This window comes from Pyrus communis, chromosome 16, assembly GCF_041283825.1.
Source record: "Pyrus communis isolate YQ-2024b chromosome 16, ASM4128382v1, whole genome shotgun sequence".
Classification (NCBI taxonomy): domain Eukaryota; kingdom Viridiplantae; phylum Streptophyta; class Magnoliopsida; order Rosales; family Rosaceae; genus Pyrus; species Pyrus communis.
This window is the reverse complement of record NC_142580.1, coordinates 9,298,327-9,572,209: the sequence shown is the minus strand read 5'-3', so window position 1 is coordinate 9,572,209 and position 273,883 is coordinate 9,298,327. Positions and strand designations below refer to the sequence as shown.

The following is a 273,883-nucleotide window of genomic DNA, read 5'->3' as shown; positions in this document are numbered from 1 at the left end:
GAGCAGCCAAATGGGGAATATTTCATTTGCAGCATTGTGATTTACGTGATTGATATAGTGTCTGTTTGGTTACAAAGGCTCAATATTTTTGCTTTTTTTTTTTTTTTTTCCTTTCAACTGTTACTATGTTGGTCCAGTTCCGAACCGTGAAATGCTCTACATGTAGGAAGTTCTTGTTCTCTCTCTAGTTTTGTTATCTGCTAGACAGGTTGACCTCAATTGTTTGGAGGGTTTGCGTTGCTGATGTATTGAAAAGGAAATAATCTAGTAGAAGAGGTTTTCTTATTTTGTTAAATTAAAGTCAGTTAATCCTTCAATCACTCAACTAATTTTGTCTAATCAACGAGGACTGTAAATAGAATTTCAAGTCCTGCTCTTGCAAATGACAACTTTAATACTTTAATACGGTTATCTATCATGAGACTAAGCTCAAATGCTCTTTCAAAATATTATTGTATAAAAAAACCGAGGAGGTGCGATTTGTGTAACGATGTCTTTTAGCACTTGAAAGAAAAATGCTACTTGTGTTTTTAAAATCAATAAGAATAGGATAAGGTAGGGTAAGATTTGTAAAGAACTTGTTGCTAAAGTGCTTTAGAGCGTCCATTTTTACACCCACGTACGTCTACGCTCAAATCACCTCTCTCCCCAATTTCACTTCTAGATGAGATTTGAGTTGCAAGATAAACACTGAGAATATTTTGGTGATCACTCTTAATATTAATTAATAGGATTTTTGCACGTGATTTGATAGGTCCGTTGTATGGAATCGAAAGTCTTAAAATATGTTTTATGATGCTATTGGTTAGTATTTGTCCATATATGTCAAATGATTCCATCTTTTTTTGGGTGTTTTTGAAAATACACAAATAAAACGACAGCCACTAACTACATCTAATCACTATAAGAGTTGTTGATTATTTTTTTAATGATTTTGTTTTAACGACCAGGAAAAACGATCCTACTGGTTGGAATTTGGATTCTCTTTGAATCCTCTTTGTGAAGATTCTGAAGATCTGTGAATCGTGTCTGTTCATCGTATATTGTGCGGTCAAAAATTATTTTAAATTGAACACAAATAGTACCTGACAAAAACTCACCTCACGATATACTATAAGCGGATACAATTTACGAATTATCGGGATCATCACAAAGAGAATCCGAATAAAATCATGGTGGTCCAATAAGCTTTCTTCATTTGCAGCCATTATTCTCAAAGTAGAATGCATGTTTCTCACCACCTTTATTAGATTAATTTAAAATTTAAAATTTGAATAATTAATAGATAAAATCAAAAACTTGTTTTACGACAAAAGGGTGGTGAGTAAAATATTTTTAAGATTGTGAAAGTTCTAGCACTAACAAAAATTTAATGAGTTTAGTACGCGTGTCAACCATAAATAGAATGAAAATAACTAGCTTACAATGTGTGCTACTTGAGATATTTTGATCTGTTTGGTAAGGTACCGTTTGGTACGTGGGACGGGACGGAACAGAGTGGGACAAGGCGTTCCGTCTCACGTTTGGTGCGCCTAAAACGGGTGGAACGAGTTGTTCCACGGGACGAGTTTTGGGTGAATTTTCGTTCCACCTCACCCCCCTGGAACGACTCGTTCCACATCAGTAGAACACAAAACTATAACCTTTCCGTCTCCTTCTTCTTCCTCCTTGTTCCCATCCGAGGGCATCTTTGCTCCCGCTCCGTTCCGTTCCGTCCTGTCCCGTCCCGTTCCGTTCCGTTCCGTCTCGTCTGCATACCAAACGATACCTTAAGAGTCTTGTAAAATTCCACGAAACTTGCAAAACACGGTGTATCATAAGGATTGTGGATTTTCATCCAGTCTCCCACGTTATGATGCCCCTTTTTTTTTTTTTTACTTGTAATAAAAAAAGTAGAATATTGATTAATGCATATGTATTTGAGCCATTTGAATTGTGGCACACATTTGACCACGACTGCACGAGGGCTTAAGCTGCCTGGTACGAACCATGCAGATACTGAAACGTCGATAGGAGAGTGGGGACTATGAAAATTACATCACTCGAATTTCTAATGTGGGAGTCGGGATTCAGTCAAAAGTACTGCACAGCGGCACTATTTGAAATTTAGCATAACTTCCTGGACGGTGCAATCCGGCAGCAAAATCGCCAAATTAGATTGCATCTATATAAAGAAAAAAGTTCAGCGTTGATCCCGCGCATGATGTTTTTTGAGCCGTTGATATGCAAAACTCAACATGCAAAGAGATTCTCTTGTGTCGTCGTTTCATTAAAAGTTCGTCGTTCATAAGACGGTTAATGCATTCTTTTAACAAGTGGTAAATGCTCATTGGACAGAAATACTATTGAAACCAAATATCAAGTGTTAATATGTAAACTTTACATGATAGTTAGTACTACGGTCTAGTTGTATTCTTTTTCACTTTTAAGTGAAATGTCTTAAGTTTAATTATCGCTAAAGAAGAATTTTAATCACTTTATTACTAGCTTATTGTATTACTAAACCCACCGATTCTCGTTAAATTATTACATCGAGGGTCAGAAACTTACGCATGAGCGACTTAACTCATGAGTTATGACATTGTTCAAACGCGTATAACTAACAATAGAAAGAAGTGCAAAAAAAGAGGAAAAGAAAAAGGAAAAGGAAAAGGTCTTCACCAACCAGCAGCCCACGCGTGGAAATAACAAGTGTCTTTTAACACTGACGCAACAATATCGAACGGCCAATGTCCGTCTCCGCAGAATCGTTATCCGGCATTGAATTGAACAGCAGCTCACTTGACCTGTCTTGTACAATTATGTATGCATTATTTACCACTTTTAATTTTTATTTATTTATTTTTAGCCCAAAAAGTTCTCTTTTTTTTGTTTTGTCACGTTAGTCCAAAAGTCTTTAAGTCCCTACTTTTTAGAAATTGTTTATTAGTCAGCCCCTTTCATTTGCTGCCTTTTCATTTCTTACGGAAAAACTGACAATCATAGAGAGAGAGGCTCAGTGCTGGAAGCTCTCTGAATTTTCCTTTCGCTTGGATTTTAATTGGGTAATTTTGGGTTGATTTTGTTTTGCTTTTGATCGTTTTCTGTTAATTTTGTGAAATTATTGATTAATTTTTTGTATTGGGTTTTAGGTTTTGATGGGTTTAAGGTTTTGAGTGAGGGAAATTTTGGGATTACTTGGAGGGTTTATTGATGATGGAGAATCAGCTCGTGGGCTCAGAGATACATGGATTCCATACAATGCAAGGTACGGACTGTGCTGTTTTTTATTTATGATCTAAGTCAAAAACTTGTAATTTTGCTCTGTTTGTATGTGTGTGTGTGTGTAATTTGGTGTATAATGGAAAGTGATTGGTTTTGATTATTGATGAAAGTGAAATTGTCATTGGATTATCGCTTTTCCAAAGTAATTTACATGTTCTGCGAAAGCAAGAGCTTGGAGCTTGGAATTCCACACAGAAAGTGTTATCTAGTGAATCCAGAAGCGAATTTTGCACGAATAAAAGCTATAAAGATAGTATTTTTATGTGCTAATTGGGAGAGAGAGAGAGAGAGAGAGAGAGAGAGAGAGAGAGAGAAATGCATAGGAAGTGTTGGAAAAAAAAAGGCCTTCTTTCTCGTTTTTATTGTGGGGGATCAATGAAACAAAAGCTATAGAAAGGCTTCACCTTTATGGTTTGTACTTTGTAAATCATGTTTGGGAGCAATCAAGTTGCTGGATGAGCTTTTACAATGAAAGCTCAGGATGATTAGTGCCGAAGTCGCCAGCGTAGAAATGCCCAAGAACCATGTCAAACTAGATTTTACATTTGCAATTTGCAAAGTTGCGATAGTTTTATATACGCAAGATTTATGGTTCATTGGGAACTAGGAAAAGACAAGAATAGATAAAATGACATAGAGTAGATATCCGGTTGATACTGTTCAGATGGTTGGATCAGACTTTGTTTCCCTATGTTGAATTCTTTTTGTAACTACGTGCGTCTGTTGGTTCATAAGGCAGTTCTGATTATGACCGTGAACTCTTGATCAGATTCCTTAATTTCACATGTTACTACCAGGATGTAAGTTCCCTTGCTTATTTTTCTTGTTGTGGGTTCTTGTTTCATGCACAGATTTGGATGTTCCGACTATTATGGAAGAAGCCAAATCAAGATGGCTCCGCCCAAATGAAATTCATGCAATACTTTACAATTACAAGTATTTCACCATCCACGTGAAGCCAGTGAACTTGCCCAAAAGTAAGCATCTTTTACAGTTTATAGTGAGGTGATTATGTTGTGTTGTATAACTATTGTCCCTCCCCATTCTTAATTCATCCTCTTCTGATTTCAGCAAACTTTTCCTTATATTGTTTACTCATGATGAAAATGCAACTTTGGTAGCAGTAACTTTTCCATATTCTCTTGAAAAGTACGTCTACAGAATATTTATGTTTTAGTTTCCTTACAAGAGTAATGCTCTCCTCGTGAGTTTTGATGAATTAATACACCATTTAAGTATATATGATGAGATGAAATACATTTGCAAGTGCAAGGGATTTGCATATGAGGTTATGCATAGGTAATACTGTACGCAATCAGTATCATAAATTAATAACTCCTATAGTTGCAGTTCTATCAATGATAACAGAGAAGCATGTTTCCCTTCTAGTTTTGATAAATTTTGCGCACACAAAATGACTTTGACATGAGGTATCTAGATACTGAAATTGCTATGTTCCCTATCTTGGTAATTTTTGTAAATGTTACAGGTGGCACCATTGTACTGTTTGATCGGAAGATGCTTAGAAACTTCAGGAAAGATGGCCATAACTGGAAGAAGAAAAAGGATGGGAAGACAGTTAAAGAAGCTCATGAACATTTGAAAGTGAGTGTTGTATTTGCCTTTTTCAACTGCACACAATCTCATTAATCAAATTTCCAAAATTTTCATTTGTTTTATTGGTTCAGGTTGGCAATGAAGAAAGAGTTCATGTATACTATGCACACGGTGAAGATAGCCCAACCTTTGTCCGGAGGTGTTATTGGCTACTTGATAAGTACGTAATTATTACAGTTTACATGGATCCATTAGTGAATTCTATTCTTAGTACCAGTATCTCATATAGAGTAGTCTTACCAATGGTACTGTTTTTTTTCTTGTTGCAGGAGTCTAGAACATATAGTACTTGTTCATTACCGTGAAACACAAGAGGTGGTTTTTTTGTGCCTTTTTTTTTTCAAGTTGAATATGAAGCGCCTTCAAAATTTATGTTCATTTTCAAGGCATGAATAGTCTGTTATTGCAGTATTAGAATATCTAAGTGCACACTATTTTCTTAGTTTTCAACAATTTTCCGTTTAGGGGTTTACGGTTAAGCATAGTGAGAACTTGGTAATAGCTTCGTGAATAAGAGGGAGAACTTGCCCGTCTTTGGAACCAATTCTTTTTAGAAACCAACTAGAGCTTCTGACCTTATATGGGCTTGCTGTTTCTTACCATACAGGTTCAGGGTTCTCCAGTCACACCTGTGAATTCAAACTCTAGTTCTGTCTCTGACCCATCTGCTCCATGGTTTTTATCAGAAGAACTTGATTCTGGGGCTAACAATGCATATTGTGCTGGTGAAAATGAGCTTCCAGGTGATGATGACTTATGTCATTCATTTTTTGTTTTGGAATAGGCTTCCATTTCGGGAAACCATAACAGAATTTGGAGTGTGATGTTAGAAGAAATAAATTACTTTCACGATCACATTCGTTTTTCCATTATTACTTGATATTTTAATGATTCTTTTCTTTATTTAGTGAAGGTTTGCTACTTTATTTCTATTTTTCTTGAAAACGGATATACAATGTGCTTACTCTTGGGTTTTGATGATCTACAGAGCTTGGTGACAGGTTCACTGTTAATAATCATGAACAGAGGCTCCATGATATTAATACACTTGAATGGGAGGAACTTCTGGTTACAAATGATTCTAAAGAAAGTAAGTGATCAGATAACAGTTATTGCAATAGCGGAATTCAGAATGATGAAAATACTAACCATTATTCTCTCTCTCTGTCAATTGTTTGTGGTGGGGGATTTTGTGGTGCCAGAGCCAGACAACGTTTCAGGCTATGACCAGCAGAATCAAGTCGTGGGAAATGGCTCCAATAGTGGCGTAAGTAGATTTACTCATTATTCTTACTTTTTTACAGACCACTTAGTCTAGTTCTTCCATATTGACAATTTATTGTTTCGTACACATTGGCATTTTATTATTCTTTATATCCTTGATCTGTAGTATGTGGTCGCATATTGTTTTGTTCCAGCTCATTTGGATAAATGGTTCGTCTTTGCAGGAAGCCAGCAGTTTATCAGCTGAAATTTCGTCTATTGGTAATTTAACAAATCCAACCGCAGGGAGTGAAAACATTCAGTTCAATCTTCCAGGCAGTCATGTTGAGACTGTGGGGGGTGAAGTGAAATCAAATGCCCAGAGAAGGGATTCTATTGCCAAGGAAGACAAGACAGTTTTGGATACTAATGGATTATATAGTCAAGACAGTTTTGGAAGGTGGATAAATGAGATCATGACAGACTCTCAACCTTCAGTGGAAGACCCAGTACTTGATTCCTCACTTTCAGCTGCGCAAAATTCATTTGCTTCTCCCACTATGGATCATCTTCAATCTTCTGTTCCTCAGCAAATATTTAACATAACTGATATTTCACCAACGTGGGCTTTTTCAAATGAAAAAACAAAGGTATCCTCTTTGCTTGAAACCCCATACTGTACTGCTTAGCATAAATTTCAGCCTCTAATTAAGTCCTTTTGCAGATTCTAATCACTGGCTTCTTACATAAAGAGTTTTTTCATCTTGCAAAGTCAGATCTACTTTGTGTTTGTGGTGATGTATGTCTTCGTGCGGAAATTATTCAGACTGGGGTGTATCGCTGTTTTGTACCTCCACATTTGCCCAGAGTCGTAAACCTTTTTATGAGTATTGATGGCCATAAACCCATCAGCCAAGTACTAAACTTCGAATATCGTGCTCCTGTTTTGAGTGATACAGTAGTTTCTTCAGAAGATAACAAATGGGAAGAATTCCAAGTACAGATGCGGCTTGCTTATTTGCTTTTCTCCTCATCTAAGAGCCTTAACATTATATCTAGTAAAGTGCCCCCGAATGCCCTGCAAGAAGCCAAGAAGTTTTCCCACAGAACCTCTCACATATCTAATAGCTGGCCATATTTGATGAAGGCATTTGAAGAGAACAAAACTCCCTTACCGCTGGCAAAGGATAGTCTGTTTGAACTAATTTTGAGGAACAGGCTAAAGGATTGGCTGTTGGAGAAAGTTGTTGAGGTCTCTAAAACCAAAGAATATGATGCTCATGGTCAAGGAGTAATCCATTTATGTGCTATTCTAGAATATACATGGGCTGTTCGCTTGTTTTCATGGTCTGGCTTGTCATTAGACTTTCGTGATAGACGTGGATGGACGGCCCTTCATTGGGCGGCATATTGTGGAAGGTATGCCATTGTTCTTTTCAATATATATATATATATATATATATATATATATTTTTTTTTTTTTTTTTTTTTTTTTTTTAATTTATAACCATTTGATAAATTATTGTGGAAGGGGTATGGTTTTATAAATTCAGTTATTTGTTTTAAATTGTATTAGTCTGAAACATATCTTGTACATCATTCACTGGTTAGATTTCTGTGTCCCTTTGGTACTTGTATAGTAGAACTTTTCCAACTCTATCCTCTGCTCACGATAGCTTGAGCTTTATGTAGTAATTTTTATCTTCTTGATTTTGGGCGTATTTGTTTTACTTGCATCTGAAATTGTTACATGCATTCTGTGATAAGATTGGAAGCATATCTTCTGAGAGATTTTCTTAATGCTAAAACACTCGATGTGTAGGGAGAAAATGGTTGCAGTACTTTTATCTGCCGGGGCAAAGCCAAACTTGGTCACAGACCCCACGAAAGATAACCCTGGCGGATCCACTGCTGCTGATCTTGCATTCATGAAGGGCCATGATGGCTTAGCAGCTTATCTTTCAGAGAAGGCTTTGGTAGAACAATTCAAGGATATGCGCATGGCTGGAAATGCTAGTGGCTCTATTGACATTCGCTCAAACTATGCAGCAAACTCTGAGAACCTCAGTGAGGAAGAGCTATATCTGAAGGATACTTTGGCAGCTTATCGGACAGCTGCTGATGCAGCAGCACGAATACAGGCTGCCTTCAGGGAGAACTCACTTAAACAAAAGACTAAAGCGATTCAGTATTCCATTCCAGAGGCTGAAGCACATGGTATTATTGCAGCACTGAAAATTCAACATGCCTTTAGAAACTATGAGGCAAAAAAGAAGATCAAAGCTGCTGCTCACATTCAATATAGGTTTCGTACTTGGAAGATGCGTCAAGAATTTCTTAGTTTGCGTCGTCAAGCTATCAAAATTCAAGTAAATCCTCTTCCCTTCTCTTCTTTCTGGTATGTTTGAAAAGTCAATATAGCTGGTATGAACCACACAGGGACATAGACCAAATCCTTTTGGAAGATCAAATTTAAATAGGAAAGATTTAGTCAATCTACTGTCAGTCAGTCACTACTAAAACATCTATGATTGGTCAAACTGCAACCTTGTTAGGTTTTTGGTAACTTTAACTTGGGTTGTTAGACATGACTAGGGCATGGAAATTGCAACTGGATTTTCGTAACCATTGTATTATTAACTCTTAAGAGTACCGGAAAAACCGGTTAATTGAACTGGCATTGTATGCAGGCTGCTTTTCGGGGCTTCCAAGTGCGGAGGCAGTACCGTAAAGTTCTCTGGTCAGTTGGAGTGCTTGAGAAAGCTGTTTTGAGATGGCGCTTCAAAAGAAGAGGGCTTCGTGGGCTTAAGGTGGCCCCAGCTGAAGTCAGTGCAGATCAGAATCAGGAAAGTGATACAGAAGAAGACTTCTACAGGGCCAGCCGGAAACAAGCTGAAGAGCGTATTGAAAGATCTGTTGTACGTGTTCAGGCCATGTTCCGCTCAAAGAAAGCACAACAAGAATATAGTAGGATGAAGATGGCCCACGATGAAGCAACGGTGAGTGATCTGGTTTGGACTTTCTTTCAGTGTTACATTACAATTCTGCAGATACATAAACCAATCAATTCTTTTTATCGTCCGCAGCTGGAATTTGATGATTTTCTTGATCCTGATGCAATCATGGATAATTGAAGAAACTTAGGAGGTCCGGACGGGCAATTGATAACATTTGAGGGGTTGTGCTCTCTGCTTGTGTAGCCTGTACATATTGTAAATGCCTAGAACAATTAGTTCTGTGCTTTAGACCCTTTCAGACCGTTTTTAGGATTGTTGGGAAGGTCTTTCAGTGTTGTATGATCAGGAGCCGGTCCTAATACGTTGCTGCTCAGGTTTTAACGTCATTGTGAACGTTATGAGCACCGGATCTTCCTTATAAATTCAGTGTTTTTAATCTTCTTCCGGGCACAACATTTTGACATGGTTCCCGATGTCCTAGTATCCGAAAGATAGTTTTCTTCGTTTGCTTGTTTAGTTCTTTTTATATAAGTGATACTAGTTCTTTAAGATCTCGGTTGATAGGAATAAATGCACTTAACCACTTTAGCTATAAGCCGCAAACCATATGCATCCGTTATAACCCGTCAACGACCATGAGGCAGAGTAGACAATTAATCTAGCTAGTGGTTTGATGCACAATTGACCTTCGCAGGTACGGGCCCGGTGCAACTTGGGGAGACAATACTTACTGAATGGTTGGTTGTGAGACGTGGTCACAATTACTAGGAGTTGCCTAACTAAATGGCAGTACCAGCAAGATTCAATTGCAGTCGAAAAAGGAAAGCATAGAGGCAGAGTAGACAATCTGTAAATATTTATTACTTCTGCAATCTAGTTACCAATACAGAGTAAGGAAACTAACACATCTATCCAGAACACAAAATAGTAATTGAAACGAGGGCACGCTGGGTTCCGAAGCAAAAACTTGCTATCTAAGATAACATATCCACTTTACACGAGCACCGATGCATAAATAGCCAACGTCAATTCAACCGGAGAGCATCAGTGGCAGGGAAGCCACTGTGTCGATCACTTGTGGCATAGTTGCTTGCCCATTCATCCCTATTTTATGTATTGAGAAAGCCACTTGAAGCCTTCACCGTACCCCATCTTGCGGACAATGCTGCACATGAACACCTCGAGCGGGCGGACATTGGAATCGGTCAGATTGACCTTCCCCTTGCCTGTGGTGAAGTTAGTCAGGCCCAAATGGTAACGTAGCTCATCCTCTGATGCAGCATATGGTATGTCGATCTTGTTTCCCAAAATAAGAAACGGGACAGTTGCCAGTGACTCGTCAGAGAGTAGAGCATCAAGCTCCTTCTTTGACTCTGCAAATCTCTCCTTGTCGTAAGCATCAACCAGGTAGACCACAGCATCCACCTAAACAATCAAACGATCGTAAAACATCTATGAATATATGCCCATCACATAAAGCAAAATCTTGATCTAATCCCCGATGTGAAATTATTGTCCTAGGTTCGACACTCACAAGTCACCCTTTACACCGAAAATCAATCGTATAATAAATAAACAATCAATTGGCATTATATTAAGCAGAAGAACCAAACTCTTGACTGCAACCCTGCACCTACAACTACAATTTCAAGCGACTAGGAATAAAATCACACGGAATCCACTGAATTTCACACCCATGGATGCGACAACAAAACCGCGGCGTTGCTTAAATATTCATACAGTCACTAGCAAGGTTAAAAACCATCATTCAAAACTCCAATGGGGCTTCAACCCATTGCATATAAGCACACACAAATACCATAACACCCGCACGTATATGCATTTTTCATATTTTTTTTGGGTTTAGGATCGAACATCTACAACATGCAACCACGATTTCGAAAAATAAATCAGATCAGACACTAAATTAGCATACCAAAAGTGAAGGAAGTGAAATTTGAACAAATAATTGAAGTAAAATTTCAACCTTGGCGTAATAGTCCTTCCAAACTCTGCGAGCGACCTGATGCCCTCCCAAATCAAAGGCCTTGAACTTAATCTTCCCAATACTCAGCTCCTCCGACGTCGGATGCTGCGTCGGTTGGTGCTGAACTAATCTCTGCAACCACCAAATCAAAAACCCTAATTTCTTCAATCCAAAATTCAACAACAATAATTTGAAATTAGCAATAAAAGAATTCAAATAAATCAAAACCTCGTCTTTGAGCATGTGAAGCAAGGTGGTCTTTCCGGCATTATCGAGCCCTAAGAACAAGATCTTGGCCTCCTTCTGCCATAGCCCAAGCGACGCAAGAACTCCATAGAACCAATCCACCAGAAACATAATTTCTTCTCTCCTCTTTTAATCGGAGCAGAAATTCAAATCACCGAGATTTTCAATTTACGAGTGATACAAAAATTTAATCGAGATTTTCCCAAAAAAAAGTGACGGAAAATCCTAATTTTCTGTTTTGGTTGGCATTTTCAAAGACTTTCCGGGAAAAATATGTATTTATGTGGGACTGTCAGGGTGCGTAAGCTGTACTGGGGTGTGACTGCTTTGGTAGGTAAGCGGAAGGGGTTTGGTGACGGACGGTGGTGACGTGGAGCCGGTGGATAGGAAGGGTGACTGAGAAATGCCGGTATAGGGAGTGCGGATCCTACGTGGAAAGTTGTTATTGGATGGTGCGCGTCATTAGGTTGTGTCCTCGTGTGCCACCATCGATTTGGAAATTGGTGGACAGGTAGAGCGGTAAAGTAATTATCCACTATAACGGAAATCACCAAATCATCACTTTTTATGTCTTTATTCAAATTTTTCAAAGGAACCTATCTTTTCCAAGGGATTTCGGAAATTCCATGATCGTGATCGTTCATCGTATATCGTACGATGAGTTTTCGTTAATTATTATTTATATTTAATTTAAATTTTAAAATTTAAAATGATTTCTGACTACACGATATACGATGAACGGTTACGATCACGGAATACCTAGAATTCCCAAAAAAGAATCTGACGACGATCATTTTCCATTTTTAAATAACGAGTTTCACATCAATTTATTTATTCACCAATAGTTTAATATAACATATAACCTACTAGATATATTTGGTTGATAACAATGGCACTTGGAAGTGAACTCGAACTCGAATGTTCTCAATTGAGATACAAAGCCCGTTGAATGGTTTTGTAAGATACAATTTCAAATTTCACGTCAAACGGTAAATAGAGTGATTTTGGTTATCCGAAACCGCTCTTAGCCATTCCAAAAGCAAATCTCCAACAAGAAGAATCCATGCTCATGGAAATGACAATTGAATCAATCACCAGATGGGAAATGTGGATTAAAAAACAAAGAATTCCAAAAGTAAATGAATATGAAACTGCTGAGAACCAAAAACATTGTGTAATAGTTCATCAGAAAAAAATCACAATCTTGTTCAGGAAGCACAGATTTAAATCGAACGTTGCGACAAATGATATACTGAGCTGTTAATCCTTCAATCTGATCAAACTCAGATAAGAAATTCCTCTTCGAATATAATTGTGGTCAGAAACTACAAATTTGCAGGAAAAATTACCACACGAATATTGAGCCGAAATGTTCCTCCTACACACTACTCTCTATTTGATATATTGGGAGACCCACTTGAAGCCATCCCCGTACCCCATCTTGCGCACAATACTGCACATGAAAACCTCGAGAGGGCGAACAGTGGAGTCTGTAACATTCAACTTCCCCTTGCCAGTTGTGAAATTGGTCAGTCCTAGATGATATCGCAGTTCATCTTCTGAAGCAGCATAAGGGATGTCGATCTTGTTGCCCAACACAAGAAATGGAACAGTTGCGAGGCTCTCATCTGAAAGGAGAGCATCCAGCTCCTTCTTTGATTCTGCAAAACGATCCTTGTCGTATGCATCAACCAGGTACACAACTGCATCCACCTGTTCACAGCACAGAAAAATAAGAAGTTGAATTGGAAAGCTCGCAGCATTTAGAATGCAAATCAGCAATCCGAACGAAATTACAATATAACTTAAATCCATTAACAAGAATCAAGGCCAAGAGTATGGACCATAGACGCCATAGGACAAAATAGAAACTGGAGCAAATGAGCAGGAACTCAGAATTTTATATGAAATCATGAAAACGGCGAGACATGGTGTATCAGAGGGAATCAAAATGAATGCAAGAAGGCAGCTACTACGCTTTTACTTTGATAAACAAGTCTCAAGTCTGAACCAAAATAAAATCACAACAGATTTGTTCACTTGCAAAGAGAAGCAACCACGCCTAAATCTTTTCTGGAATACCAATGACTTCTCCATTAGGAAGCATGGAGATCTCATAAACAACCTGTCCCAAGTTGAAATTGATCGAAATCTCATAAACAACAGCATTGTATGACATTTTCGTATTGAAAAACATAACCTCCACTCATCAGAACAAAACAAGAGATCGCGATTCGGATATAAGTAGTGGCCGGAGTTAAAGTGAAAGCATGAAGTTCATACACCAAAGCAATTGGCAGATCAAAATTTCAGCTGAAAATTACTATCCAATAAAATTCCAACAGTACCAATTCAACAAATCTAATACCTTAGCATAGTAATCTTTCCAGACTCTGCGAGCGATCTGGTGTCCGCCCAAATCGAAGGCCTTGAACTTAATCTTCCCAATGCTGAGCTCCTCGGACGTGGGATGCTGGGTCGGCTGGTGCTGCACCAATCTCTGCAACAAACCCACCACCGCATTCACACACATTATTCAAACACAACAAAAAGCCCCACCCAAAATCAAACCTCGAAAACCCGAAAACGAGGAGGGAGAGAAAGAGAGTCAAACCTCGTCCTTCAGCATGTGGAGGAGGGTCGTCTTGCCGGCATTGTCGAGGCCCAGAAACAGAATCTTGGCCTCCTTCTGCCACAACCCGAGGGAGGCGAGGACGCCGTAGAACCAGTCGAACAGAAACATGGCGGCGGCGGCTGATGCTTCTCCGGGAGCAGATCGTTCGGCGGTGTTGCAAGGGAAGTAGGAAAAACCCCACAAGGAATCGGAGGATGAGGGATCGAATCGGAGCGGGGTTTAATAAATGGGTTTGTGGTGGTTTGTCGTTTCGGTGGAGACAAGCGAATCCAGTTGGGCGGTACAACTGGAGGAGCCTGGACTCCTACAATATATACTATGTAATTTTGGTTGGCTTTTGATTTGTTGTCTTCCTCTTCCTCTTCCTCTTCCTCTTCCTATCTGTCGTTTTGACTTTTGACCATCAACAGCAATCATGTATGGGAAAGATTAAATAAGATGAAATGCACCCAATGGGATCCTCTCCCGATTCGTTGGTGAGGATACCAAAATCTATAAATCGTGTTCGTTCATCGTATATTAATTTTTGTTAGGTATATTTTGTATTTAATTTTAAATAAATATACTCAAAATAATTTTTAACCATACGATATACGATGAATAGATATTATTAACAGATTATCGAGATCCTAAGAGGATCCGGTTTGTGACACCTCCCCTTTTCACAATGTAATTGGACCTCCGCCTTCCAAAATTGACTCAAATTCGAATATGTTCGATGATTTGACTAATAATATGATTATCTAAAATTTTAAAATAAAAAAAAAAAGTTCAACCACGAATTACTAGAATGTATGAAAAACTTGTATTGAATCACGTCATTATTTGACAATCCAAATTTTATCAAATTTGTTTTTTAACAATTCTCCCATTCTTTCACTTTTATTCATAAATTTCCTATTTTTCATTTTAATATGTTGTTGTTTCTCGCTAACTTTGTGGGAGGTGTATTCAATTGGGAATTTGAGAGATTTTAATGGATTTATAAATTTATGGATTTTTACGGAGTTTAACTGATTTGTAGAGATTCTATGTAAAATTTTGATTCAATTCCCTTGAAATCTCATGGGAAGATGTGAGATTTGTGGATGCTTAAAATACATTACAAAATCTCTCCAATTCCCTCTAATTCCTCAACTTTTGCAAATTCTCTAAATTCTAATTCTAATTGAATACACCTAGAATATTATAAACTTCTTTAAAATTCTAATTGAATATACCTGGATTTTTAAGGATTTTAATAAACTATCTTAAAATCTTAATTGAATACACATTGAATTTCAGATAATCACTTAAAATCCTGATTGAATACCCCAAATTCATTAAAAGAATTAAAATCCCTCAAAATCTCAATTGAATGCACCTGTATTTTTAAAGATTTTAATAAACTATCTTAAAATCTTAATTGAATACACATTGAATTTCAGAGAATCACTTAAAATCCTAATTGAATACCCCAAATTCATTAAAAGAATTAAAATCCCTCAAAATCTCAATTGAATACACTCCCTAAATGTATTGTCCACGTTGCTTTTTTCACAAAATACTATTGTAATATCATAAATTTTATATTTATTATATTTTCATATCACATTTCATCTTATTTATAATATAGACGAAACTCATATGTGTAATGAGTCATATTTCTATTAGAGAGATATACAAATACAACATGAAAATTGTGGAAGTGTATGAAGACGAATCCTGGCCAGCATGAAAATTGTAGAGATATACAAATACAACATGAGTCCTATTTCTATTAGAGAGATATACAAATACACCCAACAGTATCATCTCCCGATTCATTGGTGAGGATATGAGAATTTATAAATCATGTTCGTTCATCGTACATTAATTTTTGTTAGGTACTTTTTGTATTTAATTTTAAATAAAATATTTAAAATAATTTCTAACCGCACGATATACAATAAACGGATATAATTCACAGATTCTCAAAATCATCACAGATAGGACCCGGTTTGCGATACCTCCCCTTTTCACAATGTAATTGGACCTCCGCCTTCCAAATTTGACTCAAATTCGAATATCTTCGATGATTTGACTAATAATATGATTATCCAAATTTGAAAAAAAAAGAAAAGAAAAGGTCCAACCACGAATTACTAGAATGTATGAAAAACTTGTATTGAATGACGTCATTATTTGACAATCCAAATTTTATCAATTTTTTTTTTTAATAATTCTCTCACTCTTTCATTTTTATTCATAAATTATACTATTTTTCATTTTAATATGTTGTTTCTCGCTAACTTTAAATGTATTGTCCGTGTTGTTTTTTTGACAAAATAGTATTGTTATATCATAAATTTTATATTTATTATATTTTTCATACCACATTTGCATCTTATTGATAATATAGACGAAACTCATATGTGCGGTAAGTCCTACTTCTATCAGAGAGCTATACAAATACAGCATGAAAATTGTGGAAGTGTATGAAGACGAATCCTGGCCAACATTTGTTTATCAAGTGTGTTCTTTTTATATTTTTCCAAATGTTGTAATCTTATTCCAACAACAAAACAAAAAAAGTGTTGTAGTTTCAAAAAAGGAAACTAAGCCCAAATTATGTGACAAGATAACAATAAAGCCCAATAGTTCTAAGACCGGGCCCTGAATCTCCAGCCCAACCGAAGCCCAAGCTTTGAATTTGGTACTGAAAGAGTACTTTCGTCATGGCGAAACACAATACCCGGCAGCTAGGGTTTTGGAAGTGCTCACATATAAATCCTTACTTGTCACTTTACAGCGGCTAAGAGAACCCTAAACCACCCAAGCGTCGACGCGCTAGATCCATCGTTCTCTTTCCGGTTCGTCTCTTTCTCTCTCTAACTCGATCGTCGTCTCCATTTTTGCTTCTAATCACTTATTTTGAATTGGGGTTTTTGGATTTGCAGAGATGGCCAAGTCGAAGAATCACACCGCCCACAACCAGTCCCGAAAGGCCCACAGGAACGGCATCAAGAAGCCTAAGAGGCACCGCCACACTTCCACCAAAGGGGTAACCATTTTACCTCTCTCTCTCTCTCATCAATTTTTGCATTATTTAAGCTTTTTAGTTAAGTACTTGTTTGTGGGTTTTGTCATTTTGGATTCTGGGTTAAATTCTTGGGGTTTTTGGGTTTCAGATGGACCCCAAGTTTCTGAGGAACCAGAGGTACGCCAGGAAGCACAACAACACCAAGAACGAATCCGCCTCTGATGAAGAGTAGAGTGAGGCCTTCCAATCATGGCTCTGATTGGGTTTTTCTCGATTAGGGTATTTTGATTTCGATGCCGTTTTATGCTTACTTTGTCGTTAGTAACATAGTAGTTTGATGTTACTCAAGTGGGATTTATTTCAATTTCATGTACGAGCAGTACTCCTAATTTATTACTTCTGTTAAAGAGATTACGAGGTTTTGAGATACTTTCTGTGGTTCTTCATTCATTTTATCGATTGAAATCGACGAATGCTTAATCTTAATCTTATCACAGTGGTATGGAATTTCAATTTCTTTAGTTTAGATTACTTGTATGGATTGTGGTTGATAATGGTATTTGGGTTCTGCATTCATAGGAGCTAGTTTCTGAAGGATTTTAGGCTTTTAGCATCGCATCTCTGTATTTGTTAAGATTTTTGTTTTTTGGGTTTAATGGTTTAATTCATTTCCTGGGATACTCAAGTATTGCCAGAATCGACGCCCTTGCCGCCGGGCTTTCTGCAGATTAAAATTTGGGTTCACAACTGTAGTTAGTATTTGAGTACATCTAGGGTTTTGTTGACATTTTTCCGATTAGGGTTTTTGGATTTCGATTGGGTGAGAAGAGCAGAGTGAGACCTTCAATTCATGGTTTTTCCGGGTAGGGTGTTTTGATTTTGATGTCGTTTTATGCTTCACTGTGTTGTTGGTTGAGTTCTTATCAATGGATTGATATTATGATTTTGGGGTCACCTTTTAACTATGAGATTGTAAAGTTAAAACCTAATTAAATCTGAACTCTCCGAATCTGGGGCAATTATTGAGTTTCTTCAAGAAGGGAGTTGATGTTCATATTTTTTTAGCCTTTCACCCTCTTTGCTTTTTATCATGGAATTGAATAAATAAAATTAAAATATTTAACCTAATTAAATATTTATTTGTAAGAGGAGAAAAAAAGGGTCATTTTCTATATTCGGCAACCTACTTAGTACTATGGTTTAGTAGTATTTCTTCACTTATAAGTGAGAGGTCTTAAGTTCGGTTCTAGCAATCACATTTTTATGGCTGGTCTATTGTGAGGTTTAGTTCACTTGACACTTTCTTAGGCTTAGTGAAGATAACATTGTTTTTTCTAAAAAAAAAATTTGGATATACCGTATTTTTGCCATTTTAATTTTAATTTTTTTTAGTATTTTTCATATTTTATACTTATTTATATAATTTTAACTATATTTTTGCTGTTGTATGCAGTGTTTAAATACTCACAAATTTGTTGATATTTATGTTGAAATTTCCGATAAAACAATGGTTGACATGGAGAGGGGTGAAATGGAAACTTCATCTCATATCAACGAGATAAAGAAAATCAATGAAAATTGATGATATTTATCAATTTACTACAAGAAGTTTGATGGAACTCATTGCTTTCAAACCCCTCAATGTTTTACATAAATTTTTCTTTAATTTTGAGTAAATCTGAATGAGTTGATATATCAACTCTATTACAAATTCATGTTACTCAATACTTCCCTACATTTACATACTGTTATTTTCATATAGATTGATATTGTAAACACTTGTTGTAGAGGATGTCGTTGTTCACAAATAAAATGGACCAATGTTTTGCTGCTGCTGAAAGGTAGAGTTGTGCATCATCCGAAGAAGGGGAGTATGATTCTTTCCCCTCCTAATTGTTCTCTTCCTTCTTCTCTTATTTCAATGGTTACAATTAACATACGTCAACATCTTGTTATGAATTTTTATATAGAGAAAAAGACAAAGGAGAGTGTGAGAGGACGGGAGAAAATGAAATGGTAATAGGAAGGAAGAGAATCCTAAGAAGAAGGGCTGACATTTTATGTTTTTCGGTTAGTGTCTTGTGTGTCTGGTTTTCTTCGTGAAGGTTTTTTTTTTGGTAGATTACACAGAACTACCTCAACTATTGGGTCATTAACAGTTTCATACATTGTCTTTAAAAAGTTTAAATGTCATACCTTATGTACGAATTTGTTGCAATGTTCTACCTTCGTTACGTTATCTGTCAATTCCTCCGTTTTATGCTAATGTGGCTTATGCTGGGTCCCATCCTCTCCACATATGAACTTCCACGTGGTATGACACGTAGATTTCCCCCCAAAATTAATTTCCACGTCATTTTTTTCAACATAATTTTTTCCAACCAAAAGTAGTCAACGTCAACAAAAAAAAAAAAAAAAATCAATGTATTTTTTTTTAAAGGGTCCATTGTCACATCCCGGCTCGGGCCCCCACCACATCCCAGGCTCGACTCTACCGTAGCACGATATTGTCCACTTTGGACCCCTACCACACCGTCACGGTTTTTGTTTCTGGGAACTCACATGAGAACTTCCCAGTGGGTCACTCATCATGGAATTACTCTCGCGCGTTACTTAGGGCTGGCCTTGAGATTTCAGGGCCCTGTGCAAAAGTGAATTGGAGGTCCTAAAAAGCACTAAGATTTTTATTTTTTATTTTTTTTTGTTCAAGAAAATAATTTTAGTTTTCAATTGAACTTCTATAAATTCTAATAGCACAAACAAATTTAACAAATCAACATGGGAAAATGTGGCGTATTGTTTTTTCTTAACTATTTAGAGGGTCAGGATTTGAATTTTCATGTTATTGTGTGGAATTTTTATATTATTTTGTGGAAGCTTATGCATTTAATAAAAATAAACTGAAAAGATGATGGAGACGAGTTTCAAACCCATTTCCTAGGCTGTTGTAAAGAAGCAATAATACCACTTGCGCTAAGATTCAAGTTTGTAATATTCTATACATACTACCATATATACGTAAATGCATGCAAATTTGAAAAATCGGGGGCCCTGTGCGGTGGCACCTATTGCACCCCATCAGGGCCGGCACTGGCGCTACTTGCTTAACTTTGGAGTTCCTACAGAACCCGAAGCCAGTGAGCTCCCAAAAATCCTCGTGCTAAGTAAAGATGAGAATATATATATATATATATATATAAAGCTTACACGATCCACTCCCCTAGACGATGTGGGATGTTACAATCCACCCCCCTTAGGGGCCCGACGTCATCGTCGGCACATCACGGCTAGGGTTAGGCTCTGATACCAAATTGTCACATCCCAGCCTGGGTCCCCACCACATCCCGGGTTCGACTCTACTGTAGCACGATATTGTCCGCTTTAGGCCCCTACCACACTCTTACGATTTTTGTTTCTGGGAACTCACACGAGAGCTTCCCAGTGGGTCACCCATCATAGGATTGCTCTCGCGCGCTACTCGCTTAACTTTGGAGTTCCTACGGAACCCGAAGCCAGTGAGCTCCCAAAAGGCCTCGTGCTAGGTAGAAATGAGAATATACATATAAAGCTTACATGATCCACTCCCCTGGATGATGTGGGATGTTACAATCCACCCCTCTTAGGGGCCTGACGTCCTCATCGGCACATCACGGCCAAGGTTAGGCTCTGATACCAAATTGTCACATCCCAGCCCAGACCCCCACCACATCCCGGGCTCGACTCCACCGTAGCACGATATTGTCCTTTTTGGGCCCCTACCACACCCTCACAGTTTTTGTTTTTGGGAATTCACACGATAACTTCCCAGAGAGTCACCCATCAGGGGATTGCTCTCGCGCGCTACTACTTTAACTTTGGAGTTCCTATGGAATTCAAAGCCAGTGAGCTCTCAAAAGGCCTCGTGCTAGGTAGAGATGAAAATATACATATAAGGCTTATAGGATCCACTCCCCTGGACGATGTGAGATGTTACATCCATTTTGGAAGATAATACAACCTAAAAAACCAAATGGAAATTCTACATAAACACATGATCCCACATCAACACATGATGTAAGCTAGAGATAAACACAAATCTTACATAAACACATGATATAACCAAAATATGAACACAAAGTCCACTTGAAACAAAACATTTGCAAAGACCAAAAGATGAACTGTAATTCATATGACATCGTTAATCCATCCAACATTTACAAAGATATCCATTAGATATCTTTAAATATCCCAACATGCACAATGCACTAATTCAAAAAACCTACTGAAATTCATCTAGCAAAACAGTGCATTTTCAGGGTTCTAAATCAGTTCAAAAAACCAAAAGAAATTCAATGTTTGTGATGTCTAATTCCATAACCCATGTACCATAATTTCGGTTCCTATTGCACATAAAACATGAACTAAAAAACAGTAATTTGTTACAATTTCTGGCATCTTTATGTGTTGGTTTGCCTTGTCTTTCTCTGCATGGTGGGTCTCGGTGAATGAGCTTTAGGATTTGCAAATGAACCATCCCCTGTTTGTGATGCCTAATTTTAATGCTCATTACAAAATGTCAAATGCGAAGTAAGGTTCTAAACTAAACTTGTTGTTGTAAACTATAAAGGAGAGGATTGGGTTTTTACCTTAGATTTCCTTGTCCTCTTTCTAGGTGCAGCTTTGGCTGATGATGATGCTCTCCCTTATGTTGATGTGGATGCCTATAACAACGTATCAACTTATTCGAGCACATGGATTAAAGGATTAAAGGATTAAGGATTAAAGGATTAAATGATGAAAGGATTAAAGAAAGTACAAAATGTTACATGTTTGTCCCTTGGAGGAAGATGTCGATGATGGGTCCTTAAATTATGTCCTTCTTGCTTGCATATAGTACACTTCAAAGCACCTTGCCTTTTCCTTCCTAGCTTAAGTGGCTAAGGAGGACCTTCAAGATTATTAGGTGGGTTGGTGGGAGTTTATTCAACATCTTTCTCCAATTCAGCAACTTTTTTGTTTCTTTTCTTCCTTGGTTTTCTAAGATGCCTTGTATATAATGGAGGCAAGATTGGTGGGTTTTCAGTATCCTCCCACAATGATATATCATTCATTGGCATTATTAAGTGAGAATAAACTTCCAAATACCGTGCCTTTGAATAGTAAGCATTCACATAATCCTCAGGTTTTTTTCTCTTGAAATGGATGGCAGATATTGCATGGTTGCAAGGTATTCCTATCAAGTCATACTTCTTACAAAAGCATGTTTTGTCAACCAAGTCCACCACATATTGTTCCCCATCTCTAGCATCCACTTGAAATTTAGTCATTACTGACCATTGTGCAATGCACCTACCACTTAAGAATTTAACTTCCTCCAACTTCTTCTTAATCTTAAGGCATAGATCTCCTACTTGCTTCATCATTATACCTCGCCTCATTTGAATTATCTTCATCAACATAGTGTGAATCATTTGCAACATGGTTATAATAGACTTTTGCCTTGGCACTAGTATGACTGCATTGAATGATTCACACAAATTATTCAGTAACATGTCACACTTTGGGTAGGTATCAAAGTGGGACTTGCTCCATTGAGCTACGGGCTTCTTCACTAGCCATTTGTAGGTCTTCTCATCTAGCTTTTAAACCTCATCCATTGCCTTTTTGAAATGTGGAACCGTTGTTCTTTTGGTAATTTCCCCATAAAGCATCCTTCAAAGTCTTCCCCTTGAACAAATTCATATACTTTGTGTACAAATGCCTCACACAGAATCTATGGTGGCATCTGGGGAGAACCTTTTGAAATGCTAGAATTAGCCCATTTTGTTTGTCACTAATAAATGTCCACCCATTTTGGTTTTCTATACCCACATCATCAGCTAACAGCTGTAAAAACCAAATCCAAGTTGCCTTATTTTCCATTTCCACCACTGCATAAGCAATAACCCATGTCTCATCTTTTGGATCAATGCCAACAACACATAACAACTGCCCTCCATGTAAAACCTTTAAGTGGCACCTATCTAAACCTATCAAAGATCTACATCTTGCCTTAAAGTCTTCTTTGCATGCCCCCAAGCAAACATATATCATGTGAAACCTTCCCTCATCCAACTTCAACTTCACAGTGCTTCCAAGGTTAGTTCTTCTTACTTCCTCAACAAAATCCCATAGTTTTGTATATTGCTCTGCATGTTTCCCTTCAATAATCTTGAAATCTTTATTCAATGCCCTATAAGCATTCATCTTTGTACATCCATGATTGCACTCGGATTCCACAGTGGATAAAAAGGATTCGACAGGCCACGTGGGATTAAGCTTTATCTGATTCAAATACAAATCTGTGAGTAAAGAAGCAATCATGTTCTTATTTGCCCAAGTTCTCCCACATGTGTGGTCATCAATGACTATCTTGATTTGGATGTTGTTTGATCCATACATCTTGCCAGCAACACACATCCAAAGGCAGTCTTTTGCACACTTAACAGTAATCTTCAACTTCTCATTCCTATGAAAATGAATTTCCCCATATCCATTCACTAAGGAATACATCATGATGACTCTCTTGAATTGCACATTGTCTCTAAAAATAATCCCCAGAGTAAATTTTAGATTCTTCATGTCCGTTTTCTCATTAAACTCTGGATAATGCTATTTTTTTTGCCTTTTTCCTCATCTTCAGAATGTACACTTTCCAGATCATCAGAATTATAATATGGATCATGAACCAGATTCACCTCCCTATCTCCAGCTTCTTCAACCTCTTGTTGTCCTTCCTCTTTTTGTCTCTCGCATTCTCCTTCATTGACTTGCTTTTATTCTCCTTCATTACTCCTCAGTTTGCCTTTTTTTTTTCCTTTTCTGAGATTGCCTTTGTGTTCTTTGCTCATATTGCACCTCATGTGCTTCCTAAATCACATCATACTTAGCAAAATTTAGGTTATCTTCATCACTCCCTACAAAGTTGTTGTCTTCTTCAGGATCTTCTTCATTACTTCCTTTTTGGTCTCCTTCAAAATTGACAGGTACATCAAAAAAGGTATCACTGTGTTCCCTTTCACCTTGTTCATCAACTTGTACATCTTTAACCTCAACTTGTTCAGCAACTTGTACATCTTCAACCTCGCCATACTTGTACCAGCCACCTCTTCTTGGTGCAAACCATCATCCAAGCACATAACCATCACCTATTCTTCAACAGACATCCCCTTATTATCTGAATGTCCTTCAATAGCTAGCAACCTTTTTTTTTTTCTTCTTGGTTTACAAGTTATTGTCATAACATCCCTTTCCTCATCACTTAATTCCTCAATAACCACTATGCTTGGACCTCCATAGACTCTATAAAATGTTGTTCCTTGGTAAGGGTTTCTTTTGCAGACAATTCTTCAATGTACATGTCTAATAGTCGAGCCCTTGGAACAAAGTTGCACATCTTCTGTACATCAGCATCACTCTAATGGGCTTCAAACCATTACTAATGTCCATGTTGGGAATCTTGTAATAGTAGTTCATGAACATCTCACTATATCCTAGAGCTTCCACCATATCATCTATCACAGGAAGAGACATTAAGTCTTTGTCGCAATAATCTATATAATCAACTCCCCCCCTCCCCAATAGTAGTATTCATGATTGAGCTCCCCACCATAATGCAAATGAATTGAAAATAATTCTGAATAACCTAAAATTCACCAAAAAAAAAAAAAGTTAAAACCCTAGGACCACAGCCCACCCCAAATGTAAACAAAACAAAGCCCAAAGCAGAGAAAAGCCCTAAGCCCTAAACCCTAAAAGCCCTAAGCCCTAAACCCCAAACCCCTAAGCCCAAAGCCCTAAGCCCAAAGCTCTAAGCCCTCCTAAGCCTTAAGCCCTAACCCCTAACCCCTAAGCCCAAAGCCCTAAGCCTTCCTAAACCCTAAGACCTAAGCCCTAAGCCCTAAATAAAGAAAACAGTACATCTTCTTCACCAACAAAAAAAAGCACCAAAAATACCCTAGTTAATGCAGCCAACAAACCTTAGGACCACACCCCAAATGCAAACAATTGCAATTCAACATATTCAACAAACCTTAGGACCACACCCACCCTAAACCACAAGAGGACCCAAAAGGAACCCATTATCCAACAAATCAGTAAGCATTTTGAATAAATTTGAATTTGAAAACAACCCACCCATCTCCAACAAACAAAACACCAAAAAGACCCTTCATTATTCCACTTGGCAGAATAAACAAAACAAAACAAAACAAAAGCACCCAAATTTGAACTTTTGTTTGTTAAACAATTATCCAAAGGACCCTCAAGACCACCATCACCCAAAATACATTTTCCTCGACAACAAAATACCAAGCACCCACCGGACCCCTGGACCACCAACACCCAAACAACCTTTTTCTTGACAAGAATAAACAAAGCACTCATATGACCACCATTCTACAACATATCAGTAAGCATTTCGAATAAACGATCAATGAAACCCACAGATCGCCAACAAAGATTTTGGAATCAACAAACCCAGAATAACGAGAATAAAAAAGGGAACCAATGAAGCACAAAACGAATTGAAATTTGTACTTACAGTAGGTAGGCGTCGTTTGCTCGGGATCCTCGCGCACATTCCACCCCATTTCAATTCCTTCAAAATACTGTCAAATCCTTCGAAAACCTAGCAAAACACACAACTAAAAAACCTAGCAGACACCGACATCCTATTCCGCCGTGCAGAGCACCAGCCATCTAGCATGAACCCGCACCTCATGAATTCGTCAGAGATCAAGACACACAAAGCCCCCAAAGTGAAGATGAAGAAAGCTCCCTCATCCTCCAACACCCACAAAAAATCTAACAGTTTTTCATCACTATTCAGGTTTGAAATTTCATGATTGCTATGTTGCCGTTCAATATGTTTATTAATGAAATAACACTTGATATCCTATTCTTTCATTAAATATTTTTAGTTCACTCTATTATCTTACCTGAATCAATTAAATTATTCTTCTGGAGGGAGAAGAACATTTTACAAGCACTAAAACTCCCTGTTGTACTCAAACTTACCGACTCCAATCAGAAAATGCTTTATTTATTAGTGAAAACTCATTCAGACTGTTCATCATCATTACATGCTACAAAAGCGTGGCTGGTTTAACTTTTTTTTTGTTTATTTGATTTTAAAATTAAAAATAATTAAAAAAAATTAATAACCATTTCATTTTCAAAATTTTAAAATCTAAAGTGTGTTTGGTAACTACTTTTAACTATTTTAGTTTTCAATTTAAAAAATAAAATTAAAATATTGGAAACCAAAACCATTTCAGTTTTCGATTTTCGAAAAACTGAAAACGAAATGTTTATTAAACTGTGCTTGCAATTTTGAAAGTTATGAGTCTAATTGCTAGTCAAATAATGTCGCATAATTTGTTGGTTCATGTAATTCTTTGTGTGTTTGTTTGTTCGCTACCCCACTCGTAAGGGCGGGGCGCCCCCGAAGAGCTTAGGGCGTGCTTAAAGTGAGGCGAACAAACTTCAACAAACTATACCTCACTTGACCAAGGCTCCAGCACCCATCAATCGCTTTAATGCCCTGCTTAGTTACAAGTTTGCGCTACCAGGCTCGGCTTAGTTCATGTAATTCTCATTCCAATGCTAATGAGATGACTTTTTGACTGACGAAAAAGAATTATAAATGGCACCTTATTTTCCATCCCTGAACTATACAGAACTGAACAATTTAAATTTTAAGAACGAAAACCGGTCGGAACCAACCTAACGGAAAATAACTGATCCACCTTACATTCTCCGGTTATTGTTAATCACTGCTATTATGCTAAAGCAACAGTAGAGTTTAGTAGTAAACCCGCCTCTTATGAGAAAAATATTGTCTACAACTACGAAAAAAACAATGCTTCCATATGACAACAATTATGAATACAAGTGTTTCTTCAAGCCATGAACAGAACTAAGAATCCAAGCTACAAAGGCGAAAAATATTTCGGGCCAAGTCGTCCTTGATTCCCTCAAGTTCCTTCTTTTCTCTGGGTGTTGATCTCTTCTTTCTTGTGATATAAAACTTGCTGACGCTCCCTATTACAAGCAAATATCTTCAAAATTTATACTCGAGCATTGAGGAAGATTAGACTGCAACTGGTTCACTTACTGGGCTAGAAACGTGAGCTACCTGCCCCACAATAGTTTAAAAAGATAACTAGGTAAAAACACATCAGGAAAAAGAACTGGCATAGTCGTGAAGCGTGGTTTAAGACGTTGTCAGCAGCTCACCTTTGCTGACTTGAAAAGTTCGTCTAGGACTTCGGACAAAGTAGGGTGTGCATGGACTGCAAATTTGATATCCTGCAAGATCAAATGGAAGTTAAATACAACTGAAAATTAGGAGTGCAGCGGTACGCAAACACATTAGCTTTGAATGGGAAATTACTTGAATACGTGTCCCCAGTGCTATCGCATTTGATGCCTCATGAATAAGGTCTGCGGCATGTAGCCCAAATATATGAACTCCAAGAATCTCTCCATTATCTGGTCTGTATATCAACTGCATGAAAACAAAGCAGAAAGAGGATCGTCAATATCCACAGTACATAACAGCGATAAAGAACAATTCATTGACAACACCAGTACTCAGTACTTATTTCTGCATGGTCAAAAGATAGATTTGGAAAAAAGGGAGAGAAAAGCACCTTAGCGAGTCCCTCTCCTTCATTTTCTGCTAAGGCCTTTGTGTTGGCCTTGAAACTGGTCTTGGCGATACTTACTTCAAATCCCTCCTTTTCAGCTTTCTCCCTTGCTTGAGGCTGAAAATTGTAATTGTTTAGTTAAACTTCCAATATTTATGAAAGCTACAAGATCTCTAATTAAAAGCGTAACCTCATAAAAACAAAAATCTGGCAAATTACTCACCTCGGTCAATCCAACCATACTGATTTCTGGATGAGTGAAACATGCTGCAGGAATGCTCAAATGATTGAGCACGTGGTCTCTTCCTGTGACTTGTTCAACCACTAAAAAAAAGGTATTGAAGATTGTTAAGTTTTTGTGTGTGAGAGAGAGAGAAAGCGAGAGGGAGATTCAAATGAAATTAGTTAGGTGCAGTAACCTGAAATTCCTTGTGCACTGGCTGCATGAGCAAGCATCATCTTGCCATTAGCATCACCAATGCAAAATAGGTGAGGAACCTGATATTCGAAATTCAGGTCAGAAACATTCAATAAGTTGATGCGAGGGTTCATGATCACAAGAAAATTTGCAACATACCAATTTTCCATTTGCATCTATTACTCGCATGCGCTCATCAACAGGAATAAAGCCACGTTGTGTTGCTACATCGACCTGCACAAAAATAATGTCAGAAACTATTGCTGCTGATTTGCTGAATAACTTTGTATATACTCCAAAATTAAATAAATGTTAATCGAGATGTCATACATTCTCCAATCCAAGACCTTGTGTGAATGGCGCTCTTCCTGTTGCAATTAGTGCTGCATCTACCTGGGAGAAGATAAAGAGTACAATGGTCTATCACAAATCCCTTGAAAAACCTTTCATACTTATGAACTGTAACAGTTATGCCTATAGTAATTTTAAGGCAAGCACTCTAGCTACTAAGTCATCAATTTGGAAGTCTAAACATATGCCAGACTTCAAGAACAGAACCACAGCAGGTTAATCTAAAAATTAACAACAGATCCAATTATTTACCTCAAGGGTTTCTTTTGGTTCCTTGGTCCTTGCATCAATTAGTTCAATGGTGACTGGTTTCCCATCCTTGGCTGGTGTGATCTATAAGGGACCAAAGAAGGTGAAAAACTGAAACAGAAATCCTGGAAACACTTGATAGAAACGTCAATCATCAGCTTACCTTGGATGCGAATACCCCAGTTTGATAATCAATCTTCCGTGGATTAATTAGAACCCTTTGGGCTAACTTTCCAATCTCAGGATCAAAACCAGGCATAAGCTGATCTAAAGCTTCAATGAAAGTAACCTACAAAATACTTAGGATTAATCTAGGATGCCTTGTGAGATAAGAACTCCTAGATTGTAAAGAAAGTCTTGAAAAATTAAAATAAATAAAACGTGAGAGAAGTTACTGATTGACCAATAAAATTAGCGAATTTCACATAGAATTATTGTAAAAACTCAGAAGATAAATGAAAACCTCACTCCCAAGTGCTGTATACACGTCACTGAACTCAAGACCTATGTAACCGCTTCCAACAATCGCAATCCACTCTGGAACAAACTCCAATTTGAGTGCATGGTCACTTGTAATTACAGTCTTTCCTGGAGGTCCATTATATAGTCAGTCACAAAGATCCCTTAAGCCAGTAAGTAATGTTCTCAAATCAATTAACTTTTACATGTCTTCCAAAACCAAAAAACTTATTTAATCAAACCATTAGATAATAAGAAAGAGAAGAACATATAATTTTTACCATCAACTTCAACGCCCTTAGGAACAAAAGGAACAGAACCGGTGGCAATGATTATATCTTTTGCAGTTACAACTTTGTCAGATGATCCAATTTGCACCTTTTGAGGGCCCTGGATTTTCCATAAACAAGAGAACCAATGTTAGGATAACTATCAGGATGCCAGCACTTATGTTGTCTGAGAGTGTTGAGAATATCGTGTTTAAGAATGGGAAAAATAGAACAAACTCCGGAAATCGAAAACAAATAACCAAGATAAATAACACCAAGAATTCACGTGGTTCGGCAATATGTGCCTACGTCCACAGGACAACAACAACAATCTTTCACTATATCAATAATGAGTACAACCAATAATCTTGCCAATCTGTAGAACTAGGACTTGACGAAAAACCTGAAAGAACAAGAACAAGAAATGCACTATCTCTTTTCTTTTCTCTCGCACACACTTTACAATATTCTCTCACTCTAATCCCTTGAGTGGTATACAATTTATTGTTTTGCTCCCTTCTCAATGCTAGTACAATAGCCCCTTTATATAGACATAATGAGTACAACCAACAATCTTTCACTATATCAATAATGAGTACAACCAATAATCTTGCCAATCTGTAGAACTAGGACTTGACGAAAAACCTGAAAGAACAAGAACAAGAAATGCACTATCTCTTCTCTTTTCTCTCGCACACACTTTACAATATTCTCTCACTCTAATCCCTTGAGTGGTATACAATTGTTTTGCTCCCCTCTCAAAACTAGTACAATAGCCCCTTTATATAGACATAATAAAGGTCTTCTTCAATAAGGATTACTAATCCTAATTGGAATCTAGTTATGAATCATTCTCCAATTGAGAAACTAACTCCAATTGGGAAAACAATTTAATCCTCTAAGACTATTAATTCCCAATAGACTTAGGACAACTTATCATGGGCTGGGAAAAACCCAACAATCTCCCCTTCCAGACCATGAGGAAGGTATACCATAATAGGATTGCTCCTCTTGACCAGACTCCCATTGATCAAACTTTTCATGACCAGACTCCCCCTGATCGAACTACCCATAACCAAGCTAAATAACACCAAGAATTTGTGTGGTTCGACAATATGTGCCTACGTCCACGGACAGCAACAACAATCTTTCACTATATCAATAATGAGTACAACCAATAATCTTGCCAAATTTGTAGAACTGGGACTTGACGAAAAACCTGAAAGAACAAGAACAAGAAATACACTATCTCTTTTCTTTTCTCTCGCACACACTTTACAATGTTCTCTCACTCTAATCCCTTGAGTGGTATACAATTTATTGTTTTGTTCCCCTCTCAAAACTAGTACAATAGCCCCTTTATATAGACATAATAAAGGTCTTCTTCAATAAGGATTACTAATCCTAATTGGAATCTAGTTATGAATCATTCTCCAATTGAGAAACTAACTCCAATTGGGAAAACAATTTAATCCTCTAAGACTATTAATTCCCAATAGACTTAGGACAACTTATCATGGGCTGGAAAAAACCCAACAGAGAGATCTCAAACTTAATTATAGCCATGCCCTAATGAGCTCAACAATGTACCAAAACAAGCTTCATTTTTTTTTAACTGGACACAAGAACATTTTTTTTGTGTCAGTCACCAAATATACTTGAAAGAGCGTACGACTTACCAGAATTGTACCAACACCTGTCAGAATGTCCACTCCAAGAGAATTCATAGAATTGGTCAAACTATTACGAATTTTTGTTGCAAGATTATTCGCATGATCAGCTACTCCCTGTCTGTCATATCCAGCTGCTGAAACCTAACGTAAGTCACAAGAAAGCAGCACTATAAGATACAAAAAATTTCACAATTTCTTGCATTTACACGTGAAAATACATGTACATGCAATTGAATTGATATTACAGAACTATGATTTACCTGCAAACCTAAAGCCTTAAGGTGATGTTCATTCTGAAGCTCACGCATCCGACCACTAACTGCCAGAAGAGCTTTAGATGGAACACATCCCCTGTTAACACATGTTCCACCCACCACATCTCCCTCCACGATGGCAGTTTTTAAACCCTGCATTTTATGGTTGAGGAAAGAAAATAATTAATTCAACTTAAAGGATCATTCGTTAGCACACGAAAAAATTCGATATACGCATACACACACACACACACTTACAAAATATACATTCACATGAATAATATAAGTCCAAGAATTAATTTTTCAAGCAAAAACTAAAATTTTGTAGGCTTGTAGCTAATGTATTTCTTGCCATAACATAAAATATACGCAGATACACTTACGGCATGTACATTTTCGGTACCTTGACCGAATAATTCGATTTAATGTAGAATAAGCCAGGAAAATAAAAATCAAAGCTTTGTAGCCAGTATACTCTATTAAGCAAAAAGCATAGACGATCGAAGCTTCTAGAGTCAAATTTAAGTTAAAACAGCACCCAATCACTGATAATTGAGCTGAATCCAAAGCTCAGGGCTGCAAATTCTCAGCAAAATTTAAAAGGAGTATGTGGAGAGTGTGGGAGTAAGCGTACCTTCTCAACGGCGTGGAGAGCAGCGCCGTGGCCACCGACGCCGGCGCCGATGATGAGCAAGTCGTAGTCGAACGACTTGGGAGGGCTGCCATTGCCGGAGGAGGACGAAGCCGAGATTGTTGCAGAGCGGGAAGGAGCTGAGAGACGGACGCGGTGCGAGTCGGAGTGGGCGAGAGGCGAGAATCCCAAGGCCTCGCGGCGGAGGCCGCAGAATCGGAGATTGATAGGCTTGGACGGCGGGAGAGGGAGGGCGGATTGAACGACGTAGTTTGATCTGGGGACGGCGTGGGAGAGGGAGGGCAGAGAGAGGGAGGCCTGCATTTTGGGAATGTGAGGAGAGAGAGGATCTAGAGAGAGAAAATGAAGGAAATGAGAGAGGGAGTGTGTTATTAAGGAAAGGGAGGAGGCCTCGAATGGTCCGTTGAGTAGTAAAGAGGTAGAAGGAATGACGGAGATATCAAAGTGCGGCGGATGAACTACCTCTTTCTGGTTAGTTGGCATGTTTGCTAAAATGCGCACGGAGCCGACTGGGTGTAAACTAGTGTGACGACCGCAGGTGAAAATCTATATTACCTTGGCAAAATTCTCACTCTCAATCAAAAGACGATTTTGTCATTTAATTGTAATTCAATAAAGTATTTTAAAATTTATGAACAGTAATGTCATTTTGCGTATACAATAATTTATTTTATTTCTCTTTCCTCATTTCTATGTTATCAAAGCATCTTGCCGCATTCTATACTGCAAAAACCCCTATCTTTTACTGCACAAGCCCATGTGCAGAAAACTGCTATCACACACAAAGTGTAGGCTAGTATGAAATTACGATGATTGATGAGTTACGCATGCAAAGACACTATTTACCGTAATCGTCAATTTATTTGGTACATATAAATAGCTAAAATCAATCCTAGCCAAACCATATATTTAAAGCCAAAATATGACCGTGTTGAACTTTGAAGTTTTACTTGGGTTATGTAGTTTCAATTTTCACAATATACTTATGTAGTTGCAAATTGTTTGCAAAAGGATGATCACTTAAGAAAAAAAAAAAAAAAAAAAAAACATACCCTATTCATTTTCAAAAGAAACCCTAGATCCGAGTTGTCGACCTCTTAAGCTTGGGGTGGGCAGCAACCCTTTTCCAAGCTTCTCCTATCCCTCGTTCCTTCCCCACCATTCTCTTACCATTTTCCACTGGTCTCCAGTGATGCCTAGCGTTCTCCCTCTCTTACCCACCGTTTTGCAATAAACTTCTTAGACTTTGTTGGAGCATTCTTCCTCAATCCAGGCTATGTCCTATGAGTTTGGAATTGACTTGTGATTTTGGATATGATTTATAGTTGTGGTGGTTTCATATTTACTTTTAATGGCTTGTTTTTTATGGTGATTGTGTGCAGCCGATAGTGACTAAGTTGCCTTACCTGGCCAAATTTATTGCAGCTCCTCCTAACGTGGCTATATCTTACTAAAAAACGTGTTGTGGTAGTCATTCCTTATTTACGAATTTGTGCGAATTTTTTCTGATGAAAAGATTAAACACTGAGGAAGAATATACGCACCTGACACATTCTTGTATATATTCATTATGATCAATGAAGTTTTCTTTATGTCAAAGAAAAAATGAATAATCATTTATTTTTTTGTCAAAATTTTCACGAAATTAACATATGAATGATCCATGTGATGATAAATTTAACTTTTTGAAGGTGTAAAACTATCATGTGTGCCTCTCACATGTTGAATTCATTGATAAAGTGGCATACTTACTGTATGTCATTTAATTACAAAGTTGAATTGCGAACTACAAGGACAAAACTAGGACTTTTCCCAAACTATAGAGCATTTCCACTAGTTGGTGAAGGTAAGGACAAAAATAACAAGTTGCCCTTCAACTCAAAAACCCCTCTCTAGCAGTCCAATAAACTAAAGGCAAGTGATGGGCCCACCACTGCCAACCCAAATGCCTAGTCTTCTCAAGCTTGGTCTATTGCCTTCGGGTAAGCTGACGTAAGTGCACATTTCAAATCAATTTGAAAATCAATGGCCAACAATTAATTCAACATTCAAATATTTTTAAAAATTAGAAAAAAAAAAAATCAAGAAAATGAAAAAAAAAAAAAAAAAAGAATAAGAATACATTTTTTTTATATTGTTGTTATGTAAATACCCAACCATCTTCTTCATTTCTCCATCACAAACTCAATATTCATTTTTACTACAATCTTCTAGCTTGAATGCCATTAAGAATACGATTGTTTCAATCTCTTAGCTGGTTATATTATTAAGGGAGTTTTTTGTTTTATTTTTAAAGTTAATTATTGTTGTAATGCTATGCTTTTGTCATGTTTTTGAAATAATTTATTAGAATTAAACAACCATTTTATTTTCAAAGCATAAAAAAATAAAAACATTTGTGAATAGTGTTACCCTTGCTCTTGCCCTTTTCAACTATGCACAAAGGAAAGTATTAATCAAAGTGAATAGCAAACAACTTAGATGCTCTTACCCTTGTCTTTCATCAATTGGTGGAGATGTTGTAAGGATAAAAAGAACATAGTTGACCTTGAAACTATGTACCAAGAGAGCCTTGCCCATTGATAAATGTTTCCATTGACACACCCCGATCCAAAAATTATGGTGTGCTGGGCGTCATGTGAGGTGACGTAGCCAAGTGTGAAATGCGGAAGTAATAGAGAGAAAATACGAGAAAAATAAAGTCGACAAGATAATTTACAATAAAAAGATCAGTGAGTGACAAACATAGAAGGAAAAAGGCAAAGTAAAAGTTCAAGTATCCTAGGTGTAGTCCAGAATAGACAAACACTACACAAGTGAACTAGAAAATCCTACATGGAGGGTGCTCTGTCAGAAATGCCTCGATGCCTCTTTCATCAACCACGTCCTCGCTACCTAAAACCTGGAGGCGTGCAAAACAGAAAACGTGAGTGGGCAAAAACAAAGCTTTGTTTTTCAAACCATTTCAATATCAAGTAATAACCCCTCTCTATAAAACCCGTATACTTTCCAGAAAATATTATACGTACTCGTATATCAAATCATACTAAAAATGATAAAGCTAAAATATGCCATGCCAAAATATGTCGCGTCAGAATATCCAAACAAATAGTATAAACATCAAGCAGGTGAGATAAAACATATCATAATATGCCAGTAATATCAGTACGTCAGCAGGAGTCACCTAAAGTGACCTGTACAACTGAACTATAGCTCCTCAACCACTATCCTGCACACGAGTCGAAACCACCTATAGTGGTCTGTACGACAGGCTGGTGTATATAAATACGCTCAGTGCTACGATCATGTGAAGGTTGTGCGATGTATCGCGGGTCACCTACGAGTTGAAACCACATATAGAGGTCTGTATGACAAGCTGACACCTGCCTTGGATCCAAGGTGAGCATACGATGTGGGAGGTGAAAGATCACGTGAAGGCTAGGCCCTACTCTGGCAGAGCACAATCACTGAGGTGCAGAAATATAACTATAACTCAATCTCATCAACACCACATCTATCACTAACAACATACTCACCTGACTTACCTGAGCATCCGTGACACCAAAGCATAACCAACACAATCAAAATAATAATAACAACGATATTCGACATGGCATTTCAATTATAAAACCATTAAAACGTAGTTTCTGGAAAGATACCAATCAATATATATATATATATATACTGAAAACAAAAGCCTACTCACTGATACGTAGAAGGATCGTAAGCCCCGAGCCTCGCGTGGCTGTGCCCGTCCTCTGGATAGTCCTCACCTATATGCGAAACAACTATAAAAATGTCAAATTAACGCACATAACCAACCTTAGGTAATAACTTCTTATACATTGCTCAAATGGGGTGTTTGAATATATCAACAGGCTCTACTTAACCTCACAAACATCCCCATATTTTTAAAATAATTTTCCGACCTCCCATGCGTTGCCACGCGCCGGCCACGCGCTGGCACGTGCCTGACACGCATGCAAAATCCTTACGGCGTTAGGGAATATTCCGTTAAAACCCTAACAGACGTTAACGGTCGTTACCTGACGCCGTTAGAATATTCCGTTAACTCTGATGAAATATTCTCCTCCTTCTCCGGTGAGCCTCACTAGTCGCCGCCGTCCGCCGCCGTCAGCGCCACCGTCTGCAACTCGAATTTTGCTGGAAATTGGGAAAAACTTCAAACCTTAATATCTTCTTCATTTCTCAACCAAGTTCCATGAAATTTGTACCAAAATGAAGCTTACAACAAGTAGAACAAAACCTTACCACTTTGGGGACCTAAAACCAACGGAATCTCACCGGAGAAACCTCGATAATCCAACCAAACCTGCAACTTGACGAACTCGAGCTTCCCGACGTCCAAAACACTTCAAAATTACTCCCCAAGCTTCGTGAAGACGTCCTAAAGCTTCCTAGAACCTTAAAAACTTCTAAAAACCTCACGATCACGTGTGCTTGAACAGTGCACCAAAAATGGGTTTTCGGGTTCTCGAATGTCTCATGTCCTAAAAATGGTATGGATGAGTTCCTGGGCTTGCAAGGAGTCCAAAACTAACCTTCAAACCTTCGATCCATGCGTGGAAAGTTAGTTTGAAGTTCGTCAGTACGGTGAGGAAGAAAAATGGAAGAAAGTTCGAGAGAAAAGGGAGAGAAGGAAGTCACGGGTGTGTGTGTGGGGTCCAGTTAATAGCCCACCAACCAAAAACAAAACAAACCAAACATCCTACAACGCAAATTAACGTCCAGGGGTAAAATCGTTATTTCACACCTATGGTACAAATGATTCGGGACGGATTGTCACATCCATAATATGTGGTGATATTAAATTAAATGGGTCTTAATCAGTACAACATAAATAACTCACCGAGTTAATTTGCCACATTTAATTACACTCCAAAAAATAAAATAACAACTAAAAATCTATTTAAATACATTATAGAATTCTAATAGAATTTATACAATCACACTCCGAAAAAAAAAAAAAAAAAATCTTTTTTAGTTCATTTGTTGTAAAAATTGTAAAGAAATATTTCTGAATATTGCAAACTCTAGGTTCACTCATTTTCCCAACCCAACCGTTCAATCATTGCTTCAATTAACAAAGCCACGTCAAATGTCAACTAGATTTTAGATTTCCGAAGCATAGTAGACGAATCCTTCATCATTGGTTGCACAGAGTTTGCTGCATCCTGCACGGCTGTCCTTCGGCGACCGGATGGAGTTACCGCGTCCCGTCACAGCTACTTTCCCAGAAATCCACGTGTCGCATAAATCATCAACCAATCACAAGCGAACGCTTGCATGCTTCGGCAACAGGCAGGTAAGGGACCCGCATTTGAGGACAGAGCAACACGTGTACCAAGTACCAACTCCCTCGTGATACCATCGCGAAAAGAAAGCGCGTGGAAAATATAGGACTCTGTGGTCAATGTCTCCCCCGTAATTTCACTCGGAATCCAGGGGCATAACGGGGAGACCACAAACAACATGCGTAATTGTATTTCCACTTTTCTTCTCTTATCGAAGGGGAAGCTCGGGGCTCTCAGACACTTGCGCAGAAAAGAATAAAAAGCGGGGAGAGAGAGAGAGAGAGAGAGAGAGAGAGGGAGTGAGAGAGAGAGTGCGAGAAAATTTGGAGGTTCACACTGCTGCGTTAATGGCGGTTAGGGTTTTCTACTGATCACCGGGAACCTAATCACCTCCTTCTATCCCCCAATCTTTTTTCCCCGCCCTCAAAACCCTAATTTAACATTTTTTTATCCAGTCATCCTGTTCTATACGGTCTCCAATCCAAATACTCAATTTTAGCTCCGAATTCGAATCGCAGACTGAGGAGCTACGATGGGCGCGCCAGATAAAGCGCCGGTCAATTCCAATTCGATGCAGGTGAGTTCGCTTTTTCTGTAATATTAGGAAGCTCGATACTTTGACCTAGAATCGCAGTGAGTAGTGGTTTCTTTGTTATTTGCGAGTTTTGAAGTTTGAGCTTGATTTTATTCACTCCCAATTGTATATTTTGGGTTGCTTTCTTCGTAATTTTGTTGGCTTCAATTTCATTTGGGGCGGACTGGCTATATTCATTTGGGAATGTTAGCATCTCGATTTCTATTCTGTTAGGGTTTCGGTGTAAAATTAAATATTGCTTATGTTCTTTGAGGTTTTTAAAGTGTCGTGCCTATCGAATTAGCTGGTTGGAGCTCTAAGAGCTGTTGCACTGTGTGTGACACCTTTTAACAAGAGAGTAAACAGGCTTACTTTCTTAGCATAATTTGTTTCAATTCTATTAATACTAAGGACACTGTTCTTCACTGCAAAGGCGAATAACTACTGTTTGGGCGGTGCGGGGTAAATTAGCATAAATATCTTTTGATCATTTGAGGAAAGCTATGTTGTTAGTGTGCAACAAGGTACTGCTTTGGGTTGAAGGATGTGGTAGAATTTATCTTTTTAGTCGGGAGTTGTTAAAGCTAGGAGTCTCCATGTTGATACTACTTTTTTATAAGTTGGAGGAGGATGAGTTAATTTATTTGTCACTGGAAGCAGTTTAATTGTTTAAGCTTGGAGTCTCCATGGTCTGAGCGTTGTATTTGAAATCTTCTGTTGTACACAGTTTGTTTGAGCTCCATGCAGAAGTTTATATTCCTAAGCTAGTTATGTTCCGGACCTTGAAAGGTGTGCACCGAGTTTAATTTGGTGGTGGTGTTTTGAATTTTGCTGTTGTCTCCATGTTGACAACAGCAGATTTTGGAGGATTGTTGTCCTTTTGTTTTCGCTGAAGTATTGTTCTTCCTTAGAAAATTTCCTCATACGGCGACAGGTTGCTGACGAGTGATTTTACAACCTTTCTATGACGTTTGTTATTTTCTTTTTATTTGGTGACCACGACATTATCTATTTCATTGTGCTAGATTAGTTTCTTTTGGACCATTATAATTCCCGTAATTAAGTCTTTTTTTTTAGTTGAATGATGTAAAATGACGTAATTAAATGTGCTCTCCCTAGCATTTTCCTAATCTTAGACAATTGCATTGAATGTGACACTATTGCGATGCTGTTGAAATTTAATGCCTTAACCTAACCCTATTTATCATGTTAAGAAAAATGGAAAGTTGGATCTTCGATTTGAAGTTTATGGTAACTTTTCTACCTTATACTCTAACTTTATTTTTTTCTGCTTTACCCTCAATTTTTATTTTTTATTTTTTTTATTTTGATGTGTTCACAAGCTTTAGAATTTCGCACATGCATACAAACTCTTGACTTTGGTAATTATCTCTTTATGGTATTGCATTTAGACTTTTGCTTATGTATGTGCCAAGAACCAACACAATATGGGCATGTTTTCTTGGAAAATCTTTAAAAAATTTATGACAGGACATAGCATGATGCAAATAAATCTAAACTTAGATGGCAACCAATTTCATTAAAGTATGCAAATAACTTCGTGAAAAACTACATCTTATAAAATTCAAATCTAACAATCAAAATATAGAAAATGATCCTCCTAAGACAGTAAATACCTTTACTGTGCTAAGTGCTGCTATATGCTCATTGTCTTCATTTTCATTGTGGTCATTCTGGAAAATCATCACAGTGTAAAATTCTTGTACAGCCTTTCTGGTGAAGTTGTGGGTGGAGAGAAAATGTTGACACGCCACATGATGTATTTATGGAATGCTAGTGTCATGTAGGTGTGTCTGACATGTAGTTTATTCTACCAATCATATAGCTCCTGTGTTATACTGTTTCTGTCAGTGTTAATCTGATCATAAGACCATCTTTATAATTGATTTGGTGTTAGGAGAGTTTTTCTTTACCTATCAATTTCAGAGATAGTCCATAATGCTTGCACTATATAAACACGATATTTCCATTAGAGAACTAGTATGTGCTGGTTTAATATCGACACAAAGCTATTATTTTTAGTGTTGGTTTTTTTTTTTTTTTTTTTTTCTTAATGAAGAATATCAAATGTGAGCAGAGAGATTTTGTGTTCAATGCAGTATCATAGAGCCTTATGGTATATTACATTGCTTGTGTAGCTTATTTGCACGATTTGCTATGTTAATGTCTGTGATAATTTATTATGTCTTGATCAATATGTTCACTTGTTACGAGGATCTCTGATGTTTAATGTGAACATGTTACTTTACTCACATCTTTGCTTGCCATAATAGTCTACTACCTGTTTTTGCCTTTTCTTTTCCTATTAAATTGCGTTTACAATTATGAAACCATGCCTTTTCGCTTCTAATATTGGTATCGAAGAAAGTTAACGTCCATAACTTTTAAGATTTAAAAAATATCTATCTGCTTCATGGCCATCTTGTAGTTTAAAATTTAATTAATGATGTTGGTATATATCATGTAGTTGAAGTTGTTGGTCTAATTTTTCTTTTATCTCAGCGTGTAAAGGTTTACCGTCTGAGTGAGGATGGAAAATGGGATGATCAGGGAACTGGTCATGTCACAGTTGACTACATGGAGGTTTGTTAATCTCATTGATTTGTTAATGTGATAGAGAGTAAATTTTTGAGAAATTAGTTGTTTGGAGTCAAATTTTCTTAGAAATGATTTCTAAAATTGCCCTGCACTTTGATTGAATGCAACTGTGGTAAAACAGCGTTCAGAAGAGCTGGGTTTGTTTGTTTTTGATGAAGAAGACAATGAGACATTACTTCTGCATCGAATCAGCTCGGATGACATTTACAGAAAGCAAGAAGGTATTTTAAGTTTAAGTGACATAGGATTGCTTTGCTATTATATGTATTCTCGTGTGGCTAGGATTGAGACTAAATTGTGGTGTTTGGGTCATTTCTTGTCAAGATACAATTATCTCATGGAGGGATCCAGAATATTCTACTGAATTAGCTCTCAGCTTTCAGGAGCCTACAGGCTGCTCTTACATATGGTAACTACCTAATTTTTGTCCTTTGTTGTTCCTGATAACATGGTTGTTACTAATTATTGTGTTTGATCTATTCAGGGACCACATATGCAGCGTGCAAAGGAATATACATTTTAATTCTCTTAACAGTAAGTGTGCAATATGATTCAAAATGTACTCCCTCTCTGTTCTTTGCATTTTAGATATCCGACTGCTGTAACCCTCTTCTTAGTGAACCCTTATTGTGTTTTCTCTCTATTTTTCAATTAAAAGTGCATGCAAATATATTCCTTGATGAAAGATTTATCTGCCATGAAGCATTAATTTCAGAAAATTTACTAGTGTAATAAGAATTGCTTATTTTTGGAAGTGGAACTCCACAAAGTTTCAGGCAATCTCTACATTATAAGACTACAAATCTGCTTGTGAAAACAAGATATTTAACACAGGAATTCACGATAAAGCTGTTAAAGGTACCTAAATGCCTGAAGAAAGAATTTGTCCATCAATTTCTGGCCATTCTGGGTTAAGTCAAAAGAGCATTTGTTCAATGAAGATTTCCACTTTTCTGTGTGAAGAGTGTTTTGATAACAATATGGCTTTTCTTATCTATGATTACAGTGTTTATATCTGTTGTATGAGAAAGAGTGAAATTGTTTCAAGTAATACGAATAAAAATGAAATTTGGGTAATTTAAATAATGTCCATGTATACACGGAAAGCTTGAAGCATCTTGAAGAAAATGAGGAAAATATATGTAGGGACCCACCCTCATGGTTTCTATATTCAAATTTTTGTCATTTATTATTGGTTACATTTTGCTTGTAGTTTCTTAATTTTTTTTTCTATTTGAAAGTCAGTGACATGAATTGTTGACCTTTTTCGATATATGTAGATGAGACATTTCACAATGCGAACAGTGAGTTGAGGGAGCTCCCTACGGTTGAGCTATCCACGCTTCCTTTAATCCTTAAGGTGGTTTAGTTCTTTTGCATCTCATATGTTAATTTTATCTTTCTTGCATTTCACATTTTTCATTTAATTTTCGAGATATTTTTTTTATCAAACTTGCAAAGTGATGGCAATCGTGTGGATTTTGTCTTGCAGACTGTTGCTGACAGTGGCATTGCTGACCAGATGCGATTGACAGAATTAATATTGACTGATGTAAGCTATGTATAACCTTGTGAATCTCTGAAGAAATGTGCAGTGGATTATTTGGATTGTTCTCTCATTTTTATAAAAAAAATCCAATTGCTGAAGTAGGTCGAAACATGTTATCTTAATCATAAAAGTTGTTATTACTTTAACCTTCAACACCATTTTGGTTCATATATATACTATATTGCTTTTTCCTAACGAGTCTTTTAATCTTAACGCAGCAAGAGTTTTTTCGGAAGCTTATGGGCCTATTTAGAATCTGTGAAGACTTGAAAAATGTTGACGGTCTTCACATGATATACAAAATAGTAAGGGGGATCAGTAAGTATTCCTTTTTGGTATTTCACCCTCAGAATCTGCCAAATAAATGCATGTCTATCTTCTTTATTTTGTGGTCAAAGCATGTCTATCTTTTTAATATTGAGTGATATGTTGTTTAATACCTGCAGTTCTCCTGAATAGTCCTCAGATCTTTGAGAAAATATTCGGTGATGATTTAATCATGGATATCATCGGTTCCCTTGAGTGTGAGTTCTGTAATTGGTTTGTGTTCTTTCATATAACCTTCTGTTCTCAGAATTTGATTTAGTTGTAGCCTGGTAATTTGATTCTTAATTCATTGATTCAGTACTATGTTGATACTGATGTTGAATTTTGGTTTGCAGATGACCCTGAAGTACCTAATGTCCAACACCATCGTAACTTTTTGAAAGAACATGTTGTTTTTAAGGAGGTAATAATTTTAATTCTATTGGGATTTGGGGCTAAGGACTAGGGATGTTGGATAGCATCTTAATTTATATTGGAGTTCGTTTTTTTCTTCTCTGTGAATCTGGATTGATAATTTCATTTTGCACAGGCCATACCGATTAAAGATGCTATGGTGTTGTCAAAAATACACCAGACGTATAAAGTTGGATATATAAAGGTTTGCCTGTTTTCTGTTTAACCTTTTTGTTTTTCCTACTTCTTTAGTTGCAATTCTTACTTTCTACTACTTTCAGGATGTTGTTTTGGCTAGAGTATTGGATGAGGCCACAGTTGCAAATCTCAATTCCATTATTCATGCAAACAACGCTATCGTAAGATTTTATAAGTCATTCTTTAAAACATGTCGGCTTTATGTTATATTAATTCTAATTTTTATTTGTTGTAGGTTGTTTCTTTGCTAAAGGATGACAGTACCTTTATTCAAGAATTGTTTGCTAGGCTACGGTCACCATCCACCTCCGCAGAATCTAAAAAGAACTTGGTAATTTGATTTCCTTAAGCGCTCTTTCATTGTATTTCTGACTTCTGAGGCATGATATTGGTGCACTGCAGTCCCCAAAGGGAGATTTCTTGAATATGTAATTAGATTTTTAGATCGTGTAATTTCTCTCTTTTGATTTTCTTTTCCCTCCAATTTATTTAGAAATACTTATTAATGTCTCTAACATTGGTAAAAAGTCTTATGTGGTTATTTTCTTAATGTTGGCACCTGTAACTTGACCGCATTTTAGTATGACCATGGTAATAATAGTGACCTTAGAATGTGTGGCTGCATTTCTCTGGTTAGTTTTTAAGGACGTCACTCAGATTGTGCTTATCATTCCCTTTGCATTGTAGGTATATTTCTTGCACGAGTTTTGTAGTTTAAGCAAAAGCCTGCAGATGGTCCAGCAGCTTCGGCTATTTAGGTAAAAAAATCCTGAAGTTACATTTCTTTACCCACTATTATGTTTTGTAACTTTCTGTTGCCTTTTTAAATTTTGGTTGCTTACATTGTGGTGGTTAGCCAAAAATATTTTCTTTTAAGATGTCTTTGTTTTAAAGTGTGAAATGCTGAATGTCTGTAGGGATCTCATGAATGAAGGAATCTTTGACATTGTAACTGATGCGTTGCAGAGTCAAGACAAAAAGTTTGTATTAACCGGGTAATCAGACGTTTATGAATCTGTCTTCTGTATTTAGTTTGCTGCTTCTCACTCAGTTTTTTCCCTTGTGTCATAATCCTAACAATTGGTGATTATAATGGATGCAGGACAGATATCCTCAATCTTTTCATGAATCAGGATCCAAACCTTCTGCGTTCATATGTTGTTCGTCAGGAAGGAACTCCACTTTTAGGACTCTTGGTATGCACTTTTCCAAATTAGCGTTTGTACTTGAATGGACATGTGCACCTGGAAATCACCTTCACCTGTGTTAGTTGAGCTTCAAAGAAATCTTATAGCGAATTATTCAATTTCAATGTCGTATGGATGACCGGATTATGGCCTGTGAGGCGAAAATTATAATCAACTACAATATGTGTGTTTATGCTTAATAACAGAAGGAGAAAACCACCTAATTAGGCAAGCAACAGGTTATACTTGTGATTGCTTTGGGGATTGCCTATATTTGTATTAAAAATTTAGAACTGATGTCAGGTGAAACAGACATAGCAAGTGTATCTAAAAGGAGTCTAGTTGTCTTCCCACACTCATAATATGTACAATCTGATGTCTGCATTTAAGCATCTGGTGTTGAAAAGACATTGACGCTCTTTGGCTGCTTCCTGTTTAGTTGACAACACTGGTCCCAGTTACTTGAAAATTTTAAATTCTGATGCAAGCGTTTAGATTCTCTCTGTCAATTTTAATATTTAATTGTCTCCTTACAGGTTAAAGGAATGATTACAGATTTCGGAGAGGACATGCATTGCCAGTTTCTTGAAATTCTTCGTAGTCTACTAGATTCTTACACTTTGTCAGGAGCTCAGGTATCTACTATAGATATTTGTTCGCTAAATGAATTATTACTGTCAATCTTCGTGTAACTCAGCTATAGTTTCCCTTACATTTAAAATATTTTTGTGGATATCATCTTTCTTCTCCTCTCTTGTCCAATAGTAATAGTATATATACCATTTTTCATTCTTGAACTGCAACTGCTCTCACAGTTATGTACCACTGGCACTACACCAGTAACTTCACCAGTAGGTCCACTTAGGTTAGAGGGGCATAACATATATGTACTTATGTATGTAAATTTTTACGCATCTCTCTTTGTACTTGTGTTCAAATACGTACATGTAATATTTACTTCAGAAGTTGTTAGTGCTCATGTGGACACCATTTCTAGGATATTAATTGCCTTATTTTCTCTTTTAGGAGCTTTCATTATGAGCTTTTTTTTATATTCATTAGCTCTTAAATAATAATCTTCCTTGCATATTATGCACATAATTTTAATACTTATGGATGATATCAGAAGAATAACGAGGGGCTTTATGCCTTAGGCTATTGAGCCATCATATTGGAGATTACCTTTACTAGGATCTTCATTAAGAACAACAAAGCCTTAGCCCCCTAAGTGGGTTCGGCTGTATGAATTCCAGAAGTTAGAACGCCACTGCGCTTGGTTTTGCGCCATGTTTTCTGTTAGCTGCAAGTATTCCATGTCTTTTCTTAAAGCCTCTTTCAAAGTCTTCCTAGGTCTTGCTTTACTCCGTTTGCCTTGAGCCTCTTTCTAGTATCATCATAAGTGGAGTAATTCATTCGATGCTTCTAGGGTTATGGTTAATTGTAGATTTCATTTGTTTGATTGCTTTTTTATCATCAACTTGGGCCAGGTCATTGCTTTTTCCTTTTCATTTTAATGATTTTTCACCCTTTTTTATTCAAGTTACTTTTCATGACCAGTTTTGTTCTAGTCCATCTCATAATTCTTTGGATTGTTCTTTCATGTAGAATATGATGAATTTTTTGGATTATCACAAATTCAGAAGTTTCATACATAAAGCTTTGCATGGAGTTTGCAATACGGTTTATTTCTGCGGGTGTAACAATTTGAATGTTGGTTTGTAGTTTATTATGTTTCTGCTGAATTGTTGGAAAATCATGTCGGTAAAACTTGCATGTAAGGAAAAAAAAAAATTTCAAATGCCTCATTTTCATACTGGTACTACACAACTTGGTTATTGAGTCTTTTATCTCGTTTGATTTGCTACAGAGAGATGCAATTATCGAGATATTCTATGAGAAGCATCTGGGGCAGTTGATTGATGTTATAACAGCGTCATGTCCTTTGGAAGATAATGGTCAATCAACCGATAGATCTTCCATCTCTGGTGGAAGAGTTGAAAGTCAGAGTGTTGCGAAGCCTGAAATAATATCAAATATATGCGAATTGCTTTGCTTTTGTGTACTTCACCATCCATTCAGAATAAAGTAATATTTTGGATCCTTTGTACAATTTTTATAAATGGATTTTGCTGCTGCTGACCTTTGACATAGGAATGTTTGGCTTTTTTTTTTTTATTTGTAGGTGCAACTTTCTGCTTAATAATGTGATGGATAAAGTTTTGTTGGTTACAAAAAGAAGGGAAAAGTATCTAGTTGTTGCTGCAGTTCGATTTGTTCGCACTATTCTTTCCCGTCATGTGAGTTTATGTTGATTGCTAAAAAAGTTCTGCAAAAAGTTGTTTAAAAGGTTCTATTTGTCCTTCAGCTCAGCTAAAATTTCAAATAGACTGAAATGATCTGGAGGGTGATCATTATTGTTGTCTTGGACCCATTATCTATAGCTGAAACTTTGAAAAAAATTCGCATGTAAATGTAAATTACATTTATGTCTTGTGCTTCAACACTAGTGAAGCTAAGATGTGCGAATTGCCATGCAAGACTAGAAGTCAATGCATTGTAATGATATATATTGTTCTGATTTGAGCATAGTGGACTCATATGAGAATTTCTTATCAGTATGATGGTTGTGGGGATTCTGGATAAAAAGAATGTTACATTTCAAAAAGGTTCTTGGTTCTGCACAATTTTTTCAGCTTCCACAGTACATATAAGAGTGTTTATTATTATCTTTGTGCCCTGTTGTACATATACTCTCTCTCTATCTCTCTTTATGTCTCTCTACCTGCTCTGATATGTTAAGTATGCTTTTTTTTCTTTTCTTTTTGGGCTAAGTTGTTCATGTAACAATTGGGTAATGCATGATTCTGCAGGATGAGCATCTGGTAAATCATATTGTTAAGAACAACCTTCTCAAGTCAATTGTCGATGCATTTGTTTGTAATGGAAGTCGATATAACCTGCTGAACTCAGCTGTTTTAGAACTTTTTGAGTTCATCTGCAAGGTGCCACTCTCTTTTAGACTTAGAATCTGGAGCTAATGTACATCTTGAAGTTATCATCTTATCTGTTTATTTTCTTTTTCCAGGAAAACTTGAAGTCTTTGGTTAAATACTTGGTTGATTCCTTCTGGGATCAGTTGGTCAGATTTGAGAATTTTGCATCTGTTCTCTCCCTCAAAGTAAAATATGAGCAGGTACTATGCTCCTTCTATACTTTCTCCACTCCTAAATTTAGAGCTTTTGTATTTGACAAGTGCTTTTGCAGTGCCTAGAACATTTTGGAGCCAAAGGCACTGCTAATGTGTCAGACCCTAGAAAACGAAATGATGAGCGAGCTTTGGAGAAAGAAGAAGAAGAATATTTCAATGAGGACAGGTATGTTTTTAGTGTTGGACGTTTATTGTGTATTGACATTGCTTTTTCCCACTATCTTGTTACCCATAGCCACTGAACATGGAACTTGGTAATCAGTGATGAAGAAGATACAGCATCTGCATCAATGCCAAATACCCAAAAAGTACAGGCTCAACCTCAACCTGTTTTATCCAATGGAGTTGCTGCAAGTTATCCACCATCCAGGTATTACACTGTTCTAGTGTAGATTTATCAGAGTGCATTTTCAGAATTTGGCTATATGGCCCATATGTTCATCTTGATTATTGTAGTCCAAGGTCTGTCGGGCTGGTAGATTATGATGATGATGAGGATGACGAAGACTACAAGCCACCACTCAGGAAACATCCTGAACCTTCTGATGAAGATGAAGGAACAATGGGGTCCCTTAGGTTGAAGCGGAAATTGGCTTCTAAGGATATCGAGCTAGCAAAGAGGCAACGGTTGGGTAAAAATTCCAAGCCAAAAGAAAGTGTGTTTGCTGCTTTGTGTACAACTCTAAGCCAGGCAGTGCTACCTAATAAGAAAATTGCAAGCAGCATCAATACAACCCGCACAGCTGACGGAGTCAACAACTCACGTGAAGGGAAAAATCAAGAGAATGATGAGCATGCTGTTTCTAAAAGCTGTTCTGATAACAGCAATTCAGATGATGCGGATAATAGGGAAAATGAGCCTACTAGTTCTAGGGGCTGCTCGGATCACTTGCATGGCACTTCGGAGAATAGACAATTGGGTGGAGAGGACTGCCCGTTGATACCACCGAAATCTTCACCGGAAATGGCTGTAAATGGGTCGTAAGTTATATTTAGCCAATGGGGTTACTACTACGTGTTCTTTATGAAGACTGTGAATGCGTGCTTGGTGCCAGAAAGCGGTGCCAGCCCGCAGATGAACATACTTTGGAAGAGAGCAAGCGAACCGACATTGAAGAAAGAGAGGATGAATTTGGTCTATGGCCTCCATCGACAATGGTAGGAGCGAATACTGTATAGTGCCATTGCGACGCGGAAGAAAAAAAGGCAACAAAAGAAGTCATCCAGTGTGGGGGTACTATCATCAACTCTTCACTTGGCCTTATTGGGGCTTTGAAGTACTTTGGTTTTTTTGTAAAACATTCATCAGCATTGATTCTCTATATCCAAGTTTTGTGCTTTCTTTAATTTGTTCCTCTTTTTTTTAAATGCTAAAAGTACTTTTGTGGTGGGGGTGTGGTGTGGGTTGGTCGTAATCGAGAGAGGGAGTGAGTTTGAGATTTTTAGAGGCCATTTTTTCCCTTTAAATGTAGTAGGGTTTTGGGTGAGGGAGCGAAATTTTCGTTTTGTAGCTCTGTAAATTAGTTTCGAGTTTAATTATCCAAGGCAACTTTTGGAAGGATTTCCGCCTTGATAACATGCAAGCCCAAAGAAAGTGTTGTATGTTATGGTTTGTTGGTAGCTTTATCCCGCAAGAAAAAAGTTTTCGAATTCAAAAATGTCATTTTTATCATCTATTTGGACTCTTTCTAATAAAGATGAGATCTACATACGTTGGTGGATCCTACCTCTATTAGAGAGATGATACAAATGATGCTATTAGAGAGATGATACAAATGATGGTATAAATAGATGATGAGTGTAGAATCGTAAGAATTTGGTTATTTGAATGAATATTTGCTTGGAATGGATGTTTTTGACGGGACGATAATCTGTATAACTCTACTTTAGAGGAGCAGATTAGAACTTGGATGTATAGTCAAAGTACATTGCGTAATTAATTGACCTAATCCGCATTTGCACAATTGAGTGAAATTTAAGACAAGAACTGAAGATTGTTATCATTCACGATTTTCATCCGTGATCGAAAGAATGAGACTGGTAAATAAATCTTGTTCAGAAATGGAATCAATAATTTTATTCTAAATTTCACCAAAGAATAACAGAATGGGTCTGAAGTTAAGGATGTTGTGGTTTCATGATGTTCGGAAGTGAAAGGTAGAGTATAAGGTAGTGATGAAAATGTGAGATGTACGGTCGTCCTGGGTGCACGGATGTTTCATGTTTGTTTATGAAACAGGTCAACAGGGGACAGGTGGCAAACAGTTGGAAGAAGTCGCTGGCCACCGAGTTCGCAGTGTGATTACGCAGAAGAAAGACACGTACGTAGGGTTGCATGAGTACGTGTCTACCTCACTTGCTCATTTTCTCCTTCTTCTTCTTTTTCACCGGTGCAATCTCATCGAATAACCTCAAATTTCACTTTGTGTTGAATCTCTTGGTGGAAGAGCAATCAAACAGATAATAGTGTGAAGATGTTGAACACGAGCAGCGGCAGTAGTAGTTTGGAAGCAAAGCCGTCGTTGATGCAGGAGCTGCGTAGCTTCGACAATGGTGGCTTCTCCGACCTCGGCCACCCTCTCCTCAACCGCATCGCCGAGAGCTTCGTCAAAGCTGCTGGGGTTTCCTTTCTCTCTCTCTCTCTCTGTGCATATATATGCGTGTGTGTTTGTGATATATAACAGAAGTACGTGCAAAATATCTAAGCGTTTTGTTAATAAGGTTGTGTTGCTGCAATGCACAGATCGGAGCACTTCAGGCCGTGTCACGTGAGGCTTATTTCACAGCCACTGAAGGTTACCATTATCTGTTTCCTTCTACTTTCGAATTTCTTGGTGTTTGTATATGTGTGTGAATTATGGATGTATAATAATTACTATTCCTTTAAATTTTGAGTAATTATCAGAATGACTTGATGGGACAAATAATATTTGGAATTTGAACTATCCGCATGTAATTAATGTTGTCTATCGGTTTGTGGTTTTATTTGATTTAGTCGTTTAACTGGTGAAGCATGCGTGCATGTGTTCATTGTAAAAATGTGCAGGATTTGATTATACTTCATATTGTCATTTTAATTCCTCCTAGATAGACAGATAAACGTTGATGCGTTTGTATGCATTCATGTTCATCGTTATGTGCAGGATTCGATTCAAGTACCAATGGTATTCCACCCGAAATCTCAGTCTTAGGCAACAAAAAAAAACGATTCCCTGATCTCAGAGGTATGCAGCTAACCACTCCATGGTTAATTTTACAACTTTTATTGATGTAGAATGCCCGTCGGAGACTATAAATTACGAATGTGGAATATGAGAACCCTTTGTAATATTATGTCTGTGTTTGTCCATCAGTTGTTGGTATGTTGAACAATTGTGTCTCAAGCGGTTGTTTATGTGCTTTGCAGGTGAAAACAACAGAAAATCTCTTGAAGCTATGGTGAGTTGAAAATTACCATTTAAGTACATAATTCCAATTATTACTAAGATTTGGTTATATAGAGAAGCCGTCTGGTTCTGTATTTCGTAGTTACACTCAAATTACCAATCGATTATATGATAGAGGTGCCCTAATGTTGCCACCACACATTATTCATAAATAATTGAATGCTCTGGTGGTCTGGCCTTATCTACATTGGAGCTTTTTGGTTTGTCCGCCATTGGTGAATTTTGTACTTCTTTGAATTCTAGCTAGTCTAACGAAGTCGTGATGCTTTTAGTAGTCACTGATTCATTGTCACAATGTTTTCTAGGTGAAGAATACAGGAAAGGAATCCTTACAATGGGGTAAGTACATTTTCTAATCAAATTGCAAGCATGAAATATATGCATCAGTTTTACATAGTACCTTAGCTAATGTTAACGCTAACTATGTTGTAATTCGTTTTCTACTGAAGTAACCTTTTTTTAGTATGGACATTAGACAAGCTAGAGATTTCAGTTTTTCCTGCTTACAATTACGTGTGCGCAGTTTGGAGAGACAGTGTCATGTACCACTGCGATTGGAAGGAAGTTGACATATTTTAATTTGCAGGACTGGCTGCGGGGGTCTATTCAGGTCTCACATATGGCCTGGCAGAGGCTCGTGGAGCTCACGATTGGGTAATGCTTAACTATCTTCTTTCATGGATCCAACGCTGCAAGCATTACTAAGATCTTGCTACTTGTATTTTGCTTATAGCCATTGTCTGTTCTTCGGTGCAGAAAAACAGTGCAGTTGCGGGAGCAATTACAGGAGTGGCCCTGGCCCTCACATCGGAGGGTAATTCCCATGAGCAGATTGTGCATGGCGCTATCACCGGAGCTGCCATATCAACCGCTGCAAATCTTCTTTCTGGGATATTTTAGGCTGCTGATTGGGGTCATATGTAGTCCCGCCTTTTTTTTTTTGGATAATGTAGAGATGCGACTTTGCTGCCATCCATCTCTTGTTTAAGGAACTTCTGGTTAGGATTTTGCTTTCTGGATGCTTAAACTTACTGGTTTAGTATCGAGGACTTCGGATGATGGTTATCGAAGGTTCATTTTTCGTAGTCGGGCAACCTTTTTGGCCTAATTAAGCAGTGTTTTTGATATATTAAGATCATTCATGAAAGTAGCTCATCAGTTTGTTATGAGCATCCTCATCCAGCTCGACAGAGGACCCTTTTTCAGGTGTCAGCGGAGCCGCAGTCCTACCCTCGTCCCAGTTTTAGGGTTTCATGCACGAGCCCTTAAAAACAGTACATACTTCAGAAAATTAAAGGAAAAAAAACATGGAATATTTATGAATATTACAACGTATTTTCATCGGAATGAATCTGCAACGAAGGCCAAAATATTTTGAAAAAAAATATTGTGGGATTAAGGATAAATAATTGGTGTTATCAGTGCAAAAGTTTTAGTTAGAAATGTATGAAGAGCACATTCCTTCAAAGAACAGTTCTTTTTCTGCATTCATTTGATTTTGTAGTTTTGTGCCATTCTCTTATCTATTTTCTAAAAACTAAAACTAAGAGAATAAGCGTGTTGAAAATAAAATATAAAAAAAAAAAAGAGAACAATTTAAAATTAAAAAAAGAGAGTAGAGAATTAAGAAACATTTAGAAATAAAATATAAAAAAGAGTATAAAGAAATGTAAGGATACAAGAGATTAGGAGGAGAACTCAAAGTGTCTTTTTTATTTTTATTTTATTATTATTATTGTTTTTATCATTGGAAGCCTACAAAGTTTAGAAGGAGAAATCAAAGGGGCTATTTTTTTTATCTCATTTGTATGACTTACTGTAGAAAAAATTCTAACTACTTACATATTGACCCCAAATGGACAGCTATGATGAATAATATTTACAGCAATATCATCTATTTGATTGTCCACGTTCCATGTAAACAAAATCAGTTGCAGGTACTGCAAAATACAAGTTACATGATCCGAATGTGCAAACTGTCTTGGGTCCAAGACTGAGAGCAACTAACATGACAATGGCGTCTTGTGCACATCATGTAGCGCTATGTTATGCATCATTGTCATAGGAAGCTACTATGGTAGTAAAAATCTGTCGTCTTCAGTTTTGACGAATTTGTACTTACAAAATAATAAACACTTTTGATCAAGGTCAAAGCCTCATGCGCCCATGACGTGGGGGGTTGGCCAATGAATCTCCGATGCCTAATTCAGTAACTCTGAAAAGAGTGAGTGTTTAGAGCTTTAGTGTGTAGCCAATGTTTACCAGTAAATGGTGTAGATGGAGTATTTATAAGGAGGTGGCGGGCCTAGGTGTAAGGTTTTGCTTACACGGGCAGCTTTCTATTGGCCAGGTTGTGTTATCCGTAGTAGGAATATGATGAATAAGGAAAAAATTTCTCCAAAATATTTAATTAGGATATAATATCTTGGAATGATGATGGAAGCATTTTTAATTGATTGTGACAAAAATTCTTTATGTGTTTGAGTTTATCTTCAATTTAGTTGATCCCAACACCAAATAACAGTTTTGGGTCTTAGGTACTTAGATCAAACGGTTGATGACCAATTGTAGACCGTGCAGTCCAATACAGTAGATAAACTAATCAATATCTCGTTGTGATTATAATAATAGAGTTTAGTGTTAACAATCCACTCGTAACATGTACGTAATTTTAATACTAGTACACTCCTAAGTATAATTCGTTTATTCATGTTATAACATCTCAATTAGTAACAAGGTAACTTTGTGATAAGATTACCGTCATAAACAAACATTTTTTTTTACTGAAAAACAATAATTTGTCTACTCTTAAAGGAATATGAGAACTTATATTACTGCTCATATTGTTAGATCATCTTCAACCGAATGAGCTAAACATAGTTTTGTTCAGAATTATAGCTTATAAGAAAATTTTTACCAAATTAAAATTTTGAACAAGACTATATTTAGTCTCTTTGATTAGAAACGGTAATACTAGGCTACCCAATCAAATGTCTAATTAAGCCGTGTCAAAATCAATTTTTGCGTGTTGATATAAAAAAAATGCGTATTTGTCGATTAATCCCCCGAACTTGTATAGTGCTACCAATTTCACCCCTGAACTTTAATTTTAACCGATTACCCCCTCGAATTTTATAATTAGCCAATTTTCCTCATTGAATTTTAATTTTAGCCGATTACCCCATTGAACTTTAATAAATAGCCAATTCCCCCTAGCCTTAGATTTTAAAAACTTTCATCTAATTTTTTATTCATCTTGATTATAAGAATAACATATGACAACTGTATGAGGGCAAAAATGACGGAAAAATGAATGAATGAAAAGTTGAATGAAAGTTTTTAAAATCTAACTCCAAGGGGGAAATTGGCTATTTATAAAAGTTCAAGGAGGTAATCGGCTAAAAGTTAAGTTCAGGGGGAAATTAGCTAATTATACAAGTTCAGGGGGAAATTTGGTAGTTGGGTAAATCAACAAATATGCCTATAAAAAAAAAGTGGGTTTTAACAAAAAGCCCGCGATACTGTTCATTTTAACGAAAAACCACATTTTTACGCTAAAAAATCAAATCTGGTACTATTCATTTTACCCTTTATTTTGTTTTTATTGTTAAAACTCAAAGTTTTTTAAACCGTTTTCATTAGTATTTCTTAAAAAAAAAAAAGGACTCATTTTCTCTATTGAGCCACCTAATAGTAAATCTTAACTAAAAGGGTAAATTACACTTTATAACCTCATGTTTGAGGTCTATTACAACCTCATACAACATCTTCAAAACATTTCATTTTCATACCTCAAGTACCATATGCCTGCCAAATTTGTGTTTCGTGACAAAAAAAATAATTTTGTTTACATTAAAAATATTATAATAATTTACTCTATTAAAAATAAAAATAAAAATAAAAAAACTGAAAACCCAGGACCCATCTTCCCCCCACCCACCACCCTCTCTCCCGTTTCTTCCTCCGCCATCACACCATCGCCACCTTCAGCCCTTTCCTCGGTGTTTCCTCCACACTCTTTCTCCGTTCCCAGAGCCTCACCGCCGCGCCTAGGCTTCACTCTCTGTGGCATCCCTCCACCTCACTCAGGACCTCACCGTCCCCGAGAGCACCGTCGATCACCAAATCCGGCAGGCCGCTTGCATCAACTTCAAAAACCACCACAAGCCGCGCTGGACCCCCATCCCTGATGCCGAGAAGGACCAGATCAAGGGCTTCATCGTCTCCCTCATGCTTTCCTCAACCCAGGACCCAACCTAGATGGCTAAACCCCCGATCGTTGAACCTCAAACCTTCTCTCCCTTCATCCCTTCTCCTTTCTCTCTCCCTCTCTCACTGCAATTTTGGGTCGGGGATGACATCCTCACCGACTTGTGGTGGTCCGAAACAGCGCACACCCCTCAGCACAAATGGTGGGAGGGAGAGAGAGCTTTGCAGCGAGGGATTTGGAGTTGCTGGGTTTTGATTCAAGGTGTGTGGGAATTTGCAAGGATTTGCAGTGTGTTGGTGGGAGGGAGGGAGGAAAGAAGAGGTTGAAAATGAGGGGGTAGGTGAAAGAGAGTGGAGGAGAGGGAGGTGGTCGGGGGAATGGGTTTCTGGGTTTTCAGTTTTATTTTATATATTTTTTTTTTAATAGAGTAAATCATTATAATATTTTTAATGTATAAAAATTTATTATTTTTATCGTATGGCATAAATATGACGGCCGCGACATAAATATGATGTCAGTTGTTAACGGATCAATAGATGTAAAATATAACGGATATATTATATTGAAATAAAATAGTACTTGAGTTATGAAAATGAAATGTTTTGAAGATGTTGTACGAGGTTGTAACTCAAATCTGAGATCGTAAAGTGTGATTTACCCTAATTAAACGGTCAAAGCACCACCCTTATCCCTCAAAACCAAATCGACAGCGTTGCGTTTCTTGCCCTAATTCAAGTTCACTCGCCGATACCCGAACAGAAGAAGGTAACCTTTCTCTCTAATTTCTTGGTTTTTTTCGTTATTTTATTGTTTTAATAGTGATTAGGGTTCTGGTGCAAATTTATTGCTGTAAATGTCCTTCCTTGAATTGCCCCAATCTCCGGCTCTGCAACATTTTGTGAGCAGATCGGTATGGAAAGAATGCTCTTTTTAATTGTTTTGGGTTCTCAATTGTGGGATTTGGGGGAAAGTTCGGGTCTTTTCGTTAAGTGTTGCTGTAATTTCGATGTTGTTTGAACTTATCGACCTTAATAGTTTGAGGGGGCAAAGTGTATAAATTGCAGTTACCTCGACTCAGAATAAGGTTAAATTGATAGTCTTGTTGAAGAAAATGCTTATTTGTAGGTTACATTGTGAATTAAAACTGATGATGCCGATTGAATGAATTATTAAGATGAGAAATCGACCGAATGAAAGTTTTTGATGTACTAGCCTTTGCTTATACTAAGGTATATCAAAGCTTAAGTATTTAATGTTCGAATATGGATTTGTTTCCGTTACATATGTAGTCCGAGGATTCTTGTAGATTTATCAGCCCTACTTTTGACAGGGAGATTTTGTGTAACTCTTGTCGCTTTTATCGTGGACAAGTTACCATCCGATAAGCTTAGTTCTATTTTGGAGTAGATTTTGTGTGTGAATGAAGTCTTTATTATGATTTGTGTTGATTGATTTTGGCAGTTTGAAAGTTCTACCAGCCATACAAAGTTGGTTAGTTTTGTCGGTTTTAATGCTGCATTCTGTGTATACCATGTGTTTTAAAACTAGTTGATTTAAATGTTTTTTTTTTCTGGCCTTTTATCCTTGAAGTTCTTGATATTTACTGAAAAGCAAAATACTTGTTTTTATTTTGGGATTTCTTACTTTATTGACCAGGGCATGGCAATATTCAATGAATGTGAATGACCTAATTATCATTTAAATGCAGAGTGAGTGCTTTGGAGATTGTGGTGTTGATACTTTTTTTGGAACTTCAGGCAGTTGGCATTTGTGGAGTAGGCAGTTGCTTGTATTCGGATTTGAACATTGTGAATTAGAACATGTCGAGTAAGAAAGAAGAGAAAGCTCAAGCTGCAGCGGAGAGGATCAAGGCTGCAGCCTTGAGTGCTGCAAAAGGTCTTAGTCGAGCTCAGGCTGAAAGGGCGGCTGCTGCAGCTGCTCGGAATGTTAATGCTTATGGGCAGAAGGAAGAAGGACCCAGCAGATGGCAGGAGAAAAGGGAAGCCAAGAGACAGATGTATTTGATGAGTACTGAAAAGGCTGTGAGATTGGGTGAACGGAAAGACCTCAAGTCAAATGTATCTACTGTTGGTGGTGCAGCTTCACAATGCCAGAAGTGTTACCAACCCGGGCATTGGACATATGAATGCAAGAATGAACGTGTTTACATCTCACGACCGTCTAGGACCCAGCAACTCAAAAATCCTAAACTGAATATGAAGGTTGAAATATTGAATGATTTGGACGGTCCAGAAATCAAGGAAGAGAAGAGTGAAAAGCAGTCAAAGATAAGCAAGAGGAAGCATCGGTCAGCTTCTGATTCTGGCAGCGATAGCGAGGCTTCAGTTTTCGAGACTGATAGTGGGGCATCATCAGTTACTGGATCTGACTCTTCTTCAGAGGAGAGTAGTTCAGATTACAGTTCATCTTCTGACTCAGAGGAGGACAGGAGGCGCCAAAGGAAGAAAAAGAAGCAAAAGATGGCAAGGCGTAGAAGAAGGTACAGCTCATCATCTGAATCTTCTGATTCTGAGTCAGTTTCCGAATCTGATTCTGATGATAGGAGGAGCCGGAAGAAGAGCAAGAGGCACAGCAGAAAGCACTAAATGAGGTGATCGAGCAGCATAGTGAAGAGCAGTTGTGTATTTGGTTCAACATGTGTCGTGTTTCGATTTAGTTCAGTTGTGATTTTGAGGCGTCCTAGACAAAGGATTTTCCGTGTGGCGAATTTAGACCAAAATAATCTTTGTAGATGTTTCCTTGCGATTTCTTTCTTTTCGCTCCTGCAGTATTTGAACTTGTACCGTACTTGCCGTGGCTGTTTTTATAGATCAAGATTTTCTTTGGTATCCATTATTGTTCTTCAAAAACTAAGTTAGTTGGACAATGGAAGCCTGCGTTTTTGTATGAAAAATGATGTTTCTTTGTGAGAGCGAGTTGATTGTACCACTGGCTATTGGCATATGCCCAAATGAGTTTGTTTCGTAACAGTCGATAATTCTTTCTGAAATCGTGATGGCTTTTCATCGAGCGAATTCTTAGCTGTTCGCGATTATATAGCTGCTTGTGTTTATTTCTCTCATCACGTGATGAGACACAAAATTACTGATAGATTGGATTAACAATTCTTACAATACTTAATCGATAATTCGGAGTGATAAAACAACTACTAACGTGATATTTTAGGGGAGAACGATAATTTGGCAAATCAAATTAGTCAAAATAATTTGACAAATCAAATTACTCTGATATTATATTGGAGGATTGAAACCTGAACTCCAATGTTTTGGTTAATTGCCCTATATGAGATTTTAAGTTCAAATATCATAGATAGCAAATTTGAAACGAATTTAATCCTCCACGTCTGTAGTTTACCAAAAATACCCTTAAATAGAATTCCGCTTAAGACTGAAGCAGATTATTTATAATTTTATTGTGCCGCCAGAAACATCTAAACTTCTAAAGAAAGAAACCACCAGAAGAAGAGCAGAAAACCCGCCATTCGCCAAAAGAAAACAATCAGAACACTCACAGAGAGAGAAAGAGAGAGGGAGAGCTCCCAAGCCCTAAAACTCAGAGCTTGTCCACGATGAGTACCATGAAATTTTGCCGCGAATGGTCAGTAAATCCCACCACACTGTATTTAATTTTTAATTTCAGTTTATCATTTTTTTTTTTTTTTTTTTTTTTTTTTTGTGAATTTTCCTTTTAAACTTTGTTAGTTTTCAGTAACAACATTCTGTACCCGAAGGAGGACAAGGAACATAAGATTCTCCTCTACGCCTGCCGCAACTGCGATCACAAGGTCAGCTCTTTCTCTCTCTCATTTTCCTTTCGCATGATTTGTTTAGTTTTAGTGCTGTTTTATGAATTTATTAGATTTTATATATTTTCTTTGTTTGCAGGAGGTTGCTGAGAACAACTGCGTCTACAGAAATGAGATACACCACCCCGTTGGCGAGCGCACTCAGATATTGCAGGATGTAGCTGCAGATCCTACTCTTCCTCGAACTAAAGCCGTGCGTTGTGCTAAGTGCAAGCATGGAGAAGCTGTATTCTTTCAGGTTATATGTCCTATCCTCTCTCTGTTGTGGTGAATTTTATCCTTGATGAAGTTCCAACTCACCTTGCACCGCGTAGCTGTTTGTTCACTGTATGTAAGGGAGATTCACAACTGCTTCTAATTCTATGAGTTTACTGTATATGTGCAGGCAACTGCTAGAGGAGAGGAGGGTATGACATTGTTCTTTGTTTGCTGCAACCCCAGCTGCGGCCACAGGTGGCGAGACTAAGATTCAAGGCCACCACTTAATGTTCTCAGTTCTCCTTCTGTCGGAAACACATGTTGCTCAAAACAGATGTATCGTTTTCCAAAAATGTAACTAGGATGGAGATTACTTCTAAAGAACTGTGTTGAAAGCACTTCTGCATTTGTTCAGACTATCTTTTGACATCCAATTTGTGTGCACTCAAATATTACTTTTTGTTTTTGCCACAACACCTTGCTTCGTTGCAATTTCGAATCACAAAGAGCAACAGGCAGGGCCTCTTTTTTTTTTTTTTTTTTTTTTGGTTGTGAAACCCTGGGGCGGGGAAGGTGAAATCCACCCTAGATACAAGTATTGAATCGGAAGTGATTTTCGCACTTGTATTTTAAATAAATCGGAGTATCAGGAGGCAAAAACAAGAGGGCAGAAAAAAATGGAGAGAGAAAATCACGAGAAAAAACGAGACTTAAAGGCTGATTCTTTTTTTTCCATTGCAAAAATAAACCGAATGTCTGTACAAGAATGAATTCCCTGGTAAAAAAATTTACACTACCATTTTTCTAATTCCCTTGTGAACAGAACACCCGAAATTGAGAAAGAATAGAAGGGGGTAAAAAGTAAAATCGAGATTAATGACTCAAATTCTTTACAAAACCATGGGAGCTACAACCTACAAGGATGAGATTGTCTCTGTGAACCAGTCTGATAGGCATTTCAATTTCCCTAAAAGCTCTTTATCTGATGCGCGTTTGACCGCATTGCTCTCGAGATAGGTTTCAGCATTTAACAGCAAAACCTGAAAGTCATGCTTCAGCGCTTCCAGGCTTCGATAGTAGTCGTTCTCTAACCTAGACTGGATCACATCAAGAGATATCGGAACCACGCACCTGAGAGAATTCCATAAAACAAGATTACAAGTCATCAATACCCAGATAGCATTTGAGAAAAAGTTCCATCACCATCAGTTTGACGGACAGAGCATGCACGGCATGGAAATCCAACGATACATACAAGGAACGCTATAAGAATAACAAAGACATACCAGTTTGTAAACTTTGGCTTCTGTTGAAGTTGCATCAGTTTGTCAACCCCAAAGGGATCCTGAATTGTACACAACAATATTGAGAAAAATCCTTGTAAATCTTCAGAGTTTACTAAATGAGGCCATTGGCCAAATTCTTTTTTCGAGTTATTAAAATTTAAAAGTAAAAGAATTTTTCTGCTTAATACCTGGCGACTTCCGGCTGATCGATCTAGTTTGGAAAAGGCCGCATGCAGCTTCTTTTTGCTTTTATCATCAATGCGAGGCGGCTCCCATGGAGTATTTTCGTCAAAAAGCTCCCAAGGACTATGCAGCTGTGTATCACTAGGATCACTCTTATACTGAACAGTGTACATCTCCCAAGGACTGTCTGGGAACTCGGGCGATTTAGACCGTTTAGATGTAACCCTGCCATGCCACCACTTACCGTCATCCTCACCCTCATTTTTCCACCAGACTTTGCAATGATCCCTACATGACCAATTTCTCTCTATGGAAGAGTCATAGCGTGTTCTTTCAACAATGAAGTCTGGGAAACCAGTAACTTCCGGCAGGGTCACTTTAAAAGATTTACCATACACATCAGAAGAAGGATCTACAAATTGAAGCGTCAATTTACAGCAGCTATCCCCAGACCCTGCAAGTGAAGAATACTCTAGGTCTTGAACATTGCAAAATTCTACAGCTCTTATTCTCCCCTTTATAAACCTCCATGGTGGGTTTTCTCTCAATCCACCAAGATCGAAATACTCTTGATGCCCCTGGTAAGAAAGGAAAAAGAAAAGGAGGTTACCAAAGTAAGCGATATTATCGACATTCATACGACAAAACCAAAACAAGAAAGGGGTGCCCAGTGCACAAGCTTGGGACAGTGCAGGGCGGGGGGGGAGGGGGGGGGGGGGAGGGCAAACAGATGCAGCTCTATCCCTATTCAAGAAAAGCTGTTTAAGCAACTTGTGCGACCAATGGGTCGCTCAAGGATGCCATATTGTGGCACCAAGGTACAAGCTCCACCCTCCTCCATGCAAAGGAAGAAATAAAAGGAAAAAAAAAAACAGCAGAAAGATATAGAGAAACCTGTCTCAGATAAACAACTTCGTCCCCTATCTGGGGAATATATCTAGAGCTCTCCTCGTGTGTTGACAACATTAACCATGATACTTTCTTTGCTGACTGATGCGGCTTCCTTTTATCCATTGGGCTCATGTCAAGATAACTGCTTCTTCTGTTTCTACTAGACCTCAACCCAACTGTTGTCCTTGAACTTGATCCCCATTCTTCATTCCCAAGTTGAAACTTGTCCATGGAACTTTTCCGGTTAATTCTAAATGTATAACCTGGCTCATGTCCTTCCGCCAACTTAGGATCATGATCTGGACTACTTGGATCACATGCAGACGCCTTCAACCCCATGGACCGTGTCCTGCGGCCTCCATCATTTGTGTCATCCTGAATGTCTCCAGCAATGATATTGTGGTTGCTTGTATTTGAAGTATACGAACAGCCTTCTCCCTTAACACCACTATCACCTTCTGAATTACTTCTACCCCTATGTGGTTTCACCCTTCTATAAACAGCACTGAACATTTTGTTTTTTTGTAAACTGGATTCGGCAGATTCATGTGTGCCAGCAATAACATTCTTGTCAGATTCATTTTCATTGTCTGATTCTCGTGAACCATCATATCTATGATCTGGAATAAATTTATGGGTTCCATAATCCTCTGGCACAACTGGACCCTGTTCCATCGTCCAACCATTTTCCATCTCTACCACAGAGTTAATTTCCTCTTTGCAAGGACTAGGATCCCTTGAAATCCTCCTCAACCTTAATTTCGTTGAGACAGGTACTAGCTTCTCATTTTGTTCGAAAGAGAAACCAGTCCCATCCTTATCAAGGCAAGAGGAAGTGCTTGCATCCCAAGGGGCCATGTGAACAGATTTAGGCGATTGATCATGATCCTTGCATTCACTAAAATCTGAATGCTCTTTAACATTGGTTTCACCAATAAAGCCTTCAGAGATACTAGCCCCAGTGGTTTCCTCATTCACTACAGCCACTGTGTCCATCTTATCCCTGTACCTTTGGCTTTCTGAACGAGGAGAATTGTTTTCAGGTTTTGTGTAGTCTTTTTCATTGTGACCAACAACTGCACTGGCTCTGGCAAGTGCATCCAATGACATGAATTCTCCTGACCTCTGGCGCTTCGCTGTTCGTGCTCTGGACCCTCCCCAACTAATTCTCCCTTTGAAGTCTAAATGATTTTCTACTTTGTGTGATTGCCCACTCACTACTGTTTCAAATGTGCTGCATTTTTTATCCCCCGGAACGGAAGTTGGATCCTGAGGACTTATATCATTTTCATTTGCTTCTTGAGGCACTCTATATGATTGATCAACCAAATCCTCATTACAACAAATATGTACTGTGCTTTCTCTAGACACGAGCTTATTTGACTCCCGTCTTGGCAATTTAAGCACCAACCTCCTACTGCTCCCAGCATTTACTAGAAACTCAGGGCGTTCAAAAGGTTTAGCCATGTCCTCAGACTCATCGAGAAAAACCTCTTTTCCTTTCAAATGCTTGCCTTGCTGATTTTGTTTATCAGATTCATCACTCTCAATGTTTGAATCCTGAAGTGGGGATTCACTTCCTGACATATCATCTTCCAATCCATCTTCATCTTCTCCATCTGCAGATCTTCCAGTAATCTTAGAAAATAGATTAAGAGCATTGCGTGCAGCAGCTCTTTGAGGTCTCAATGACGAGGAACATTTCTTTTTTGAAGCTTTTCGTCCATGTCTTGATTTCCTTGTTCTGTTACTTCTGAATGAATTGCCAGCACACTCATCCAAATTCCTTCTTTTGACACACCTCCCAGAAGAAGTCATGACTTCAATCTGAGGAAAGAGATAACAGAAAGGAGAGACATTCAGCAAGGTCCTAACCAAATTCTGAAATATAAATTGTTATTGAAAGAGAACTTACGTCAGCCTTTTGTTTTTTCCTTTTTGATCTTCGAAGTCCATCCATTTCAGCATCCTCATCCCCACTTTCTTCACTGCACTCTGGATCAATAGAGGGATTTGAACTTAAACTTCCTTGCTCCCCTCCAGTAGAATAATCTTCAGCAATATGGTACTCTGAATCCGTATCATCACTACGTAATTCAGTTTCTGGTTCCCAATCCATGGCATCTAAAAACTCTGGCAGAGGTTCAGCCAACATATCCAAGTCTGCCAAAGGCAAAATTTGGTAATCTGGATCTAGACTGAAGTCAGGCCCAACAGCAAGTTTTAAAGAGGAAGGACGCCACTCAGCACCCAGAGCTCCTAACCGCCTCTTCTGGTATGCACTCTGGTAGGGTTCTTCATACGGTATCATGCCTAGTGTTGCCACCATAAAACAGTGCTTGAGAAAATAAACTTCCAGAAGAGAATAATTCCTACAAAACAAGGAGTAGAGACAAACCTGAATCACAAAGTAGATCTTGCATATTCCGCCGGTATGCTGGAAGCTGAGTTTCCTGAATCAAACGTTGTGGATATTTCAAACTAAGAAGTGGCCACATCATGTAATATAAATAAAACTACTAAACATCTAATGTAGGAGCATTGCAAATATACTTAGAATTAAATTATGTTAGGTCAATCATGTATACATCTATACTATAATTTTAAGGTGGCACTGAGTTTTGGCGCACACCAAAAACTTTCACTCTCTAAAAGGAATATTGAAACTGGTCCCACTATCCCAAACTGCTAAATTAACCTCACTTAGCCAGTCCCCTGCATACAGTTACCCATCCATCATAACCACCACTGAGACCACACACAGTGAACTTTGTCATGCACGGGAATTGCATGGCCAAAATGAGGGGTCTTTGTTTGTACATCAACCACACATCAAAAGAACAAACATGGCAGATCACCTTGGTTTATTTATTTTCTATTTACTGGTTATGTATATTTTATTCAATAGTCCCTACCATTTAATTATCACTTCCGTAATTTACTCAATAGTTGAGCTAACCAGAAAATGAAGACCAATTACAAACAATAGTGCAAATGGCCAACTAACCTGGTCAAGAACATTTCCAAAGCTATCATGAACGAGTGGGCGATAATCACCAAGAAAAAACTGTCAAAGTGCATGCACAATTAAGTAAACTTGAAAAACAAAGCATGAAAACAAAATCCAACCGAACTAAAGGCATACATTCGTATTTTGCTAGAAAATTTGAAGGGAAAAAGCACACCTGATCATATTTTGCATCATTTTGGGACTCCCCTTGGCCACTGTCCAATATGTACAATTGGCCAACATCATCAGAGAGGACAATTGATGTTCCATCCCTATATTACAAAGAAAGAATCCTTTGTAAGTACAGGAAACCAGTTAGGAAAGCAAAGTATATTTCACGAAATAGTAGCCAGAAAGAAAAGAGAAAAATGGGGTGCGGGGATACCAACTGACACATCTTCCATGCAAAAAGAGAAGCAAAAAACAACTAGTCATGGAAAGTTATGGTTAAAGCTACATAGAATCATCGAAAATGAGGGCAAAAAGTGCCATATAAACCTAGAAAACGATATCATATAGCCAATTTGAATACCAATGATTCAGGATTTCATAGAGTTATAAATCTATAGAGAATAAAGAACATTTAGTGACAATATGACAGGTTCAGCTAAAAAGCTTCCAAAACAGAGAATTCTTATTAGTCACTTACGGCGAGAACTTTCCATCTACCAATTTGTAGTGGGAAGTTTCAAATATCCGAATAGGTATGCCTTCCCATATCTGAAATCACAAGTCAACAAAGCATTCAGAAACCATATAACATAACTTGAAATTGCAAGAAGAATAATTACACCGGAAACTCACATCCCAGACAATTGTTTTTCCGTCATAGCCAGCACTCATTGCTATCCTGGGGTTGAAAGGATGAACATCCAGCACATATGTCTATCAATAACAGAATTAAATATTGTAAGTGATTTAAGTTTACTTGTTCGTGAAAGGTTGTCAGACCTAGACTTTTAACACAATATGACAGACAATAAATCAACAAAAGGAAATGGAAATAGCTAGAAGACTAGAATACTACATCCAGATGTTGGGAAAAAATAAACAGCAGAAGCAATACGTAAGTATACTAGCACATGAGATACGTATGATCAAAACGGCCCAAGTTTCTGTACAGAACTTACACATTGTAGACAAGGCAGCAATAGATAAAGAAGGACGACTATGGCAAGCAATTGAAAAGATAAGCTACCAGAAAAGTGTTCAGAAAGATATATATTTTTTACACTTCTGGAGGCACACACTACTTGACTCAGTCTCTTCACCATACTTATCTTTGCAAGATCAAATAACAAAATTCTTGAACAGAGAATTAAGGGAAGAAAAAAAGGATAATCAATAACGAAGAGATTGAGCCACATACAGATTCAGTATGACCTGTCAGTGAATGCACCAAGCTACCATCAGAAGCATTCCACACACATATTCTGCAATCTGCATTACAACAAGAATTTTGATATAATTACAGAATTTAAGGCCTTCAACTTAATCCTAGTCCATGAAAGGTTGCGAGGCCTAGGTTTCTTCACTCTATGCAAAGGCATTATAAAATTACTACGGTGCATAGAAATAATATTCTAATACATAAACTATACATGAGAAACAACAAACAAATTACCCATGATAGCAGCAAGGACAAAGCGATTGTCAAGACTCCAGGTAATCATATTAACACCACGAGGAGTTGGAAGAATCCTCTGGCGAGGGCCTCCTCGTGGAGGCTGAGGGGGCATTGGTGGAGGTGGAACTTTCAAATGATATGCCCGCGTCCAACGACCAGCTTTTCCCTGGAATGTGAAATTAGCTATACAGTTTTTTCTATACAAAGCAAAAAATTCAAAAGTTGGTGGATACAACTGTTTCATTAGAAAAGCTTGTTGAGAAAATGGGCGGGCTAGAAAGGAAGTTATAAGTTATCTTTGCTAAAACTTACATGTGATCTTCGTGATCTGGGAATCCAGATAATTGCACTCCCATCGCGAGAACAAGTGACTATATTGTCATGATTGAACCTGGAAAATAAAGTGGATTATATACTACTGGTAGTGAATCTAAACCCAAAAGGAAAAGTGTAGAATAGACAGATATAAGGGCACAGAGAGAGGAGAGAAATTTTAACATATCAGAGAAAAAGTTAACATCACAATCACAAGGAAGAGGAGAAACAAACCACGAATTTTTAAATTTGGGAGCGTTCTCTTCCTTTGAGGTGTCAGCTGCCAAAAATCTAGATACTACAGCACAACCACTGCAGTGTATGAAGCAACATAATTAGCATACAAAGATTGATATATATGTTGTTAGCAAAATTTCAGCACAAACTAACCTAAATTGTACGTAATTGACATCATTCTCATGGCCAGATAACACATCAATCTCATGATTTGGTTGGTCTGACTCATCTGAGCCTGGCTTAGAAGCAGTCCACACCTACAACCAGCAAGCTCTTAGTAGAAATATATAAATGGTTTTATTTTCCTGATTTATATTACAACTGAAAACTATTTAAGATACAATTCATGAGTTTATTCAGTACTAATTAGAGGCACAAAACTTGCATTATACTGAAGCAAAAGTAAGCGAAGATAGTGACTAAACTGAAGGCTGCAGAAATAATAACAGGGAACATGCAGGTTTTATATACCCTTGCAAGAGTGTCCGAGCTACCGGTGACAAAGACTGTTCCATTAGCATTGAATGCACAACAGAAGATATGATGGTCCTGTGTAACAGTGCTTGAAGATGGACCACTGTTTCTCCCTGCAGTAAAGCAATTGTATGACCGAACTGAGTACTCTTTCACCACTTAATAAGTTTATTGAACTTAGCTGCTGCAGTAGAGAAACAACTGACCAACTAAAGCATCTGAAGGTCTTGGAATGTACATCTTTGGACTCACTTGAGAACTCCTGGCATCCCATATCCTACAAGTTCCATCATCAGATGAACTGCAAATGACAAAAAAACAGCACAAGGTTAATTACAAGGAGACAATTCCAATCATAATGGTTTCCACCAAAAACACGTTGCAAGCTAACAAAATACAAGATTAACATTATTTAACAGCATCAGTAAAATAAAGAATCGAAAGAGTTTAGAAACATATAAATAAATATACAAATATATAGAAAGCAAGAAAGAGAGAAAACAGAATTCTTTAACTAGAAACTACAATGATATTGAACAAGCAGTCCAGCTAAATATAAAAAATAAAAAAAATATTACACAGCTAACGGAAAAGAATCTCTTTAGTCTCGAAGCCATCCAATCCATAAACAAAAGAAAATGGTCTTTGGGAATATACAGTAAAAACTGCAGCTCACAAAGAATCCTTCTTGTGATGTGACCCCTCAAAACATCCACCTCTACACTACATTTATTCCAAGAATTTCTTCAAGTCCTCACCATCCAAACCACCCATATAAATTGCCTATTACAATCCAACTTACAAAACCATTACCTTTTTTCCATCAACCAAAAGCATAATAATTCTCAAAGAACAAAGAAACCCATGAAATCCATCTTAAAATCCCTCGTATCTCAAAAGCCTTCCTATCCTCAGCAATGCTACGACCTCTGGTGTCTAGTTTACTGTTCACATTCAGCTTATGCTGATACTTCACCACCCTGTCTACCAGTCTAGAATTCCATTTCCTTCCTTAGCCCATGGCTTTCCGTCTCCAAATAGGTTTTCTTCTACAAACCATTAGCTCAATCTTGGATATTTCCCCTCCCAAAATCATCCTCTAACTTATCGAATTCAGATATCCTCCATTTCCATTTCCATTTTCTACTTTCACATCCCTAAAGATCTCTCACATTCAAAAAATGGTTCTAGTAGCACAAAATTTCAATAACAAATTGTTTGCACACACAGAAGTCACTGAAATCAGCATCACAAAAAGATAATCAGTGAAAAACAAAAGAATAACAGCGTCACATTGCAATTGCATAATGATCAGCAAGGTCGAACAGAAGAGTAAATTACCTGCAGCTAATTAGGAACTCCACATGGAAATTTATTTAAATAGAGTGAGAGAATAGGCCTTACGATAGAAGGTGGTACATAGAGCCTGGCCTGGGATTAAATGTAATGGCAGTAACAGCTGCAGTATGTCCTCGCAATACTGAAATTGGCAGCCCGTCTGGCAAGCGCCACTAGTAAACATGAAAAATTAAAGCAAGTCAACATTGAGTTTCCAGCAAAGGTCAAAACTAAAAAGTAAAAAAGCAAAAATAGACAAAGAATCCTTATATATTGGCAAAAGATGAATCTTACTACTCGAATCATACAGTCATTTGAGGAGGATGCCACCAAAGCATTGTTGGAACTCACAGCCAGATCCGTGATGTCTCCCTTCAACCATAAAATGAGTATAAATAAAGCGCGACAAGGGAAAACTATATCTTTGAGGGGCCAATAACGACTTACTTCATGTCCACGGCAGCTGGCCAAGCAAAATGCAGTTTCCATTAACCAGATCTTCACTAGGCGATCATCTGAACCAGTGATCACATACCTCCCTGAGCAATCAAATGTTGCTGCATCATTCATGTCCAGATAAAACCACCATGAGATATATACAACATTTTAAAGGTGTGAACTACAAACTTGATCAAATGAAACAGCAGGCAAAAGCTTACAATAATTCTCTCCTTTAAAAACCCCTACAATTCATTACAAACTGAAGTAACTCAATTCTTTGCTAATAGTAGTAAGATATGTAAAATGAACTTTCACATCCACCTAACAACAGTGAACTCTGACAAATGAGAAAACATACCACAGTAGACAGAGTTTCGATGGCCCCTTAGCCTCTTGGTAAATTGCATCTTCTCAAACATGGTCGAGGGCTTTGCAATGGCATAGGATGCAGCACGAATAGACGGAGCACGATGATGTCGGGTGAAACCTCCCCCAATTTCTCTCAACCGTAGCCCTTGAACCTGATGAGATTTCATGTGAGGCCAACGCATGTGAGGAGGAGGGGTCTTCATTTCATTGTGCACTTGATCCCTTTCATCTGGAAAAGCAGAAGGTGTTCCTTTTTAGATATAATGAAGAATTGCACCTTTTTCGACCAGTGAATGAAAATCAGAATGATAACCAGTAAAACAAATGTATATGTTGCAGAAATAACTTCCAAAAAGAGAGGGAAACACTTTCAAACCCGCAACGGATGATTGAAGATAATAACAGTATGAAAACTTGAAATGAATGTAAGATATGTAACACACACACACACACACACACACACACACACACACACACAAACACACAAGCACACACACGCATACACACTCATATAACAAACAAATTTGCAAATAAGGAAAACATTGGTCAATTACTTGAAAATCGTAAGTTCAACAATTAAAGGTAGTGATATGAATTAAAAAATTCAAAGCTTAAATAAATGCCACCTACAGGTCAGAAGTGAAAATGAACCAAGTCCCAAGAGAGTAGGCACATCAGCTGCATTTGGAGCATTTCCACCACTCATACCCCTCGATGGTGGGGCTGCACTTGAAATCAATTGCTTCAAAAGCTTTACCAAATGATCATTTTCAATGTGAGGATACCTAAACGACGAGGAAAGGGAATCAATAGGATATTATAGGGAAAAAACGAATATAATACAATCATACTTTTTTTTTCAATGACTACACCTACTGGCATGAAAATTTTTGGAATAGAACTACCAGACCAATAAGCAGCCAAGGAAAAGTGTGCTCTGTACATGGGTTTTAGAAAGAGGATCACCAGAAAAACTAAGATCTACAAAACATCCATTTGAATTGAAACGAAATGAAACAAAGACTACAGCTGCTGGATAATTTCTCATGATCCCAAAAAGTCATGAGCAGAGCTATAAGTAGACTAACCAAAGCAATCGCACACACTCCAACAACCCAAAGAAAAAAGAATTAATCAAGTTTCAAGAATTTATAAATTATATAAGAGTCACCCAGATTGGCATTTAGAAAACAGCATACATACTTGAACACTGGCACCCAGAACACCCACTATTTATTTTCAGAAAAAGAAAAAAAGAAAACAAACAAAAAAGGATATATAATTCTATGTAATTAACTAAAAACCATAAAGGAAACAACTCATGTTTTACATTGTTAAGGAAAACAAAATTCTTTTATGACTTATATCTGTCCAATTATCATTTTATGATAAAAATCCGTCTTCAGTAATTAACTAATGCCACACAATATTTAGTATCACAAGTCGCAGTGAAATCCAAAAAGGATTACCTAAGAACTGCCGATTCTAAGTCGACTTATAAAAAATAAAAAATAAAAAGCACATTACATACCTGTGCACCAGCATGTTGTAATTTAATGGAAATGATTTCCCATCTTCATTTTCATCCCCACTGTGGATGCCCTTTCTTGAATACCAAGCATGATATCTTCTAGGTAAAAGTTGATGTTCAAGAAGTTCGTTCCACAACTGTCCACAAGTTCTGTGGCATGGTCCAGCAGACAGAAAATGCATAATAAGAAAATACACTTCTCCCAGGTCAATATCCGCATCAGGCTCCTTAGCATGACTTATATGCATTGTCTCTAGGTCCTCAGATTGATTCTTGTCTTGAACCTTACTGAGAAAGCTCAAAGGTTTCATACTAAACCTAACAGAAGGTGCATCACGAGACGGAAATTTTTGAAGAGCCATAGCTCCTGTTAAACCTACAAGCAAAATTCCATGAAGGTAAGTGAAGATTAAGGAACAGAGCGGTAACTTGACATAGGAAAATAGAAAAACATGCTCTTGACATAAACAGTGCTGACACCACAAACATGGACTCTATGCATCCCTACACTGAAAACCCGATTGGAGGGTGGGAGTCCATAATATACTTAAGTTTAGCTCATCAACAAACAACATCTAGCTAAGAAAACACTTGTTGAGTCACAAACACCAAAACCTTAAACTAAACCATAGGGTAAAATGCAAAGTGAGTCCCGTGCATCAAACCATTTTAACATTCACACCAACACCATATAAGCAGCATTAAAAATCAGATAGCATTCAACATAATTGGAATACCTATTCGAAACTCCTAAATTGAACCTAATTGAAACAATCAACTCAAATACCTCATCAGGAAAACAAAACCACCTGCTGAATGAGTAGTGCAATTGATTTAACCAAATGAGCAATCCTAGAAAACCCAAAACACCATTACTACACTCATGAAAACCATTTACATTCCACAAACCACAATGCACTCCTCTGTGCCAACCAATAAAACCCTAAAAATTCAATTCCTTTGCACTGCAATACAATTCAATACAAACACACATACAAACAAAGAAAAACACAATTTGCACAAAACCCAAAAACACAAAGCCCTTATCTAAATTCCCAGAGCAAAGAAAAAAAAAAAAAAAAACCAAATTGCAGAAAATAATTAAATTCCAACAAGAAAACATCTTTCCGTGAGTACCTTCAAGACGGCATCTTTCAGGATACTAGTGTGGGTCTGCTTCCAGGATTCAGGATCCAGAGGTGGAAAAACCAGAAATTTAAATCTGGAAAAAATAAAAAATCAATTCAATTTTTTTCTTTGGATTAAAAAGGAAAAAGGGGAAGATTGGGAATGCCAGAGAGTGTTTCACGCGCCAAAAGAGGGGTTCTTTTAGATTCTTGGAGGGAGCTCTGTGGTTTTGGCGTTTGGCCTTTACTGCTTGGATTTTCAAGTCTCTCTGAGAGAGACGAACGGAAGCCGAAAGAAAGGAGGAAGGTGCGAGGGGCTCGAAACGCAACGTTTTGGACCTCTATGCGCCCCACTCGACTGTAGAGATGCTTTGTCAAGCGAAACCAAATTATTAAACATTTTGCATGCGAACTGTAACGGCGTCGTATGGCCACTCCCTCCCTACATTTCAATTTTGTCACGTTATGTGTACTTTTTTATTTTTTTTTCTATTTTTTTTTTCTCGTTAGTCCTATGATATGATCGTTTATCGTCATTTGTTACTTTATGACACAGCTCAAATCTAATTCAAAAGTTTGGGTTAGGGCATCATCTGCGCTACAACGCCTAGTTTTTTAAGAAATGGACAATGGTTTTTTTTTTTTTTAGTGGAATAACAAATCTATAAGAAAATCGAATGAATTTAGACGTTTTTCTCAATCAATAATACTATTTGGAATATACAAATTTGGCATGGTATCGATTAAAAGTGGACCGTTCCACGACTCATTTGTACTAGTGGGTATGTATACAATTTGTGTCAGTTTTCTTTTCATAACAAATGTATTAATTTTTGTGTCTAAATAAAATTATTATTTTGCAATATACATTACAAATTTACAATACTTGAGCGGTTTATTGCAAATATAAAAATTTTTGGAGGAAATTTTGTTCGAATTAAATTCTAGAAGTGGAGAGTAAGTTCAAGAAATTTATATAGCATGGATGGCCTCAGAAGTTTTGAAAATTCTCTTATGCACATCAAATTTGCACATATAACTAGCATGCTGAAACAACAACTATTAGATTATCGTCAGATCAATTTTCGTTTTTAAAAAATGGAACCAGTTAGAGGATTTGTCACGACGGTCCACTCTTTCAGGGGCCAAAAAGACTCACAGAGACATTTCAACATCTTGCTGGACTGTCACATCCCGGCCCGGGCCCCCATCACATCCCGGGTCCAACTCCACCGTAGCACGATATTGTCCGCTTTGGACCCTGACCACACCCTCACAGTTTTGTTTCTGAGAACTCACACGAGAACTTCCCAGTGGGTCACCCATCATGGGATTGCTCTCGCGCGCTACTCGCTTAACTTTGGAGTTCCTACGGAACTCGAAGCTAGTGAGCTTCCAAAAAGCCTTGTGCTAGGTAGAGATGAGAATATACATGTAAGGCTTACATGATCCACTCCCCTGGGCGATGTGAGATGTTACATGGACACCATCATATGATTAACTAGTGTCAACCTCCCTCTAGCCATATTGTCAGATCAATTGATCTAATGATTTTTTGTTCAATTGAGTAATTTAAATATGCAAATTTGATATACACTGAAGTATAAAAAGCCCATAAGAAGTTGAGCTCAAAAGACCTAGAATGGTCCAGAAGAGCCCAAGAGAGGAATTATTTGGTTTGGGCAAAAAGTGGAAGTGAACCCGAGCCCATCTTAAGCCCAAAGCACCAAACTTTGCTTATGGGAATATAGTCGCCCAAGACCAATAGCGTAGCCAGGATTTTCAAATAATGGGGTCATAATATCAACCAAAAAAGCTTTATTGGGCCATTTCGTTGAACACCTAATAGGCATCTTCCAATTCTTATCAGCATATGTTGAAAGTTTATGCCAACATATGTTAACATTTGTAGAGATTTATTGAGGGTAGATGCAAGATACTGTGGCGTAATGTTGATGACTATCAAAGCTTTTCAACTAAAGTATTTCATATAAGAGACAAAATGAAGACAAATATGATAGAAGAAAATATAAAAAGTAGGAGGAGGAGATTGTAATTTAGTTTGTCTTAGTTGTTTATAGGGGTCAAATGCCATATACAAACAAATATCAAGGACAACCAATGATCCCATGCTGGCTCCGCTCCTACCCAAGACAAATAAATAACTAAGCCCACTATTGAAAGACCAATCCCAATACCAAGTAGACAATCTACGTAGACAAGTTGCCATGGATTTTTTAGGCTAACTTGCTAAGAATACATCACAAAAATTAGATTGAAGTACTTGAAAATGATTAAATGCAATATATTTGAGATATTTTCGAACTGTTTGAGAGTTCTTTATTTAGTAGTTTTTTTTAGTGCAGTTGTAATGAATTTTTAATGTAATTTAATTAATTGAGTGAGGATTTACATGTAAAGAAGGGGTTAATTACACAAACACCCCTTGAGGTTTTTTGAGTTTTCATAAAACCCCCTCATGTTTGGAACATTACATAAACACCCATTGATATTTTAATTCACTTTCACGAATACCCCTTTGGTAAAAAATCTAACTATAAAAAGACAAATTTACCCTATAATTAATTACTTAACAAAATAAAAAAAAATTATAAATAAATAAAAAATCAAATCAAATTAAAAGATACACAAACGTTAAAAAAAAAAAATTTAATTGGAAAACCTTCCTCGCTAAGAGGGAGTGGGGAGGACTAGGAACCTACCTCTGTAGGAAAACCAAGAGGTCGTTCGCTTTTCTCAAATACCAACATATGCGATGCACACAGAGAGATTGGAGAGGGCAAAAGTTTGATCACTTCCCTCTCCGTCTCCGATCAAGCACCCCTTCATTTTTTTTTTAATACTTTCACATTTGAATTTAATTATTCATTACGTTTCAATTTGAGGCCCTTACTCCGACATCATTGTTTTTGTCAAATTGCCTACGAAATTTCCTATGGTTCTTTGTCCCCTTTCAAGTGATGATTGAATACCCGTAAAGGGGTCAACTCGAGGCCTGCCAACAACAACAAAAATGTTCACCCGATTAAGCTCCATCTCTAACCCATCACCCAATCCAATCTCTTCTCCTGGAACCCCAAGCACAACCCTAGATCGAGCATCTTAATCTTCGCCTCAGTCGCCATTGCACTTAGGGCTGGAAAAAATTCCCAAAAATCCCAAACCAAACCAAAAAAATCCCAAACCCAAACTGCAAAATCCCAAACCGAAATTATCCTGAACTTTGGTAATCCCATATTGAAATATTCAGTATGGGATTGGTTTTCAGATTTCATTTTTCGGTAATCTTGAAATCCCGAAATCTTCTTTTCCTTTTGCTTTTGGTTCGTACTTCCCACACTACCAAAGAACAAAGTGTGCAGAAAAAGCAAACTGTAACATCAATTTTATATTATTAAAATAATCAAAGTGTGCAGAAAAGCACATGAATGTTGTGTGCTGTCTAAATTACTATCAAGTAAACTGCAAATATAGCCTATTGTATAATATTAAAATAAGGAAAGTTTGCAGAAAGATGTCTAAAGACTCAGACTCTTTAGACAAAGTGTCTTTCCTATCTCTGCCTTCGCCAGAATCTCAGACTCTTTCTATCTCTCTTCTCAAATTCGAAGACCCACACATCCGCTCACAATCAGACTCCGACCAACTCTCTCCACTTCAGCCACCATCACGCCTCACTACTTCATCCCTACCTCTGATTCTCTATATGTGTGGGGTTTCAAATCAAGGTTAGGGTTTCAAATCGGGGCTTAGGGTTTCAAATTGGGGGCTCGGGTCAGGAAAAAGACGAAGGTTTGACTATCTTTGCACTCTATCTCTCTCTCAACCTTCAATTTTCATCGGTTCACCACTGTTTCTGATTTTAAAATTTAAAATTTTAATGCAGGTTTGGATGATTTCAGGTTAGGTTTCGGGAAATCCTGAAATACCGAAAATATTTCGGGAATACCGAAATTTTGGTTTGGGATCAATCCTCAGATTTCCATCTCGAAAATAGTTGGTTTGGGACTTGATATGTCGTTTTCGGTTCAGTATCCCATACCAAACCAGCCCTAATCGCACTAGCTTTCACAATATGCTACTTTCTTGTTTTCGCATGAAATTTGAGAAATTTTGGTTCGAAACGGTGCTGAATTGTCATCGACGGCTGGAGTATGGGCAGCTGGATCCTCTTATTCGAGTATAGAGTTGACGATTGGAAGGGCATCGTGTTCGGTTTTGGAAAAGACGGGTTTGGCGTCGATGTGGGTCAATGTCACGTTTAATATATAATTTGATATTCTTTTTTATTTATTTATAAAAGTTATTATTTTTTAAGTAATTAAGTATAAGGGTATATTTGTTTTTTTATTGTCATATTATTGGTTGTAAGGGTAATTGTGAAAGTGAATTAAAACCTCAAGAGGTGTTTGTGTAATGTTTCAAAAGTGAGGGGGGTTTTGTGAAAACTCAAAAAATCTTAAGGAGTGTTAGTGTAATTGGAATAGGCATTTAAACGAGCAAGATATTGGACACTAGGGCTCAATTGTTGGTGTTATTCTTTCAAGCTACCTACTTTTTATCCATCATACCCAATGTTCTAAAAGACGCTAGGTGCTAGTCGGAAGACGGGTTGGGGCCTAGCGCCTAGGCGAATTAAGCGGATTTAAGAAAATTTATTATATATTGTATAAATAAGTGTTTATTTATACTTTAAAAAAAAACACACAGAATTATATTAGAGCACAAAAATTGCAAAATAAAATGACATATAAATTATAAAGTACTAGAACATTGAAAACATGAGGAATAAGCATATAATGAGTGTTCATCCAAGTATTCAACATATCTCGTACATTTTGTTGAAAAATTAAAAAAAAAAAAAGTTATTGATTTTTTGTCTAAGTCAAAGTCGTGACCTAGGTAGGTTGGGCAGGCTACGAGCATCTAGGTCATGATTCTGACTTAGACAAAAAATCAATAACTTTTTTTAATTTTTCAACAAAATGTACGAGACATGTTGATGGACTACCCAACCAGATGATGCCCAACCAACAACGAATTGAACCTTGAGCTTGCGATTTCGACTCCCAGTCGAAAAATCTCTGCGACGGCGCGATTGCGGCGGAGCAGTGTAATTCTATGTTGTTGACTTACGACGAGCTAGATGCTCCGTTTGTGGAAGAAAAAGGTAATATGATGCTTTGGATTTTTTCTGTCCAATTTCAGTTTTGAGAGTTTCAAGTATTGTATTGGAAAGAATGAATTTTGTATGATGTTCTCTACGTACATGAATGCAAAGTGTTCTTCACGTAATTAAATATCCCGCTCAATTGTAACCAGAGAAAATCCATATCAACATAACATATATATTAACAACGATATCGCCAACAAATCTACGGGGATATATAATGCACAGTGTTCATCATGTATAGGTGTTTCCAAAGTCGAAAATTCCAACCGGTAATGGTATTCCCACGAAGCTCGAAGACATTTCCGGCTGATTTCTTTTTCCCCTCACCCTTTTCATTAGTTTTCTTGGGCATAAAGGGAGGAGGTGTGGCTGGTTGATCATGAAGTCCAGCACTTGAGGAGCTACAACGACGAGTATCTTGACCTGGCGGTTTCAAGCACTCGCAATCAACGCCATCGTCATAAGGAACAAGCGAGGGCACATCAGTACATGGGGCTGCTTGTGTCGGGCAGTGGTAGTCTGGAGCCGTCGGAGCCACTGGAGCAGCATCATTACATGGATATCCGGTAATGATAGGAGGAGAGTTGGGTGCAGGAGTTGTACTAATTTCATGGTTGGGATTATAATTGCAAGATAGCGAGTCTGGAGTAGTATTGTTGTTGCCCAAGCACAACGCCTTCAACAGATGGCTAAATGTCATTGATATTTTTGTTGGTAGCTGTAAGCCTGAAGGACCATATTAAAAAGATGATGACAAAAGTCAAAAGGTGCTAAAGTAGGACTATGATTAGAGTGGAGGATATATTACGTACGTTCTTAGCTTGATTGCCAGGCTACCATATATTCCAAATCCGAGGATGAACAATGACTTCTATTTGTCAACTTATATATCAGAAACTTTCCTCCTTGGTGGAGGCGGTTTCGATATGTGTGGTGCTTGGTGGAGGATGATGGAGCCTTCTTCTTTGGGGCTGTGTTTGATGAGATCTCTGGCTTGGGATGCTGATTTGTGGTCCGCGGTGGGTTCTTCGCAGGCAGCGGCGGAAGCTAGTCTTTTAGGGTTTGTGTTTTTCTATTTGTGGGCTCTTCTCTTGGGTTGAGCTTATGTTTAGTGTTTGGGGTTCTTTGTGCTCTCTTGGTACTGGAAATTACCTATGTCCAAATATATATATCAGAAACTTTCAAACTAATAATAATAATTATTATTATTATTATTATTAAAAAGAGAAGAAAGAGTTTGAAACTATTACAATAACTTATTATACTATTTAAAAACATATTCTTTTGATCTCACCCCATAATGTAGCTTTATAATCTTCCATTTTTATACTCTCCCCTGTCAAAGATCATGCATAGCCAAAACACATCAAGCTCAACTCAATGTTAATTAAAATGACGAGAAAAGAAGAAAAATTGATTGCAAACTCTAATATTCTTATTTCATTCACATAAGTAAAAATAAATAAATAAATAAAACTGCAAATTACCAAGATAACCACATAAAGAAAGCACTACATCTTGTCACAACGACGTTCTATTAAGTTACAAGGTGTATTTATAAAGCATTCATAAACCCTAGTAAATGATAGAAAAACAATCTCTTTATCTTATTTTACTATAGAACCCTAATACGTAAAATACCAAAAATACTCTAAACTTTAACACCAAATTGCTAACTTTTCTAACATTCAAGTCATTTGGTAAAATCTTAGTCATTGAAATATTTCGGCTAGAAATCAAGTTGCTAAACTTGTTCAACTGATGTGAGAGGACGTGGTGGTTTCCAATGTGTTACAAATATATGAACATGCAACATAATTTATTACCAACTTTAGGAATTATACTTAATGGAACAAAATTGGGTGAAACATTCGTCTTGTTCTTAAAACCGTCTTGAGTGAGGAATTAAGAGCATGCACGAGTTGGGGCTTTCATGCACAAGTTTGGGACGTAGGGCGGTGACTTGGCTACTTAGAATTACTTTTAAGAGTTTCTCCTTAAGTCTCCGCCTCCACCTTGATGAACTGAGTGTCAGTGTTTGGGAAATTGGGGGAGATTTGAGAGCGAGGTTGGATGGAAAACTTAACGGAGTTAGGATGAGATGACAAATTAATGATTTTTGAAATTTGATGTGACAAATCACTTAAAATTTTAATTTATATGACAAATTAAGAGAGAGAGAGAGAGAGAGAGAGAGAGAGAATAAGTTCATCTAACAATTCAAAATTTTCTTTTCTTTTTAGTTAGGGTTATCACCAATGGTCTTTGAGATTGATCAAACTCATCATTTTGGTTCCTTACTTTCAAAATCAATCAATGTCATCCTTGACATTCACCACCGCACATCAATTTAGTCCTTCTGTTTAGATTCCGTCAACTGTTTCTGTGTGACAACCCGTCCCTAATTTGACAATTTTATTAATTTTAAATGAGAGAATTGACAAAAATGCCCCTAGAGGCAAGGACATTGACTTTCATTGACCAGCGTATTGTGAGGCGTATGAATTATTCTTTTAGCGTATCCTTGTAGTACTCGTCATTATAAACACATAGGTGCAAGCGAAACGAAATTTGCGGTTACGACGAAAATTTTACGAACTACGAAGCGTGTTGGGCGTTTTAGTAATTTTGCGTTTACATGAGATAATTTGATTTGTTTTCTGCCTTGGGCTGTGTACCATGTGGGGCCCACGCCCATTCCTTCATCTTTCCCCCGTGTTTCCCTCTCATCTCTCTGTAAAAACAATGGAACCGAGCTCCCTCACCTCACACTCTCCCGTCCTTTTCCTTCCCATCACAAGTCCTAGAGATCTTAAACCCTGCTCACTGCACAACAGCAACTTGGACGATGACACCACCATCTGCAGGTCTTCTTCTTCTTCCTCACTTCCCTTGTTCTTCTCCAAGCCCAGGAACCACCACTTTGCCGTACTTTGACGAACCTTTCGACCAAACACCATTATACCATCACCATCAACCTCGCGGAAGACCACCACCCTTGTACCTAGTTACTCAGGACACCCAAATGAAAAAATGGAACTACACAGTGACTTTTATCACTGTTCACTCATCTCTTCGACCATGGTGATCTTCAAGACCCTCAAATCTTCCTTATTCCGAAGCTCTTATGTTGTTCTAACCTTAAAAATAGTGATTGGGTGACGATTTAGTGTAGGAAGTAACCTGTGAAAAATTAACATTTTAGGTATGACTCTGGATGAAAAAAACTTGATGTACTAAATGTTGAAAACCACGAAACATGAAAATAATAAACAGATTTTAACCCCTTTATTTTATAAATTGTATTTTTACTAACAATGTATTCAACATATAAGCTAATTAACCTACAAACTGCCACATGATACTTGATGCCAAACTAGCATCAGAACAATCATAAAACCAATTTTGAAAATCTAAGCTCTAATACCAAACTGCCATAAAGCAATCATGAAATCAAATCCGAAAACCTTGCTCCATTACTAAACTGAGATGCAACCCGGCTCGAATATCCACACAGATACCAAAATCAAAACACGTTGGCCGACACTCAAAAAGTAATGAAGTCATAAGATGAAGGTGATATGTAAAAAGTACTAATAAATTAAAACAAGAGTGCAGAGTGTACGAAATGAACCTTTTTTTAACAGAGTATGTAGTGTCAGAACACAAATAAGAATGCAGCAGAATTAAATAATGTGTGCATAGTAGTCATGGGAGCAAAACTTGGCCCGGGGCAATATTTTAGCCCCCTACAAATAATATTTTAAAATATAACACGAGGTTAAATTTTTTCATCTCCAATCATGCAGAGGTATAGTTTAATCCCTTTTTAATTTTATTACTCTTTGTTATATTAAGAGAAACTATGATACAACTCATACATTTACTACTATGTTGTACTGTTCAAGGTATATTTAATAAGTAAAATCTATCAAGTTTTGAAGACGTGATAGCAGACTCATTGAACAAAGCTATCCCTCCCTGACACAAGCTTTCTAAAACGCGACATATGATCAAGCTTTCAGTCAAAGCCCTAAACATTTCTACCTTCAAATCACATTCAATTTGCATACTGTACTGTGGCGATCCTAGAAGATAGAGATATGTCGCGTCTGTAAATTTTGTGTGCGACTTTTCTTCCAATTTTACATATCATCTTGAACATCAATCATAGGTAGCTAGAGTGGCATCGGGTGTTACGGGGCCACGGAGCTTGCCAAATTAGGGTGGTGCTAATGCTAAGTCACGTATGTTCACCGCGGTGGGGTAAAGAGGAAGCCCTCTATATATACTAAACATTGTTAGTCTGTTTTCGCAATGTTATTTTTGTCCTCCTCTACTCCAAGGTCTTATACAGTGCTTACCAAAGCTTAGTTTTACTTACACAGCACAGGGCAACAGCTGTTTGCTTGTCCAACTTCAGCCTCATTTCCTGCTGTGAAGGCCATAATTTATCGCTTCCACATAGGTTCATGGAGCAGAGCGTCCAGGACTCCCATGGCTCATGTTCCAAAACTGAACCTCATACTCGAGTACATGCAGGAACGCTACTTCAGCCTTGGTGACCACATCTTCTGAAACCTTCACCAAAGGCCCGCCGTCTGAGGCGGCCTTCTCCAACTCTCGGTCAGCAATGTTTCGGAGAGAAGAGCAGTACTGGCCGAAGCCATCATTGCCCCACCTTTGGCAAGCCTCTTGCAGTTCTGGTGGGGTTTTGGACCCTTCTTCCAGGCAATGGGCAAAGCTCTCTTGGTATACAGCTTCGATGGCCCAAAAGGCTGTCATGGCCACAGCGTAATCAACATCCGGGCTCATTAGATCCTCCAGAAATCTGCAACCAACACCAGTCCAATTACTACATTGGCACAACAGTAATGCCCGATTTACTGGAAGTGAAAGGACTCCCAAATTCTTAACCTAAACAATTTTTATTTGCTTACACATCTGGGCCACTTGAATAGCGGAAATCTACTGTCCCACTAGTAGTATGCTACAACGTGACTAGGTGTCGGTCGCAGTAGGTCACTAGCACTATCGATGATGAGAAAGATAGGCATGTAACTGTACAGAACCAGTGACACCATTCTAAACTTCATCACACTATACCAAACCAAATTTTCTACAATCTATACTAAAGTTCAATAAGAACCCTTGTATGAAATGTGAATATCCTTCAATGACCATTTACAGTGAAAATTACTTGCATGAAATTGGTGAGGGACCACCACAGTGTCCCAAACAATCAACCGACGCCATGTAAAGTAAAAATACATGGCGCCATTGGTAGGTTTGAGACACTGTCGTCGTCATCCTCTTTCATGTAAGTCTCTCTTACTTACGACACTTACTAACATCAGCCTAAATGTTAAAACATAAAAAAGAATTGAGTGATTGCTAACTGCTAAGCAAGAAACTTTGGAGTTAAACTGAAGATGGAACCTGCAGTAATCCTGGGTTGTTTTTTCAGGAACAACACCGGATAGCTCAACGCCCCACTTGGAAGCCTCTTGCTTGAACCATTCAATCTCATCATTCAGAGCAGCCACCCCACTCAGTACCAATTCGATATCGCCGCTTTCGTGATCGGAATTCTTCCAAGCTTTTATCAGCACACTCGCCACAAATGGAACAAATGCTCTCACAAATATGTAGTCCTGGCCCTGCACCAACCTTTTCAAAATTAGACTACCAAAGCAAAAATCCGTTAATTATAAGTGCCGCCCAAATTGACTAGACCACGGAATTTGGACTTCCGCACACAACGGGATGAAACTCGTGAATAAATCAGTATAAAACTCGTCATTCACAAAAGTAAAATCTCCCGCAAGAACGTAAAAAGTAACACTAAACCGTAATAATCATTGCTGCCCGGAGAATTGGAGAATGAAACGGCGCCGTAGCGAACCAAATTAACCAACTTTTAATTGCGGCTTACTTACCAGCCAGCGTTTGAAGGCGGAAAGATCGACGGTGCCGTCGCGAATGCTGATGATGAAGGGGTGTCGGGTGGCTCCAATGTAGATCAGACGGTGCTTCCTCAGCCACGTGTTGGTCATCGATACTCCAGCTTTCGGCTTCCCATCCATTTTCTGCGGCGTCGATCTCTTCCTTTCCTTGTGGTTTCTCTGTTTCGCATTTGACCGCCCGAATGACTGATAGAGAGATAGAGATGGAGGGAGGGGCTTTTGTGTAATTAGAGGGGGCAGTCCCAATGTTCAATCTTTATGTGCCGAACACGTGGGAGCCATGCTGCAAAACAGCCGCTACGCGTGTAGAAGCAGTCGGCAGTAGCCACCGCTTGTGATCGTTGGGCCAGCTACTGTTTCAGATATTAATGGGCCGGTCCAAGCAGGCACCATTTTGTGTGTTTCGTTTTAGTCCCACCTTTATGTAGACTGGTGATGTTACTTCCTTTTTTGGTAAATTTGTACATTGGTGGTGTTACATTGTTGACTTTTCAGTTAAAATAGCATTTGAGATTTGTATAACATCTTACTTTGTTCTTTGATATTGAAAATCAATAGAAATGGTTCATGAGATTATCTACCATTCATTATTACCAAGTTCCCCTTGAATTCTAGAATGCCCCCTTTCCTCTTTGTTTTCTCTTTCAATATTTTAATTTTTTTTAATATATTAAGTTAACATGAATGAATATTAGAAAACCCATACAAGTAAAAAATAAAATAAATAGATATAAAGTAAATAGGGGTATCTTAACCATTAGCTTGATTAGTAACAAAAGAAAGAGCTTGAACTCTTTAGGTGTCGCTCTTACTTCAATTAATGGTTTTTCCACTGCAAGTTTATTAAAATTAACACCTATTCATCCAATGAGAGGTTTAGTATCGATTTTAACTAGCCTTTTACCCCTCCAAATTATGTGTCACGAGAGCTTAACAATTTATTTATTTATTATTCCATAATTAACGAACCAAAGACCTACCTAATTTAGGCAACTACGGGTATGACGAATGGACATATGTGAGAGTAAATTAGTTCTTTTAGAGGTGCACGCCATGCACAAAGCCTTTCGATTACTTTATTGTTGAAGTTAGTAAAGTAATATGATTTAAATTGCGACCACTGAAACTATATGAACCAAAATAAAACTTGACAAGCCCATCTTCCTTCCTACATTGTCCTGTAAGGTAAGAAACTTCAGTTAAGGCCCAGTTTGGTTAGATTTACAGTGTGACATAAATTTACTAATTAACCCGCCGCATTCACCTAACAGTAAATCAGTAACACTACCGAGTCCAAATCTTCATCAGAATCTGTTTGTGAGGATCTTATGAATTTATAAATTGTGTACGTTCATCATATATAATGCGGTCAGAAATTATTTTAAATATTTTTATTTAAAAATAAACATAAACAATACATAATAATGTAAAATGAACAGACACGATTTATGAATTTTCAGGATCCTTATCAAAAAGGATCCGGAGAGAATCATGTTGGAACACTACCGACCTTGAACAACAGAATATTGACAGCAAAACAAAGTTATCTCCACGACACCCAATCCTAGTCTGACACCTCAGCAAACGCACATCAGACGACGTGGCGAATACCCAATGAATGCTCTCCCCCTCTCTCTCTCTCGTATAAACACCGACTGGTTCTCTCTTTCCTCTCCCCGCTTCGTATTCGTATTCCGTATATAAAATTGTTCATTGAATTTAGCCTGGAGAGGAGGTGGTGGTGGTGGATCGGATCGGAGCAGATCGAATCGGATCGATTCGGATCGGACTGTGATGGCGGAGGACAAGTACAACCTGAAGAACCCGGCGGTGAAGCGGATACTGCAGGAGGTTAAGGAGATGCAATCCAAACCCTCCGACGATTTCATGAGCCTCCCCCTCGAGGTTTCTCACTTTTCCCAATAATTTTACAAATTTAGATTATTGATCTTGTATATTTTATTTTGTTTAATTCCGCTTTGATGGTGAGATTTGAGTTTGATACCAGAATTTTGATTTGAATTGAATTTTAAATATTGGGGGTTCGAGCTGAATTTTGCTTTTTAGTTCTTTTTTCTAAATTTCGCATTTGTTTTAAATTTTGTGGCTATTTTGAAATTAGGGATATTGTTTGGACTAAATGCTATTATCAATGTATCAATATTGTTAGCTGATTAGTGTTTGTTTTCAGGAGAACATATTTGACTGGCAATTTGCAATCAGAGGCCCTAGTGATACCGAATTCGAAGGTGGGATTTACCACGGGCGTATCCAGTTGCCGGCGGAGTACCCGTTCAAACCCCCTTCATTCATGTTGCTGACGGTAATATGGTGTGCATTTTTGAGGTTAATGCGCTAGTTTGCTGGTTGGGATAGTTTTTCAGTCATGATGTGTTGACTTGTTTACTTCACTTGCAGCCAAATGGTCGCTTCGAAACCCAAACCAAGATTTGCTTGAGCATATCGAATCATCATCCCGAGCATTGGCAGCCATCATGGAGCGGTAAATTCCACTCTTTCTTAGACATTGTGTATGCTAGTGCGTGGTTATGCTGACAAAATGTCTCAAGAGCTATCCTTTTGGAAGCTTATTATTACGTAGATAGGCCTGGCAGTGTTCCAATGTGCATTTTGTAAGTGGCATCCCTATTGCTTAGCCCAATCCCACATCCGAATCGTAACAGATACCCATTAAATCATGGTTGACTTGAAATGGAGTGGGAACTGGACTTTCTTAGTCCAATGATCATATCACTATGATGTTCCTTGTTTCGGACTTTTCTCTTTATTCTTAATGAGTATCTATTCAATTTGTTGACATTTTAAGCGGTATTTGAGAACATGGTCTGTATGCCGATGTGAAACACAGCTGGAATTTGAGTTGATTCCTCGATGATTGACATTGTATTCTCATCTTGCTAATGTACTGTGTCTGTTGGCAGTGCGGACTGCTTTAGTTGCAATTATTGCATTCATGCCTACCAACCCAAATGGTGCATTAGGTTCACTGGAATACAAGAAGGAAGAAAGGCGTTCTCTGGCCATCAAATCTCGTGCAGCAGCCCCTAGATATGGCACTGCAGAACGCCAAAAGTTAATGGATGAGGTAAAATAACCAATGAAATTTCCACTGCAAATTAACACAGATGAAGTTTTTGTGTTGGGAACTTGCTAACGGATAATAGTAATCTCACAGATTCATGAATGTATGCTGAGCAAGGCACCCCCTGTCCCTCAACTGAGCCCCTCACAGGCTTCGGAAGAGCATCCTTCAAACAAGGAAGGCGATGTTCAGGAGAGTTCCGAAAGCGCTGGAGCCACACCCCCTGAGGAAACTTCTGGGGAAGGGCCTGCAAACCCAACAGCGGGAGACAGGATTGTTGAAGAAGTACAGGAAGCCCCTCTGAATGCTAACCCTGCCCCTGAAGTAGCAAGGGCGTTGAATGGAGCTCCTTCCGCCGGATCAAGTCAGCTGCTACAGAGGCCAGAAGTTAAAGTACAAAAAGCAGCTGACGATCGCTTGTTCACATGGGCTGCTGTTGGACTTACCTTTGCAATCATGGTTCTGCTTTTTAAGAAGTTTATGAAATCCAGCGGACACGGTGCTGTTTTCATGGATGAATCTTAGATTCAGTGACGATTCGAGCTGCCTTTGTAAACAGAATATGCCCACGTCTTATATGGTAGTTAAAGAGACATCTGTTTTAAAGTTTTAACATCTATTTGAAGCATCTGAGATCTCTTATGAATCTAAGATCATCAAAAATGTCCACAGTTGTAAGTAAACTTAAAATGTTTTGTCATCCCAGAAACATTTTCCTTCTCACACGGATAGACAAATCAGTGGCATACTGTCACCTTTTATTTATTATTTATTTATTTTGTCAGATTGAAATCGAAGTGGTAACACGTTATGTTTTTCTCTTTCTTATGTACTTTTGTTTAATCATGTACGTTATTCATTTATTTTTATTTTTTATGGTTATGGCCATAAATCATGCATGTTGTTTTCATCTTATTTTTAATCAGACGGCCATAAATAAAAAATGGTGAAGGTCTTGAAAATGAAATGCGCAAGTAGAAATGAGAAGAGGTGAAGGAAGAGAAAATCTCGAATTTTAATTAATTAATTATACATGCTAGAATGATCTAATTCAAACATGTTCCCGTGGCGCCAAAATTAGCATAAGCCTTGGGTTTTTCTGCAGTGAAATATTCCATCCCAAGTCGACAACCTCTCCATAAACAGAAACTTTTCGATCGCTACGAGAAAACACGGGATCAAACGAGTTTGTGATCTCTCATCGTAGCACCGAATCGCATCTGTTCTTTCATATATCTAACTATTCTACTTAGTTGTACTTGCAGTGTAATCTCCTATTCTAACAACATTAGTGGTCGGCAAATAATTTAGGAAGAGATTATGCTACGCTATTCCATGACCGGTATCACGGCGCATGACTCAAAATTTGATGAGTTTTCCGTTATCCTGCTTCCAGCGGCCTATATCGAACATATTAGCTGCATTCTCTAACTTCGCTTTTCGCCTCCGTGCAGCCTCAGCTTTCTTTAATTGTCGTTCCACTTCCAGCGGCCTATATCGAACACATTAGCTGCATTCTCTCAGCTTCCCTTTTCGTCTCTGTGCAGCTTCAGCTTTCTTTAATTGTCGTTCCACTTCAGACATTGCCTCCTTCTTGCCTGTGGTCAACCAGCCAACAGAAAAACTGAAAACAAGTTCAGTACGCATATGCATATATATGGATATATTCAATATAGTCAGAATCATGCAACAAACACGGAGATAAGATGCGCACTTTTAGATGGGACAGGAAGCAAAACACTTGTAATGTCAAGAAAACCTGAACCAGGAGAAATATGTTTTCCAGGCTGCAGGGTCCGGTTACGTGTAGTGAGGGTCGATTCTTTCCTCCCTTCTAGAAGTAGACTAAGAGATCCTGTTTTCAGCTTCTTCCCGTTTGGTTCAGGTTCATCATCAGATGTCAATTCTTCTTCATCTTCTTCTCCCAATCTTTATCCTCGTGCATTTTTTCCGAGCTTGACCTTTTTTTACTAGCTTTTCCCAGCCTTGAGGGTTTATACTCTCCACTATCATCTCCATGAAAGCGAATGTCCATTTGAATTCTCTCTGAACGAGCAACCTTAGATGCGCTTAATCTTTCAAGGAATTGGATTTCTTCATCTTCATCATCTTCTTCATTAAATGCAGCACCCAAGGTGCTTCTCTTAGGAGCCCGCTTGTTCTTACGAACTGGCTCATTGACCCCATCTCCACCTGCATCATCCTGCATCAATAATGTTATGATACACAGCATCGTGTAACTTTTGAAACCAAAATAGCAACCGTTGAACTACAAATTTTCAAAGAGGTCCTTGTCATTACAGTTGTGATTATACAGAATTAAAAGAAAAATCATTGGAAAAATCAGACAGGATGACAAATAAATTCCACCGTACAGGTCGTACAAAATGAGACCTACTAACAATTGCAATAGTAACAAGAATCAGGGTGAGGTACATGAGCGAGGGGATTCATTTGGGGTGTGAAGGCATCTAAGGAGCTTGAAGATTTAGCAGTGGACGAGCCACCACCATTGCCAACATGTGCTATATTACTTGGTGTTGATTGTACCAGTAACACCTCCAAACTTAAGCTTTAACTTTTCAGGTTGCTCTTACTTCCCAGTCCATCAGAATGCACTATTTTCTTCTTATTATTCTGATCCTCATCAGTGGTTCCTTTGCCAATAGGGATACTGGAGCTGAGTGAAAATGTCGGTGGATTTAAGTGAGGTTTATGTGACACGATACTCCTCTTCTTCCTGACAAGGCAACCTCCAGGCGAAAACCCAGCGCCACCCAAGCTTTCCATTTATACTAAAATCGTTGCAGTGTTCTTTATGTTTACTCAAATCTCAGAAGACAAGGGGTGGAAGATCAACACAATTCCATTAATTTAAGAATCTGCAGTGAGCCTGAAGATTATAATAACAAGTACCTCGGTAAGAAGTAAATATAATCCTATTCCTATAAATCTAATGGTGCCAACAAGTTAACATATTTTAATGACATCAGTTCGAGCAAACGTGCTTACGAGCCCTACAGAAGCAGTCCCAAAAGGACGTTTGAGCCCTACAGAAGAAGTGAAGGAGCAGCCGGAAGCACAGCGGTGGAACTGGAAGAGCGATGAGAAACACCAGCCCTAATGTGGGGGGAAAAGGAAGAGAAGATTGTACTAGTAAATGCTGAGAAAGTGAGAGTGAAAGAGAGGAATGGTTTTGGTTCTGGTTTGGTAATGCATGAAAGTTGATTAACATAAGTAATGTTATCCATACCATGTTTTTATACTACATTTCTATACATTTTTAGGTGACATTTGATGTGAATAACCCCATCATTTGAATTAATCAGATTTTAAAATTTATTTCATTATTTAATAAACTAATAATTAAGAAAAACTAGTTAATTAAATGATGATTGTGGTATACGAGGAGTCTTTCTTCTTCATTTCCTTGGGTTTTGCAAATTTTTCAAATAATGTGGTTATTCACATCAGATGCCACCTAAGATGATATGAAAGTATGGTACAAAAATACGGTATGAATATCATTATTTGATTAATATTATCTCCTTCATTTTCTTCCATTTTTGTTTTCCCTTCCATATACTTGGCACAGCTTTTTATTGCTCAAGCGGTCAAGCCTAAGACTTGAGGCTAGACGCGCCAACGCCAAGCCCAAACACATCATAACTCTCTCTTATTTGCTTCTCTTTTATCTCGATCTAGTAGTACTCATCAAACATAGTGGAATAAATAATGTAGTCTCGAAATACAACTTCTCCCCTATTTTTCTTGTTCTGCAAATATTTCTTCCTGATTTCCTAATAAGAAAGGATTGCAAAACATTTTTAGAGTGCTAATAATAATTCACTTCAAAGTTTATATACCGAAATAGTCAAATATTGTCCAAATCTTATGAAATATAATATAAAATAAAATTCAAATACTCCAAACCCTATTCAAATTCTTTCAAATCCTATAGAGATTTAACCTTTTTCTGGCGTGAATTCCTGCTGGTTCGAGATTTGCACTGATTTTCTTGCTTTATGTAGCTAGGGAGGGCTTTTTTCGCTGCATGGACAGGAACCATGAAAAGGAATGAAGCAACCGGATTAAACCTGAGGGCACGAAATCCTGCAAGAACAGATTCAAGTAAGGGTTTGCAAATGGAAAAGGAACACCGAGTTAAAGTCTCACTAAAAAAAAAAAAAAATTATGAGCCCAAAAGGAAAGTGATACAAATTTATGTGAATTTGCGTAATAGCATATATGCAAGTAATCCTATAGGCTATGTACAATGCTTCTCAAGGAATAAAGACAAAAGATATACAAGCTATAGTACAAAAATGTAAACTTTCTTTAATTTATATATTCCTAAATCTCTACTCTTCTCAATTTGCTAGCTATGTGATGTTTTTCTTGGACAACAAGAAACATCACAAAACAAAATGGAAGGAACTGAAGATATATATAGATCATGATCATCCCTTGATCAAAGAAGCAATGGCAAGGCCATTGCTGGCCATTTTATGAAGCTTGTCATCGTAATCACCAAGCGGAGATTGCTGTCCTTCAAACCCATCCCCACACGTCACAGCATCGGTCACCACCCCGCTAAGCATGCTATTAATCGTGCCCATGTCGCGGCTCTGGATTGCATCAATGGCGCTCTGAAGGCCGTCCAAGGCATCAGAGTACATTTCCTTGCAATCACTGAGTGCAGCGACCGTGCCATGTGCAGTGTTAGGCATCGTCACAAGTTTTGAGGCTGCGGCTAGAGACATCTGGGCGTGTGCGGTGCAAGCCTTGATTGCCATCTCAAGCGCGGATATGGGGTCAACCTTGGGTGGTTGGAAAGGGGTCAGGGATGAGATGCAAAGATCAGGGTAGTCTGTGTTTTTGCATATTTCTTGGATTGCCGGGTTAGGTGGGGTTGATGATGAGGCTGTGTTGGGAACAAAAGGCTGCAGAAAGAGGTTTCCACGCGATCTGTCAAAAGGACGGCGAAAAAAGGATGAGGAGGAAGATGGAGAAATAGAATTGCCAGCAGGAGGTGATGCTTGTGGAGGCTGTGAAGGAGGGTTTGGGGCCGGAGTTGGGGCCGAAGTAGGGCTACGGGTTGGTGGAGGGCCTGCTGGCCGCGATGAAGGGAAGACTTTACCCGCAGGTGGCTTACTAGGAGGCACAGACGCCTGCGAGTTAGGAGAACTAGGTGCTGGAGAGAGAACGGTTAGGTACCTCAGTTTCAAGTCCCGGGGCTTGCATACGGCTTGCACGGAGTTGAAGCCGAAAAGGAAGAAGAATACGATGACGAGAGGCGTTTGAGTATAGCACTTTGGATCCATTGTTGTTCTTGAATTTGCTTGCAGGGTGGAAGGAAGTAAAAGAGGAGAAAATGAAAGAATGGGAGGCTTTTGAAAGATAATTTTAAGCATGCAATAATAGCCACCGTGTGTGTTTTGGTGAATTAACGGCTTTGTTTACGGATTGTTTGACTATCAATGGAATTTAACCTTAATTAACACATTCTTTTGTATTCACAATTGGCTTTAAAATTAGAGGGCTAGAATTCAATCTCCTATAAGAGGTGATGGTCTCTCACCCTAATCCGTTGCCCCAAACCCTGACGGATCTTAATCCTAACCCATTATCTGCTCGTCCTTCACCACTTGGGCTAACCGCAAGGTCGCCTAGCTTAAGCTCTTCAGCTAAAATAAAGAGCATTCGGTTTGGACCGCATAGATATTAAAAAATTTAAAAAAAAAATGTGTGAAAATCGCTATCCTGTTAATTTGGAAGCAGCTGCAGGCAACCGACCATAACAAAGCAGCTGCACAAGTCGTAAAGTTGAACCTTCTTCAAGATAGTAAAATAGCTGAAATTAATTTTACTGAATGTAGATTGCTGAACCTGAGGAACTTTAATTAATCAAGCCTTGAATTCTGGTAAGCGAATCACCATCTCGGACTACAAGTTGAGTTCACATTATAGACGGTAGCAAACGCATATAATGTAGCGATATATGCACATCAAATTTGTCCAACTTCAACGTACCGCAACAAACAGTTGAAACCTTAATTTAACTAGATCTTATTAAGATAAAAACTAGATCTTGTGCAAACTAAAAGGCTCAGTTGCAGGTAAGGAAGCAATTGATGCATCGCACTTATTTACCCAGCATGCATTGAGGACAAAGGATTTAGCTGGCATGGGACTCGGAACTAGTCTTGACGACAGTAACTGGGCACGAAGCATTATTTACGATATGGTTGCTGACACTGCCCATTATAACCCTGCAAAAACAACAAACATGTCGAAATTCAATTAAAATCTAAACATTAATCAAAGAAACATAAGTCAACACAAGGGGGCATCCTTAGTTAGCAGTTACTACAAAAATAATTTCCAATGTGAAGGTTGAGAAACTAAGATGCATCATTATCTTCAACTTAAACCACTTTGCAAGGTTTAGATGTCGAGTTTAATCTTAAAAAAGTCGGAGTATTAACGTTGTACAACTAATTATCGGAAGTGGGATTATTATGTGATTCACAATCACAAACGCACGAGTTGTAACAGAACAAACAGTGTAAGTGTCAAGGAAAGTCTTATGTTGGGCATTAGTCTAGTGTTGCCATCATGGAACCCAAGAAGTCGAGAAGAACTTGATTGCCAAAGAGCCAACCACAAAACAACATGGACAACAATGACATCCCCTCAACCAACTCTACCACATGTACACAAAAATGCCAAAATATAGACAAACACAAATTCAAAGTTTGTGAATAGAAGTTTACTTGTTAATTTAGGACACATGACAATTTCGTCGATACAAAGGGCCAACATACCTAAGACCTCCCATATACAAATGAAGAGGAATACCATGAGTGAAGAGGAACAACACTAGACCGTAGTACTAATGACACAATTTCTCTGTCCGTTAAACTACCAAGTTAACTGATATTTTTTGACGGTGCAATTCATTCCACAATTAAATCCGAAAATGCTGATGGACTATATGAATTTGTACCTCTTAAGCTTGCCAAGGCCTCTGTTTCCAATAACAAGGAAGCTCAAGGGGGTCTTGTCAATTGCCTCGAGAATCTTCTCACGGGCATCGCCCCAGTAGATCTTCATCACCACCGTAACCTGTACCCATCCAACTAAATAGTTATCATTTTTCTAATAATCCCATTGCAACAAAGTTTAATTAGCATGATCCTTCAAGATTAATAATTTCACTAATTGAAACAAAAATCGATTTATAAAAATGAAAACTAACGAAAAATTCAAAAAATAGTGAATAGTGAATAGTACAGCGAAAGGTATAAATGTGGTTTTTTTTTTTTTTAAATGTAAACAGTATTGAAGGTGTTTTGTTAAACCTCCTTTTATAAAAATCTAACCTCTTTCTGCGTCGCAGTGTTGGCGATGTCGATGGTTTCAGCGTCAGGCGTCACTCCATACTTCTTCATGATGGTGGGATCAGAAAACTCCTTCACAGGAATCAAAGCTGCAAACAAGTTATTTAATTTATCAATTAATCACCATGCATGGACGTGTAATTACAAACAAAACCCACAAATCAACACTAAAAACCAAACACCAATTAACAAAAACACACAGAAATTTTCCAAACTTGAACCAGAAAATCTTGATCAGAGACCACCGTATTTTTATGTATTTTTCAATTTTTTTATCAGAGCTGAAAATTCAGTCAATTTAGCAAGCAAACACTCATCACAACCAAAACCCAAAAATTAAAATTAAAAATAAAAAACAAATGAAAACAAGAGATAGAGAAAGTTTCAATCTTGATCTATAAATTTTGCGTGAGAGAGAGAGAAAGGGAATACGTGAACCGGTGACGCCCCAGAGCTGCATCTCTCCCTGCTCGTAGTTCTCTTCAGGCCGGACGACAACCAAGATAAGGTGATCGCCTTTCCGGGCAACGTTCTCGACTGCCCATTTCAGGGCCGCCCTGCTGCCCGGCGAGAAATCCACCGCCACTCCCACTCTCCTGTCTTCCATCTCTCTCTCGATCTGGAAAAGCTGGTCAGAAACAACACCGAAAGTTCGGAATCTGAGAAAGAAGAGCTCCTTATGCAAAGAGCACAGTGAAGGAAAGTCGGTTAGGTGGACAAAAATGATGTGATGGCTCCACTTGTTGGTAGTTTATGTGAGCCGTTGGATGGTTATCTGTGTGGGGCCCTGAGTATTGTGATGGGTGGCATCGGACGGTGGATGTTGTGGGGGGAGTGATGTTGCTTTGTCTTTGCTTTTATTATGGGAATAAGACACGAACGAGTAATGACAATTGAATAGGTTAAAAGTACAATGCATTTTTTTGTTCACCATCATTTAGTGTGGTATATCTTTATTATTTTATTTATCATTATTAAGATGGTGAGTATAAACCACACTAAATGATGATGAGTAAAAATATTCCCTTAAAACTATGGTCTCTGTGTCATTGTGTCGGGATCGAGAGTGTTTCGCCCCCAAAACACGCGTAATTGAAACGACATGTCGTTTGCTTTTTTGAGCTTCAAATGGAGGGCTTTGACTCCTTTTACAAGGTTGAGAATGAAAGCAAATATTGCAACTTGGGGATTCTCTTAGTGTTCCACGGTACTTAATATTCTAGATTTTTTGAACCGTTAGATCCTCTGTTAATGATTTTTGTATTTGAAACTTGATCAGATTACATTTTTTATTATTAAAAATTGTTCTTTTCAGTAGGTCAAAATTTAGATCTGATTTTTGTTCTCGATAATCTTTATTGGTCGGTGATTTGTAAAAACTAAAAAGAGAGTTGGATCCACTTGTTGAAATTTTTTATGTTTGGGGCATTGATTTTATGGGTCATTTTCCTTCCTCACATGATTTCCTTTATATCTTAGTTGTTGTGGATTATGTGTATAAGTGCCATAGAAGGCTTATATTATGTCTTTACTCTGAGATGGAGTAGCCTCTCTGCTCCTCCTAAACTTTTTTTCTCAGCCAAAAATACCATAAAATGAATGAATAAAGTTTTAAATGTTTAATCATTGGGAAATTATTTTTTACATGTTTTTTTTATTTTTTTACACACAGCTGTTTAGATCTGTTATTTTTTTTTTTGTTTTAATTCTTCAATTTAATGGATGAAGTTATACGTGTTTGTATAAAGTGAGAAAATGGTTGGTGAAAATCACTTCTTAAATCATAATGTGTCAACCGTTTACATCTAGTTCATTTATTTCATGTTAGAAATGTAGTTGATCTGTATTGTAGTCAATAAATAATATCCAACTATTTGCATCTCGTTCATTTATTTCATGTGGAAGATATAGTCAGCAAATTCAATACGTGTACCGTTATCCATTATTTATCATGTACATTAAAAATAGATGCATTCAAGTAAAAAACAAACAATTTCACATCAAGTGTGAAAAAAGATGCATGATATCAGCAAATTCAATACGTGTGCATCATCCATTATTTATCATATACGTTAAAAATAGACACATCCAAGTAAAAAAACAATCAATTTCACATCCAAGTGTGAAAAGAGATGAATGATTATTTGTTCTAAATATCCAAGTGTGTGAAGAGATGAACGATTATTTGTTCTAAACATGGTGGAGAGCAAAGGTAAGAATGGAAAAGCAAGCTCCAACAAAGGTGAGAAGAAGAAGCAAAATTGCAACAACAAACACAACAACTGAGGTAGAAGTTTTGAGATGCTTGTGCTTCAACTTCTGCCGCTTTTCATGCCAACTCTTTCTCTTGTACTCACCTACCTCTTCAAAAATCCTCACGTAGTAAAAATCCTTCAAGCTGATCTCCTTGCATAGATTCTTAAACACTTCGAAAACCTCATTATCCTTCTTCTGGTCGTGCGTGAGAATCTCCCTTCGCCGGAGGAACTTCACATCTTTCTCAGAGCTGATGAGGCATCCCATGAGGAAGGCGTAGGATGTGACGTGCTGTACTGTATCGTCAATCTGACGCTGCTCCAGTGCAACGAGGTTCCGGAGAAGTGTTTCTGTGTATCCGTGGACTTCAAGGGAGGGGATTTTGAAAACTCCGCGAGAAAACTTGATGTCCAAGAAACTTGGGCTTCTAGCGCTCTTGAACTTAATGCCTGCCCTTTTGAGAATTTTTGCACAATCCATATTTTTGGGAGGTGTATCTTCTTTCGGTGGCAGTTTTGGATATGTTGGGAGGATGGAATGTCGAATCAGATCGAGCAAATGATACCCTTCTCGGTTGAACTTGTCTTGGATAACATGCTCATCATCTCCCGGGATTATTCTATTGCAGAAGCGTGCAGCGAGCTCACTGAGTGACTCATTACATTTTTTAGGAAGCGGTACTACTTGAAACAACCTTTGAACAACAAAGAAAGGAATTTGGTTTTCTAGTAACAATGCCAAGTCATTCCTCATGCCGAAAAGCATCCCTACCGTGCTGAATATAGGATCTCGTCGCGATCTGAGGCTCTTGTAAGCGTACTTAAGAAACAGCTCAATGATGAAGCAGCCATCAACTAGCAACAACTGCACAAATTCATCACTAGAGAGGCCAATCTCTCCCTCGTAGCATCTTCTCGCTTTGTGCTCTAACTCTCTAAGAGCTTTCACACAGATGCTCAAGCTTGCTTCTAAATTTGGTTTTCGATTGAGGAGTGCATAAGAATACCGCCACTTATCATCTTCCCCGACTTTAGTAGGTTCTCTGCGGTGCAAAGGACCGATGGAAACATTCTCTGGAGTATACTTCTTTTTGTTGCCATCGAGAAGTTTGTCGGGGACTTGGAAAATGCAGACTGATACAGCAACGTTTTCCATCTTTTCTTTGATGGAAGATACAAGGACATCATGCTCAGGAATGATTTCGAGGGCGACATGGTCTCTTGTTTGTGGCTCAGGAATAATTTCGGGGGCGACATGGTCACTTGCTTGTTCCTGTTTCTCTGATCTGTAACTATTTTCCATCTTTCAAAGGGGAGTATTGGAAATGATCAAAAGAACCTGCAATGACTGAGAATCTTTTAAATTTGACTCTAAATGAAGCTTTAGTAATGTGGTAAAATCCTGCATTTGGTTTTCGGGAAGTAACTTCCGCACTTCATTTTTCTCCCTTTGTACTCCTCCCCTTTTTTCACCATTCTGATTGAATAAATCAAACAAAAATCAATAGACAAGAACAAGGATAGCAGTCCAGAAGGAGAAAACGAGAATGCGGGAATCATTTCCCTGATCTTCCCCAGCTTTCTCAGCTCACAAGATATGAGTATAGTTGAAAAAGATTTGGAAATGATTTACAAAACACAAGCATGGTTAATCATAATCTTAATAAAAGAAAAGCATGGTTAATCACAATCTTAATACAAGAAATTGAGTGAAAATAATTTAAAAGCTAAAGCCAGGGAACATATAAATTTTCTTTACATATCAAAGTGAGCTTTAAAACACCACAACAAAAACAAGTTCTCATCATCAGTTGGATAGAACATTTCCACTATGATGTACATTAATCTTAGGGGTGTGCTATCCACACTCCCCTTTTTACTTCTCACACACCCTTTGTTAATTTATATCCGTTGATCTTCTTTAATTCATCCGATCCGACGGCCGAAAATTAGAAGAGTGTGTGAGAAGGTAAAAAGAGGTGTGTGGATGTCACACCCCCTAATCTTATAGATATATGCATCACCGGTCAACCAGCTGTACCTTATCCCACAAAATGGGATCCCGCTCCTGAAACTTTTTCAACATTGAACATTTCCAAGACAAAAAAAATACAGGAAAAAAAAAAAAAAAAAAAAAAAAAACACACACACACACACATGGTGGTTTAGGGGTCAGTGTACCTTGCTAATTTTGGAGCTTTGAATAACCCAAGCAGTGAGCAAGATCAGTTTCCATTGTTCTAGTTAATGATGAAAGAAGACTTGTGGAGGACCAAAATATAGGTGCATTTTGGTGTGAAAGAGCTGATTGGAATCAATGTTAACTTGTGGGGTTTGGCAAACATGCCCAAAACAGTACAAAATAAATTAAAGGAACCACAGCAGAGAGGGCAGAGGCAGATTCTCTCTGAAAAAGGTATTTGGAAACCATAAGAAAGCATAGCCTTGTGCAAAGTAAGAGTTAAATGTTAATTGCTTGAAAGCAAATTTAAGTATTAGTTGCAGCAGTGTGAACTCACTCTAACAGTTGTGAGGATGCGAAGAAATGTCCAATGTCGGAAAAGTATGAAATATTGCAAGGACTTAGAAGGAGTTGGGGAACTCTCCCTATTGCAAATCAAAGCAAGTCACGTGAGGGGCGCGAGGTGAGGATGTGAAGAAATGTCTCACCTCAAAAAGTTACGACTTTTAGCAAGAGCTTATAAAACGTCAAGTCATTTTCAATAGTTTTAATTAAGATTCTAAATTTGTTCTGAGTTACAATATTATAAATGACTTTCGCGTGAAAGACCCTTAAGTATGAAAGCATCAACATGGCTTCTTGCTAGTTGTTAATTTGTTTTTTTTTCCTTCAAGATAGTTACCTTAAGAATATGGTAAAGCCAGTGGAGTACGGAACCTTATGGCCATGTGTTTCATGTGTTTAAGCTTAAACTGTTAATTATTAACTAATTAACATAGTTATTTCTAACTTGCTACCACAATACCTGCCTGCAGACTTAACCAAATTCATTTTCATTTGGGACTTTACACATCTTAATTAGGCCTTAATAGGAGTTTTTTTTTCTTTAACCTGAAAATTTTCACTTCAACTCACTTTTGATCATATTTTTCAAATCATGACTGTTATTCATTATTATGTGCAGTTAGATCGCTAGAGACTAAATCTTCTTCATATTCGTTACTTATTTTACATGTTTTTCTTGGTTAGACGCAGAGTGTGCTATGAGGACGAGACTTTGATTTGTGGTTGTAGTCATAATTATGATCTATGAACATTTATAATGCTAGATTTTGATGACGTGAGGTTCTTAGTTATTTTTGCGACCTTGTCCGTTTAAGTTTTGACATTTTGAAAATGTTCTGATTTGATAATTTGGTTGATGAATTTTCTAATATACTTTGTAGTATTCTATAGTGTACACTAGAAATTTGTACCTTTAAATTCTAAATCAATGATTCAATAACCAAGCTCTAACCGCAAAAAAAAAAATCTTGTTTGGTTGGTATTTAATAAGAGTCTGTTTTTGCCCACCCCTTCTAATTCAAAGTAACCGTTACCTCCCTCTAGAGTCGTGTCACGTGTCTAAAACACCGACCATGATTACTCTACACTCTTTAATTATTTCATATGATTAATTGGATAGAAAACTTACCATAATACTTTGTATATATCTTCTTATTAAATATTTGGTTGGAATCTTTAATATATCATTTCTCTTCCTCCTCCATCGGCCACATCATCCACATCTCGAACCATAGAAGAAACAAAACAAAAGATTCGCAAATTCAAAGAAGCAACAACACACTGGAAAAAGATCACATATTATATGGATATACACTTGAATAGATTATATGGTAAACAATTAACAAAAACGTAAGTAGGTTTATCCTTCGATTCCTTGCCCCTGTATGGTGGGCTAGTTGCAATCGATTGTAACCAATTAAAATAGACTTGAGTTTAGCCTACTGTTTTGTTGTGTCAAAATATGAGCCGGACAATATGAGTTATGAATTCACAATAGAATGAGTTATATAACTTACTATTATACTTGAGTTACAAGTCATGTCTTACAAAGTCTAACCAATCTATGCTAATTCAATCTTATCTTTAAGGCCTAATCCCTTCAACCCACTAAATGAGTCCGACCTGTTTGGTGGGTTAGAAGAAATTAGACCTTAGAGATCATATTGAGTTGACATGAACATGTAAGGCATGACTTGTAACTCTAGTATAAAAATATGTTAGGTAGCCCACTCTATTGTGGTCTCATAACCAATCATGTCTGGTACTGTCAACAAACAACAAATCTATTTTGCTTGATCACAACTTATCTTATCTAGCCACCAAACGATGTATAATCTTTGGTAGCCGAAGAAAATTATATGAAGTCTCGTATAATATCACACTTTTTATTGGAGTTGTTGATGATGTAGCCGATATGAGGAGGAAGAAGATGAATGATAAGATTCCAATCAAATATTTAATATGAAGATATTATAGAAAGTATAAATGGTAAGTTTAACTAATAACATTATTTTTTTCTTTTTTCATAAGAAACAAATTTTTTTTTAAAGAGTTCTATAAGAAATAATTAAAGGGTATAAACTAATTATAATTGGTGTTTTACACGTCACACGATTATGGAAGGGATTACGATGACTTTGAGTTAGAGGGTGAGCAAAAATGAACGAAAATTTTTATTCAGATCTATTTATCCTTATTGTACACTTTTTTTTTTTTTTTAACAAACAATATTATCTACACTAAGGGGAGGGGTGGGCTTAGCCTCACAATGGGCTAGCAATAATATGGTTCAAATTTTTCTTTAGTGTAACAACCCATCCACAAAAATTATAATTTTTATAATTTTAACATGTGAATTGATGAAAATGCCTTTTAAGGTAAATACGTTGACTTATGTTGAACGCCTTGTCGTGTCATATAAGGTTCATTTTCTAAGCGTAATCTTGTAGTACTCGTCGCTACGAATGCGTGGGCGTAAACGGAACATGATTTAGAGTTATAACAAAGGAGATATTAACGTTTAAAGTCGGGGGCATTTTAGTAAATTGAATATTTTCTAAAGGCTCTAGATTTTTGGAGCAAAATCTGGAAAGCCACGTGTGTGGCCCAAATTAAAGGAAAGAAAAGATGGGCGGTGGAGATGGAAGATAAAGGAGAGAAAAGAGAGAATCAACCAATATGAGAGGGGAGAAATGAAAGAAAATGAGAAAGAGCTTGACCCGTACCAGACCCAGCGGCACCAAGGGTGGATGCACATAGGGACCTGGGAGGTCCTAGGACCTGTCGGCCATCCTAAATTGCTGCTATAAATTTTTCGGGGACCCCTCGTACTCGAGCATGAGGTATGTGCAGGTTGTAGGTTACAGGTTGCAATGACTGTTTTTTTCTCGAAGAAGATAACCGCGAATGGAGAAGAAAGAAAATAGGGACCCTTCCTGCCTCTTTCCTCCTTGCTTCTGCCACGGTCCCATCCGTCGGTGCCACCCACTTCTCCTCCAACCTTTCTCTGTCGTCTTCCCGGAGGGGGGTAGTACATAAGCCCAAATTTCCCTAAATTATTTCAACCATCTTAGTAATTTTTCTGATGGGTGAAATTTCCTTCATAAGGTTAGTAAGATGGATATGATCTGTCATGGGTTGGTAAAATTTGGGGGTGGAGTTGCCATAGCTTCGGGAGAATGGGGAGGGAGGCGGTTGGTGGAGGTATGGCAGCTTTGTTCTTAGTGAGATAAAAGGTGGATGTTTGAAAACTAGTAAAAGAGCAAAATGGTGTGTTTGGTTAGAAAGATAGTGGGAGTTTGCGGAGAGTTTTATTTGACCGGTGTTTTAAATTTAGTAGTTCGATAATCAATAACTTAGGTACTCCCTAGTAACTTATGAAACCTCGTAATGGATGCTTGAATTATGATTTTATAATTTGTAATATTGTTTTGCATATGATTTTTGAATGAAATGTATTATATTTAAATTTTCGATGTTATTTTTGTCTATAAATTTTTTGACCTTTATAATTAGGACCCCCCGAGTTTAAAATCTTGAATTCGCCACTAAGCGGCACCCATGTTTTCCGACGTCATTCAGGCGATTTTTCCGGCGAATCATGCTGCACCACCACCTAGAATCAACTCCACAACCCTTCTTCTTCAAGTTCCACCCCAAAAACCAACGATTTTTGGTCTAGGTTTTATAGGAATGGCACTGACGTCACCATGGTGTTCTTGGTGGCAATCCGCCAATTTTTGAAGTAAATTCCTTCAATCTCTACCACCATTAAACTCTCCTTGAACCCAGGAGCAAACCCCAACCAATCATAGAGGCGGTGGAGCACCAAAGGAGTCGAATTAAAGCACACATAAATCTAAGGTTCCAACGCATTTGAGTGAAATTAAGGCATTTTCGGGCCAAATTGGCCTTAGACACAGGTATGAAAGTTGTTCCTCTCATTGAGATCTTTCTTCCTGTAAAATTTGAGAATTTTTGGAATAGTTGGATTTTCTGGCAAGTCGGGGAGGCCAATCGCCACACGCGGTGGCGCGTGGAGGAAAAACCTGAGGTTCCTCAACGTGCGAAATCCGAATCCGCCATCTGTTTCCCCAAATTCTAATATTTTAGTAGAGTTTTACTAAAAGGTACTTAATTGTGTTTAGGTGCGTTGGCAGGAAGCGACCTCATCATCAGTAGTTCGGACGGTTCTCAGGCAATAAAATCAGTGAGTGGACCCCTTCTTATCCTATATATATTTTTATAAATATTACCTAGCATGCATGGCATACTTCATGATTTGAATATGATTTATATTTTATGGATTCTATATTATGATTTATTTAATTGACATTTTATGAAACGTTATAAACTATTGGTTTTACACTTAGAAAAGGTTTACGACTATTGTTTTTATGCCCTATGAAATATTACGGATTTATGAAATATTATTGAATGTGATTTATGAGAATGATTTGAGTTGGATAGCTTTCACGGTTTTATATGATTTATGAAACGAGGGTTGAGCTTTTGAGCTTCGATATTTTGAGATATGTTTATGTTACCTAGTGGGTTATAATATGGCACTAGGGGTGGGCACGGGCCGGGCCCAAATTTAGAGGGACCGGACTTGACCCGCTTGAATAGGACACGGGACGGACTAAGCCGGGTATTGTAAATCTGATCAATGGAATCGGACCTAACCATGCCCATTTCAAATGGGCTGGTTCGGGACGGGTCCACAGGTCCTTTTACTTTTTTGTTTTTTTTGTTTCTTTTTTTTTTTTTTCCGGTCTTGATCGCCTCCCGGACTCGCGAATCCTCCCGGTCTTCCTCTCTGGAACCGAACCTAACCATGCTCATTTCAAACGGGTTGGTTCGGGACGAGTCCACAGGTCCTCTTACTTCTTTTTTTTCCCGGTTTTGATCGCCTCCCAGACTCGCGAATCCTCCTGATCTTCCTCTTGATGTTTAACTCGGTCTCCGATAGCAAGACCCTCATCTGCTACCGTGCCGTTTTCAAGCGATTCAACTCGTTCGTCCCCCACATAAACTCAAATTGCTCCAGGACCTCATCGTCTTCCTCAACATCCTTAAATCGCTCCAGGAAAAAAATCACACACACAAATGCACATATCTGGGTGCATATCCACAAAGAACAAATCTCTACAAAAATAATATCATAAACTTTAGAAAAAATACCAACACCACGAAGCAAAATATTCAAATTATATAAATTTACAATAAAATCAAAAAAAAAAAAGAATTAAAATGGAGGGGAAAGAAACACCACCAACCCCTTTTTGGAGGACCGAACCTTGAAGAAGCAGCGCAGCTACGCCCAACAAAAATCATCACAAACAATTTCGAAAGTAAAAAACTTTAAAAGAAAAATAGTGGTCCGAAGCAAAAGGAACACCTTCTGTGAAATTAATAGCGACATGGCCTTCTGCTTCAGTGGGTATTTCACTGGAGCAAATAATCAAGTTCCTAATTGGATTATAGGTCTCTGCTTGCACTTTATGAAATCCGCCTCCACCACCACCGCTATGGGAGGAGATTGAGAGGGAGGAGATCGAGAGAGAGGCGATCAAAAAAGATCGAGAGGGAGGAGAGATCGAGGGAGAAGAGTGGAGACGGGATAAAGAGAGGGTGAAGGGAGAGTTACGATAAATGGGTAATAATATAGGGTAAATCATAGATGCAATGAACGGTCTAGGCCGGGGACCCTTTTTCCAATTTTTAGAACCGACCCATTTTTGGACCCACCCCAAACCGCAAGGAATCGGCCCGCCCCCTAGATCCAGGAACCGTTTGCCCACCCCTATACGACACATCTGCACACCACGAGTATTATATCTATGGCCATAGGACACAGATGATGGATGAGTGAGTTATGATATATATTATACCCCTAGCTTCATTGCTGAAAGCGGTGTCGGACAACTTTACTAGCCACAGCTAGTGTTGGTGTAGATGTTATGCTATTTGATTCAGCTTCACTTATGGGTGATGGACATATTATTCAGCTTCACCTTCAGGTGATGAACAGGTTATACAGCTTCACCTTCGGGTGATGGATAGGTACTGCCTTCACTATGATACCCCTAGTTGAGAACTTGACTAATGAGATTTACCGATTTGCCTTTGAGCTATGTTTCCGACATTTTTGAGCATGGTTTTGCGCATACTATTTTTATAAACGTTTTCATGGCATTCTAGGTTTTTTAGAAAATCTATTATCTAGTATTATATATGTTTTCGAAACAGGGGGTTATTATGTTCATAAAGAAAATGGTTTTCCTATTATTAGTATTATTATAAACTTTGGTTCACTCACCTTTTTTGGTTTTGCACCCCTTCAAGAGTTAGGATCGAGGCACATGATCCCGGCTTCAGGACACTTCTGCATATTCTCAAGTCTTCTCAATATAGTATCATTCCTTTGTTCATATATTTTTCTAGTAATTCTTCTATATTATTCTTAGTAGTTGTATACTCTAAACACGTTCTTGCTATGGTATTTTACATTTTAATTGCATATCTTTTACTTATATGCATGTTTAAAATGGCTTCGTCACTCTTGGGTGTCGGCCAGCACGTGCCTACCCTAATATTTGGGGTTATCGGGGTTGGGGCGTGTCATTTAGCAAGAATTGAACTAAGACCTTTTAGGTACAAGTGAAGAGAAATACAACTAGACCGTAGTACTAAGTGGTCCTTCTACACCAAACTTATTATTTTTTATGTTGAAATTTTGAATGTGCCCAACAATGTCTTTCTTCCCAAAATGAAAAAAAAAACAAAAATTAAAAATAGATTTTTGTACTCGGAAACTCCAGCCGCCCCATCTCTCCAAACCCCAACCAGCCCAATCTTTACCCCTCCCCAACCCCCTACCACCAAGTCCCCTATAACACCCACACTGAAAACCCCAAAAGATCTCAGCCATTACTACCCTTCTCTCGATCTTTCTTTAGCCACACAACATCTCCTTCTTCTATGCAGTCCTTCTAATATGTTTGAATTTCGCTGAAACTATCGACTAATGAATCTAACTGTGTTGCACTGTTAAGTGCAGGATATATGTTAGAATCACAACTTTAATATTATCATAAAAAATTTCAGAAAAATATTATGATAAATTTCTTTCGGGTCTTTTTAATGGTAGATTGTTGGGAAATAATATTCTCTTAATTTCCAAATCGTGGGTGGTAGAGGAAGTACGAGGGGGGGGGGGGGGGGTGTGGGGTGGGTCAGGGTGGGTTGTGGGGTGGGTTAATAAGAGTAAAATCCAGTACCTCGGCTCACATGGCATACCGGGTTAACACGTGATTTACCGGATACACAGTAACATTCCTCCCTCGCTCCTTTCTCTCGGTCCTCACTCTCTACCTCACAGAGGTTACCTGACCAGATCAAAGATGCCATCGTAGCCGTCCATCTCAAATTTCCCGGCGAAGAAAGTGGAAGAGGAGCCCCAGTGAACAAGTAAGCTCGATCCAATTCTAAAGCCGACTCCTCCGTCGCTTTTTTGGTTTTTTGGTTTTTTTTTTTTTTTTTTTTCTTTCTGTTTTCGTTTTGTTTTCTTCGTAACCGAAAAACGCAACTGCAACTTTTTGTTCCAGTCTTCTTCTCTCTCTGCAGCGGAAGGGCGTTTGATTTGTATTCTGCTTCGAAACGATGGCGTTTTGGTGGGCTCTCTTCGTCCTCGGATTCGCTTACGCCGTTTGTAGGTTCCTCTTGATGCTCATTCCCCCCAATGTGCCTTCTATCGAAGTCGATGCTTCTGATGGTATGCTGCTACCCCTCTCTCTCCTCTCTCTTTCTCTCTCTCTCTCTCTCTCTCGATTTTATTGATTGATTGATTGGGCGTGGTTTGATCAATGGCAGTGTTGGATGATGGGAATCAGACGCAGGAGAACAGTTTCATATACGTGAGTTTCTCTAAGCTTTTTGGCTCCCTTGATTGTAATTGTTACTACAATTTGTAATCTTTGTAAGCATTTCTCTCCAGTTCATTATTGTAGTTAGTTTCTTCGCATTTATCACTTATTCTTATCTAATTATAGTTTTGGAAGTAATTAAATGGATTATAATTGCATTCAAATCTGTTTCACTTTGCACTTGTTCTTGTCGTCTGAGTTGTAGTCAATGTGATTGTGTCAAGCACTCAATTGGGTACCTCTTATTGGGGTTTTACGGTGCAGGTACCTCCGAGGGGAAGGACACCACAAGCAGAGACCAAGGTTCAGTGCTATGAGCCTGCAACCATGAAATACTTGGGATATTTCCCTGCACTGACACCCGTTGAGGTGAGACATGTTATGCATGCTTGGATTTGGGGATTGGTGAATTGAATGCGTAGGGAGTTCCAATATTGTACTCCTCTTTCCTGAATTCTAAACGGGTAGATTATTGTTCTGTTCGGTATTAAGTGATGAGCTTGAGTCTGTGCCTGCATACATAGTGCCTGATTTTGGATTCACAAACTAAGTTCAAGTGAGAAAATTGTTGGAGATAAGAATATTACAACTGTTGGGATTCTGCTTTGTAAATGTCAGGTCAAGGAGCGTGTAGCTCAAGCAAGAAAGGCACAAAAAGTATGGGCAAAGAGTAGCTTCAAGCAAAGACGCCAGTTTCTCCGGATTCTTCTCAAGTATATTATTGAACACCAAGAGCTTATATGTGAGTACGTACTCTATTCAAACCTCTCTCTCATCTGAAGTATTATGTAGACAAGTTTATGAAATAATGAGAACATAAAATTACAAATAGGTGATACTCTATTTACATGGGTTTCTCATTTAGTGTCTTTTTATTGTGGTAGACTATTAATCGAGATTAGTTTGTGTACTTACATATATAAAATTTGATTAGAATATCTTCACGTGATACGGGAAAGACAATGGTGGATGCCTCTCTAGGGGAGATAATGACAACATGTGAGAAGATCACTTGGCTCCTTTCAGAGGGTGAACGTTGGCTAAAGCCTGAATACCGGTATTTTTCTTGTGCTTTGTTTACATTTTCTATATCTTATCTGATCTCTGTTAATTTGAGTAGCATAACTGTCTGCTGTGGTAAATACCTTGTTGGCCATCTTCATCATGGTTTGTTCAATTGCAGTATCACTGATATATGTTTTGTGATGTCTGCGGACTTGAATGATACCTGTACCACTACCTTCCAGATTTTTATATTTATGTTTAGTTTTTATACTGTACTCTTTTTCGGACATGCACCTTCTTCGTATCAATTTTACCATTTCTATCCAATTTTTTTTTCTTCTTTTTAACCCATATAAGGAGTTTTTTTAACGGTTTTTAGGCAACGGAGATTCACTTCCACCAATGGACATATAAATGCACTGTATTGTGATTATTGTTCGTGACAAAATTTTCAGATGTTGCGGAAGGTCAATGCTTCACAAGAGATCCAAAGTGGAATTCCATCCCCTTGGAGTCGTTGGTGCTATTGTGTCATGGAATTATCCTTTTCATAATATTTTTAATCCAATGTTGGCGGCTGTGTTTTCTGGAAACAGCATTGTGATTAAGGTAGTTATTGTTAGAATGTCCACTGTTATTTTAATTAATCACTATCTGCACTTGTCTCTATATCCGTAATACCTTATTCCATTTGACTTGGTGGCTGTCTAAACATCGCATATCTGTGTTAGCTATTATTAGTTGCTGGGGATTTAGGCTATATATCCTTAGAAAGTGGCTCGCGAGAAAAGTAGATAGACATAGTTTATCTTCTAATGATTTGCACTGAAGATTATTTGTTAATTTGACAGAGAACCATATGCTTGTAATTGCAGGTTTCAGAACATGCAAGCTGGTCTGGTTGTTTCTACCTCCGAATAATCCAGTCAGCCCTTGCTGCTGTAGGAGCACCTGAAAATTTAGTTGACATTGTAACAGGGTATTGATTTTCCATTTTTGGTTGGGGCGGCGGTTGTTTCTTTCTCTCGTCTTGTTTAACTGTCTCCTTATGATTTAACCTTTTCTTCCTTTTCTTCCTCACTAGGTTTGCTGAAACTGGAGAAGCACTGGTGTCTTCTGTTGACAAGATAATATTTGTTGGATCGCCTGGTGTGGGTAAGATGGTATGATCTTCTTTTGCCTGATTGGATGGATTTCTTGTTCTTGTTTAATTCCTCGAGCGGGCTTCTCACTTCCAACTTTCACTTCTGCTACTTCTGCAGATAATGAAAAGTGCTGCTGAGAATCTTACACCGGTTACACTTGAACTTGGTGGGAAAGATGCATTCATTGTTTGTGAAGACGTAGATGTGGAACATGTATGATTTTTTTCCTACCCTCATGATGTTTATCAGACATGGAAATTTAATATGAAGGATATTTTGGATTATAATTTTTTATATTCCTGAACACCATATTTACCTAACTACTCAATTTAGGTTTCCCAAATTGCCGTGAGAGCTGTTCTTCAGTCAAGTGGACAGAACTGTGCTGGGGCTGAGAGATTTTATGTTCATGAGAAGATTTATTCTTCATTTGTCAGTCAAGTTTCCAAGATTGTAAAATCTGTTTCTGCTGTAAGTATGTCCCTATCAACATGTTTTGACCCAAAGCTGAATCTTTAGGTTGTCTTACAACTTTATTTCTTTGTCGTGATTTCAGTGAAGTTTGATTTTACAGTGAGCATTTATATGCACTGCATATTCTTTTAGTTACAATGTCAGCCAGATGCAGACTTGCCTTCCCAGGTTCATAATCACATTGGCTGAAATGGTCGGGAAAAATTAATGAAAAATTATCCAGCTAGTTCTGTGGAGATAGTTATACAACGTATACTTAAACATGGGTTCAATAAGAGTTGTGCATTTATAAGAACTTAATATTCAAACTCCTCATTCTGTCAGTTTATCTTCTTTTGTAGGGTCCACCACTTACTGGAAGATATGATATGGGAGCTATATGTTTGCAAGAGCACTCTGAAAGGCTTCAATACCTTGTAAATGATGCCTTAGACAAAGGAGCAAAGTTTGTTGTTCGGGGAAGTGTTGGCCATATAGGTGAAGGCGCAGTTGATCAGTTTTTCCCACCTACTGTGATTGAAAATGTAAATCACACGATGAAGCTGATGCAAGAGGAGGTATCCAATTTCATGTGTTTTCTAGCATTTTCATTTACACCTTTAATATCCAATTAGTTACATGGAGAAATGCCTTCTACAATTTTGCAGGCATTTGGACCAATCATGCCATTAATGAAATTTAGCACTGATGAAGAGGCTGTCAAGCTTGCTAATGATTCAAAATATGGTCTTGGCTGTGCTGTTTTTTCTGGCAGCCAGCGTCGTGCAAAAGAGATAGCTTCCCAAATACACTGTGGAGTTGCTGCAATCAATGATTTTGCATCAACGTACATGTGTCAGGTAAATATGTTATCAGCTGGTAGTTGTTATTGTTTCAGTTTTCTTCCTTATTCTTTCGTTTTTTACTGAAGATGGATTTTTTTGTTGTCATTTATCAGAGATCCCTTTAGTTGAAGCATAACAAGTATCCTTGTTGCAGCACAGCTCGTTATTATTTTGTTTGACATGATGACATTGTTAATCCAATGAACTAAAGATGTCTCTTACTTTCGTGAATTTGCAGTCCCTGCCATTTGGTGGTGTGAAAGACAGTGGATTTGGAAGGTTTGCTGGTGTAGAAGGATTGCGAGCATGTTGTCTTGTAAAATCAGTTGTCGAGGATAGATGGTGGCCATACATTAAGACCAAGATACCAAAGCCTATTCAGGTCAGATAACAAAACCGAACTGTATTGTGATCTCATTGGCCCTCTGCTCTCCCCCTCCCTCTCTCTCTCACACACACACATTGAAACCCCAAATCTGACTGATTTTCCTACTTGGCCAACCACAGTATCCCGTTGCAGAGAATGGCTTTGATTTCCAGGAATCACTTGTTGAAGCACTCTATGGCGTGAACATTTGGGACCGCTTGCGAGCATTGGTTAATGTGCTAAAGATCCTTAGGGAGCAAAACTCTCCTGGCAACAATAAGAGAAGAGATGACTGAGCTTGGCACATTAGTGTTGGAACATTTTCATGGGGTAACTGAATTACGAGATATTTTGGGTTTTGACTTCCCGTTGGAATCTCTCTTAATCACAGAGCATCAACCTAGTTGCTTCCTCTTTTGTTTTGTTGGGTTCTAATTTGGTAGCAGGACAAATACAGAAAAAGAACAATGAGTTTTGATTGTAATGCAGACTTAAAGGGTGTACTCTTGACAAATGCGTGTTTTATAGGGACCTCGTACTATTTTTTTTCTCCTTCCGCATTCTCCCCTTGTTTTCGGCCCTAAGAATGAATAAATTAAATCATCGTCCAAGTCCAAGAACAAGACCGGAGAGTAAACTGAGAGTGCGTAAATCATTACCCTTTTTCCAAACAATGATCCGTCTTGGGCTCGGGCACCTGATTTTGTATGTTGTGGTTTGGGATTTGAGGTTCAGTTTGGGGTTTGGGTCTTGTACTTAGAGTTTTGGGGTTTGGGTCGTGTATCTTGCCCGGAGCCAGTCTCTACATGCTCTGTGCATCCTCGAACCACGCCAACAAGCTCCTCAGTTTTCCAGCAACTCTGCTATCTGCTGGCAATTTTCTTACATGTTAACGGTATAGGCTGCACAGCAATGCAATGACCACTTGCATTAACCAGCCCTTGGAGGGGGACAAGGGACTATTGTATAAAAAAGTAGCTCAAAGAAGTATAGAGATCATGCAAATGCTTATTGGAAGAGAGATAAAAAAGGATTAATTATTGTGATATATGAAAAGGTTTCCATATTGTTTGGTTTTGGCAAAATAGAAGAGGTTCCCACGGGGCAAGATTTGGCATAACGGAAATATCACGGGTTTGAGTCCTGGAAATAACATCTTTGCAAAGCAAGGACAATGTTGTTTATGATAACGTTCCTCCCGACCCTCGTAAAGTAGGGAGCCTTATTGGCTTGGGGTTACCCTTTATCAGAGATTTCCATCTATGTCTTCACTGAATTCCCTTATTATTAGAACCTTTTTTTTATCTGCATTTTCAACCATGTTTTCTTGCTTTGAAAGAAGAAAGTCTGTTATCAGATGAAGTGGAAAACAATCTTCAGTGAATGAATCTTTCTTGAATATATAGGGCTTGTTGCCACAAGTGCCTCTTCCTGCATTCTTATATGCTATTCCAGCTACCTATTTTATAATTTGTTTTCTCTTTTGTTGTTTTCCTCCCTTTTTTTTCATGTGGTTTGTGTGATGATGTAGCGATTATCAACTTCTTTTTATGATATTAGAACAAATTTTCTTACGTGTGAACCTTAGTGATCACACATGCTAAGATAAATATGGCTTAACTCATATGTTATTTTGAATGTATTTTATATATCATATACACATTAGTGCACATTACAATATTTGAGTTTCTTTTTGAGATCATAACTATAAATTAGGTGGAAATTTTTTACTTAATTCGATCTTATCTCTAGACCTGTCATAATTCTAACTCACCGCTCACCCTCCCTCGCTGCTTAAGTCAACTCCAAGAGTGAACTAACCTCCCAACTACAAACTCCCACTTGCAAATGTCTAATCCATGCAACCAAATCTTGGAACACACAATCCACATAAAGATGACATTCACCAACTCACAAACCTTGCCTCCCCATCACAAAACAACTCATTACTGAGTATCACCTAAATAAGAAAACAAACCCACAACAACCATGCCAAGTGCCAACCTAAGAAACTATATTTAGCTACCAACAACAATGTCTTCTGTCCCAACCATCCCAATACCTTCTTCCCCAACCATCCCAATATTCCCACTTTTCTAGATTTAGGTGGGCCGAACGCGGCCCAAACACAGATATCGCAAAAATAGCAATTTGCTTACTACTCCTACGGTAATGCTAATTCACATTTCTCCCCATATTTTTCAATTTCGTTTATAAATAAGCCTCCTTTTTTCCACTCCCATCGCCCAAATTCCAGCCCCATCAATCATATCACAAATCCAGAAGGCTGTCCCTTTTCCTTCACAAACTCCCCAAAGTCTCTGCCTTTCTCTCTCTCTCCGTCTCTCCCGTCGTAATCCACCGCTCCGGTCGGCTGGCTTTCAGATGACGATCCTTCGCAAAATAGCATCTGGGTAAGATTCTGAAACGCCAATATCCCACAGGTTTGTGAAAAATCCAAGAGAGAGAACCGAGGAGAGAGAGAGTGAGTTTATGATAGAGAAGACGACAATGGAGGTTGAGAGGATGAGGCAGCTGTTACTTCTATGGTGTAAAAACTCCTTCGTGGCCCTCGTGGGTGCTAATCACACCGCCGCCAGGTTCTGCGCCCGCTAAATCCCATCATGTTCTTCGCTGTTGTTTTTTTACCTTCGATTCCTTTGTGACAAACGTTGCAAATTCGCAATCTGTCAAACATTTTCGCGCCTGGGTACTCCCCAAATCGGCTTTTGGAGCTGTTCTTCGATCCGATCGCTTTCGCTGAGCTTTTCGAGGATTTTCGGTGCCAAAAGTGTTGAAAATTAACCGAGTAAATGGAATTGGCTGGCGGGTTTGCAGCCAAGGATCATAACAAGGTGAAGCACCTTCATGGTGGACGGATGGAATTGGAATCCGAGACTTACTATGTTATCAATCTTCCAGATTCCAAGGTATTGCGGATTATTTCGCGCTCCGTTTTTCTGGGTTTGGTTATTCTCACACTGCCCTGCATTGGGACAATTCTGAGGGGATTAAATGTTTCCCATTTGGATTCGAATATCGAACCCAAAAATTTCAATTTCGAGCAGTTGGGTCTGCTTTTTCGTGATTTGGCCGGCGAAGGCCTCCGCAGAAAGGGTGATGCATCTCTCATTGTGACTCCTGGCAATGCCGGTGCGATTCAAAAGCTTCACCCTTTTGATTTCAATGGATTTGATTTCGTTGTAGGTTCAGATTTGGTGCGAAAGAGCTCGTTCTTGGACGAGTCTATGGATTTCATTTTCGCATTCAACTTGGCCGATGCTAAATTTGCGGATCGCATTCTGAAGATTGGCGGCATAGTTGCCGTTCCAATAAGCAACGATCCTTCAAATGCTTTTAGGCCAAAACCAAATTACAAGATCGTGTATCTTCGCCGATACGCTTCCACTTTCGTGGCAATGAGGAAGATCAGTCCGGCTTATGACTTGCCCGTGACGTCCCGGAAGCTTTTCCAATTAGAAACTGAGGAAAAGAAGACGGTGTTAGAGGGTCTAGAAGACGTGCTGCTGGAACCGCCGAGGCACATTTTGGCCAAGTCAAATGAGCACTTAAACAAGATCAAGTTCCTCCCCGACTTGTTGGGTGATTCCCTCGACATTTACAACCGCCGAGTGTTTGTCAATGTAGACCTAAACGAGGAAAACCACGGCATGGTAGAATGGTTCGATCAAAACTATCCCAAAAAGAACCAAGGATTCGAGGTCTACAACCTCGAAGTAGAGCCTGAAGAGGGTACAACTGCCCCTAAAAACGATGTTTCAGATTGGTTGAAAGACAATGTGAGGGAAGAGGACTATGTCGTGATGAAAGCGGACGCGGAAGTGGTGGTGGAGATGATGAGGAAGAGGACAATCCGTCTGGTGGATGAGTTGTTCTTGGAGTGCAACAATGGATGGTGGGAGAGTGGGAGGAGTGGTGGGAGCAAGAGATCTTATTGGGAATGCATTGCTTTGTATGGGAGGCTGAGGGATCAGGGAGTTGCTGTGCACCAGTGGTTCTTGTGATAAACTTGAAGAAAATTGGATGGTTTTTGTGTCAAGAATTTTGCTGCATCAAAGTTCAAAGACTTTTGAATTGTTTAAGAGAGATTGTGAGATTTTGGGGTTTGGTTATTTGAGTTATTGTTTAGCTTAAATGGTTTGTTTTATGAAGCCTATGAAATTGGCTTTTGCACTCTGTTTAAAGTGTTTGGTGGAATGGTGTCATATCTATCAATTTACAAAATAATAATACTAAGAGAAATACTAAGAAAACTTTCTCAAAATAGGACTGTCTACGTATTCTTTGTAACTGCGTATTTTTATCATAATATTTTATAATATTGACACGAAAATTGACGTTAAACTGTAATGTGGTAGAAAGTCTGCTAATATTAATAGTCCACTAATATCGAGGTATAAAGATGACATATAGTCGATGCATGAAGAAATTGTTCCCTATTTCTTTGTTTGTATCTATTTGACTTTATGAATTGGACCATTTCTAGGTGTTGATGGAACAGATGGAACTGCAAAATTACATCTTGAAATGAATGATTGAATGAATTTGGTATTCAGAAATATGGACCAGTTTGCAGTTTTTACAAAATAACATGTTATTTGGCACCTCTTGCTTTCTTCTTGAAATAGCTCTCTCCAATTCTTGAACAAATGGAAGATCGATAAATGGAAACTTATATGTGTTCAGAACACAACTCGATACACCAAATGTCATAATACAAATGAATGGACACTTACTGAAAAAAAAACTTATCACCTGTATTATAACACTTAGTATTCCAAGTATTTTGAAAATCTCTCTAATAAATGGAAAGAAATTGTGATGTGAGCCCTTGATTGATGGGGAAACTTCCATAGGATCCTCTCTCAATCAAGCAGGACACGGCCGGCGGTGACTTTTTTTCTTGGGTGAACGGTGGTGACTTTTTGGAAGAGGAAATGGAGTAATGGACCTCTCTATATTTGTAGCCTCTGCCTTCCTCTAAGTAAAAAAAATTGATATTGATATTATTAGTGCAAAGCACATGGCAACGTCTTCAGTAGGGTGATTAGGTGCAACGGTTCACATTAGGGCTGATTTTGGGTTGCTTAAATTTTTCTGAAATCAGTTTTTCAAAAAAGTTGAAGTTAAAATTGTGTACGGTAAATGAAAAAAGTTTTATTTATTTATTTATTTAAATTATGGTTATAAAACAGCAGAAAGTAAAAGTATTTATATCTATGCTTCTAAAAAAAACATATATTTTTTTTCATAAGAGGTGGGTGAATAGCAATTAATAAAACTTTCATATTAACAATCTTACCCCGTTTATGTTTTTCTAAACCTAATGTGCCGTTTTTCCTAAAAACACTTTGCACTACAATTTACCCGACGCTTATTTATTTTTTTCACACCTATTATTCTTACATCACAACAATAACAGTTTTGAATAAAAACACAATAATTCCAAACTAGTCTGAAGAGAGATTGTCATACCAACGCCAAACCTCCAAAATCAACAAGCTGTTTCAATCACGGACGTCCATTCCTTCATCACGGAAGATTTAAGTTCTCATTTCTCCGGCGAATAATCTCAAATGGGCTCCACCTCCTTCCACCAATTTAAAACATTTGAAATCACAAAACTTAAAAAAAAAAAAAAACAAAAAAAATACGAACAGACTGGTTAAAACTGAACCGCCAACCAAAGTCTACTCTCTCTCTCTCACTCTCCGATTCAAACATTTCAACCTCACTGCAACTCAATCCACGCCGTCAATCTTCAATCACAGATTCACACCCCAAATCCCGAAGGTACCTTCTCAAATTCCACTTCATTTTCTAGGATTTCGATTCCCATCGAATTGGGGATCAAGATTCACCATCCAATTTTTAATTTTTTTTCCTGCAGATTTCGTGATTAGAGTTAAAATTCGAAGCTCATGGCGCGGATAAAGCCCCAGGCGCTGTTAATTCAGAGCAAGAAGAAGAAGGGGCCGACTCGGATCAGTACCACTACCATAGTTATGTGCAATTTAATCATCGCTCTGGTCGCCCTGTCGTTGATCGCTACTTATCGCTATTGGTCCAGAAGGTAAACAATTCAACTGGTATTTAAAAAAAATATATATATTTTATTTGTTTGGAAAGTAATTATAGTGTTAATTATGGATAATTTCAGCTACTTATTTGTTTTGCGCGCTAATTTGCTCTCATAGGTCGCTGGACCAATCTGGGTCGGAGTTATCTAATCAAGAGGTATTAATTTCAATTGGGTATTTTCCATTTGTGTAATTAATTATTAATTAATCTTCTTGTTCGGAAAATAATTATGAGTAAATGCGTAGTTGACTAAATTTGGTGATTTTTTGTTTGTTTGTTTAGAAATTTGATGGGATTGGAAAGAAGGACGATCTTCCGGGTTATGCTGTAAGTCTCTTAAGTTCTTAACACATTTGATGTACTGCCAATTTGCTCTTTGGTGTCACATTGCATGAACCTGCAATTTTTTATTTCTAGAATTAATGAAGCGGGGTGGTTGTGGTGTCGGTGCGGAGGTTAAATTTGTTATGGCCGCAAAATTTATCAACAAATTTCTGTTCTCAGACGGTATCTGGGTTGTGGACATTGCATGCCGTCATGCATTTGCTTGATATAACCTGATGGCTTTCAGTTTTGGGAAACTTTAATACATTAGAATTGCTGTGTTGGTTTAAGTTGCTGGCGTTTCATTCCTATACTTTCTGTTGGTGTTTTCGTTATTCTTTCCATCTGGCGAGTTATTCACTCTCTTTCTTCTCCCTCTCCCTTGTGTATTGTTTAGATTCTAAATACATCAAAGGGTCCTATCACTGTGGAACTTTTCAAGGATGCTTCTCCAGAGGTTGTGGATAGATTTATTGACTTATGGTGAGTATAAATGTTTAGTAGTCGAAGATCATCTCCCGGTTTGAAGTTCTTTCTCTACAGTGTAAGAGAATAAAGTTAAAATTATGGGACAGGGGGTGACTTAGCACATAGCTGTTACTAAATTACCAATACACGAAACTTCCTATTAATAAAAATGTTCGCATTTTAGGGATTTATCATCTAGATATTCTTATCAGCCATTTCATATATTTTGTTGTAGCTCGTTTTTGGATTATTAAATACACCCCAAGTTAAAGGTTATGTGTTATTTCTATAGCCTTGGTGATGCAGATACGTGGTTGACTTATATCTGGGCTACATTTAGGTCCTAAGTATAGGTCTTATTGGTACACTAAATATAAATAAAATCAGAACTTCGACGATTACATATCATTTCAATATTCTGATTAGCAGTAGCATCCAGAAATAGACTTGCTTGGTTCTTGTGGTTGTAAGGGCAATATTGTGTTACGCTATCAAGGCACTTCTAAGGCATTAGTTTTGCAGTCAAAAGGGACGCTTCAAGGGGATGCCCTTCAGTCATGTGATCAAGCACTATATAATCAAAGGGGGTGGTTCCCAAGAACTTGGAGCAGCTGAAGATTGGATATCAAAAGGGAAACTTCGTAGTCAACTTGTTACGAGGTTTGTTTCATAGATAAATCTTTTATATTGGTTGTGTGCCCTGTTGGCCCTGTGTTGCAAAACTGATAGCTTCCTGTGTGAGCCTGTAGTCCAAAGCACGAAGCTTTTATGCTTGGAACTACGAAGGCTAGACCAGACAACAAAGGATTTGAGCTTGTTATCACAACTGCACCAATACCAGATTTAAATGATAAGCTAATTGTCTTCGGACGGGTCATCAAAGGAGAGGAAGTGGTACAGGTATAAAATTCTGTGCATCTTGGGCAACTTATTATCATGCCTAGACTTGGATAATATCTAATGTACAGTGCTTTGCGTACGGTCTTCCATTCAGGAAATTGAGGAGGTCGATACAGATGAACATTATCGGCCTAAATCATCTGTAGGGATCACTGGCGTGATTCTGAAACAGGAGATCTAAGGGCGACCCAATCTAATGTGAAGTATTCCTGCATAGCATGGTCGCTGGTTTGAGCATCTTCTTACTGGACTGCTCTAGCAATGTATGTGACAGTACATCATTTAGGCTTCTGATGACCCCCATGCAATTTTCCCGCCTTCGCCTCTCCCGATTTGGTTTGTAATTTGCAGTGGGGGATGGGGGAGTTTTGATAAATTTTTCTAGGTATAGGTTCCATATGCGTGGTGGACAAAATACGACTGTGCAGCTAATCTGATATGCAAGTTTGTTGTGGTAATCATTGTGCTATCATTATTTGATATGATTCATTTCGTTCTTATCATGGTCTTTCGACACTTGAAATTGTTTGACATAACGGAGGTTAGGGTTTCGATTTGCGAAGTTTTGTAATGGAGATGTTGCACCTTGTTTCTATATATATATATATATATATATATATTTTTTTTTTTTTGTAGGTTTAATTTTTGTTAATTTGTTATGCCCTTTGAATTGTGAGTCGAATATCACTTTGGGTCACAATTTTGAGGGCATAACGATAATTTTGAGTCACAATTCTGCAGCTTAAGAATAATAAAAAGAAATTAGTTGATAATACAATTTTTGGTGCAAATGAGGTGTTAAGATTCAGAAAACAGACCAGCAATTCGCGGCTAATTATCTTTGATACTGTGACTTGTTGAAAGTTTTTAGGTTTGAAATTTGTAGATGACGAGTTTTATACAACATGATTATGACGGCTTTAGTGTAACATATTGTTGTATTAAAAAAAAAAAAAACCAAAAGTGAACTTTAACTCAAATTCCGAGCTCACACCAGTTCTTGGTTTCTTCAGAGCACTGCCAGTGTGGAATATAATTTATTAATATCTATTCTATTGTACTTTATTTTGCTAATTTTTGGACCTCGACTTTTACATAATTCAACACTATTATTTATAAAAAGATTATCGAAAATCACAAATTAGATTTTGTCTAAGGCTATCTCCAATGCACATGAAATTTTAGAGACAACGTTATGTATGACCAAATCCCTTTCCAATAAATCGGAAGAGTTGGGTGAGGTGAACTATCATGAACAAACCAACCCCGAGCAAATGGAAATTATAATTTAAATTTGGTAAGTTGGTATCAAATTCACCGTAAAATTCTGGATTTAAGATATAGTTAATGGTGTATTTGACCACGTTATAATGAAAACATAAGGTGTCACAATTACTTTTAATATTGGTACATGATTGACTGTGTTATAATGAAAACCGAATGCGTGACGATTAACTTTTATAATTTCTGAAAAAATCGTACACGACATGTTGCAACACAAAAATGGCATGTTCAAATTAAAGCTTATCCGTTCATATTAAAAACTAATAGATCAGTTAAGTTCACGGGTTGTGCCGTGTTGCATTAGTGTTAATTATCATCTTGATTGTGAGCAGTGTTGTTGGTTTGAGGCTTGGCCCTAATATAAATATATCAGCAGTTTTGCTTAAACCAACTCCAATGGTGGGCTAAAAGCCAAATTACCCCCAAACTCACTCCAACCCAAGGGGAAATTTTGGGTTAAATGCTAAATGTTGAACCAATGCCAAATTCCCCCCAAAATTTAGCCCAGAAATCAGAGTGGACTCCACCCAATATTTATCAGAATTTAAATTTTTTTAGATTAAAATGTTCATAAAATTAATTTACGATAGTCTACGTTCTTTTTTTTAAAATTTAATTTAACAAAAAAAAAAAAGCTTAAGTTCATTCTTTAATAATTCCGGGCTAAAATTTTAGGCTAGAACGGTTGAAGCAAAAAAACTGTTTTTGTACTAAAAACTAAATTTTCCAAGCTAAAAAATTTAATTTCTAACCCAACTATTGAATATGGTCTCAGTGGCAGATTCTTTGTTATTTTAGACGGGCCATAATTTGTAAGAGTCCATCAAAGAAAATAAATAATAATTAAATAAATAAGAAGTGGCAGTACTAGGGTTTTAGGGGTTCAGGGTTTAAGGTGGGGAGGGGTTTTGTCACAGAAAACATTTCAAGCTCCAGTCTTTTCTTCATCAAAGCATCCAAAGCTTATCATTTCGTCCCCAATGGCGCTTCTCCATCACCGTTAGGCAAAATCCTAGGAAAATTTCCCCTCTTCAGTTCCACGTTTCCAAATTTATGGAGGATTTTGATGATGATTTCGGGGATTTATATGCCGGCGTCGAAGCGCAGGCCAATTCGGCCATCAATGGCGCACCGGACTTCGCTCACTTTTACACAGAACCAGAAGAAGATGTCATTGAGGATAATGGAAAGGTCAAAACCGCTAGTCCTGGAACCGATTCGAAGAAATCCGATTCTGACTGCGAGGAGTTGGGCGAGAAAGTTTCTGCTTTGGAGGAGAATGAGGATTACAGTGGAAGTGATAGCGAGGATGACCTGAAAATAGTGCTGAATGATGAGGACTGCGAGGGCAAAGTGTTTCCAAATGGCGGCCGAGGGCGCGTGAAGAATGATGAGCATGAGGATGAGGATGGTGATGGGTTTCCGGCTACGAAAGAGTATAAGGTATTATCTTTTTTGTCTAAATCATTTTGAAACTAGTGATTTTCAATCGTTGGTCACAGAAACTTTTTAGTATTCAGAATCTTTCTGTGTAAACGGAATCTCTCTGCTTTCAATAATGAATACTATTTGTTCATGTTCATAGATGCTTGGTGCTTTGTGCAGTACATAAGGACTCAAGGACTAACTTCTCTAAGCAATGGAAAAGGCAGTGAGGCTGTGGGTTCAGCGTCTTCCATGTCGGTTAGAGGAGACCATGAAAATAGTTTGTGCTATCAACGCAAGGGTTTGAGCTCTCAGATTAGTTGTATTGGTGATACACCTAATCAAATGGTGCCTCAAAATAGATATGGTTTCAGACTTCCTTGGTACCGGTTAGTAGATTACAAACAAAATATTAACCATGCAGAATGACGATTTTTGTGTAATGTTGAACTGAAATATAGCCTATGACACATTGTTGTCCTTGTTTTCTGTATTCCAGGACCATACTTGACGTCAACGTTGAATCGTTTGAGGAGAAGCCATGGAGGTATCCTGAGGTTGATGTAACAGACTATTTCAATTTCGGTTTGAAAGAGGACAGTTGGAAACAGTACTGTATCTCCCTGGTAAGTGAAATAGCTTATCTTTGCAAACAAATTTATGGTGTAAAAATAGTGTCTCAGTCTAGTCTTCTAGTTCCCATTTGGATGTTCTGGCAGGTTGAAATAGATTTTTCCCGAAGCTTTCTATGCAATGTAACTTGTGGTTGTGCCGTTAATGGTCTTGCCATATGGCCAACCGGTTCTCATTTGTTTTCTTAGACACAGTTCTTAGTAAATACAATCCTAATACTTAAAATTCATTGCAGGAACAACTACGGCTAACATCTATGCAGTTTAGGATCCCTGTCTCAAGAGCTTCAAAACTTTATCAGGTTATTAGTTTGAATCGTGTGGGAGTCTTGTTATATCATCATAACAGTATTTCAAATTTTATGTGTTGACATGTCCACTAATATCCTCCTTCCATAAAATAGGCTAAAGAAGCTGGATCTGAGTATGATAAATTCGCCCAGGAAACTATTTATAAAGAAACGAACAATGCTGGACCAAGAAAGTTTGCTCCTCCATCTAGAGATTCTGATTCCAGTTTCAGAGAGTTGGAACTAGTATGTCGCAGTTTATTACTATTCTCTGATTCTTGTATTCAGAAACTTGGTTTGAGATGTTATGACTTGGCTTTTGATTTCTTCAGCCAAAGGGAAGAGCAATTCAGATTGAAGATAGTATGGTTGAACGCCAACCATCTTTTGATGGTAGGCATCCACGTAGTTTGGATGCTGATGTTGTGATACAGGTTGGCTGTCACTTTGAATTGTCAGATGGATTTGTTGCATCTACCTTGTATTCATTTATCACTAATTGCATGATTGGGCAGATTGCGGTGCAGGACGGCACTGAGGAAACCACGAACTATGGTGAGGAACAGGGCCATACAAATTGTACGGCACGTGAGGCATCTGAAAATGGGGAATGTAATGCTAATGGTAACCGAACTATTCCTGCCAAAGAAGATGATTTATTGGTTGGAACTCCAGAAGGAAACACAAGGATAGCAGACAGGTTTGTATTCTGTTATATGTGGGGCCCCAAATATTTCGATTATTAGGTTCCATATATAAAGTTAATTACAATTTCTGAAGGCACATTTAATTCATATAGTTTTCTTTGATATCATCAGTTGTTCCCGGAGGATCAGTGCCACTCATCCAATGACAATAGATTCTGATCAAAGAAATGACCAGTTTGTTGATCTGGATGGGTATGACTATAAGCAGGGGAATGCTGTCTCATTGGAGACTACAGAAATTACAAATAAAACAAATGACAGTGTTGGTGGGGATACTTTATATGTTGATCAATGCATGATGGAAGCACAATTATCACTTGGTGATGACAATCAACTTAGCCCCACTTCCTTTGCAAGTGATTCTGAGGCATCCAAGAATAGTGTTCATTTTGATCCAGAAGATATTAATACTCCTGCCACATCATCTTTTAAGAACCCAAAAGGCAATGGCATCAAGAGAAAAATAGTTGATATCAAAGATTACTCCATGCATAAAAGTCCTGCTCGAAAGGAGCATAAACATCAGCAAAGGAGGCTTGACAGTGTTGTTGAACCAAAGATTCACATTAAAGATGATGATGCGTCCCCTACCTCGGAAATGGACGACCTTTATGACAGGAATAACTTATTGGATTCTAGCAGACGGAAGAAAATTCTGCCAGATTTTGGCTGTAGTGATGGAGAAGATATTTCATATTATAAGGAATCAAGGCATTATGGTAGGAGACATGCTGACAACCATGTTCATACCGCTAAAACAAACTATTTGGACAGAAAAGGTAGTCACAATATCCAGGACAAGGTAAGTCCATATTTCAGAAAAAACTGGAATGAAAGGGAGTATTTTTGTGAAGATAGGGATACAGATTGGCATCGTTTTGGAAGAACACAATTCACTAACGAGAGGAGTCTTCTCCAGAACAGGGAGTCCAGGGGCTGGCACTCCAAGTATTCCCCACCCACTGTTAAAGAAAGGGATGCACAATTTAAAAGGAATGCCAACAAACTGCAGTTTAAGAAAATACCCAACCATGGTGGTGGCTGTTTCGGTTATAAACGTGAAGATGATGACTTTGTGGGAGAAAAATTTGGGAGATGTGCTTCATTTACTGGCCGAAAGAGGAATACTTTGGATGAATTTGATGAAAGGCAGTTTCCTCGGCTCAGGAGAGATTTAGGGGGAAGGGATGGATATGTTGACAAACCCGTTTTTGATTGGGATGATTCATGGTCTGGGAAAATTGAAGATGAATATTGCAGAAATGGAGAAAATCAATACTTGTCCAATCAGTTGTACAGAGATTTACACGCAGGTGAAGGAAGATGGAATGACTCTCCATCACCAAGAAATGATGTTTCTTACTCAATAACTGATGAAAGATATGGGAGACGTGAACGAGAAATATACTCTGCTGAATCCAAAGAGAGTAACTGGTTTGATCATCGTTATGATGCTGATGAAATTGATGATATCATTTATCCAAGTGATCAGTTTAAGTGGAGAAGATCTAACTGGCGATCCTCAGTCCTACACTGGACTGAGGATCAGTTAACTGTCAGGCACCATGATGACAAATTGTATTCTGAGAGGTCACCCCGTTCATATCAGAAATATGTAAGACATGAAAAATTTCATGCTAAATATGGTTCCTACAATGATGCAATGCATGTTGATATGCTATCAGAGCACGATAGATTAGAATTGAAGAGAAAAGGAAGTAGTACTCTCTGTATTAATAGTAGTTCTAAGATGTATATTGGTAAGCATGAGCGGACAGCACTGAGGTGCAGAGGTTCGATTGACTTGGTTGTTGGAGAAGGAAAGGTACAGTTGGGGGAACCCAAGGTGAAACCTTGTATCATTGTACTTGTATATATGAGTGCTCAACAAGAGTTGAGGAAGCCTTTCTTATTCTTTTTAATGCTATCTCAATGCATTTTTTTGCTCCTTTTCTCTATTTTTTTTTCCTTTTCTCTTGTATCGTATTTTCACTTTCCTCTCTCTCAAGTAATGTGTTGCCTGTATGTTCTTGAGTGTTGGTTCCCGTTCAGGTAGGCCTTGTAGTCCAGTGTGTCAAGCATGTAATGTGGGGGAATAAGGTTTCCCGTCAATCATCAAGGCATTATTGTATAATCTTCTTTATGTTTCCTATTCCTCGTTATCTGTCAGGAATTCAGGGTAAAGTTGTCTTGTCATGCTTGTTGATTTCATGGAGGTTGACAAGTGAGACTGCTTTACACCTTACAAATCAAAAGATAATGCTAAATATTTGAGTAAAATAGTGTTTTAAATTGGATGGTGGACAATAACAATACTTTCAAGTTAGCAGAATCTATAGTATATAAGGTTGCAAACTTGCATGAATCCAACATACATTTTTATTTAATTCTCTTGTTTGTTTTCAAATTTGCTCTGTTTGTTTATACTTCAAACTGTGGCCATCTTCCAAGGACATGCCAGTCAGCCATGTACAATGTCCTGCTGGCAGTCTGCTCTTTCTTTTCTATTGTTTGAGTATCCCCACAATGTACAGACAATTTAGAACTCTTAAGCTTTGTTAGGCAGTTTAACAACTGAATATTCAACGTGAAAATCAAATATTCGTGTTTCTTAGATCAAATCTCAGTATCAAAGGGAAAAAAGAAAGTTCCCGTCTCCTGGATTTGATAGATTAGATATCCTTTGAACACAAGTGATACTTATTGAATGGTCACTTTAATTACCTTAGTTTGAAGTCTTTTACATCTGTCACCTATTTGAAGACACTTTAACGGATGTTGCAAGGTCTGTTTTATATGCAGACGATGTACTCTATTTTAATTACTGTAATAATATACATGTCCTAGTTTTGTGATTTTGCAGTCTAGACATAAGGGCAATTTGATATGGATGTCCTCTGGATTATTATGGCCCTATTCATCTTGAAATTACTACGACCGTTACATTTTGGACAGCTTTTGTGGTCTTCGGGCTTAGGGTGGTTTTACTTCCATCAATGCAATAGGTGGGAGATGTTACTTGCTTATTGTTGATGAAGCTGTTGGTATGCGGTAATATATGGCATTCATAAGGAAGGCTAGAATTGAAGGTTCATTTGTTACCTTGAATCCCCTTTTTTGTATCTTAATAGGATCTGTGGCCAGAAAACACAACTTCTGTAGAATACAAGCTAGACGTTCGAGTTTAGAAGTTTGTCTTTAGTTCATCTGTAGTTGCATTATACATGGACTTACAACTCCAATGTTTGATATACTGAACTTTTCGTAGTGCCATGCCTTTCTCTTTTACAGCTGTACATGTTCTTTTATTTATTTTGGATTCTATTTGTAAGAATGTTTCCAAAGATCATATTTGGAACTTGCCGAAATTTTGTTGATGGTCCATTCTGCTGCATGTTTCCAATCGGCTGTTTTACTGTTTAGTTGACTAATATTTTACAGATGTGTGACATTTCCTTGCTTTACGCTGCAGTCCTCTGTAAGAAGCTACAAACGTGGAACTTTGGTTCACAATGGTAGGCTGGAAAATATGGATCCAGATATTGGTGGCGAGAAGACAACTTTAGCGGATTCTAGTGAATCAAGGACAGTCCAATTTAACACCCGAAAAGTTGGACACAACCAAAACAATGCGAAAGGGCTTGATAAGTTTCCAGTTACAGCTCAAAATGGTGCTATGGATGTTGAAGAGGGCCAGATTGTAACAGAAGGCCTCAATACAGCACACCTACAGAGAAGTCATGCTTCTGAGTATTCAGCAGCAGCTTCCAAAGTGAAAAAGCGAACGTTTGCCGGAGAAAGCGGTTCCAGTGGGAACAAGGTTGCAGAAGGATATGACAACCAAAGGATTCTCGAGACAAAGGCAAAAATGGAGAAACGCGGGGAACGGTTTAAGGAGCCAATCACCCTGAAAAAAGAGCCAGACAAGTTGTCCAAGCCTGAGATTGATCTTGTAGTTGAAACAGCTGAAGCACAGCTACATAGGCCATCCCGAAAGAGGCGATGGGGCGGCATAGAGGTTGTTTAGGAAGACTTGTGGCTTGAAGTCCTGGACAGGATGACTTATGCTATTTGAAGCAGGTCAATAAAAGTTTAAAAACACAACTCAGAAATGGAGGGCTGATTTGGTATTGTTGTGCTTTGAAAAAAAACGTTGTTTCTGCTGTGCTGTGAGAATAAGCTCATTTTTGGTGCTTTACGTTTTCATTTTTTTTCATCCAAAATTGTGAAAATAAGCTGTTTTAAGTGTTTGCCGAACACCTTTTTGAGCTCATCTTTTTTTTATACCCACTTTTTATAAAAGCACCTCAGTACCAAACCAGTACGAAGAAACAGGTTAGAAATTTGTTCTATTTTCCTCTTTTAGTGAAATTGGAGGGAAGATTTGATATTTAAATTTAGTGACTTTTTCCCTACCTTTAAAAATCCTCTTTGGTGTAGTAACAATTTCCAATGGTGATTCAACTTTGAGGATTTGTACAATTTTTCTGAAGGGTTGCAAACCAATTTTCTGATTTCATAGGGAGTCGCTGCTTCCGGTTACTTAGTAATTTCTTTCTTCTCATGCAATCTTTGAAGAAGTGATGGGGCTGGTGAATTGCAGATGGCCAAAAATCATGTCATTCAGTTTAATATCATTCTTCCCCGTCTGCAGATTTATTCTGGTTCTTTATTTTGTTTTGGCATATGTATGAGCTCGGTTGATTTTGCTCACATATTTGATATTTCCTTGTGAATATATTGTAAATCGTTGTGAGCTACTGTCCTACTATGCAAGTTACTCCTTAAACCTAGGGCTGAGCTGAGGATTGAGACTAAAGTTTGTCTTAGTATCTTTCTCGTAACATCATGCGTGTCATGTTACACGTAACGAGTAAGATACTAATGTGTCATATATATTTAGTGTATTTGACATTTTTGGATGGAAATAACATAAACAAGGCAATGTAGAACGAATTTTGAGTTTCAAGAAGCACAATGATGACTTGTAATGTAAGAGCAAGCCCACACTGCTAAGGCAATAATTACTCTGTCAATTGGGCAAATCCAATCATTGCCCTATTGGGGGGCATGGCTGAAATTTTAAATTTTGGTTTGCTTGTTTTTGGGCTAGATTTGTTGGGGTTTGGACTTCTATCTCTCGTTAAAATAGTTCAACACTAGTTGAGTTTTATCAAATGTAATTTTATTGAAATTAATTCCAGACGAAAAAGTAAAACACGGAACTAAGGAACAATAAACAATATTTGTGAGGCCATTTTTTTATCCTAAAAAAGAACACAATTGGAGATAGGGTTTGAAATACTAGCTAGGGTTTGAACATAACGGAAACGAAATACTAGCTTGTAGGCTTGTAGATAGGGTTTTAAAACTAAAAGCTGAGACAACAATTGCAACTCTTTATCTATACCATCACTTGAAAGTGTTTGACTGTTTGGGGCTCAGCAATACTTGGCAGACTTAAAAGAAATGGGGAACATGAAGGTGTTGAAGTAAGTGAAGCTGATGACATCGTTCGACTTCAACGGCTCTCCTCCATTCACCAAGCATTCATCATCCGCGATCCTTGTGAAGACGGATTTGGGTATAACTTCTGCAGAAGCAAACTGACCACAGTGGACATGGATTTGTGAAGGAGCACAATCAGAAGTGCAGGTGTTCACAATCTGTACTGCGTACTTTGGGATCCCAGTTCCTGGAATTTGGGTCTGTGAGATGCTTATCTCTTCGGCTCTGCAGCTGGCTACAAAATCAAGACTAATTAATTACGTAGCAAGTTACAATTAAACAAGAGAAGTTGAAAATCTGATTTATTTTGTGAAGACAACATACTATGTTGTCATGGACTATCGAAGATGAGAAATTTATAACATAATGCAAGATCACATTTTTGAAGTGCCGGTAACAATACCAAATATTGTTACCAAATTATTATTTGATATTTACCTTGTTGCAAAAGCTTTCTGTGGGTTGAGTTTGCATGTTGGGATTGCAAAGTTGTTGCTGCAGAAAAGGAAAAACGTCATGGAATGACTCTCTTATACAAATATAACTTGATATGAAGATATATACATATAGGAAGCCTTTAAGGGAAGAGATCCCCATCACACACACATATATGTATGTACGTATAATTAAACAAAGATGAGAGTTGCAGTACCAGAATGCAATCCTTGTGCATTGCAGAATGTAACCATGAGCGTCATGAACGCGAAGCACAAATGGGAAGAGGCCATGATGTTTTCTTTAGTCAAACAAGGGAGAACCTGCAAGCAAAGTTGATTTCTCAAGATTCGTGGAAGTAGCTTTTTTCAAAAGTGCTTGATACAATCCAATCAACAATAAAAATATAGATGCAGAACATAACTGAACAAAGTAATAGCTAATAAGGCTGAAGCCTAAGGAGAGTGAGGCCAAAAAAGACATATACGAATTAGATTTGGTCTATATTCTTGGAGAAGGTTTTATTTATGCATTCATCATCAAAAATTTCAACCTCAAATTCTTTTTTTCTTCTTCTTATGGATTTAGAATTAATAGGATATCGGCTATTTTAATTTAAACTAAACAAATACAAGGTGCACGCATGAGAAGCCACTAATAGTGCAAGAAAGAATTAAACCGCATGCAAACTAAGTGCAGGAATCAAACGGATCAAGACTTCGAGAGTAAACATAAAGGAGATTGCAAAAAAAAAAATAGTGTCTAAGAGACATTAAAACTTGTAAACTTAACTTGAATTCTACAAGTGCTTGAATGAAAAATAGCTAGAAATCGAGGACGAAAGCGTTGTCGAGGATAGCCAAAGAGTTTAGGGTCTTACTGTTGATCCTTGGTTTATATAAGGTTTTTTTCCCTCAACAATTAGGGAAATTAATTACTTAGCACTCCACTGCTTTCAAAACTTTTCTGATTTGGTCTTCTGCTAATGAGATTGAATCTTGATTTTCGCTCCAAATCAATTTAGAATGATTGTGTTCAAATCCGGAGATTTGCTTCCTTACTTGGACTCCAAGACACACGGACACTTTTATTCGGAATTTTTGGGCGTTTTGATTACTTTTTTAGGCAGTTCCCTTCAACTAGTGGTTTTTTTATTTCCATTAATTCACATGCTATGCATCTTTACTGGTTAATTGCTTACCACCGAAAAAAGGAAAACAATTATTAAGATATCGATTATTTTAGTTTAAGAGGAATGTTAGGGGACTCTCTCAAAGCGATACTCTTCATGTGAAATATTCTACCAAAAACATGAGGTGGCAGAGAATTTATGGAAAATCTCACTTTTAGCATTTCTCTTACACTCTATTTGGATGAAGAAATTTAAGATAACTAAAGAATTTTAAAATGGTGAAAATTAAAATGACGGGATTTTATTTTCTAGAATTTGTGAATTTTCTTATATGGTTAACCTAAAAGAACAATAGAATTGAATACGTAATTTGTTATTTTTAAACTCTCAATCATAAAAATTGAGAAATAACACCTATTTATTTAAACTTGAGAATTGGAGGTCCCAAATTTCAGGTTTTTTTTTTTTGTCACGTTGAAAATCTAAATTTCTATGTTTATGAATCCAAACAAAGGAATTGATGCATATCAATTTATAAATTTTGACTTTTATCTAAATTCCAAGTTTATTTTTCTCATGTCAATTTATAAATTCTAACCTTTATCTAAATTCTAAATTTATTTTCCTCATCCAAACATTGTGTTAGTTTAAACTATAGCAAAACAAAGTGCATTAATGCTTATGGCCGAAAATAAAGATTCAAGCGCATTAATTCCTTGTTTGCTAATTGAAAAGGGCGTTAAATGCTTATAGCCCATAAAAGGGCATTAATAATATAATTCATATATTTTTCGGTCTGAAATAACAGTTTAGGTCAAGAATAGGCTGACTTGAGTTGAAAAGACTAAGAATTCTAGTAAATATCCCTCAAACCAGTGGGCTTATAGCCCAAGAGAGGATTCGACTAAGTCATCATGGGAGTAGGACTGTGAAAGGATTAAGTGCATTTGTGGCTCGGTCGAGTCCTATGCAAACTAAAATTGCCAAACATCAGAATAAGCCCTGAATAAATATGAATCATTCCAAAGCTAATAATTCATTCTTCATTAGATAAAGATGAATTAATCGCATAATGGGATCAAGTTCAGAATCTAATAAGTAAAAGTAGAAAAAGAAGGAAATTGAGAGAATCATAGTTGTGGAAGAATTGAATTGGGGAGTGAGATAATGAAAAAATAATAATGGAGAAAATGCTATTATCTCATTCATCTGTTGCTCCCTTGTTTCTCTCTCTTAAAAAAATTGACCCGATTTCCCTTCATCGCCATCTCAACCTCAATTCTTCCATCCTCACCATCTCCTCTCCAAATTAACTCAAGTCCATGTCCAAATCGGTTTTAGGAACTCCAAATACCTTCTTCTAGTCTTCACGTCCTCCCAATTTGATCGCTACGGTAAACTTTGCAATTTTGAAGCTCATTACAGATTTTGATATGAAATTTTTAAGTTTTTGGTTGATTTTCTCTGAATCATGAAGTCTTTTGTAGACTTATTTGTTTGATTACAAAGAGAAAGTTGAACGAATAAGCTTGGGTAAAAACTGATCTGGAAATTACTATCACCCTCAAGCTTGAGCGTGAGATTAACATTTGCATGGTAATATACGAAATTACCATTAGATTCCAATTTTCATAGCAATATAGGATTCCAATTTGCATGAGCGCAAGGTTACCATTGTCTCCAAGGTCACTGGCCTTGTATTCAAGTGTAATCCTATATTGCTATGCCAATTAGAATATGAAATATTAAAAAAACTGAAATGTTTTTGTCCCTTAATGGATACAAAGTATCTATGTTTATGAATAATGCAAACTCATTTAAGTACATTTCTTTGTCACCTGCTCTGATCCGGTAAAACAAACCAAACAATATTATTTTTTTTTTACAACTTAATGGAAAAATGACTGAATTTTGTATATTCCTCTTGTTCATTTTTATTGTTCATAGTACTAGAAAAATTAAGACAGCATGTATTAATTGTTCTTTTTGTAAGGTTTTTATGATGGAACGAGACTTCTACTTTGGATTTAAGGATCTCTCTTTGTTCACTATTTACCTAGATTAGAACAATTGTGTTATTGAGTTAACTTTTACTAGGGTCAAATTATTTGAAACTGATTTTGCAAAAATGGTCGATGACGGGTTGAACCAATCTTGCAAAAAAAAAGTCAAAGACAGGTTGAACTAATTCTGCAAAAATGGTCGAAGATGGGTTTAATGAGTTGAATTGATTCTGCAAAAATAGTCGATGACGTTGAACTGATTATGCATAAATGATAGAGGACGGGTTGAATTGATTCTGCATAAATGGTCGAGGATGGCGAACTAATCTGGAAAAATGGTCGAAGACAAGTTGAACTAATTCTGCAAAAATGGTCGAGGACGAGTTGAACTGATTCTGCATAAGGATCGAGGACGGGTTGAACTGATTCTGCAAAAATAGTCGATGACGGGTTGAACTGATTCTGCATAATTAATTGACAATGGGTTGAACTGATTTTGCAAAAATTATTAAGGACGATTTGAACAGATTCAGCATAAATGGTTGAGGACCAGTTGAATTGGTTCTGCAAAAATGGTCGAAGACGAGTTGAACTGATTCTGAAAAAATGGTTGAATACGGGTTGAACTGATTCTGCATAATGGTCGAGGATGGGTTTAGCTTATGGCACATATTAATTTTGTTGGAGTTGTGGAGGAATAAGTTTATTAATAACTCTAAAACCTTAGGGGTATGACGAGTATTTTAAAACATTGTTTCCATGTTTTTGAGTTGGGCTTTAATTGTTTTTATGTTTTTGGCTCTCATTGACATGTTTAAAAACTAGTGGAGTTCCTTGAAATATAGTGAAATTTTTTGTCTTTATATATAAAGCTCCCTAAATTTTAAGGTGCATTCATACAATATATTAAAAAAAAAATCCTTATGACCCTAAATAGTTATTTTATATTTTATTTTACGTGGTGTAATCAAGTGTCAATAAAAACCCAAAATAATTACAGACACTCAAATTTTGTGATTGTCTCAGATTACTTTTCAAATGCGACAAAAGAATATTTACGTAAATTCGCTATAATTGTTAGCTTATATTTAGGGTGAAACCCTCATTCAAAATTTACTCAGACAATTATCGACCATCTCAAATTAAAGTTACAAATAGGAATATAAATTGTCGAAATTTAGAATTAAAACCAGTGAATCAAAGAATTGGAGTCCATTCCAGAAAATCACCCAACATTTCAAAACCCTAGGCAGCGTCTGCCAATAAAATCTTGGCTGCAGCGTCTGCCTTAAGAAGCATTTTTGAAGGCACAGGATTTGGACCCCCCAAGTTCCCGCCCGTGTCATTAACCTTAAAAATCTCCAGTCCATTAAGTATGGCATCATAGTACTGCGGATGCGTTGCCCGACTCGGATGCAAACCCACCCACAGAAGATCACCACCGTCTTTATCGTTCATATGAGTGGCATAATCCTTGTAAACCGGGATTCCGATTCCCCCGGTCCACAGGACCACATCTGCCATCTCCTGAGCCGTTCGATTGTTGAGATATATATCGAACGTTCTCTGGTTCCCCAGTGTGTTTTGAAAGTCGCAGAAATGTAACCGAACGACGTAGGTGAAATTTGCGTCCACCTGAAAAACCCAAGTGAGATTGGATTTAACGTTGACTTGAGGGTTCGGTCCCATCGATCTCGCAGTTTTGTACACGTTTAGAGGAGCAATATATTCGGGGACATCCTTCGTGTGTTTGATGGTGACATTGGCAGGAGCCTCGATTGACACCCCGAGAAAAGTCTTATTGAGATACGAGGCCCCGTAAGCTGCATTTAGTAGGTACGGTGAGTCGTCCCACCATGTTCGTGCGAGTCCGGAGTCCTTGATTGCAGGAATGTAATCCCCTCCGACGCTTAGCCTGTACATTGTCTGGAGGGAGGCGTTTTGGACGTCAACCGTTTGGCCGCGGAATCCGATCAAGTCGGTCGGCTTGAAGATTTCTTCCATTGGGATAACCTCCAGTGAGTTCACGAAGGCGAATGTTTTTTCGCGCTTTGTGGAGGGCGTGAACGTGATGTTGAGAGTGCCGGACTGGACAGGAACGATTGAGTACTCTCTTATGATGTAAGCCTGCGTGAGGGCCAAGGCTGTGACGAAAGGGCTGAAATTTTTAAGCAGGGTGAGCCCGTTGGCGGAGACGTCGAAAACGCCGTTTAAGGAATCTACGGAGTTGTAGGTGGTCGGGTAGAATTGGAACCTGACCAACAGGCGTTTGCTTGATGGGACAGAGAACTTGTACGATGTTGCAGAGCTCATGATTCTGACTGTCATGAATGGAACTTTGGATGGCAGAGCAGGGTCATAGTAGCCCGCTTCTGCAGTCTTCGTGTTGTCAGAGGAGGCGAGGTACGTAGAATCCGTTGTCCATTTCCGGCCATCCGAATCAGTTTCCCCTTCGGCAGATGAGCCGCAGGAAATTATATGGGACTTTGAGTCGGAGCCTTGGCTTCGAACACGAATGGTGTTTGATGAGAACAAGGATAACAAAACCAGAGGAAGCAAAATGTGGGATTTGTGGATCATTGCTGGAAAGAGAAACTCTTTTGAGGTGGGGTTTGAGCGGTTAGTGGTCAGGGAAGAAGAAGGTCTGTTGTGTTAGAGTACAGGAAAACTTGGAAATATGGAAAAAAATTAGGTGAAAATTAATCTAATGTTCGTCTTCCTGCACAAGAAATTTGATTTTTTATAATGTTTCTTCTTCCATCAAATTCGAATGCGGTGTTCTAGCTAAAATTGGAAGAAATGTTAAAATTATACCCCGGAAATTCTAAGAAGTGATGCAAGAATTACAAATCCAGCTTTGTTTGGCTTTCATTTTTGCTGTATCTTTGTTTGTTCTTTCTTTCTTTGTAAATTGATTGTGTGTTGTTTGTCACAGCGGTGTAGGGGACGTTGAGATAGGAGGTCGTTATCGGTTGGAGAACAACGGTAAGACGCAGAAATCGCTAAATTATCATTGGCATTGACCGAATCCCAGATGTTATTTTGGGTTTGTAGATGCTTTTGCATATATAGGTTTTGTATACTTTCAAAGACCTCATATTTGAAAGATTTTTTTCTTTATCACTTGGAATCACGTAATATGTGCTATAGAAATATATAAAGGATTGTATCATCATGACACCTAAACTTTTCCACACATATTATTGATATATTCATTTATTTATTTATTAAGAGAATGTAGGATTCGAGTTAGAAATCTCTTCAACAACGGAAAGAAAATGCTTACTAATTAAATTAAGTGTTAGGCTGTAACAATGTACGTATACAAGATTATATGTTATGGATAGGGTAAGGTTAGGGAAACCATCTATTTAAACAATATTTTCTAATCCTTATGACGTGATTGTTGATGGTTGAAGTGTTGATTAATGTGCTTCTATTGAGGACACATCACATGATTTGCAAATATGGTCTAAAATGTTGGTCTACCTAGCGTTGCTCTTATGAATATGATATAGATTTTGAATTGTACAAGATTATATTCAAAACCCACCAACTGAGTATATGATGGTCAACATTAATATTATTTGCCTCAATATCTAAAATTCAAACATATATCATATAATATGGAACCCAATGATCTAAAATTATACTAGGAGGACAATCTCCTAACAAAGAATAGGGCTAAAAATTCAAAAAGGGTTTCAAGGAGCTTGTTTATGCTCATGTCATTTTCTCATTCACCAATTCTCGACTCATAACGCTTCCAGTTCTTCTTTGTGCATAGTGAAGATAGTGGTGGATGCTGTAAGATTGTGAGTATCAATGAATATGATTTGCTAATTTCTTGGCAATCAATTAACTTGGTCAACGAGTTAATTGGTGTTGAGGAACTTATGCAATCTCATTTAATTAAGATTTGGATTCCTTATTATGTGCAACTAATCAAGAAGCCTTATTGGTTAGACAAGAAATCAATATCAATTAGGACTCTAATGTTATCCTTATTCAGTTGGTCAATAAATACGAGCCCGACATTTTGCATATGCTTGTCTTTGGTTGTGTGGTCTATGTGCCAATTGTGCCTCCCTTATGTACCAAAATTCATCCTCAAAGAAGGATGAGAATCTATGTCGTTTTCTATTCTCCTTCCATTATTTGCTACTTAGAACATTTAACAGGCGATCTCTTTACCGCTTGTTTCGTGAATTGTCACTTCTATGAAATTTAGCAAACAAATTAATGTAAACATTTTCATTTCGTTGTGCAGAGAATGTGTATTGAAATTTAGCAAACAAATTAAGTTAGTAGCTAGTTAGGTTGGTCATATCAACCTGAAAACCTAACTTTGACCCTCAACAATTTTCTATTTTGTTTCTCGATGATCAAAGCTTCCTCTTTTTTCAATTTTGCTTTGAGAACTTGTTTCTTTTTTTCTTTTTCTTTTTTTATCATGGACAAAGAAGGATAACGGGCTTTAAGTAACTTAGGTTGAAAGTAGGCAAAAACTGAGCAATAAATCGAACAAATATGCGGGGAAATATTAGAACGTTGATTTGGTGTGGTGCGCCGGGCCCGAGCAGCAGTGCAACGCCTGGAAGATGTGAAAAAGCTCCAATAGCAAGCCATTGTGATGAGCTCTCTCCCTAAAGAATCAAACAATGGGATGTTAAACTTTTACAAACTGCAAAAGCGTGCAAAAGGGTGAGTGTAGATGGCTGAACCTCTGAATCTACAAAAATGGGCATGTGATTTTGATGAAAGGATTGTGGCAGCCTGAGATTTGGCGAAAAGGGTTTTATCCATGGCGCGCTATCTGTGTCCCTCAGTACTGGTTTCTGTTGACAATGACACAAAGTACCATGGAAATTTTAACTACCCTACCGAATATTTTCCTGCTAAAGTCGCAAGGCAATATGGGGACTTGAACTTTATCTCTCCATCTGGAAGAAGAACTGGAAAGATTTGTGATATACCAAGCTGATGTTTGAGAATGTTATAGCGTCAATCTTGCTCTGGGGGAGTCAAGGCCCCTTGTCGTTTTATTAAGTATAATATGCTAGTACTGCATGTGCATTTGGCAATAGCATCTCACAATCAAGTGGAGGTATAATTCGTAAGGATATATAAGTTGTTGTATGACAAATAGCCAATGGATGTTAGAGGGGTAGGAAGTACAGTGGTTATGGTGGCGGCTTAACTTCAGTTGGGAATCTGATGGGTTTAGTGATCATCCCCCTAGGACATTCCTTGAAAATAGTATATCGCACCTCTGAGTTTAATTCTCTCAATGACTCTTTAGATGGTCCCCCATCAGTCCCTCCGGCTCATCATCGAGTCAAAATTTTGCTCATGGACGTCCTCAAAGTATGGTTGCAAGTCAGCCGCATTGAATATTGTTGACACCACCATATCCGCGGGAAGTTCATCCGGTATCACAACAGAAAACTCTTGCGGCAAGGATTCGTTCGCGTACGGAAGAGAGACCCCAACATTCTCCTCTTTGATCCCCAAAGCACATACAGATGCGCCTTCTTCAATTTCTTCCATGAATTCTGCCATGGCAAGGCAGATTGTCCCCATCTTCTTTTCAGACTTTACTATATGTTGTTCTTTTGAAGGGCCCAAAATTACCTTCACTCTGTCTTTCACAAAGGTGTGTGTGTTTTTGAACCCATCGTGAAGAACTTTTCGGTCATATTACCAAGGTCTTCCTAATAAAAGATGGCAAGCATCCATCGGTACGACATTGCACCATACTTCATCTTGATATGCCTTCCTAAGAGAAAAAGCACAAGTCACGCATTGAATGTCATTAACTTGTTAGGCTGTAAAAACTTACACTTGAATTTGAATTTGGTGGGGTGCGCCAGCCCGAGCAATACTACAACGCTTGGATCCCAGTAGCTTCCCCTAAAAAAATTAATTTAATATCGTATAAACCATTGGTTCACGTATCAGATATTAAACTGATAAGACCAGATAATACACTTGATCTTAACCAAAGGGCCAAGAAAAGTATGCTGAACTCGGGAATTCGATTTTATAGCAGCTTCGTTCTACTACCATCCTATGCTGGTCGATGTGGATTCGAATACACTATCTCGAAATACTCATGTTCTGTCCTTGTACTTGAACGCAAGTACACTTAAAGCCTCTCCTCAGCCAATTGACTAAGCTTACAAGATCAAAGAATAAACAGAACAGCAAATGGATTAAGCTTACAAGATCAAACAATCCTTTTGGTCTACAAATTTAACAACAGCTCTAAGATTATCCCAGGGAAATAAAAAAAAAATTAGTGAAAATATATGGCTCAACTTCCTGTCCTTGAGAAATATGGTGAAAACCCAAATTGCCCCCAACAGCCTTAACTTCTTGGGATTTTCCAAACCGCCAAAATTCTGCTACAATTATCCGTTAATGCATATCCGAGATGATGGCTTTGAGCTTCTTTTGCAGTGCTTCATTTTCTCCTCACCACCAACACCAAGGTCTCTTCGCTCCTCTCTCTCTCTCTCTCTCTCTCTCTCTCTAACAGTTAATTTTTGTGCTAAAAGTTTCAGCCAAAGTGAAGGTTACAAGCAGCAAGGGCATTGAAGAAGTGAAGAATCTCATAAAAACTGTTGGGATTCCATCAAAAACCTCCTCTCCAGCAAAATCTCTTGAAAATGGCAACTGGGTCAAGCTCATCTGCGGCGCAAGCTTCGAGGATGTGGTTGATATCAGGAATCTTTCTCTGGTTTACACTCTTGCAGGAGGTAATCAATTAAAACTTTTAACTGATTTTTTGCTGACTAAGTGAGATTAGAGATTGGATTAATTGAGGTTAATTTGTTGATGAACTGTTGTAGTTGATTGCATAGACTGTGCGGCGGATGTGTCAGTGGTGAGTGCAGTGAACGAGGGGATTGATGCTGCAATTGGGATTTGTCCCCTTCCGAGGCCTTGGGTGATGATCAGCGTTAATGATGACAAAGATCTTCACTTTCGCAAGGCCGGTATGTAAGCGTTATCTTCGTTACTTTATTTAGCATGATAGGCATTGCTATGAGATTTTGAGGATGTGAAGGTAAAGTTCTGCGTCCCGGGACTTAAGGAGACCTTGCAAGGAGTGAAATTTGCACACACAATTTTATGTGGTTTGGTAGAACTCGTAGATCATAACTTGTGATTGTAAAATCTTACCGCAGCTGTCACAAACACGATGCTTTCTTGGTTTGATTTCCTTTACCTGCAACTTTTTATGTCTAACCGAACTAACTACCATCATATAAGCAGAGTTTGATCCAGAGGATTGTCCACTTGACTGTTCACGGCCTTGTGAGAGAGTTTGTCCTGCTGATGCAATATCATTGGGGGCTCAAAAATCAACAGGACAGTTCTTTTATGGAACCAATATACCTGATACATTTAAGGTTTGTATTTTCTTTATTTTCTTACCATATTAATGTTATGAATCTTCTCGTACATTGCTGTACAGGTTCATCAAGGATCACCTTCTAAAACTTTTAATTGAATTGCAGGGTGGAGTTCTAACTGAACGCTGCTATGGCTGTGGCCGCTGCATTCCAGTATGCCCCTACGATAAAATAAGTATGTACCACACTGACAAAACAGTATGCAAAACTTTATACATATTCAATGTAAGTTTTAATCGTCTATGTGAGTAGAATACATGAAGTTCAATATTGTAAATCTAAATATAAGCTTGACATATAAAATAAGTATTAACAAATGACAGTTTTCAGGGAGCCATGTCAAAATTTTGGAAGGAAACATTATATGACAATGTGTATATTTTATGCTGCCTTTCTTCCTTCTAGATTGATCCTTTTTAACAAAACCATGCAAATTGATATCTAGGAGTGTCCTCGTACATAAGAGATGCTTATGCGACCTCCGAACTTCTCAAAAGAAATGATGTTGATGCCTTAGAGATTCATACAACTGGAAGGTACAGTTTCTTAATAATTTAAAAGTAAGCATACATGTTAACTACTATTAAGCTGATTGAGGGAAAAACTTTTACTACTTCTATGGATGTTCTAAGCACTTTAATCTAATTGAGTTCAAAACTCCAACATTAATTCAAGCGTAGGTAGTCACACTTTGCTAAGCCTTAATTTCTGCAGGCAGATTGCTCCATTTAAAGAACTTTGGGATGGCTTGGGTGATTCAGTTAAGCATCTGCGACTAGCAGCAGTAAGTGTGTCACGTACTCCTGCTGTTTTAATTTCACAGGGACTATTTAGTCGTAAAACTAGTCGAGTGTCTTTTAAAAGATTTCTTTGGGGTTCTGCAATAATTTTCATCGTGTCCAGGTTAGCTTGCCTGATAATGGGGAATCAACTGTATCGTCAATGAATGCTATGTACTCAGTTATGGAACCAGATCTGTGTTGCTTCAATCTATGGCAGGTGTGGCTCCTGTTATTTTTAAGAGATGTCATCACAACCTAAATCAGTTCTTTTGGCATTCTACCTATATGAATAACCACCTGTGAACTGCAGTTGGATGGCCGCCCCATGAGTGGAGATATTGGTCGAGGTGCCACAAGAGAATCGATTGCTTTTGCTCTTCGTTTGGCTGCTATAAAAGAAAGGCCTCGTGGTTTGTACTTAATCTGCTATGCTGCTCGAGAATATCATTTTTGTGCTTCAGCTATGGTTTTGTTTAATCCCTTGACATGGCAGGATTTCTTCAATTAGCTGGTGGCACCAATGCTCACACCGTTGATGGGTTGAGGAAAGTCGGACTTTTCCAAACGGCATCCTTCCCAAATACAACTGGATCACCTAATTCACTGCATCCTATGATTAGTGGTGTTGCATATGGTGGCTATGCACGAAAGGTCGGTCTTATTTTATCCAGATCCAACCATCTACCTTCGGAACAGATCAAATCCATTTTTCATGATTTGCTTAAAAGCATTGCAACATAATCTGTTTCGCCTGCGAGACACATTGCACTTATGGCTATGTTTTATACACATTTAATGATAGGGTTATTTTTTCTTTCAGATTGTTGGAAGAATCCTGAGCTATATGCAATCACAGCACGGCGTCACCAGTATTGAGGATTATCCAGAGCATCTCCTTCAGGCAATCAGAGAGGCACTTTCTTTGGTAGGAACTGTCAAATGTTACAATCCGTTTCCAGTAAATACCTGAGCAATTAAGTTAGCATTTGGCTTCTGCATTCTAAATTTTGTATAAGGTGATCCGCAGATCGTATCACCCATTTACTTCACAAAGTACGTGTTGAATTTTCTGCATTAAGTCTTTCCTACTTGTAAATAACACCTTAAACCTTCCCTACTTGAATTAAGCCTTTCCGGTAAACACACAAAATGAAATCACGAAACCGACTATTCTTCGCTTAATATTCGTACGAACATTAAATTAGCGGATATGGGCTTTAATTTGGACTTGGTTTGATGGGGTGCGCCAGCCCGAGCAGTAGTGCAACGCTTGGGCGACCCGCGAGGATTCCAGTAGCAAGCTACTGTAGTGAACCCTCCCCATAAAAAAAAATTAATTTAATATCGTGTGGGCCATTGGCCCACGTATCAGATATTAAACTGATAAGAACAGATACTACACTTGATCTTAGCCAAAAGGCCGAGAAAGGTATGCTTATTCCAGGGTTGGGCTTTCTTTTTTATTCACGTCTTAACTCTCCTACATTCTTCAGCTGGCCGATGTGGGACTAGAACCGTGCTTTCTTGCAGAGTTGCAGTGCTGTTTCTGACTTCGTACTTTAAGGTAACAACATCTTATAGCTTTCAGACCACAAAACTACATCTTATCACCAACAACCAGGAATTTAACATGACATGGGATTGATCCATGAGATCAACCAGTCTTCTTTTCTCGTCCTCTTTCTGGCTGCATCATCTTTGAGTTTCCTCCCTGGCTCGATTTGAAGGATAGAGGTCGAAACAAGAAATTGAATGGGGAAGTGGGATCTGCAAAAGCTTTCTGTTCCTTGACAAGTTTATGCTTCTAAATCGTTGAAGAGATTGCTGAATGCCAATCATAGCCATGGTTGAAATATGCCGGAACCATTTCAATCTGCTGCAGTTTGATATCTTTCAGAAAGTTGGTGTTTTGCTCTGGCTAGAAAATGCGAAGGCACAATACAGGTTGGGCTTTTGCGATATGGTGGATTCGTTAATCTCTGCCTCAAGTGCTGGTATATTGATTTACGACTCTAAATGTGAATGATTTTTCCGTTTTTATTTGTTCAGATGTTTTTTGGTGTACTCAGAATATGAGCACATACGTCATATGTCGTTATACAAGTGCAATGAAACTTGAAAAAAAAAAAAAAAAAACATATGACGTACTGCCATTTGTTATAAGCACATTGAAAAATCTCTCTATTGTACGAACCCACAACTTGTAATTTTTTTCTTCTCACGCTCACTACAAAGTTTAGATCTAATTTCAAACCAATTGAAATCTTTGGGTTCACTTTTGTCTATGGGTTTCCCTTTTCATCTACCAGTTGGATTATTACTAAGTGTTGGTCCCTTAACTAAAAATTAATGAGTCTTGCTTCCTGACATGTCACAATGGGGAGCAATAATCCTTATGAGTAACACCATTAGAAACTCCACCAAAAAATAAAGAGTTTAAATGGGCAAAAAATGGATTGGGAATTTAATGGAGTTAGTCAAAATGAGCGTTGCTCCATATTATAACAAGTTCGGGACTATTGTTCATAAATTTTTAATTTGAGAAACCAAAATTTCAATTGAGCTAAAGTTCAAAGACTATTACTTTAATTATTTCTAACGATTATGAATTTTATGCTTTTCAATTATTTTCGTACCCCATAGTCAAAGCCTATGAGTCACGGATTTAGCTTAGCGGCGGATGTGGGACGCAATAGCTTCAACAATCGAGTGCGACAAATACTTTTCATCCTCTATGATTGGTCCAATGAGCGTTTGAAACCTTTAAAAAGGTGTCTAAGTGGAAATGGGCACACATAGAAACAGTGTGGGATGGCAAGATTTCTACTAGTGTCAAATATAAAAGCCTCTAATCCAACCTTGTCCAAGTTGGTCAAAACCCAAAGCAGGGAAAGCAAAGGGAGTGATAGTGTGAATCCACACATGGGGAGAACTACGGCCATTGACATAAGTTTGTAAGAGCGCGGTAACAAAATTCTCGTTTTTAGAAAAGCCTCTAAGAATCGATGGCGCAATTTTTAAATATCTCGAATAACTATGTAAATACGCTAGAAAATAGAGCATATCATTAATAGAATCAATAACGATTTTGGAATCATTTTTTACCGTTATGTGCAAACAAAAGAGAAAATCTACAAGACCAAGGGGAGTGGAGACAGCAAAAAGAGGAATTTCATAAACATGTTTCTTAGCAAACACGTGAAGTTAAAATAAAAATAGCAAAAACAAACAAAAAATAGTGATCAACCACTAAAAATAGCCCACATGTTCTTGTGCTAACTTTGAGGATTGATATAAACTATTCACATGTCTTCCTTGCTATGGTCAAATAGATTACGCTTATTTCACACGCCAAAAACGACCATGTTGTTTAGGATATTAAGAATTGGTTAATCAGACTTCAAAACTTGACTTGTGAGGTTTGTCTTGGACTAAAATTTGCATGACCGAGCAGATTTTGGACTGGATCAATTTCTAGTCACCTATTATGCTCCAAAATTTAGTACTTTGGGGGTTGTTGTGCTCAACCAATTTCTTCTGTGAAAAATTATAATTATTATGTGACACATCTCGAGTAAATGGGTTTCGAAAGACCAAATGACGGATTCATAAATTTTTCTTTGGCTATGCAAACAATAACAACTTTTTAAGTTATTCTTTCATGTATATGATTAGATAGGAAGTTGGGATGAAGAAATTTGTGGGAATTGGGTGATTTTTTATTTTTTTTTGTCAGACAGGGTGAATTTAGGTGAACTGGAGAGGAAATGTCAAAACTGGATGATGATTTTAGGCAAAAAAAGAAAACTGTTTTTTATTCATCGCGCTTGTGCAGCAGCTATTGCAATAGATAGCCCACAAACCACGAGACTGTAATCGTCACACGAGATAGTACATCACATGTCGTTATATAAATTGTGAGATATATGTGTTAAAAAGTTAATAACATAAAAAGTAAAATTTCCCACCACTTACATAAAAACACATAGTTTATTTTCAGATTCCCGTCACAAATAAAAATTTCTCCCAAACCACCATGCCTTGTCATGTTATGAAAAAAAAAATTTAGTTTGTCGAAAATATAACTCGATACATCAAATATTATAACATAAGTGGTTGAATACGGCAAAATCTCTTAATATTATGAATCTGACCCTATGGTGGACCATGTTTGTATTAGAATGGTGGCATAAAGTGATGCAATATTTAATGTAAAAAACTATTGTATTGTACGATAATATCATACGCCACACAATCACAAGTTATGGTATAGTTGGACTGACTAATTTATAACACATAATATAATTATAGCACTTGAGGATATTTCTTTCTACACGGGAAGCTAAGTGGATGAAAATAAATTTCAGACCCATATTCCACACAATATGTTTTAGGTTTAATTTTTGACGTTGGTGAATTTTAAAAGGTGGCCAAAGAATGCTAATATGCATCTGTGAGTCTTCTCGGCCTCAAAGAAAAAAAGACTACCGTGACGAAGTCATCAACTGGTCTCTTTTTTAAAACTGAAAATGAGGGTTTCCCCTTAAAACTTATTTTCTCTCACTTAAAAACCATCCTCTTTATTGTTTTAGATTTAAAAAACTCATCCTCTTTATTGTTTTAGATTTAAACCCCATTCACTAGAGTCCAACTAAGCAAATTTCCTTAACAAGATTGGTATGTCAGTTTTTATAATTCTCGTGTTCCTAAAATACCCTTATAGATTGTAACGTGGGTTAGGTTTGACTTATGATTAATAATAAATTTTGCTTATTGTTGTCAATGCAATTAAATGTCAATTAACCTATTATTTTAAGGAAAATTAATGAAAATGACTTCAAATCTTTACATTTTAATAAAAAAATCATCCACTAACTTTATTTAATGATAAGGGACAAAATAATAATAAAACATAAAAAACACCACATGTGCTGGTGGGCATGCACCCAACCCCACCCCCCATTTCCACTTTGTTTTCTCGGCTATCATTAAGACATTTTTTTTTTTTTTTTGCTTAGAATAAGAGAAAAACTTCAAATTGAATTACATTTTTCTAGTTTTATTTTTGTGGTGTTGTTTCCTAATAGTAGTCAAGATGACGAGAGATTTTTTAATATGTCTGGAATACGGAGTGATACACCATGTTTCTATACAAATGGTGAGACTCTTGTGTTAAAAAATAAAATTTCTCATCACTTACATAATAACACATGGTGTAGAAAGTTAAGATTGTAGGTGGAGAAGAAGAGGAAGCCGCATATGGGCGGACAATAAAAGAAAATTAAGTAATTGGTGTAGAAAGTTAAGAATTTGAAGAGATACATGCAAATTTTGATGAGTATCGAAGAAAATTAGAAGTAGAAAATGTGTTTGGAATGTGAGAATGTGCCAAGAAAATTCAAGAAGAGGAGAGAGAAGAATGCAATACCGTTAAGTTTCATAAATAGTGTAGCACCGTTAAATTTCATAAACAGTGTAGTACCGTTAAGTTTCATAAACAGTGTATTATGTTTCATAAACAGTGTCGTCAGTTTTCATAAACAGTGTAGTAAGTTTCATAAACAGTGTAGTATCGTTGAGTTTCATAAATAGTTTGTGTGATGATGCGTGGGTTCGCGTGTCAGATTTGTTTTTTTAATTTTTTAATATTAAAATTATGTATTTTTCATTAAAATTTAAGTTCTTTTGTCATTTTTATTAAAATTTAAGGGTTTTTCATTAAAATTTAAATTTTGTTAATTAAATAAATTTAAATTTAAATTTAAGTTCTTCATGAAAGTTTCCATTATTTTATTAGGCTTTCCATTCTCAAAAATTTTACCAACAATTGTTTTATCATGAAATTAACTTACCTTATTAGCATGCAATATATAATATAAATAAAAATATTATGGTGTTTTACGTTGAAACATGGACAAAAAATTTGTGTCAAAAAATTTATACAAACTAATGGTTGTATTTTTTCCTTTTCCTATAAAATATGTTAGTACCCACTTTGTTAGATCCCACATCGCTCAGGGGTGAGGATCCTGTAAGCCTTATATGTACATTCACACCTCCAATTAGCACAAGGTCTTTTGGGAGCTCACTGGCTTTGAATTCCATCGGAACTCTGAAGTTAAGCGAGTTCGGGCGAGAGCAATCCCAGGATGGGTGACCCACTGGGAAGTTCTCGTGTGAGTTCCCATATACAAAACCGTGAGGAGGTGGTTGGGGTCCAAAACGGATAATATCGTGCTACGGTGGAGTCGAACCCGGGATGTAGTGGGGGTCGGGGCGGGGATGTGACACACTTAGAATAGAAATACTGTAAAAATAATTTACCTACCCCATAGCCGTGATATTGTAAAGAAAAAAAAAATGTGTATGATTACTTTGGATATTATAAGTAATTATATGACACTATTATTTGTATAGGTAAATTAATAAGTAGATTGGTGAATTAGTATGTACTACAAAAATGCAGATAAATTGGCTTGTAACAAAAGAATATAGGTAAATTAGTGAATTTTTAAAATATAGGTAAATAGTTTGTATCAAAGAATGCAGGTCAATTAGTTTGTATCAAAAGAATGTAGGTAAATTAGTGGATTTTTAAAATATAGGTAAATAGTTTGTAATACGTTGTTTTAAAACAGGAGCACATTGCTCATTGAACATAATTGAAGGTGAGTAATAATAATATTTATTGACTTATTTAGGGTATTACGGCATAAGTTGTAAATATTTTATAAGGTTAGGTTATCTATTTGCCATGGCAAACTATTAAAATTTTGGATTTTATTTGGATGTTTAATATGAGGTGGGTGTTTGTCTAGACAATAACAGTTACAAGGGTCTATTTATAAACAATTATTTTTAAAAAAGAGAAAACGATATTCCTTTCTACAAATACTGTACCCATGACTTTCTGTTTGTTCTATGCATTGGCATCCCAAGGCTGCACGGATGCAGATTATGAATTGTGTTGTTGAGAAGAAAAAAATGTCGAACCCAACTATGCTGCAAAAAGCAACTTATATCATTGATTGGCTTGGCTTGGCTTATAGTGCAATATTCGGAAATTAAATAAATAGCACACCATGGTTGTCAATTTTGTAGGTCGTACCTTGTATGGATTTTAAGGGCGTATTTTTTTTCTCCACTGATCTATTATTGAAATGCCTTACAAGATAGGTAGCATCAGTCCAAAACTTTACAGAAATGCACTGGTCAACGATGAGGGGCTGCAATATCATATACTCTGCTTTGTGTATAAAAACTAGGGGAATAGTGAAAAAATGACTTACATGGAACAATTTTACCGCTTGACGTTCTGTTTTAATAAAATAAGAGCATGTGTAAATTTTTTTAACACGTGTCGTTTTATTATTGAATCGTAATATCACGTGACGATAAATTTGTTCAGTGTAAATTGTTCTTGCAAATAGTAGTGGGTGTGAACTATTTGATTTATAAATTCATGCTTAGCATAGAGGAATGGATATAATGATCATTTGACTTGACAACTAAGGGAACGCCAATTGGGAATTCAACTCATGAGTTGATGAACAAGTACGTATATATCAACCGCACACTTGGGTTGGGTCGAGTCAAAACTCAAATTTGTGTTTCATATTTGCGTGGCTCAACAAAACAATCATTGGGAAACGTAGTAAGGCATGGTTTAATGGAGGCAGATTGTCTGCCCTCCTGTTTAGGTGTTCTTCTCATTCCTTCTTATTTGTGCGGTCACGGTTAAATCACGTCAACATTTTCATAGTTTAATTGGTAATGACGTCAATTTCTAAGGCAAATAGTAAAGGTATAGATAATGTCACATTCTTTTCCTCATAGCCATTTTAGAGATTAAAACTTTCTTGCTACGATAGTATACCACTTCATATGATAAAAGAGCTAGACAATGATAAAACAGCTACGACGGTTACTAATTATCATTGTAGCGTGTGCTCACAAATTTCAGTTATTAGTCTCATGAAGATTTAGAATTATAAAACAAAGGACGTTACTTGTAAATAAAAATTAAGAATAATTAGGATAAACAATGTTTTGTTCATTAGACATAGAGTGATAAAAAGTCGGGTGGAATGCTTCTCTGGACGTTGGTACAGATTCTGTAGGTTCATTTTAAAGAAAATTAATCAACCATGTTGGTTGTTTTCTTGTCGATTTTATAATTGAGTGATATGAAGTTTGCGAAAACTAAAAATCTTGATTGTTAAAAGTTGGTAGAGTCTAATCTAATCAAAATATCAGATGCTTAAAAGTCAAAGTATGGACATGGACGTAGTCAAGCGTCCACTAAGGGTTAAAAACTTATTTTTGTCACTGTGTTTATGATCTAAATTTGTTTTCATCGCTGTATTTTCAATTTAGCCAATTTGATTACTGTAATTGAAATAAATTTTGATCATAAACATAGTGACCAAAAAGGTTTTTCAATTTATCCAATTCTTACGTACAATCGTAGATAATTTCAGAATGTCAAACAACCAAGTTTCTCTGTAAAAGGCCCGTGTTCTTCAAACAAAAATGAAGTTACGAATTCATATAATATATAAAATTGAAAATGAAGAAGTTATTAGTGAGGACTTACCTCATATAAAAGAAAACATGATATGAAAGTTCACGCTCAGGCAAAACCATGGCAGCCCCAACCTAAAAATACATACATAAGTTCGGCTTTTGACTAGAGCAACGTGTTACATCCTCTGCGTTTAAGTTTTCATTTTTTTTGTCAATTAAGTTAGTATGATGTAATATTTTATCGCTCGTTAAACAATAAAAAAACAGAAGAAGAGGGGAAAAAAAGGCAGTTGACTAGTGTTGGCACTCGAGTCTGAAGTTACAGTATATTTTGACCAATCTGGAACTGGCCACATTCTTTCAACATGAGCAAACCTACCAAAAGAAGTTCATAAACCCTTTAAGGGGTAGACTTTTTGAGTATCTAAATATTGCAAAACAAAGATTTGTTCAAACATGACACAATGCTTTTTTCTTTCTTTCTATTAGACGCTAGATTTGTTATTATATTAAGAAGCCAACGGAGTTCGAACCCACATCGTGGTGTAAGGACAACACTTCTCTTCATCATTGCGGTAGAGGGTCGCTTGCAAACATGATACAATGCTTGCTTCACTTGAATTTGAAGCTAACAATTAAAAATGAAATTACTTGAGCATTATCCTTATTTTCAAAGTGTTTTTTACAATATGTGAAATTTAACTCAAATGATTAAAAATATTTAGAAATATATTAAGTGTCACGATGAAGATATATAATTTAGGTGAAAAAATGCACTTTTGACCCTAAACAAAAAAATATGATTATAAAACTAATTAGATTATCTAATTAGTCATCTAGTATTGTAATTTAGTGATATTTAATAAGTAAGAGGTTTTAAGTTCAAATTTCTTTGGCAACGAGTTTAATGCAATTTATTTTTCATCCTTTAATTTAAATATATCGTTGTATTAAAAGTAACTATCTAATTAGTAATTATATGAAATAAAAAAGTTGATTAATTTGCCTAAGTCAAATTGCACTGACCTTTTTTATTTTATTAAAAATAAAAATGTATTCCTTGTGTGTGTGTGTTTTTTTTTTTTTTTTTTTTTTGGAGCATTCTACATGTTGTGTTAAAGACACCAATTTATCACACTAAATTTTTTTTTTTTTTTTATATTTCTATTTTTGAACAAACGATATAATCTATATTAATTTTTATATTATCTATACTAAGGGGGAGTGGGGTGAACTTAGCCTCACAATGGGCTAACAATAATGTAGTTCAAATTCGCCTTTTGACGAGAATCGAACTTAAGACCTCTCACTTACAAGTGAAGAGGAATATCACTAGACTGTAGAACTAATTTTGACATCAATTCATATGACAATGCTTTATTAGTTTTATAACTACACCATAGAACTATGCATTAGGGATCAATTAGGGATTGATATGCTTTTTAAAAATTGCTTATGTTGTACTTTAAGAATAATCAACTGAAAAATAAAACAGTTGAGCATTTGATAAATTGTATTTTTAAAAGTAATGTGAGTATGAAAAACAATATAAATGTGTTTAGTAAATTTTAATGTAATAGTGACACACCCCGACCCGGAATGTCCACTAGGACCTCGAATCGAGGCGTGTTGGCTTCGTCACTTGTCACATCCCACCCTAGCCCCCACCACATCCCAAGCTCGACTCCACCATAGCACGATATTGTCAACTTTGGGACCCGACCACGCCCTCACGGTTTTGTTTCTGGGAACTCACATGAAAATTTCCCAGTGGGTCACCCATCCTAGGATTGCTCTCGCGTGCTACTCGTTTAACTTCAGAGTTCCAATGGAACCCGAAGTCAGTGAGCTCCAAAAAAGCCTCGTGCTAGGTATAGATAGGAATATACATATAAGGCTTATATGATCCACTCCCCTAGGCGATGTGGGATGTTACAATCCGGGCCAGGATGTGACAATTTGGTATCAGAGCCAATCCCTGGTCGGAAGTGTGCCGACGAGGATGTCAGGCCCTTATGGGGGGTTGATTGTTAGATCCCACATCGCCTAGGGGTAAGGATCTTGTAAGCCGTATATGTATATTCCCATCTCTACCTAGCACGAGGCCTTTTGGGAGCTCATTGGCTTCGAAGTTGATCGGAACTCTGAAGTTAAGCGAGTTCGTGCGAGAGCAATCCCAGGATGGGTGACTTATTGGGAAGTTCTCGTGTGAGTTCCCAGAAACAAAATCATGAGGGCGTGGTCGGGGCCTAAAGCAGACAATATCGTGCTACGGTGGAGTCTAGCTCGGGATGTGGTGGGGGCCTGGGGAGGGATGTGACAAATAGTGCTATAATTTGTATAATGACAAAAATAGACATTTGTGGTAGGAGTGGTGGCAATGGTGATGGCATCGACATTGGTAGAGGTATTGTAGTGGTGCTACTGGTAAAGGTAAGAATGGTGTAGGGGCAACGATGAAGGTGGTGACAATTGCAGTGGCAACAATGACGATTGTGGCAATGATAATGGTAGGGATATGGTTGTGATGTCTACTGAGGGTGTGCTGGTTGGGATGTAGAGGTAGAAATGGTGGTGAAAATTGTGGTGGTGGCTGGGATGACAAAAATGGTGGTGATAATAGTTAGTACTTATGGTGTAAGATCCCACATCACACAGGGGAGTGATCCTTATATATATATATATTCTCATCCCTACCTAGCACGAGGCTTTTTGGGAACTCACTGGCTTCAGAGTTCATCGGAACTCTGAAGTTAAGTGAGTTCGCTCGAGAGCAATCCCAAGATGGGTGACCCATTGGGAAGTTCTCGTGTGAGTTCCTAAAAACAAAACCGTGAGGGCGTGGTCGGGGCCTAAAGTGGACAATATCGTGTTACGGTGGAGTCTAGCCCGGGATGTGGTCAGGGCCTAGGGCGGGATGTGACAAATAGTGCTATAATTTGTATAATGACAAAAATAGACATTTGTGGTAGGAGTGGTGGCAATGGTGATGGCATCGACATTGGTAGAGGTATTGTGGTGGTGCTACTGGTAAAGGTAGGAATGGTGTAGAGCAAACGATAACGGTGGTGGTGATAATTGTAGTGGCAACAATGACGGTTGTGGTAATGATAATGGTAGGGATATGGTTGTGATGTCTACTGAAGGTGTGCTGGTTGGGATGTAGAGGTAGAAATGGTGGTAAGGTGGTGAAAATTGTGGTGGTGGTTGGGATGACAAAAATGGTGGTGATAATAGTTAGTACTTGTGGTGTAAGATCCCACATCGCCCAAAGGAGTTATCTTTATATGTATATTCCCATCCATATCTAGCACGAGGCCTTTTGGGAGCTCACTGGCTTCGGGTTCCATGGGAACTCCAAAATTAAACGAGTAGCACACGAGAGCCATGATGGGTAACCCACTAGGAAGTTCTCGTGTGAGTTCCTAGAAACAAAACAGTGAGGGTGTAGTCGGGGTCCAAAGTAGACAATATTGTGCTACAGTGGTGGAGCGGGCCCAGGATATGGTGGACCTCAAGCTGGGATGTGACAATTTGGTATCAGAGCCAATCTTTGGCCTGAAGTGTACCGACGAGGACATCGGGCCCCTAAGGGGAGTGGATTGTAAGATCCCACATCACCCAGGAGAGTGATCCTTATATGTATATTCTCATCCCTACCTAGCACGAGAATCGAGACATCACGAACCATCATTGCCTATAACAATTATCAAATCACATCTTAGAGTTCTTATCGATAAAACATGTAACTTACATAAAACATATCCCCAAGAACGTTCTAGAATGATTTGGGACCCATTAACCAAAAGTCAATCGTCAGTCAAAGATCGACAGTAGGGTCCACAACCCTGCGTAACTCGATCCAGAAGATCCGCATTTCAGATTTCCGATTCGTAACTTCCAAAGATCCACATTGTGCTTCTAAGACATCATACTAAAGTTTCATTACGATCCAACGGTTGGATCTCCTCCAATTGCTAATTCAAGTGGTGGTCAACGTTGATCCTTATATGTATATTCTCATCCCTACCTAGCACGAGGCCTTTTGGGAGCTCATTGGCTTCGGGTTTCATGGGAACTCCGAAGTTAAGCGAGTAGCGCGCGAGAACACTCTCATGATGGGTGGCCCATTGGGAAGTTCTCGTGTGAGTTCCCAGAAACAAAACCATGAGGGCATAGTCAGGGCCCAAAGCGGAAAATATCGTGCTACAGTGGTGGAGTGGGCCCGGGATGTGGTGGACCCCGGGCCGGGATGTGACATGTGGTCACTTTGTTCATTAAGGAGAAAATGTTTGTTTCTATATCTTTAGCATAGGAAAAGCTAGGAATTAGAATCATTATACTTTTAGTGTAACATCCCATATCGCCTAAGGGAGTGGATCCTGTAAGCTTTATATGTATATTTCCATCTTTACCTAGCACGAGGCATTTTGGGAGCTCACTAGCTTTGGGTTCCATCAGAACTCCGAAGTTAAGCGAGTTTACGTGAGAGCAATCCCAGGATGGGTGACCCATTGGGAAGTTCTCGTGTGAGTTCCCAGAAACAAAACCGTGAGGGCATGGTCGGGGCCCAAAGCGGACAATATCGTGCTAAGATGGAGTCGAGCCTGGGATGTGGTGGGGGCCCGTGCCTGGATTTGACAATTTGGCACCAAAAGGCCTTGTGCTAGGTAGAGATGGGAACATACATATAAGGCTTACATGATCCACTCCCCTGGGCGATGTGGGATGTTACATTTAGGGCATGTTTCCTTCTAAGAATGGGGTGGGAAAAACGGTATTATTCATATTCATGTGTTTATTAACAACTGAAAAAAAAAAAAAAAAAAACAGGTAGATCTTATATTTTTTGTGCATGACAAAACATAGGAAAATAATGAGGTCAGTTGACACACCCCGATCGAAATCAAGGCGTGCTAGCCGTCACGTCTTGATTTCGGTCGGGGTGTGTCAGTTTGGTATCAGAGCCTAACCCTGGCCATAGTGTGCCGACGAGGACGTCGGGCCCCTAAGGGGGGTGGATTGTAACATCCCACATTGCCCAAGGGAGTGGATCCTATAAGCCTTATATGTGTATTCCCATCTCTATCTAGCACGAGACTTTTTGGGAGCTCACTGGCTTCGGGTTTCGTATGAACTTCGAAGTTAAGTGAGTTTGCGTGAGAGCATTCCCAAGATGGGTGACCCACTGAGAAGTTCTTGTGTGAGTTCTTAGAAACAAAACCATGAGGGCATGGTTGGGGCTCAAAACGGACAATATCGTGCTACAGTGGAGTTGAGCTCAAGATGTGGTGGAAGCCCGGGTCGGAATGTGACATCAATGATAAATTAGAATAATAAAATAAAAATGATAATCATAAGCTATTTTTCTCTTCTGCATATTCTTACTTGTTTTCTCACATTAAAACAAACAAATTAAAGAAAAACATTTAAATGTGTAGAAAGAAAAGAAAGAAAGAAAAAAAAGATAACAATTGCATTTTTTTATAATTCAACTTCTTTTAAATAACGTGCATTCACTATATAAATGTTCATTTCCTCAATCTTAATTTGAAGATCTTCCTTACCAAAAAATTATTCGAATTAGAGATCATCTAATCATTAAAATGTATGAAACATAATTGACGATGTGAGTAGCAAGTAACACATTTATGATAAACATTTCATTTTATTTGATACATTTGAATGATTAAACGATTTTTAATTTAAATAATTTTTTATAGAGATGATTTACAACTAAAGATAAAAAATTTGAACGTTCCTATCATAAAATTTATATAATGTATATAAGTTATTAAAAAATAAAACATGTGCATTTTTTCATGAAAGAACGTAAATATTATTCAAAAAATAATAATTGGTTACCATTTTACTTGAAAAAATGAAACACGTGTGAATAAAATCATGTCATTTAATGGTCAAGCCAACCCTCCTCTCCCCTTCTTTGCTCCCCTGAATCCACCGACCTCCGAGCCCACCACTCTCTCTTCCGCTCTCTCTCTCTCTCTCTCTCTCTCTCTCTCTCTCTCTCACCTCGTCCGTCACATATAATAATCAATGAATCAAACTAGTAAACTTTGTACAGCGCCAACAAAATATTAAAACAAAAATTTAAAAATAACCAAAAAAAAAAAGTCGCACTCAGTGAGCTAACAACCGCGCGCCACGTGACCAGCTCATCCCGCCCTCCTTCCCCCCTGTCTCTCTCTCGTTGGTAGCAACCTCTCCATCCCCGACCTCCCAAACCCCTCTCTCTCCCCCTCCCCTTTCTCTCTGTATCTCTCTCTATATAATCTCTCCCTCCATCCAACCCTCCCTAAATCCCAGCATTTTGCATTTCTCCCCCAAACCAAATCCCGAATTCCACTCTCACAATCAGGTAAGCTCCAATTCCTCTCTCTATTTTTTTACTCTGGATTCTACTTCGGTTTTCCGGTGGATTAAATTAGGAGAGATCCGCTGTTTTGTTCCGTTTCCAGGATCCCATTTCCTGTCCGAACTTCCAATTCCCCGGATTTTTAACCATTCTTTTGTTTGTTTTGCTTGATTTGTTGTATATATAGTGATTGGGATTGTTTCGGACAGATTAAGATCTGCTTCCCCGCTTCTCCTTTCTTGGATAATTGGGTTGTTGGGTCTTGTTTGGTGGCGGTTTGGTTGGCAAATTGCGTAGGGATCTGTTTGGTAACCATATCTGCATATCTGTTTGGCATTAGGTGTGCTTTTTTTTCTAACAGAAATTTGACCAACAGATCTACCTAACTTCACCTTTTGATTTGACCTACTTACCTGTAATTGTTCTGCTAATCCTAAACCGTAATTTTCAGAACAAGAGCTTTGAATTTTGTTTGGATTGTGTAATTGATGTGTGATCACGATTAAATCAATTAATATTTGATGTTTTGGTTTCTTATTCTGTGATCAGAAGCCGGAGGTTGCCTTGACCCGAAAACCATGGCCACTGGACAACTTTTTTCGCGCACCACTCAGGCGCTGTTCTACAACTACAAGCAGCTCCCAATCCAGCGCATGCTCGATTTTGACTTCCTTTGCGGTGTGTATCAATTTCCAATTTTGATTTCGGACTTGATCTTATTTATAGTTGTTAGTTTTCGAAAAAGGTGTAAATGTAGTAACTGAGGTTTGTTACAGGGAGGGAAACACCTTCGGTTGCTGGAATCATTAACCCCGGTTCTGAGGGATTTCAGAAGCTCTTTTTCGGTCAGGAGGAAATCGCCATACCAGTGCACTCAAAGTAAGTGGCTATTCTCTCACCTCTTCGTAGATTTCACTTTTTGTGGCTGCAAGCCACAACCTTGTGTATAATATATATGCATGGTTAATTTTAATATTTCATAACCAAAATATTCAAATTATGTTATTAGTCAAATGGTCATTCTTGATCTATTGTTTCGAGATTATCTGACCGTCATGTTGATAACTGTTGCAGCATTGAAGCATCTTGCGCTGCTCATCCTACTGCCGATGTCTTCATTAACTTTGCTTCATACAGAAGGTCAGTGATCATTCTATTAGTATCTTGGAGTGCGAAACTTCTATGTTTGTACCTAATGATGAATATATATTGATATATCTGCAGTGCTGCCGCTTCTTCCATGGCTGCTCTGAAGCAACCAACCATTAGAGTTGTGGCAATCATTGCTGAAGGTGTTCCTGAGTCAGACACTAAGCAGTTGATCGCATATGCACGGGCAAACAACAAGGTTAGACAATTGATGCAAAGTCATCTTAATTTCACCAACTTGAAGAATGAACTGGTGATACTAACTTTAATCATTGTATTTTTTGTAGGTTGTCATTGGCCCAGCTACTGTTGGAGGAATTCAAGCTGGAGCTTTTAAGATTGGTGACACTGCTGGAACTATTGATAACATTATTCACTGCAAGCTATACAGGCCCGGATCTGTTGGGTTTGTCTCCAAATCTGTATGTAGCTATTCCAGCATCCTGAACTTTCAGATAATTTGGTCATTCATAAGATTTTTAGAATGGCTATATTTAAAATGTTTAGCAAATTGGAATCGAGTGCATTGATTTCTCTTCGATGCCCTTATGTTTAATGTGCCATGAGTTGCCACATAGTTATTCAAACTCCAATTTGGTGTGCCGTGTCAAGAAAGTTTGTGTTCTAGAATTCTTACAAAATAAATTTTTTTGGTATTGCAGGGTGGCATGTCTAATGAGTTATACAATACTGTAGCTCGTGTAACAGATGGACTTTATGAAGGTAACCACATTTGATCCGTTTAATTTTGTTTTAATAGCTGACTTAATATTTGAACAAGGTTTTAACACAATTTTGGCACGTCTTGAAACTATTCAGGTATTGCTATTGGAGGTGATGTTTTCCCAGGTTCTACTCTTTCTGACCATGTTCTGCGGTTTAACAATATCCCCCAGGTACATTACGATTTCGTTACTTCTTTTGAGGGACTGTCCACGATTTGCATGTTGTATGAGGATGCCAGTCTTCTGAAACTTGACATTATGGTTTTCTGATCTTGTGCAGGTTAAACTTATTGTTGTTCTTGGAGAACTTGGCGGGAGAGACGAGTATTCTTTAGTTGAAGCTTTGAAACAGGGAAAAGTTACCAAACCAGTGGTTGCTTGGGTTAGTGGAACTTGTGCAAGGCTTTTCAAATCCGAAGTACAATTTGGTCATGCCGTAAGTTATCATCTCGGTTTCCCTTTACTAATCTCTTCCCAAGACTGTAAGAGGGTTAAAAATTCTAATTCTTCCTTGATATCGTCTAAATTAGGGTGCAAAAAGTGGTGGTGAGATGGAATCTGCACAAGCAAAGAATCAAGCCTTGAGGGATGCTGGTGCTGTTGTTCCCAGTTCATATGAAGCTCTGGAAACTGCTATCAAGGAAACATTTGAAAAACTGGTAATTACAGCATGCCTTGATAAACTGCACAAAGATTGCTTGACTGAGTTATGTAAATCCATGAGGATCTGTGGCTGACTAACTAACATGTTTTGGTTATTTGTGCAGGTTGAGCAAGGGAAGATTGCCCCAGTCAAGGAATTCAAGCCTCCACAAATCCCTGAAGATCTTAACTCTGCAATTAAGAGCGGAAAAGTTCGTGCTCCAACTCATATTATATCCACTATCTCCGATGACAGAGGTATGCATTACATTAAACAATCTTCCTGTATATGATTGATGTGTTTGATAAAGGACATCAGTTTCATTGACTTCTACTGTTAATCATTTTTGCAGGTGAGGAACCATGCTATGGTGGTGTACCTATGTCTTCCATTGTCGAGCAGGGTTATGGTGTGGGTGATGTTATCTCTCTTTTGTGGTTCAAGCGCAGCCTTCCTAGTTACTGTACTAAATTTATCGAGGTAGGTTCTTATTACTATAGAGCTGCTAATTTGCACTTTTTTACCCTTTAATTTTTGTTGATTTAAAGTCTAGCTAAGCAAATTTGTGTATACTAGTTCATTCACTAATGAGTATGACATTGACATCAGATTTGCATCATGTTATGTGCCGACCATGGTCCTTGCGTCTCTGGTGCTCACAACACAATAGTAACTGCTAGGGCTGGCAAGGATCTTGTTTCCAGCCTTGTTGCAGGTAGATATATTCCCACAGAATGTTCTATCTTTTGTTATTACAAAGTTTTCTAGTTTTGAGGATCAGAGATAATTTGGTTGTGGAATACTCAAAGATGAGCTTCTGAAACAGGTTTGCTCACAATTGGACCACGATTTGGTGGTGCCGTTGATGATGCTGCTCGTTACTTCAAGGACGCATATGACAAGGTGAGCTTTATTGGGCATTTTATGTGTAGTGATTGAACACTTAAACCTTAAAATGATGTTTAAACTCTAACAAGTTGTCTCCTTGCTGTGTTTTATCAGAACCTTACACCTTATGAATTCGTCGAAAGTATGAAGAAGAAGGGCATTCGTGTGCCAGGGATTGGGCACAGGTATTGAGAGTTTTCAAATTTATACAACAGCATAATCTTGGGGTTTCAGTTTATGCATTTAGTAGCTGCATTAGAAATCTTATTGATGGAAGTTTTTGTTTCTTTGCTGTGGAAAAGGATCAAGAGAGGGGACAACAGAGATAAGAGAGTAGAGCTTCTACAAGCGTTTGCACGCACTAATTTCCCTTCTGTCAAGTACATGGAATATGCCGTTCAAGTTGAAACCTACACACTCTCAAAGGCTAACAACCTGGTCCTCAACGTTGATGGCGCAATTGGAACCTTATTCTTGGATCTTCTTGCTGGCAGTGGAATGTTCACCAAGCCAGAGATTGACGAGATTGTTGAGATTGGATATCTGAATGGGCTCTTCGTGCTGGCACGTTCTATTGGTTTGATTGGGTGAGTACTGGCTAGGATTAACTATATATATTTTTTTTTACCGCAGATAATTGTAGGTTAGTATTATGTTGTTGCCTATTAAGGTACAATCAAAATCTAGATAACGACACATCAACCATCAGAACACTGATTCTACATAGGCACATATCTCCTTTACACGCAAAGATAACGTACTTGGACTTCCTACTGTCTCTAAACAGATTAGGTGGTCCTACGGTCATATGGTCACTGATACAGATAGGACTCAATAGTTCAAGTAGTCAATTTCCTATTCGTTGGCATATACATATAGGATTAGATACCTGGCTTTGTCATTGAGAGGTAACACAAAACAACAGATTGTCCTTCATGACAATGAGGTTCAGAGGGTCAGATAAACAAGGGAGAGAGGGCATCATTTTCTGCTTTGTATATGATGCATTCCTTAGTATATCTGTAGAATATACTTTTATTTACCTGACCGATTCTCTCTCTGGTCTAAATCTCAGGCACACATTCGACCAAAAGAGGTTGAAGCAGCCCCTATACCGCCACCCATGGGAGGACGTTCTATACACCAAGTGAGAAAATATCGGATAGCAGGTGCAAAACCCGGACTACCTGCTTGCGGACGAGCATTGTTGTTTTCAAGGTTCTCAAGTCTACGATGTCGCCGGGGATGATTATTGTTCAGTTGTTAAAATAGTGTTTTGTATCGCTAATGCTGGAGCTGGTAAGTCTGTATCGAAAGTTCATAAAAAGGGAGAACCCTCAATCATTTTACTAAGCAAAAGTTATGTTTTCGCTTAAATTTCTTGGATTCACTTTCTGGTTTTAGGAGAGAACGTAGATTGTAGAGCAGCTGGGAATTGGATGTATCATGAATACAAGCAATTGTTCTCTCGATAAAAAAACGAATAAATACAAATATGTCCCTATACATTTATGCATTGCCTTTTTCTTTATTTATTTTTATTTTTATTAAATAAATTTCGTTAAAACTCCTATCGAGAAAGAGAAAAGAGTATATCAAACACGCGTGAAATACAGTGAACAAATGAAAACAAGAACTTTACAAGGACAATACTTAACATAAACACAACCAAAAACTCATGTCGCTTTAAGCTCAATTTCTTGCCAAGCCAGACAATCTTAACCCTAAACGGATTCATTAGTCTTGAATCGTGAGTACTACGGCCACCACATGAATGAGCACCACCATCAAACAAACCGCATCCAATCATAGAACACAATAAATCAGCCATAACTAAATACGGAACTTAATATAAATATTAAATCGTCATTGTCGTTCATGTCAGTCGGACCGGACAAAGGCTAATCTTTTGACTGATTTCTTAGAGCATTTACCGGACAATCATGGAGATATATATGCACTAATTAATTGGGATTATCTTCAGTAACTTGTGCTCACCGGACAATGATTGGGCCATATCGTACGGACCAAAATGGACATATTTCACTATTTAACGGAAAATTTTCAGCGTGATTCACGTTTTGATATGCTAAGTGTCATAATAAAAGTATTGAAAATACCAAATTATATATTTTCCTGTACATTGAAAAAAAAAAAAACTAATGAAAATGGCTTGAAAACTTTGAGTTTTAACGATAAGGACAAAATAAAAGGTAAAGTGAATAGTACTATGATTGACTTTTTAGTGTAAAAATGTAATTTTTCTATAAAATAAACGGTACCAGAAGTTTTCCATTAAAATTCCCTTGAAAAATATCTCTGTCTAAAATCAGATGTGATATGTGTTCCATTTCCATCAGGGACACTGTCAGTAGTGAAGGATAATTCTTCGCCATAATGTAATATCCCATTTCACTCGGATGCATGCATGGGAGTGGAATTATAATTTTCACTGATGAAGCAAATCACGATAAAAGCAGACCTTAGAAAGAAAAATATTTTGTAGGGTTGGAAATTCAATGACTGCTATATTTTATTTTTTTCTAAAATCTATTAAAAGCTTATGAAATTCAAATACCAAGGCTTTTTTTTTTTTTATCCATTGAGGGTATGAAGGTGTTAACAGAAGGTTGTTGTTAGTTTTACGCATTCTGCTTATAACTCAAGTAGTTAAAAATATTTTTTTTGTATTTATGTTTCGGAAATTGATTTTTCAGACATCAAATATCTATTATAAAGATATAATAAGGTGACATAACATCATGAGAAACTTTTTGGTGTACTTGAAACACTGTCTCGTGAGGTTAAAACACTGTCAATTCATATTATAACATGTGAAATAGTACATCACGTGACAAGTATTTTAAAAACACATAAAAATTTCCCCAACATTTTTTACCATCTATCATCAAAATTAACACTATCATTATTTCAATTTGAGTGCCCAAAGTAAAAAATGAGGTGGCATACGTATAGGTTTAATATCTTTAATTGAGACTAAACCGATAAAAGTTGGAAATGTAATAAACAATTTTATTGCCTCTGTGGATGCCTTTTGTTGGAACAAGACTTTTATTCTACGTGTACATTTGAGCTGATTTGATGTAACTTTAGAGTCATATGATAAATATCTTCTCAAATATTAATAAATTTTCAACACAAATAGAAAAATTAATAATTTTACGGATTCTGCAGACTCCAACGAGACAATGCTTTCTCTTCAATATACTCTTTGTAATTTCATGTGTATATCCTATATACCTCTCACCATATTAACATTATGCATTATAACAAAATATTTAAATGTTGTTGGTATAAACTTGTCCACTCAACCCTTAAGTTTTTTTGATGTGGAGTGGGTTCCACAACTGATCCTTATTTTTTTGGAAAAAAAAGCGATCACTTCCCTTAAAGGGTCTGTATATATATATATATATATATATATATATATATATATATATATATATTGAGAATTGGTTACAAAGAGCGCTTGACTATAGTTTAGTCTTTCTTTCTTTCTCTCTCGTGTCTGATTGTCTATAAAGGATCTCATCCCTTTATATAGACACTTAGAGAGCCCCAAAAGTACTAGGTTCGATTCCTTCGCCGCCTTCTCATTTAATAAATCAGGTACGTAGACACGACTTGCTAGCCACTCTTCCATTCTTTAATTGAAATGTGATAGCAGAGTAGCATTCGCTAATGCCTAATTGCATGTATTCCTGAGCTAATACATACTGAGCGCCTTGCTTAGCCCCAAGGTTTTAGTTTGACAACTTTTATGTCACTTTATAGGCCTATGCGCTTGTCGATGGCCATCACGTGGGCAGGAATTGGTTCTCAAATAAACTTGTTATTGAGACTTCATGCTATAAAGTTGTCAGGTTGGCCAATTTGATGCCATAGTCGAAAAGTACTTTCCCATTTTAAAGACCATTGGTCAATATATTGCTAAAATTAGAAAGGACAATTGATTTCCTTTCCAATTATAGTTTTTCTTTATTAGATCTTGGGGGAAGGAACCTGACTCGAATTGAACCCCATGGTGCAAGCACATTAAAATAATCCCAACTTAAATTGACAAAAATAAAATACGAAAAAAGTAAATAAGAAATAGAAAAATATGGTCAGGAGAATCAAAATTATTGTCATCGGGCCAAACTCCCAAACCGCACACGACCACCAATCGAATATTGCCCTCCATGTTTATGCTCTCACCGCCAATAATGCAAAAACCAACAAATCCAGAAAAGTAGAGATAAATCCAGAAACAAATACGGTTCAGTAAAAAACAAAGAAGAAAGAAAGTGTCCTCTCCTCTTCCCAGTTCTCTCCCTCGCATTCTCTCTCTACCAAGAACTCGACAAAACAAAAGAGAATATCAACCCAAAACCAGCTTTTTCCCATCTCTGAATTAAAACCACATAAATAATTAAGGACCACCATCGAAAGTCACAAGCTTTCCTATTTTTTAAGCAAAAAGTCACAAGCTTTCGCTCTGATCGGCTTCGAATTTTCATGGGGTTTTTCAAGTTACCACTTTTTGTCTAATTTTAGCGAATTTAGGACCAACCCAGTGAGAATTGAGTCAAACGGGGAGGACCCAAGTCAGCAGATATGGCGTCAGGAGCTCAGTCGTCGGGCAAGAGCAATATCAAAGCTCACCACAACACGGAGTCTGTGAGCAAAGCCATTGCTCAGTACACTGTAGATGCTCGGCTGCACGCCGTGTTCGAGCAGTCCGGGGAGTCCGGTAAGTCCTTCGACTACTCGCAGAGCATGAAAACCACCAAAGATTCGGTCCCGGAGCAGCAGATTACGGCGTATCTTTCGAGGATTCAGAGGGGCGGCCATGTCCAACCTTTCGGGTGCATGATGGCCGTGGACGAAGCCACGTTCGGAGTCATTGCGTATAGCGAGAACGCACGCGACATGCTCGACCTAACGCCGCAGTCAGTGCCGATCCTTGAAAAGCCGGAGATTCTCACAATTGGGACCGACGTCCGTACGCTATTCACACCGTCGAGCGCGGTGTTGCTGGAGAAGGCATTTGGGGCTCGGGAGATAACGCTTTTGAACCCGATTTGGATCCACTCTAAGATTTCTGGAAAGCCCTTTTACGCAATTTTGCATAGGATTGATGTTGGGGTCGTGATTGATTTGGAGCCTGCGAGAACAGAAGACCCTGCGCTGTCGATTGCCGGCGCGGTGCAGTCGCAGAAGCTGGCGGTGAGGGCGATTTCGCAGCTGCAGTCGCTGCCGGGTGGCGACATTAAGCTTTTGTGTGACACTGTGGTAGAGAGTGTGAGGGAGCTTACTGGCTATGATAGAGTTATGGTTTATAAATTTCACGAGGATGAGCATGGTGAGGTTGTGGCTGAGAGTAAAAGGCCTGACTTGGAGCCGTACCTTGGGCTGCACTACCCGGCCATGGATATACCGCAGGCGTCAAGGTTCTTGTTCAAGCAGAACCGGGCTCGAATGATAGTAGATTGTCACGCCAAGCCGGTTCATGTGATTCAGGATGAAGGGCTGATGCAGCCTTTGTGCTTGGTTGGATCCACACTGAGAGCCCCACATGGTTGCCATTCCCAGTACATGGCTAATATGGGATCCATTGCGTCATTGGCGTTGGCGGTAATCATCAATGGAAACGACGAGGAAGCTCTTGGTGGGAGAAATTCAATGAGATTATGGGGCCTGGTTGTTTGCCATCACACCTCTGCTCGGTGCATTCCATTTCCGCTTCGGTATGCTTGTGAGTTTTTAATGCAGGCCTTTGGACTTCAATTGAATATGGAATTACAATTGGCTTCACAAATGTCTGAGAAACATGTTTTAAGGACACAGACTCTGTTGTGTGATATGCTTCTGCGTGATACCCCGACTGGCATTGTTACTCAAAGTCCTAGTATAATGAACCTTGTGAAATGTGATGGGGCTGCACTCTACTACCAAGGGAACTACTACCCTCTTGGTGTGACGCCCACCGAAGCCCAGATAAAGGACATTGTGGAATGGTTGTTGGCTTTCCATGGAAGTTCAACTGGTTTGAGTACAGATAGTTTGGCTGATGCTGGGTACCCTGGAGCTGCCTCTCTTGGTGATGCAGTATGTGGAATGGCGGCTGCTTATATTACTAAAAGGGATTTTCTGTTCTGGTTCCGATCCCACACTGGGAAAGAGATCAAATGGGGTGGAGCAAAGCATCATCCAGAGGACAAGGATGATGGGCAGAGGATGCATCCACGCTCTTCATTCAAAGCGTTTTTGGAAGTGGTTAAAAGCCGGAGCTTGCCATGGGAGAATGCAGAAATGGATGCAATACACTCTTTGCAGATTATTTTGCGTGACTCATTTAAGAACACAGAGACAAACAATACAAAGGCTGTTATGCGGGCCCAGCTTGGCGATCTGGAGTTTCAAGGGATCAATGAGCTCAGCTCCGTAGCAAGAGAAATGGTTAGGCTGATAGAGACTGCAACTGCTCCCATACTTGCTGTCGATGTTAATGGCTGTATAAATGGGTGGAATGCAAAGGTTGCAGAGTTGACCGGTCTCTCAGTTGAGGAAGCTACCGGGAAGTCCTTGGTTCATGATCTCGTTTACAAAGAATCTGAAGAAATTGTTGAAAAACTTCTAACCCGCGCTTTAAAAGGTAGTCTTTTTGTACCCGATGTCTCTATACCTCTTTAATTCGAGAGTCTATTAATGCGGTGTTATTGACATTTTTTCCCAGCACGTTCTCAATATCAGTGATAATTAAAAAAAAAAAAAAAAAAAAAAAAGTTGCCAATCGTTGTCAACATAAAACGGATGCATGAAGATTGTATGTCAAATTTTAAAATTCTTTGTGTAAATCCTTGAATGGCACATGATAAAGTCATATTAAATTTGGCTTACTTCAAGTGCCATGTGAACTTCACTGAGACGTTTTGTTGTGATGACTAGATACCTTCTAATTAATTAAGCTTCACTGGAAAGATCCAAATATGTTAGCCTTAAATTAGCAATGTATTGTAGTTATCACTTGTATTGCGTTGTCTTAATAATGCAGTTCTATCTACAAGAGAGACTTAGGTCATTACTCTCCCTTGCAACTTTAACTGGTCAATTAGGTGATTGCTCAGTAGCAATGCAACAAGGACAGAACATGAGTGCTGATGTACCATGGTATGAATTTCGGAATGTTACCTTAAAACAACAAAAGGAGCATACCATTAATGCCAGTGTGGTACGGGGCTAAACACCTAATTGACTATTTATTGGTTGCTGGCCTTAAATCTCAAACCTTCTCCTTCTAATTTGAATATTTTTAGAGTGTGGAGACTCCCTGTCACCAACTGATGTTTCCCTGGTATTCTTTGTCGTTTGGGCCTGCGGGCCTCCTTGGTTTTGCTTTGTTTTAGGCCTTGTGCCTTTGTTTGTATGTTGTTTCCCCTCTTTGGTCGTAGTTTCAGTAACCTTGACTGAATCTGAATTTCCAAAAAAGAAAAGAAAGATACGGGGCAAACCAGCTTTTATTTTTTAAAATATATTTTTGTTTAATAATTGATGATTTGAGTGACATGCTTAATATTTACTTTGAAAGCAAGTCTATTTCTGTATAAGATTGAATTTGGAATTTTCCTTGGGAGGTATCGGGAAGAATTCTACTACAATAGTTTTATCAATGCAGGTGAAGAAGATAAGAATGTCGAAATCAAAATGAGGACATTTGGCCCAGAGCATGATAACAAGCCTGTCTTCATAGTGGTTAATGCTTGCTCTAGCAAGGATTATGCTAATAACATAGTTGGAGTTTGCTTTGTTGGTCAGGACGTTACTGGTCAAAAAGTAATAATGGACAAATTCATAAAAATACAAGGTGATTACAAAGCCATTGTTCATAGCCCCAATCCTTTGATCCCTCCCATTTTTGCTTCTGATGATAACACATGTTGCTCGGAATGGAACACTGCCATGGAAAAGCTCACTGGGTGGAGCCAGGGAGAAATCCTTGGAAAAATGTTGGTTGGAGAGGTCTTCGGCAGTTGCTGTCGAATCAAGGGTCCAGATGCTATGACAAGATTCATGATTGTCTTGCACAATGCCATTGGAGGGCTAGACACAGACAAATTCCCCTTTTCATTCTTTGACCGGAATGGGAAATATGTACAAGCTCTCTTGACAGCAAATAAGAGGGTGGATACAGAAGGTCAGGTTATTGGAGCTTTCTGCTTTTTGCAGATTGCTAGTCCGGAACTGCTGCAAACTCTTAAAGTACAGAGGCAACAGGAAAATGAATGTTTATCTAGGATGAAAGAATTGGCTTACATTTGCCAGGAAGTAAAAAATCCTTTAAGCGGTATACGCTTTACTAACTCACTTTTGGAGGCTACGGACTTAACTGAAGACCAAAAGCAGTTTCTGGAGACTAGTGCTGCTTGTGAGAAGCAAATTTTGAAGATTATAAAAGATGTTGATCTGGATAGCATTGACGATGGGTAAGTTTTTCGTATAAACTTATGCAATTACACGCTTAAAACTGGCATCTTAGTTCTTTCATAATTGAACTAGGAAAAACATAATTAAGTTTTCTACTTTTTTTTATTTTTTATTTTTATAATTTTGAATTAGATCACTGGAGCTTGAGAAGACAGGATTCTTACTTGGGAGCGTTATAAATGCTGTTGTTAGCCAAGTAATGTTATTGCTCAGAGAAAGAGATCTACAATTGATTCGAGATATTCCTGAAGAAATCAAAACATTGGCTGTCTATGGTGATCAAGTGAGAATTCAACAGGTCCTGGTTGATTTCTTATTGAATATGGTACGTTATGCACCCTCTCCTGAAGGCTGGGTGGAGATTCATGTTCTTCCAAGTTTGAAGAAAGTACCTGATGGAATCACTCTGGTTCGTACTGAATTCAGGTATTTTGCCTTCTCACAATTAATATTTAATTAATTGGATGTCCATTGAGACGACATAATAAAGTTATGTACGCTACTTGTCCTTGCAACTTGACTTTACCTGGTGTCGTGTGGGCTCAAATTATGATCATGTTCAGTTCAACCCATATGCTATGTGCTTTGAAGAGCAAAATTATGATCATGGGCTCTTAACCAGTGACTTTGGGTCCTTATTTATCTTTACCCCATAGAGACATTGAGTAGAACGAACTGTTTTTTTTGCCACTGTAAGTTTGAAAATAAACTGTTAAACGTCCTTCAAAAGCAAGTAAATAGATCTGAAACATATAAAATGCAGTTGATCCTGCTGTTACTTGATTTGTGCAGAATGACTTGGTTTCGTGAGTAGGAGTTGGTAATTCGAAGTTCGGTTTTGTACCTATTGTCCCTCTTTCTTGGCATAGTCTAACTGGAATGATTGTATGCTTCATGTTATATAATTTTAATTTCTCTGTTTTCCAGCTTTATTCATGGTAATTGCTAGTCTTGTTGGGCACTACTTGCAAATTGTGATGCTTAAAATAGACTGTTTTCTTCTTATATTTTTTATGACATGAATATTATCATTGTAATATTTAAACGACTAATTCCGTGTTTTTGGTGAAGGTTGGCATGTCCTGGCGAAGGTCTCCCTCCTCAATTAGTTCAAGACATGTTCCATAGCAGTCAATGGGTGACTCAGGAAGGCCTAGGACTGAGCATGTGCAGGAAGATTTTAAAGCTCATGAACGGTGAAGTCCAATATGCCAGAGAGTCAGAAAGATGTTATTTCTTAATTACTCTCGAGCTTCCTATGCCTCGGAGACCTACAAATAGTATTGACTAGGTAATTAGACTTCCAAGACTTTATAATTTCAACAGGCTATCCATTTTATCCCCAGAACAATCTGCACGGGCACCACCAGATTCTTTCTTTCTGTACTTAATGGAACTGAACATATTTCTTCACACTTTAGTGAGCGGCCCAAGATTGGTGTTTGACAACACCAATTCAGATCACCAACACACTCGAGCAAGGTGTAGCAGGGAGCGTAAGCGCAGTGTTACGATTTCTCTAATGCAGTTGGGCCAAATCTTTACTGCATTAGTGCGCTGCTATGTGTTATTCGTTGAAAAGGACGGAGAGGGTGCATTCAAGATAATTGTAGCGGCTTCCACGATCAAAAGCTTTTCACCTAGTACTTTTTGGATTGAATCACATCTTTCTTCCAAGCAGGTATTGTATTCTACTCGATTACTTGTACTAAATCGTTTTCCATTACATGTTCTCAAGTGTGCACGATGAAAGTGTTTTGGTCTTTTCCGTTTAAATGTATATTGCTTCTCCTGTGTAATAAAGCTGATAGTCCTCTTCTAGTTGCTGGAGTAAATGTAACATGAATTACTGACAATGGGTTATCTAATTAATCTAATTTTTTTCGCTATCGTTTCGATTAAAAATGGTATTTTTCCCGACTCTTGGTGAGAATGTATTCTTGGATCACCTCTGCACCACAATTTCCCTCTTTTCTCAGGCTGGAAGGATTCTACAACTTGCTTATCGTCTCATCTGTCAAAATTGCCCCATATCGTTGATGCTTTAATCGGATGAGTGGATTGATGTTTGAGATGGTGATGCAGGATGGCCCATACCCTTTGTTGTTATTTCTGTGTGCTGGAGGAGAAAAATTGCACATCTCAGTTTTATGCTTTCTCTCTCTGTCACGTGATGTGAGAGACGTCAGAGATATGAGCTGTTGTAAGTTTTTCTCCTGTCGAGGGACCTATGTTAATTGTTGGTTGATCGTGCGGAAGAGTGTTATATCCAGATCATAGCCACAGGTATGTTGAAGCAAAACTGGAGGCCAACTTCGAAGTTGTGTTCAAGTAGAAGGTAGAAGATGAATTAGTAGTGACGGAGGAAACTTATTTATTCTAGTCTCCCCAAATAGCAGGATCAAACAGAGTCTCCCAAAAAGCCAACCCCTGGCCGGGGTTTAGCATATCTAAATGTTGTGTTGGCAAACCCAACTTCTTAGGCTACGCTGGTACGGGGCGGAAAAGCAGATTCTTAATCAATCTAATTCATCTAACTTGATGAACTTCAGAACTCGGGGTTATTCGATCCAGTCTATTTCCAGACACCAAACGTGAGTCGAAAGAAGAAACAAAATTTGAAATTCAAGATTATAACTTGATAAAGTAAGTGTAGGTATTGGATCACTACTTAAAATTACGAGTAAATTGTAGCAATGAGCTTTCAACTTTAATCAAATTGGAGCAATGGTCATTTAACTAAAAATTCATTACCACTGGTCCCTCAACTTATCAAAATGTGTAGCTATTGTTCTCTTCTTCAATTTCGTCAAAATTTTGTCAAAATAAGTTATGTTGGAATGACCATTTATACAATTAAGGTCTCTCAACTCATCAAAGTGTGTAATTATGGTCATTTTCGTCAACTACGTCAAAATTTTTGTCAAAACGAGTTATGTTGGAAGGGCTATTGTTACAATTGGGTTAAAGTTAAGGGACAATTTCTCCAGTTGAATTAAAGTTGAGGGATCAATAATAATGGATTTTTGGTTAAGGAACCATAGCTGCATGTGTTGATGAGTTGAGGGACCAAAGGTAATGAATTTTTAGTTGACGGACCATTGCTTCAATTGAGTAAAGTTAAGAGACCATAGCTACAATTTACTCTAAAATTATTATGGAAATGGATGTAGTTAGTATACCTAATTAAGTCAACTTGATAGGTCACCATGAGCTTATAAGAGCAAGGTTTGGTTTGAAGATAATGATATTTTAGAGGGAAAGGGATTTGGGGTTGTCCTTTTGTTTTATGGTAAAGTTCTAGCACTTCATAATGGTAATAATGGAAGTGTCACTTGTTTTGTTTGCTAATGATAATATTATCCCCTCTAATTTCTAATTAGGAAAGATAATTACGGGGATTTTGTTGCTGCTCATTCACTCCAGAAATTGCGTGCGTGCACTCCCACCGTAGTGCTGTGCACGCAAACCAAGTTCTAGTGCTAAAACTTTTGTTTTGGAGACAGATAGATTTTGCAACTTGGTTCTTGCTTTCAAAGTTGATTGTGTCCTATTAGAAAAATAAAAAGACAAATGTTAGCCGCCTAAACAACATACGACACGATTTAAACGAGGGATTTTGGAAGTTTTAAGAAACTGAGATGAAGTTATTAAGGAATGAAATACACAACATTAGATGTGAGCGATTAGAACTGTCATTTGTGATCATTATAAAGATATGTAAGAGAGATTTGTGAATGACTTGTCGAAGTTAAGATTTGGGACTCCCTCTCTTACATTTGTAATGCTCATGAATGATATTTACAGTTTCTGCATCTAACATTTTGTTATACGTTTTTTAATAACTTGACATTAATTTTTTGTGATTATCAACACGAAGATTGATAACTCATATTAGTCTACACAAAAGATGAAAGCAAATATCAAAATGAATGATTATATGACACATGTACTATAAACACAAGCTTAAAATGGGATATTGGCCAGGCTGCCTGACTAGGGTAAATCTAATTCTCCATAGAATTGCATGAGATTAGATGAGATTAAAACACAAAGGAGTCTCATACTTTAAGGAGAAATACTCTGCAAATTACGTTATTAGGCACCTTTACCCAGTTTTTAATATCTACAAAAGGAGTAAACAAAAACAGAATTAATAAAAGTAAAATTATTGAAAATGGCTTGAAAACTTTGAGTTTTAACGATAAGGACAAAATAAAGGGTAAGGTGAATAGTACCAGGATTGACTTTTTAGTGTAAAAATATGGTTTTTCGTTAAAATGAACAGTACCGTGAGCTTTTTGTTAAAACTTCCATTAATAAACCTCAAAGAGCTCGTTTAGGAAGTGTTTTTAAATGAATGAAATCGGTTTTTAAAGAAAATGTATTTAAAACCAACATTTAGTAAAAATGCAAGTTACTCTTGATAAACTGATAAAGCACTTCAAGTGCTTTTAACCCAATTTTTTATTTTTAGAATTGTTATTAGCATTTTAAAATTTTTATTTTGCACTCCTAACTTTTTATAATTAAAAAATTAAAAAATACACTCATGAAGAATGCTAATAACAATTTCTATTTTTTATCTATAAGTACTTTCAGTTATTTAAAAGCATTTTCCAAACGAGCCTAAAACCTAATCAAAACCCAATTAGTGCTTATGTGCCTTCATGCCGCCTCAACCTATACATATACATGCAATGAACTTTCAAGGTCTCAAAAGAAAGAGAACCAATAAGCAACATATATTCTTCTCCATTTATGGAGAGATTTTCAATGTGACCAGAATACAGGATGATCTATCACATGTTACTATACAAATATTGAGATATGTGTGTTAAAAAGTTAATAACTTATAAGAGTTAATCTCAGTTTACTACCCTGAAGTTTCTTGGTTTTCAACATTTGGTACATGAAGTTTTTTTTTGTCCCAGTCTGGTATCTAAAGTCATAATTCTGGGACACTTTCATACATCCGTTAAGTTTTCTATCAGAACCTCCATTAACTAATGACATGACGCCCACGTGAGAGCCATGTGTCAATATCGGCCCACGTGGAAATTAAAAAATATTTAAAATTTAAAATTAAAAAAAAAAAACAGTTTGTTTCCCCACCTGTCTCCTACCTTCCCCCCAACCCACCCCCTCCCTCCCATCTTAACTCTACAACCTGCACTACCCTCCCTTCCATCTTTCCTCTGCAACCCACACCTACTCTCATTTTTCTCATCTGCACACCCAACCCAACACAATCCCGAGTAGAGAGAAGAACCGAAGCACCGAAGCAAGGTAGCCACAGGTGCCACCGTGCCAGTGCCGGAGTCTAGTGAGGCGGCGGCGAGGGCTGGGAGTGCTAAAAATTCGGTTGGGGATTGCTAATTTATCCAAATTAGGGATTTGGGTCACTGGGTTTTTGATAAATTTCAAAATTTTGAAGTGTTTCTTGATGAATTTGATTTCATTTGGGTGGGATTTTGTTGGGTTGGGTGTAGGAAGGGTGGATGCGGGTTGCAGAGAAGCGAAATGAGGCTGATGCGGTTTGCAGAGGTGAAAATGGAGGGTCTTGTGGGTTGCACAGAGAGATGGGAGGGAAGGGGGTAAGGTAAGAGACGGGTGGGTAAAAAAAGTTTTTTTTTTTTTGTACTTTTAAAATTTTTAAATTTTCATGTATTTTAAAAACTCTGCCCGTCTTCTCCTACCTCACATCCACCCTTTTCCCTCTTTTCGGCAAACCACCTCCCAAACCTTATCTACCTAATCCCCAATTTTTTACTAGAAAGTGGGCACGAGCATGTTGGAACCCTCATTTGTCCCACATCAGACAGAGGGAGAAGAAAAGAACATTTTAAATAGAAATACCCTTCTCTAACTAACATCGAAATATTTTGTCATAAAACCTCACACCTCAGGATTGTGCAGGTGTCATAAAACCTCACATCGGTGTTGTTTGAGTGGGCCCTTGGCCATCGACCTGAAAAATTCAACAGAGCATAGCACCTAGGTGCAATTTTTATCCGAGATATGCATCGACCTGGCTCCATTGGTCAGCTTATCTGCTCCGTTCTCGAGTGCAACCGTCACAACCTTCCCACATCTCTTGGCCACTGCTGCCTTCTTCTTGCTCTCATCTGACACCATCGTTTTCAAAGATCAACCTGCAAATCACAAAATCATCATCAAAACTAAAAAATTGCAACAATCCATACACACACACACACACACACACACATGTATAGACATATGAAATAGGGAGATTAGGGAGGGACCATGGAGAAGAGAAGACGATCAGAGAAGAGAGTGAGGGCGATGAGGGAGGTCAGGTTTGAGATTGTGTTTCAAGTGGTGGGGGTATACAAATATTTGGTTGTATGTCAGGTAAGAGGAGCAAAAACCAGTTCGGTTAGGTTGTGGAGGATTTCTAGAACGGGAAGTGGAGGATTTAATATAATTGAAGGTGATTTGGGGAAAAAAAATTGGGGCTTGGGAAAATTAGGTTTCGGGAGAAAGCTTATAGCGGTTTGCTGGAGAGAATGAAGTTGAAGAGGGGATGCGAGGTCGGAGCAGATAGCCAACGGCTGATTTAACAACCTTAACAGATGTATAAAAGTGTCCCAAAATTATGACTTTAGGTACCATTCTGGGACGAAAAAAAACTTCATATACCAAATGTTTAAAATCAAGAAACTTCAGGGTAGTAAACTGAGATTAACCCAACTTATAAAATGCAACTTCTCACCATTTGCATAAAAACACGTGATGAACCAGCCGTGTTCGGTTACAAAGAAAAATTTCTCCCATTTATGGTGGTAGATTGAGTTTCCCAAATTGGGCCAACAAAAGGGATGCAGATCCTCTCCTGAGCTTATATATGCGGATCCAATGGACCAGAAAATCGTGGCCGTTGATCCAAATCATGCGGTCATGAATCCAAAGCTTCTCTATGTGCAAATCGTGGCCTGCTTTTTTTTCTCTTTCCTTTGGAGGTGCCGAATGCTCGACATGTTGCTCTTCACAAAAGATTTCAATTCTGATGTGGCTGTCCGCGTTCAACAACAACAATTCTTATGTATCAGAATGCTCTTAACATGGAAGCGTCGAATTGCTCTTGACAGAACATTTGAATTCCAAACAAAATTAAGACAAATAATTGATGACCCAATTTGAATTTTGATCCAAATATAACAACCCAATTATTTTATTTTTGTTTTAATAGAGACTTTTCTTTTCTAGTTAAAAACCCCGGTCGAGCTAGAAGAAATGGAGGTTTTTTTTTTTTCTAGCCATGGTGGCGAATTAGAAAGCGTGGGTCAGTGACTTGACGCAGCTAATCGTCGGAGCCGATGCGGCAGTCGCGTTCAACATCAGTTTGAGGAGGTTTTAGGGCTTATTGACCACTTGGGTGACTAGAACGCGGTGCTCAAGTTCGATACGGAGAAGCATTCCATCTGGGAGAGGAAGGAAAACATGAGAGAGAGAAAGAGACAAGTGAAGAGAAGAAAATGACATACTGAAGAAAGAAGAGAGAAAAAAACTTTGATTTGGGGAAAGAAACTTGGATTCATGACCGCATGATTTGGATCAATGGTCACAATTATGTGGTCCACTGGATTGGCATAGATAAGCTCAGGTAAGGATCTAGATCTCAAAAAAACACTCAATTGATTAGACAACTTTTAGATTTAGACCCCAAAATTGCACTTTTCCGGTGATATGCATGAACACAAATACCTTCATACGAGCTCACAAACCTAATCTTATCCCTCCATTTTATTATTGGAAGTTTTAACGAAAAACTTGCGGTATTGTTCACTCTAACGAAAAACTATATATTTACACTAAAAAGTCAATTCTGGTACTATTTACTTTACCCTTTATTTTATCATTATCATTAAAACTCAAAGTTTTCAAACGATTTTCATTAGTTTTCCTTTTATTATTATACTAACATTTGCCTACATACTTTGTGTGTATGAATACATTTTTTTTTTAGAAAATGAGAAAAGAGGGAGAGAGAGAACGTGGGAGAGTGGGATGTTTTTGTTTTTGGTTTTTTTTTATTATTTTATTTTTATTTTTTAAAATATTGGAGGTATTTTAACATCACATGTAGATGAGACTTCAATTAAAAAAAAAGTAAAATTTAGACCTGTAAAATTACATTATAGCCATATAACAAAAAATTATCTCCAACTGAGGGCCAAACGGCTATAATATGAAATGTGCATAATTGAAATAAAATAATGTAAGATAGTATGAAATGGTGAAAAATATGTGAGAAATGATGTAGGAAAAAATCAGAAATTTAAAAAAAAAAAAAAAGTGGGTTGGGACAATAAAAAAATCCTAAACCATAAACTCTAAAGTGGCTGGGCAAATAGAAAAAAAAAAGAAAAAAGAAAAAAGAAAAAGTAGGCTAGGCAAATGGAAAAGAACAAAAAAAGAAAAAAAAGAAAAAAAAAATTGGGCTAGCCAACGGGCTGGTTGAAGATGACCAGCCGGTTGGCCCTTTGACTTTTTTTTGTCCCGTGTGGCCCATTAACTCTTTAGCCTAGCTTTCGGTTGAAGACGATTTGTGACATCCTATATCGCTCAGGGGAGTGATCCTTATATGTATATTCCCATCCCTACCTAGCATGAGGCCTTTTGGGAGCTCACTGGCTTCGGGTTCCGTAGGAACTTCGAAGTTAAGCGAGAAGGGGGCTAGAGCAATCCCATGATGGGTGACCCACTGGGAAGTTGCTCGTGAGTTCCCAAAAACAAAACCGTGAGGGAATGTTAAGCCCAAAGCGGACAATATCGTGTTACGGTGGTGGAGCGGGCCCAGGAAGTGATCCGCCCCGGGCCGGGATGTAACAATTTGGTATCAGAGCCTAACTTTGGCCGTGGTGTGCCGACGAGGACGTCGGGCCCCTAAGGGGGGTGGATTGTGACATCCCACATCACCCAGGGGAGTGATCCTTATATGTATATTTCCATCCTTACCTAGCATGAGGCCTTTTGGGAGCTTACCGGCTTCGGGTTCCGTATGAACTCCGAAGTTAAGCGAGAAGGGGGCTAGAGCAATCCCATGATGGGTGACCCATTGGGAAGTTGCTCGTGAGTTCCCAAAAACAAAACCGTGAGGGAATGGTAAGCCCAAAGCGGACAATATCGTGCTACGGTGGTGGATTGGGCCCATGAAGTGATCCGCCCCGGGCGGGGATGTGACACGATTTCCGAACTATTTTCGACTCTTAGAGCAAGCCCAGCGTGGCTTTTTGCTCGGGGGAAGGTGGACAGAACAAGGGCCCGAGGGCTAGGGGATCAACTCCAGCGTGGGCTAGCCCGACCGAAGGTGGAGGCCCGAGCTCCGGGCCCGTGGGGGATTGCCAGCCCGAGAGCCTGAGGGCCATGTGACGTCAGCGCTGACGTCAGGCAATATTAAATTTTTTTTGTGTCAGGCGCGTGCACCCCACTCGCGCGTGAGGGCGAGTCGCCGACACAAACGCCGACACAAAATCAGAGAAAAAAAAAAGTTTGTCAGTTACGTTGGGAAGCCACGTGGCTTCCCACGGTCTGTTAGATCTAAACGGTTACTTAATTTGGACCGTTCGATCTCAACGGTAAAAAAAAATAAAAAAGTCAGATTTAATATCTACCGTTCGATCTGAGATCAACGGTGAATATTAAAATGCTTTATAAATAAAAAAATAAAAGAAAAATAGTTTTAAAATTAAGAAAAGTTACCGTTGTGACACGTGGCACAATCTGGAGTGTTGGAATTCAAATTTTATTATATCCAACGGCAGAGATTAATTAATTGAATAAAAATTTAAAAAAATTGTAAAAAATTCAAAAAAAAATCTGAAAAATCTGAAAAAAATTATAAAAAAAAATTGTTTTTACTTTTCTATAAATACCTTCTCATTATCATCTACCTTACACAACAATTTCATATTTTCTCAACTACTTTCCATCCCCAATAATTGTCTTTTTGGATTTTATGACAAGTGGCGTAACGACAACGATTAAAAATCTTATCTGAAATTACAAATAAAATTATTTTGTATTATTTAATAATACTTCGGATAATGACACGTGGCGCAACGAGAACGATTAAAAATCTTATCTGATATTACAATTAAAATTATTTTGTATTATTTTATAAATAAAAAAAATACTAATATTTTATTGCCTATTACTAGGGCTATTGAAGTGTAACGGTGGAGATGCAAATGCTATTGCCAGGGTTATTTACTATTCATTAAGGGCAGTTACTGTTCATTAGGTGGATTGAATAGTGCATTGCCTGGGGGGAGGGTTCCAACGGTGGAGTTACTCTTAAGATCCTCAGTTGGAGATGGCCTTAAACCAGATTTGGACGGACCAATTTGAATCCAGAAATGAAATGACGAAAATGGACATTGCCCACTTGGAATTTATGACGTATACTACGCTATTTTGCATGGACTCCAACAAACGAAGAAGGAAGGCGGCAGGATAAAAAGAGGAGTGGAAATAGTCTAAGTAGGAGAGCCTTTTAGCGGAAAGGGAAAGCCTGGTTTAAAACCTATACGCAGCCGCTCGCGTGCGAAAGACGGCTATCGACAATTGGACTGAAAGGTGAAAATCAGGAACAATGATTGGTTGGTATTTCAAATTGCGTATATGGCGGGTGGTTTATCATTTGCAGAATATAAGCATTTAATTTAACTTCTGGCCTTAATAGCTAAGATTCAGGTGATGATGGGATAAAAAAAAGTGAGGGAAGAGGAGGAAACAGCAAACAGCAAACAGCAAACAGCCCGAAAACGAGAGAGAGAGAGAGAGAGAGAGAGAGAGAGAGGGACTAAGCTAAACCTAAAAGAGGAGGAGGATAGAGCGAGAGAGAGAGAGAGAGAGAGAGAGAGAGAGGGACTAAGCTAAACCTAAAAGAGGAGGAGGATAGAGAGAGAGAGAGAGAGAGAGAGAGAGAGAGAGAGAGAGAGAGAGGGGAGAAGGTGAAGCCGTGAGGGTGAAGAAGAGGAAAGAGATCAAAAGTAGAATGTTAATATGTTGTTTGACCTCTCAAATCAGCAAGTAATTGACTGCACTTATTATACAAGCAAAGGAAAAAGAAGAGCAGTTATTGGAGAGAGAGAGAGAGAGAGATTCATCAGCAATCCCTCTGACTCGGTCTTATCAATTTCAATCCCCATACTTGCTTGTATCTCAACTGGGTCTCCATTATTTTCAAGTTTTTGATTGGAGGAGAAGAAACCAGAGAGAACCCATGAATCTTCTTCCGTTTGAGCTCTGTTTGCTGCCATTTCTGGAACTGGGTTCTTCATTTCATTGAAAATTATCAACTGGGTTGGTGTGTTTTGGTGCAAAGCTTGGAGCTTTGGAGGTTTCTGCTTCAATGGATACTCCGCCGCCGGAGGAGCTTCTGAAAAAGATCCAAGAGCTGGAAGCGGGCCAGGCCCACCTCAAGCAGGAGATCACCAAACTCAGGCACTCTGGGGATGTCAAATCAGAGCACCAGAGGGCCCACTCCGTCTCGCCGCAGCGTTCGAGGTTCTCGTCTGTGCCCAGAAGGAGAGTCACTGGGGTGGGCGGTGCTGCTGGTAGTGGAGGTCAAGATGCGGCGGCTTGGAAGAGAGGGTCTACTTCGTTTCGGCATTCCTCACCTCTTCAGAGGGAGAGCCGCAGCCATGATCCTCCCACTGGAGGCAGTGGCGGTGGCGGCAGTGGAGGAAGCAGTAGCACGGGGCCTTCAGCTGTGAACTTTACTGATAGACAGTATCTGAACATACTACAGTCGATTGGGCAATCTGTGCATATATTTGATATCAATGGGATTATAATTTACTGGTAAGTAGCTCAATCAAAGTTTGGTTTTTCAGATTTTGATGTTTTTTGTCCACGTTATTGTATTGCTAAATTTTATCTGTCATTAGCATGAATTGCTCGATATGTTTTCTTTAATATTTGTTGGATCACTGGGTGGTTATATAATTTCAACTGTGGTTGCAAACGTGAACCGTTAGGTTATTTGAATTGAGATTGACTATATGTGTGGGTTGTGATGCTGAATTTCTGTTGATGAACCTAAATTGATCAGCATCTGATTTTTTCGTATAAAAATTCCGTGTTTGAAGTATGGTTTGAGTGTTAGAAGGTATCAACTTGGTGCATTTGGGAAAATTGAATATTGCAGGAACAAAACTGCTGAAAATTTATATGGTTATTCTGCGGCTGAGGCCCTTGGACATAGTCCTGTTGAGCTCTTATCAGATCCTCAAGACTACGGTGTCGCAAACAATATAATAAACCGTGTCACCAAGGGGGAGAGTTGGACTGGGCAGTTCCCTGTCAAGACCAAAACTGGGGACAGGTTTACGGCCTTTGTAACAAATACTCCATTCTATGATGATGATGGCACTTTTATTGGGATTATTTGCGTGTCAAGTGATATCCGGCCTTTTCAAGAAATGAAGATTCCAATGTCAGGAGGAAAGCCCCCAGAATCAGATTCAAGCTACAGCCGGTCTAGAGCTTGTGTTACAGCTAAACTTGGCCTTGATCCTCAGCAGCCTCTACAAAATGCTATTGCATCAAAAATAACAAATTTGGTTAGTCTTATAGTTTCCATGTTTCTTTGATTTATTATTCACTAGTGTATCCTGATTGTTACAGTCCTGAAACAGGCGTCCAAAATGAGCAACAAAGTAAAATCGAGAATTCGGGTGGGAGAAAACAACATAGATCACGAAGGTGAGGGCGATTGTCATCGTTCTGATCATGGTTCAGATTGTGTTCTCTCTGATCATAGGGAGGATGTGAGTTCAAGTTGTGCTACCACACCTAGAGGTGATTTGCCCCCATCTCCTTTTGGAGTATTCTCCCATATTGATGAGAAGTCTCCAGGAAAACCCTCCAGAGATTCTGGCAATGAGAGTGAAGGAAAACCTTCGATCCAGAGGATGATATCCTCGAAAGCTGAAGCATGGATGGGTAAGAAAGGGATAACATGGCCATGGAAAGGAAATGAGCAAGAAGTGCTAGAGACTAAGAGCACTCGTTTTGTTTGGCCTTGGTTGCCTAACGAACATGAGAATGATTCAGTTCATCAGAGGAATTATTTTGGTTCAAAACCAGAAAGTCAGGTGAATGAAAATAACCGGACTACAAATAATGAGGCCTCAGGATCCTGGACCTCCTCATTTAATGTTAACAGCACAAGCAGTGCCAGCAGCTGTGGAAGTACCAGCAGCAGTGCTGTGACTAAGGTGGATGTAGACACTGACAGCCTGGACTACGAAATCTTGTGGGAAGACTTGATAATTGGAGAACAAGTTGGGCAAGGTAATCAGACCTGTCATGCTTCTGAAGTATTGATTTCTTTATTTCTGGAAACTGTTTAATTGATGTCGGTAAAGCATGTCTGTAATCACCCAAATGAGCAAAGGTGATTAAATGAATCGTCCAACATATGTTTGATCTTTCCCAAATCATGTACTGTTTTCTTTGAATCATTAATGACGCAGGTAAAGGACTTTAAAATTTCCAAAATATCCATCTAATGTCCATTTTTTCAGTAGGTAGAATTGGTCATTTTGACCAAACAAAAGTTCTCTTGAACTTATGCTCCTTTCTCTTGTGAGTTTATGCTTTTAAGGTTTGATTGGTTGAATTTCATCCTGACATGTATTTGCTGTTTTCCTCCATTATGCAGGATCATGTGGAACCGTATACCATGGTCTGTGGTATGGATCAGTATGTTCTTCTACTCTGGTTAACTTTCACTCTATATGGATGCCCACAAAATAGTTCCAGATTTAACTGAAATGATATGGTCAAGTGATGATTTCCATTTCCTCGTATTTTCAAAGAAAAAGAAAAAAGATGGTAAAAAAATTCCAATTACCCTACTGAAAGACAAAATGCAGTTCAATTTGCAAGCAGTGAAAAAAAAGAGCTCCGGAAAGGTCTTCATAACCATAGGGTTTTCATGCCTACATGTTATGCATAAATCATGAAATTAGATGAAATGCCATACGTACCACTCAAAGTCTATGATACGGGTGTTGTCTTGGTCAAACCATAATTTTGCAGTATAAATGAGCTACTCATTTATTCACACGATCTAGGTGTAATATTGATGATGCATGTGGGATGTTCATGAATATTGATGATGCATGTGCGAGGAATATTAGGAGTAATTTGAGCGTATATTTTTCATGTGTGGTTTAATGGTTTCTTTGCTCTTACAGGATGTTGCTGTCAAGGTATTCTCCTGGCAAGAATATTCAGAAGATGTGATATTTTCCTTCAGACAAGAGGTGTGTTTTCTATCCGCTAAGGATTTGTACTTGCTTATGTACTTGGGAAGTAGATGAGAGTTTGACTGGAATGTTTGAAATATAACTTTTGGAGATTTCTCTTGAAGCCTGTGGGATTATGTTTGAAATACTGTTAAAATATCTCTTTACTTTTTTTTTTTCCTTTATGGTTAATTTTGCGATTGTTATTCATTTTGTTCAATAATGATGTCACGATATGGTATTGTTTATCAAGGTGTCTCTCATGAAAAGGCTTCGACATCCAAATGTTCTGCTTTTTATGGGAGCTGTGACTTCACCTCAGCGTCTCTGCATCGTAACAGAGTTCCTCCCTCGGTTGGTTCTGAACTTCCCTTTCTGAAATATCTAGCATTACCAGTATTTAAATTTAGGTTTTTTTTTTCAACGAATGTACAAGTGTTTTTAGCATATTTTCTTTGTAAAGTACTTCTGAGCAGACTGTGCCTTTCGTATCAATATTTTTTTGATGCAGTGGAAGTTTGTTTCGCTTACTACAAAGGAACACATCAAAACTAGATTGGAGGCGACGTGTTCATATGGCGATAAATATAGTGAGTATTGAGAAATAGTACGAAAATGGTAGATGTAGTGCCCCCAACCCCTTTCTCACTACCTTAAACCATTTCACAGGCACGAGGCATGAATTATCTTCATCATTTCAACCCGCCTATCATTCATCGAGATCTGAAGTCTTCAAATCTCCTTGTTGATAAGTACTGGACTGTTAAGGTCTGTTATCAGTCACGTTTCTATTTCTTAAATCTTTCTCCATGAGTTTTTTTCTTCTTGTGCTTTTACAGCAGTTTGATCAAGTAAAGGCACAATGAACTGTTTGATGTTATCTTAACAGGTTGGTGATTTTGGTCTTTCACGTCTTAAGCACGATACATTTCTCACAACCAAGACTGGGAAGGGCACGGTATTTCAACTCACACCACTATATCCTCTTTACGAATTATAGTAAACCAGTCAGTCTAAATGTTACTACATGAGGTTCTCACATAAATATGCCAACTTTCTCATTTGTAGCCTCAATGGATGGCACCGGAAGTTCTACGTAATGAACCCTCAGACGAGAAGTATGTTGTAATTGTTCATCTAGAATCTTAAAAGCGTCCTTGTCCTTCTACAGCTTCTCTAAACTAAACTCGTCTCTCTTCATGATGTTTGGAACTTTGGACGCACACAGGTCTGATATATACAGCTATGGGGTGATATTGTGGGAGCTTGCTACTGAGAAGATCCCTTGGGATAATCTGAACTCAATGCAGGTATTGTTTTCTTTGGGAAAAAGAACTCTTGGTAGTATCTTTTCAAATATGTTGCGTGCACATATGATCAACAATTTATTTAGGGTACTTGTAGGTGATTGGAGCTGTAGGGTTCATGGACCAAAGGTTAGAGATCCCAAAGGACGTGGACCCGCAATGGACTTGTTTAATTGAGAGCTGCTGGCAGAGGTAGTAATTCTTTCCATGCTTCTTGGTTCATTTCCAAGTTGAATTATTTTAGTTTCCTTCTTTGTGAAAACTGTAAACTGAAAACGAAATAGTTATTGAACGACAACCCTTTTAACTTTTAAAGAATCAAATGTTGGTAAAACGGCTAATGTGCTGATATTCCAACTTCTTCAATGAAAACCAGTGATGCAGCTTCCAGGCCAACATTTCAAGAACTGCTGGAGAAGCTCAGAAACCTGGAGAGACAATACACTCTTCAGTTCCAAGCAGCGCGTGCCGCCGCGGGTGATAACACCCCGAAAGAATTGTAGCCCCTCCCGCCTGAGCCCTGTGTGCATTAGGGTTTTCACCACTTCCATCTCTCCTACCAAATTGTGGATGAATTGCAGCAGTGACAAAATTGGTAATGAGCTACGGACATCCCACAAACGGCATGTCGTATTGGAGCCACAGAGTTGGAAAGTCAGATGGCAGAAACGGCATGGCGTATTAGACTGGTTGATTGGTGGGTGTAGTGCGACAGGGAGAGTCATGTCGATTGGATTGGATGACATGATAATATGTCACCACTTTTTGTGATTTATAAAAAATGTTGTACAAAATATGAGAAAAAGAAAAGAAAAGAAAAGAAAGGGGTAAAAATACTTGGCAGTGAGTTATTCCTTTGAGTAAGTAGAGTGATAAATCTCTCCTTGCATTATTTACCTTCTCTTTTACTTCTACTTTTACCATTTTTAGATGGGATGATAATCTCATTAATTTAGGAAATTGTTGTTAGCATTAAAAAAATCTCATTCTACACGTCAAACTTTTTATATTAGGAAAGAAAAATACATTTGTGAGGAGTATGAAATGAGATTTTTGGAGTGCCAATGACATTTCCCTTAATTTATTGGGTGTTTATTATTGACCTACTAATAGGCAATTATTTTGAATAAAATTTGAAATTGAATTGGTTCTTTGTTGATGTGATTTGCCATGGTTGTTACTTGTTTACAAACAAGGATGTAAGGCCATCTCCAACCTACCTGGCCAAAGGGTTATAGGGTTCAAAATAGTTCAAAATGATATGAAAATGATATCCAACCGAGGGTAAGACCAAAGGGCTTGAGGACCCTATCGGGCCAAAAATCTAAAATCAGGTCAACCGGCTGGCCCATTCCAACCAGCCAGCCCCGCCTAGTCCAAAAATTTTAATTGCAACAACTACCTGACGTTAGGGCTATAGGACTAAAGGGAGCTCTTTGACCTTTTTTCAGTTAGAGATGGCCCAAGGATGGACGCGGTTTGTTTAAATCTATTTCACCACAAAACTTCGGTCATGCTAATTGTTAAGTGATGCGATTTAATTCAATTTGAGCTAAAGCTGAAAAGCCAAACCAAAGCACTATTTGATTATTTCTTTTGGTTTGGTTGGTCTGGTGTTGATGGTTTAAACTCAATTTTCTATTGGTTTTTGTGGTTTTTTTTTCTTTGTGATTTAGATGACCAATATAAATAAATAAAAGTGTGGTGACGGTTTTATGGTTTTATGTAGGCTAAGCCAAGCACAGTACGGTTTCGTTCAATTTGATCCAAATACCCATTTTATAGTGTTAAAAGATTGCCTAAATTATAGTAATGACTTTTTAATTTTAACTCAACTGAAACAATGATTTTTCAATTAAAAATCCATTACCATTGGTCTCTTAACTCATCAAAATGTGTAGGTACTAGGTAAGATCATTTTTGTCAACTTCAAAATTTTGTCAAAATAAATTATGTTGAAAGACCCATTGCTACAATTGAGATCCCTTAAGTTATCAAAATATGTAGCTATAGTTATTTTCGTCAATTTCGTTAAAATTTTATCAAAACGAGTTATGTTGAAAGGACCTAACAATTCCCATTAAGCGCGGGATGGATTGGCCACTCCTGCCACAGGTCTAAAGGTAAAGGCTACCTCTTGGCGACCTAACAATTTCCATTAAGCGCTAAAATAGTTAAAGGCGCAAGGAGCTTGTAGCTTAGTCGGTTATTCATCGTTGCATTGGACTCCCCCCTCCCCCAATACCACTTGTATCCAAAAAAGAAATAAATCCACGTCAACTGATGCCAACAATTTACCTAACAACTCACAATACAACAATGTAATTGTAATTCCATATCCGAAAGCATTGAAGAAGCAAAATTTGAAGGAAAAGAAACCCAAATCTTATCAAGTGTCGAAGTGTCAAATCTTATCCCAAGGTTGATTCATTTTCTAGCGAAGCAAGTGTCGAATGGCAGCGACGGCATCGCCTTTGTGCTCCCGCAAGGTCCTCTCGGCAACCTTGTTGTCCAACTCTAGCTCATTTGCAATTATGTCAACATCACCTGCATTGATCTTCACTGCAGCCAATTCCTTCTCCCTGTAATGTGTAATGAAAAAAGCTTTACAATATGAGCATGACAGTCTCAACAAATAACATTCCCTCTTATGCTTATGTTGGACGTCATAAGATGCAGTCACTACACTTCACAATATCGAAATATACCCCAAATCAAGTCAACAACTTCATACAAATTCCACGACGACAATCGTTAATGTTAGTGAGAAACAGTTCGAGAAACGAACTATATAAAATGTAACTCCTCACCTATCAACTAGTAACTAGTAATGTCGGGTGCAGTAACAGTCGAGTTCAGCTTTTTTCTCTTCAAATTGGTGATTTTTAAGTGCATCTAACTATTATTTTCGCAAAGGGCTCGTAACTCACTTGGTTAAGAGCATTCCGCTTGAGGTCCCGGGTTCAATTTTCCCCTCCCAATTATCGCTTGTATATTATAAACAATTGCTTTCAATCCCTTACTATTCAGTAATTTTGATATTAAGTTAAGCCAATCTTTTAATAGCATATGAATCAAACTAGATAATAAGTTCAGCCAATATTGAAAAAAATTAGAGCGAATTGGAATATACCGACCTCAATCGCATAGCATTCCAGTCGGCTTCGGAGGAGGCGGCGATGGAAGCCATGGCCTCCTGGACGCGGGTGGAATCGAGCTGTCGATCCTCCACGCGGTCGGTGAGCTTATCGAAGGCTTTGCTCTGCTGCTGCAAGTCCTTGGAGTCCACCACCATCTCGACTCCTTCTTCTCCACCTCCCTCCATTTCTGCGGTTCTGATTTCGATTGCGGTTTCCTCGTGTGCTTCTCGCAGTCCAGAAACTGAAATTTGAAACCCCCTTTCGTTTTTCTGAATGAATTTGGTAAAAACCCTAGCTTTTGCTCTCTTTTGAGAATTGAAGACTTGGAGTAGTGGTGAATGGTGGTGGCTGAGAATTGGGGATTGAGGACCATGTATTGTGGGCTAGAATTTGGGAATGCCCAACAAGAATTAGATTGGGTAAGCAAAGCCTCGACTAGGTGCGGAATCATTTGGATATTTACCAATTGAAATGGCTAAATATAATCCCATTCAGAATTATAGTTCAGCAAAATATTATTTTTTAATGAACAACATTAGACCATATTCATATACGATTTCTAACCGAATGGGCTAAACATGGCCCCTCAATCATTTATTAGTTTTAAGTTTATACTTTAAATTTATTAATTAATTTAACTAAAATACATTTAGATGTTTTCAAATCTAACCGTTTAATTTGAATCAATTATTGTAAATAAGGAGCTAGGCTCCAAAAAAGGGGCTAAGAGGGGGGCTATATTTGGTCAGCCTGACACCCTTTGGACAAATAATGATATGATAGACTCCATAAAAATATAGCCCAGCTCAGCTTTCCGTTGAAGATGAGATTTTTGAAAAAATCAGGCTATTTTTAAGTTTTTGGATCTTCAACCATCTCCGAATAGCGTAATTAAATGTCCTTAACGTGCCATACAACACCAGGTCTATAATAGACTATCATGCCTTACATAATGTGCTTAGTGGTTGAGCACACCGGCTGGGACACCACAGGGACTACGTACAAAATTATGTTCCACCGGCTAATCATGATTATTTGTCAGAATGAGGTTTGAATTTTGCACCATTTCATTAACTATGTTTCGTAGAAATTAGTCCATAACTTAAGCATCCAACTGCATGCATTTATGTTATTGTGTTCTTCCTGAACTACATTACTGTACTCCAGGCTTGCTTGCACCACTATAAATATTCGATGCTCGTTACCCAAGTTTATCAAACCAAACAATTCACGATTCCCGTTTCCTATATATCGATCTCTCCTTAATTTATTTGTTATTGGGGGAAACATGGGGAAGTTTTCTAAGTTTGTTGGGTTGTTTGTGTTAGACGAAGTCAAGCTCAAGCTGTTCTTGTTAACCCAAGTATTGGAAGAAGGACAGCAGGCCAAACTGTACAGACAGCACAGCAAGCATTTGCTGACTCATGAACAGCAGGGAAAGGAATGTGCATGTGTACTGTCCGAAGTCTTCCCATGCGTGCTTGGTTACTGCTAAAGCTTTTTCCCATGTGTGCTGTCAGAAGACAGCAGATGGTGCTGCTGCATGTGTGTGTAGTTTAATATGTAAAGGTGCTGAGGCATGGGTGAGTGCATGTGTGTGTAGTTTAATATGTAAAGGTGCTGAGGCATGGGTGTGCATGCTCACCTAGTAGTTTAATATGTAAAGTTGCTTTTGTGATGTACATATAAAAGCCTTTCCGTAAGGCTTGAAAAAAGGGTGAGAGATTTTGAAGTAATATAATTGAGATCAGAAACTCTTTCATGGTATTGAGCCTCTCATTGTCTAACGACTAGATCCTGTTTGTTTTTTTTTTCCCCACGCTTCAATGGCTGAAAACAATGTCAGTTCTTCCACCAACCCACCTACCACCAATCAGTTTCATCCGTGTTCCACTATTGTTAATATCAAGCTTGACAGAACCAACTACCCACTGTGGTTGGCTCAAATTCTCCCAATTCTCAAAAGTAGAGATCTGATGGGGTATGTTGATGGTACTTTGGTGTGCCCTCCAAAAAACTTGCCTGGTGCTACCAATGTCAATCCTGCATACAGTGCGTGGATTCAACAAGATCAAATGATCTTGAGTTGGATAAATGGCTCCTTGACAGCGTCTGTTTTAGCTACTGTGGCAAGCAAGAGAACTGCGCGTGCCACTTGGGAAGCTTTAGAGCAAAGGTATGCCTCCACTTCTCAGAACAGAATTTTGTTCCTGCGGAATGAGTTGCTGCAGACAAAGAAAGGTAATCTTTCTGTTGCAGATTACCTGGATCGCATGAATGCGATTGCTGATAATCTTGCTCTCGCGGGTCAACCGGTCAGTGATGATGAACTCGTGCAGATTGTGTTGAACAATCTAGGACCTGCATTTGAGATGACAGTAAGTGCTGCTCAAGCTAGGGATACCCCGATCACCTATCCCACCCTTGAGGCACTTCTGTTGACAACTGAACGACGAATGGTGGATCAGAATAATTCCTTGGCTGAACCTGCACCTGTCAACGCCTTCGTTGCCACTAGAGGACGTGGCGGTGGACGATCGCGTGGGAATGGAAGAGGAATGTCTTCCTTCACCCGTGCTTCTCTGTCAAATCAGCGTGGCAACAATCCCCGCAATCCCACCAATCAGCGCAACCAGCAGTTTAATGGTGAGAAATCCTCGTTTTCTGGTGAGCGTATTATTTGCCAAATATGTGGCAAACCAGGTCATCCTGCGCTTGATTGCTTCCAAAGGATGAATTCTGCTTATGAAGGTCGGATTCTTGCTCACAAACTCACAGCCATGTCCTCCTCGCCTATCACTCTCAACAAGCAATCCAATGGTACCTGGCTGTTAGACAGTGGTGCGAATGCACATGTCACTCCTGACCTTCAAAATTTGGTTAATCCCAAAGAGTACACTGGTAATGAAACTATTGGAGGTGTAGGTAATAATTCTGGCATCACTATTTCTCATTTTGGTTTCCAACAACTAAAAACTAAAGCTTGTTCTTTTGATCTGAATGATGTTCTTCACTGCCCAACTGCTTCTCAAAACATTATATCTGCTCATAGGTTTACTTTAGACAACAATTGCTACCTGCTAATCTTCCCATATTTTTTTCTTGTTAAGGACCTCAAGACTCGGAAGACGCTTTTCCGAGGGAGATGTGAGAATGGGTTATACCCATTTCCAAATGGCAGTGGACGGTTCCAGTCTTCAATGTCAGCCTTGGTAGGGGTACGGTGTTCAGTGCAAAAATGGCATGCTAGACTTGGTCATCCTGCCAACTCAATAATTAAGTTTTTAATTTCCAATAAACTAGTACCACTTCATGGTCCTCCTCATGTAAGCTTTTGTGAGTCATGTCCCTTAGGAAAGAGTAAAAAGTTACCTTTCAATTTGTCCGAGTCTGTTTCTACGTCTCCATTGGAACTTTTGCACTCTGATGTCTGGTCTTCTCCCGTTATTTCTAATGAAAATTTTCGTTACTATGTGTTGTTTGTGGATGACTACTCTAGGTATTCTTGGATTTTTCCCATGAAAAATAAAAGTGAAGTTTTTGAGATATTTGTAAAATTTAAAGCCACTGTCGAGAACATGTTTAATCTTGCCATTAAAACCTTTCAATGTGATGAAGGGGGGGAATATAAAAGTCGTGTTTTTCAACAGTTTCTTTCTGACAGTGGGATTTCACAACGTTTTTCCTGCCCAAAACATCCTGAACAAAATGGACTTGCAGAAAGGAAACATCGCCATATTGTTGAAACCAGTATAGTTATGCTTTCTCAATCTCACGTTCCTAATCAGTTTTGGTTTGATGCTTGTTCTACCGCTACGTACCTGATAAATCGCATGCCAACAAAACTTTTATCCAATATGTCACCTTATGAGAAGTTGTTTAAAAGAGTTCCAAAGTATGACATGTTGAAAGTGTTTGGTTGTCGATGTTTTCCATGGTTAGTCCCATACACACAACATAAACTGCAACCAAAATCAAAAGCTTGTGTTTTCTTAGGTTATTCACTGAATCACCAAGGCTACAAATGTTTGGAATTGTCCACAAGACGAATTTACTTGTCTCGCCATGTCCTATTCGATGAGGACTCTTTCCCTTTTAAGGGACTCACATCTACCTCAGAAAATGTCGTCGATTCAGGTACATTTAACTCTCCCGTGGTATTATTTAATTTTGATGATATTAGCACGTCTCCTTTATCTTACTCACCTAATGTACCTGCTATTCCTCTCCGTCAAAATTGTCCTTCTAATGAAATTCTTTCCTTACCCTCCACTGCACCGTCTGAACCTGTCCCTAATCCTTCAATTGACTCATCCAGTCCACCCTCTACTACACCCGTGTCGGCCTTACCTCTGTCATCACCCATACCTTCACATGAACAAGCTGTGGTATCCATGGAATCCGTACAAGTGCTGTCAGAAAATAATGACCATCGAATGACTACACGATCAAAGTCTGGCATCCAAAAACCTAACCCTAAATATGCTATGCATGTAACTGTTGACCAGTTTCCAATTGAACCGACTTGTTTCAGTCAAGCTGTCAAGTCTCAGGAATGGAGAAATGCCATGGTACAGGAATTTAATGCGCTACAACGATGTGGCACGTGGAGTTTGGTCCCGTTTCATCCAAAGATGAATTTGCTCCCAAATAAATGGGTGTTCAAATTGAAAAGACGTGCAGATGGAACAATTGAGCGCTATAAGGCTCGCCTTGTCGCAAATGGTTTTCATCAGAAGGCTGGTGTGGATTATAATGAGACTTTTAGTCCTGTGGTTAAACACAGCACCATTAGGCTTGTTTTAAGTCTTGCAGTTTCCAAAGGTTGGCAAGTTCGGCAGCTTGACGTCCAAAATGCGTTTCTGCATGGTTTCTTGAACGAAGAAGTTTACATGCGTCAACCGTCGGGTTTTGTTGATCAACAGTTACCCAATCATGTTTGTAAACTTCAACGGAGCATTTACGGTCTTAAACAGGCTCCGAGGGCATGGTTTCAGAGGTTTTCAGATTTTCTGCTTCAACTTGGTTTTCAGGAATCAACTTGTGATTATAGTTTGTTTGTGTTCAACCAAAAAGGGGTGTATCTTATCCTGCTCATCTACGTGGATGATATTCTGATTACTGGCAACAGTTCTTCTCACATCATTCAGTTAATTCAAAAGCTGGGTACTTTGTTTTCAATGAAGGATTTGGGACTACTTAATTATTTTTTGGGTGTAGAGGTTAAGTACGATGGAAATCGAATGCATTTGTGTCAATCCAAGTATGCTCTTGACTTATTGTCACGCACACATTTCACTGATGCCAAACCGATTTCTACACCCATGTCTTATGGTCAAAAACTCAGTGCATATGTTGGAGATCCGTTTGATAAACCAGAAATGTATCGTAGTGTTGTCGGTGCTCTACAATACTTAACGATAACTCGTCCCGATTTATCTTATGCAGTTAACCAAGTATGCCAGTTTATGCATGCTCCAACAACTCTTCACTGGATGGCAGTCAAACGGATTCTACGATACTTGAAGACGACGCATAGTCATGGTCTCCTTTACAAGCCAGGCACTACCCATCTTTCTGCTTTTTCAGATGCGGACTATGCTGGGAATCCGGATACTCGGCATTCAACTGGGGGGTTTTGTATTTATCTTGGTTCAAATCTGGTTTCATGGAGTTCAAAAAAACATAAAACTGTTTCTCGATCGAGTGCTGAGGCCGAGTATAGGCAACTTGCCTACACCGCAGCTGAGCTTTCGTGGTTGAGGTCTTTATTTCGGGACTTGCAGTTACATCTTACTCGACCTCAAATATGGTGTGACAATGTGTCTTCAATTGCTCTTGCTTCCAATCCAGTGTTCCATTCTAGAACCAAACATTTAGAGGTTGATTATCACTATGTCAGGGAGAAAGTGGTTCGTGGTGAACTGTTGGTTAATTATATTTGTTCACAAGATCAGCTTGCAGATTTATTTACCAAAGGTCTGTCTTCATCTCGATTCAATTTGTTGGTGTCCAAGCTTCCAGTTGCTCCTCAACCTGTTAGCTTGCGGGGGGGTGTTAGACGAAGTCAAGCTCAAGCTGTTCTTGTTAACCCAAGTATTGGAAGAAGGACAGCAGGCCAAACTGTACAGACAGCACAGCAAGCATTTGCTGACTCATGAACAGCAGGGAAAGGAATGTGCATGTGTACTGTCCGAAGTCTTCCCATGCGTGCTTGGTTACTGCTAAAGCTTTTTCCCATGTGTGCTGTCAGAAGACAGCAGATGGTGCTGCTGCATGTGTGTGTAGTTTAATATGTAAAGGTGCTGAGGCATGGGTGTGCATGCTCACCTAGTAGTTTAATATGTAAAGTTGCTTTTGTGATGTACATATAAAAGCCTTTCCGTAAGGCTTGAAAAAAGGGTGAGAGATTTTGAAGTAATATAATTGAGATCAGAAACTCTTTCAGTTTGCTGTGACGTTTGTAATGGTGCTAGCAATAGCTGAGTGTCGTAAGATTGAGAAAGAAACATTTTCTGAAGGCCTAGGAGGTGGTTTAGGTGGTGGTGCTGGTGCTGGTGGGGGATTTGGTGGTGGTGTAGGAGGTGGAGGCGGCGCAGGTGGCGGTGCTGGTGGTGGCTTGGGAGGTGGTGCTGGTGGTGGTGTAGGAGGTGGAGGCGGTGCAGGTGGCGGTGCTGGTGGTGGCTTAGGAGGTGGTGCTGGTGGGGGCTTTGGAGGTGGCAAAGGTGGCGGTGTAGGAGGTGGATCCGGGGGTGGTGCCGGAGGTGGAGTTGGCGGTGGAAGTGGAGGTGGTGCTGGTGGGGGATTTGGTGGTGGCAAAGGTGGCGGTGTAGGAGGTGGATCCGGGGGTGGTGTTGGAGGCGGAGTTGGTGGTGGAAGAGGAGGTGGTGTAGGTGGAGGTGTTGGTGGAGGCGTTGGGGGAGGCGCGGGTGGAGGCGTTGGGGGAGGCGCGGGTGGTGGTGTTGGAGGAGGAGTTGGTGGCGGAGGTGGTGCTGGTGGAGGCATTGGGGGTGGTGCAGGTGGTGGTGTTGGCGGCGGAGGTGGTGCCGGTGGAGGTGCTGGTGGAGGCTTTGGGGGTGGCAAAGGTGGCGGTGTTGGAGGAGGAGTTGGTGGCGGTGCTGGTGGAGGGATTGGTGGTGGAGTTTAACTCCCAAATTTAGCTATCGGCTATACCTAGCTAATGCTATCATGCAAAGTCGTACGTGTAAGACTCCATGCATGGAACTTGTATTACCTTCTACTACTAGAGAATAAATGAAGACATGTAACGTGCCTAGGTATTACCTTCTGTTGAAGAGGGGAGTGCAAATATCCAATCCCATTTATGTGATGAAATGCTACTGCATCATTAAGATTAAACAAAGATATGGTCAGGTCCTCATGTGCACTTCCAATTTCACATTTTTCTTTCCTCTCCTGGACCCCAAGCAACAACATTAGCATTCTGTGCAAACACTTTGTTCTCAATTTTTCTAACTTCGGCACAACCGAATTGTCGAATACCATACTTCCCTTAAACTGTCCGTACTCATAGATACACGATAATTCATGAAAAGATCTCATGATTAAACAACATAGTTCGAACAGTTACTGCATCGTACAATGTCAAGCAGTTTGGTAATTCTATCCAAATTCACCTAATACATTGAGCACAGAATGCTGACAATCTGAATTGACAAAGCTAGAATATTAACACATAAGAAATGTTATTTTTCTTGACATGCAGTAGTCCATCAGACTGTAGCCTTGATTGGATTTGGACAGAATTATATATCTGAATATTATTTTGATTAATACAACATGCCGTTTACATTTTGTAGGGAAAGAAACTTATCAATCAAACATATGATCGCCTCTTGCACTCATCACTGTAAGCTCGGCCCCCTCGGCACATAAATTAATTTACAGCCAAACTGGCAGCCATTCCTGGCCATTGATGAAGTCGATAGACAAGAAGGGTGCAACTTCTTTTTCGGTGAGTTGTCTCGCCCATTCGGCACGCCCTGTAGCCTCAGCTCCTGGCCCTTTGCACTTGTACTCGGCATGGTATAAGTTTCTGCAGATTTCATTTTATTCACAACAAATCAAATCATAAATTTAATTGGAATATTTTTTAATGCAAACATGTGTGTTTGATCAATTATTTAGGTGCATGTTTCTTACTCAGTTCCGCCGGAATAGCTCCAGTTGGTCCAACCTTGTGGCACGACGGTCTTCGATAGGTACATGTTTGCATAAATCACTCTGGAGAAAGCACCCTTTGCCCTACCTAGGTACACACTGTCACCAACACCATAGAGCTTGCCTTTGTTAAAAACAAATCCACTGTTCTCCTTCTCAGTCTCCCTATTTTGAGCTGTCACGGACCCCTTGATCGACACCCTCTTGTCTCCGATAACAAAGACCTCGCAGCTCTGCATGCATGGATGCATCCATGATTAATTAATTAGTCCTATCCATGATTTTTTGGAGTGCTAATAACTAGTTTTAAAATTAATTATGAAGGTGATGAAGTAGTAGTATTACTTACGTGGAAGACAGATCTACCACGACCAAAGATGAAGTCAATGGAGCCCTGGATGTAACAATTATCATAGTAATGTCTGCCTTTGTAATCGAAGAGGGTGTTATGGGTACTGTAAAATCCACAATGGTAGAATGCAACTTTGTCTGCAGCTACAAATGCTGCAACTGACTGGTTCTGCGAGGTGTAAGCCACACCGGTCGGGGCCTCATTCTGCACAACGTTGCATAATTTATATATGAGACCTATAGAGTAATGTCATTTATGTATATAGGGATCCGGAATGTTCACGCCAAGTTATGTTGCTAGATTGCAAATCTAAACCGTTGATGGTATGTTATCCATATTAACATTTGTTTGGCAATATAAATCCGGCAAGAAAACATTGCCGTGCTCAATAATTGTTAAATATACAAATATACAGAAAAAGAAAATGAAGATGAACCTTGAAGCTGATCCCGAAGGCAATGAAATGGGGAGCTTCGACACTGAAAGTAGCAGATTCGACATTGTCCGAAGAGCTTTGTGACCAAACAATGGCGGACCTGCCCTTCCCATTTCCTCTCATGAATATGTAGGGCTTATTATTTGGTATGATCACCTTTTCTCTGCCCGCCAAAACATATATCCATTAGATAACATGCATAATTAAACTTGTGAATTATTCATAGCTAGTTTTGCTTTAATTTCACAATTCACAGAGTAATTAATTGATGGTTCAGTTACCTGTACACTCCTTTCCTAACATGGACGATGATCCATTGCTTATTTCCTTCAGGAACAGCATCAATGGCTGCTTGAACAGATGTGAAATCTCCCTTGCCGTTGATGTCAACCTTAAGCGTGCGGTTCGTGTGAATCTTCTGAGTCAGTAAGGGGGAATCTATTACCTTTTGTGCAGTCAAGCCATGAGCAACATTCGTGAGAGTTACTGAGGTGAAAAAAATGATTGCAAAGGTTATGAATGTTGTGGACGAAGACCAAGCCATGTTTCTAGGGAGAAACACAATCTGCAGTTTGGGTGAATTAATAATGTTCACCTAGGGGGGGTTTTTTTTTGTGAGGCAATGAGGTTCTCAAAGTGAAGGGGGGCTTTTATTCATTTACGGCTGCGGTTGTTTGGAAAAATTTAGTGTACATGACAAAAGCTGGAAGTCAATAGGCTAACAAGATTCTAACTATTTTAGAGGGCCCACCGTTGGTTTAATTTCAACTATTTTTGTTTTTCACGAGCAATCTAGGATAGGCAGTTATTGCGCACTCTAAAACGAGAAGAGAGACAAACACAAACAAAAATATATAGATTCCATCATATATGAGTTATAACTCTAAAATAAGTGTTTGAGAAGAATTTTGTGACTCGGATTGTTTATGTTAAAATTTTGTTGTGCAATTATAAGACACGTCTTGAAGCTTAGTAAGGAAAATATATTTTCATTTGTCACTTTTAATATATTGTCATTCTTTGAGCGGAATATCAGGATGATGACTACGTATGATCGTACTACAATTTTTTTTTTCTGTTTTATCGTATGAACATATTGTACTGTACACAAAACTGCATGTCCACACCATTAATGTTACACGTTAAAAAATGAATAGTATAGCGAGACGACGTTATTTGGGGTGAAGTTTAATGGGCTCGCGTAAACCCTTTAAATCTGCCCAAATCATTGAGAACTGAATATAGCATTCATAATGCATGTTTACCATGATCAGGTGAACCGCAAATATGCTACATTACACTTGTATTGCACCAATCCCTTTTGTATCTGTTTGATTAGGTTGATGCTCGTACCGTCTTTTTAGGTCATATTTGTAGATAATATAATGTAATCGTTGATTATTAGGTTTTTTTTCTTTAAATCATCAAAAATAGAATTCAACCAATAACTTTCACATCATATAGTTTACAAAATATGATATAAAAGAATGATCTCTTATTGTTTTTTGAATGACAAAGCGTGGTTGTAGACTTTTGCTAGGTGTGGGATTTTACCGCGTCAACAAATGTCCGAGCTCCCTAAGTTAATATTTGTTTGTATAAATGCTATCGTAGTTTAAGATCAATATATGTCTGCAGTCCATATATATACAGTGATTATTTATAAAATAAGATACCATTGGGAAAAAGCTTAAAGCTTATATATGGCCGTGTATATGAATGTGTAGATGGGTCCAGCATACAACATTCTAAGAAGTCCAGTTTGCATAAATGGCTCTTGTATTTTCCGGATTTTCCCTCATCTAATTTGTTAATTTATTACTTCTGCATTTTCATCCTTGTAGTTTTGTTTAGTTTCTCTTTGTTCAATTCGTTTACTAATCAGTTGATGTATTCATCCGTTTTGTGAATAATATCATTGATGCACTTTGACAAAGAGAAGATCAAACAACGTTAATCTTAAAGAATAAGGACATTGGAATATGTGAGAATATGAAGGTAAGAGGGTCCCACGTTGGTGAAAGAATAAACCTTATAAGGACGTATAAGAGATTGGACTACTCATCATATTGCAAATTGGTTATATGGTGGAACCCAGTGGCGAAGCCATGTGAGTGCGATGAGTGACGGTTGCCACTCCCCTTGCAGGAAAACACGCCTGGAGCAAAGGTTAAGCCCCTCCCTGTTCCGGTGCACTGGCTGGCTGGTGGCGCGGAAAGGACCGATTTTGATGTTCTGGGGCTTCTCGGGGTAGGAATTGTGAAGAGGGTTGGATTGAATTGGCATGTTGGATTGGATTTAGAATTAGGGTTTTGATCGAGGATTGGGGTGTTAAATTGGGAGAGGGGGTTTTGGGGTCGAATTTGGTGGTCCAGAGAATTTGAAGGGTTGGAGGGAGACAACTGAATTGGTGGGCAGCGGTGGTGGTAGTGGTGGTGGTGGCGGTGATGTGGATTCGTGGTGGATTGGCGGTGGATGGTGGTGAGATTAATGTTTGATTCTAATCATGTGGGTAAAGGTTTTTAGATGGTTGAAATGAGTTAGGAGTTTATAGGAAACAGGACGACGCCTGCCAAAAACATATATCACACATTGATTAAGTAATTATATGTGGAGATGCATAGTGAGTTTTCATCATTAAGAGGAATTGGTGATTTTGCAAGGGAGTTCGTGAAAACTAGGAGGTATGCAAGCTATATGCTAGTGTATAAGTTTCTTACATTAGCTTTGGTGTTACCGGTTGCAACTGCTTCGGTGGAAAGAACATTTTCTGCTATGAAGATTGTGAAAACACTATTGCGTAACACAATGGGAGATCAATCGTTGAGTGATAGCATGTTTGTTTACATTGAGAGCGATGTATTTACTTTTATTGATAATGAGCCTATTATGCAACGTTTTCATGATATGAAACCTCGTCGGTAACAATTGTAATTTGTTTGTATTGATAAATTATGGAAGACATTACTATATAAAAGGATTTGGTTGTTGCTATTTTTTTGAATTTTGCACTCTTTTAAAGGAAAACTAATAAAAAGGGTTTGAAAACTTTGAGTTTTAATGATAAGGATAAAATAAAGGGTAAATTGAATAGTACCATGATTGACTTTTTAGTGTAAAAATGTGGTTTTTCGTTAAAGTGAACAATATTGTGGACTTTTCGTTAAAACTCCCCTCTTTTAACTTCACCCCTCCCGCCGTCAATTCCTAGCTCTGCCACTGGTAGAACCCAACTTTCTTCATGATATCAGAACTCCATATTGGAATCCCAACTTCCACCACAGAAGTATGAGAAAATCTCAAAGATTTAATTAAATAATTACTAAGATAACAAACCTAATACCCCCAAAAGTTCTATTTATAATGTCCTTAAAGAGAGCTTCGGCTTTTGGCCCGATTTATGCCTTTTGACTTGCTCTTCCATCATTCCCCTGATCTACATCAATAATTTGATAGTATTGCTTTTTTTTTCTTCGCTTAAAATGAGCTTGGAGTTTTTGTAATTTTTTTAATATTTAGAATCCAAGATAGAGCTCTCATGCATGTCTTTTAGCGCTTTGTAACAAAAAAACAATAATTATTAAAAAAAAAAATATCCCTATATCTATTTAGTGTCTCCTATGTTTTATTAGTCACTTTTAAGCTTCAATTTTCTAACTATATTTTATCAAATCCTAAAAAAATAAATATGAAATATATAATTTGAGACTTTTCGTTACAAATTTTGTACCCTTTCATTTTGTGCTGAAACATGTTTCAACACAAAAGCTAAGCTTGAACATCATGAGTTTGGCATAAAAAAATTCAAGTGTTTTTCAGTTTGGAAGCCGTTGCCCTCCTTTGGCAGATTGGACTACTGCCAACGGAATAAAACTACAAGGAAGGGAAAAAAAACTATTGAGATGAAACTGAAAATTCAAGTAAACTAAAAGAACCATATTAGTACAATTTTGCCTGAAAACAACAAAGATTTTTGGAGGAATTAGAGATCTACTTACAAGTTAGAGAGACAATTGCTTTGCACTACTCATATATATGGGTGTGTGTGGGAGAGACAGAAAATTTTCGAGTAAATTAGATGCTACAACAATTGGTGAACAAGTGAAGCTTTCTGTGATGAAAAGGGCTCAAAACACCTGAATATGACTTGTCAGCCTTCATAAATAGATAAAAAGCTAACATGGCTCCATAATGATGTGTTAGGTTAATTTCAGGAATTATTAGCGATCAAATTGATTCAAAAACACCTTTTATTTTTCAAAAATGATAAATGTAGCTAAATTAATTATATACAAGTAGTGGATTGCTCTAGTGGTTAGGATCTTCCTCTTTAACCTTCTGTGTCCCGAGTTCAAAACCTTCCTTCTCGCTTTAGTGTAGTTTAGAGTAAAAATATCAATTATAATATTTTAGTACTCATAAGTTTATAAAACAAAAAAATTGGATAAAACGATACGAAACAACGCATTCGGAGTAAGTAAGAGAATATGACTTGCTAGACTACATAAATGGATACAAAGCCAACTGTTGGGTCCCAACCCCACATTTTGCAGTGCTCGGTCTATTCTTCTGATCAGTTGCGGTTGACATGCATTTTCTATGAAAACCACCCAAAAAACCAAGTCGGTGAAAGTAGATCAAAGAAGAAGATCTACACTGGTGAAAGTTTCAGCCTCATGACATTCTGACTCCGAGAGCTAGCAGTGCTGCTAGGGTCAGTCTCAGCCGCATTCACTGTCTATTTTCTCGTCTCGACACGTTTTACTATTTTGTTCCTTGCATTCTTGATACAGAGAAGTTTGTAAATGTATTCAGATTACTCCTTATCACGTGGTATATCTTTCTACTCATTAACTTGTTATATATAATAGTAGTGATGAGCGACGGTATTGATATATACGACTTTTAAAGTGAATTAAAAAAACAAATATACATGTCATAATTTGAATGAAATAATAATACCACGTGATAGTGTTACGAGTACACTAAAAATACTTTCATGAACGCAGTTGAGTAATTTTAAGACCATGACTTTTGTACAAAAACATACAGGTTTTCATGATCATGTGGTGATTCTTGTTTCACTACTGTGGTAGTTGCAAGTCGTTTTCGAAACCAAGAGGGACCAAACTATGCAGAGTGTACAATTGATTTGACCTTTTGGGTGTCGGTTTTGATTTTTTTAGTTTTGATCTAACATGTATATATGGAAATGCCGAGAGGCAGGGAGCAGAAAATTCTCAATCCAATAATTAAATTTACAAGATCATAAATGCACAAGAAATTGTGGGGATTTAGATATGAATATGTGATCAATTATCAAGGGCATCACATGTTTGATTTTGACAAACCAAAATAATCAAGGTTTGTGGGAACCATGCTAACTTAATTTCCTGGTATTGAGAAGCATATGATGAATTGGGCAAGTGCTCTTCAAAGATCTTCAGGTCTAGTCAACCACTAAACTTATCTTCGCCTTTATTATTCAAGCACAGAACCCTAAGGCCTGAATTTTGAGAGGGATCGAACCCTGTTAAGCTTGTGCTATTTCAGCAAAGTTTTCTACTAATTTGTAATTACCATGAACGACAAAGCTTTCTACGAATTACTATGAACGAGGAAGTGTATCATTAGCTAGCCATATGGTAAAAAGGTGGGATGTAGTTGATTTCGTTATGATTACTACCGGTTAGTGTTTTGTTAAAAAAAAAAATTGTTCGATTTCTTACATGTAAAGAGACATTTCTTTTTAATTCATATGAAGATAGATGAGCAGTTCACCATTTTATATGTCAATTAATGTAGTTCAGTATAATTACAACAAGAAAAGTTTTTGCACCCATATCATGTCATAATTTGTTCACATGAAGGAATGACGCTTTATATCCAAGGAGCCAACTATCTTTTGTGGGGAAAAAAAAAAAAAAAAATCAACTGATGAAAACTAAAAATATATGATATGAAATTTGCATCAAGAAAGAAAATTCAGTGTCAAACTACAAGTAGACTTCTAGCATTTACTTTACAAGATGAGCTGACACTGGAAAAGGATAATTGTTCATCCGGTCGACGCCGTGCAATGTATTAAAAGCTTATTTGGCGTGGCAAAAACCATTTGACATAAAATATTTAATATCCCTGTCATCTTTGCAAACGCCCTCTTGTTTTGGTAATTTGGAAACCCTTTAATTTAAAAGGTTTCCAATTTTCATCACTGTTCTAATAATACTTTTTATTTTCACACCTGCTTGTAATTAGCAGCTACTGAATTCCTACATGTAGGCCAATATCCTAGTAGATTGGATGTTAAGTTATCACACATACGTCTCGGGAAACTCTTCCTCTCTTGAATTGTTGTAATATTTTTAAATTTGTTGTAAAATCGACGGTGTGTGCAGTGAAATAAATAAACAAGACACAAATTTTACAACGTTCTCTACAGTTAGTATGACTGGAGTACGTCCTCGGAACAGCAGCGATGCTTACATTTATAATCTGAAGTAATAAGATTATAAAGATAACTCTCTCTATTATCTCCTCTCTTTTTCTTCTCTCTGCCATGAGCCTTGTGGCTTCTCTCTTCTTCCTCTCTTCTTCCTTCTTTTTTTTCTCTCTTTTCAGCCGTAAGGCTTTGTGTTTTTATATGTGATTTTATATGGAAGGATGAGGCAGCAAGTGGATTAATGGACAAACATGTAGAGTTGTAGTGGGTTGGCCATCCACACATTGAATAGCTTATAAGATTACAACAAAATTCTCATTCTAGAAGAAAATAAAAGCAACTGAAGTCCTACAAGTTCATAATTGCATCAACATATGAAAAAAAAAAAATAAAGAAATATTTGATCTCTCTCTCTCTCTCTCTCTTTAAGTTCAACTACTGGCTACTGGGGGTGCCAGACAGAGTTCTGAGTTTCAAACGGTCGGTCACAGCAGCAGTGATTTAATAGTACTGCAGCTGGTCATCACAATGAATCTGAGAGCTATAGTTGTAGGAATATCTCTGTTTGTTTTCAGCATTTGGGATGAAGGGCAAGGCCTTTCTTATAATTTCTATGAGAATTCATGCCCACAAGTTGAAGCCATTGTTAGAGCTCCATCCAGCCTACTTTTCTCACTGATCCTACTTCTTTTGCTGCTTTTCTGAGGCTCATGTTCCATGATTGCCAAGTTCAGGTAATCTCCCTCCAATTTTATTTTACACACACACACATATATATACATATATAGACGGTTAAACAAAAAAGATGACTCTTCCCGAGACACCTACTAACGTTGCTGAACTCCCTAACATTGCAGTCAACCATGTCTCTGTTTAAGAATTTTACTTGATTCCCTTTCTGAAAAATGTGTATATAATATATCAATTTAGGCAATTGAGAAATTGGTTCCAAAAATAAGGCTGATGTGCATGCTTTAAAAAAAGTAACTTCGGTATTATATATTTTATTTTTCAGCTTATCATGTCTGAGTTCAGTTATTTGCTCAATAAGTAATGCTTGACGATGTAATTGCAGGGCCGTGATGCTTCAATTCTTGTGGATCCGAATGCGAACATTGTGCCATCAGAGATGGCCGCAGGGAAAAACTTCGGCATCCGAAAGAGGGAGTCGATAAACATTCTTAAATCAATGGTTGAATTACAATGTCCCCAACAGGTATCTTGTGCTGACATTCTTGTGTTGGCGGCTCGAGAAGCTGTGGTTGTGTCAGGAGGGCCACAAATAAAGGTTGCATTGGGAAGGAGAGATTCCCCTGTTGCTCCAAGCTACAAGCTTGCAGATTCCTTGCTTCCTTCTCCCACTATTGGAGTTGATGGCATGCTTCAATTATTTGCAAAAAATGGAATGACAGTTGAAGAATCTGTGGCCATCATGGGTATTAGCCGTTTTCTTTCTTTTAAGAAACAGAAATGTCAAATTTGTGAGAAAATCTTAGGCGTAACTAGTTGATTACAATTAGGTTTCTGCCTCTCGTTACATGACTACAGAGTGTTGCGTTTCTGTAGGTGCGCACACGCTAGGAGTCACGCACTGTTTGAACGTCCTAAATCGTCTAAACCAAGCAGACGAAGGCGGCCAAGTACAAGGCATGACTCCTGGGTTTGAAGCGTTTTTAAGGCTCAACTACAAGCTTTGTTCTTAATGACCCCACAACACTTACATTTGACAACCACTACTACAATAATGTGATTGGAGGCCATGGGATTCTTAGAATTGATGCTGAAATGGTAATGGACCCGCGCACGGCTACGGTTGTCGAGCGTTTCGCTGCGAATCAGGATGATTTCTTTCAGGCATTTTCTTCTGCCTTTGTCAAGCTCTCCAACTCAAGTGTTTTAGCTGGGAATCAAGGCGTTGTTAGAAAGAGTTGCAATGCAATAGACTGAAGAGTCAGATGCGTTTGTAAATTGCCATACCATTTTTACCGTATATTTCGGTTTATTACTGTTACTTATTTACATGATTTGATTCATGTTGATTGTTGAATGCGAATCTTCAGTGTTTATTCGAACTTCTTATTTATCAATACATTCGCTAATAGTCCAATTTTTCTCACTGTCTCTAACTTTCAGTTCTGTTCTGATTAAAGTACGATCCATTTAAGCCTACTAGCAATAAAGGTCCAACAAAGATACAGTTTCCATCATTAAGTCTACTAACAATAACAATAAATGGAGAAAAGTATTATGGTACTTGTTTGGGTTAATATTTGAATATTGAGTTTAGTAGAAAGGAAGTCCAAAGGCACTAAAACAGATCGCATTTACCTGAAGCCCAACCTTGAAGCCTGAATACGGGTTAGAAGCCTTCTCAGCCAAGACACAAGCCACATGTCTATAATAGAAGTGACAAGTGATGGAGACTAACATATTATCAACCAAAAAGAACTTTTTAATGGCACTGCAAGTAAAAAGATGATGACTCACTATCCTCTAAGAGCTTTCGGGCAAGAGCATAACTAAAAGCAGTTGAACCAAACTGCATATAAAAAGGGAAGCAAGCATCTGAGACAAGGACACTCAACCAATCAAACAAACAAACATACAAACTTTGCTCTCAAACCAGATTTGCATCCAGAAAGCTGAAATCAACCTAGATTCAGTCCTTTTAACAATAGTTTCCTTAGAAAAGCTATCTTTTGTCTAGTGTGAAAGCTCTGCTAAGGCCCTAGTGGTTTAGTATTGATTTCCTTGTGTAAAACCTGTTTACCATCCATCCCTTTTTAGTGCATAACCTTTATAAACTCAAAGAGAAGTGGCTGCAAGAGGTTCAACCTTGCCAAACAAGGTGAAGTCTTGCCCGAATCTCTTTGTTTGTTAATTTAAATTAGTAGATATGTCACTTAAATGTACTTTTTAGCATATATTCAAGTTATACGCAGTCATTTGCTACCTAAAAGTCTCATTTACATCCGGATCTGGTTAACTTAAGAAATTTGTTTTCATTAAAGCACAACCTGGAATCAAGCAAATGGTCTAAAAGGCTTTGGACTCCCTTAATTCGAACATACAAGATCATGAACTAAAAGTCATTGTTTACAAGGCAAGAAAAAGATCTTAATGTAGACTTAACTCATCTGCAATAATCATTTGATAACAAGAAGTTTGAGTAACTTGGGGCGCAAATAATCGACTTAAAACACAATCATTCTACATCTGCTATAACTGAGATAGCAGTGGCACGCCAAGCTTGTTGTTAGTTTTGATTGTGAGCCTCAAGGCCTACACCTAAGGCCTCACAAAGGCACATTTCAAAACTAACTTTGTACTCTTCTTGATGCATATCAAGCAGTAAGAAGCCAGCAGACACCAACATACACACTCAAAGTGCCATTAACCCTTGGGGAGCTGTGCAAAGGGCTAGATCCACATTTTGCCTCGAACATAGTTTTCACACGCTTAATGGGACCTACTTAGTCTTGTATGCCAAGAAGGAAGAGGAATGAGCGAACCTTTAGGTGGAACACAGAGTACGAGCCACACCAGTATCCACCAAGATCAGGCATGACTGATCACCTAGAAGATTTCCCTTCCCTACGAGGACCAGCTATTCTGGAAAGCCTGACTTCATCTTAGAAGTCGGGAGGAAATGTGACTAATGAAGACTTGTAAGCCATCATGGTGCAAATGTTGAAAAGTATGGAGAATATCTCTTTGGAGTCCAGAGGAAAGGTGAGCAGACTCTATTCTTTAACAGGAAGTTTGCAGAGAATACTAGATCTGGAGTACTCTACCCCAAAAGATAGTTATGCTAGAGAAATGATGAAGGAGGCAAACCCTGAAAACGAACCAGCTATTCCCCTATTTCCTTTACTCGAGGAAATGAAGGAAAAAGGAAATGAGATAGTAGGGCCTGGAGCTAGTTAGACAATATTAGAAGAGATCCTGAAAACTTATTTGCCTGACCCGCTACTATTTTTACTAAATAGTAGGGGATGGTCCGGGCAAGACAAGAAAAAGTACAGAATGAACTAACAAGTTGGAGAATCTAGTGGAAAAATTATGTCCACAACTGTGGGCAAGCCTCCTCTTTATAGGCAATCACCATTGGCTAATAAGGTAGGAGGGGCTAAATAAAGACAGCCCGAACCAAAGAATGAGGCTTTCTCAGGCAATGAGTGTAGCCCGAAGTGGGAACCTCCTTACACCCCACAATAATACAACCAACCAACAACTAAGAGATGAGTTAGTTGAGTTAAGAATGATGGTGGTCCATAATGCTTAACCTCAGGCTCACCCGCTGTTTAGGATCACCTATCAGAAGCCCTACCTCGAGTATATTGATGAGCAGACTCTTTTTCCCCTCAACTTCAAGATGCCCGCGTTCCCAACTTTTAGTGAGGAGAACTGTAGTGTGTCCTCTAGAGATCATATCTTCAAGTTTTCTAACTACTGTGTGGCATTTGAAGACAATCCTAACTACAAGTTAAGGTTGTTTGGGAATTCGTTTGTAGGCTTAGCATCTCAGTGGTATTCTCCGTTGCCCCCTAATTTCATTGCTAACTAGGGGCAAATGGAGATGGCTTTCCATGAACAGTTCTATATGGTGAAGCCCGAGATGACTATCAACGATCTAGTTGAGGTGAAACAATATGACCATGAGTCCATAGAGGACTTCATGATGAGGTTTAGAAAGACAAGGATAAGGTGCCAATTCCCTATCAACCATGCCCAACTTATATCCATTGCTCAGAAGGCATTAAGGCTGCCTTTGAGAAAAAAAATTTATGATGTACAATTCAATGAGCTACAAGAGCTGGTAATTGCTGCCACAAAGTATGAGAAGCTATTGATTGAGGAATAACAAGTGAAACACTCATCCAAAGTGCCACCTTTCTACAAGAGCAAAGCTACGATTCATCACTTGGAGTTTGAAGAATCAAAGCTTGGAGAAAGTAACGACAATGGAGTGGAGGGGATTGAAATGTGTGCAGTAGAGATGACTACTCCATTCAAACCTTTAATAGTGAAAAGTTTAGTCCAGTCAGTCAAAGATCAGAAAGTAATGATGAATGATGGTGGATTTGTCCATATGAAGCCCCCTAAACACCAGAGTTACTCTTTTAATTTAACCAAAGTCGTGGAGATCTAGAACAATTGGTGTGCGTAAGAGTGATTGTGCCCGATAACACCAAAAAGATGCCTAAACCAGAAGAATTAAGAGAAAATAAGTATTGTAAACTGCACTACACTTTTAACCACTTCATAACCAACTATGTCCAATCAAGGGATTGGATACAAGACCTCATAGTCAAAGGAAAATTGTTGTTGGAGAAACCCCATGCCAATATGATGATTGACACAGATCCCTTCCCAGAGGCCCCAATAAACATGATCAACCTGACTTGGGCTGAGAAAGGGAAGGGAAAAGCCATGTGGGAAGTGAAAGCATAAAATAGGCAAGTTAACAGACCTATAGAATGAGCTATCATGTTACCCGAGAGACCCAAAACAGCCATAGTTAAATGGGTGGTGTTGTGTAGCAAGTGCCAATGTGAGTGTGAGCTAGAAGTGCCAGCATCATGAGCTATCATTGATCAAGAGTTAATCAGAAGAAGAGATAAGGAAAATCATAAAGCTCGCAAGAGCATCATGCGGGCAACTGAAAAAGACACCTCCAGAAATGTCTTCCAAAGATTAGGAGAGGACTATGAACTAAAAGGCTTGTCTGAGGTATTCAGAAACTATAAAGCCTCAGAAGAAATGGAGAATAGAGAGGCCAAAATGCCAAAATGGATGAATGTAAGGCCTCCCCAACCAAGTTATAATGATGTTAGAATGAAAGGAAGAACAAAGAACCCAGTATCCCCAGTCACCAAGAATGAGCTCGACTCGGACGAAAATGGTATGTAGTAAGGAATGATGGAAAACCAGTAAAGGAAATAGGAGCTTTTATGATCAGGAAAGTTCAGAGGCAACACAAAGCCCATATGAACTCATTAAAAGTCTCTACTACATCAGAAACCTCAGAGAATGTGAAGTTTGAAAAAGTGCCTCATTAGGGAAGAAATTAACTTCAATGGAGAAGCAAAAATGAGGTGGAAAGGGTCAATAACAAGACTGAATGAGAAGAAGATCATGTTCCACAAAACCTTTATCCTGGAAAGTACAGAATCTTCATGAGAGCTTAAGAGGATATGATAATGATGCCAACCCCAAGATGAAGCCCGCAACCAATATGTTTTGAAACTATTTCACCTGAGAGATGAATACCTTCACCTTTGTTGTTTGATACTATTTGTGAGATCCCAGGGCAAGTGTCAAACTTTGGTATAACTAGGGAGGAAGAATTGCCCGAACTAATGTTACGAAAAGAAGCATAAGCCTGGTTAGATAAGTTCATGGACCATATTAGAGGCAAGAAAGAAGATTTACCTGGATCTAGTAACTTCCACGTAAACATGAGATATGTTCTATCTGACATGTTTTGTGCCGATCCTGATTAGTCTGCCATAATGTAAGGTGATTACTTGGCAATAGAACCTATGATGGCAATGTTAGTGTTGAGGAAGTAGGAAAAAAAATCCAACCAGATAGGTTTGCCCGAACTCTCAAGGAAGGAGCTCGAAAGAGTGTATTCAGACATAATGGTCTTTAGTCGCCTAAGTATGGCCTTAGCTAACCCTCTCAAACCTATATATGTAACTGCTCATCTGGAGAGACCCTTTAAGAGGGTTTTGATTGATAGAGAAGTTACGGTTAATGTAATATCGCTGAAACAAATGAAGAAGTTGGGAAAAAGTAAGGAATAACTTATTCCTATTGATTTAACAGTTCCGGAGCCATTACCAGAACGCATAGGATATTGCCCTTGGAAGTTGACTTGGGATCCAAACAAATCATGCCAACATTCTTCGTGGTGGACAGTAGTTCCACTAATGGAGCTTTGCTGGGCATAGATTGGATTCACCAAAGTCTCTCTGTGCCCTCTACCCTGCATCAACAAATAGCTGTTTACCACGATGCTGGGGCTATGGAACTAGGATTTTGGGAAATGGTAGAGGCTGAGTCATGGCCATTTTTAACTACAACCAACATTACAGAAGCCAGTTTTTACAATCCCAGTGTTGGGATTCTGCAGTGCCTAGGAGTTGATGAGAATGGTTGCCCGACTAAGGTGACGGCCCAAAAGCTTCTAGAGCAAGGATTGTTTCTCACTAGGGAAGAATGGGATAGGCCCCATATCTTTCCAGCTCCCTAACACCAATAAATGTCAGAACAAAAAAGAAATGACCAAGTAGTTGCAGTCAGGTCTTTAATTAAGTAGTTGGTGTATGAGAGAGAGAGAAAAAGTAAGAAAGGGAAAGCTCGACCAATGAAGAAGAAAAATGGAGGAAAAAGGCTTCAAGTAGCCAGGACAGAGAAGAAGAGAGTGTTTTGAGAAGAAGATAGAGGCCGCCATAAATATGGCTGAGTGTATTATGACTTGTATTGGTCCAATGATATGCCTGAGGCCTAGAGTCAATTGAATTTTTGTGTACAGAATCTAACAAGCCAGCACCAGAGGTACAGGACCCTTTAAAAACCATTGACTTAGGAATTGAGGAAGATCCAAGGCCTATACAGATCAGTGGCTTGTTGGAAGTTAAGGATTGGGCAAGGATAGTTAGCCTTCTGCATGAGTTTAAAGACTGTTTTGCTTGGCATTACACTGAAATGACAGGTTTAGATTCAACCTTAGTAGAACACAAAATGCCTATTAATGAGGGATATAAACCTGTAAAGCAAGCACCACGAAGAATGTCTAAAGAGATCGAAGAAAAAGTCAAAGAAGAGATCGAAAGGCTGGTAAATGTTGGATTTACTAGGCTTGCCAAGTATGTTGAGTAGTTGGCCAACATTGTACATGTATTAAAAGCTATAACTAATGCAGTTCGATGTTGTGTTAACTATAGAAACATTAATGGAGCCATGCCTAAAAATGAATACCCCATGCCCATGGCTGACCTATCCATAGATGCAATTGCAAAACACAAAATTCTATCTTTCATAAATGGGAATGTTGATTATAATTAGATGAAAATGGATAAAGAAGATATACATAAGATAGCTTTTAGATGCCCAAGGCATATTGGAGCATATGAGTATGTAGTTATGCCATTTGGACTCAAAAACGCTGGTGCAACTTATCAGAGAGTAATGAACATCATTTTTCATGGCTTAATCGACCATAACATGGAAGTATACATTGATGAAATTGTGGTGAAGTCCAAAATTGAGGAATAACACTTAATAGAGAGGGGTAGAGGTAAACAAAAACAAAGCTCGGGCAATAATAGAATCATCTCTTTCCACCAATAAAGTACAACTGCAAAAGCTGCTAGGGGAAATCAACTTCCTAAGGAGATTTATTGCTAACTTGGCGGGCAAGATTCAGTCGTTGACTCCTTTGCTAAGATTAAAAGATAAAAAAAAGTTCAAGTGTGGCCCACCACACCAAGAGACCTTTGACAGGATAAAGGCTTACTTAGCCTCCCCACAGTGCTCATGCCTCCTTAGAGAGGGAAGTCTTTAAAGCTTTATATTTCTGCCTCTAAAAAGTCAAAAGGGAGCATGTTGGCCTAAAACAATGAAGGTGGGAAAGAGGAAGCAATATATTATCTTAGTAGAATCCTTACTGAGATCGAAACAAGATATACCCCAGTGGATAAGCTGTGTTTAACCATGTACTTCACTGCCTGCAAGTTAAGGTATTACATGTTGCCTTGCCACATTCACATTATTGCTAAGATATACGTAATCAAATATCTGTTGTCAAAACCAATGCTAACTTGAAGAATTGGAAAATGGATTCTAGCACTATTAAAATTCAGTTTTCAATATATGCCTCAAAGAGCAATAAAAGGGGGCAAGCAATTGCAAACTTATTGGCCGAGCACCAAGAATCAGAGGATGAACTTATCAATATCCCAGGGACTCTAGAAATGGCCAGCCTCTGGATCCCACCAAGCAAAGCCTTATCAGGGAAGGACAAATGGATTTAGCAAGAAGTAAAGAGAATAATCAGCCTCTGGATCACTCATTGGAAGCTGTATTTTGATGGATCTTGCACTCAACATGTTTTTGGGGCCAGGATTGTCATCATTGATCCCAAGGGTGTTCAACACTGTTATTCATTTCTTCTGGATTATCAAGATATTACCAACAATCGAGCAAAGTACAGGGCACTGATAATTGGCCTGGAAATCTTGATAGAGTTGGGGGCAACTGAAGTTGAGGTGTTTGGTGATTCAGAGTTGGTGATCAATCAATTAAATGGGGAGTACAAGTGTAGACATGTCACCATGGCTGGTTATTATTTAGCCACAACACAGCTATTTATACGTTTTTACTGTATAAATATCAAATGCTCAAAATTAAACACATAATGGTTTAGTGGAGACTTCTAATTATCTGGAAATATATAAAATGAAACATGATTCCTTTAATTTTTTTGCTGTTTAGAACTTGGTGGAAAAGCAAGTTATTGGGGTCAATAACACCCAATGCACTCACCCTCCCTTCGCTACTACTATTAACCACTTGAGCTATAAATTTATTGCAATAAGAATATGTATGATAAAAAACATAACAAATAATGCCCATAGTTATAGTACAAAATTTGCTTTTTCCAAATTTCGCTTCCAGAAAACATGTCGCCAAGAAATAAGATTAAACTTGGATGCTGGATCCAAGCTTCCTAAAAAGCTAATAGCTTCAGTCATCATCTTTCAAGTATGCAAAGAATAACAATTTGGATTCTCTTTCGACAACCAATTTGGATTCTATTTCAACACAAATATTCCTATAATACCTTTGCAAGGCAGTTTTAAGACCATCTCTGAGAGTGAGAGCCATGATTATGAATGTTGGGAAATAGTGGCAAGGAACTGCAAAAGAGATTATTAGCCCACGGGTTGATACAGAAACATCATGTAGAGGAAATTCTTATATATAGTAGCCATTATAGAATGTATTAAAGTAGCAATATACATAAATCGAACCTAGGACAATCTTTTATCTCTATGGCATTTGTATCCCGTTGCTGGTAACTCTCTCATGGCCCATTAGGTGTTAAAGTCCCACATCGGTGGGTTCAAAGAAACCCAATGGATTTAAATATGATTACCTCACTCTAACTAATACTGAAGTTTTTTGTGGTAAAATCTCACACATGACGGATTGGGGAGGTGGTTAAGTTGGAAACAATATTGGTGTCGTTAGAGTGGAATAGGCCCGGCGATCCAAAATATTCCAACATGGTATCAGAGCCCACGGTGCAAGCTCTCCACGTGTGAACCACTAAATGGGGTTACACATGAGGGGGAGTGTTAAAGTCCCACATCGGTGGGTTCAAAGAAACCCAATGGGTTTAAATATGATTACCTCACTCTAACTAATACCGAGACCTTTTGGGGTAAAATCTTACACCTGACGGATTGGACAGGTGGTTAAGTTAGGAATAGTATCAGTGTCGTTAGAGTGAGGCGGGCCCGGCGATCCAAAAAATTCCAACATTAGGCACCGGCCAGTCACGCAGCTTATAAATGCCGACTGGTTTATAGGTATTGCCTAAACTACTCTTCCTATAAAAGCCTTGGTTTAGACTTTGAGTCGTTGCAAATTTGTATGAAGCTAAAGGAAATATTCAAACTTTGAGTAGTTGAGAGAAATAATTAGTGCAGGGACTACACACTAGGGTTCCAACTTTGGCCACTTTTTTTTTTATATTTTTGGTCTGATTTATGCAAGTGGATCTTTAGTCACTTGAATATGTACTTCTTGTGGCGTTGAAACTGTACATCAGCATTGTCACCACGGGTGGTTGCTGCTAATTTTGCAGGGCAATCAATGATTACAAACAAGAGGAGTGTTAGGATCGGGTGCATTTACGTCACAATCCTTAAGTGGTGATAATGATCATCACTTTATTTATCATCATTGTATACGTTTGAAGTTTGAGATTTGTGTTTATTCTCTACACAACTTTTAAAATTTAAACGCATCTAACAGTAATAAATAGGACGATAAATATCACCGTCACTTAAAAGTGATGAACAAAAATATTTTCATTAGGATCAGTTGTGCGCAAAGTTGATCATGACCGTTCAAACTTTATGTATTAGCATGTGCACGCGTGCACGATTAATCATAGCATTTCCCTTACAAACAAATTTGACATTTTTTTTTTTTTTTTGTTTTTACTTTTGTGTTTTACTCCACGCAAAGCTTACATAATCCTTAGTCATCATGATTCATGATCTTTATTATCATACTTAAAAGTGGATTTAATAAATCTTCTTTTGTAAATTGTAAATGGTGTGACATATTTTGGATTTTATCAAATGTGAGGATGTGAAGAAATGTCTTGCATCGGAAGTTTATCAAATCTTATATATGTTAATAAAGAGTTGAGTTGTCAATTAATTTTATGATGAAACTTCTGCGGCTTCTTCCTTGAAGCTTATGAGTTTGTCTTCATTTTAGTTAGTTATAATTTTGGTACTTGGCGATACGCTTTTGCCTTAAAATTGAAAGCTGGTCAAAGCACTCCAAATTAGCAGCCTGCAACTAATCATATTTCGTCTCATTATATATTTTCAATTTTCATGTATGAATAGCTGCTGATATTGCCTCCTTTTAAGTGTGAAACTTTTGTATTAACCTTCTTCACATCCTTTGCAATGGGTGGCCTATCAAATAGAACAGTCACTAAGCCCGGCATTTTCTTCCAAATTTCAACAATTTTTGTGTTTTTTTGGAGAATATGCTTGGCAAAATATGTTCCTGCAAATTTTGTGTTTGGGGATTCTCTGGTCGATGCAGGAAATAACAACTACTTTGTGTCACTCTCCAAGGCCAACTATCTTCCTAATGGAATCGATTTCGGAAAGCCAACTGGAAGATACACAAATGGAAGAACAACTATTGACATCATAGGCAAGTTCTCCATTTTTTTATTTATTTTGTTTCTGGTTTTCTTCATTGTTTTTAATTGATTTTAGGTTTAACAGGTCAGCAACTTGGCTTCAAAGGTTTCAGTCCTCCTTACCTGTCTCCAGCAACTGCCGGGCCGAAAGTTCTGCAGGGTGTAAATTATGCTTCGGGTGGAGGTGGAATTCTTAATCACACAGGAAAGATTTTTGTAAGGCTTCTTGTGATGTATACTCAATGGTTGGAGTTTTTACTTATTTGTACATACGCTGCTTTGATGTGACGTAAAAACCTCGTGTAATTTGATAGGGAGGTCGATTAAACATGGATGAACATTGAACAGCTAGATTTCTTTGCTAATACCAGGCAAGACATTATCTCCAGCATTGGCCTTCCTGCAGCTCTGCAGCTATTAAGCAACGCTCTCTTCTCCGTAACAATGGGCTCGAACGATTTCATTAACAACTACTTGACGCCGGTGATCTCAGCTCCTGAGCAAAAATTGATACCTCCGGAAACATTTGTGGGAATTATGATTTCAAGATACAGGCTACAACTCACTGTAAATTTACTTTCGTTTTCCCTTAGTTTGTACATATGAATATTCGCCATTACAGGTTTAGTTGATAGACGCGTTACCCTTGCAGAGACTGTACAATTTGGGAGCAAGGAAGATTCTTGTGACAAATGTAGGACCAATTGGGTGCATACCCTATGAGAGGGATACAAATCTTGGTGCAGGAGATTCCTGTGTCGAAAAACCAAATCAGTTAGCGCGATTGTTCAACCCCGAGTTGAAGAGCCTTCTCACGGAGCTCAACGCCAACCTTGAGGGGTCCAAATTTGTTTATGCAGATGTTTATGGCATTCTAAATGACATTACTCAGAACTACATATCATTTGGTGAGAACGAGAAGGCATATGAGAAATTTAATTTTTTATAACAATTTTTTCTTACGAATCAAAGCGATGCAGTGCTGAGTGTTTTTGGTTATGTTAAATGCAGGTTTTGTGAATGCAAATTCTGCATGCTGTCATGTGGCGGGGCGCTTCGGGGGTCTGATTCCGTGCGGTCCTCCGTCCAAAGTTTGCAGGGAGAGATCAAAGTACGTGTTCTGGGATCCCTACCATCCTTCTGATGCTGCTAATGTAATCATAGCAAGACGTCTCTTGTATGGAGACTCCAATGACATTTCACCCATCAATGTTCTGCAACTCATTCAGTCTTAAATCTGTTGGCTGGAACAAAAGTGCAGTTAAATGAATAATGCTAATTATTCTACAGAGAATTTAGTAATTATTATCCTTTTTTCTTCTTCTTTTGGGTTCTTAATATATAAATCTCATTGTTTCATCGGGTAGTAATTGCCAGCATCGTTGCCAAAAAAAAAAAAAAAAAAAAAAAAAAAAAAAGGAAAAAGATAGAAAAGAAAGAGTGTAAAAAGAATGTGCCCAGAAGAGCTTCCTGATTATATAATATCATTGTAATAAGCTTCATGAAGAATAAATAAGAGATACGCAGTAGATTGTCTTAGTGAATATGATCTTTTATTTTTTAATTTATTGCGTTATGAGTTTAAACTTGGTTCATTTTGAATTTTTACATAGCTTATAGTAGCTGGTGGCCAACCTTGCTACCATTTCTAGGATTGGACGAAATGAATGACAATTGAGTTGCTAAAGTCTAAACGCTTGATGTCATCGATAGGGGTACCATATAAAACCTAGCACTCCCCATCATGTGTTAGAATTCACTAACCGCCATTTCCGTCACCTTCGGCTAGAAACATCCAGCACATGGGCAAGCCCAAAAAATAGTTAATTCTCCTGTTTCTTTCTTCGTCACGATGAAAATAACTTCCATACAATAGATTTACTAAATTACTACCATTGGCTACGATGTTTAACTCTCTTTACCACATGACCCATCAGTAACTATCACTACTTATGTCACTTTGGACGACAGAAGCCCAACACATGGGCAAATCAAAGAATCTATTAATTCTCCCGAGTCATTCCTCGCTGTGATGATAGTAAACTTTTGTGCAACGGATTCATTGTCACTGTTTCATCTTCTAGACGGTCATATGGATGTCCATGTCCACTTAGAAGACATGATGCCTTCATTAGTGATATCACGTCATAAAAGCTCTTTGCCACGAGAGGTGAGAAGCTGATGAATGGCTTTCCACAAAAATAATTTGACTTTTGAGGATACAATACAACTTCTCCACTCTCGGCTTGTTCTTTTCTTGTCTGGTATCGCTTGCATAAAAATGAATGTTCCAAATAAAAGCGAAATTGGGTTGGGCTTTCAATGTGTATTCGGACCCATTTATTTATTTCCTCAGGTCTGTAGTTGAGGCCCGTGAAGCCCATGGCCATTATTTGGCGGGCCCGCGCCACACTCAACTGTCAGGTTCATCGTGGCTGCCAGTGTCAACTAAACAAATCGTCACGTAACTCTTCCACGCATTCCAAAGCAAAAGCGACACCATCCGCGTGCATTCAAATCCGAGTTCATCCGATTCCACCCCAATCCAATCCAATCCAATCCAATCCAAAAACCAAATCCATTTCTCCCTACACGCCGCTGTATTATCTACCAAGATGGCCCGCCACCAATCGTCGCCGGAAAATCTCATACTTGTAAACCGCGAACCGACCGGAATCGCGTTCGTGACGATCAACCGTCCCAAGTCGCTCAACTCGCTGACCCGGCCCATGATGACGGACCTTGCCCAGGCCTTCAAGGCCCTAGATCAAGACGAATCGGTCCGGGTCATCGTTCTGTCTGGGTCCGGTCGCGCGTTTTGTTCCGGCGTCGATCTCACCTCCGCCGAGGACGTTTTCAAAGGCGATGTGAAGGACGTGCAGTCCGACCCCGTTTCCCAGATGGAGCGGTGCCGAAAGCCCATCATCGGAGCAATTAACGGGTTCGCGGTCACCGCCGGGTTCGAGATCGCGCTCGCCTGCGATATCATCATCGCGACGAAAGGAGCTAAATTCATGGACACTCACGCTAGGTCCGTATCAATCCCTTCTTTAGTTTCAGATTTTGGATCTAGAATCGAAGTCCGAATTGGTACGCAATATCTCTAACCGTTTCTGCTTGTTTGGTTTGAAAATAGATTTGGGATATTTCCGTCGTGGGGTTTGTCCCAGAAGCTTTCGAGGATCATAGGGCCCAACAAAGCGCGCGAAGTCTCGCTGGCGGCGACGCCGTTGACAGCGGAGGTGGGCGAAAAGTTGGGGTTCGTGAACCACGTTGTGGAAGAGAGTGAGTTGCTGAAGAAAGCTCGTGAAGTAGGTGAGGCCATTGCGAAAAATAACCATGACATGGTGTTGAGGTACAAGGCTGTTATCAATGACGGGCTTAAGCTGGACCTGGCCGACGCCCTTACGCTTGAAAAGGTGCCCATTTTACCACTAACATACCTTTGTCTAACAATGTTGGTTTAGAGTTGCCGGTCTGCGCTCGTAAGTGATAGGTCTTATGATCGGGGAGTTGGGAATTTAATTATTATGGTCGATAGATTGCGTGACTTAGCTCAAGTTCTAGTATGTAACGCTACGAATGTTGTTTTAGCGTGTGTTTGTTCTTATTCATGACAATGTATGTGGACATGTTTTGATTGTTTAATTTCAGGAGAGGGGTCATGAGTATTACAAGGGAATGACCAAAGCCCAGTTTAAGAAGATGCAAGAGTTCATAGCAGGTCGGAGTTCGAAAAAGCCTTCTTCCAAGTTGTAGAATTTGCATACCGCTTCCCTTCCACGGTAAGCGTAAGAAAGTTGGGCTGTCAAATTGGTGGGAATGACTTCCATCTTTCCCTTCAAGTAGACACCATTCCTCATGACACTTGTTTAATTAATGTATTTGGGCACGTAATAACATATTTTCCTTCGTTCAAGTTACACTTACAGATTGTTTACGGGAGCTGTTATTGGTATTCCAATTATTTTTTTAATGCGGGAGTGCCATTACTTGAAGCATTTGCTAAAATACGAACCAAACTAAATCAAGTATTACATTACATGAAAATATATCCACGTCCACCCGCAAAGCAGTTGGCAGAAGGATCTTCTTCAGGACTACCATCCTGCCTCGGTCTCCTCTCATCTCTTTCGTTCCGGTACTAACTCTGATGAGACGGGTGGGGAGAGCGGTCAATCGCTTGAAGCACAGAGCATGGAAGCAAAGCTGCCTCCAACGCCATTACACACGAAGCCGTGTCTTCCCTCGAAGCCATTGGAGATTGCATCTGTGCATCACTTTGGTGCTGCTGATCTACCACTTGTCCCTCAAATCCAGTCATTCGTTACTCGCCGTCCAACTTCCGCCAGCTCCCTTCCCCTTCTTCTTTAAGTCCGGTTCCATCACTACACTTAGGCAGTCACAGCCGTTAGATAAGGTCCACACGGAATGTCCGCGCCTTTAATCCGCACAAGAGATGGCTAAAAAGATTGCGGATCATTTAATCCGCACAAGCACAAGTATAAATTGCGTTCAACATAAATCGTAGTATTGTACCTAGCCTAACCTTATTAAACTAGGAAAACTAATGAAAATTGTTTGAAAACTTTGAGTTTTAACGATAAGGACAAAATAAATGATAAAATGAATAGTACTATGTTTGATTTTTTAGTATAAAAATATGATTTTTCGTTAAAATAAACAGTAACGTAGGCTTTTCGTTAAAACTTTCTATTAAATTTGGTTTAAAATTAAAAAATAATTAACTTTGTTAGATTAATCCACGTGAACGGACGAAAAACACTAATAAGTTAGCTAGTCATTGAAAATGCGATCCTGAGAGGAAAGGCTTGGATCAAAGACTCCAAATCATATTATATTAGCAGGCCCCCCGTCAGTCTCACACACTCCGCCCCATCACCAATAAGTCCTCCATAGAAGATGGCTCCTTCTCTGACCCCAAAGACGCCGGAAAACGACGCTGCAGAAAGTCAGCCCGACCTGTTCAAGCGATTCGACGTCGTTTCGGACCCCTCGGACCACCACTTCTACAGATCCAACCTCCCGAAGAATACCGCCGGCCAAGGTTGCTTCACTAGTGGCGGCAGCAAGGTCCACAAGAAGATCATGCACGAGTGGAAGATTCTCGAGAAGCATCTCCCGGACTCCATCTATGTGCGCGTCTACGACACCCGCATCGACCTCCTCCAGGCCGTCATCGTCGGCGCTGCCGGCACGCCCTACCACGACGCGCTCTTCTTCTTCGACATCGCGTTCCCGAACGATTACCCGACCCGCCCGCCCCAGGTCTACTACCACTCTTTCGGGAACCGGGTCAACCCGAACCTCTACGCGACCGGCTACGTTTGCCTGAGCCTGCTCAACACGTGGTCCGGCAGCAAGGGGCAGAAGTGGAACCCGTCTCAGTCGACGATCCTCCAGGTCCTGGTCTCGATCCAGGGTCTCGTGCTCAACGAGAAACCCTATTTCAACGAACCGGGCACGGGAATATTCGGCCGGGGTCGGTTGGAGAACACGGCGCAAGCCTACGGCGAGAACGCGTTCCTGTTGACTCACAAAACGACGCACATTCTGCTGCGGAGGCCGCCCAAACATTTCAGGGCGTTCGTGGCGGAGCACTTTCGGCAGAGAGCGGGTGTGATACTGAGAGCGTGCATTGCATACTCGAAGGGGCTCGTAGCGGTGGGCGAGTACAAGGAGGAGGAGGAGGGTCACCAAAACGGTGCCGTTTCGGTTATAAAGGTAAGGCGAAGTTTCAGGGAGCCGTTGGAGAAGTTGTACGCCGAACTGTACAAGGATTTCAAATGGAACGGTGATTCTTTGGTGGGTTTGCCCGAGCTGCTGAAGGTGGAAGCCGCCAAAACGACGCCGTCTGCGAGAAAGGAGGGGAGCAGTGGTAGTATTGTTGGGAGGGTTTTTCGGAAATTGAAAAAGGTTTTGGGATTGGGACCTAAAAATAAGATCGGCAAGAAAGGCGGGAGTGAATCGAAGCGCAATGCTGGAGTGGCTGCTGCTGCTGCCGCTGCGGATTTGGGCCTTTGATTCCGAGGGTAGATTCGAGATTTTCATTTGTTGATAGGGGTATTTTTGGGTAAATAAAGGTAATTAGAATTTTATTAGGATTAGGATCAGTGGTTTTCTTTTTTAATTTGGATTATTTGTTGGTGCGATGGTTACGTAACACCGCTAGACGATGTTATGATTTGTTTTTTCTTTACATAATTAGTGAAAACCATATCGCTATACTTTTTATAAAATAGAAAACCTTTAAAACGTAAAACTTATATTTTTTTTTTTTCTAAATTCAAAACTATTTTATATTATATTTACGGGCATCTATATATTTATACTCTGTACTTTTACAAGTAAGTAAACTTTAGGAACTCAAAATCATATTCCTCTGCCGGCAAAAAAACTCGTCTTCGAATGCAAGTATCTAGTGGCGAAGTTAGTATGAGGTTGTTGATTGTCTTTGACTTCAACAACTTAAAAAATTTCATGTATATTTGTTTGTGTATTGTATTTGATCTTATAAACAGTTAAGGCAAACTAAATTATAATCTCATTCTCCTACTTCTTTTATTTTCTTCTCTCAATTTGTCTTTCTTTTATCTCTTCTTGTGTGCGACTCTATTGTAATCATCATGTGCTCGATAAAATACTTTAGTTGATAAGTTTTGACAATTTTCAACATTACTCTGCAGTATCCTGCATCTACCCTGAACAAGCCTCTACAAATAATAGTAATTATCGACATAGGTTGGTATAAGTTTTATGCATATGTTGGCAAAAATTGGCACCTACCTACTAAGTGCTAGACGAAATGGCCAAATAAAGTTTTTTTATTGATATTATGACCTCATTCTTTAGAAATCCTAGCTACACCACTATAAGTATCATATCAGCTTATATACTTCTTAATTAAGCTTTCGATCTTTCAATTAAGCTTTCGATTAGTTTTGATTGCATCAATTATAACTCTAGTCTAGATTTTTACTCTTTCTCACTTTGTTACATGTCGAAGTGGTATTTCTTGATCTTGCTCTATTCAAAATCTAAAGAGTAATGTAGAAAGTAAGCAAATACTTCAAGCAATTGTCAATACATGCAAAAATATGAAACAAGGCATGTCATTAAGCGCAAATCACTAGCCCAAGCATAAATTGCGTTCGAAACAAATTGTACCTAATAACCTTATCTTGTCAGATTTGGTATGAAAAGAAAAAACTTATCAATTAGCTAGTCCATTAATTACAATCCTCGCAATCAAACAATGGGCTTTGTCGATATAAGTTTAGCAAAGTTGGTTATATACGGTATTTTCTATCATCTACGTCCAAATTATAATTGCCCTCCCTACATGCGAGTCCAAACTCTTAACCGGGACTCCAAAACTGATTCGTCTAGTCTTTTTATTGTTTTATAAAAGCACGATCTTCTTTGTGAGGATCCAGGACATCCTCCAATTATATTTATTTATCGTATATTGTACGATTAGAAATCATTGTAAATATTTTTATTTAAAATTAAATATAAACAGTGTCGGATGAAAACTGATTGCACGATGTACGATAAACAAATGTGATTCAAGGACTTTCGAAATCCTCACAAAGAAAATCCGAAGAGAATCCTCATTGAGTGAGAAAAAGACCAAAGTAGCTAAGAAGATGTCAAAATGTTCGCATAAGCTATAATAGTAAAAAAAAAAACCACAATAATATTATCCAACCGAAATATCAATTTCTACGTGACAAAATATGAATTGGCAGCAAGTGTGTTGCTGTCAAATTTGACAGTAGCTTCAAATATTTTATTTTTTATTATTTTTATCTCCTGCCCTACGTGTAAGCGTCGGCGTGGCAGAGAGCGGTGTAAAGAATCTTGACCCGGACCTCTCCGGCCTGCGGCGGAGCCACCTGCACGTCTTCGATCACCAAAGGCTTATTGGGTCCCAGGCCACCGCCGCTTCGCATTCCCAATTTCAATTTCACCCAAAAAACCATTACCCACAAAACATATTGTCAATCACAACCAACCATTTCACTGTAAAAAACATATACAAAAAGATACATACACATATATACATATAGAAATCTAGAGAGGGGGGAGAGAGAGAGAGAGAGAGAGAGAGAGAGAGAGAGAGAGGAGCTTTACAAGTGATGACTTGACCTTGAGTAGCCATGGATTAGAGTGAAACCACAAAGCGAAACGGAGAGAGAGAGAAAGGATCGGAATATGTGAACCTGAGTGTTTGTGGGGAGTGTACAAAACGAGCTCTAATGAGCTACTGATCCTTCGAGTGTTTGTGGGAAGTATGAAAAGATGGATTCGCATGAGCAGTCCCTTCGATTCGAATTCAGAAAAGAGAGAAAAAAGATCAGGAGATGTTCAGAAAGAAGGGGCTGGGTTAATAACTTAATATGAGTTTCTTTTTATCAATTATTTATATGTAACATAAAATAAATAATAAAAATTCTCATAAAAAATACTGTAATAAAATAATAGCTTAATTTGATGTATCAGATGGATTCAAATTTTATGTTTAAAATTTGACATCTCTTTTAAAGATGGTTTAAACCTTCTTTTTAACTTTATAAGCAAATTGGGAATGAAAAATAAAAACATTTATTAACACCACACGTAAAAGAAAATTTGTTATAGGTGGCACAACAATCAAAGGGTCTAAATCGAAAAAAGGCATATTTGGGTTTTACCTAAAGTTGGCTTTAATGAAGTGGGTGTGAATCAAATTTTCTATTTTATCAAATACGAAAGGAAAAATGATCGAGGGTTAAATACGGATAACTACCTAATTTTTTAGAGTGATTCCAAATTAGTTTTAATTTTTTAAAATAATTCAAATAATTATCTAATATTTTGAAAAATTGTCATCTGTTAGGTCACCGGCTTTAAATGAGGATTTTATCAATATTAAATGATGATGTTACTAACATTAAATGATGAAGTGGATAATGAATGGTTTTCATTGATCGCCGTTTTTGGAGTTCTAATCCCCTAAATTGATCCATTTAGCCAAATTAAACTATAAATTTTCTTTAGCTAAAATGCGTCAATTTGAAGATTCAAAACTCCATAGATGATTTGAGAGTTAAAACACGTTTTAATATTTGTCAATGTCCTTACTTAACGTTAGTGAACCTAAAAAATGTTTATTTTTAAAAAAACTTTATGAAGATATTTAAAATGTTAGGACTAATTTAAAATCACCACTAAAATTTATGTACCTATCCAGGCCTAGCAAAAATTAAACTTCATATAAAAATCGACTCTATTATCTATATCTAAATCTTATGTATGAATTCTTTTTTCGTGTGGTGTTTGGAGTCAAGGGTTGGAATTTTATTGGGGGTGTGACTCTGTTTAGGGGTTTAGAACTTTTTCTTTGTTGGGATTCTAGAGAATTCTCTCAACTCTTTTTCCATATAAGAAATATAAAAATGTAATTTTCAACTGTTGTTCTTTCAAACTTGTTCGATCAAACTCGTTTATTTTGGGGAGACGTTAGCTGTAAATTAATTAATTTAAATCTTCTTGACAATTATCCAAATTATAAGAATGTAATTTTCAGTTGTAAGTAGCGATTAATTTATTGTAACTCTATATGTACTCTAATACTCTCCACAAATAAATATTTAGGTTTTTTTTATTAGCACCGTATATAATGTTGAATATATCCCACATTAAAATTTAGTTAAATAACTTATGTACCCTACTATGCAATGACAATTTCGACCTTATAAGTTAAAAAAAATCTAAATACACACCAAATTACTTTTAACGTATTATTTAGCTTATTCAACTCTTAAACCACTCTCACCTCTATTGTAGGACAAAATCCTAACCAATGAAACTACAACACATGTTGATTGAAACACAAGATCGACGTTTCAGAAGCTTCACATGAAATAAGACTTCATATTTCATTATTTTAGTGATTTCAACGACATCGATATTTATTTAAGCCTACTTTTGCTTCCCAAAATACCTGTGTTATTAATGTTGTAAGTGATAGTTTTTTGTTCCCTTCTCTGGTCGCCATTTTACGATGCTCCATCTCCTGGTTGGATCGTCATTACTTGACTTTGAAATGGTCTTCCTTGGCTCTGAGATGGCCATTATTTTAAGACCACAGAAATGAAACATGTCTAAATTTTGGAAACCACACTTTGGAAATGTATGGAATTGCAATAGGTACTAACTACTAGCTAATTGAAATGGTCTTCCTTGGCTCTGAGATCATCTCAGTTGCTCAGAGAGGGTTTTGAGCTTGTTAATTACTAACTACTAACTAATTCATGTTGCAAAATTTAGTTGCATAATGATTGTTAAAATATGTATAACTTCTGTAATGAGTTCTGAGACACTCAGTAACTCAGAGCATTCCCTGGAGAGGCTAATGCTTGTCTAAGTATTTTGAAATTGTCGTCAGTGTAGGATTGCTTGAAGAACTCAAAGAAAATGTGTACAGCGTAGGTAGAAAATGTGAAGTGTATGTAAACAAATATAAGATGTATGTTAAGATTATGGGATGCGAGTATATTATGGAGAACTATGTGAAGTGTTTTAAGATAATTTTTAATTGAAAAAGTAAATGTAAAATGTATTAAGTATATGGGTGTATTTAACAATAACAAGCCAATATTTACACAGTCCCACAGTCCGTCCAATAACCAAAAAGCCCTCGAAAGAAAACAATGGCGGGCGCCGGAGGAGAGCCCAACCGGTTCAAGCGATTCGACGTCGTCTCAGACCCTTCAGACCACCATTTCAACGTCGTCTCAAAAAGCGGCGGCGGAGTTTGCTTCGGTAACGAGGTCCACCAGAAAATAATGCGGGAGTGGAAGATTCTCGAGAAGCACCTCCCGGACTCCATCTACGTGCGCGTCTACGAAACCCGCATCGACCTCCTCCGGGCCATTATCATCGGCGCCGCTGGCACTCCCTACCACGATGCGCTTTTCTTATTCGACATCGCATTCCCGTCAAATTACCCGACCCGCCCTCCCCAGGTCTATTACCACTCTTTCGGGAACCGGGTCAACCCGAATCTATACGATAGCGGTTTCGTCTGCCTGAGCCTGCTCAACACCTGGCACGGCAAGAAGCGGGAGAAGTGGGATCCGTCTCAGTCGACAATCCTCCAGGTCCTGGTGTCGATCCAGGGTCTCGTGCTCAACGAACGGCCCTATTTCAACGAACCCGGCATGGGCACGGGCCCGGGCCCCGGCTCCCACATTCGCTGGGCAAAGGTGGCGCAGGAGTACGACGAGGACTGTTGGAGTTTGTGGCCAAGTGGACTATCCTCCAAAATGTCTTTCGGCTAAAGAAAGAAAGAAAACATCTTTCCTTGTTTCAAGGAGGAAACAAGGGAAAAGTAAGGAGAAAAAAAGGGAAAAGCAAGGAGGAAAAAAGGGAAAAGTAAAAGGAAAAAGTTTTGGTGTCTTAAACACCCGTGAGGGCTCATTTCGGTTTAAAAAGGAAGAAAGAGCAGAGAGCTCATTAGCCTTTGCAGAAAAAAGAAAGGAGAAGAAAGAGTTCTTTTTTGCAGAGAGCAAGGGCAAGGGTGAGAGAAATCAAGAGAGCTAGAGTGAAAGATCTCTTGTGAAAGAACTCTTGGTGTAGAGTGAGGCTCTTGGGAAAATTCTGTGAGTGGGTGTACAAGGGATATGGGATTGGGTTATGTCGATTTAACTCATGTGTAACTTGTACTATTTTTTTTTTTTTCATAGTGAAGAGCAATATCTCTCCGAGGACGTAGGCAGGTTTTTTGCCGAACCTCGTAAATTTCTCGGTGTCTTTATTTCTTGTATTTTAAACTATTCAACTGTGTGTGATTTTGGTGAGGTTGTAATCTGAATCTCGGTTCCGCACTAACGAACGGGCCAAGGCACAACAATTGGTATCAGAGCTTGGTTGGAAGCTTTGGTTCATTGAAGGTTCAAATTTATTATTCACCATGATGACTACAAACATGTCGTTTTCAGTTGAGAAGTTTAATGGGAAGGGCAGTTTTACTCTCTGGCAGATGAGAGTAAAGGATGTCTTGACTCAACAAGGCTTGGTTAGAGCTTTGAAGGGAAAAGATGGGAAGCCTAAAGAAATGACAGATGACCAGTGGGAGGAGCTGGAGTCGCGTTGTGTTAGCACGATTCGACACTGCATAGCTGATAACATTATCAACAATGTTATGGATGAAGATTCTGCGCCTGCACTGTGGGAGAAGTTGGAAAAACTCTATATTGCTAAGAGTTTGACCAACAAGTTACATCTGAAGAGGAAGCTGTACAAGCTGAAGATGGATGAAGGCGGGAATCTCATGGACCACATGAATGTGTTTAATGGATACTTGGATCAATTGAGGAAAGTTGATGTTAAGGTTGAGGAAGAAGATAAAGCCCTCTTACTTCTTACCTCACTTCCAGATTCGTATGAGAATCTTGTGACAACCTTATTGCATGGAAAAGATACAGTAAGTTTGGAGCAAGTGCAGGCTTCTTTGGTGTCTTATGATACACAAAAGAGGAAGACCATTGTTGATGGTGGGCACGAGACTGCTTTAGCTGTTCAAGGTTGGAATCATGGAAGAAAATTGGGAGGAGGATTTGAGAGAGACAGCAGGTTCAAATCAAGCTCCAAAGGCAAGGGACCACAATGCTATGACTGCAAAGAATTCGGGCATAAAAGGATAAATTGTCCTTTGAGAAAAAGAAAGGATGATCTTGGTCCAGGTAGCAGCAATTTTGTGGCGGAAGACTTCGAGTATGCCCTCTAGGTACTCGAAGCAACACATCTCCTGGTGATGTATAGTCACAAGTGTTGCAGGGGTTTTGCAGCAGGTGGAGCTATGGGATTCACAGGTGATGAGATGGTCCTGAAGAATGAGAAGTGTGAGGAATGTTTGTCTGGCTCGACGGGTGTTGCTGGAAATGGGTGCACTGACAAGTTTCCAAGTTACAGACAATGAAGAGGAGGAAAACCTGCTGGAGGAGACGAGGATGTGTCGAGATCCTGTCTGAAGCTAAATGTTTTTTTTGCTTGCAGCAGCTGCACATGCATTGGCAGTGACTGAATCAGAACAGGACCAACGAGGTTGATTCAGAGTGTGCATGCTGGTACGTAAGGCCAATGGACTTTGGTACAGCTTGGCCAAGGTGGAGATTGTTGGAGTTTGTGGCCAAGTGGACTATCCTCCAAAATGTCTTTCGGCTAAAGAAAGAAAGAAAACATCTTTCCTTGTTTCAAGGAGGAAACAAGGGAAAAGTAAGGAGAAAAAAAGGGAAAAGCAAGGAGGAAAAAAGGGAAAAGTAAAAGGAAAAAGTTTTGGTGTCTTAAACACCCGTGAGGGCTCATTTCGGTTTAAAAAGGAAGAAAGAGCAGAGAGCTCATTAGCCTTTGCAGAAAAAAGAAAGGAGAAGAAAGAGTTCTTTTTTGCAGAGAGCAAGGGCAAGGGTGAGAGAAATCAAGAGAGCTAGAGTGAAAGATCTCTTGTGAAAGAACTCTTGGTGTAGAGTGAGGCTCTTGGGAAAATTCTGTGAGTGGGTGTACAAGGGATATGGGATTGGGTTATGTCGATTTAACTCATGTGTAACTTGTACTATTTTTTTTTTTTTTATAGTGAAGAGCAATATCTCTCCGAGGACGTAGGCAGGTTTTTTGCCGAACCTCGTAAATTTCTCGGTGTCTTTATTTCTTGTATTTTAAACTATTCAACTGTGTGTGATTTTGGTGAGGTTGTAATCTGAATCTCGGTTCCGCACTAACGAACGGGCCAAGGCACAACAAGGACAAGTTCGTGTTGACTCACAAAACAACGCACCAGCTACTGCGGAGGCCGCCCAAAAATTTCGAGGCGTTAGTCGCCGAGCACTTTCGGCAGAGAGCGAGTGTGATACTGAGAGCGTGCGTCGCGTACGCGAGCGGGCGCGTGGCAGTGGGTGATTACAAGGAGGGTCATGCGAATGATGCCGGTTCGGTGAGGAAGGTTAGGAAGAAATTCAGGAAGTCGGTGGAGTTGTTGTACCCGCAATTGTTTGATGGTTTTCGAAGCAACGGGGCTTGTTTGGAGGGTTTGGCCGAGAACCTGAAGGTAGAGGTGCCCAAAACGCCGCCGTCCGTGCAGAAGGAGGGGAACGACAGTGGCATTGTCGGGTGGATTTTTGAGAAATTGAAAAATATTTTGGGATGTGGATCGTAGAATAAGAAGAAAGTGACGAGCAAGAAATAGGCCGGGAGTGGCTCCAAACGCCATGCTGAAGTGGCTGCTACTGCGGGTTGAGGAGGGCAGATTCGAGATTTTTGTTTGTTTCTAGGGCTATTTTGGGTATATAAAAACTAATGGAAATTTATTAAAGTAAATTGTAGTAATGATCCCTCAACTTTAATCAAATTAGAGCAATGATATATCAACTAAAAATTCATTACCATTGGTCCCTCTACTCATCAAAATGTATAACTATAGTTATTTTCATCAACTTCGTTAGAATTTTGTCAAAATAAGTTACGTTAGAATGACCATTGATATAGTTGGGGTCCCTCAACTCATCAAAATGTGCAAATATGGTTCTTTTCGTCAACTTCGTCAAAATTTTGTTTGAAATGACCATTGCTACAATTGGGTTAAAGTTGAGGGACTATTGCTCTAATTAGGTTAAAGTTAATGGACAATTTCTCCAATTAGATTAAAGTTGAGGGACTGGTAACGAATTTTTAGTTGAGAGACCATAGTTGCACGTTTTGATGAGTTAATAGACCAATGGTAATGAATTTTTATTTGAAAACCATTGTTCTAATTAAGTTAAAGTTAATAAATCATTGCTACAATTTACTTAATTTATTAGAATTGAGTTTATGCTCCTTTAATTTGGTTTATTTGTTGGTGGGATGGTTGCCTAACGCTCCAGGAGGATCTTATGATTTAAGATTTTATTAACTCCAAAGTTCAATTAAAGTCATACAACGTCTTGGATATATATAAAGTTGATTTATATTTAGCAGATCATATAATGTGGCGGTTGATAATAATTTAAATTTAAAGGATTTTTATCATAAATAGTCTTTGAAATTGATCTGGAGTTAAAAAAAAATTGTTATTTCTATATAATTAAAAACTTAAAAAAGAAAAAATAATTAAAAACTATGTGCTTCATCTGTTCAGCTTCTTTGGAGTTCTTCCCCTCCCACTTGCAGCCAAACACACCAGTCGCTTTGCAAGTCGTGATTTCAAAGCTGGTGTACAACCACAAATTTCAATTCTCGAAGGAAAAGACAAAATTTGACCACTGAAGCCCAGAAAAATTCAAAGAAAACATAATTTCAAAAACCAAAAAATTTCAAAGATCAAAACGGTCCAAAAACACAAAGCGTAAATTCCAAAATCCAAAGGTGTTATGATAACTCTAGATTATGGCGGCAAAGCCCCATTACTCAAAAACTTGATAGCAATCGCACTCCCAATCACCTCATGTAAATCAGCCCCAATCAACGCTAGCTCCGCCATCACCCACAGCACCATCCTCACCCACATCGGGTACTCCTCCCTACACAGCTCTGCCAAGTGCCGCCCATTTGCCACCCCAAGCTGAGCCGAGAGCAACTGCACCAACAACAACAACCCCATCGCCGTCGTTCACATCAGTAGCCACATCAACGAGTTCCAATCATCTTCCTTTTTTTTTCCTAAGTTTTTAATTTTACAAAATATTTTTTTAATATTTAAATCCACATGGACAATATTTAATTAGACTGTGGGACCCAGTTATGTGTCACATCAGCACATAAGAGAGTTTTTGACAAAATTGTGACGGAAGGACCACATTGATCTTCGACATCCATTTTCAGGGACTATATTGATTGATTTTCAATTTCAGAGACCATCTTGATAAGGTAAGTCAATTTCAATGACCATTTATGATAAAAACCCTAATTTAAATTATTATAAACGATATGCAATTATCAATCGTCACGTCTTTAGTCTACAAAATATAAACTAAAGACATAATCTCGAAAACCAACTTATTTGAACAAAATCTTTAAGTTATTTAATGTGGCAGGTGGCATATACATGCCAAAAGATCAACTCTTGTATTTTTATTCTTTTAATAATTAGAATCAACTTGTCACTTAGTACAACGATCAAATGGTTGTAAGTGAGAGATCTTAAGTTCGATTCTCGCCAAAGACGAAGTTCAACCACATTTTTCTCGCAAGCCAATTGTATGGCTTAGTCCAATCTCCACCTCTTAGACCATTTCCAACCCCTGGGTTAAAACCTAAGATTTTTAACCCATAAACAGTTTTTCTCCTCCAACCTTTATGGGTTAAATTTTTATCCCAAGATTATTAAAGAATGAATTTAGGATTTTTTTTTTTCTTAAAGTAACTTTAAAAAAATGTGGATTATCCTAATTTAATTTTATTAACATTTTATCATAAAAATATTTAGGTTTCGATAAATATTAAAAATCACTAAACTAGCATCATGAAACTCGTATAACACTACGAAAGAATATGAAACAAATAAGATATATATAGTTTTTAATTACGTTACCCGATGGATTTAAATTTGGACCTTTAGATATTTTTTTTTTTACTGTTGAATTTGATTAAATTAGATCTTAGTCGTTAAATTCAATGAATTTAACTCATAAATGATTTTGGATTTTAACTCATATTTGCCCCAAGGGTTGAAGCAAGTTAGGATAAGTTTAGAACCTAAATTTTGAGTTTTACTCCAAGGGTTGAAGTAGGTCTTAGTGTATATACTACCATTTGTTCAAAAAATAAAATAAATTAGAATCAATTTTACTAAAAGATAGATAATGCTAATTTCTTATTGGTGACATTATGATGTAAATCAAATTTACAAATCAAATAATACGATTATTGATAATTAAATTATTATTTAAGTTGTTTATTATTTTTTTATGATCTGTCATTAGTTTAAAATTTTAGTCCCCATTACAGTTTTATAAAAGTCAACTTCTAGCCTTATCAACTTCGCATCTTCCTCCCCCCTCTCTTCTTCCCCCACGTCCTAACCACCCAACTCCACCGCCGGCAACTCCTCCACGACTCACTTCCAGTCACTTGCAACTCGCAACCCATCAGCTACCACCACCTCTCAATCTCCTCCTCCACTGATGCCCAAACCCACCGCCACATCCCTTTCCAAATCTCTGTCTATATGCCCCCCAAATACTACCCAGCAACCAAAACCCATGAAACACCCCGATCTCTGTGTTGTGATATAGAAGGAATGTTGTGAGTGACCCAAAATCTACTTGTGGTAATAAACTTTGATGTTCTTTAATTTGTATTTTCTGAAACCCAGAATTTGCTCGTGGGTTTTAAATGAATCTCAACCCTAACCAGTAACCCCCATTTTATTGCTTATCGATGTGGGTGTCTAGAAATTTCTCCATTGCGGTGGTGATGGTAGCTGATAGTGGTGGGGCATATACTTATCATATTTGTATCACTTTTCTAATATTTATACGGTCTACCAATAGACGTGAATAATATCTGTATTATAAAGACGATATAAATATTAATTTAAAAAATATGATGAAAATTGTGATAAATGTAATACTTTAAAAATAAAAAATAAAAATCTACTCAGCTCTGTTGTCCAATGCACTAAAAAAAGTAGGAATCTTAAGATCTGATTAGTAAAGCTTCCGGTACTGTTTACTTTAACGAAAATCCACGTTTTTACACTAAAAAGTCAATCCTGATACTATTCACTTTACCCTTATTTTGTCCTTATCGTTAAAACTCAAAATTTTCAAGTTCTTTTCATTAATTTTCCTATTAAACAATCCTAGCATATGTTCGTGTTTCAAAAATTGACCATTTTATTCTCTGATTATTTTTTTATTACAATTAAAAGCTAGTGTATAATTTGTTTTTTAAAGGGAAATATTATTGGTACTTCAAAAATTTCATTTTACACTCCTCTCAAGTGTACTTTTCTTTCCAAATATTGAAAGTTTGGAGTTAGAATGAGATTTTTGAAGTACCAATAACAATTCTCTTTTTAAATAGTGAAATTGTTCTTGCTTCCATGCTCGTATTTTAGACAGCTAGATATTTGATCTATGATCCTGCATTTGATATATAACATTCAGCGGACCGAATTATGTAGCTAAATTGTTTTCCTCAAACCAAATATTTGATCTATGATCGTGCAAATTTGTGTAGGAAAAAAGAAATGGAACATATCAAATCAGAAGTGATCATCAACATGTGATATATAACATTCAGCGGACCGAATTATGCAGCACCTCGATAGGCTTGAACCCAAGAAAAACATGTGTAGATTTATATAATTGTTTTAGATCATATGATTTCTTTATCAACATTCTTGCCTTGTACGATTTTTCATTGCAGGATCATAGATCAACGAAACTTCGGCCTAGATGCTTGATGTGAAATAACATGTTAATGTTACTAAAAGATGTGACAAATAATTGGGTCAATTGGTTGGTCAATTTGTTTGGGTCTAAAATAAAGGTTTGGGTTGAGGATGAGTAACCCAAGTTGGAAAGCCATAATTCGCAGGCAGTGGGCTTTTTTCATCCTCCTAAAAAGCACTAATCCGATCAAGTCCCTATAGCGGTAGGATTGTGAAAGGATCAAGCTCAAGTGTGGCTCGGTCGAGTCTTAAGTAGACCTGGCAATTTATTACACGACACGTTAACACGACACGTAAACGACACGAAAATAACGGGTTTCGGGTCAACACGATAACTAATCGGGTCATTATCGGGTCACACGATAATAACCCGTTAATAACGGGTCCTTAACAGGTTTACACGAGAGTGACACGCGGGTAACCTATTTCGACACGATAAGAAAAATGCTATTTTGATGATTTTAATTTTTTAAACTACTAAAAAAAACTTACTATAAAATGAAATAGATATAATGAATATGTATATATTGTTTATTAATTATTATTCTATTATTATTCTATATAAATTTTAAAATTTAAGTTTTATTTATTTATTTATTTTTATAGTATATTATAGGCAAAGATTGAGATTAAAAATCATAAAACACATTAAAATAAAAATATCAAGTAATTTAAAAATACCAAAAACATAAAAAAATTATAATAATTAATTTCCCGCCTAATATATCAAGAGTTTCATCCATTTCCCACCTAATGTTTGGGAAATTTTGCAACCTATATCCATCCATTTCCCGCCTAATGTTTAACCCAAAGAAAAAAAATAACCAGCTTTTTTTTTTTTTTTTATCTCTTATAACATTTTAACTTGAATAAAAATAAAATACGTAATAAAAAACATAAATGTAATTTTATTATTAAATATCATCACATACTAATTGAAACATAGTCTAATTAACACTTAAAATATATAAATAATTAATATATTTATTCCAAGCCATCAAAACGATAAGATTCACTAACGCTTAAAGTTTATTTATACTTTAATTAAGTATAACATTAATGCGTATCCCATCAAAATGATGAAAGTATGAATAAACTCTTACGTATTAGTGAATTTATCGTTTTCACAGGATACGTATCCTACAAAACTAATTTCAACAATCCAACCGTCAAATTTGTTTATACATGCTTCGAGATCGCATACTCCAAAAATTGCAAAAAACAAACATTCAGAGATGAAGTAATGAGACAAAACTTTTCAACGGTTATAAACGAAAAATCATTATTTAACGGTTATTTTAGCTCCGATTTTGATGACTTTTTACAGCTACACTCCTTGACATTATATGAATACAATGAATGAATTCGATCTTTAATTTAAAATATTTACACTAGTGGATACCACAAATCTTATGTTATCCTTAATGAAAGTATAAATAAACTCTTAGTGTTAGTTAATGTATCGTTTTGATGGGATATGCATCCTATCAAAACTAATTTCAATAATCCAACCGTCAAATTTGTTTATACATGCTTTGAGATCGCATACACCAAAAATTGCAAAAAACAAACATTCAGAGATCAAGTAACGAGACAAAACTTTTCGACGGTTATAAACGAAAAATCACGATTTAACGGTTATTTTAACTTTGATTTTGATGATTTTTTTACAGCTACACTCCTTGACCTTATATAAATACAATGAATGAATTCGATCTTTAATTTAAAATATTTACACTAGTGGATACCACAAAATCTTATGTTATACTTGATGAAAGTATAAATAAACTCTTAAGTGTTAGTGAATCTATTGTTTTGATGGGATACGCATCTTAGAAACTAATTTCAACGATCCAACCGTCAAACTTGTTTATATATGCTTCAAGATCGCATACGCCAAAAATTGCAAAAAACAAACATTCAGAGATAAAGTAATAAGACAAAAATTTTCGACGGTTATAAACAAAAAATCACGATTTAACGGTTATTTTAACTCCGATTTTGATGATTTTTTACAGCTACACTCCTTGACCTTATATAAATACAATGAATGAATTCGATCTTCAATTTAAAATATATACACTAGTGGATACCACAAAATCTTATGTTATACTTGATGAAAGTATAATTAAACTCTTAAGTGTTAGTGAATCTATTGTTTTGATGTGATACGCATCCTACGAAACTAATTTCAACGATCCAACCGTCAAACTTGTTTATATATGCTTCGAGATCGCATACGCCAAAAATTGTAAAAAACAAACATTCAGAGATAAAGTAATGAGACAAAACTTTTCGACGGTTATAAACGAAAAATCACGATTTAACGGTTATTGTAACTCCGATTTTGATGATTTTTTACAGCTACACTCCTTGACCCTAAATGAATACAATGAATGAATTCGATCTTCAATTTAAAATATTTACACTAGTGGATACCACAAAATCTTATGTTATACTTGATGAAAGTATAAATAAACTCTTAAATGTTAGTGAATCTATCGTTTTGATGTGATACGCATCCTATGAAACTAATTTCAATGATCCAACCGTCAAACTTGTTTATATATGCTTCGAGATCGCATACGCCAAAAATTGCATAAAACAAACATTCAGAGATAAAGTAATGAGACAAAACTTTTCGATGGTTATAAACGAAAAATCACGATTTAACGGTTATTGTAACTCCGATTTTGATGATTTTTTACAGCTACACTCCTTGACCCTAAATGAATACAATGAATGAATTCGATCTTCAATTTAAAATATTTACACAAGTGGATACCACAAAATCTTATGTTATACTTGATGAAAGTATAAATAAACTCTTTAAGTGTTAGTGAATCTATCGTTTTGATGTGATACACATCCTACGAAACTAATTTCAACGATCCAACCGTCAAACTTGTTTATATATGCTTCGAGATCGCATACGCCAAAAATTGCAAAAAAAAAACATTCAGAGATCAAATAATGAGACAAAACTTTTCGACGGTTATAAACGAAAAATTACGATTTAACGGTTATTTTAACTCCGATTTTGATGATTTTTTACAGTTACACTCCTTGACCCTAAACAAATACAATGAATGAATTCGATCTTCAATTTAAAATATTTACACTAGTGGATACCACAAAATCTTATGTTATACTTGATGAATGTATAAATAAACTCTTTAATTGTTAGTGAATCTATCGTTTTGATGTGATACGCATCCTACGAAACTAATTTCAACGATCCAACCGTCAAACTTGTTTATATATGTTTCGAGATCGCATACGCCAAAAATTGCAAAAAACAAACATTCAGAGATAAAGTAATGAGACAAAACTTTTCGATGGTTATAAACGAAAAATCATGATTTAACGGTTATTGTAACTCTGATTTTGATGATTTTTTACAGTTACACTCCTTGACCCTAAATGAATACAATGAATGAATTCGATCTTCAATTTAAAATATTTACACTAGTGGATACCACAAAATCTTATGTTATACTTGATGAAAGTATAAATAAACTCTTAAGTGTTAGTGAATCTATCGTTTTGATGTGATACGCATCCTACAAAACTAATTTCAACGATCCAACCGTCAAACTTGTTTATATATGCTTCGAGATCGCATATGCCAAAAATTGCAAAAAAAAAAACATTCAGAGATAAGTAATGAGACAAAACTTTTAGACGGTTATAAACGAAAATTTACGATTTAACGGTTATTTTAACTCTGATTTTGATGATTTTTTTACAGCTACACTCATTGACCCTATATGAATACAATGAATGAATTCGATCTTCAATTTAAAATATTTACACTAGTGGATACCATAAAATCTTTTGTTATACTTGATGAAAGTATAAATAAGGGTAGATTTTTTAAAAATCTCATGAACAATGTTATTTGTTTGAGTGAAAATTAATAATAATAAGTGTGAAAAATGTAATCACACATAATGAAAAGCTTTACAACTTTCATTAAGGGGTCAACTCCGAAATTTAGTATGTATATACTAATTTAATATTATGTTTTACATTTTTTTGGGTCAAATTATGTTTTTCTTTTCAGTTTTATTGTTTTAAAATATAATTTTCTTAACGGGTAACGGGTCGGGTCATATTACCTGATAATATTAACGGGTTGATTTCGGGTCGGGTCATATTACCCGTTTACTTTAACAGGTATTACACGACACGACCCGTTAAGCTATCGGGTATGACACGAAAACGACACGAACACGAGAAACACGACACGAATGCCAGGTCTAGTCTTAAGTGAGTTAGAATTGTCAATGATCATGATGAGTTTTGATAAGATGCGAATGATTCTAAGAATCAGAATTCATGCTTGATCAAATGAGGACGAATCAAGTGCATAAAGAGATTGGGTTTCGGCTAAAGAAGGGATAATGAGGGAATATTCAGGTAAATGTCGAATATGCAAAGTTATATCAGGACTCTATCTTGGCAAATCTGTTTATCACGAGTCTCACCCCTATAAATAGAAGAGGTTTTTCAACACGAAAAGCCCGTTCAACTTAGCAAACAACTTAAAATGCTCTATGCGAAAATTTTCGTTCTACGGAAAAACCTTCTCACGCTTATGAGAAAATCAAGTAAACAACATCGTTTCTGGTCAATTGGTTATCTATTCAAGTCTCAACCATCCAAGAGTTCTTAATTCTTTCACCTAAAGAGGTCACTTCATTAAGTGTTCTATGATTGGTTACTCTAATCTGCACTTCATAGTTCAGTATTCAGACAATCGAACCACATTCATCATAAAGACACTCATCTCCTTTGAATACCTTTGCCACTACAGCCTGAAACCAATTAGACACACCTATATTCTCATGAATACAGTCGATGCAACCGAATCAGGTGCACAAGATCCTAAACTTCACAATGAATTAAGCAACCTTTTCTTCAGGTTCTAGAACCCAAGGCCGAGACGTGTTCTTTCCTCAATCGCAGTCGCTCAAGTGTAGAAGTGAACAGCGTATTCGACACCCTCACCATATCTATTCTACTCATCCGAACGAGCTCAGTCGCGAGTTGGCACGCCCACATTTACAAGAATGATGCAGTTAGCTCAATAGTTGTTCGGCCTGCGTGCCACATAAGTTCCATACTTTTTTAGGTGGACACAAGTGGATTAATTACAGGTACACAATCTTCTGCAAGTGTTGAAAGCGGGGCTAGGTAATGTCTCATTATTTGGTAATATCTTAACATGCATGCTTGAAGGTAGGGGCTCCCATGGTTACCACTGACCAGACCAGCAACAAACATACCGAGCCACTCGAAAGACATATGTCCGGCCACAACGGATTCCGCAGGAAACCTCGAACCATATCAGCCATGTAGATTTTGCTTCTGATTGACACTTTGCTACCCTAACCGTAATCGAATCGGACCCAGTTTTCGCATCGCTATGCAGTGTTTTGTTGCAACTTGCAATGTTGAGAAATTTGGACATAGCACGGTGGTTTTGGAGCATTATGCATGGTGGAGCTTACAATTGGTTATCATGTCTCCTCCTATTCAGCCACAGTTAGACCGAAAGCGAAAGAAATTGATGAACATTCCTATAGGAAACACTCTTCCACTTGCAAAATGTGTAAGACAAGCCCCCGAGTTATTAGTGTAGTATTTCTTCGTTTTTTTACATAGGACTAGCCTGATTACATAACAAATGTTCGGTCGTAATATGTTATTGGTATTGTGTGGAATATCATTATGGTTGGGCGTAACATTGTGGGAAAAGACAAATTGAACTTAAGTTGTACATAAATCGCATAGGTACATACTCTTCCAAAGAAAAATACATACACTTTTGCCTCTTAGGAATAATCCACATTCTCAAAAGTTTAGAGGAGAGGACAAAAAATAAGTGTAAAGGAACAAATACTTTTGTTAAAAAAGAAAGCAACAAATATAAAGAAGTTGCCCAGTATGTGAAAATTAAACCAAACGTAAATGACTAGAGTGTATTTTGTAAGAGCTTGTAACTCAAATAGTAGAATTACTCAATTTATGATTTTTAGGCAAAAATGATGTCACTATGCAAGCATGACACCATTTCAGCGATATTTAGAACCATTTGAATTAGAACTTTATGAAATTTTGTGCTTCTAATAGTTTGAGTAGTATCACATGCGTAATTGTACTTTATCTTTGTATAACATGTCTCAAATGAATGAATGAATGAATGACTTTTTTTTAGCTCAAGCCTTAAAACACCTTAACCAAAATTGAGGCAAAAAAAAAAAAAAAAAAAAGTTCAATTGAAATTTTTTTTTTGATCAATATGGTGGCAAAATCAGAATTTTGTAATAATGGGTCATAATATAAGCTCCTAAAAATTGATTATACTTTCATTTGTATTGTTACTGATGTGTTATTATATTTTAGAAACGTCATATTACATCAAAAGACAAATTAAGAGAAACTAAGAGTTAAGACAACAAAGAAGAACACAGGAAATCATTTATCAAAGATGGAGAGTTATTTTAACATACCCCTTAAATAAAAGTGTAGCATATTGTACGTTCTTTCTTAGTTCTTACAAGTTACAAGGTTCAAAAGGAGACTAAGTTCACACTAAGATAAATCATAAAATTTAGCTCAAGTATCGTGTTTAATTGAGATTTAATTCAAGTTCGAGAAGAAGAGGTATAGAGGAGAGAAAGAAGAAGATATAAGAGTAACGAGTTGTTGTGCAAACAATGCTAAGAATATCTTCAAATAAGATGTCAAATTTTAAACATAAAATTTAAATTTGAAGGCTTATGTGGCACATTGATCTTTTATTAAATTTTGTTCTCCAATCGAGATGTCAAATTTAAATTATTATTTATTACATGATTTACTTTTTATAGTTGTAATTAGTATTTTTAAAACAAAAGATAAGAATAGAATTATGAAAAACATTTATTAATTACTAAAAATAGATTTGAAACTGATATCAAATTTGACAATAATTTCCTCTGCCATTCCATGTTATGCCACATAGGAATTGTCATTTAGGTTGAAAAACACTAATGATATATTTTTTCTTTTTTACCGTGATTACTAATATGAACTTTTTGACATCTTATTTAAAGACGCTCTAAAGGTCACTTACAAAATATTATTTGGCCTTTACAAAATATTACTTGTTATAATGGGCACTCAATGCCACCTCTGTAGCTCCGTCACTGACTTATGACGTTTTCTTCTTAGACTTGGTAGAAACATTTACCTAATTTCTCTAATAAAGAAACATTTACAAACAATTACCTAATTTATCAGTGGAAAAACCAATATAACATTAATTTAAAAAATAGTGAAAGAAATGAATGAAAAAGACATTGAAGGGTGACACCCAACAAAATGCTTCCCCACACCATCTTCTGCCCACAAGACAGCCGAGGACGAGTCCTTCCCTGTTCCTCTACCACCGAACACAAGCCCCTCCCATTACTTTTCTCCATCCTACGCCTCCCCTCTTAACCTACGCCCCACCCCTTATCCTGCGCATCTTCTTCCCCCTATACCTTCCCCTCCCAATTTCCATTAAAGCCAAGGCTTCTTCTCCCGACTTCTTCCCCCAAATTCGGAGTCCTTAAGGGTCTTTGGGTTTTGGGGTTAGGGTTTTTGAGAGATGTGGGATGCTTCAGGCATTGATGAATCTGCTCTCTCTTTGCTGGAGGCCATTTGGGCGCGGCGACGGTGAGGGACTCAGCTCTGTTGGAATCGTCGGCGCTGCGAATAACGGAGGCGGCGGAGGAGGACGGGATGGCAAAGATAACTTGCTTTGGTTCCGAGATTTTGGAAAGTACGCGTGGGGCGATTTCTCTATGGCGGTGGTCCAGGCCAATCAGGTGCTCGAGGATCAGAGCCAGATCGAGTCTGGACCCTTTGGGACCTTCGTCGGCGTATACGACGGACACGGCGGCCCGGAGACCGCTCGATACGTTTGCGACAATTTATTCAGACATTTCCAAGGTTCGTGATCGCCAACCCTCTTAATATATATGCTTTTTGGATTTGGATGGCGTGGTTTCGAATTCGCCACGTTTCGGTGTAGAATGTGTGATTTAACATATGTGGATTGGAATTGTTAATCGTGATGTTTGTTAAAGCTGTGAGCTTTTGTTAAAGTTGTGATTTTGATTGGTCTTTGAGTTTGGATCACGGATTATCTCTGCATACGATACCTCGGAAAATTGAATAATCTCTGTGCATATAATTTGCTAATCGTGCTTCGAGTTAAAAATAGTGGGACACTGGCCCGGTTCTTCGTTGTAATGCACAATTTTCGTTTCCTATCATTTTTATTTTACTATAGTTGGGTGGTTTTGGGGTTGGTTTTCTTGTTTAACTATTGAAGAATGAGCAGCTCTTATGTTGGCTATCTTAGGCATTGTGTTTATGCAGCAATATCAGCGGAGTCTGAAGGTGTTGTGACAGCAGAGACCATTCAAAATGCTTTTCTCCGAACAGAGGAAGGGTTTACCGCCCTTGTTTCGGAGCTGTGGGGTAATAAACCCCAAGTAGCAACTGTTGGGTCATGCTGTCTGGTTGGAGTTATATGTCAGGGGACCCTATTTGTGGCAAACCTGGGAGATTCCCGTTGTGTGTTGGGAAAGAAAGTGGGCAACACTGGAGAAGTTGCTGCGATCCAGTTATCCACTGAACACAATGCAAATCTCGAGGAGGTTAGGCATGAGCTGAAAGATTTGCACCCACATGATCCTCAAATTGTCGTTTTAAAGCATGGAGTTTGGAGAGTAAAAGGCATTATCCAGGTATCATCTAAAAGTCCATTAATTAAGGTGTGCATTAATCTGTAACTACCTACAGTTATGTCATTGGTGTTTCTGTTCTCCTACCTGTTGCTTCTGAAGCCAATATTTGTCGAAAGGGTGATAGAACCCTAGTCCTAGCCTATCGGTATTGTGCATGTAGTGTAAAGTCTAAGCATCTCTATCCTATGTATGTCATGTATATGCAGTGCTGTATTGCATCTTATGCTCGTACCGTTTAGGATCCAGCTATAAGAATTACTGAAATCTTATAATTGTGAAGGTGTAGAAGGCCCTTTGATAAGTATTTTGAACTAAGATAGAAGTCTAATATATCCACTAGCTTCTAGCTCTGTTTACAAGGGTTAACTTGAGATAATACCCTCGCTGATTCGGAATAGCTTCAATAGTTTGATTTTATGGTTTTACCTGATTAAACCAAGTTGCGAGGAAAATGGACTGTTTTGCAAGGTCTAAATGAAATCATGGTTGCTGTGGTTATTTTTGAAGTGTTAACTTTTTCCCTGACTTGCATGTATTCTTTGGTTGTTTGTCTGATATAGATGATGAACTCAAACGCTGTTAATTTGTTTAAAGAAGACCCAAGTTAAAATTTTCCATGGTACCAAGTTTTTTTTAGATGCTTATAAAGAAAGTTAAATGTATAAATACTTCACATTTTCTTAGGTCTGCATAAACCTTTTATCTTTGCTAGAAATTTTCTTAAATGAGATTTCTGGGATGTATTATGAAATGCTTCCCTATAAATTTTCATACTTTTTTCATTCTTAAATAGTTGATGTCTTGCGATAACACCTTGAATATATTTGATGTAGGTATCTAAATCTATAGGTGACGTATATATGAAACATGCAAGGTTTAACAGGGAGCCGATTAGTGCAAAGTTCAGACTTCCCGAACCAATGACCATGCCTATCTTGTCTGCCGAACCAACCATTCTTTCTCATCCTCTCCATCCAAACGATTCTTTTCTTATATTTGCTTCTGATGGTCTATGGGAACACTTGAGTAATGAACAAGCTGTTGAAATTGTTCACAATCATCCACATGCGGTAAGATTCTGACCTTTTCAGTTTTTATTCACGTTTAGCAACTCTTATTTGCATTCACATTGGTGTCATAATTACTTACCTGCCTTGGTGTAGATCAAATGACCCTAAAGAACAATCGCAATTGAAGAAGTATATTTGACTGGATATCCGGACGAAACATTTAGGTTTCAGTATTCTTGATAATATTTATGTTTATTCATCGCTGCCACATATTTATCTGATAACAAGAGATTGTTGGTGATTGTGCTGACTTGAGTTTTGAATACCTATCGAGGGAATAGTAATGCTAGGTAAGCCAACATTTTAGACCGAATTTACAAACCATGTGATGCCAATCGGATAAAAGCACATTAATCAACACTTAAGTAATAATCTAATCATCAACAACCTGGTCATATGGTGTACAAAATTTGCTCTAAGTTGGTCTCCCTAGCATTGCCCATCAAGGGAAATATAGATCTAAGGATAAATACTCTGCCTTTTAATTAGCAACTTAGGGAAGAAAAATGAGGCATTGGCTTTGAGCCAATGGTTTAAACATTTTCTGGTATCTGATGCTTATTTTCTCTCTTTTTAGTGAGATTCTATTCTTGATCTCTGGTGCTGACTAGTACCCGCGTTGCAGGGAAGTGCCAAGCGGCTTGTTAAGACGGCTCTCCAAGAAGCTGCAAGAAAAAGAGAGATGCGATATTCAGATCTTCGGAAAATTGACAAGAAGGTCAGACGCCATTTTCACGATGATATAACTGTCATTGTTTTATTCTTAAACCATGACCTAATATCCAGAGGGAGAGTGGAAGAGCCCCCTGTCTCAATAAAAAGTGCCCGTGACCAAGGATAAGTTTACGACATCAAACATGTCTCGGTTGCCTGCCGCTGATTTTGATACATGCGTGAACGATCATACTAGGCGATAACAAACCACCCGGATCCGGAGATAATGCTTGATTTTGAAGAGGCTTTGAGGGTTATATTGTTAGAAGAGATTACTGTATTTACAGAGTCGTATAAATCTCCGTTATGTCATATTTAAAAGCATGTTGTAATTTGTTGCCTCCCAGTCCCAGATACAGAATGCGAGAGCCGCCATGTTTATTTATATATATATTTTCTTCAAAACTCCCAACTACAGCTACACTCCCTTCGGTTTATTTATCGAATTAGCTTCCCAGGGAATTCTGGTGACAGCATGACTGCTTGTAAACAAAACCAGTTTCATAAACTACGAATTCATATACTCCACAAATTTCACTAGAGAGAAGAATTGTGTGGGGGATCAGTTGGTAAACTGGAGTTTTAATATGGATATCAGTGTTCATGTGTTTGATAAGCCTCTTGTTTGGATTGGATCATCGCTCGTGGATGATACTGTTGGAGTCTTTCGAACTCGCTTTGTTTCCTCTGATGTTGCGAGTTAGTTTTTGGTTGTATTCTTTGTTTCTTTATCCAAAAAAAAAAATTTCACCAGCTTCTTCGTCCCTGGTTTAGGGCAAAATCTGGGTGTATACGATGGTGTATTCTTCTTTTTCTATCTAATGACCTAGTTACCTATGAAAGAGAGAGGGAAATATACGACATGTTGCACAGTAGAATCATTCATATTTATAGGTCAAGATGAATGACTCGTTATAAAAAGAGTAGTGCATTTAATATCGTATCTATTCAAAAAATAGAAAGGATAGGTGAACAAACCAACACTATAAGAAAATAGATAATAGTGCTTTTGCTAACGAGAACAATTTACATAATACGTATATACCATCACCACGGCGTATTTTGCCAAAAATACAATGCTAGGTGAGAAAAGAACTTACATATATAATATATCGTTGTATTATTAGAACGAGACATCATCATTTGGCTTGGAAGAATTGGAATAAGTTATAATTTGGTGGGCTTTACATGTGTCGCAGGATTGGCAATAGCATGGACTGAACTTGTATTAGCTCCTCCGACCCAATCACGGTTCGAGGGTCGCTACAGAAATTACGCTCAAATACAGGGACAATTTTGAAAAATTAACGTAATTCAGCATTTTCTTCTCTTTGTTTCTCTCAGTGTGCGAGTCTCGCTCCGAGTCTCACCGAGCTGACCCGGCCATGCCCAAGTCCAAGTTCAACCAGTAGTAATTCTCACACTCTTCGCCCCCAATTCCCTTTTCTTTCTTGTTTACCTGATTCTCCCAACGAGCTGCAGCCATGGCTGCCAAATCAAATCGAACACCAATATTACATGCCTTTGTTTTTGCACTGAGCCTGCTCGTATTTCAATCCGAGTCCGCGCCTCAGGCTTTCCGGCGAGATCCCGGTCACCCTCAGTGGCACCACGGCGCCTTCCACGACGTTCGAGATAGCGTCCGATCCGATGTCCGCCGCATGCTCCACTCTCGCGCCGAGGTAATTTCACTTTCCTCCTTGTCCATTTCTTCGTTAAAAGTAATTGAAATTCCGTTTGTTTGCTGAGAAACCTGAGCCAGAAACGAAAAAAAATCACAAAATTCCGAAATTAGGTTTTAATTTTTGAGAAATTGTTCTTTTACATGTGGTTTAAACTTAGTGTGATCGTGACTGGGAGTGATTGTGTGTGTGCGTGCAGGTGCCGTTTCAGGTTCCTCTCGAAGTGAATGTGGTTCTTATTGGCTTCAATGGCGATGGAGGCTATAGGTACTCCATCGATTCGCACAAATTGGAAGATTTTCTGAAAATCAGCTTCCCATCGCATAAGCCTTCCTGCCTTGAGACAGGAGAACCTCTCGATATCGAGCATCAAATTGTTTATAATGCCTTTCCGGTAAGCTTCATATCCAACCGTAGCATTATCTTTTTGATATTCTTACATTGTTTGAATTGATATACATAATATGTGCATGTGTGTGTATGTGAACGGGTGTCGATGATGTTTGAGTTGATTATGTATGGCTACATTTTTGTCCGGTGATTGGATTTTGTATTTGTTCTAATTACAGGCTGGGCAGCCAGAACTAATAGCTCTTGAGAAGGCACTGAAAGAAGCTATGGTTGCTGCAGGAAACGCAAGAGAGGTGACTTCCATTGTCTGCTGTACATTGTCTTTTGAGAAAGTTGCGAGTATCATTTTGTCATTGAATTAAGGTTTAAATCGTTCTTCAATATTTTAGACTGATTTTGGAAGGCAAGTACCTCTGTATGAAGTGGATGCAACTGTAGTGGAGCCAATGTTTCAGAAGTTATATTCCTACATATTTGACATAGAGAATGCTGCTAATTCTGCTGCGAATATGGATCGGCAAATTCCGAGTGCAATATTTATTGTCAATTTTGATAAGGTATGGTCTGAAATCAGCACAGTTCTTAGTCTCTGTTTGTATTTGACATTAGTCATTTAATATGCATGTTATTTTACCATATGATTTTGCATACATGAAGGGAAAGTGCTTGTCAATATTTCTCGAACCAGTCGTTAATAGTCTCTCTCAACTGTACTTGTTATATTTGGGTGTTTATATTTGTTTTACAGGTAAGGATGGATCCTAGGAATAAGGACATTGATCTTGACAGCTTAATGTATGGAAAACTTAGCCAGCTAACTGAGGAAGATATGAAAAACCAAGAGGGAGACTACATTTATCGCTATCGATACAATGGAGGAGGTGCCTCTCAAGTTTGGCTTGGCTCTGGCAGGTACAGTTAACACAGTATTATTTGTAGATTAAACCTCCTCTTGGTTTTCTAAGAGCAAATGTTAGAATAAGTTCCACACTACTTTAGGGGTGTAAGTTATCCATGTAGTTATTACGAACATATACAGCCTAGCCTGAAAGTACATGGAGTAACGTGGATTAGTGAACGTGTGAACATATAGCAAGTATACTTCAAATACATGGACTGGTGTACTTGAACCTGTGAGGTTATGGGTAGTATGTTACAAAGGTTAACTCGAAGTCTTTAGGCTTGTTTTGAGTTATGGTTAGTGTGTTACTTCGTCGTCTGTTATCTGTTTGGGTTGCGGAGTTATTTGTAGGAGGTAGTAGTTTATATGTAGGAGAGTTGTTATTTGGTGTTATAGAATATGAATAAAAATGGCATTATGCTTTGCAGTTTAATGGTGGTTAGAAACATTCCTTTAATCCACGTTTTTGCTAGGTACTCTAGTTTTTGACGGTATCAAATTGAATGATCAACTTTTTGCTTTTTTTGGGACTATGTATTGTTACCAATTTATGCTCTCTATATCTGACTATGGTAGTTTTTTTCTTTTGAAAAAAAAAAGACTAATTTCCTGCATATGCTGTCAGATTTGTTGTGATCGATCTCTCAGCAGGCCCATGCACATATGGAAAGATTGAAACTGAAGAGGGAACCGTCAGTTCTAGGTCACTGCCACGACTTCGCAATGTGATGGTTCCAAGAGGTTTGGGTGCAGCTAGTGATCATCCTACACATGATGTATTTGTTGGACAACTTGCGTCTTTAGTGTCCACCACAGTTGAGCATGTTATAGCTCCAGATGTTAGGTACTAAGTGTATCTTTTGACATGTTGATTTGAACTGGGATTATTTTACTCTTTCCTTTATTTTTTTTGGTCTTTTTGTACATCACAAAGTAGAACGTACTAAATCAGGACTACGGTTTTTCTTTGACAACAAGCTTGCTATTTTTTTTTATAATACTTCATACATTTTTTATTAGTGGTCATTAACTATTATTAATGCTCTTAACTCAGATTTGAAACTGTTGACTTGACAACAAGGCTGCTATTACCAATAATTGTCCTGCAAAATCACAATTGGTACAATATAATAGACAAAGGCCACAACTACAGCATAAATATTGAAGCAATTGAGGCAGAGGTGAGTTATTTTTTTCTGGAATAACTCAAACATCTTTAGATTGCCTTTGATGACTATGTGAAGAAAGAATGAGGCACTTTTAGGATTGTTCCGTTACAGCAACCCTCTCCTTCTCTCCTATCGTAATTGCATTGTTGTGCTTTGAGATACATAAACCCAAAATCACTTCCATTTTTGTATGATCGTTTAATTTGCCCCTCTTCAGGTGAAGAAAATGGTTCATGTTGGCCAAGAAGTTGTGATCGTTGGGGGTTCACATTCATTGCATCGCCATGAGAAGTTGTCTATTGCTGTTTCAAAAGCTATGCGAAGCCATTCGCTGCAAGAAACTAAGAACGATGGACGCTTCCATGTTCATACCAAGACTTATCTGGATGGTGCTATTCTTAAAGAAGTGGGTACTTCTTCATTTATCTACTGTTCTTCATTTCTTTTTCTTTAGGGCCGTACATAATAGATGTCATCATTTTTAGTCAAAAAGTTAAAAAGTCATGCTTCTTTCCTCGTCTTAACATCAGATGGAACTTAAGTGAAGTTATGTCTACATTCTAATTTTTTTTTCCACTTGGAAATACCCATTCCAGGAGATGGAACGTTCTGCTGATGTGCTTGCTGCTGGTTTGCTTGAAGTGGCTGACCCATCTCTTTCAAGTAAATTTTTCCTCCGCCAGGTTTGTCTAAATCTACTACAGTTGTACATGTTTAGTGTCTCTTTTTTGTTTCTGAGACATTTTTCTTCTGTTATGGAAGCTCTAAAGTATATTTGAGTTCTCTTTCCTTCTTCAATGTCCTAATCTGTACTTTTTGTCCGCCAGCATTGGGCAGATCAAACTGAAAATTCAAGTGATTCTATACTAAAGCATAAACCTCTTTGGACTACTTATGACTCAAAACGTGGCAAGAAAAAGAAGAAAGTAGTAAGGAAACAAGGAGATATCTACCGGACTTATGGAACAAGAGTGATTCCTGTGTGAGCATGCCACCTTGAGTTGCCTGCAGTATTTAATTTTAGTATTATTCTCATAATAGTGCATCTTCATTCTTATTTCATACATTTATATCGAAGTTACTTTTCTTGAGTTCGTCTTGCTTAACTACATCCGCATTCTTATGCATATCGCCTGCCATCCAGAATTTTAGCATAAAAATACGATCATTGAAACTTGTAGTTAAAGAATATTTACATCAGATAGCTGTTGCATATAACTTCTAGGGCTTGCTTTCAGTTTTTTATGACATATATGGTCACCTAGCTGCAGTAGCTAGAAGTTTGTTAGTAATGCTTTGTGTCATGACCTCTTTTTTTTTTACTGCATCAGTCATAAAATCATTGAGTATTGATTACTGTAAATTTTTGTTTTATATCTTTTTCCACAGCTTTGTGCTATCATTGGCTGATGTGGATCCACAACTTATGATGGAAGACGAAAGTCTTGTATGGACAAGCAAAGATGTCGTGATTGTACTTGAGCACCAAAATGAGAAGATACCTCTTAGGTAAGGAAACAATATATTATTCCCGGGCTTCCAGCATTGATTTTGATGGCATTCTCCTTTCACCTCCCTATGTTCCATAAGAAGTCACATTTTTACTGTGTTGCTGAAATGTCTTGGTGGGCAGTTATGTTTCAGAAACACAGAGAAGACACAACTTTCCTTCGCAGGCACAACGCCATATATTGGCAGGGCTTGCCTCCGCTGTTGGTGGGTTGAGTGCACCATATGAGAAGGCTTCTCATATACATGAAAGGCCAGTTGTAAATTGGCTTTGGGCAGCTGGTTGTCATCCGTTTGGACCATTCTCTAATACTTCTCAAGTCAGTCAAATTCTTCAGGATGTTGCGTTGGTAAGGCTAGTTTACGATGCCAAATTGTGCACTATCATATATAATACTTCAGATATAAATATACGCACATATTCTTCACTAGGTGGCACAGGCGAACAGATATAAATGTACGCGCATATTCTTTAGCATTGCGATATCTAAAGTATTTGTTTATCTTTTTGGCAGAGGAACACAATATATGCACGTGTAGATTCTGCACTCCGTAAAATTCGCGAAACATCAGAGGTAATTTTGGTCTTTTTTAGCCGTTTATTTGTTGCATGATGTTGTGCTTATATGGTTTTGATCATCCTCTGCAGACTGTACAAACTTTTGCCGCAGAGTATCTGAAAACTCCCCTTGGTGAACCAGTGAAGGGCAAGAAGAACAAATCAACCACTGAACTGTGGGTGGAGAAGTTTTACAAAAAAACAACTAACTTGCCCGAACCCTTCCCGCATGAATTAGTTGAGAGATTGGAGAACTTCTTGGATGTAAGTCATTCCTACTTGTAGAATTCGTGTGTTTCGCAAACATCTTGAAGATAATTAACACATCTAAGACATCTAAACAACAGAACCTCGAGGAACAGCTTGTAGACTTGTCTTCGTCACTATATGGTCATCGCTTACAAGAAGCACATCTAAACAGTTCAGAGATTCTCCAGAGTTCAATATTTACTCAGCAGTAAGTTTCCATATTTGCAAAAGTTTAGTTCGGTATTTTACTATAAGTTTACCACGCAGGAAAAGATCATCAGCTGGTTGTTGAACTGTATATCTGTGGAGCAGGTTTCTCAAAATTTTAATCATTTGCGCGGTGCAGGTATGTAGACCATGTTCTGGCGACTGAGAGGGAAAAGATGAAGTGCTGCGACATTGAGTACAAGTATCCTGTGCAGTCATCTCAAACCTATATCTACGGGGGGATTCTCATTGCCGGATTCATTGTATATTTCGTGGTCATTTTCTTTTCAAATCCTGTGCGCTGAGTTTAGTTCAAATCTTTACGCTAAAGTGGTCACAAATCAAATCCTGAGGCACAGATGTCTCTGACACACGGGAACAGGAAAATGGAGAAGGAACACAAGGCGGAGAATGATACCTTGAAAATTTTGCACCACTTCATCTGGACTGAGTTAGGGCAAGTTTGGTATTTTCTAATGCTTTTAAAAAAAATTGTTTATGCTGTGTTATGAGAGGACTCAACTTTTTAATGAAACAATTAGGTGTTCTGTAAAATGTATTCGTACAAGCGCTTTTAGCATAAAAAATAGTGTCAAAAGTATTTGGTAAGTTTTCACAATCTCTCTCTCAATGTCCGATTCGACGCCAGATACCCATATCCACACTTAACTGTGAAAAATATACTATCAAATTTCTTTGTTTATAAACATTTAAATCTTTAAACGAGCCCACTTAGTGAAAAATTTCTAACTAGCTCCGCCATTGCTCAAATGGGGCCTTTAACTACAATAGATTACGGCATGAAGCTTCAACCCTGGAATTATGAGCGACAAGTTTTAGTCAGAAGCCGCTTTTCGAATTGTGGGTTCAATTTGGCAGGGGAATTTTTACTTGTGATCTTTATACTGCACACCATATTGATTTTCAGTCAAACAATACAAGTAGTGGATAAGTTATTCGAAACTCTTCGATTTCTGTATTTAGATTCCAAATTTTATATTAAGGAAAATATTTTTGTTTCAAGAATAACTTATATGACACATGTAGTTTTTTTAGTCTTGTGCACATTTGGCACATTGTAATGTAGACAAAATTTTACACAGGTTATTTCATTATTGACACTAGGCGACATAGTAGTGATGTATTCGTCCCATGAAATTGTAAGCCCTCTGATTCAGTTTCCCCTCACTTTTGTTACAGATCAATAAACGTGTCATTTGGGTTTTATGTTTTGAATGAGGATCCTCTTTGTGAGGATCTTCGGATCTTCCAATCACATCCGTTTATCGTATATCGTACGGTCAAACATCATTGTAATTTGTTTATTTAAAATTAAATATAAACAGCACCTGACGAAAACTGATCACTCTATATACGATGAACGGATGTGAATGAAAAATTAAAAAGTTCCCGGATCCGGAAAGGATACTCATTCTTATGTTTTAACCGTTCTGCTGTTTTTCTCGTTCTAAAACATTTCAATCCAATTTACTTTACCCTTTTCAGATTATTTTTAATTACCTTTAAATATTCCCTACATCTTTGCTTTTGTCCAGCAGATTGTAAATAACCAGGGTCTGCAACTTATTTTTCTTTTTTTTTTTGGGTTGCCTAAGAAAAAGAACAAAAACAATTGAGAGATTTAGCACAAGAGAAAAGTAAGTGTGTGTGTATATATTATATCAGAAATAGCTTTCTAGGCTGCATTTTTTGTGCATCAAATGTACTCAGAGCCCAGTGCTGACTTCATCATTTATACTCATAAATTCTATAATTTTATTTAAAATAAAATGCATAAAATTATAAAAGGGATCCTCAGAAACCATGCTTATAGTTGTCATCCATTCGATGATCAGGTCTCAAAGATTTAATCCATCATCGGAGCCCCCACACTACGCAAATCAAAATTCTTCAATAAAATCCGTTTTATAAACTATCAGATGCAAAACGAAACAAAAAATAAAATAAAAACGGATGAAAAAAAAATAAAGAAAAAGAAGAGGGGATTTGGCAGGGTGTTATTCACTGAGCCCGGTAAGAATTCAAAGGCGAAGCGACTCAACATTCCTGCACCAAATTTGCCTCCTCGTTCTTTATATTAAGAACATAAAACCCTAAAATCCAAATTAATGGGATCCGGGCTTCATCAAGAGGCGCACGATAGCAAACACCGCAATTCTTTTCCTCCATTTTTTTTCACGAAAACCAAAATTTAAAAATTAAAATAGAAAATAGCAGAGAGGAAGAGAAGAAGGCGGAGGGAAGGAGGCTGGGAGCTACTCTGTTTTCGCGTTTGCGGGGAAGGCAAGGCAGGGTTGTGTTTAAATACTGGAATTTATAGGATTAGGGTTTTTGATTCATACTATGGAAAGCCCCTTCATGTTAGTGTTATTACGAATGAACCATTACATTTACATTCGGCTCACTTGGATTGGATCCAACACAAGTAGCCCAATTAAGCAAACCCAAACGTCCAGGGCCTGATTTTGGGGCTAAAGAAAATAAAGGAATAACAAATCCTAACGTTTAGGCTACTAGGCTTGATTGCGTTTTACCTACACGCTAAAATTACATGATTACTTAGGTTTTGATTCGATTCTCGTGAAAGTGAAATTTAAATCGTATGCACTCGTTACTTGATGACTGAAATTCAGTAAATATATTTGAGGCTCATTTGGTAATCGTATTGGACCATACATACGCAGTGTGATTTATAATATTAATATAGGTTAATCTCAGTTTACTATTATAAAGTTTATTGGTTTTCAACATTTTATACTTGAAATTTTCCTAAACCATAAATTTTAAACCGTCGGTATCTAAAGTCATAATTCTAAGGTACTTTTATACCTTTGTTAAGTTTTTCATTAAAACCTCCGTTAACAGATGATGTAGCGCTCACGATGTCAAAACCTCTATTAACAGATGATGTAGCGCTCACGTGAACAATAACTGGACGCTACGTGTCAATATGAGCCTACGTGAATATTCAAAAATTAAATAAATAATAAAACTAAAAACCCTATTTCCTTTCTCTTCTCCCCCTTCGCCCAAGCTACCATCTTCACCAAAACCCCATTTCTTCATTTCCCTTCCTACCGCCGCTGTCTTTTCAAAATCCTCACCATTGCCACTATGTCCCATGGGCAAGAACCAACTGGAACTGGGGACGTGGACGGCGTCAGCGTTGGGCCGGATTCATCACTGCGTTATCCACCTGGGCAGCCAACCCTCTCTTCCTCCGCTCCTCCCTTTCCTTCCCCAGTCACATCGCGGATTGTCAAATCCAACTCCTTCTCCACATCCTCGTCACCGTCATCCATCGTGGTAGTCGACAACATGAAGGCCTACATGCAAATCATCGATGTCCCTTCAATTTTGGGGTTGGAAAACAACATCTTGGGCGGATCTGAACTGAGATGAGAAATGGCTGTGGATGGTTTCTGGGTTGCAGGGACCGAATGAAGCCCAACTCGACATACCCCTTTTAGGGATTCGGGCCAAAAATTAGGTTAGGGTTTTAGGGTTGGCAGGAGGAGGAAGTCGAAGCGGTGGGTGGAGGAGTGGGGACTGATATAACATGGTGGTGGAGATTGAAGATGAAGGTTGAAGATGCGGCTCAGTTCGAAGGCCGGGAAGAAGGAAATTGAAAAGCCCCTTGGGGGGAAACAGGGTGTGATAATTTCTTTGGTTTTGGGTCAGGAAGAACACCAGAAGCAAACCCATCCCCAATTTTATAATTTATTTTTATTCTGAACGTCCACGTGGCGCCAGGTTGATACATGGCGCCCACAACCTCATCAGTTAATAGAGGTATTAATCAAAAATTTTCAGAGTAATAATATGATATTAAAACCTATTAATATTTTCGACGTGAGTTCTTTTGATTTGAAAAGCATACATATTTTGTTTGTGATTCTTTGGGAGATTGTAATTGCGTTTATACACTACAATAAATAAATAAAAAGTAAATGATAATCAAGGAGAAAAAAATAGGGGAATTAACTGTTAGGAAATCAAATATATAAAAAAGGCAATTGTAATAATGACTGCCAAGATTGGTAATAGGGAGTATAAGTGTGTTTTTTTTTTAAGAAACAATAGTTATGTGTTTCTTCCAATAAACATTTTCAAGATTTATTTACATTTTTACGAAAAATTAGTTATAAATTTTACAAAAAATATTTTCATTCATTTTAATAATACTTTCAAACAATCCCTAACATACATTGGAAAGAAAATGGTGAAATAAAATTGTTTTGTTAATGTTAGTTTATGCTACTAGTTTGAGGTTTAAACTTAACCAAATCAAACCCAAAGCATCATTAACCGAATTATATGGTGTGGTTTTGGCAGGTTCTGGACCCACCGCGTTGTCGATCCAAGTCTCATGACGTCACTCCATACGCATTACACATGGCAATTCACTGTTTACTCTCTCAGAATCTTGTGAACCAAGCTATTGTGGGCCTCCCACCCCAAAACTTTTCGACTTCAAGTTCAAAATTTAAGAAATTTTTCATTCTAATCGGAAGCGGCATCATTTGTTTTTATATAAATAATGAAATTTTTTATTTTTAAAATTATTAACTTTTAAATACATATATCTCATATTAAATAATAACATTTGATGTTTCATTAATTTCTCCCAAAACCCCTTCCCTCTATAAATACCCGAATGCCTCTCTTCAAGTCACATAAATTTTCCTTCCACGACTTCTTCTACCGGAGCTTCACCCCGACGTCGTTTAACACACAGCGCCGTTCGCATCGCAATGTGTCCCTCCGGCCGAACTCTCAGCGTGGAGACCGCGACGACTACGCTCACCTCTGACTTCCGTCCAGCATTTGACGTTCTGGACGCCGACCGCGACGGCAAGATCAGCAAAGACGACCTCCGAGCCTTCTACGCCGGCTTCTCCAGCTCCGCCGCCGACGAAAACCTCATCGGATCGATGATGTCGGCCGCCGATTCCGACATCGACGGGTTCGTCCAGTACGAGGAGTTCGAGCGCATCTTGGCGTGCGGCGATGGCGCAAAAAGCTCGGGAGTGATGGAGGACATGTTCAAGATGATGGACAAGGACGGCGACGGGAAGCTCAGCCACGAGGACCTGAAGAGCTACATGAGCAGCGCCGGCTTCGTCGCCACCGATGAAGATATCAAGGCCATGATTAAACTGGGCGGCGGCGATGAGAACCAAGGCGTGACGTATGCTGGCTTGCTTAAAATCCTGGCCGTTGATCAAGTCGGCGAAGCGCCTTGAGCCCTTGACCACGTTGCTCGCCAGGTCTTAGTTTTTGGCTTCATTGTGCTCCAGCCAGATTTTTCTGTATTCTCCACGAAAGTGGTGGGAAACAGAATTACGGTGTCGTTTGAATCTGTATGTGATGACAAAGAAAAACTGATAGGTGTCCCTGCTTCGTTCTGGTCGGGTTTGCCAAATTTGTTTGGTAGCGTTTGGCTCCATGCTAATATTATAGCATGCAGAGAATCTTTTTCCAAGTATTTATCTTTTAATCAATAATATTCGAAATGGTAATATTATTCCTACTATATTTTTGTATCATATTTTCATATCATTTTAGGTAACATTTGATGTAGATAGCTACATCATTTGAATTAATTAAATTTTTAAATTTAGTTCATTATTTAATGAACTAATAATTAAAAAAAATTAGTTAATTAAATGATGATTGTGGTATACGATGAGTTTTTCTTATTCCTTTTTTTGGATTTTGCAAATTTTTCAAATGATGTGGCTGTCCACATCAGATACCACCTAAGATGGTATAGAAATGTGGTATAAAAATATGGTATGAATAACATTACTCTATTCGAAATGGGAATGCTATTCATACTATGTTTTTGTACCACATTTTCATACCACTTTAGGTGGCATTTGATGTGGATAGCCACATCGTTTGAAAAATTTACAAAACCTAAGGAAATGAAGAAGAAATACTCATTGTATACCACAATCATCATTTAATTAACTAGTTTTTCTTAATTATTAGTTTATTAAATAATAAACTAAATTTAAAATTTTGATTAATTCAAATGATGTGGTTGTCTACGTCAAATGTCACATAAGGTGGAATAAAAATATCGTACAAAAACATGGTATGAATAATATTACTCTATTCGAAATTTTCTTTGGTTGTAGGTTCAAAATACTTGGTGTCGACGTATATTAGCATATAGTGGAAGTATAGGTTCTACAATAAACTGCATGCCTCAAGTTTACTAATATAAATTTAATCTTCTTAACATTATCCGATACTGCATACCTCAATGAACTACATGTCTCAATTGGGAAATTCTAGAGCTTACGAGATCTGTACGTAGGTTTTCATAGTGATAATACATTAATAATAGAAACACAATTATAACACGGTTATAAGAAGGTGATAGTTGGGTACATTTTTTTTAGTGGTGGAAAGAATAAGTGCTCGCAACAAGCAAGCATAATACATTCCTTATGTGACAAACACAATAAACAAAGAATACACAAGAATCAACAGTGCAAATCTTGCCATAATAGATCGAAACCAAGGATCACATAAAACCATCGCTAAAAAGCAAGGTCACACAAACCACTAGGTAGCATAAACATGTATAAAACAACCAAGCCAAAAGAAAACCAGGGTCGGTTCATCTCCACAGCGACAAAACAAGGCACACTCGACACAACCATATGCAACATCACGCGGCAACCACGACTCAATCAAAGTTCATATGTCACTCATTTGGGCATTGAAGGTGATTCGACTACATATCTTAAGCATGAGTCCACAAATTTGATCATTTATAATTTAAATAGTTAAGATCGTGTATTTATGCACTTAAAGGTAGAAATTCGATTCTTGAAAATCCCCAGCATAGAAACTCAAATTTGTTTTATGATAACGGAAATTGAAATGTCATTTGGCAAGAAAAGAAGGAAATTGTAGAAGGAGCCAATTTGTAAAGAAAAGTAAATTGGTATAAAGTCTCGATTGGATCTCATTGTTTCTGTTTTTGTTTTCATGTTAGTGTAACTAGCATCTCCGCATACGCAACACATTGTGAACATGCAAGTAGGTTTTAAAATTGTGTGACACATTTGAATCAATACGGACTTCAAAACTATACCATAATGGCCTTTTATTTCTGTGTGTGAATTGACATAAAGAGAGGGAAGAAAATGAATGGTAGCATGATAACCAATTGTCAAATCTCAATGAACGATGAATCAATTTCCAATAAAATTTTGATTTGATTTTGATCAGTTGAGATACGATTTCTGATTTAGTCGATCTCAAAACCAAACGTTTGCCAAAAAAATTGACATTAATAAAAACGAGAAATTTTCTTTTGATCATGTTTCCGGCACATTGAAAATCCATCGAATAGAATACCAATCGTACACAATGACCATTCTTAAGCAATGATAAATGATTAGTACATACAGATCCTGCGAGGGTGAAAACCGCTCCCCTGACTTGCACGTGGATAGTTTCTAAGCAAATGTTGTAAACCAATAAGGTGGAGAGACCGCGAAGTCACCTTTGGTTTGAGGATTTCATCATTTTCAACATTCGACGTAGAAGCGCTGGATGTTGCACAGAAACTCACTTCCATGATGAAATCGGTCAAGCAATAGGGTGCAAGATTGTGCTCAGTATAAATCAATCTCCCCTTCCTCTACAAGTTTTTTCACTGCTTTATAACGTACAAAGTACAACACATTAGGCTCCATCTCAAACGGCTCGTCCAATGGTCTCTGGCTCGCACTGTCATAAGGGGAATTGAAACCAGTAAGCTAAACAAGAAACAAGTCTCTATAAGAGTAAATAAGTATGAATATATGAGTTGCCTGCTATCTGATTCTCCATCGTCCTCGAGCTGGATATGTCCAAGATAGTACTTGGTTTTGCAGACAACAAATGTATCCATTTGGTGTCTCGGCACTGAAAGTCGAGCATAGACAGAACATTGTTAGAGTTTAGAAGGCCTATCTACAAGCTGCCTACCATATGATCAATCAAAAAATCTGTTTAGTAGAAAATAGTCTGCAGTTAAAGCAATTTTATGCGGTTAAAGAAATATAAGTAATAACTGGGGAAAGATCAGACTACCCTCCGCGCGGGGGGTGGGGGTGGGTGATGGGGTTTGGGGGAAGCTAAGAATTTCAACTAATGCATTGTTTCTGATAAAAACTTCGTTATTAAACACACAAAATAAAACCACCTTGGTTCCGCACTAGCCTGTCATTGGATACCTCACTGAATGCCATTACAAGTTTTTCTTAGCACAATACCGCACAAACTTTATCACAAGTTTTACAAGTTATACGATTCTGCCTAACAATATCAGAAAACGCAAGCCTCTTAGGTAAATTGTCGAAAAGGCCATCGATAACTATATATCTTGGAATTAAAACTTTAGGCATTAAGCATGGGGAATTGATCTTGGGTAAATGAACTGTTACTATAATAATACACATCACATACGGGGTGGGGGAAGAATAGAGATTCATCACGAAATTCTGAAAGGATAATGTGAATGTTTACCCATGTCAGTCTCCTTTTCACTTGATTGACGGAATACAGACTGATAAGTAGAAGGCAACTGCAACAGAATGCTCTTTTCAAGATGCGTCTGCAAATCAGCGCAGCACCTGCAACCACTAACCATGTCAACTCCAAATCACAGTAAATCTGAATCATGTGCTTCCACTGAATGAGCACAAACTAAAAATGAGATGGTTGGAGTCCCTCGCCGTTCAACAAACAGCTTCTCCTTATCAGAGAGACGGCTTTCAGCATTATCCCGAATGTGAAACATGTATTTCTCAATCTGCAAAAGGAAGTTCCTTGAGAGACGAATAACAAAGCTTTGTTTAGTAGCATATATGAACTTTCCAAATGCTTATAGCAACCTAGGATTCAACTTTCTTTTAATAAACTTATCATGAAACAAAGTGAATGCTCGTCTCTCTATCACCTAAAAACAAGCAAAGAAGCAAACAGCAAGCATTGCTACCTTCTGCAAACGAATTCGGTAATAAGATCTCAACAAAAACTGAGTTCTGTCCAAATCCATCTGGTACAGTGACACGGTAAGCGGATCAATACCGCTCTCAGTGAACTCCTCCACAGTTTCTTCCTGTTAGTTATATGAATCCAATTGGGATTATAAATAACACAAATTACTAGCACAAATTTCAACCCAATTAACATACTAAACTAACAGTAAGATTACTTCTTTTTCCTTTCTCAAATTTCAGAATAATAAAACAACTGGTATTAGCACTCAAAAAATATCATTTTACGCTCTCCACAAGTTAATTTTTCTTTCTAATTATAAAAAATTTGAAATGCAAAATGAGATTTTTTTAGTGTCAATAATAATCCCCTTAAATAAATACCAGATCAATTTTAGTTTTTATCAATACAAATGATATTTAAGAATCGAACAGCATCTCGGGTGCATGTAAACGCTTTTTAACCAGTTGAGTTACAAGGCCAAGGTGAATATGGGAGAAATGTTAGCGTTGCCTTTTATTTCTATATAATTTTTATAATTAGAAAGAAAAATACTCGTAGATAATGTGGAATAAAAATTTTAAAATGCTAATGACAAATCCCTTCATTTAATATCCGATACTAAATTATTGTGGCTCAAATTCAATACAACAAAATAATGACAGTAAAAATAGAAATTAGGGTTTTGTTTGTTTATATTTAGCGAAGTTTACCATCAATTGGATCTGCTCAATGATTCTCCGAATCAAAGCACTCTCGAACTGAAGAACCTCCGGAGCAGCCTTCTCCTGCCGCCACGCCCTCTTCAGAAGCTCCACGTCCGTCTCGTAATCCTCCGTTGACCCTGATTCCAGACCCGAATCCAAACCCAAACCCGAGTCCATTCGATCCGATTCCCAAATATTTCAGATTCTTCCCCTCCCCAATTCTTCTTCTTCTGAGCCTGGAGGGAAACAAAAACTGATTGAGAGGGAAAATGTGAATCGGAATTGGCGCCAAAAAGTTAAATCAATTTTTATTTTTGGAAGGAAAAGTAATTCAGATAAAAAGCGAAGAAGGAAAGGGGAATAGGGTGTTGGAAGAGGAGACAGATCACGAGTTTGTGCGTGAATCTAACACCGTTGGATTAGCCATCAGACAGATGGACAGCTGAGATGGGGTTTGATTCAGGCACAAACTGGAGATGTGCCCCGTCTGATCTGATATGATCTGATGGAGAATAGGAGATATGGGTATAAACAGATAGGGTGGGAGACGATGGGGGTCTGTGAAGAAAAAGGGATGGAAAATATTGCCATTTATAGAAGGAGGGTTGGGAGAAGGAGATCGACCGTCACGCACCTCCAGATTTGGACAAACCACTTGTATGTTTACGTGTACCCAAAAAAAAAAAAGGAATATCAAATGTTTAAAAATATGAAAAAATATCGTGTGTTGGAGTCCAAAAGAAATTAAATTTTGTTTTAAGTTTTTTGTTGGCACGTGTTAAAAATATGAGGTTGTGGAGAGTTAATGGAGAATCTCAGTTCTAAAATTATTTTTCTGGCATTTCTCTTTCAATCTTATTTTTTATTTGTTTTGTGAAACGATAAATTTATTAAATTAGATATTAGAATAGAGAGTCGACAAAGTTTGAACCCACATCATCCACATCGTGGTACAAGAATAACACTCATCTCTACTATACTTGCTTTCTCTTTCAACCTTGTTCTTAATCACCATGAAAGTGCCTAAATAGCCACTAGGGATGTGGACTCCACGAACAAATTGATACCAAATCGTTAAAATCTTTTTCATATCTTTTATATTGGAAGACTTCTACTTTGTTGTAACATACTCTACTTTGAAATTTAAAAAATGAGTCCACTTATATTTATACAGTATGCCAAAAATTGTATATATTTCTTTAATCAATGGTATAATCTGTATTAAATCTATTTAATTTGCAAGACGATTTCAATTTAAATGCATAAAAGAGAGCACATTGCCGATTTGGGTAAGCCAAGGTATGCAAAAATGGACATGGGTTACACAAAAAAGTAAACTTTTCAGCTCCACATAATCTGTCTGTTTACAACCGCCTGCCAATAGTTTCTTAAACAAAGCAGTGTTAGACTAATAATTGTAGTGTCGAAACCATTAACTGATCCTTTTAAAGGAAAATAATAAATATGTTTGTATACAATCCGCCGAGCCCAAGGCACATGGTTGTTGCAATTATTCTCTAGTGTACATCAATAAATCCGCATCTAATTTATACGTTTAAACAGCAACCGTTGGATTAAAATAATCGGAGATGAGGCTTTTCTTCAAGTTACAACCGGGTCAAAAAAGACCCGAATTGGAAACCCGCCCATGGTCGAACATTTACTTCGAATCACTCCGGTTCTCTCATCTATTTCACGGATTGCTTTTCTTTCGCCTTCCTTCCCCAGGACGCCTGAAAGCACCACCGCAAGCCTGCAATTGCAGCATGGGTCGTTGAGATTAATCCAGTTTTAGCATAAATTAAAGTTTCAATACTAACCGTTGAGATTGATCCGATGGTTAGGAAAGAATGCCAATGCCACGTTGTTGATCGATCCACTTTCGTGCATACACTTATGGGCCAAAACAAAGCTGATTTGGGGTGGGGCACGGGCCGGGCCCAAAGAGGGACTGGACAAGACCCGCTTGAAAATACAACAGGACGGCGGATTTTACAATTTTAAAACTGAAAGCTGGACCTAACCCGGTCAGTATAAAACAGGCCGATTCCTACGGGTACAATTTGTTTTTCTCTAATTTTCAGTATCCTAGATTCCCAATCAAATTTCCACTCGGCCAAGTTTAGATTCGAGTTCAAAATCGAATTTTTGGACAGAAAGAGGGCGTCATCGAAGACAAATAAGAGAACTAGAGTGATGAAATCGATAAATTTTTAGTATCCCACTCTCCTCTGCAATTACCAAAGCACATCGACATCACCCCATCCAAGCTCTTTCCTTAGCTGCTGCGAGAAAATCCTGGAAGCGTCCAACCTCAGATCAACAACTGCAACCAACGCGACGAAAGCCCTTGCATCCTTCATGTAGTTCTCGTGTTGCACATTCACCTCCACTGCAGTTTGCAGCAGCACGTTTAGGTTTGTTTGCAGCAATGATGGTGATTGCTACAGAGGAGAGGCGAATGAGGATATGGGTGATCCAGAGGATCCAGATGTAATGGATCCGGCGAGAAACCTAATCCATAGTAGTTGTGATGTGTAGTACCAAGGTAGGTAGTACTTGTGTTGTGTCGTACCAACTCAGGAAGACTTTGGAGACTGACTGACCAGATCTAAAGGTTGGAAATGGTTGATGAAATGAAGAAGAACGCCTGCCAATTAATGAACGGACGAAGTTGGGAGAATTTGAGATCGAGGTTAAGAGGAGTCAAAAGACTCTGGAGAATTCGACATAACCTATGTGTTAGAAATAAATGGTGGAGATTTAATCTCCCTATAATGAATAGTGGAAAAGGTTCAGGTCTAGGGCCTGTTTGCTCTAAAATTTGTACCCGTCCCGCCCCACTAATTAAATGGACCTACCCCCGTTTTGAATTTACAATATATGTACCCGTCCCGAATTGGCATTACCCGTCCCGACGCGCAGGTCCAGGACCCATTTGCCCAACTCTAAAGCTGATAACATCGAAACAGTGAAAACAACACCTTAAGTTTGTAATGGTTTCAAATTCTCAATAGTTCGATACTATTTTGGATAATTTTTCCTATACTACTCTCAAGTATTATGATTTTCAAACTTTCATACACTTTTCATCATCCTAGTTTCACACATAAAGTTAGGATTGTGTGACACGTTCATACTTCCATTAGCTATTTCGTCAAGACTCAAGAGATCAGTTAACTGATGACGTGGCTCATTGATTGGATGATTACTATGTGTCCACGTGGCACTGTGGCTCTACGTGGATAATTATAAAATGTCATTTTCATACTTCCTTTAGATGATACATGTTTAATAGAAACATAAAATTTATTTAGTTAAATTGTGCGATTGTAAGAAAAAAGTGTAAGATGACATTTTCTGATTGAATTGCATAAAAACGCCACACTAGCCATGCATACATTCATGGCATTTTATTATATATATGAGTTGAAAATATTACAACACACGACATGACCAGCCCTAGACGGGTGAAATCAAACATGCGCCTTGCGACCTTGGACGCATCTTTTAGATATATGGCGACATGTTATTATTGAGTTCCACTTTATTGGCAAATTACAAGCCAAACACATAATTTACATTACACAACCTTGATTCCTGATGAAGGCTTAATTTTAAAAGCTTATGGCTAGCCCTTGGATCAAACCCTAGCTACACTTATTGGTGGTGAAATTTATCGTCGGGAAAATAACGGTGGGAATCATTTCCGGTAGGAGCATTTCCATACTGACCATAACTCTCATTGGCATCATCGTCATCCTCGTCAAGTTTAGCCTCGTTGTTGTTTGTGGTCTGAGACTGAGGTTGATTCTTCGCATTGCCGTCAGCGACAACGGCAGTGCTCCGGCCCTGATTTTGATCATTTTTAAGTGAAGCCAACAGGTGACGTGCATTTGGAGTGAGCCTTTTAGCATCAGCTTGAAGAAATGCCAAGATCAAGGCAAAGGCAACACATGTTACGAGCAAGGTCCTCATGGAGATTAAACTAATTCAACTCTGAAATTAAAATTACAAACAGGTACATGTAAGTAGTGCAAGTAATTAAGTAATTGACTAGCTACTTAATCAAAGTGTTATTAATTAACAAGACATGAATCAACAACCAAGCAAACAAAATCCTGAGAAAAATAACAAACAAACATATGAATAATTAGGGTTTGTGGAAGATACCCTGCAAGTTTTGCTATAAGAGAGTAATTTCTGAAGTAATTTCTGAAGTGGGCAATGACAGTATCGATGCTCCAAGGTGTCATTTTTATAGGCGATTTTGGCCTACCAAAGTTAGTGTATTTTCTCCTGTTGTAGATAATTAGATAATTGGAGGGTAATTAAGATAACAAAATCTCTTAGCACTACGCAGTGGGGGGTTATATTACTGTGGCACCATATTTGTCGACAGGCTATGGCCACCAAAGAAGCAATTATGATGATGAATGATAATTAAGGTGTTTAATTAATTAACTGCATTGTCGACTTTTTATTATTCAAAAATGAATTATTGGCTACGATCTAATTTCTTTGGAAAAATTATTATGTGGTAATTAAATGTTACGTGGTATAATCAGTTTTATATGTTAAAATATGATAGATAATGAGGTTTGATATTTCTCACTTTTAAAGCACATGAGGAATTTTTAGGGTTTGACCTCATAATACAATAAAGTAGACATATCCATATTGAATGGGAAGTGTTATTAGCACTCCAAAAATCTTATTCTAAACTCCTCATAAGTGTATTTTTCTTTCCAAATATAAAAAGTTTGGAATGTAGAATGAGAAATTTGGAGTGCCAATAACAATTCTCTATTAAAAAACAAAACTAAAACTCTCTTAAAAGAGAGACTACTAAACGCACTGAATGCTCCGACCCAAATATCACCGAAATCGAGATGTGTTAGCCATCACTCAAATATGTGACGAAGTCATGACATGCATGAAAACATAACTAAAGTTGTCATCTATATAAATCTACTAAAAATTTGACAAAACTTCCTCTAAAATAAAGATTGGCCCAAATTGAAACACATGTAAGTACCACTTCCCCGAACGGCCACACCTAATAGGTCTCTGGCCCTCTATTACATGCCTGATAATATGTTCAGTGCACATTTGCCAAAATACAAGTTCTGTTAATAAAGCTGAATGGGTAAGCTACCAGGGTAATAATGTGTCATAGCTTTGGAAAGATGCCTCAACGACCAATATCCTCACTGCGACTGCTACTAGTTTCGATGACATATCATATAATATCATACATTAGTCGTAGCTAGTGTAAGCTAGATAATATAATTATGTTATTACTGAGTAGTCTCAGAGTAATGGCAAGCTTAAGGCATGATTGTATAATCATATCATTACTGAATAATCTCGAAATAATGACAAGCTAAGTATAACTATATAATCATGTCATTACGTAGTACTTTTGATGTAATGACAAGTTAAGTATATATCATACATGTGTAAGCTAAATGGCATGTCCGTAGTATAAGCTGAATATATATCATACACGTGTGAAAGCTGAATGTAACATTCGTAGTGTGAACAAAATGAATACATATCATACACGTGTAAGCTGAATGTCATTATCATACACTAGCCATAGCTAGTCTAAATGGAATCATACGTTTATACATTGAAGGTCTGATAAAAATTCATAAAACTTGATTTTCCCCATAACGTAACTGAAATCAAATTTGCTAAGCCTGTTTAAAAGACATTTTCGTAATAAAAGTCCCCTCACACCTAGGCCTCTAGCTTGCTCCCCTTAAGGAGCACTGTTCTTGTCATTCTAGTAAAATATGTACCTTGACCGAAACACAATAAGTCATGTCCTGAACTTTGAGACATGAATACCACATTTAATTTTCATTAAATTTACGATTGCATTTAATTTTCAAGTTAAACTGTTTACATATTGTGTGAAGAGATCAAGCTAATCGTAGCTCATCACTTTATTAAGCTCAAGAAAACAACTTGTATTGCAATGACTTCGAATATCTAGTCGCATAGATGGACAAATTCTACATGATCCCTGAATCATCTTCTCATACTAGCAATCACACACAACATCAATCTCATCCAAAAGCGCAATAGACACTAAATTCTCGGTAGGTGCCATTAGGCTCAATTGGGTCTCTAGTATAACAACTTTAGCATTTAAGAATGATTCGAGACATATTGATCAGAAGTCAAACCTCAGTCAACATGGTCAACCGTAGTGACGTAGGAAAACTAAGGAAGTCTCGAGGAGTTGGGGGATAAATAACCTAAGAATCGCTCAACCAGGGGGGACGGATTCACTCACTTTTCTATTGGGATAAAACAAGTGAATCGCTCAACTAGGGGCAACAGATTCACTCGATGTCGCTAATTGAGGATTCACTTGACACCACCAAGTCTCACACTTGATTTTAAGAAGGAGAAAACTCACTCTCTTATTAGATTAACTTTAATTCACTAATTGGTTCCTTAATCTTACATATGGAGCCCTTTAAATAGGAGGGTACCTTACATTGGTAGGATAGACAATTCATAACATATTATAGTTACAATGCAACCTAATTAAAATAGATAAAAGCATGGCTTTGATAGTTAAGAAGCCATCAACATCCATATTTGATATAGGGGCTATACTTATTGTAGTGCCTACATCATACTCCTCTTCTCCAAAAAAAGCTCGTCCTCGAGTTTCATTTCGTTTTCCTCAATCATTTGGATGACCTTGCAAATTCTTCCACAGCAACCACACTAGCAAAATGAAGTTCAAGGTGGTCAAATTGTTCCAAGGCAAAAAAGATGCAAATTCCACTTCCCTAATATTCCAAGCGTTGAAGACCCTAGTTCCTTCTTCTTGATTGAAATTGACATAATAAATCCAAAATGTCTCTTGAGTTGAGTAAGGTTGGAAAGATATTAAGGAACCACAATCATCTTCACCGATTCTTTTCTTCAAAAGCTCCTCTTAAGATTGTGAGTAATGAAATCTTTCCAAACGCAATTACTATGCTCATGCAAAGTTTTTACCTCTTTTTGAAGCTGTACATAAAATATTTCCACCATGCCTTTATCTCCTAGCAACAAATAAACTTCTTGATGAGCCTATACTCGTCTTCATCATCATACTTGTCGTAAATTGGTGGTGAATTCTAATCGTCAACGATGTGATCTTGAAACGGGTTGATAATCATAGCCATGATCTTCAACTGCAGCGGAAAACCTGCTCTGATCCCACTTGATGTAGTAAAGCCAAGGGAGTCTCGAGGAGACGGGGGATAGGAACCTGGAAATCACTCAACTAGGGGCAATAGAATCACTTGACATTGCTAATCGTGGATTCACTCACACAACTAAGCCAAAAACTTGTTTAAGAAGGAGAAAAATCACTCTCTAGATTAACTTTAATTTACTAATTGGCTCCTTAATCTTACATATGGAACCCTTTAAATAGGAAGGTACCTTACATTGGTAGGATAGACAATTAATAACATATTATAGTTACAATGCAACCTAACTAAAATAGATAAAAGCATGGCTTTGATAGATGAGGAGCCACCAACATCTATATTTAATATAGGGACCATACTTATTGTAGTGCCTACATCATGTAGGGTCAATAACCCTACGTAATCCAATCTAGAAGATCTGCACATCAGATTTCCGATGCTAAATTTCTATGGGGTATCACATTACTTACACAATAACATATTACAAACATGACTATTTTAATGCTTTCAGTAGAATGATTTAGAACAACTTCTATATTCATTTTCTTTACTGTTTTTTCATCTCATAGAATATTTTTTTCTGAGTTAGATGCTTGACCAATAAGCAAGTGAAAGTCAAAAGTTCAATATTACAGGTTAGTTTTGATCTATATCAAAAAATCTTGTGCATGGTATTTAATAAATATTTTTATAATTAATTTGTGTGCTTACCTTAATTAAGAGTGGTTGAAAATTTAAAATTATATTCATGCATGCGTTTTTCTTTTTCCCAGCTTTCATTCTGTTGTTAGGAATAGTTGATTAAACGAGATGGTACAAGAGGAACATCTTTTTGGCAATAAAGAAAACAAAGAGTGAAGAACTAACAACAATATAAAAAGTTAAGACATGGAAAAACAAAGTATTTTCTATTTGTTCTATAACTATGTGAACCACTTTTCAACTTTTGCTATGTAATATATTGTACAAACACGTATTTTTGTTCCTTATTCAACAAAAAGATATAAATAAATTTTAATATGAATGTAAGTAAATTTTAGTATACTCTACACGTTTAACATTGTTTAAAATCTGTAGCATCACGCGCAAACTCATTTGCTTGTTGAAATTCTAATACTAACTGTTGAGATTGATCCAATAGTTAAAAAAGAAGGAAAAAGATCCTTGTCGGATCATTTTCCTAGAGATCCCGTGATCGTGACCGTTCATCGTACATCGTGCAGTCAATTTTCTTTAAGTACTATTTATATATAATTTTAAATTTTAAAATAATTTTTGACCATACGATGTACGATGAATTGTCAAAATCACGAAATCTCGAAGATCCCCAGGAAAGTGGGCAATGTATTTAGCTACCGGAGAAAGCCCAGTTGTTGATAGATTTTACTTTCATGCATGCACTTATGGCCCAAAACAAAGCCCATTTGACAATAATGAATCAGTAAGAACAATACTCGAAGTTTGTTAGGGTTTCAGATTCCTGATAGTTTAATACTATTTTTCATAGGATAAAAACTTTAGATGATAGATGTTTAATGGAAACATAAAATGTATTTAGTCAGATTGTGCGAGTAATTTTAGATGATAGATGTTTAATGGAAACATAAAATTTATTTAGTTAGATTGTGCGAGTGTAAGAAGGAAACGTAAAAGGACATTTCAAACTAAAATAACTGAAAAAACCCACACTAGCCATGCCATGGGATAAAATGATACATATTTAATGGAAATATAAATTTTATTTCATCTGATTGTGCGAGTGTAAGATAGCATTTTTGGACTGAAATTACACAAAAAAAAAACCCACACTAACCAGGCATACATTCATGACAATTTATTATACGAGTCGAAAATATTACAACATACGACATGACTAGCCCTAGACTGGTGAAATCAAACATGCGCCTTGCGACCTTAGATATATCTTTTAGATATATGGCGACTTGTTATTGAATTCCACTTTATTAATTAGCAATTACAAAAGCTAAACACATATTTTATATTACACAACCTTGATTGCTGATGAAGGCGAACTTGAACCTTCCTTTTAAAAGTTCATGGGCAGCTCTTGGAAGAAACCCTAGCTAATGGGGTTGAAATTGATCGCCGGTGAAATAACGGTGGGAATCACTTCCGGAAGGACCATGTCCGAACTGACCATAACTCTCGTTGGCATCACCGTCATCCTGGTCAAGTTTAGCCTCGTTGTTGTTTGTGGTCTGAGACTGAGGCTGATACTTCGCACCGCCGTTAGCAACAAACGCCGTGCTCCGACCCTGATTTTGATCATTTTTAAGTGAAGCCAGCAGGTGACGTTCATTCAAAGTGAGCCTTTTAGCATCAGCTTGAAGAGATGCCAAGATCAAGGCAAAGGCAACACATGTTACGGGTAAGGTCCTCATGGAGAATAAACTAATTTAACCCTGAAATTAAAATTACAAAGAGGTGCGTGTAATTAAGTAATTAACTAGCTACTTAATGAAAGTGTTATTACTTAACAAGACATGAATCAACAAACAAGCAAACAAAATCCTGAGAAAATTAACAAACATAATAATAATTAGGGTTTGTGGAAGATACCCAGCAAGTTTTGCTACAAGAGATTAACCTCTGAAGTGGCAAGGACAGTATCGATGCTCAAAGGTGTCATCTATATAGGCTATTTTGGTCTACCAAAGTTAGTGTATTTTCTCCAGTTGTAGATAAGTAGATAATTGATGGGTGATTAAGATAATAAAATCTCTTAGCACTACGCAGTGGGGGATTATATTGCTGTGGCACCATATTTGTCGAGAGCCAATGGCCACCAAAGAAGCAATTATTACGATGAATGATAATTAAGGCGTTTATATAATTAACTGCATTGTTGACTCTTTATCATTCAAAACTGAATTATGGTGTCTGCTGTAATTTTCTATGAAAAACTATTATGTGGTTCTTGAATGTTACATGATATATAATCGGTTTTACATGTTAAAATATAAAGAGATAATGAAGTTAATATTTCTCACTTTTAGAGCACGTGCAGACTTTTTAGAGTTCGACTTCATAACATCATGAAGTGGACGTATCCGTATTTAACAAAAAAAAAAAGAAGACTAAAACTAAAACTCTCTTAAAGAGAGAGACTACTAAGCACACAACAAGCTCAAACTGAGTTTTCTGTAAGTTATTACTTAGGGAAGTGAATATAAACTAAAATTTTTAAAACTCATAGTCACAGTCCTCTAGCTAGATTTTGCACAAATTTGTGAAACCCATCATATGGCGTCGCAATGTTGTTATCTTCTATAATCTAAATGAGATATAAATAAGCGACAAATGTTTTGGTTGGAATTCTGTGAATGACTCAATTGTCTCACATTAGAAAAATAGCAAAAGAGTGGTTTAAGAACTCTTGGTACCTTTTCCTTTCTTGGTTTTTTGGAGTAGTTTTATCCATGGACTCTTAACAATTTGTATCTGATAATGGTTTACCCGAAACATTTGGAAATTACCCATAGCAAGTTCTACACTATTTTTACTAGCTATATGTATATGTGTTTGTCTTGTACAGCACTTCAAACTACTCTAATCTATGGAGAGGTAAAGTCAAACTTAGGTTCACGAAAGTGAACATATTGTCATGATCAACTGATTTATAACTCATGTTGTGATATTTAAGGTTCTATTATGTAATTAATCATTACACATATCTTTTGATACTTTGAGAAAAAATATGGTATCGATCAAACAAGCATGAACGAATGACTGGAGAACAAGAATTTTGTCCGAACTTTTAACTCAAAGAGTAATCACACTCCAACATAATACAAATGAGAAATGCAGTATGCAAAAATGCACATGCATTACACGAAAATGCATACTTTTCGGCAAACTACGTTTGAATAGTAACCGTGAGATTAAAATAAAGATAACTTTTATGAAAATTACTTAGACTAAGTTTATTTTAATAAAAAAATCATGCTATAAATTTATTTAATAAAAAATATTTAAATTTTATTGAAAATATTATAAATTTGAATATAAAAGACAAATGAACTTAATTTTAATGAAAAAGACATAAGTTTAATATTAAAATAAATAAAAAACTGACACGCGGACTCGCGCATCCTCACACAAACTATTTATGAAACTTAACGGTACTACACTATTTATGAAACTTAATAGTATTACACTGTTAATGAAACTTACTACACTGTTTATAAAACTTAACGGCACTACACTGTTTATGAAACTTAATAGTACTAAACTATTTATGAAACTTAATACTAGATGAAGATTAATTATATATGTAGTTATAATATATATATATATATATATATATATATATGTAAAACAATAGAAAATTCCTAATCCTTCTTTTGTGTATACAATCAACAAGGGACGGATTTGACTAAATTCGTGCACTAGCAATAGTCTAATACAGATGTGAAGAAAATATTAGAAAATATAAAATTGTTAGAGAGAAAGAGGAGAGGCGTTGTTGTCAGGGAGAGTAGTTGTTGGAGGAGAAGGAGATGAAGAATAATGAGGCGATGATGAAGTATTGCACACACTTTACTTAAGTTTTTTTTTTTTTTTTCTTTTCATTATCTCGTCCTTATCATTAAATAAAGTTATATGATGACTTTTGGTTAAAACTCAAAGTTTTGAAGACTTTTTCATTAGTTTTCCTTAAAATAAATGAAGGAGGTGAAGACTTTTCTTTAAGTTACAATCGGGTGAAAGAGACCCAAATTACAAACCCGGCCATGTTGGAACATTTACTTTGAATTATTTCCGGCATCAATATTTTATATTAATTTTTTTATAGAGATAAAATGACAAAAAAACAAAATGTGACAGGAGAAAAATGAAGGGGATGAAAGTAAGATGGGAGAGAATCATATTCCTCTCTCCTCTAATTCACTGATTGCTTTTTCTTTCTCCCTCTCCAGGACGCCTGAAAGCACCACTGCAAGCCTACAATTGCAGCATAGGTCCTCGTCAAGGGCAATATTTTGGGGGTTTTCCTCTTCTTCGTCAAGGGCAATATTCAGAAATAAGGGCAGGTTTGTGATGCAGAATTATGGAGGTTATACTTTGGTTTACAGCTTGCTTTTGATAAGGGTGCTATTGATCTTCATATTGAGAAAGATTCTAAGGCTATTGTTATGTTGTTGAAGCAAACCCAAGTTGATAATTTCCATCCTCTGGACACAATTATGCATAGCTGCAGATTAATGATGAGACAATTGAGGAGGTGTGAGTTGAAACACATTTACAGAGAGAATAATAATGTGGCACATGAGTTGGTTAATTAGAGTTTTAATATGGATATTGGCGTTCTTGTACTTAATAAGTCTCCCATTTGAATTAGACCAGCTCTCATTGATGATGTTGCTAGAGTCCTTCAGACTCGTTTGCTGTTGTTTTGTAGTTTTCTTTTTGGGTTGTACTCTCCGTTATTCACCAAATATAAAAATAAAAAATAAAAATAAAAAACCAAACAAACAAACCCTGATTGTAGCATGAAGTAAAGTTGTAATACTAACCTTTGAGATTGATCCAATGGTTGAAAAGAAGTGTGCAACTCATATGTGTATTTAACCATGCGCACTAGAGAAAGCCTAGTTGTTGATCAATTTACTTTCATGCATATACTTATGGCCCAAAACAAAGCCCATCTGATATACCGAAATAAAGCCCATGGGATAAAAACTTTAGCGGTAATATAGATTTTGCATCCTCATATTTATGGTTATTTGCAACCTCATATAATATTTTTAAAATATTTTAATATCATATATTACTTATAATTTCATTTTAATTTTGTACAACCATTAATCATTCCGTTAAAATTAGCGGTTAAATGAAGATGTGGCAAGTACAAAGCCCACATTTTCCTGATTAGGAATCCAAATTTGCGCCATGTGATTAAAAATAATTTAAGAAAAAAATTGTGAAAAAAAAATAAATAAAATCTGAAACAGAGACTGGGAACTGCAGCTGGGTTCTAGGTTGAAGATGACTACAGCTACTTCGCCTTCCTCCTTTCAATCTTCCTTTCATAAAGTGGGTCTCTACTGACTCCAGCACTACTCCTACCTCTCTTCTCCTTCTCGTCTTCTCGTCTTCTCGTCTTTGCATCGAATTTCTCTTTGACTTGGACTTCCAACTAAAATCTGGTACCACCACACCAAAGATTGGGAAAATATATTGAAGTAAACATATTCCATATTTTTTTGGTGCCAAATCACTTCACAATAGACTAGAACTTCCAAGAAAATATAATAAGAAATTCCAAGTGCAGCAGCACAACGACAAAATTTAGATGAGCATCAGAATGTTATTGTTTTAAAAATGTTGCGCGAGGTTACAAATAATCACAAACCTAATAGGGTAAACATAAATTTATTTAGTCAGATTGTGCGAGTGTAAGATGACATTTTCGTATTGAAATAAACAAAACCCCCACACTAGCCACGCATACATTCATGGCATTTTATTATATGAGTCGAAAATATTACAACACACGATATGATTAACCAGAGTCTAGACTGGTGAAATCAAACATGCGCCTTGCGACTATAGACGTATCTTTTAGATATATGGCAACATGTCTTATTGAACTCCACTTTATTAGCAAATTAAAAGCCAAACACATATTTTACGTTACACAACCTTGATTGCTGGTGAAGGATTGAACCTTCATTTCAAAAGCTTATGGCCAGCTTTTAGATCAAACCCAAACTACACTTAATGGGGGTGAAATTGGTCGCCGGTAAAATAACGGTGGGAATCACTTCCGGAAGAACCATGTCCGAACTGACCATGACTCTCGTTGGCATCACCGTCATCCTCGTCAAGTTTAGCCTTGCTGTTGTTTGTGGCCTGAGACTGAGGTTTATTCGGATTCATACCTCCCTCATCGACAGCCCCCCCCCGACCATGATGTTGATCATTTTTATGTGAAGCCAGCAGGTGACGTTCATTTAGAGTGACCCTGTCAGCATCAGCTTCCAGAGATGCCAAGATCAAGGCAAAGGCAACACATGCTACGAGTAAGGTCCTCATGGACATTAAACTAATTCAACCCTGAAATTAAAATTACAAACAGGTGCGTGTAAGTACTGCAAGTAATTAAGTAATTAACTAGATACTAATGAATCAAAGTGTTATTAATTAACAAGACATGAATCAACAAACAAACAAAATCCTGAGAAAAATAACAAACAAACAGAATAATAATTAGGGTTTGTGGAAGATACCCAACACGTTTTGCTATAAGAGATTAATGTCTGAAGTGGCAATCGAAGGTGTCATTTTTATAGGTGACTTTAGCCTACCAAAGTTAGTGTATTTTCACCTATTGTAGATAATTAGATAATTGGAAGTTAATTAAGGGCTGGTTTGGAGTTGCCTAAATTTTTTAAAAGCAACTTCTTAAAAAAGTTGGGGCATTAATTTTGTTTGATAAATTATTTTTTTTTTCTTTCAAAATCAAGGGTACAAAATAGCAGAAATCAGAAACAACTTTACATATGCTTTTCGAAAAAGCTTTTTTTATTTTTTATTATTGGAGGTAGGTGAACATTACCAAGTAATGAGCCTTTCATATTAACAATTATACCCCCATATTTTCTTGTTGCTAAACGCACTTTTAATGTTATAGTTTATCAAACACTTACTTACTTTTTTTTCATAGCTGTTTATTTTCACAGCACATCAGAAATAATTTTAGGAAAAAAAAAAAAAAACACAACAACTCCAAACTAGCCTTAAAAGATAAGTAAAACTCATAGCACTAATTAAGTGAAAGATTTTAGGTTCGAATCTCGTGGATGATGATTTTGATACCAAATTAGATTGTCCATTATGTGTTTTAGTCAAACTTCCTTCTTTTTTTAATGTAAAATATATCGTTGCCCTAAAAACGAAAAATTATAAAGAAAATACGCAGAGGAGGGTTATAACGCTGTGGCAATTATGGGTCGAGATGCTACGGCCATTGTTGACTTTTTATTATTAAAAAATGAATATGGTCCACGATCTAAATCTTTTTAGAAAAAATTATTATGCGGTACTTGAAAGTTACGTGGTATAATCGATTTTACATGATAAAATATGTGAATAATAAGATTGATAGTTCTCACTTTTACGGCACATGTGAACTTTTTAGGGTTCAGTCTTGTAACATTATAAAGTGGACATGTCCTTGTTGAAAAAAACACACACAAGTTCAAACCAAGTTTTCTGTAATTTATTACTTTGGAAATTATCTATTTTAAAAGGAAAACTAATGAAAAGTTTAAAAATATTTAGTTTTAATAAAAAATTACAAATAAAGGTGTAGTGAATAGTTTCAGAAAAAAAATAAAATATGATTTTTCGTTAAAAGTGAACATTATCGAAAGTGTATCATTAAAACTTCCATTTTTAAAACGCACAACAGTCTAGCTAGATTTCGCATAAATCTATGAAACACATCGCATGCCGTCGCAAACTCGCAGCGTTGTCATCTTCTATAATCTAAATGAGATAAATATTAAAATAGCAAAAGAGTGGTTTAAGAGCTCTTGGTATCCTTTCTTTTCCCGGTTTTTGAGAATTTTTATCCATGAACTCTTTACAATTAGTATCTGATAATGGTTTACCCGGAACATTGGGAAATTACTCATAGCAAGTTCTACACCATCCCTTGCTATATGTATGTGTGTTATAAATGAGGTTCTATTATGCAACTAATCACTACACACATCTTTTGATATTTAGAGAAAAAATATGGTATCGATCAAACAAGCATGAACGAACGGCCGTACAATAAGAGTTTTGTCCGAACTTTTAACTTGGTCAGGGAAAAAAGAGAATCACACTCCAACATATTACAAATGAGGTTAATCATGATAGTAGAAATCCGCTGTTTTTGGTCTTGACGAATTTGTATTTATAAAAAAATAAACACCTTTGACAAATGAACAAAGCCACGCGAGATGAGAGGTGGTTTGA

At 37.8% G+C, this 273,883-nt stretch overlaps 34 protein-coding genes, 3 long non-coding RNA genes, 3 other non-coding genes and 7 pseudogenes across 68 annotated transcripts; 24 read left to right on the top strand and 23 right to left on the bottom strand.

Annotated features, from left to right (window-relative positions):
* The first annotated feature begins 2,862 nt into the window (after positions 1-2,862).
* Positions 2,863-9,481, top strand: LOC137730599 (calmodulin-binding transcription activator 5). Its single transcript, XM_068469586.2, has 14 exons — positions 2,863-3,044; positions 3,132-3,247; positions 4,116-4,241; positions 4,754-4,869; positions 4,953-5,041; positions 5,151-5,196; positions 5,489-5,624; positions 5,870-5,971; positions 6,084-6,148; positions 6,330-6,734; positions 6,809-7,503; positions 7,907-8,453; positions 8,775-9,083; positions 9,171-9,481. The coding sequence occupies exons 2-14, from the start codon at positions 3,193-3,195 to the stop codon at positions 9,216-9,218; spliced, it is 2,739 nt and encodes a 912-aa protein (XP_068325687.1). The 5' UTR covers positions 2,863-3,044; positions 3,132-3,192; the 3' UTR covers positions 9,219-9,481.
* Positions 9,482-9,880: 399 nt separating this feature from the next.
* On the bottom strand, positions 9,881-11,598 carry LOC137730600 (small COPII coat GTPase SAR1A). The gene is made up of 3 exons (XM_068469587.2): positions 11,257-11,598; positions 11,029-11,160; positions 9,881-10,466 (listed from the first exon to the last, which is right to left on the bottom strand). Exons 1-3 carry the CDS (start codon positions 11,383-11,385, stop codon positions 10,146-10,148), a joined length of 582 nt encoding a protein of 193 aa, XP_068325688.1. The 5' UTR covers positions 11,386-11,598; the 3' UTR covers positions 9,881-10,145.
* Positions 11,599-12,433: 835 nt separating this feature from the next.
* Positions 12,434-14,193, bottom strand: LOC137732092 (small COPII coat GTPase SAR1A). The gene is made up of 3 exons (XM_068471386.2): positions 13,889-14,193; positions 13,643-13,774; positions 12,434-12,987 (listed from the first exon to the last, which is right to left on the bottom strand). The coding sequence occupies exons 1-3, from the start codon at positions 14,015-14,017 to the stop codon at positions 12,667-12,669; spliced, it is 582 nt and encodes a 193-aa protein (XP_068327487.2). The 5' UTR covers positions 14,018-14,193; the 3' UTR covers positions 12,434-12,666.
* Positions 14,194-16,609: 2,416 nt separating this feature from the next.
* On the top strand, positions 16,610-17,339 carry LOC137732012 (large ribosomal subunit protein eL29z). Its single transcript, XM_068471293.2, has 3 exons — positions 16,610-16,740; positions 16,828-16,931; positions 17,059-17,339. Exons 2-3 carry the CDS (start codon positions 16,830-16,832, stop codon positions 17,140-17,142), a joined length of 186 nt encoding a protein of 61 aa, XP_068327394.1. The 5' UTR covers positions 16,610-16,740; positions 16,828-16,829; the 3' UTR covers positions 17,143-17,339.
* A 4,529-nt stretch (positions 17,340-21,868) lies between these two features.
* LOC137732651 (uncharacterized) lies at positions 21,869-23,510 on the bottom strand (annotated as a pseudogene).
* Positions 23,511-26,601: 3,091 nt separating this feature from the next.
* On the bottom strand, positions 26,602-32,501 carry LOC137731190 (dihydrolipoyl dehydrogenase 2, chloroplastic). 2 transcript variants are annotated; one of them, XM_068470292.2, is made up of 15 exons: positions 31,888-32,501; positions 31,260-31,406; positions 31,006-31,140; positions 29,339-29,447; positions 29,062-29,186; positions 28,762-28,887; positions 28,602-28,682; positions 28,329-28,391; positions 28,158-28,232; positions 28,000-28,078; positions 27,804-27,904; positions 27,584-27,697; positions 27,325-27,438; positions 27,168-27,239; positions 26,602-27,066 (listed from the first exon to the last, which is right to left on the bottom strand). In XM_068470292.2, exons 1-15 carry the CDS (start codon positions 32,386-32,388, stop codon positions 27,022-27,024), a joined length of 1,887 nt encoding a protein of 628 aa, XP_068326393.2. In that variant the 5' UTR covers positions 32,389-32,501; the 3' UTR covers positions 26,602-27,021. The 2 variants fall into 2 exon arrangements, with proteins under 2 accessions (XP_068326393.2, XP_088543571.1); XM_088687445.1 differs by having other exon boundaries at positions 26,733-26,972; positions 31,888-32,420.
* Positions 32,502-37,380: 4,879 nt separating this feature from the next.
* LOC137730803 (uncharacterized) lies at positions 37,381-48,622 on the top strand. Of its 2 annotated transcripts, XM_068469776.2 has the most exons (24): positions 37,381-37,797; positions 40,318-40,398; positions 40,535-40,634; positions 40,738-40,822; positions 40,898-40,947; positions 41,694-41,773; positions 41,906-41,965; positions 42,181-42,280; positions 42,409-42,486; positions 42,625-42,692; positions 42,819-42,887; positions 42,964-43,041; positions 43,116-43,211; positions 43,568-43,638; positions 43,798-43,875; positions 43,983-44,076; positions 44,604-44,702; positions 45,935-46,152; positions 46,250-46,364; positions 46,938-47,069; positions 47,153-47,260; positions 47,332-47,441; positions 47,538-47,645; positions 47,732-48,622. In XM_068469776.2, the coding sequence occupies exons 1-24, from the start codon at positions 37,753-37,755 to the stop codon at positions 48,258-48,260; spliced, it is 2,652 nt and encodes an 883-aa protein (XP_068325877.2). In that variant the 5' UTR covers positions 37,381-37,752; the 3' UTR covers positions 48,261-48,622. The 2 variants fall into 2 exon arrangements, with proteins under 2 accessions (XP_068325877.2, XP_088544200.1); XM_088688074.1 differs by lacking the exon at positions 42,964-43,041 and having other exon boundaries at positions 37,437-37,797.
* Positions 48,623-49,625: 1,003 nt separating this feature from the next.
* On the top strand, positions 49,626-51,868 carry LOC137730804 (outer envelope pore protein 16-2, chloroplastic-like). Its single transcript, XM_068469777.2, has 7 exons — positions 49,626-49,896; positions 50,019-50,070; positions 50,419-50,499; positions 50,682-50,713; positions 51,027-51,060; positions 51,308-51,375; positions 51,478-51,868. Exons 1-7 carry the CDS (start codon positions 49,750-49,752, stop codon positions 51,619-51,621), a joined length of 558 nt encoding a protein of 185 aa, XP_068325878.2. The 5' UTR covers positions 49,626-49,749; the 3' UTR covers positions 51,622-51,868.
* A 3,603-nt stretch (positions 51,869-55,471) lies between these two features.
* LOC137732060 (uncharacterized) lies at positions 55,472-57,780 on the top strand. 6 transcript variants are annotated; one of them, XM_068471356.2, is made up of 2 exons: positions 55,472-55,696; positions 56,689-57,780. In XM_068471356.2, exon 2 carries the CDS (start codon positions 56,752-56,754, stop codon positions 57,535-57,537), a length of 786 nt encoding a protein of 261 aa, XP_068327457.2. In that variant the 5' UTR covers positions 55,472-55,696; positions 56,689-56,751; the 3' UTR covers positions 57,538-57,780. The 6 variants fall into 6 exon arrangements, with proteins under 6 accessions (XP_068327457.2, XP_068327456.2, XP_068327458.2 ...); XM_068471355.2 differs by having other exon boundaries at positions 55,537-55,696; positions 56,640-57,780; XM_068471357.2 differs by having other exon boundaries at positions 55,540-55,696; positions 56,693-57,780.
* A 608-nt stretch (positions 57,781-58,388) lies between these two features.
* On the top strand, positions 58,389-59,369 carry NRPB9A (RNA polymerases M/15 Kd subunit). The gene is made up of 4 exons (XM_068469566.2): positions 58,389-58,549; positions 58,661-58,736; positions 58,837-58,995; positions 59,143-59,369. The coding sequence occupies exons 1-4, from the start codon at positions 58,521-58,523 to the stop codon at positions 59,221-59,223; spliced, it is 345 nt and encodes a 114-aa protein (XP_068325667.2). The 5' UTR covers positions 58,389-58,520; the 3' UTR covers positions 59,224-59,369.
* A 292-nt stretch (positions 59,370-59,661) lies between these two features.
* On the bottom strand, positions 59,662-72,146 carry LOC137730971 (uncharacterized). 6 transcript variants are annotated; one of them, XM_088687517.1, is made up of 25 exons: positions 71,795-71,932; positions 70,658-71,033; positions 69,757-69,911; positions 69,116-69,355; positions 68,976-68,999; positions 68,764-68,873; positions 68,611-68,688; positions 68,383-68,489; positions 67,185-67,279; positions 66,976-67,091; positions 66,658-66,761; positions 66,502-66,579; positions 66,265-66,343; positions 65,950-66,118; positions 65,695-65,765; positions 65,130-65,210; positions 64,975-65,045; positions 64,501-64,597; positions 64,323-64,382; positions 63,714-63,768; positions 63,231-63,628; positions 61,319-63,142; positions 60,430-61,002; positions 60,242-60,300; positions 59,662-60,086 (listed from the first exon to the last, which is right to left on the bottom strand). In XM_088687517.1, exons 2-25 carry the CDS (start codon positions 71,017-71,019, stop codon positions 59,870-59,872), a joined length of 5,223 nt encoding a protein of 1,740 aa, XP_088543643.1. In that variant the 5' UTR covers positions 71,020-71,033; positions 71,795-71,932; the 3' UTR covers positions 59,662-59,869. The 6 variants fall into 6 exon arrangements, with proteins under 6 accessions (XP_088543643.1, XP_068326097.2, XP_088543646.1 ...); XM_068469996.2 differs by lacking the exon at positions 68,976-68,999 and having other exon boundaries at positions 71,795-72,146; XM_088687520.1 differs by lacking the exon at positions 69,757-69,911 and having other exon boundaries at positions 71,795-72,050.
* Positions 72,147-77,209: 5,063 nt separating this feature from the next.
* LOC148689936 (uncharacterized) lies at positions 77,210-77,717 on the bottom strand (annotated as a pseudogene).
* A 3,513-nt stretch (positions 77,718-81,230) lies between these two features.
* LOC137732197 (heme oxygenase-like, multi-helical) lies at positions 81,231-83,156 on the bottom strand. Its single transcript, XM_068471497.2, has 3 exons — positions 82,918-83,156; positions 82,418-82,638; positions 81,231-81,809 (listed from the first exon to the last, which is right to left on the bottom strand). The coding sequence occupies exons 1-3, from the start codon at positions 83,062-83,064 to the stop codon at positions 81,449-81,451; spliced, it is 729 nt and encodes a 242-aa protein (XP_068327598.2). The 5' UTR covers positions 83,065-83,156; the 3' UTR covers positions 81,231-81,448.
* Positions 83,157-84,532: 1,376 nt separating this feature from the next.
* LOC137731348 (ubiquitin-conjugating enzyme E2 32) lies at positions 84,533-86,862 on the top strand. Its single transcript, XM_068470451.2, has 5 exons — positions 84,533-84,849; positions 85,136-85,267; positions 85,363-85,447; positions 85,887-86,050; positions 86,141-86,862. The coding sequence occupies exons 1-5, from the start codon at positions 84,739-84,741 to the stop codon at positions 86,570-86,572; spliced, it is 924 nt and encodes a 307-aa protein (XP_068326552.2). The 5' UTR covers positions 84,533-84,738; the 3' UTR covers positions 86,573-86,862.
* A 691-nt stretch (positions 86,863-87,553) lies between these two features.
* Positions 87,554-88,837, bottom strand: LOC137732650 (uncharacterized; annotated as a pseudogene).
* Positions 88,838-90,268: 1,431 nt separating this feature from the next.
* On the bottom strand, positions 90,269-91,475 carry LOC137732649 (uncharacterized). Its single transcript, XM_068471949.2, has one exon. It carries the CDS (start codon positions 91,459-91,461, stop codon positions 90,508-90,510), a length of 954 nt encoding a protein of 317 aa, XP_068328050.2. The 5' UTR covers positions 91,462-91,475; the 3' UTR covers positions 90,269-90,507.
* Positions 91,476-91,927: 452 nt separating this feature from the next.
* LOC137733004 (universal stress protein PHOS32) lies at positions 91,928-94,169 on the bottom strand. Its single transcript, XM_068472231.2, has 4 exons — positions 93,883-94,169; positions 93,433-93,539; positions 93,057-93,175; positions 91,928-92,319 (listed from the first exon to the last, which is right to left on the bottom strand). The coding sequence occupies exons 1-4, from the start codon at positions 94,055-94,057 to the stop codon at positions 92,226-92,228; spliced, it is 495 nt and encodes a 164-aa protein (XP_068328332.1). The 5' UTR covers positions 94,058-94,169; the 3' UTR covers positions 91,928-92,225.
* A 1,309-nt stretch (positions 94,170-95,478) lies between these two features.
* Positions 95,479-97,972, bottom strand: LOC137730775 (UPF0481 protein At3g47200-like). Its single transcript, XM_068469735.2, has 2 exons — positions 97,887-97,972; positions 95,479-97,044 (listed from the first exon to the last, which is right to left on the bottom strand). Exon 2 carries the CDS (start codon positions 97,006-97,008, stop codon positions 95,641-95,643), a length of 1,368 nt encoding a protein of 455 aa, XP_068325836.2. The 5' UTR covers positions 97,009-97,044; positions 97,887-97,972; the 3' UTR covers positions 95,479-95,640.
* A 7,437-nt stretch (positions 97,973-105,409) lies between these two features.
* On the top strand, positions 105,410-110,525 carry LOC137731700 (aldehyde dehydrogenase 22A1). Of its 2 annotated transcripts, none has more exons than XM_068470884.2 (15): positions 105,410-105,705; positions 105,843-106,009; positions 106,108-106,151; positions 106,425-106,529; positions 106,779-106,906; positions 107,095-107,217; positions 107,621-107,774; positions 108,041-108,144; positions 108,250-108,328; positions 108,428-108,523; positions 108,644-108,781; positions 109,126-109,341; positions 109,432-109,623; positions 109,847-109,990; positions 110,116-110,525. In XM_068470884.2, the coding sequence occupies exons 2-15, from the start codon at positions 105,898-105,900 to the stop codon at positions 110,269-110,271; spliced, it is 1,791 nt and encodes a 596-aa protein (XP_068326985.2). In that variant the 5' UTR covers positions 105,410-105,705; positions 105,843-105,897; the 3' UTR covers positions 110,272-110,525. The 2 variants fall into 2 exon arrangements, with proteins under 2 accessions (XP_068326985.2, XP_068326986.2); XM_068470885.2 differs by having other exon boundaries at positions 105,485-105,705; positions 105,862-106,009.
* A 1,548-nt stretch (positions 110,526-112,073) lies between these two features.
* On the top strand, positions 112,074-114,249 carry LOC137732648 (uncharacterized). Its single transcript, XM_068471948.2, has one exon. It carries the CDS (start codon positions 112,789-112,791, stop codon positions 113,998-114,000), a length of 1,212 nt encoding a protein of 403 aa, XP_068328049.2. The 5' UTR covers positions 112,074-112,788; the 3' UTR covers positions 114,001-114,249.
* A 1,374-nt stretch (positions 114,250-115,623) lies between these two features.
* On the top strand, positions 115,624-118,227 carry LOC137732149 (peptidyl-prolyl cis-trans isomerase CYP21-4). Its single transcript, XM_068471450.2, has 8 exons — positions 115,624-115,789; positions 115,887-116,069; positions 116,194-116,233; positions 116,360-116,404; positions 116,799-116,884; positions 117,392-117,529; positions 117,619-117,769; positions 117,864-118,227. Exons 2-8 carry the CDS (start codon positions 115,918-115,920, stop codon positions 117,948-117,950), a joined length of 699 nt encoding a protein of 232 aa, XP_068327551.2. The 5' UTR covers positions 115,624-115,789; positions 115,887-115,917; the 3' UTR covers positions 117,951-118,227.
* Positions 118,228-119,930: 1,703 nt separating this feature from the next.
* LOC137732378 (uncharacterized) lies at positions 119,931-126,364 on the top strand. 3 transcript variants are annotated; one of them, XM_088688312.1, is made up of 9 exons: positions 119,931-120,496; positions 120,659-120,867; positions 120,978-121,104; positions 121,347-121,412; positions 121,515-121,646; positions 121,733-121,834; positions 121,916-122,100; positions 122,219-123,722; positions 125,580-126,364. In XM_088688312.1, the coding sequence occupies exons 1-9, from the start codon at positions 120,107-120,109 to the stop codon at positions 126,132-126,134; spliced, it is 3,270 nt and encodes a 1,089-aa protein (XP_088544438.1). In that variant the 5' UTR covers positions 119,931-120,106; the 3' UTR covers positions 126,135-126,364. The 3 variants fall into 3 exon arrangements, with proteins under 3 accessions (XP_088544438.1, XP_068327791.2, XP_088544437.1); XM_068471690.2 differs by having other exon boundaries at positions 122,219-123,932; XM_088688311.1 differs by having other exon boundaries at positions 122,219-123,953; positions 125,580-126,330.
* A 1,184-nt stretch (positions 126,365-127,548) lies between these two features.
* On the bottom strand, positions 127,549-128,133 carry LOC148689935 (protein TAPETUM DETERMINANT 1-like). Its single transcript, XM_088687140.1, has 2 exons — positions 128,054-128,133; positions 127,549-127,864 (listed from the first exon to the last, which is right to left on the bottom strand). Exons 1-2 carry the CDS (start codon positions 128,131-128,133, stop codon positions 127,549-127,551), a joined length of 396 nt encoding a protein of 131 aa, XP_088543266.1.
* A 4,106-nt stretch (positions 128,134-132,239) lies between these two features.
* LOC137730484 (receptor-like protein kinase ANXUR2 pseudogene) lies at positions 132,240-134,124 on the bottom strand (annotated as a pseudogene). The gene has a single exon (XR_015957589.1). The product of XR_015957589.1 is annotated as a receptor-like protein kinase ANXUR2 pseudogene (transcript).
* A 2,919-nt stretch (positions 134,125-137,043) lies between these two features.
* Positions 137,044-137,207, bottom strand: LOC137733049 (U2 spliceosomal RNA; annotated as a pseudogene).
* A 314-nt stretch (positions 137,208-137,521) lies between these two features.
* LOC137732335 (uncharacterized) lies at positions 137,522-140,441 on the top strand. 2 transcript variants are annotated; one of them, XM_068471647.2, is made up of 11 exons: positions 137,522-137,679; positions 137,752-137,946; positions 138,040-138,186; positions 138,467-138,603; positions 138,712-138,781; positions 139,052-139,142; positions 139,321-139,390; positions 139,510-139,605; positions 139,699-139,798; positions 139,882-140,039; positions 140,209-140,441. In XM_068471647.2, exons 1-11 carry the CDS (start codon positions 137,622-137,624, stop codon positions 140,356-140,358), a joined length of 1,272 nt encoding a protein of 423 aa, XP_068327748.2. In that variant the 5' UTR covers positions 137,522-137,621; the 3' UTR covers positions 140,359-140,441. The 2 variants fall into 2 exon arrangements, with proteins under 2 accessions (XP_068327748.2, XP_068327747.2); XM_068471646.2 differs by having other exon boundaries at positions 137,531-137,679; positions 137,746-137,946.
* A 183-nt stretch (positions 140,442-140,624) lies between these two features.
* LOC137733047 (U2 spliceosomal RNA) lies at positions 140,625-140,821 on the bottom strand. Its single transcript, XR_011068367.2, has one exon. It is a non-coding gene; the product is annotated as a U2 spliceosomal RNA (small nuclear RNA).
* A 13,039-nt stretch (positions 140,822-153,860) lies between these two features.
* LOC137730838 (ATP-citrate synthase beta chain protein 2) lies at positions 153,861-159,211 on the top strand. 2 transcript variants are annotated; one of them, XM_088688029.1, is made up of 18 exons: positions 154,095-154,293; positions 154,478-154,630; positions 154,840-154,968; positions 155,067-155,169; positions 155,365-155,430; positions 155,515-155,638; positions 155,727-155,861; positions 156,102-156,162; positions 156,259-156,335; positions 156,445-156,600; positions 156,695-156,823; positions 156,932-157,064; positions 157,160-157,287; positions 157,417-157,522; positions 157,634-157,710; positions 157,810-157,880; positions 157,998-158,282; positions 158,771-159,211. In XM_088688029.1, exons 3-18 carry the CDS (start codon positions 154,869-154,871, stop codon positions 158,844-158,846), a joined length of 1,827 nt encoding a protein of 608 aa, XP_088544155.1. In that variant the 5' UTR covers positions 154,095-154,293; positions 154,478-154,630; positions 154,840-154,868; the 3' UTR covers positions 158,847-159,211. The 2 variants fall into 2 exon arrangements, with proteins under 2 accessions (XP_068325928.2, XP_088544155.1); XM_068469827.2 differs by lacking the exon at positions 154,478-154,630 and having other exon boundaries at positions 153,861-154,293.
* A 2,614-nt stretch (positions 159,212-161,825) lies between these two features.
* LOC137730713 (phytochrome B) lies at positions 161,826-168,954 on the top strand. Of its 6 annotated transcripts, none has more exons than XR_015957962.1 (6): positions 161,826-164,353; positions 165,374-166,181; positions 166,315-166,608; positions 167,254-167,473; positions 167,604-167,863; positions 168,268-168,954. XR_015957962.1 is itself a non-coding variant. In XM_068469671.2 (5 exons), the coding sequence occupies exons 1-4, from the start codon at positions 162,313-162,315 to the stop codon at positions 167,471-167,473; spliced, it is 3,363 nt and encodes a 1,120-aa protein (XP_068325772.2). In that variant the 5' UTR covers positions 161,826-162,312; the 3' UTR covers positions 167,604-168,087. The 6 variants fall into 6 exon arrangements, 2 of the variants coding, with proteins under 2 accessions (XP_068325772.2, XP_068325771.2); XR_015957961.1 differs by having other exon boundaries at positions 168,162-168,736; XR_015957959.1 differs by having other exon boundaries at positions 167,254-167,863; positions 168,162-168,928.
* A 3,022-nt stretch (positions 168,955-171,976) lies between these two features.
* On the bottom strand, positions 171,977-174,579 carry LOC148689934 (uncharacterized). Its single transcript, XR_015957967.1, has 2 exons — positions 172,449-174,579; positions 171,977-172,337 (listed from the first exon to the last, which is right to left on the bottom strand). It is a non-coding gene; the product is annotated as an uncharacterized LOC148689934 (long non-coding RNA).
* Positions 174,580-176,936: 2,357 nt separating this feature from the next.
* On the top strand, positions 176,937-182,666 carry LOC137731078 (uncharacterized). Of its 2 annotated transcripts, none has more exons than XR_015957963.1 (13): positions 176,937-178,014; positions 178,361-178,775; positions 178,851-179,508; positions 179,879-179,919; positions 180,417-180,485; positions 180,721-180,821; positions 180,979-181,057; positions 181,137-181,235; positions 181,357-181,425; positions 181,536-181,585; positions 181,696-181,777; positions 181,861-181,966; positions 182,151-182,666. XR_015957963.1 is itself a non-coding variant. In XM_068470151.2 (13 exons), exons 1-13 carry the CDS (start codon positions 177,563-177,565, stop codon positions 182,275-182,277), a joined length of 2,337 nt encoding a protein of 778 aa, XP_068326252.2. In that variant the 5' UTR covers positions 176,979-177,562; the 3' UTR covers positions 182,278-182,666. The 2 variants fall into 2 exon arrangements, 1 of the variants encoding a protein (XP_068326252.2); XM_068470151.2 differs by having other exon boundaries at positions 176,979-178,014; positions 181,872-181,966.
* A 1,374-nt stretch (positions 182,667-184,040) lies between these two features.
* LOC137732163 (uncharacterized) lies at positions 184,041-185,242 on the bottom strand. Its single transcript, XM_068471463.2, has 2 exons — positions 184,912-185,242; positions 184,041-184,356 (listed from the first exon to the last, which is right to left on the bottom strand). The coding sequence occupies exons 1-2, from the start codon at positions 185,097-185,099 to the stop codon at positions 184,209-184,211; spliced, it is 336 nt and encodes a 111-aa protein (XP_068327564.2). The 5' UTR covers positions 185,100-185,242; the 3' UTR covers positions 184,041-184,208.
* Positions 185,243-186,082: 840 nt separating this feature from the next.
* On the top strand, positions 186,083-192,277 carry LOC137732455 (uncharacterized). Its single transcript, XM_068471765.2, has 2 exons — positions 186,083-186,236; positions 191,367-192,277. Exons 1-2 carry the CDS (start codon positions 186,203-186,205, stop codon positions 192,059-192,061), a joined length of 729 nt encoding a protein of 242 aa, XP_068327866.2. The 5' UTR covers positions 186,083-186,202; the 3' UTR covers positions 192,062-192,277.
* A 326-nt stretch (positions 192,278-192,603) lies between these two features.
* On the bottom strand, positions 192,604-194,504 carry LOC137733035 (putative pectinesterase 67). The gene is made up of 5 exons (XM_068472261.2): positions 194,165-194,504; positions 193,884-194,046; positions 193,445-193,651; positions 193,078-193,328; positions 192,604-192,970 (listed from the first exon to the last, which is right to left on the bottom strand). Exons 1-5 carry the CDS (start codon positions 194,425-194,427, stop codon positions 192,817-192,819), a joined length of 1,038 nt encoding a protein of 345 aa, XP_068328362.2. The 5' UTR covers positions 194,428-194,504; the 3' UTR covers positions 192,604-192,816.
* A 6,231-nt stretch (positions 194,505-200,735) lies between these two features.
* LOC137730626 (peroxidase 29) lies at positions 200,736-202,391 on the top strand. Its single transcript, XM_068469605.2, is given in 5 exon segments — positions 200,736-200,977; positions 200,980-201,059; positions 201,401-201,761; positions 201,892-202,009; positions 202,011-202,391. Coding segments are annotated over 5 exon segments (945 nt in total). The 5' UTR covers positions 200,736-200,853; the 3' UTR covers positions 202,273-202,391.
* Positions 202,392-211,912: 9,521 nt separating this feature from the next.
* Positions 211,913-213,652, top strand: LOC137730559 (GDSL esterase/lipase At4g16230). The gene is given in 6 exon segments (XM_068469541.2): positions 211,913-212,304; positions 212,379-212,509; positions 212,608-212,634; positions 212,636-212,860; positions 212,946-213,201; positions 213,305-213,652. Coding segments are annotated over 6 exon segments (1,119 nt in total). The 5' UTR covers positions 211,913-212,048; the 3' UTR covers positions 213,529-213,652.
* A 1,105-nt stretch (positions 213,653-214,757) lies between these two features.
* ECHIA (enoyl-CoA hydratase/isomerase A) lies at positions 214,758-216,269 on the top strand. The gene is made up of 3 exons (XM_068471440.2): positions 214,758-215,324; positions 215,430-215,712; positions 215,948-216,269. Exons 1-3 carry the CDS (start codon positions 214,909-214,911, stop codon positions 216,050-216,052), a joined length of 804 nt encoding a protein of 267 aa, XP_068327541.2. The 5' UTR covers positions 214,758-214,908; the 3' UTR covers positions 216,053-216,269.
* Positions 216,270-216,384: 115 nt separating this feature from the next.
* On the top strand, positions 216,385-218,869 carry LOC137732139 (putative ubiquitin-conjugating enzyme E2 38 pseudogene; annotated as a pseudogene). The gene has a single exon (XR_015957910.1). The product of XR_015957910.1 is annotated as a putative ubiquitin-conjugating enzyme E2 38 pseudogene (transcript).
* Positions 218,870-219,993: 1,124 nt separating this feature from the next.
* Positions 219,994-220,689, bottom strand: LOC148689933 (uncharacterized). The gene is made up of 2 exons (XR_015957402.1): positions 220,451-220,689; positions 219,994-220,261 (listed from the first exon to the last, which is right to left on the bottom strand). It is a non-coding gene; the product is annotated as an uncharacterized LOC148689933 (long non-coding RNA).
* A 2,226-nt stretch (positions 220,690-222,915) lies between these two features.
* On the top strand, positions 222,916-223,866 carry LOC137732647 (putative ubiquitin-conjugating enzyme E2 38 pseudogene; annotated as a pseudogene). The gene has a single exon (XR_015957440.1). The product of XR_015957440.1 is annotated as a putative ubiquitin-conjugating enzyme E2 38 pseudogene (transcript).
* A 13,917-nt stretch (positions 223,867-237,783) lies between these two features.
* LOC137731339 (putative protein phosphatase 2C 42) lies at positions 237,784-241,707 on the top strand. Of its 2 annotated transcripts, none has more exons than XM_068470443.2 (4): positions 237,784-238,715; positions 239,148-239,518; positions 240,352-240,588; positions 241,214-241,707. In XM_068470443.2, exons 1-4 carry the CDS (start codon positions 238,379-238,381, stop codon positions 241,427-241,429), a joined length of 1,161 nt encoding a protein of 386 aa, XP_068326544.1. In that variant the 5' UTR covers positions 237,784-238,378; the 3' UTR covers positions 241,430-241,707. The 2 variants fall into 2 exon arrangements, with proteins under 2 accessions (XP_068326544.1, XP_068326543.1); XM_068470442.2 differs by having other exon boundaries at positions 241,166-241,707.
* A 748-nt stretch (positions 241,708-242,455) lies between these two features.
* On the top strand, positions 242,456-248,548 carry LOC137730924 (uncharacterized). Its single transcript, XM_068469932.2, has 16 exons — positions 242,456-242,984; positions 243,184-243,378; positions 243,554-243,628; positions 243,725-243,892; positions 244,084-244,247; positions 244,862-245,080; positions 245,291-245,417; positions 245,623-245,811; positions 246,002-246,088; positions 246,233-246,387; positions 246,795-246,914; positions 247,039-247,264; positions 247,430-247,489; positions 247,564-247,737; positions 247,821-247,930; positions 248,069-248,548. Exons 1-16 carry the CDS (start codon positions 242,787-242,789, stop codon positions 248,232-248,234), a joined length of 2,433 nt encoding a protein of 810 aa, XP_068326033.2. The 5' UTR covers positions 242,456-242,786; the 3' UTR covers positions 248,235-248,548.
* A 1,060-nt stretch (positions 248,549-249,608) lies between these two features.
* Positions 249,609-249,686, bottom strand: LOC137733084 (small nucleolar RNA snoR118). The gene has a single exon (XR_011068402.1). It is a non-coding gene; the product is annotated as a small nucleolar RNA snoR118 (small nucleolar RNA).
* A 54-nt stretch (positions 249,687-249,740) lies between these two features.
* Positions 249,741-249,812, bottom strand: LOC137733064 (small nucleolar RNA R66). Its single transcript, XR_011068382.1, has one exon. It is a non-coding gene; the product is annotated as a small nucleolar RNA R66 (small nucleolar RNA).
* A 2,781-nt stretch (positions 249,813-252,593) lies between these two features.
* Positions 252,594-253,486, top strand: LOC137732284 (calcium-binding protein CP1). The gene has a single exon (XM_068471590.2). The coding sequence runs from the start codon at positions 252,705-252,707 to the stop codon at positions 253,194-253,196; it is 492 nt and encodes a 163-aa protein (XP_068327691.2). The 5' UTR covers positions 252,594-252,704; the 3' UTR covers positions 253,197-253,486.
* A 1,776-nt stretch (positions 253,487-255,262) lies between these two features.
* On the bottom strand, positions 255,263-258,010 carry LOC137732646 (DNA replication complex GINS protein SLD5). Of its 2 annotated transcripts, XM_088688256.1 has the most exons (6): positions 257,673-258,010; positions 256,958-257,080; positions 256,695-256,771; positions 256,486-256,592; positions 255,789-255,882; positions 255,263-255,705 (listed from the first exon to the last, which is right to left on the bottom strand). In XM_088688256.1, the coding sequence occupies exons 1-6, from the start codon at positions 257,841-257,843 to the stop codon at positions 255,591-255,593; spliced, it is 687 nt and encodes a 228-aa protein (XP_088544382.1). In that variant the 5' UTR covers positions 257,844-258,010; the 3' UTR covers positions 255,263-255,590. The 2 variants fall into 2 exon arrangements, with proteins under 2 accessions (XP_088544382.1, XP_088544383.1); XM_088688257.1 differs by lacking the exon at positions 256,958-257,080 and having other exon boundaries at positions 257,673-257,992.
* A 1,088-nt stretch (positions 258,011-259,098) lies between these two features.
* Positions 259,099-260,032, bottom strand: LOC148689932 (uncharacterized). Its single transcript, XR_015957526.1, has 2 exons — positions 259,487-260,032; positions 259,099-259,419 (listed from the first exon to the last, which is right to left on the bottom strand). It is a non-coding gene; the product is annotated as an uncharacterized LOC148689932 (long non-coding RNA).
* Between the last annotated feature and the right edge of the window lie 13,851 nt (positions 260,033-273,883).

What these genes read in the sequence shown, in the direction of transcription:
- LOC137730599 (XM_068469586.2), top strand. Translation starts at nt 3,193, where the DNA reads ATGATGGAGAATCAGCTCGTGGGCTCAGAGATACATGGATTCCATACA. An exon ending in TGGATTCCATACAATGCAAG is followed by an intron (nt 3,248 to 4,115) that starts GTACGGACTGTG and finishes TTTCATGCACAG; the next exon opens with ATTTGGATGTTCCGACTATT. An exon ending in GTCAAGCTATCAAAATTCAA is followed by an intron (nt 8,454 to 8,774) that starts GTAAATCCTCTT and finishes CATTGTATGCAG; the next exon opens with GCTGCTTTTCGGGGCTTCCA.
- LOC137730600 (XM_068469587.2), bottom strand. Translation starts at nt 11,385, where the DNA reads ATGTTTCTGGTGGATTGGTTCTATGGAGTTCTTGCGTCGCTTGGGCTA. An exon ending in TTCACATGCTCAAAGACGAG is followed by an intron (nt 11,161 to 11,256) that starts GTTTTGATTTAT and finishes TGGTGGTTGCAG; the next exon opens with AGATTAGTTCAGCACCAACC. An exon ending in GGAAGGACTATTACGCCAAG is followed by an intron (nt 10,467 to 11,028) that starts GTTGAAATTTTA and finishes TTGATTGTTTAG; the next exon opens with GTGGATGCTGTGGTCTACCT.
- LOC137732092 (XM_068471386.2), bottom strand. Translation starts at nt 14,017, where the DNA reads ATGTTTCTGTTCGACTGGTTCTACGGCGTCCTCGCCTCCCTCGGGTTG. An exon ending in TCCACATGCTGAAGGACGAG is followed by an intron (nt 13,775 to 13,888) that starts GTTTGACTCTCT and finishes GGTTTGTTGCAG; the next exon opens with AGATTGGTGCAGCACCAGCC. An exon ending in GGAAAGATTACTATGCTAAG is followed by an intron (nt 12,988 to 13,642) that starts GTATTAGATTTG and finishes TGCTGTGAACAG; the next exon opens with GTGGATGCAGTTGTGTACCT.
- LOC137732012 (XM_068471293.2), top strand. Translation starts at nt 16,830, where the DNA reads ATGGCCAAGTCGAAGAATCACACCGCCCACAACCAGTCCCGAAAGGCC. An exon ending in GCCACACTTCCACCAAAGGG is followed by an intron (nt 16,932 to 17,058) that starts GTAACCATTTTA and finishes TTTGGGTTTCAG; the next exon opens with ATGGACCCCAAGTTTCTGAG.
- LOC137731190 (XM_088687445.1), bottom strand. Translation starts at nt 32,388, where the DNA reads ATGCCAACTAACCAGAAAGAGGTAGTTCATCCGCCGCACTTTGATATC. An exon ending in TAGATGCAAATGGAAAATTG is followed by an intron (nt 28,079 to 28,157) that starts GTATGTTGCAAA and finishes TTCGAATATCAG; the next exon opens with GTTCCTCACCTATTTTGCAT. An exon ending in AACTTTTCAAGTCAGCAAAG is followed by an intron (nt 26,973 to 27,167) that starts GTGAGCTGCTGA and finishes TGCTTGTAATAG; the next exon opens with GGAGCGTCAGCAAGTTTTAT.
- LOC137730803 (XM_068469776.2), top strand. Translation starts at nt 37,753, where the DNA reads ATGGGCGCGCCAGATAAAGCGCCGGTCAATTCCAATTCGATGCAG. An exon ending in CAAAATAGTAAGGGGGATCA is followed by an intron (nt 42,281 to 42,408) that starts GTAAGTATTCCT and finishes TAATACCTGCAG; the next exon opens with TTCTCCTGAATAGTCCTCAG. An exon ending in TTTTTGAGTTCATCTGCAAG is followed by an intron (nt 47,070 to 47,152) that starts GTGCCACTCTCT and finishes TTCTTTTTCCAG; the next exon opens with GAAAACTTGAAGTCTTTGGT.
- LOC137730804 (XM_068469777.2), top strand. Translation starts at nt 49,750, where the DNA reads ATGTTGAACACGAGCAGCGGCAGTAGTAGTTTGGAAGCAAAGCCGTCG. An exon ending in AAAGGAATCCTTACAATGGG is followed by an intron (nt 51,061 to 51,307) that starts GTAAGTACATTT and finishes TTTAATTTGCAG; the next exon opens with GACTGGCTGCGGGGGTCTAT. An exon ending in CTCGTGGAGCTCACGATTGG is followed by an intron (nt 51,376 to 51,477) that starts GTAATGCTTAAC and finishes TCTTCGGTGCAG; the next exon opens with AAAAACAGTGCAGTTGCGGG.
- LOC137732060 (XM_068471356.2), top strand. Translation starts at nt 56,752, where the DNA reads ATGTCGAGTAAGAAAGAAGAGAAAGCTCAAGCTGCAGCGGAGAGGATC.
- NRPB9A (XM_068469566.2), top strand. Translation starts at nt 58,521, where the DNA reads ATGAGTACCATGAAATTTTGCCGCGAATG. An exon ending in ATGAAATTTTGCCGCGAATG is followed by an intron (nt 58,550 to 58,660) that starts GTCAGTAAATCC and finishes GTTAGTTTTCAG; the next exon opens with TAACAACATTCTGTACCCGA. An exon ending in GAGAAGCTGTATTCTTTCAG is followed by an intron (nt 58,996 to 59,142) that starts GTTATATGTCCT and finishes GTATATGTGCAG; the next exon opens with GCAACTGCTAGAGGAGAGGA.
- LOC137730971 (XM_088687517.1), bottom strand. Translation starts at nt 71,019, where the DNA reads ATGGCTCTTCAAAAATTTCCGTCTCGTGATGCACCTTCTGTTAGGTTT. An exon ending in ATGACTGTATGATTCGAGTA is followed by an intron (nt 68,490 to 68,610) that starts GTAAGATTCATC and finishes CATGTTTACTAG; the next exon opens with TGGCGCTTGCCAGACGGGCT. An exon ending in GATCAGCCGGAAGTCGCCAG is followed by an intron (nt 60,301 to 60,429) that starts GTATTAAGCAGA and finishes TGTACAATTCAG; the next exon opens with GATCCCTTTGGGGTTGACAA.
- LOC137732197 (XM_068471497.2), bottom strand. Translation starts at nt 83,064, where the DNA reads ATGGATGGGAAGCCGAAAGCTGGAGTATCGATGACCAACACGTGGCTG. An exon ending in CCGCCTTCAAACGCTGGCTG is followed by an intron (nt 82,639 to 82,917) that starts GTAAGTAAGCCG and finishes AGGTTGGTGCAG; the next exon opens with GGCCAGGACTACATATTTGT. An exon ending in ACAACCCAGGATTACTGCAG is followed by an intron (nt 81,810 to 82,417) that starts GTTCCATCTTCA and finishes TGTTGGTTGCAG; the next exon opens with ATTTCTGGAGGATCTAATGA.
- LOC137731348 (XM_068470451.2), top strand. Translation starts at nt 84,739, where the DNA reads ATGGCGGAGGACAAGTACAACCTGAAGAACCCGGCGGTGAAGCGGATA. An exon ending in TCATGAGCCTCCCCCTCGAG is followed by an intron (nt 84,850 to 85,135) that starts GTTTCTCACTTT and finishes GTTTGTTTTCAG; the next exon opens with GAGAACATATTTGACTGGCA. An exon ending in TTGGCAGCCATCATGGAGCG is followed by an intron (nt 85,448 to 85,886) that starts GTAAATTCCACT and finishes GTCTGTTGGCAG; the next exon opens with TGCGGACTGCTTTAGTTGCA.
- LOC137732649 (XM_068471949.2), bottom strand. Translation starts at nt 91,461, where the DNA reads ATGCTTAAAATTATCTTTCAAAAGCCTCCCATTCTTTCATTTTCTCCT.
- LOC137733004 (XM_068472231.2), bottom strand. Translation starts at nt 94,057, where the DNA reads ATGGAAGACAGGAGAGTGGGAGTGGCGGTGGATTTCTCGCCGGGCAGC. An exon ending in CTGGGGCGTCACCGGTTCAC is followed by an intron (nt 93,540 to 93,882) that starts GTATTCCCTTTC and finishes ACTTGTTTGCAG; the next exon opens with CTTTGATTCCTGTGAAGGAG. An exon ending in GGCCTTGGCAAGCTTAAGAG is followed by an intron (nt 92,320 to 93,056) that starts GTACAAATTCAT and finishes TTGTTTTTGCAG; the next exon opens with GGTTATAATGGGCAGTGTCA.
- LOC137730775 (XM_068469735.2), bottom strand. Translation starts at nt 97,008, where the DNA reads ATGGAAAATAGTTACAGATCAGAGAAACAGGAACAAGCAAGTGACCAT.
- LOC137731700 (XM_068470884.2), top strand. Translation starts at nt 105,898, where the DNA reads ATGGCGTTTTGGTGGGCTCTCTTCGTCCTCGGATTCGCTTACGCCGTT. An exon ending in CGAAGTCGATGCTTCTGATG is followed by an intron (nt 106,010 to 106,107) that starts GTATGCTGCTAC and finishes GATCAATGGCAG; the next exon opens with TGTTGGATGATGGGAATCAG. An exon ending in AGGAGAACAGTTTCATATAC is followed by an intron (nt 106,152 to 106,424) that starts GTGAGTTTCTCT and finishes TTTACGGTGCAG; the next exon opens with GTACCTCCGAGGGGAAGGAC.
- LOC137732648 (XM_068471948.2), top strand. Translation starts at nt 112,789, where the DNA reads ATGGAATTGGCTGGCGGGTTTGCAGCCAAGGATCATAACAAGGTGAAG.
- LOC137732149 (XM_068471450.2), top strand. Translation starts at nt 115,918, where the DNA reads ATGGCGCGGATAAAGCCCCAGGCGCTGTTAATTCAGAGCAAGAAGAAG. An exon ending in TATCGCTATTGGTCCAGAAG is followed by an intron (nt 116,070 to 116,193) that starts GTAAACAATTCA and finishes TTGCTCTCATAG; the next exon opens with GTCGCTGGACCAATCTGGGT. An exon ending in ACGATCTTCCGGGTTATGCT is followed by an intron (nt 116,405 to 116,798) that starts GTAAGTCTCTTA and finishes TGTATTGTTTAG; the next exon opens with ATTCTAAATACATCAAAGGG.
- LOC137732378 (XM_088688311.1), top strand. Translation starts at nt 120,107, where the DNA reads ATGGAGGATTTTGATGATGATTTCGGGGATTTATATGCCGGCGTCGAA. An exon ending in GAGCTTCAAAACTTTATCAG is followed by an intron (nt 121,413 to 121,514) that starts GTTATTAGTTTG and finishes TCCATAAAATAG; the next exon opens with GCTAAAGAAGCTGGATCTGA. An exon ending in AACACAAGGATAGCAGACAG is followed by an intron (nt 122,101 to 122,218) that starts GTTTGTATTCTG and finishes TGATATCATCAG; the next exon opens with TTGTTCCCGGAGGATCAGTG.
- LOC148689935 (XM_088687140.1), bottom strand. Translation starts at nt 128,133, where the DNA reads ATGACGTTTTTCCTTTTCTGCAGCAACAACTTTGCAATCCCAACATGC. An exon ending in CAGAAAGCTTTTGCAACAAG is followed by an intron (nt 127,865 to 128,053) that starts GTAAATATCAAA and finishes GTAATTAATTAG; the next exon opens with TCTTGATTTTGTAGCCAGCT.
- LOC137732335 (XM_068471646.2), top strand. Translation starts at nt 137,622, where the DNA reads ATGATGGCTTTGAGCTTCTTTTGCAGTGCTTCATTTTCTCCTCACCAC. An exon ending in TCCTCACCACCAACACCAAG is followed by an intron (nt 137,680 to 137,745) that starts GTCTCTTCGCTC and finishes TTGTGCTAAAAG; the next exon opens with TTTCAGCCAAAGTGAAGGTT. An exon ending in ATATACCTGATACATTTAAG is followed by an intron (nt 138,604 to 138,711) that starts GTTTGTATTTTC and finishes ATTGAATTGCAG; the next exon opens with GGTGGAGTTCTAACTGAACG.
- LOC137730838 (XM_068469827.2), top strand. Translation starts at nt 154,869, where the DNA reads ATGGCCACTGGACAACTTTTTTCGCGCACCACTCAGGCGCTGTTCTAC. An exon ending in CGATTTTGACTTCCTTTGCG is followed by an intron (nt 154,969 to 155,066) that starts GTGTGTATCAAT and finishes GGTTTGTTACAG; the next exon opens with GGAGGGAAACACCTTCGGTT. An exon ending in AAGTACAATTTGGTCATGCC is followed by an intron (nt 156,601 to 156,694) that starts GTAAGTTATCAT and finishes CGTCTAAATTAG; the next exon opens with GGTGCAAAAAGTGGTGGTGA.
- LOC137730713 (XM_068469671.2), top strand. Translation starts at nt 162,313, where the DNA reads ATGGCGTCAGGAGCTCAGTCGTCGGGCAAGAGCAATATCAAAGCTCAC. An exon ending in CTGGATAGCATTGACGATGG is followed by an intron (nt 166,182 to 166,314) that starts GTAAGTTTTTCG and finishes ATTTTGAATTAG; the next exon opens with ATCACTGGAGCTTGAGAAGA. An exon ending in CTGGTTCGTACTGAATTCAG is followed by an intron (nt 166,609 to 167,253) that starts GTATTTTGCCTT and finishes TTTTTGGTGAAG; the next exon opens with GTTGGCATGTCCTGGCGAAG.
- LOC137731078 (XM_068470151.2), top strand. Translation starts at nt 177,563, where the DNA reads ATGGATACTCCGCCGCCGGAGGAGCTTCTGAAAAAGATCCAAGAGCTG. An exon ending in ATGGTCTGTGGTATGGATCA is followed by an intron (nt 179,920 to 180,416) that starts GTATGTTCTTCT and finishes TTGCTCTTACAG; the next exon opens with GATGTTGCTGTCAAGGTATT. An exon ending in TTCATATGGCGATAAATATA is followed by an intron (nt 181,058 to 181,136) that starts GTGAGTATTGAG and finishes ACCATTTCACAG; the next exon opens with GCACGAGGCATGAATTATCT.
- LOC137732163 (XM_068471463.2), bottom strand. Translation starts at nt 185,099, where the DNA reads ATGGAGGGAGGTGGAGAAGAAGGAGTCGAGATGGTGGTGGACTCCAAG. An exon ending in TGGAATGCTATGCGATTGAG is followed by an intron (nt 184,357 to 184,911) that starts GTCGGTATATTC and finishes TACACATTACAG; the next exon opens with GGAGAAGGAATTGGCTGCAG.
- LOC137732455 (XM_068471765.2), top strand. Translation starts at nt 186,203, where the DNA reads ATGGGGAAGTTTTCTAAGTTTGTTGGGTTGTTTG. An exon ending in TAAGTTTGTTGGGTTGTTTG is followed by an intron (nt 186,237 to 191,366) that starts TGTTAGACGAAG and finishes TCTTTCAGTTTG; the next exon opens with CTGTGACGTTTGTAATGGTG.
- LOC137733035 (XM_068472261.2), bottom strand. Translation starts at nt 194,427, where the DNA reads ATGGCTTGGTCTTCGTCCACAACATTCATAACCTTTGCAATCATTTTT. An exon ending in GTTAGGAAAGGAGTGTACAG is followed by an intron (nt 194,047 to 194,164) that starts GTAACTGAACCA and finishes TTTGGCGGGCAG; the next exon opens with AGAAAAGGTGATCATACCAA. An exon ending in CCTTCGGGATCAGCTTCAAG is followed by an intron (nt 193,652 to 193,883) that starts GTTCATCTTCAT and finishes AACGTTGTGCAG; the next exon opens with AATGAGGCCCCGACCGGTGT.
- ECHIA (XM_068471440.2), top strand. Translation starts at nt 214,909, where the DNA reads ATGGCCCGCCACCAATCGTCGCCGGAAAATCTCATACTTGTAAACCGC. An exon ending in TTCATGGACACTCACGCTAG is followed by an intron (nt 215,325 to 215,429) that starts GTCCGTATCAAT and finishes GTTTGAAAATAG; the next exon opens with ATTTGGGATATTTCCGTCGT. An exon ending in ACGCCCTTACGCTTGAAAAG is followed by an intron (nt 215,713 to 215,947) that starts GTGCCCATTTTA and finishes GTTTAATTTCAG; the next exon opens with GAGAGGGGTCATGAGTATTA.
- LOC137731339 (XM_068470443.2), top strand. Translation starts at nt 238,379, where the DNA reads ATGCTTCAGGCATTGATGAATCTGCTCTCTCTTTGCTGGAGGCCATTT. An exon ending in TTTATTCAGACATTTCCAAG is followed by an intron (nt 238,716 to 239,147) that starts GTTCGTGATCGC and finishes GTGTTTATGCAG; the next exon opens with CAATATCAGCGGAGTCTGAA. An exon ending in TTCACAATCATCCACATGCG is followed by an intron (nt 240,589 to 241,213) that starts GTAAGATTCTGA and finishes CCCGCGTTGCAG; the next exon opens with GGAAGTGCCAAGCGGCTTGT.
- LOC137730924 (XM_068469932.2), top strand. Translation starts at nt 242,787, where the DNA reads ATGGCTGCCAAATCAAATCGAACACCAATATTACATGCCTTTGTTTTT. An exon ending in CTGCAGGAAACGCAAGAGAG is followed by an intron (nt 243,629 to 243,724) that starts GTGACTTCCATT and finishes TCAATATTTTAG; the next exon opens with ACTGATTTTGGAAGGCAAGT. An exon ending in GATTGGAGAACTTCTTGGAT is followed by an intron (nt 247,738 to 247,820) that starts GTAAGTCATTCC and finishes TCTAAACAACAG; the next exon opens with AACCTCGAGGAACAGCTTGT.
- LOC137732284 (XM_068471590.2), top strand. Translation starts at nt 252,705, where the DNA reads ATGTGTCCCTCCGGCCGAACTCTCAGCGTGGAGACCGCGACGACTACG.
- LOC137732646 (XM_088688256.1), bottom strand. Translation starts at nt 257,843, where the DNA reads ATGGACTCGGGTTTGGGTTTGGATTCGGGTCTGGAATCAGGGTCAACG. An exon ending in GAGAAGCTGTTTGTTGAACG is followed by an intron (nt 256,593 to 256,694) that starts GCGAGGGACTCC and finishes TAGTGGTTGCAG; the next exon opens with GTGCTGCGCTGATTTGCAGA. An exon ending in GATGGAGAATCAGATAGCAG is followed by an intron (nt 255,706 to 255,788) that starts GCAACTCATATA and finishes CCCTTATGACAG; the next exon opens with TGCGAGCCAGAGACCATTGG.